The 288358-nt window shown below is 36.3% G+C and overlaps 2 protein-coding genes across 2 annotated transcripts; both read left to right on the forward strand.

The window, feature by feature from the left end:
- The first annotated feature begins 223570 nt into the window (after positions 1-223570).
- LOC141660181 (uncharacterized) lies at positions 223571-224948 on the forward strand. The gene is made up of 2 exons (XM_074467145.1): positions 223571-223912; positions 224175-224948. Exons 1-2 carry the CDS (start codon positions 223571-223573, stop codon positions 224946-224948), a joined length of 1116 nt encoding a protein of 371 aa, XP_074323246.1.
- Positions 224949-225517: 569 nt separating this feature from the next.
- LOC141661541 (metalloendoproteinase 4-MMP-like) lies at positions 225518-226811 on the forward strand. The gene has a single exon (XM_074468557.1). The coding sequence runs from the start codon at positions 225525-225527 to the stop codon at positions 226596-226598; it is 1074 nt and encodes a 357-aa protein (XP_074324658.1). The 5' UTR covers positions 225518-225524; the 3' UTR covers positions 226599-226811.
- Positions 226812-288358: the final 61547 nt, after the last annotated feature.

The following is a 288358-nucleotide window of genomic DNA, read 5'->3' on the forward strand; positions in this document are numbered from 1 at the left end:
AAGGAACTTTTATTTGTCAATCTAAGTACACCAGAAATTTGTTGAAGAAATTTGGAATGCAAGATTATTCAAGGGCATCCACTCCTATGGCCACTGCAAAAAAGTTGGATAAGGATACTGGTAAATCAGTAGATATTACTGATTACAGAGGTATGATTGGTTCACTACTCTATCTAACTGCAAGTAGACCTGATATCATGAACGCTACCTGTCTTTGTGCAAGATTTCAAGCAGATCCAAGAGAACCTCACTTAATAGTTGTGAAAAGAATTTTCAAGTACCTTAAGGGTACTTAAGGGTACAACTGATCTGGGATTGTAGTATCCTAGAGAATCAGATTTTAAGCTAATAGGTTACTCAGATGCAGATTTTGCAGGATGCAAAATTGACAGGAAAAGCACAAGTGGAAGCTACCAATTTCTTGGAGGCAGATTGGTTTCTTAGTTTAGCAAGAAATATAAGTCAATTTCCACATCAAATGCAGAAGCAGAATACATTACTGCAGGAAGCTGTTGTGCACAGATTCTTTGGATGAAGAATCAGTTACTGGATTATGGGTTAGAATTTTCTAAAATCTACTATGATAATCAAAGTGCTATTGCTATGACAGGTAATCCAGTTCAACACTGAATGATAAAGCACATCAGCATTAGGTACCACTTCATACGGGAACATGTGGATGAAGGTAAAGTGGAATTGCATTTTGTTCCAACAGATCAACAACTAGCAGATATCTTCACAAAACCACTGTGTGAAGCTACTTTTACAAGATTGGTAAATGAACTTGAAATGGTTTCAGGTTCTTTCTCTAAATCTGCTTAGTTTATGTTCTGATACATTAGACTTTATGATCAATATTTACAGGTATTACTATCTTTGTGTATTATGTGCTTAAATTGAAAATTACTTAAGTGCTGATTATTGTCTGATGTGAATTTCTAAACTCTGATAGTGATATGAATGTTTCTGTGACTATTCAATCCAATGAGGATAACTGTGCTAGATGCTGACCTAGTAGTCTTTAATATACTAAAGATCCCATGTTTGAAGTAATTTTTACGTGGAAATCTTTTAACACAAGCAAATTTTGATATTGAGCTTAGTTAAGTTTACTTTGTATATCTTATTACTAAGTCAAAAACTAGAATAATGCTTCTTATGTAATAACCCCAATTTTTGGAAATTTTTGAAACCCTTATGAATAGTGTTTTTGCTGAATGGGAAAACTTTTCATGCCACACTATGTAGGGGTTCTGTTATGGATATTCTGAGATTTTATTAGTACGCTATATGGCATATAAGTGTATGTAAAGATCGTCAGAATCCAATTCCGAACACTTTGATTTTTCCCGGAAATCCACTAGATACGAAAAGAATTGAGTATAAGGTAACAAGATAAGAAGGATTTAAATTAAAGGATTATAAGAGAGGATCATAAAAGGAATATAATATATTGAGAAAGGTTAAGGGAACCTAAGTAATAAGATCCCGGGTATGATCCCTCAAACGAGAAACGAGAACGAAAGTTAAGCGAACCGTATAACAGATCAGCGGCCATTAGGAAAACAATTAGAAGCTAATCAAAGAAATTAGAGGGGATGAGGTCATCCAACCAATGAGAAGAGGACAAAGAGGGGAGGATGACATCACATAATAACATAAGCATGACATATGGAGGAAGGAGATGTGGTTGGTTTATAACCACACAAAGACAAGGTTATTAAGGTAATTAACCAAAAACAAAACAAATCAATAATCAACCAACCAAGCCAAACATTACATTTTCACCAAACAAAACACAAAACCCTCCATTTCTTCATGAAGCTCTCGGCTTCTTTCTTAGCAAAATGAAGATCCAAGCTCCACCACTTACTATTTAGCAAGGTATTTATCTAAGCTTCCCCATGGATAGTTACATACTTCCTATAAGTTCAAGCTTCTAATTCCAAACCAATCTTTTTCTATAAATCATGAAAGAAGATGGTGAATAGTGTTTTTCAAGAACTAAAATTTTTGTTCTTGAAGTTTTGTTTAGTTTAAGCTTGGATAAAGACTTTAAGGGTGATTCCAAGCCATTCTCTTGATTCTCCACTCTCCAAGGAAGGTATAAACTCCAAACCCTAGCTTTAGTTTTGAGTAATTAGGAATGAATATGATTGATATAGTATATGTGAAGCATGATGCTTGATTGTTTAAAGTTTGGTTGAGTTTGTAGAGATTAGTTGGTTTTGTGGTATTTTTGGGGTTGTAAATCTTGATAATTAGTTAAGGAACCTAAGTAAAGCTTTTAGTTCATGCGGGGAATAAGTATAAATTGTTAATGTGGAGTTTTTGGGGCTGTTATTATGTAGGATGGATGGATTTTTGATTGGGTTGTGAATTGGGATTGATTGGTGGTTGTTTTGGAATGGTTTAAATTTGGGAAATCGCGTAAACATAGCCGTCGTAATGTCCGATTTACCGTAGACTGTTTTTGTTCTTAACATCAGAACCCTTGAACTCACTTCTAAGTTTTGACCATTGCCATTTTTAGATAGTTCATGTTACGAGCTTCGTTTTGATATGTGGTTCGTTTCATTCCGATGAACGGTTTAGGAGAAACGGCCGTTTTAAGTAACGACGTTTCGCGAACGAACCCTTACCCCTCGCCTTACTTTGAAACATAGGTTAAAGACCTTAAAGGACTAATTGAAGTACGAAACATTTATGTAAGGTGTAATAGGCAGTTGGTAAGACAATCGCGAAGGAATCGCCTTAAAACTCGTAATGGTTAAATTATTAAAAATGGTGGAGCCGAGGGTACTCGAGTGACTTAAGTAAATCGTTAAGCGCGAAAGCGAACGTTAGGACTCTAAATGGTTAAAGTCTAGTTTCTTAAGCGACCGGGGTTTAATTCCGACTTATGTTGTTGTTCATAGGTTATCGGACCCACTCTAAGCTTAAGTCTATCCGGGAGCACTCAGGCAAGTTTTCTACCCGTTATACTGTTGTTGTGATGTATACACTTGTATATGCATTATCTTGTAATAGATGCATGATGGTTATATTAGCAAATTCTTGCGATATATTGTAGCATGTGATATAGTACATATGCATGCCTGTTTCGTATTCTTGCCATATATATCTGTTGGTTCAGTTGATAATACCTATGCTAGAGAATAGCGGTAATTTGCATATACCCTTAGTATAGGGACCCAAAGGTGAAAACATTTTCTAAAACCGGGAGTCGAGGATCCCGAGTAGATTATATATATATATATATATTTATATATATATGGTTATAGTTTTTAAAACTATTAATCGAATAAGGTTTATTTGATAACTTTATTTTATTAATGAATATTATCTTGAATATTCATTCGAGGACTTATGACTCCTTTATATTATTTATTGAATATTACTTGGATATTCATTTGAGGATGTATGACTCCTTTATTTTATTTAATGAATATTATTTATAATATTCATTCGAGGTATTATGACTCCGCTTATTATTTATTAATATTCTTTATTTTATTAAAGAATAATGTTCGATAATCAAACTTACTTTTGATATTCAAATAAAGATATTACTTTCGTATAAGTATATCTTTGGTTATTTAATATTCATTTCAAGTATAAGTTTTAAAACTTCTACTTCAATTATTTTTATAAAGATTATTCTTTATGGGAATATTATTTAAATAATAATATTCAGATATTTTCTAATATATTGAGACTGATTTATTTTGTTAAATCAGCATCACTCCAAACATTCTTAAAAATATTTTGCGAGTCTTCAAAATGATTTTTAAAAGTTAGAGCGGATCCCAAAACTCATTTTTATATTTAAGATCCTCCTTTCGAAGGGGATTTAAATACTCGCTCAAAACCTGAGGGATCCGGCTCTGTGGGGTGTTTTATATTCGCAACAAGGTTGCTGTTTTGATAAATGAATTGATTACTTACCCAACACTCGGGAAGTAAAATTCTTGGAACAAGTGAATCCATTAACAGGCATCTCCTGGGAAATATCGGTGAGTTCTCCTTTCCAACTAGATACGACTTCTTGGTGGAGTCGTATCAACAAGTTTCTACTTGGGGAAAGGGGGAACGAGCTTTACGTTTCAGAGTCATGGATTTCATCTGAACTAGGAGTGGCGTAAGTGGTCGAGTGGCGCCGGCCCAGCCTTATTATATTGGCCCAAATGGCCTGGAAGTTCCGCTAAGGCGGTCCATTCCTTAGGAGTTCAGTGTTCGGTTGATAAGTAAATCCGACAGGTTCTCCTCTACATGTAGAAAATGGTGGGGTTGTACTACTACGACTGATCATCGTAAGTGGTCTTCCTGGCGCGGCAAACTCCCGTAATGAGTTCATCATCCAATTAGATATTTCTGCAACACTAACCAGAGCACTTCGATAGAAAGGCTACGGTTGGACGATTGTTGAGTGTTGGCAGGGTCAAGTTTTCAAAATGATGTTTGCATCAAATGAAGTATCTCGTAACTTCATTTTATTTTGATGATATATTAAAGATTTAATCTATTCAAATCTGGTCTTGTAGTCTCATCTATGTGATGAACTTTTGAAACTAATTATAACTTGAACGGTGGTAGTTCAAGTAGTATTTGGAAAAGATATAAGTATATTGGAGTATCTTGTACCTTCATCTTTTAAACTTATATCTAGTAAATGATTATCTTATGCATGACAAAGATTTTCAGAAAAACGTTGAGACAAGGTTAGATATATGAGATCACTTTGCAACGATATTTTTATACAAGTTATACACTGGAACTCTGTGTGTATTATGCATGGAAGAGGACTTCCAATATTTTGAAAAGTATATATGTATATATATACTGAATATTTTGCGACTTCATCGCATTAAGATATCAACTTGGTTCATTTCTTTTGACCAAGACTTTCATGAGTACTATGAGAATGCTCATATATTGTAAATTATTATACATATTATTTTGGTGGGCTTGCTGCTCACCCTTGCTTTCTTCTTTCATCACACAACATCAGATAGACAAGATGAACAGGACCAAGCTCCTAATTCGTGAGCGGATAGGAAACGTTCCGCAGTTTCCTATAGGCGTTGATGTCGCTGTAGCTGAAGTAGGAACTACCAATAGGCTAGGCTTTCAACTTTTGATGTATCAGGTCATGTATATTTATTAATTGTAATAATGGCAAAGAAATGTAAATTTATTCAGAAAACCTTTTAAGGTGTATTGGCAGATAATTGTGGAATAAAATGACTTGTGATTATTTTGGATGTTCATCTCTGAGACTATAATGTGTGGTGTGTTTGTTTATTATGGGGTCACAGTACAGAGTAGTTGATTAATTATTAAGATTGGGTGTTATTAAGGGAAATGGAACTCGTGACAACCCGGATCCCCGACCCCGAATTTGGGGGTGTTACATCTTATCTGTTAAGTTCTGATGTTAGTAAATCTTGTGGATGTACTAAGTGCTGATAAGCCGCACTTATCAAAAGAAAAAGAAAAGAAAAGAAATAAAAAATCAGGTACTCCTTTGAGATCTAGAGTAAAAATGTGGAAGGGAAGACCCAAGTGCATTGCTGGTATTAAGTAATGTGCATTAGAAAAGCAAAATAAAATTTTCTTGGTGACATTTCACACTCTATGATTACTGGAGAAATACTCTGATAACAGAATAAATTCTGATAAGCAGTCGTGAGTCACTTACACTGAGAATCCACTATAAAATGGAATTTCAAAAGATGCAAAAAATGAGCACAAAACAGTTGAGGTGGACTCGTGCATGAACTCATTCAATAGTAGGCTTCAGAATAATGACAGATTTTGAGTAAAGTTCTTAGTTATGCCTTATTTCTAAGATGTACTGAAGTTAATCAGACTTTACTCTTTGTGTGATATTTAGCTTAATGCACACACTTACACTCCATATGAATGATGAAAATTATTGTGGTGATAAATGTTGTTTTAGATGAACAGTCTATATGTCAGATTGCATAAATTCTTAGGACAAGTTCTGATGGAAGTTCTGATGATTAAGTTCTGATGGAACCATATCGATATTTGTGTGAAGAATTACAGGAATACACATTCATTTTTTGAGTTAAGGAGCCATATTCTGATGACTTTTAAATCCTGATAATAATCAAGTTTTGATGCTGACGTGGCAGTATTTATTTACTTGGTTTATTTTTTATCATTACCTGAACGATAATATTTTTACAGAATATTGGTTAATGTGAGATAAAACAGTCATAATCATTATGGGTTAGTGGTTAGCGTGTATGTCTTGAAAAACTGCATGCGCACAGTAATTATTATTATATCACGTGCCCATTAACTCTGGCTTTAGATCTTTTACTGACTGTTATTATTACACATCAGTCTAGGGAGTCGAGGGGTTATTATTTTTTCTTGTAATTTTTAACCAGTCCTCGCGTCCCTTAGTATTCCATTGCCTATTAGCTATTTAAACCGACCATTCCTTCCAGCCAATACATCTTTCATTTTTTCACAAACTCACTCTCTTTTTATACTCCTCAACAAATATGGTTCATTTCAACTTGTTCCTGAACTATGAAATCTTTAACATCGAGTTGAGTTGTGATGAATGGCAACAGGAGTGGCATGTCACCGCCATTCCTGATGAGCTTTGGAACTCAGTTCTATAAGAAGTTCACACAGAACTCTTGTTCTTATCAATGGAGTATCACCTCTATCTTGATAGGTTGGAAGAGGAAAGGAGAGAAGCTCTCCATCAGCAAGAACGAATCATTCATCTTGTAGTGCTCTTCGTCAGCAGCAGAAGAAGTAGTCGTTAGGTCTTCTTAGACTAGGACTAAGGCTGTTGATGTTAAGAATCGTAGAATAGGACTATCTTGTAATTTTTGCATGTAATTGCTAAATTTCATCAAATGTAATCATTTGATATATAAATGAAATTTTCTTTAATTGCAAGATTTGTTCTTTGTTTCTCAAATTATGTGATTGTGCATGTTTAATTGCAATTTATTAATCTTTACTTAATCGACTTTTAATTTTATTTTGTGATGAATGTTTTGATTAAATTCTGTTGATTTGAGGAAACAACTGAGGAACAGGTTCCAATATTAGAACCTGTTGTTGTAGAAGCTGAGAAACAAGTTCCAATATTAGAACTTGTTGTTGTAGAAGCTGAGAAGGTTACTTCTCAGAGAGATACTATAACTGGGAGTTCTAGGCCCCTCAAAAGGCTTAGAAAGTTAAATTCTGATGATAAAGCTCCTACAGTGTCTCCACCTTTGAAGAAGTTAAAGAAATAGAGGGCTCACAGGGACATAGTTGAGTCAGATTCAGAGGATGTAGTGGAAGCAGCTAAGGAAGGGGATCAGGAATCTCTGATCTCAACAGAACCAATTGTTATTGAATCACTTCATTCTACACAACAAGAAACTGCTCAAAACAGAATTCCTACACCTCCTATGTCACCTATAGTTGATCCAGTACATACTGAAGAACTAGGTACAAGTGCTGAAATTGATATTCATAACTTGATTGTGCCTGTGGTTTTGTACTTGGAAGCTCCACCAATTCAACTCACTCCACCAACAACATCAATTTTGGATATTGATCAGAATCTGGCTGCAGATTAGAATTTAGAGGATGGTGTTGAAGCCTCTATAGCCTCTCATATTGCTATTTTATCAGAGGATGCTGATAGTGCAGGATCTATAAGTTCTGATGCTACCTTTGAAGATACTAGTGGTGAAGCTGATGCTAATTTAGTTGATGATGCAGCTGGTCCATCAGGACATGCACCGCAATAAACAGTTCATAAAGCTGATCTAATCAAAAAGTTTGTTAGGGAAGTACCAATACCTTGGAGTGAAACTCCTAGAGGAAAGGAGTGGACTAAGGAATGGAACACAGTTAGTTTTGTTCCTTCTGAAAAGATTCTTGCTGAGCATCTGGCAAAAGGTGATGAAATGCTGATAAATGATGATTTCAAGGCACAGCTGAGAGTTACTGCGTTGAGTACTAGGCACCTTCAAGGTCAACGCTCGACAACTCATGCCAAGGTGAATAAAATCCAAGAAACTTTGATCCAGCAAGATATGAATGTGAAACTTGAAAAGAACAGATTTTTCAAGCCAGCCTTTGACAGAATTGCCTACATGGAGAAAACTCAGGAGAAGCAACAAAATCAAATTGATGAAATTCTGTAGAATCAAGCTTCTCACCAAAATCGACTCAATGAGATCCAATCCTCAGTGGAATTGCTTGTATCTCTTCTTTTACCTGCTGATGCCAAAAAGGGGGAGAAAGTGATTAAGTCCAAATGCAAATCTATTCAGACACTGAAGGGAAAGGATTATGGAAATGATGACCATGGAAACTCTAACAAGGGGAGAGGTGAAGGTCAAGGCAAAGGATTTTCATCAAGTAAAGCTAGAATTACAAGTTAATGAACAAGTTCTGATACTGGGAGAAGAATAAGTTCTGATACTGGTAAAAGGATAAGTTCTGGTTAACATCTGGAACTTGATGAAGAAATTTCAAAGGAGTTATTTCTTAAAGAAAATCCAGGAATCGACTTTGAGAGTCTAAAGGAAGAAGAATCTAGACTCAAAGCAGAAGGTGTCAAGACAAACTCTAAAGCTTCTGTTGTTGAAAAGAAATTTCCAGAGCCTAAGGGTATTGTGATAAAGGAAAGAACAAATTCTGAGGCAATCAAAGCCAAATCACAAGTGGAAATTGATCCAAGGTCCAAGGGCAAAGAAAAAGTTGATGAACCTGTAAAGGTTTATATGCCAGTCATGGATGAAGAAATAACTGATGATGAAGAAGAAGCTAATCTTACTCTGATGCATAAGAAGATTTTTCAAACAACCTCTGACATGGCTCATGTTGTTCAGAGTCAAGATGTAGTAAGTTCTGATATGACAGTGAAACAAGCAACCTCTGACATAGCTCAAGTTGGCTTGATATCAAAAGATAAGGAAGAGGAAACCTCTGACATTGCTCATGTTAAACCTTCAAAGATACTCCTACTAGGATTCACCAAAGCTAAACAGGCTGAACCTTTGAAGACTGCAACAAGTGGTTTTGAAGCAAGAGTTGTTACAGGAAAGGAAGCAAGAGATAAATCTGGATTGGGTTGCTCTGATGAAAGAAGAGTACATTACACTACCAATGATCGAACTTCCTTAAGTGAACCAGGTGTTGGAGCAACTCCTGAAAGATTGAATCAACTTGAATCTGTACAAATGGTTTACCATACCTTTTTGAAAGAACATATCTTGTTATATTTTATGACACATGGAAGGGTATACCATATTTGGTAGAATGCTATACCACTTAAGTATTTTGAGGAACTGGAATGTTAGGTCACACAACACTGTAGAGGGGGTGAATACAGTGAATAGTACACTCAAATCGAATTTTAAGAACTTAAGTAACAGAAAACAAACTTTATTGAAATAATAAACTCTATTACAGTATGGAACTGTTACCTCTCAGTGATGAACAAATATCACGAGAGCTGCTAGGGTTACAATGAATAATCTTTTCTAATAATGATAACACTTTATAGTGTAAACCCTATGTTTGTGTTTATATACTACACAGTTACAAGATAATCGCTAATTGATATGGAATATAATTCTGCTTCCTAAAATATATCAATCAGATATCTTTTCTTCCAAGTATTCCATTCTTCACGGAATTCCTTCTTCATGCATATCTCTTCTTATGTTTATCTCAATCTTCTTTCCTTTAACCAGCTACTGTCCTTATTTGATTGTCCTTCAGCACTTAAGTTCTGATATCTATCTTCTGATGATTATCTCCTGATAATATAAGTACTGATATCCTTAAGTCCTGACTTCCAGTATAAGTACTGATCAACAGTTAAGTACTGATTTATCCTGTTCACGTAAGATCTGAAAGCTAAACATAAAACATATTAACCATGACATTATCAAATATATCTAACAATCTCCCCCAACTTGTAAATTAACAAAATATACAAGTTTAAAAGATATTTGATGATGTCAAAAACATTAAGTACAAATGCATGAGAAATAGACTAGATAACTACAACTTACAGTCCTTAAAGTTTTTACCAATTTCAACTTCTGATAACAACTTCAATCTGTATAAATATCAGAATTTAAGCAGTTGTAGATCTTCGACTTGGCTTCTTCATTTTCTGATCTCTCTGATGTCAGGAGTTGTTCTGAGATAGTTCTTCAACAAACATTTCTCAGCATATCTTAGTTCATCAATCATTCTCCTTTTAACACCTTTAAGCTCTGCAGTATTTTCACCAGTTTGAAAGATTGCAGCTCTGAGATCATTAATCTTTGCTTTTCTTATCTCCTGATCTAGTCTTACGACATAAGCTTTGTCTGACTCAAGATTGAATTCAAGTCCCTTAATACCAAGATACGTTCTGATCTGTGCAGTATTAGGCTTCATATCAACAATATCACCATTGTGATCTCTGTACTTTGGAACATATCTGCTGTCGGATTTAACAGAATAAAGCCTTTTCTGTCTCTGAATCTGTTCTTTTAAGTAGTTTGCAGCAGTCTCTGTTATTCTGTCATCCACTTGAAGTAAGAAAAGTACATGCTCCAATTCTTCAAAATACTTCAAAGGAATGGCATTTTGTCTTATATGATAAACCCTACCATCTGTCATGAAATACAACATGATGTATTCTTTCAAGTAGGTATGGTAAACCATCTGTACAGATTCCAGTTGATTCAATCTCTCAGGATTTGCTCCAATACCTGGTTCACTCAAGGAAGTTGGATCATTGGTAGTGTTGTGTACTCTTCTTTCATCAGCACTTCCCAATCCAGTTTTATCTTTAGCTTCCTTTCCAGTAACTACTCTTGCTTCAAAACCACTTGCAGTAGTCTTCAAAGATTGAGTCTGTTTTGCTTTAGTGAATCCTGGTAGGAGTGTCTTTGATCTATTTTCTGATATCAAGTTAACTTGAGTACTGTCAGAGGTTACTTGCTTCTTCTGAATATCAGAACTTACAATTTCTTGACTCTGAACAACTTGAGCCATGTCAGAGGTTGTTTTAAGAACTTTTCTTGTAGTCAGAGCAAGATCATCTTTTCCATCAGTAATTTCTTCTTCCTCAGGAGGTACATAAGGCTTGATAGGTTCACCAACCTTTTTTTTACCCTTGGATCTTGGATCTATCTGTGGTTGTGATCTAGCCAAAGTTGCTTCAGTATGTGTCCTTTCTTTGATCACAATGCCTTTAGGTTTTGGAAGTAACTTTTTACCAGAAGCTTCAGATTTAGATGTCACTTTCTCTGATTTAAGTCTGGCTTCTTCTTCCTTTAAACTTTCCAAGTCCATCCCAGGATTTTCTTGAAGAAATAACTGTCTTGACATTTCCTCATCAAGATCTAGAAGTTCATCAGAACTTATCCTTTTACCAGCAGCAGAACTTATTCTTTTCCCAGTATCAGAACTTGTTCTGTGACTAGTTTGTCTTGATGTAAACCTTCTACCTTGACTATGACCACTACCCATTCCAGAGGTTCCTTGGTCATCTTTTCCATCATCCTTTCCTTGCAGTGTCTTGTTGGTTGTGCATTTGGACTTAATTACCTTCTCCCCCTTTTTGGCATCAGCAGGTAATAAAAGAGAGATAAGTAGTTCCACTGAGGTCTGGATTTCAGTAAGTTGCGATTGCTGAGAAGCTTGATTTGTCAGAATTTGATCAATCTGAGCTTGTTGTTTCTCTTGAGTTTTCTCAATATAAGCAACCCTGTCAATGGTAGGTTGGAAGAACTTTTTCGTATCAATTTTCCAAACTTGTTCCTGTTTGATAAAGTTCTCCTGAATCTTGTGTAGCTCGGCATGAGTATTGGAATGAAGACCTTGTAGATGTTTAGTACTCAATGCAGTGACTCTAAGCTGGGTTTTAAAATCATCAGAATTTAACATTTCATCAGCTTTAGTCAGGTGCTCAGCAAGATGTAAAGCATTTGGAACACATGAAACTGAGTTCCATTCCTTAGTCCACTCCTGACCTGCAGGAGTTTCACTCCAAGGCACTGGTGCATCCCTGATAACAAACTCCTTTACCAGTTCAGACTTAGGAAGAGTCGGTGGAGGAGTAAGTCCTGAAGGACCTGCTTCATCAGCATCTACAGTTGTAGCAGCTTCACCAGTATCTCCAACATTTGCAGCATCAGAACTTAAAGAATCAGTATCTTCTGATAAGACAACAGTGTGAGTAGCAATGGAGGCTTCAACATCCTCTAATTGCTGAGCTGAGACTAAGTTCTGATCAACAGCCATATCCTGATGCTCACCTAAAATCTGATCATCAACATCTTGATGCAGAGAAGGTGTTGTTGATAACTCTGGAGCTTAACAGCATCAGTAACAGGTGTTGTGGAAGGATTATTTGCTGTTGGAGCTTCTAAGAAAAGAATTGCAGGCACAACCAAGTTCTGAATATCAATTTCAGCACTTGTGCCTGGATCAACAAGAGACACAGATGGTGAGTTAGCCTTGTCAGATACAGCTTCCTGAGATGGAGTTGATGGAGAAGAAGTGACTGGAGCAAATTCCTTGCCTTGTGAGATCAGAGATTCCTGATCCCCTTCCTTAGCTGCTTCCTCCTCATCATCTGAAACTGGCCTTTGTGCCCTCTGTTTCTTGTACTTCCTTGTTGATTTGGATTACTTGGGAGTTTCAGGAACTATCATACGTCTAAGCCTCTTGAGAAGCCTAGAACCCCCAATTTCAGAATCCTTCTGAGAAGTTGCTTTCTCAGCTTCAATCACCACAAGTTCTGAAGAAGGAATCTGTTCCTCAGAATCTGATTCATCTCTCAAAGTAAATCTCCTCTTCTTTTGAGGTGTTTGAGGAACAGTTTTTGTTCTCTTTGGCTTAGAGGATGGAGACTTCACAGTAGGTGCTGAAGAAGAAGGTTGAGCAGTCTGTGAAGTGGAGAGATAGGATTTGAGATAAGTTCTGAGGGTAGGTTGAGTAGAATGAGAGGTAGGTACTGAGGTTGATGGATTTTGGGTGGTTGGAGGTGGTTGGACATCAGAGTAAACAGATCTATAAGTATCAGGATCAGCATTTACCAGGATCTGTTTCACAGACTTAGGAATCTGTAATGGTCTAACCACTTTCTTCTTAGTATCAGCATTTACCAGGTCATTAAAGTACCTTTTTGCAACCTTAAAAGGTGGGGTTTGAGTGCTGACTAAATGAGGTTCATCAGTACAGTAAGTGTAAATAAGTTGACATAATCTAGCAAAATAAACAACATCTCTATCCTCTGTCATCCTATCCCCAATAAAACCAATTATTCCAGTTGCAAAATCAAAATGAGTTTGATGGATAATGGCATACCCTATGTGCTGACTCAGAATTGGGATGGCATCAAAATTTGAACATTTGTTCCCAAAGGCTTTGGTGATGCAATCAAAGAAGAAACTCCATTCTCTTCTGATATTAGCCCGTTTCAACTGTCCAAGTTTCGTCAGACTCTTTTCATATCCCAATTCAGCCATTAACTCCCGAAGGGCTGAGTCCTCTGGAACTGAGAAAGTACAATCCTCTGGAAGATGTAAAGCCCTGCGTACTGTACCAGGAGTGACTACAAAAGATGAATCACCCACTTGGAAGATAATACTGGGAGTTCAACGGTTACCACCATCATCAAAAATGCCAGTCCTCCAGAACCTCAGAACTTGTTGACTTGAAAATAATTCAGGCTGAGTTAAGGCGTACCCAACCTCACTATGTGCAAGAAGATCTTGCACAAAGTGCAATTCAGATGGAGCTTCAGCATGATCAAGAATTGCAGCATAGTTATTTGGAACAAACTTAGCTCCATCAATGATTAAATCCTTTGGTGCCATGTGAAAAAAATTGAGAATTAAGTATGCCTGATAGGTATTTGATATAATATCTGTATGAAAACAACAGAAATAGTAAAGTGAAGGAGAGTAAAAGTAAGAAGAGAGATAAAAGATGAAGAAATTAAAAAGATTAAAGAAATCTTCTCTCTGCTGTACTTATACAAAAAAAATATTACCGTTGGACACCTGTCAGACATGCAGTAATAACGGATAGTTACTGGGCTCGATAAAACAGTAATCATTACTTACCCATTTGCCGAGTTTCAAGGAAAAACTGTTCCATTTATCAAGGGAAACAATTCAAATTTTAACCCGTTATCACTGATTGAATTATTTGTCACTGCAACATTAATATTCTGAAAATAAATCATGTTAAAAATGACCGAGATAATTTCGATGAATAAGTGCTGACAGAGAATAAAAACAAAATTTAAATGGTCATCAGAATATCAATCAGGATTTATCAACACAAGATAAAATAACTCAGAGACAAAATCTTGAAGTAAAAACAGTTTTCATTAATATATCAAGTCAATACATTTATGAAATGGAAATTACATCAATACAAGATTTTCCCTAAGCTTCTAACCCTAACATCAACAGCGTTAGTCCTAGCTAAGAAGCCTGACAAAGCTGAGGATGAAGAAGAACAGGAAGAAGATAAGATTAAGTCATCTTCCTCTTCCTATCTTCGACGAACAAGATGGCGAGTCATATGATTCGCTCTTGCTGACGGATACGACGAAGGTGAAGGTCTCTTCGAACGGCCACCAGATCATGTTTGATAACCTCTGGAAATTGAATCCAGAGATTGTGAGGGATGTTGGTGATAGGGTAGGGAGTTGGAATTCCATTCAAAAAGACATGCACAGTCTCATCACCGTAATTGTAGAACCAGCCAAATTCAGCCATTTATGATAGTAAATGAAAAACAAGACTGAATTTGTGATAAAAGTGTGATGAGAAGACTAATGTGAAGAGGCTGTTTATATAGGCAAGAGAATGCCAAGAGACGCAAAGATATTTAATGCTGACAGGTAGAATTAATTCTACCTCGTCTCCCTAGACTTTGAAAAAGAATAACAGTCATTGGAAAGAGGAAGCATGGCTAGACCGCACAAGACATAAGAAACAGTGGACTGTTCAAGTACGAATACCATTAATCCTAATCATAGTGACTATTAATCTTCCACTTCAACATATTCTAGTTCTAACTGAGACTGTTATCAAATTTTATTCACAGAGAAGCCAAGTAAAGGATTAGACTGAGAAATCAGAACTTAGACCTATACCAAAACTTAACAGTCATCAGAACATAATTTCTTAACTCAAAAAAGGAATGCCCATCTTAGTAAATACTCATACAAGTTCTGAGTTATGGACGTCAGGACTTAATCATTAGAACGTGTAACTTAGAACTTGTCCTCAGAATTTGTGCAATAATGACACAATGACTGTTTATCTAAAATAACATATACCACCACAGAAATTTTCATCATTCAGATGGAGTGATTAGTGTGTGCATTAAGCTAAAAACAGACAAAGAGTAAAGTCTGATTCACTTCAGTACATCTTAGAATTAAGGCATAACTAAAATTTTGCTAAAGAGCTGTCATTGTCCTGAAACCTACTGAAGAATGAGTTTATGCTTGAGTCCACCTCAACTGTTTTGTGCTAATTTTATGCATCTTTTGAAATTCTATTTTACAGTGGCTTCTCAGTGTAAGTGAGTCACGACTGTTTATCAGAATTTATGCTATTTTCAGAGTATTTCTCCAGTAATCATAGAGTGTGAAAAGTCACCAAGAAAATATTTAGCTTTTCTGATGCATATTTACTTAATACCAGCAATGCACTTGGGTCGTCCCTTCCACATTTTTACTCTAGATCTCAAAGGAGTACCTGATTTTAATCTTTGATCTTTTTGCTTTTTCTTTTGATAAGAGAGGTCTATCAGCACTTAGTACATTCAGCAGTTTTACTAGTATCAGAACTTAACAGATGAGTAGCATTATTCTAAATTGTGACTTAGTAATAAGATATACAAAGTGAACTTAACTAAGCTCAGTTATCAGAATTTGCTAGTGTCATAAGATTTCCACTTAAATAATTACTTCTTCCATGGAATCATTTGTTTATTGAAGACTACTAGGTCAGTATCTAGCACAGTTATCCTCATAGGATTGAATAGGGACTAGAACAGATATATCACTTATCAGAGTTTAGAAACATATATCAGACAACAGTCAGTACTTAAAGACATTTATCAATTAAGCACAGAATACACAATGAGATTAATTCTGTAAATACTGAGCATAAAGTCTGATAACACAGAACAAGTCTAAGCAGATTTAGAGAAAGAACCTGAAACCATTCCAAGTTCATTTACCAATCTTGTAAAAGTAGCTTCACATAATGGTTTTGTGAAGATATCTGCCAACTGTTGATCTGTGGGAACAAAATGCAATTCCACTGTACCTTCATCCACATGTTCCCTGATGAAGTGGTACCAGATGCTGATATGCTTTGTCATTGAGTGTTGAACTGGATTACCTGTCATAGCAATAGCACTTTGATTATCACAGTAAATAGGGATTTTGAAATATGTTAACCCATAATCCAGTAACTGATTCTTCATCCAAAGAATCTGTGCACAACAGCTTCCTGCAGCAATATACTCTGCTTCTGCAGTTGATGTGGAAATTGACTTTTGTTTCTTGCTGTACCAAGAAACCAATCTGCCTCCAAGAAATTGGCAGCTTCCACTTGTGCTTTTCCTGTCAATTTTGCAACCTGCAAAATCTGCATCTGAGTAGCCTATTAGTTTAAAATCTGATTCTCTAGGATACCATAATCCCAAAGCAGCTGTCCCTTTAAGATACTTAAAGATTCTTTTTACAGCTGTTAAGTGAAGTTCTCTTGGATCTTCTTGAAATCTTGCACAAAGACAGGTAGCATACATGATATCAGGTCTACTAGCAGTTAGATAGAGTAGAGAGCCAATCATACCTCTGTAGTCAGTAATATCTACTGATTTACCGGTATCCTTATCTAGTTTTGTTGCAGTGGCCATTGGAGTGGATGCACTTGAACAATCTTGCATTCCAAATTTCTTTAGCAGGTTTCTGGTGTACTTGGTTTGACAAATAAAAGTGCTTTCCTCATTCTGCTTGACTTGAAGGCCCAGAAAATAGCTAAGTTCCCCCATCATACTCATCTGATATCTTGACTACATTAGTTTGGCAAACTTCTTGCAAAGTTTGTCATTTGTAGATCCAAAAATGATATCATCAACATAAATCTGGACCAGAAGTAAGTCCTTTCCATGGTTGAGGTAGAACAGTGTTTTGTCTATTGTCCCTCTGTTGAATCCACTTTCCAGAAAAAACTGAGCTAAAGTCTCATACCATGCTCTAGGAGCTTGCTTAAGTCCATAAAGTGCTTTGTCAAGTCTGTAGACATAGTCTGGATGTTTGGTATCTACAAAACCTGGAGGTTGTTCAACATATACCTCTTCCTCCAATTCTCCATTTAGAAAAGCACTTTTCACATCCATTTGAAAGACATTAAACTTTTTGTGAGCAGCATAAGCCAAAAATATCCTTATGGCTTCTAACCTAGCAACTGGTGCAAATGTTTCATCATAATCAATTCCCTCCTATTGAGAATATCCTTTTGCAACCAGCCTTGCCTTATTCCTTGTAATTATGCCATCACTGTCAGTTTTGTTTCTGAATACCCACTTTGTACCAACAACATATCTATTCTTTGGTCTTGGTACTAGGGTCCAGACTTTGTTTCTTTCAAATTCATTCAACTCTTCCTGCATTGCTTGCACCCAATCAGCATCTTGAAGAGCTTCTTCCACTTTCTTTGGCTCAGTCTGAGAGAGAAAAGAATTATAAAGACACTCATTTGAAGTACCTGTTCTAGTTCTGACACCTGCATCAGGATTTCCAATTATCAAATCAGGTGTATGTGATTTTGTCCACTTCCTTGCAGATGGAAGGTTTTCTCTAGAACTGGATGCTCCCCCATGATCCATGCTATCTTCATTTTCATTTTCTGATGCTCCCTGTAACACCCCCAGATCCGGGGTCGGGGATCCGGGTCGTCACGGTCTTTCTTTCCATAATTTCACTTCACTTAATTAATAATAAATAACCTTATGCTGTGACCCCACACTAACACACACCACAACCCGTTATAGTCTCAGAGATGAAATTTAAATAAGTACAAGTCTTTGAATCCACAATTTAAAAGTTATGTATTATCTGTTGAAAGCACTCTATGGACTAAAGCAAGCACCTAGAGCCTGGTATGAGACTTTGTCAAAATTTCTGCTAGATAATTACTTCGCAAGAGGTACTGTTGACAAAACTCTTTTCTTTAGAAATGTTAATGGCTCTACAATACTTGTTCAAATTTATGTAGATGATATTATATTTGGTTCTACAGATGATAAGCTTTGCAAAAAGTTTGCTAAGTTAATGCAAAGTAAATATGAAATGAACATGATGGGAGAGCGAACCTATTTTCTTGGTTTACAAGTTAAACAAGTTAGTGGTGGAATTTTCATTAGTCAAACTAAATATATTTATGATCTTTTAAAGAAGTTTGACTTAATGGATTGTTCATCTGCAAAAACTCCCATGGCCACTGCCACCAAGCTTGAATTAAACAAGGCTGAAAAGTCAGTGGATATTTCAAGTTATAGAGGCATGGTTGGCTCACTTTTATATTTAACTGCTAGTAGACCTGATATAATGTTTTCAACATGTCTCTGTGCTAGATTTCAAGCTGACCCTAAAGTGTCTCACTTAGTGGCTATTAAAAGAATTTTTAGATATCTCAAAGGGACTCCAAATCTAGGAATTTGGTACCCTAGAGAGTCTGGTTTTAATCTAATTGGCTACTCAGATGCAGATTATACAGGTTGCAAAATAGACAGGAAAAGCACAACTGGCACCTGTCAATTTCTAGGGAATAAGCTTCTGTCATGGTTCAGAAAGAAGAAAAATTATGTTTCTAGATCAACAGCTGAAGCTGAGTACATTGCTGCTGGTAGTTGTTGTGCACAGATATTGTGGATGAGGAATCAACTATTTGACTATGGGCTAACTGTTGACAAAATTCCTATATTCTGTGACAATACAAGTGCCATTGCCATTATTGAAAATCCAGTGCAGCACTCAAGAACCAAACACATTGACATCAAGTACCACTTCATAAGGGAACATGTGATATAAGGTATAGTGGAACTTCATTTTGTTCCAAGTGAAAAGCAGATTGCAGACATATTTACCAAGCCACTTGATGAATCAACATTCACAAGATTAGTAAGTGAGCCAGGTATGCTTAATTATTCATAATTTCATGGTCCTATTGCAATTTGTATTGTAGCCTGAAATAAATTTGTTGCAAGAACAAAGTTGGATTTACATATAGTTCATTTCATCAATGGGTATTCCCTATACGTTGAAAGCCAAAATTGTTCTATCAACGGATGTTCATTATCCATTGAAAGACAAATACATTTCTGGTAGTTTTATCCTTCAACGGATAAAACTGTATTAATCTTCAACGGATAACCATTTACCTCATCCGTTGAAGTGTCACATCAGTCATTTTAAGTGAGTCACAGCCGTTGATTCTTTTACTTAACCGTCAATACATATATATACAGTTGTATGTATTTGTATTAAAGGCAGTTTTAAGAATTTCTACCGTTTATTTTATTCTCAAACAGCTGTAATTTACTTAAAAGAATTATTTAATCATTATATTTACGTTTTAATTCAAGAAAGTATAAAAGTCCCCTTGAATTCTTATTTTCACTTTATGCTTTCTTGCAATTTTTCAAAAGCTTTCATTCTCTTTCTCTCCCAAAACTCTCAATCTTTCTCTGCAACCTCTACTCACAACAATGGCACCAGTAGTCAAGATTATGTCTCTGTCTGGATTTGTTTATGAAAAGAACAATGTCGTAGCCTTTGTGGAAAAGAATGAAGCCCACTCAGATTATTACAAGATGATGGACTTCATCAAAAACTGCAAACTAAGCTATGCAATGCTGGAAGCTCCAACTATCTACTGTGAGGTAATTGAGGAGATTTGGACAACATCAGAGTTCAACACCACAGACATGACCATTGCTTTCTCTCTCAAAGGTAAGGATTACTGTATTAACTGTGATGATATACAGTCTTGCTTTAAGCTACCTGAGAATAATGCCATGACACCACACACTGATAATGATGTATCTGCTATGTTAGATTCCATAGGCTATTCTTTTGATTCTGCTAGTTTAGGGAGCATTAGAAGAAATGGCCTTAGGAAAGAATGGAGTTTTCTTGGAGATGCCTTTATCAAGGTTTTCTCTGGGAAGATTAGCAATTTTGATGCCATAACTTCATCTCTTGTTAATATGCTCTATATGCTAGTTTCCGATAGGTACTTTAATTTTAGCAACTATGTCATGCTAGAATTAGGTTCCAGGTTAGGTAACAAAGCTAATAGACCTCATAACATCTACTATGCTAGATTCTTTATGTTATTGGCTAACCATGTTGCTGAAGGTTTGGTCATAACTAATGAGAGCAATAAACTCAAATGCTGGGCACAAGAGAAAAGGGTCCTTGCAGACCTTTTGAGAATTAACCTCAACAACCAGGTGCCATTTGTATATTTGCCAATAAGGAATGCACCTCAGGTAAGTGAGGTAAATACTTCTGCAACTCCTACTTCTTCCAACCCCATTGTCTCTTTGCCTTCTAGTGTGGCATTGTAATCTGTGTCTTTGTCCCAACAGATTCCTACCAAAGCCACCAAAACTAAAATTGTAAAACACAAGTCAAAGAAAACCATCTCTGTTGTTTCTCAAAAGGCAACAGTTGTAACAACTACCATAAACCCTAAAGGGAGTGAACAGGGTGTGAGTGGTGAGGGGAGGGGTGAACATCAAGAAACCCCCCAGGATAAGGTGGGAGAGGTGAGCGGTACCCTAGCCAGCCAAGCCACAGTTTCTTAAAAGACTGTGGTGGTTCAAAAGGATTTAAACACATCCCTAGTTGCATCTTCCCAAAAGGATGCAGCTATTGAAAATAGTCCCCAACCAGGGACACAGAACAAAAGAGGGAGGGACACTGAAGCCACACATTCACCCATCAAATCCTTTTCAAGAAGAAAGAAGGATAAAACCCTAGTTTCAACACAGGGGGCACACACTGCACATATACATCCACCTGTATCTTTGCATTCTCAAATTCAGCTTGATGTGGCTCTAGCAAATATGGAGTCACAGCCCCATTCTCTCATAATAGACACACATCAATCACCAAATTCTCCATCACCATCTCTGGATGTGGATATGATATTCACATCAATTCCTGATTCTCCCTCTTTAAAACTCAGGGAGGAGCTCCACTCAAATCCTGGTGATCATCATCTTTTAGCTGATTTGTTGGATCATCAGCCAATTCTTTCAGACCTAGTTGAAGAATCTGTGTCACCTCATTTAAAATCAATCCACACAGATTCAACAATTATGTCACTTTCAATATCTACATCTTTTCCTTCTTCAACGAATATCACTCATCCGTTGACAAGTGGTTGTTCTTCGACGGATAAGCTTAACAGCAGTTATCCATTGATATCATCAGTTTCTACTTCAACGGATACTCCCTATTCGTTGATAGTCTCTACACATATATCTGAATCAATTCCAAGTGTAGAAGACATGGTTACTGTACAATCACTTCTGGGATTGAGGGACGGGAGTGATAATTTGAGTGAGAGGCTGGGTTGCTCCCAGGCAAAAGGAGAGGTTGAGAGTCAAAATATGCATGATATTTCTTCCAGCATGGCAAAAGTGAGTGAGAGGAGTGCCACCTTAGTAGGTGAGGGTGAGGGTGTGAGGGTGTGTGTGAGCCAGGGGGAGCCCCTGATTCAAAGAATATAGAGAAAATGAGAGAAAAGCAGGTACAGAAGCTATAAGGGTGGATCCAACCATTGCTAGTGAGTCAATGATTGTGGATGATGCTGAAAAGGGAAGACAATTTCAGTAACATTACAAAGCTGCAATTGATAATATTTCCTTGGATGCTGACACTTTTACTCATCCTGTTTCATCCTATCAACTTTTGGCTGCTCAGGGCAATGTGGAGGCAGAGCAGACTTTGAACATAATGCACACTTCAGAATCTCTTCAAAGAGATAAAGCTGCTATTAATAGGATGCCTTCTCAAGCTGGTGAGCCATCTGAAGAATTTGAAGTAAATTCTAATGATGATGACTCTGTTTCTTTGGATGGAAGCATGAACTTAGGGGGAGCTGAAGGCCCAAGTTCTGTTCCAAATATACCTGAATGGGCATGGACAAAGAAATCTACACCAGGACAGTTTGGTGTATCTTTGGTCAAGCAGGTCATGGCTATTCAAAAGGCCCTTCAGGAAACTTCAGATGCTGGTACCAAGGCTATTCTTCAAGCTCACCTAGAATCTCTGCATCTCCTGAAGTTGCAGCACATCAGACAAAATTTGAGTGTGGATGAACTCAAGAAGGATATTGCTAACTTGAAATCCTACAATTCTGAGAAGTTGGATTCAGTCATGCCTTATGGTATAATGCAAGATTTGCTGCTGAGATTGAGGAGAGAATCTGATGCTGACAAGAGGATGGCCAAGTTGGAAGACAGAGTTCAAGTCATTGAAAACTCTGTGGTCACCATTCTTCAAAATCAACAATCTCAGACAAGTCTACTATTGCAGCTGGCAAAAGTATAAGGCTTGACCCCTATCCTTGATGATAACAAAAAGGGGGAGAATAAAGAGGAAGGGGAAGGAGAGGCATCAACAAAAGTTCAAATATCTAAAGTGCTAGTTCCTGCCATCACCACTTCTCCAACACCTCAAATCAAAGGAAAGCTTGATGGAATTGATCTAATCCAGATAGCAGCAGCTGAGATGAAAGTCAAAGAGCAAAGGAGGAGAATTGATGAAAGGATGCAACAAGTGTTTGGCTCTACAACCTCAAAATCATAATCTGTGAAGTATAGCACAAAGGTGGAGCCAATCATTATGGAGCTCAAGCTATTAAAGAGGAATAAGGTTGGAGAGACTTCTTCAAAAAATCTGAAACCTATGGTTCTCAAGCCCAACAACAGATCCAACAAGGACTCTACAAAGAACCCTCTAAGCCTTGCTCAGTTGAAAGGAGTGGATTTTCCTCTTCCAAAGCCTGATGAAGACAAGGTTTTGGGTGGTAATATCATAAAGCACAAGGAGACCAAGGATGTGGTTGAAAGAATGAACATGGCTATTATCTTCAGAGAGGGAAAGAGTATCTGTGTGATACAAGGACATCCCAAATTCTCAATAGCCAAGAGGGAAGAAACCAAAAGGTTGAAGGAAGAAGCTGAAAAGCTAAAGGATGACAAAAGAGCACAAGCAAAGCTTGAAAAGCAGCTAAAGTCAAGTCAAGCTGAAGAAAATAAAGAAATTGAAGACAAGAGTGAAGATGTAGATATGGGGGACATGTTTAGTGATGATGTGGAAGAAAGAAGTGAGGAAAGAAAGGAATGGCAGAAAGGGAACAAAAAGAAGGTCAATGCAAAAAGGAAGATTGTAGATGAAACTGAAGAAACCCAATCAAAATCCAAACCACTACCTCCTATTCCTGAACCCATTGTGCCTGACCCCTTCATAAACATCCGTGGTGAAACAATCACTCCTAAGGAGGAACCAATTGATTGGGACACCATCAAATTGCCCACCTTCTTAACCACTTCTCCACCATCAAAGAAACAGAAAAGAAAAATCAAATCAACACCTCCCCTAACCTCAATCAAATTCACTCAGAAACTCAAGCCTAAGCCACAAGCCTCAAAGGAGGATTATGTTCACATTTGTGACATAAAGGAATTTACAGACATTGAACTCTATCTGGATGAGCTGGAGGAAGTAAGGGGAATAGATGCCTACAGACAGCTTCCAGAAAGACTAGTGTTCAAATTTAAAGGAAGTGGGGAAAGGACTTGGCCTCTTTACAGAATTTTGGATGAAGGCTATTCTACCTTGATTAGAGTATACTCAGCTATCAAAAGGGATTCTGGCTTTACCAGAACTGCCAAAACTGAGATTCTAAACAAGATTGTCAGCATAAGGAAAACTTGGTGGGAGTCAAATGCCGTGCCTAGAACATTACTCATCCCAGAGCATGGAGTTACAGTTCATAAATTACCTTATTGGTTGATGGAGTTCAGAGACAATAAAGGAGTCAGAAGATTTTTCAGACTTGAAGATCAGCTCAAGATTGCCAGTAATAAAACTCTCAAGGATATGCAATCTAAGTTGGACATCAATGAAGAAGATGAAGCTGAATTATACAGACAACTCCAACTCCAAATAGAGGAGAATGACAGGAGGCTAGGGAAGAAAACAAGATATCAAAGGAAAAGGAATTAATCTGCTCAGGCTAAAGGAGCACCCTTGGAAACAATGTAATTCTTCAATTTTATCTCAGTATATACACCTTTGCAGCACTTTTGAATTTCTACTGTATTTCAGTTCATATGTTTGTTAAGTGTTTTGTTATCATCAAGTTAAACCCAAATTTATGCCTACAGTTCTAGTAGACATAAATAGGGGGAGATTGTTAGGAATATGTGTATTAGTTTGATGATAAGTTCAACAAAACACTTAAGTAGAAATCTGGTGTTTGTAGCCTCAACGGATAAGACCATTCTGGTTATCTGTTGAAGGAGTAGCTTTACATAGAAATAAGTTTAGTATTGTAGCACATTTCAATCTCTGTATTTAAGTTGTAATTCTTAGATGTTGTGGGAAATTATAAGTCATATTGACTACTAGTGGATATGCAAATAGGAGGGCTAATTGTAAATATTTCATTCCTTGTAATTTTGTATAAGTGAAGTAGTATCAACTGATATTAAAGGCCTTCAACGGATGAGAAACAAAGCTTCAATGGATGTCTCTAAAGCTTCAACGGATAACATCCATCAACGGATGAGTGCATCAACGGATAAAGGTTCAACTGCTAATCCATCAACGGATAAAACCATCAACGGATAAAAGCTTCAACGGATGCTAAGTTCAATAGCAGTTGATAGTGACAATTCATAAGCTGACAGAGGCACATGGGTTGATAGAGACAAACTGGAATGTGGCAGCCTCTAGGAGGAATCAAGAAAAAGCAGCATTTCCATTCTGGTGCAAATAAGGAAGTATTCAAAGATTCACAGCTAAACCTAAATTGCATTGGATAGAGAAATGAAGAAGAAATATGTGAAGAATCTTTTAATTGTATTTTACAGTTTTGTCTTCACTTGTAAACTTGGTATTATATAAACCAAGTAGCAGCTAGTAATTAGATGTTGAGTTTTCCAGAGCTGTTTAGAAAAATCCAGAGAGAAAACCATCTAGTTTGTACTAGGAAGCAGCAGTGATCAATTCTTTGATTCCCAGATTTTCTGAAATAACACATCTCTGGTGGAACAACATATCCACCATAAAAGTTTTTAAGTTCTTTATGTTCTTTACATTTGTGTTTGAATATATATATATATATATCTGTCTGTATTAGCTTAAAGCAATTCACACATATTTGTTCATCAAAACACTTAGTCTTAGAAACTGCTCAAAACTTGAAAAAGTTTTGAGATTTACATTCAACCCCCCTTCTGTAAATCTCATTGTTAGTCCACTGGGAATAATAACCATAAAGTGACATTTCTCCCAGTTGAGAACCAGATTGGTCTCAACACACCTTTTAAGAACTGCGCCAAGATTTTGTAAGCACTCGTCAAAAGAATCACCGAATACATAGAAATCGTCCATGAACACCTCCACATTCTGACCAATCATGTCAGAGAAAATGGCATTCATGCATCTCTGAAATGTGGCAGGTGCACCATATAACCCAAAAGAAACTCTTCTGAAGGCAAAAGTACCAAACGGACAAGTGAAGGTAGTCTTTTCCTGATCTTCTAGAGTGATGCAAATCTGATTATAACCCGAATAGCTATCAAGAAGACAATAGTATTCATGCCCAGCCAACCTGTCAAGCATCTGATCAATAAAAGGAAGAGGGAAGTGATCCTTCCTTGTGGCTTTGTTCAGCTTCCTGTAATCCATGCAAACTCTCCACCCCGTGACTATTCGAGTGGGAATGAGCTCATTCTTCTCATTAGCGACCACAGTGATACCTCTTTTCTTCGGCAGACACTGAACTGGACTCACCCAAGAACTATCAGAAATAAGATAGATGATCCTTGCATCTAGCCACTTGAGAATTTTCTTCTTCACAACCTCTTTTATTATCAGATTCAGGCTTCTTTGTTGCTAAACAGTAGGCTTACTTCCCCCAGAAAAATTTTATGCATACAATAAGAAGGGTTGATTCCCTTGATATCTGCTATAGTCCATCCAATTGCCGATTTGAACTCTCTAAGAATTCTCAAGAGCTTTTCCTCGTCAATACCTGAAAGGTAAGATGCAATAATAATATGTAAAATAGATGCATCACCTAAAAATGCATACCTCAAATGTCCAGGCAAGGGTTTAAGCTCAAGTGTAGGAGCTTCCTCAATAGATGGCTTGAGGCGCTTTGGAGAATTTTTCAGCTCCTCCAGTCCAAGAGATTCAAAAGGCATATCCAACCTTCGCTTCCAAGGAGAAGCATTTAAATATTGCAACTGCTCATCACCTTCATCATCTTCAATATCTGTATTCCCCAACAAAGCCTTCTCTAAGGCATCAGACCTTAACATTTGATTAAGTTCTGAAGTAACCAAAGAATCGAACAATTCCGCGTTTAAGCATTCCTCATTATCAGTAGGGAATTTCATGGCATTGAATACGTTAAAAGTCACATCCTTATCCAGTACTTGCATAGTGAGCTCACCGTTCTACACATCAATCAAGGTTCAGCCAGTAGCCAATAATGGTCTTCCCAAGATTATGGGAATCTTCTTATCCTCCTCAAAATCAAGAATTACAAAATCATCAGGAAAGATGAGTTTGTCCATTTTGACCAATACATCCTCCACAATGCCTCGTGGATATGTAATAGAACAATCGGCCAACTGCAAGGACATATAAGTAGGCTTTGGATCTGGTAAATCCAACTTCTTGAAGATAGACAAATGCATCAAATTGATGCTAGCTCCCAAGTCACATAAGCATTTTTCGAATGCAATTTTCCAATGGTGCAAGGAATAGTGAAGCTTCCCGGATCTTTAAGCTTCAGAGGCAATTTCTGTTACAGCACATCACTGCATTCCTCCGTGAGAGCAACAGCCTCTAAGTCATCGAGCTTTACCTTCCGAGAGAGAATACCTTTCATTAAATTCGTATAGCTAGGCATCTGTTCAAGAGCTTCATCGAAAGGTATGTTAATATGAAGTTTCTTGAACCCCTCCAGAAACTTAGTAAACTGCTTATCCAACTTTTGCTTCTGCAGCCTTTTAGAAAAAGGAGGTGGAGGATAGACCTATTTCTCCCCTGTATTACCCTCTGGAGGAGTGTGTTCCACAGTTTTCTTCCTTGTTTCCACTTCTGCTTCCTTCTGCACTTCTTCTTTAGCCATATCTTCAAATTATAAAACTTGAGCTTTTTCTTGGCTTGCAACCTTCCCAGACCTCAATGTAATTGCCTTAACCTACTCTTTTACTTCCTTCTTCCCTGAAACTTCTGTGTCACTAGGGAGTGTATCAGGTTGTCGATTCAGCAAGGCATTGGCAATCTGCCTAATTTGATTCTCCAAGGTCTTGATAAACATCGGTTGGCTCTTGCACATGAGCCTCAACTCCTCCAATTCAGATTTTTCATAAGATTCTGATAGCTGCTAAAGTTGGAATTGTTGTCTTGGTGCATATTGCGGTTGCTGAAAACCAGGTGGGTTATATTGCTTTGATGCATACTGCTGATAAAGCTGTTCCACCGCATTCTGAGTATTGCTCCAGCTAAAGTTAGGATGATTGCGGTTATTGGGATGATAGGTGGCTGGAACTGGTTGCAGCGACCTCTGAAAGTTGCTCACCTTTATGGAATCCAATCCTTTTCATACTCCTTTCTTGTGAGCTTCCAGCTTTAGACTTCTCTCCATAAAATGGAACCTTCCTCTTTTTGTTATTCTTTTCTCTCCTTGACTGTATCCCGTTACTCTCAATCATAGCAGCTTTCTGTACTACTCTGGCATAAGTATCAAGCTCAAACATAGCTACTCTATATCTAATCTAAGGCTCTAATCCTTGTTGGAACCTCTTTGTTTTTTCCTCCTCAGTGTTCACATACTTCATCACAAACCTTGATAGCTCCGTAAACTTCTTCTTATACTCCAATACAGACATACTTCCTTGCTTCAATTCAAGAAATTTAAGCTCCATCTGATTCTGCATGTACTTAGGGTAATACTTTTCCAGAAATAACTTCTTAAACCTTTCCCAAGAAACTGGCTGATTTGCCTCCATAGCTTTCACTGAATCCCACCAATAGATGACTTCACCTTTCAGAAAGTAAGTAGCATATGGCATCTTCTGATCTTCTCCTAGCTGAACCAATTCAAAAGCTCTTTCTATTTCCTTAATCCATGTGTTAGCTATTACTGGATCAGTGGTATCATGAAATGCAGGTGGATTCATATTATGAAAAGCTTTGAAAGTGACAACTTGTCGAGGTGGTACTGGTGGATCAGGTGGTTGGTGTGGTTCACAGTTATCTTGGTTTTTAAATTGTTGTTGAAGAGTTCTTTGTTGTTGAGCTATAGCATTTGTTTGCTGTTGTAAGGTTTCCAACAATCGAAGAATATTAGGATCTGTGGTAGTTGTTGTCGGGTTCTTCTTTTTAGGTGGCATGATCCTGAAATAAAAGTTGTATCAAAACAGGTATGAACAGTGCAGATAATTCAAGGTTAGGGTGTCACAAGTCATTATATTCACATATACGATCGGGTTTCCAATTAAACAATAAGGGTGATGCATATAAGGCGTAAGAACTATTGAAAGCAAATAGAACGATAGTGCATAATTATCGAAATTAAGGTCAAGGTACATCAAGATCAAAATAGAGTCTGAATCTAGGGATAACATGCTTAATTTAAAGGAAAATGACAGGGATTTCTACAAAATCCAACAACACAACGACATGAAAAGTGGATAATGGAAAGAACTAAAGCTCCACTCCATCAGAACGGGGTCCGGTATTCTTCTCCTCATGAAGTGTCTGCACGATACCCGGGAGCTCATCCGCAATCATCTGGATAGTATACTGGATGGTACGGTCTCGGTGTGATGGTATATCATCAAGCTTAGTGTTAACGTACTGAACCAAAGTCTGAAGTCTCGCAGTCATCTACTCCTTAGGCTTTCCTCCAAAATTGCGGTTGTCCGGATACACATTCTTGAATCGCTCTAACAGTCGATCGTACTTGCCCTGAAGCCTGTCGAACTCACGCCTCAACTCAGCATACATGGAGAAAGCAATTGTGTCAGTCGGTTCAGAGGATGATGAGGAATGCGTCCTTTGCTGCCAAATAATGCATAGATATATATATATATATATAAGAGAATTATTAACAATGGATTCACCTAATCTATACTCACACTCTCGCATAATATTCTATAACCTATGTATATATCATATAACCTATTTGGGATGTCCAGGGACTCTAAACCGTAGCTCTGATACCAAAAACCCTGTCACACCCCAACTTTAACAAAAAGAAACTATACGAATAAGTACAATAGTTAACAAAAGAAAATATATACACCGAAACCAAGATCTTACAGTTTAGGGTTTGGAACATCACAATACTATTAACTATTACAACCTGATTTCAATATCGAGTCCTCAGACAAAACGATCACTTATCTACCAGGAGCTCGAACATACGAATCGGCATCACAAGTCTTACATGCTGTCTGCTTGAATCTAACCATATCTTCTAGCTGAAATATCAAGGTGAAAGCAAGTAGTGAGCCAAATGCTCAACAAGTGCTATAATATACATAAACAAAATAAAATAACAATGGAAATGGAAATGAAAGATTCAACCATATAGTAACAAGAGATAAACTTTCAGGGTGATGGAATCATTTATTTGTAACAAAACAATTAGAAACCATTTCTTTATCAAAAACCATTTTATGACGCTACAGATTACAACCGGTGATCAGCCGCGAAGAAATCCCGAACCTCGCTGGGTTCTAGAACATTAATGGGATCCCTAGGCAACCTTTAAGCCTATAAATTTAAAGCGGAAAGGACCTGCGTCTCAGTCCAGATCCACTATCTAAAGAAAACATTTGTCCCCTATGGGACTGAAAATCCTCTTTTAACTTTTTATTTTAAAAACCGATGCCAAATGATGGTTAATTTCTTAAACAGTGAACGTCTTTATCAAGGGTTCTAGATCAACTTCGAATCACATGGAATAGGTTCAATAAATTTTAAGGACGTGATCAATTAGACTGATACCTTATCGAATGGAATTGCAAAGTTTCTATTCACAAGAGATTTTGTATTGCAGTTTAACAGGGTTATTGGATAGTATAAAGGAACTAAGTCAAACTAGGTTCAATGTAGTGGTTCCAGATAAGACATAGGTATTCAAATATAAAGAATGTGAGTATCAGTTCAAAGTATAATAGGGTCTCATGGTTTAAGGATAAGTATAGAGTTATCAAGCATATATGAATAACTTTGAGGAATAACTGACTTTTAGGTGTCGAGATATGGTTACCAAGTATAGCATATACAGGGTTCAGCATCACCATTACTTTGGTATACTAGCATGGTATAACTTTTGAATTACTTGCATAGCAATCAACAAGTAAAGTTAAACTACTTGCAATAGATTCTTGAGGGTTCATGGCATTTACATATAATATGAAAGATAGATTTGAAAACACTTGGGTCATGTATACATGTATATAAAGGTGAATTAGAATACTCCCATCATATATAAAAGCTAGGTTAACACATACTTGCAATATAAACGCAAAAAGATAGGTTGAAACACTTGCCTTGAGAAATGATTGACTTGACTGGCAGGTGGGAGCAACTGGGAGCTCTACTCGACTTTAATGGAAATTTTACCCTCGTTTTGTGAGCCTACACAAAATAATAATAACCTCATTATAATATATTCTCTCCAACTCAACCTAATTATAAACCGAAATTAAGCACATTGGCACTTAGGCCTATATACACATACATGCTTACATTTACCTTATAAGCATACTAGATCACATAGCCACATATGCTCACATAACACATTTAAATATATAATAATACATCAACACACTATATTGCATCGATAAGCTTGGATGATCTCACTCCACTTACTCAAGCCACTTAGTTGTGTTAAACTAGTCAAAACTCTCAATATTGACCTAATAACTCGAAATGCCTTTTCTAAACCATCAAGTTCCTATTAACCCTGACCTAGGCCCTACACTCTACTGACCTTATAATATCTTACAACTATGATGGTCAACCTAGGCCTCACTCATAAGTGCTCTAAAACTAAATGTTAAGTGAATGTGCTCATTATAGTGATTTCAGGTTCACATCAATGGCTTCTTGAGTGTAGTTGACACCCTTTCACCTCAACTTAACCTCCCAAACTTCTACACTAGACTCGTCTGATCATAAGGCAACTCCCTAACTTGGTGTGACTCAAAGGCCTAGCTTGGGCCTACCTAGGCCTAAGCTTAAAGTCCAAGGTTCCCCTGTTTTCTAGACACATGATTCTAACTCAAGTCCTATGAACTATGGCTAGAAAAACACCTCTAACACTCCCTCTAACTAGGGCCAACCAAGGCCTAGTGAGGGCCTACCCATGACATGGTCAAAACTCCTCATTTCTAGGTTGTAGCAAAAATGCTCCCTGCTGGACAGATTTGGTGTTTTCACTCGTGCACCTAACCAAACAACCTACAAACCTCTAACAAACACCTAAAATCTGAAGTATACCCCTAGTACTAGCTTCTGGTGACTTGTTCATCAAAGTGCATTACAATGACAAGGTCAAATCTCACCCTAAACCTCATGTTACCAAACTGCAAATCTGCAGAATTTAATGTACTCTTTCCACTATGATTTCCCACTTCACAAACCAAACCAAACATCAACCAAACCCAAACTAACCCTCAACCAAGGTAACCTACTGAACTAACACTCCAATACACAACATTGGCTTAGTAGAGATCATCCTTACCTAAGGTGCAATATAGTAAAACAAGAGTTAAAATAATATACTAATTACAAGTCATCACAATTTCGAAAATAACAACTTAAGTTCTCCATATATATATTTGAATCAAAATCACATAACAAGGAGCACAAATCATAATCAATATCTTAACTCAACTAAAAGTAGAGTTTATTAACAAAAATCAATCTAAATAATCAAGAACTTTCAAAAATCATGAGTTGAACTTATGCATGCATGCTTTTGGACTTACTAGCCAAAAACACTATGCTTTCCATATAAATTTCATCATAAAATCAACATGAAAGCCTAGCATTAACCATAACTAATATGATCACTTAGCATGCAAAGAGTTTTATCAAGTTTTTATTTCCAAATCCATGCTTTTATCAAATAAACATACAAATATCAAACAAAGCAACTAGAGCACCATCCATTCGGCTCCTAACAAGTCATTTCCGAATGGAATAGGGTGAAAACAACATTTGCATAAGTGTGAAACACTCATGTCTAGCCATTCTCAACCCCATTAGAATATATCTCATGGTGAAAGCCTTAGATTCACAAGAATCAAGGGTGTTCACTTTGAGTTTAACAAAACACTACCATGCAAGATCAAAATATAGGTTTTTCATCATAAACTCTTTGGATTATAAATGAACAATATATGGGAAGTGAGATTACTTAAATGAAGTGTGGAGGTTTGAATGAAAATGAAGGAGAATGGGGGTGGGGGCTTCGACCGAGAGAGGCCAAGATAGAGGGACGAGAGAGAAGGAGGAGGGAGGTGAGAGTGGAGTGGAGTGGAGTGAAGTGAGAGTGAGGTGAGAATTATGACAACTTGTTCTTAGTTTTATGGTTTTAATTTGATTAAAATGTGAGTGGAATTGAGAATTTACAAAAGTGACCTTCTAGCAAGCTTGTGACAATTTGCATGCAAGGACAAAGAAGTAACTTGGTTAGTGAAGTAGTAGTTAGTGGGGTTGGAATTTCTAAATTTGCCCTTATCTTGTGTTGGGAGTAAAATGCATTCATGGGCAACTAAGTAATTTGCAAATTAAAAATCAACTAATCTATATAAAACAATTTCTATAAATATAAATACACTTTCATAAATCACAAATAATATATTATAAAATAGCTTATGATTTTAAAAATTTAATGATATAAGATTTGAAAATTTGTTGTTAAAAGACTTTTAAAATCGATTTTTCATATAGAGTGGAATACTTTTGATTTTCATTTAAAAATACCAAATAATACGATTTTCCTTTCAAAATTTTTTATATAAACTAATACATTAAACATTTAATTGATAGGCACTTCAACATATAGATCACCCACATTTATAATTCCACACAATTTAAATCTCAATTATAAACACACAATTATATATAGATAAGGTTTAGAAATATCGGTCGTAACAGGAAGGTAGATTACTCATCTGATAGGTATCATTAAATTTTCGAATCACTAAAGAGGGTATTCTAGGAAGGGTTCCATGTAGATGGTCGAGCTTCATTCTATTGAGTGTTTGTTCAAAACTATATTTGTAGAAGAACCATTTTTAACCAAGATTCTTTTTAAGTTATTTTCTGCAACATCGAGAGTGACCATCAGGGCTTTGTTGTCATCCGGATCCAGCCCTTCGTATTCTGAATAGAAGAAGTGAATCGAGTCATCTTTGAATGGCTGGATCATCATGACATCGTTGTCCATGTCTGGGCTCCGGGGTGGTGAGGTTGTGCCGCCAAAGACTACATTTACTACATGCTTACCATTTTCCTGGCTCTTATCATTTTCGTTCGACTTTATTTGCACATACTGGTTCATGTTTCCTTTCTTGATCTGGTCTTCGATGAACATTTTGAAGGAGATACAATTTTCAGTCGTATGACCGTGATCTTCATGGTATCCGGAATGTTTATCTCTTGCCCTGTTCTCCGGAGGAGCTAGGAGGGGTTTCAGAGGATAATAAAAGGGTTTTTCTTTTACTTCCCTTAGGATGTCGGCCCAGGGCCTGTTGAGGGGTCTCTATTCGGGCTCCGATTTTTGCTATCTCTTAGCACTTGACTTCCTATCATACCTCTGGGGTCCTAAATAGCTATCCCGTGTGGGGTTCCCTGGGACTGTTGGATGTAGTTAGACTGCCTGTCAACCTTGAATCTTTTATCTTTTTTGTATGATGAGAACCACTCTGGGGACTCGTCATCATCGTGGATTCTTCTATTCATCTTTATTGATTTAAGGAAGTCATTCTCTTTTATGAATTTGAAGGCCAAGGCATAGGCAGATGCGAGGATCTAGGGCTTTCTATGGATCAAGTCTTTGGAATAACCTTCACAAGACACCGGATACAAATTCCTTGGAAAAATATTCATAGCCTCCTTCTCCTCTAGGTTGGAGAGTTGATTAATCGCTTCCTGGAATCTCTTGATGAATTCAGGGAGGGACTCTTTGCTCTACTGTTGGATTGTTTCCAAATGGCACATTTGCAATTCATTCATATGGTTGGCCTGGAACCTTTTTAGAAAATCTATTGAAAGTCCCTCCATGAATCCATGCTCTGGGACGGGATCTGGTTGAACCATTTCAGAGCTCCTCCCTTCAGAGTTGACGCAAAGAAGCGACACCTTATGAGATCACTGTAATCGCAGATATTTGAAATTTGTTCGAAATAGTTCAGATGCTCCTCGGGGTTGGTAAGCCCGTCGAAAGAATCAAAGTTGAAGTGTTTCAGTCAGGATTCCGTGGGAGTGGACTCCAGCTTTCTAGTAAAGGATCATAACTGTTGTGCAAGACATGCCTGCACTATAACAAGACTAAGTTAAATTGACAACCCTAAGTAAGTTATATAGTAATCTTAGTTTGTATTTTGTATTGTAACATTTAAATTCTGTAAAAATGTTCAAGGGCAAACTGGAGACATTTTCTGTAAACAGTATCAAGCCTAAGAATTCTATCTGGAAGAAGATCAAGAAGATCATACCTCAGAAGAATTATGAAGAAGCTTGGAGTTGAATAAATCTGTTTTGCGAAAAATGTTCTAAGTCAAGATCTCTACAAGTCACAGATTTAGTGTTATAGAGAAGTTATTCGAGTACTCCAGAATGACTTATAGAGAAGTCAGGAAAGCTACTAGAGAACTCAGAGATATCGACAAGCCAAATTGAAGACATGAAGATTGGAGATATCGACAAGTCATTTCTTCACTAGAGAACTCTAGAGATATCGATAAGTCAAAATATCACTAGAAATCTCTGAGATATCGACAAGGCAAAATATCACTAGAGATCTCTGAGATATCGACAAGTCAAAATATCACTAGAGATCTCTGAGATATCGATAAGTCTATTTGCCACTATAGAACTCAGAGATATCGATAAGCCAAAGTGAAGACATGAAGAAGAGAGATATCGAAAAGCTAAATTCTCTTATAGAGAACTCAGAGGCCTCTACAAGTCAAAACAACTATAGAGTAATGAGAGATCTCGATAATCCATTATACTTATCGAGATATCAAGATTCTCTATATACCAAACTGGAGATCTCAAGGTAAAACTCAAAGTAAAATGTGCATACAAGTTCAATATCCAAGATTATCAATCAATAGACAATCCAATCAGTTGGATTGACAAGTCTACAAAAAGCAACTTGAAGAGTACAAGATCAAAGCCCAAGATTAACTGGAAAACTAAAGTCACATGCGTGCAAGATTAGCAAAGATACACTAAGCCAGAAATAGAAAGATTTTAATATCCAAAAATAGGGTTTAGCACATGTTATTGCATGTTGTGTAATAACCAGTGTTTACTGTTGTATAAAGTAAACACTGGTTGCTTTGTTTTAGTTGTAACAAATAGATCTGAAATTTCTTGTAACTCTCAAGAGAGAAGCTGAGTTCTTAACATAACAAGAACTCAGAAATTTGTAGCAAAATACATACTTGATTTTAATATAAAATAAAGGAAGGTTTGAAAGATAGTGTGTTCCTGTGCATGTCTTATAATTTCATTCATACCATACTAGCTTTACAAGTTACATTTCTTAACTGTTTTGTTTACCAAGCTTAATAAAAAAAAGTCACTTAAATTGTCTAAAACACATTCACCCCCTTGTGTTTTATTCATTACCTCACAAGTGGTATGAGAGCAAAATCTGAAAGTAAACATATTAAAGATCTTGGAAGAATGAATACCCAAAAACTTAGCAGCATCAAAATCCCCACCTTTGACAGATCTAACTTTACACTAAGGAAAAAGAAAATACTACTGTTTATCGGGATGGCCAATTTACTGTATATTCTGATCCTCACAATGGCCATTTCACTCCCATGGTAAGAGTTAAAGAATCTACAGATTGAGATCTTGTGTGAAGGAACAGAGGAGGTTAGGTCAAACCAAAGGAGGATTCTGGTTTCCCAATATGAGGGATTTATGGCTAAACCTAAAGAAGAAATTACTGAAGTTTTTGAAAGGTTCAATAAATTGATAAATGACTTGCAGCTACATGATAAATATTATGAAGCTGAGGAGGTTAACCTAAAGTTATTTCTAGCTCTTCCTGACCATCTTGAACAGAAAATTTCAGCTATTAGAGAAGGAAGAGATTTGAGGAGAATAAATTTGGAAGTTCTATATGGAATCTTGAAGACTTATGAACTTGAAATGATGCAAAGGAAGTCATTGAAAGCACATCATGGACATATTTTTTATGGTTCAAGTGCTTTAATTGTAAATGACATAGAATAAAGTGAAGATGAGCAAGATGATCAAGTTTCAATTAGTCAAGCTATAGAACATAAGAACAAAGGACCTTAGAAGCAAGTTGTGTTGGAGCTGGAGAAAGATGAATATTACACCTTGGATGAATTAGATGAAATGGATCAGTCCATGGCTTACTTGGCTTGAAAATTTTCAAATATAAGAGTCAAGAAGCAAAATTATTTCGAAGCAAGGGACAATCTTCCAACAGTAACAATTGGAAACCAAAAACTCAGTTCAATTCAGTTAGAAAAGGTGGCTACAAAATAGGATCTGTGGACTGATCAAAAATAAGGTGTTTCAACTGTGATGAGTTGGGTCACTTTGTTACTGAATGCAGAAAACCTAAAAAGGTGAATAAAGATAAGGCCTATCTTGAGTTGGAAGCAAAGTACGAAGCTCTCTTGAAGAAGCAGTCTGCAAAAGCTTATATTCCAAAAGTAAAGAGTTGGGATGATACTGATATTGATGATGATGATGAAGAAGTTGGAAACTATGCACTCAGGGCTTTTGAGCATGGGGAAGCATCCACTTCAAAATCAAAGATACCAACTTTAACCATTATTAATTTAAATGTTAGTCTAGTAGAAGCTACTGAGGAAGTCAGTAGGCTAACCAAGGCTAATGAGAAGCTTGAGAGTGAAATACAAAAGATTGATCTATTGCTTATGGAGCTTGAGTCAGTCAAGCAAGAAAATGAATAACTGAAAAACAAGCTAAAGTGTGCTGCTGAAATCGAAGCTGTGTTGTGGGAAAAGCTGCAAAAGAATGACGTCAAGTTGAAATCTTTCAGAAATGCAGCTGAGTTGGTTGGACAATACCATGAGAAGAACAAGCCATATGCTAATATAGCTATTGGTCTTGTTTATGATGCCTTGAACATCAAGAAGAAAGATATAGGTGACAAAGGAAAAGCAACAAAAAATGAAAATGTTCCAGCTATGCTGAAAAAGATTGTTTCACCTATGTTCAAGGCATGTGAAATTAATTTCAGTGAAGAAGAGTTGATTATAAAGTAAGAAATTGATGATGAAGACAATGAGAAGAAAAATGCAGAAACAACTCTAATTTCCAAAGCTGAAAAGAAGTCCATGGTCAATCAAGATTCTAAGACACCTGTTAAGGAAACAAAACTTAAGATGCAAGAAAGAAGAAGAAAAATAGAAATGGGAAGATTGGGATAAACAAACGCAACAATTTTTCTCATGTTACAGATGCTCCAAGGAAGCAATGTCAAAGATGTGGTTCTGTGAATCATCTAACTCACCTTTGTAAAAGGTCATTAGCAGGTGTTGTGTATATGTTGTGTACTTGATGATTTCATTAAGAAAACACCTTGGTAGATTTTACTTAGTGAAAAATGTAGCACTCGACGGATAAGGATTATAGTCCCGACGGATAACTCAATATAGTCCCGACGGATGATGATTTATTATCCTTCGAGTGAGTAGCTTATGTAAGAATAAGTCTGTAACAATAGAGTAATGAGAGATCTCGATAATCCATTATACTTATCGAGATGTCAAGATTCTCTATATACCAAACTGGAGATCTCAAGGTAAAACTCAATGTAAAAAGTGCATACCAGTTCAATGTCCAAGATTATCAATCAACAAACAATCCAATCAATTGGATTGACAAGTCTACAAAAAGCAACTTGAAGAGTACAAGATCAAAGCCCAAGATTTACTGGAAAACTAAAGTCACAGGCGTGCAAGATTAGCAAAGATACACTAAGCCAGAAATAGAAAGATTTTAATATCCAAAAATAGGGTTTAGCACATGTTATTGTATGTGGTGTAATAACCAGTGTTTACTGTTGTATAAAGTAAACACTGGTTGCTTTGTTTTAGTTGTAACAAATAGATATGAAATTTCTTGTAACTCTCAAGAGAGAAGCTGAGTTCTTAACATAATAAGAACTCAGAAATTTGTAGCAAAATACATACTTGATTTTAATATAAAATTAAATGAAGTTTTGAATGATAGCGTGTTCCTGTGCTTGTCTTATAATTTCATTCATACCATACTAGCTTTACAAGTTACATTTCTTAACTGTTTTGTTTACCAAGCTTAATAAAAATAAAAAGTCACTTAAATTGTCTAAAACACATTCACCCCCTTGTGTTGTATTCATTGCCTCACAAGTGGTATGAGAGCAAAATCTAAAAGTAAACATATTAAAGATCATAGAAGAATGAATACCCAAAAACTTAGCTGCATCAAAATCCCCACCTTTGACAGATCTAACTTTACACTACGGAAAAAGAAAACACTGCTGTTTATCGGGATGGCCAATTTACTGTATATTCTGTCACACCCCCAACTTAAATAGCAAAATAATTATAGTTATTACATCATTTGAATGAGTACTACACAACCAAAATCCAAGATCTTACAGTTTAGGGTTTGGAACAGCCCAACACTACCAACTATTACATCTGATTACAAATACCGAGTCCTCACACAACTATTATTACTTATTCTACCTGGGCTCGAACATAAGCATCCGCATCACAGGTCTTACGGGCAGTCTGCTTGAATCTAACCATGGCTGCTAGCTGTAATATCAGGGTTAAAGCAAGAAGTGAGCCAAAAGCTCAACAAGTGCTAACAATACAACGCAAAGCATAAATCGAGATATACCTTTAGGAATGACAATGGAATGGCATAATCAATGATAATCGAGAGATAAAACTTATGTGAGTTGGCATCATTTTGCTTGCATCAAAACAAATTTTAAAACCATTCTTAATCAAAATCATTTTATGACGCTACGGATTACAGCCGGTGATCAGCCGCGAAGTAATCCCGAACCTCGCTGGGTTCTAAAACATTATTGGGAATCCCTAGGCAACTTTTAAGCCTAATATAAGTGTGGAAAGGACTCGCGTCTCAGTCCAGATCCACCATTCAAGAAAACATTTGTCCCCCTTTGGGACTGAAAAATCCACGTTTTAATCATTTTAAAAACTGATGCCGATTTATGACAAAATCTCTTTCGACTGTAATTATTTTTATCAAGGGATTATAGATCAACTTGAAACACTGGAAATATGACACTAAATCTCAGGGCCATGATCTACTAGAATTTACTATATTAGGGTAATTGAGAGGTTTCCATAAACAAGAACTTAGACAAGGAAATTAAGCCAGGCTATTGGATAAGATGAAAGAGTAATGCCAAACTAGGCTTAAAGCAACGGTTGTAGACAAGATATAGGTATTAGAACATCAAAAGATAGGCATCACTGGTTCCAATAGGATAAAGGTGTTAAAATATAAAGAAAGCGATCGTCAGCTCAGTATATAACAGGGTATCAAGCTTTAGGGTAAGGATAGGGTTATCAAACAATCATGAATGTATTTAAGAAATGATTGGCTTTTAGGTATCAAGATAAAGTTTCTATCGAGGTTATTTCAAGAGTTGAATCAAAGCATCAGGGTGCAACATCAAGATTTCTCAGAGATCAATAGCATGATAAACAAAAGGATCAATAAGATATTATAACGCATCTCTAATTTATCATGGCATTAAACTATCATGAAAGACTTTTGAACTACTTGCAATATGTACTCGAGGGTTCATGGCATCTCTATGTAACTCAAAGATAAACAAAAGATACGCTTAATTTAAATACATCAAAATGACTCAGGATAATTGCATCGATATATATATGAACTGTTTACAACAGATACGAAGGTCAAGTTGAATCACTTGCCTTAAGATAGACTGGTCTGGTCTGACTGGTAGGAGCAACAACTGGAGCTTTACTCGACTTTTAAGGCAAGTTTTCCCTCGTCTCGAGATCCTACATAAATAATAATAATCCTCATTATAATATATTCTTTCCATCTTAACCTATTTACAACCCGAAATTAAACATGGATGGCACTTAGGCCTATACATACTTAATTCATATCCAACATTTATATTTTTAAATGTACACACGTAGCCACATAATCACATATCGTATATTAATACCAAATAACATCACATACACCATAACGCCACACTAGGCTCGGATGATCTCGACTCACCACTTAAATTACTTGGTCGCTAACTAAACGAAGTCTTCGAATTTGGGCTTCCTAACTCAATGTGCCTTTCCTAAATTATCCAAAACCTATTGACCCTCACTTGTGCCTTTTGCTCTACTGACCTTATACTATCTTACAACTATGGTGGTCGACCTAATACTCACTTCTAAGTGTCCTAAAACTATGTGATAAATGAAAGTGCTTACTGGTGCAAATTTCAGAATGGTAACTAAGGTTTCTTGAGTGCATTAGACACTCTTAAACTACAAGTTTTTCTTCAAAATTTTTACACAAGACTCTCCTGACCTAAGGGCATCTCATAAGCTTGATGTGGCTCAAAGGCCTGGCTTGGGCCTTCTTGGGCCTAAGCTAAAAGTCCAAGGTTCCCCTGTTTTTCTGGGCAGAAAATGCCCTGACTTGAATTAACTTGTGACACATGGTTCTAGCTCATATCCTATGAACTATGGTTGGAAAAACTTCTCTGACACACCCTCTAACTAAGGCCCAATTGGGCCTAATGAGGGCCTACCCATGACATGGCCAAATCTCCCTATTTCTAAGTTGCAACAAAACTGTCCCCTGCTGGACAGATTTTGTTATTCTACTTGTGCACCTAACCAAATGACATGCAAACCTCCAACCAACTCCTAAAACCTATTATATACTCTCCATACTAACTTCTGGTGGCTTGGGCCTCAAAGTGCACATCAATGACATGGTCAAAACTCACTCTAAACCTCAGGGTACTAAACTGATTTTTCTGCAGAAACTATAACTCTCATTTTCCAAGGTTTTGACTTGACAAACCCAATTATCAACAACTAAATACTTAAACCAAGACCTATACTTGGTATTCTACTGAACTTAACTCCCTTTTTCTCAAAATAACCTTAGTGAGATCATCCTTGCCTAAGGTGCAACTATGGCAAAACAAAGAGACTACTCTTAACAAATCGCAAATCTTCATGCCTTTGAAACAACAAGATATATATTTTTATAAAAGATAACCACAAATTATTACCATGCAACAAGAAGCATAAATCAATATTATCACATTATTCCTACTGAAATTAAAGCTCACTAACAAAATCTTTTCCAAATGATCAAAATATTACAACAAACTAAGAGAATTCCACATGCATGCATGCCTTTGGGTTTTTCAAACCAAACAACATATTTTCTACATATATTCCATCTTAAAATTTACATGCAAGCCTAGCATAAGGTACACCTAGATGATCACTTAGCATGCAAGGAGTTTTATCACATTTTCACCACAAAATTCAAGTCATTATCACATAAACATGCAAAAATTGAACAAAACAACAAGAATGATTTCAAGGACCATTCATTCGGCTCCCATATGGTCATGGCCGAATGAAATGGATGGAAATGGCCATTAAATCATCAAGAGTTTCCTTCTCAAGACTTGGCACTTATCCATTCATTGTAGTCCTCTCAAAAACAACCTTAAATCCATAAGAATCAAGATTGTATTTTGAGTTTCACTAAAACCTTTACATGCAACCCTTAAACTTAAACTTTCTACTCAAAACTCTTTGAAATATGAATGATCATGGTATGGGAGATAACATTTACTTGTATAAAGAGTAGAAGCTTGGTGGAGAAATGAAGAAAAATGGGGAGGGGTGGTTCTCGGCTAAAGGCCGAGAGTGAGAGAGAGAGAGCCGAGAGTGAGGGAGGAGGAGGGAGAGAAGAGTGAGTGTGGTGTGGGTGATGAGTAAAAATGATCATGACTTTGCTTGTCTTATGGTTTTTGTATTGGCAAAAGTGAGTGGAATTAGGAATTGACATGATTAGCCTTCCACTTGAACTTGGTTGAATTTGCATGCAAGGGTAAAGAAGGTATTTGGCTAGGAAATAAGAGTTAGTGGGGTGGTTATTGACTCTTTAGCCCTTTTGGAATGTATGGAAGGAATTTGCATGCAAGGATAACTATGTAATTTGCTAATTATATTTATAAAGATTTATTTTTATAAAATAAAACACAAGTTCAAAAATTATAAAATTTACACCATAAAATAACTTGGATTTTTAGAGATTTTATAAAATCACTTTCAAAATTTGTGAACAAAATATCTTTTAAAAGAAAATTTCTCCAAGGCTTAGAATATTCCTTATAAATCAAAAAATAAAGAAATTAAATAAATTCTTGCTTTGAAAAATCATATACTACCCAAAGAAAATTTATAATGCAGAAATTTTCACTCACACAAACGTACAAGCATTGAATATATTTTTATTTAACTTAATATTATTCACAAATAATATTACATAAAATGCCGGTCGTAACATCCTCTCCCCCTTAAGGGATTCTGTCCCCAGAATCTAAGAGAACAGATGAGGATACCGGGAACGCATATCAGACTCTAACTCCCAAGTCGACTCTTCGACCTTAGGGTTCCTCCAAAGTACTTTCACTAACTTTACTGATTTATTTCTAAGACTCTTTACTTGCCAGTCGAGTACTTTAACCGGTTGCTCCACAAATGACAGGTCTGCCTGAATTTCTACAGGTTCATATTCTATCACATGGCTAGCGTCAGGATTGTACTTCTTAAGCAACGACACATGGAACACATTATGCACATGCTGATACTGAGATGGTAAGGCCAACTCGTAGGCCACCTTTCCTACTTGACTCAAAATCTCAAAAGGACCTACGTATCTAGGTGCTAACTTTCCTTTCTTGCCAAATCTTATCAACCCTTTCCTAGGTGACACTTTTAGCAACACAGCTTCGCCAATTTGGAATTGAACATCCTTGCGCGCTGGATCCGCATACTTCCTCTGTCTATCTTGAGCAGCAAGCAACCTTTTCTGAATTAACTTGACTGAGTCATGCAACTGTTGTACCAATTCTGAGCCGAGAATTCTTCCTTCTCCTACTTCATCCCAACTTGTTGGTGATCTACATTTTCGCCCGTACAAAGCTTCATATGGTGGCATGCCGATACTGGAATGATAGCTGTTGTTATATGAAAATTCAATTAATGGCAGGTGGTCGTCCCAACTTCCAGCAAAATCGATTGCACAACTGCGCAACATGTCTTCAATTGTTTGAATTGTTCTTTCACTCTGGCCATCAGTCTGCGGGTGATACGCCGTACTCATATTCAACTTCGTGCCAAGACATTCCTGGAATTGCTTCCAGAATCTTGAGTTAAATCGGGGATCTCTGTCTGAAACTATTGATACAGGTACTCCATGCCTTAATACGATTTCGTGCACATACAGATGAACCAACTTGTCCAGTGACGACTTCTCATTTATTGGAAGGAAATGCGCCGACTTCGTAAGACGATCAATTATAACCCATATTGTGTCATGTCCGGACTTTGTTCGTGGTAGTCCTACTATAAAGTCCATAGCGATGTTTTCCCATTTCCATTCTGGAATCTTCAGGGGCTGAATTAATCCGCTTGGTCGTTGATGTTCTGCCTTTACTTTCTGACAGGTATAGCACTTCGCAACCCATTCTGCTACGTCTCTTTTCATATTTGGCCACCAAAAGTTCTTCTTTAAGTCTTGATACATCTTGGTGCTTCCCGGGTGGATTGAAAATTTCGAATGGTGGGCTTCATGGAGGATCTCATTCTTTAATTCAGATGCATGGGGAATCCATATTCTGGATGAAAACCTTAGTATTCCTTGCTCATCCTTTTTAGTATTAATCTCTTCTCCAGATAACTGATTTTTCTCTTTTTCCATTACTTCCTCTTGACACTTCTTTATCTTTTCCATTAGTGTTGGCTGAAAGGTCATTGTATGACAAACTTCTTTGACTTTCCCATAAGCACAAAGTTCCAGTTCAAATTTTCCGATTTCTTCAGATAACTCTTTTGATGTTATCATTGCATTCAATCTTTCCTTCCGACTCAGCGCATCGGCCACTACGTTCGCCTTTCCAGGATGGTAATTTATCGAACAGTCATAGTCCTTAATCAATTCCAGCCATCTCCTCTGCCTCATATTGAGCTCTTTCTGAGTAAAAATGTACTTTAAGCTCTTGTGATCCGTGTAGATTTCACACTTTTCTCCATAGAGATAGTGTCTCCAAATCTTGAGTGCGAACACTATGGCGGCTAGTTCCAAGTCATGCGTCGGATACTTTAACTCGTGCGGCTTCAACTGTCTTGACGCATATGCTATTACCTTACTGTGTTGCATCAACACACAACCCAAACCCTTATGTGAAGCGTCGCTGAATATTACAAAATTCCCTTGATCATCTGGAAGTACTAACACCGGAGCTGTTACCAACTTCTGTTTTAACTCTTGAAAGCTATTTTCACATTCTGCACTCCATTCAAACTTTTGATTCTTTCTGGTTAACTTGGTCAATGGTGTGGCGATCTTCGAGAAATCCTTGACGAATCTTCTATAGTATCCGGCCAATCCTAGAAAACTTCGCACTTCCGTAGGAGTCCTTGGCCTCTCCCAACTCATAACTGCATCAATCTTCGCCGGATCCACTTCAATTCCATCATTTCCAATAACATGCCCCAAAAATTGAACTTCCTTTAACCAAAACTCACATTTGGTAAACTTGGCATACAACTTCTCTTGTCGGAGTATCTCCAATGCTATCCAGAGATGCTGCATATGTTCTTCTTCCGATTTAGAATAAATAAGGATGTCATCAATAAATACCACGACAAATTTATCCAAATACTTCTTAAATACTCGATTCATCAGATCCATGAATGCGGCCGGGGCGTTGGTCAATCCAAACGGCATTACTAGGAATTCATAATGCCCATATCTGGTCCTAAATGCGGTCTTGGGAATATCTCCTTCCTTGATCTTTAATTGATGGTATCCCGATCTCAAGTCAATCTTCGAAAAACATTTTGCTCCCTTTAACTGATCAAAAAGGTCATCTATTCTTGGTAGCGGGTAGCGGTTCTTGATCGTTACTTTATTCAACTCCCGGTAATCTATGCATAGACGCATACTCCCATCTTTCTTCTTCACAAAGAGAACAGGTGCTCCCCATGGCGACGTACTTGGTCGTATCACTCCCTTATCCAATAATTCTTGTAGCTGGCTCGCCAACTCTTTCATTTCTGCTGGTGCCATCCTATACGGAGCCTTTGAAACTGGTTCCGTGCCTGGAGCAAGGTTGATCTCGAACTCAATTTGTCGATCTGGTGGTAAGCCTGGTAGTTCGTCGGGAAACACATCGGGAAACTCATTAACTACAGGAATATCTTCCATGCTGGGGCTGCCTCTCTCTGAATCCACTACATATGCTAGGAACGACTCACAACCTTTTCTAAGTAACTTCTTAGCCTGAATAATTGTAAGAAATAGTCGCTCTTGCCTCTGTCCCTTAAATACTACCTTCTCTCCACTCTTCGTCTTTAAATTCACTCTCTTGGTCTTACAATTTATCTGCGCGCTATTCTCTCCTAACCAATCCATTCCTAAGATTATATCAAACTCTCCCAGCTTGAAGAGTATCAAGTCGGCCGAGAACTTATATCCCGAAATATCAATCTCACATTTTGGACAAAATTGATTCACAGGAATCTTCTCTTGGTTCGCAATTACCACATTTACTACCTCACTCATAACCGTTTTATCACATTGGATCTTATCAACAAAAGATTCTGATATGAAAGATCTTGTGGCTCCCGAATCAATCAATACTTTGGCTTTGACATTATTGAGTAAAAGTGTACCTGCTATCACCTCAGAATTCTGAACAGCATCTTTCATCTTTAGGTCAAATGTCCTTGCTGTTGCTTGCGGGGTTGGTGCGGGTGGTGGAGGTAATGCCAATACCTCAGCTGGCACGCTTGCACTGGTACTTGCCACGTTCATCAGAGCTCTGACTGGTCCTGTTGCCTTACACTCCCTAGCCATGTGTCCAGTCTTCCCACATTTGTAGCACGTAACTCCTGGCTTCGGCATCTTGCACTCATTTGCCAAATGTCCCTTCTGATTGCACCTATAACAGGTCATACTCAGCTTATTGCATACTCCGGGGTGCCTTCTTCCACAGTGCTTGCATTCTGGCCTCTGGAACCTGTTTTCTCCAACTTGCCCTTGGCTTGCCTGATTGTTCCCTTTTGATTCTTGCCTTTTGCCCAAATTTCCTTTCCTTTGAAAATTTCCGCCCTTCTGGAAACCAATCCTCTTTACATTCCGATCTTGCGAATTTCCAGCTTCAGACTTTTCTCCATAAAATGGAACCTTCCTCTTCTTGTTATCCCTCTCTTTCCTTGACTGCATCCCATTATTCTCAATCAGAGCAGCTTTCTGTACTACTCCCGCATAAGTCTCAAGTTCAAACATAGCCACCCTATCTCTGATCCAAGGCTCCAATCCTTGCTGAAATTTCTTTGCTTTTTCTTCCTCAGTGCTGGTATATTTTGTCACAAACCTTGACAACTCAGTGAACTTCTTCTCATATTCCAGTACAGTCATGTTCCCTTGCTTTAACTCAAGAAATTTTAGCTCCATCTGATTCTGCATGTACTTAGGGTAATACTTGTCCAGAAATAACTTCTTAAATCTCTCCCAAGAAATCTGCTGAGTGACTTCCATAGCTTTTACTGATTCCCACCAATAAATGACTTCTCCCTTCAAGAAGTAAGTGGCATACAGCGTCTTCTGATCGTCCCCTAACTGTACCAACTCAAAAGTCCTTTCTATCTCCTTGATCCATGTGTTTGCTATCACTGGATCAGTGGTATCATGAAATACAGGTGGATTCACACTCTGAAAAACCTTGAAAGTGACAATTTGTCTTGGTGGTACTGGTGGTTCAGGTGGTTGATATGGCTCACGGTTATCTTGGTTTTCAATTCGTTGTTGAAGAGTTAGTTGTTGTTGAGCTATAGCATTGGTTTGCTGTTGCAAGGTTTCCAGTAGTTGAAGAATGTTTGGGTCTGTGGTGAAGGTGGTTGTTGGGTTCTTCTTTTTGGGAGGCATGATCCTGAAATAAGAGTTGTGTTATAACAAATATGAATGATAAAACGATTCGAGGGTATCGCATGGCATTCTTGTTTACATATGGGGTCACGTTTCCAAATTAAGCAGATATGATGATAAAAACATAAAATAACAGTTGAGAGCAAATGGAACAATAGCACATAATTATTGAAATTTTAAAGGTCACAGTACATAGGATTGGGACATAGTCTGATTCGAGAAATAACAGGCTTATTTAAAGGAAAGACGGAAACAACTGGGGATTCCATAGAGTCTGATAGTACAACAACATGAAAGGTAAATGGAAAGAACTAAGGCTCCACTCCATCTGAACGGGGCTTGGTAGACTTTTCCTCTCGAAGTGTCTTCACAATGCTCTGGAGCTCATCCGCCACCATCTGAATGACATACTGGCTGGTACGGTCCCGGTGCGCTGGCATCTCCTCAAGCTTAGTGTTAACGTACCGAACCAAGGTCTCAAGTCTCGCAATCATCTGCTCCTTGGGCTTCCCTTCGTAGTTTCGGCTGTCCGGATACACGTTCTTCAGTCGGTCTATCAGTCGGTCGTACTTGCCCTGAAGCATGTCGAACTCGCGCCTCAACTCAGCATACACGGAGAAAGCAATAGTGTCGTCCGACCCAGAGGATGACGAGGAATGCGCCCTTTGCTGACAAATAAGAGGAGTATTAATAATAATTTACTTTACCTACTCTCTCGCATAGTATCTATAACCTACTCACAAGTCCTATAACCTATTTGGGCTGTTCAGGGACTCTAAACCGTAGCTCTGATACCAAAACCTGTCACACCCCCAACTTAAATAGCAAAATAATTATAGTTATTACATCATTTGAATGAGTACTACACAACCAAAATCCAAGATCTTACAGTTTAGGGTTTGGAACAGCCCAACACTACCAACTATTACATCTGATTACAAATACCGAGTCCTCACACAACTATTATTACTTATTCTACCTGGGCTCGAACATAAGCATCCGCATCACAGGTCTTACGGGCAGTCTGCTTGAATCTAACCATGGCTGCTAGCTGTAATATCAGGGTTAAAGCAAGAAGTGAGCCAAAAGCTCAACAAGTGCTAACAATACAACGCAAAGCATAAATCGAGATATACCTTTAGGAATGACAATGGAATGGCATAATCAATGATAATCGAGAGATAAAACTTATGTGAGTTGGCATCATTTTGCTTGCATCAAAACAAATTTTAAAACCATTCTTAATCAAAATCATTTTATGACGCTACGGATTACAGCCGGTGATCAGCCGCGAAGTAATCCCGAACCTCGCTGGGTTCTAAAACATTATTGGGAATCCCTAGGCAACTTTTAAGCCTAATATAAGTGTGGAAAGGACTCGCGTCTCAGTCCAGATCCACCATTCAAGAAAACATTTGTCCCCCTTTGGGACTGAAAAATCCACGTTTTAATCATTTTAAAAACTGATGCCGATTTATGACAAAATCTCTTTCGACTGTAATTATTTTTATCAAGGGATTATAGATCAACTTGAAACACTGGAAATATGACACTAAATCTCAGGGCCATGATCTACTAGAATTTACTATATTAGGGTAATTGAGAGGTTTCCATAAACAAGAACTTAGACAAGGAAATTAAGCCAGGCTATTGGATAAGATGAAAGAGTAATGCCAAACTAGGCTTAAAGCAACGGTTGTAGACAAGATATAGGTATTAGAACATCAAAAGATAGGCATCACTGGTTCCAATAGGATAAAGGTGTTAAAATATAAAGAAAGCGATCGTCAGCTCAGTATATAACAGGGTATCAAGCTTTAGGGTAAGGATAGGGTTATCAAACAATCATGAATGTATTTAAGAAATGATTGGCTTTTAGGTATCAAGATAAAGTTTCTATCGAGGTTATTTCAAGAGTTGAATCAAAGCATCAGGGTGCAACATCAAGATTTCTCAGAGATCAATAGCATGATAAACAAAAGGATCAATAAGATATTATAACGCATCTCTAATTTATCATGGCATTAAACTATCATGAAAGACTTTTGAACTACTTGCAATATGTACTCGAGGGTTCATGGCATCTCTATGTAACTCAAAGATAAACAAAAGATACGCTTAATTTAAATACATCAAAATGACTCAGGATAATTGCATCGATATATATATGAACTGTTTACAACAGATACGAAGGTCAAGTTGAATCACTTGCCTTAAGATAGACTGGTCTGGTCTGACTGGTAGGAGCAACAACTGGAGCTTTACTCGACTTTTAAGGCAAGTTTTCCCTCGTCTCGAGATCCTACATAAATAATAATAATCCTCATTATAATATATTCTTTCCATCTTAACCTATTTACAACCCGAAATTAAACATGGATGGCACTTAGGCCTATACATACTTAATTCATATCCAACATTTATATTTTTAAATGTACACATGTAGCCACATAATCACATATCGTATATTAATACCAAATAACATCACATACACCATAACGCCACACTAGGCTCGGATGATCTCGACTCACCACTTAAATTACTTGGTCGCTAACTAAACGAAGTCTTCGAATTTGGGCTTCCTAACTCAATGTGCCTTTCCTAAATTATCCAAAACCTATTGACCCTCACTTGTGCCTTTTGCTCTACTGACCTTATACTATCTTACAACTATGGTGGTCGACCTAATACTCACTTCTAAGTGTCCTAAAACTATGTGATAAATGAAAGTGCTTACTGGTGCAAATTTCAGAATGGTAACTAAGGTTTCTTGAGTGCATTAGACACTCTTAAACTACAAGTTTTTCTTCAAAATTTTTACACAAGACTCTCCTGACCTAAGGGCATCTCATAAGCTTGATGTGGCTCAAAGGCCTGGCTTGGGCCTTCTTGGGCCTAAGCTAAAAGTCCAAGGTTCCCCTGTTTTTCTGGGCAGAAAATGCCCTGACTTGAATTAACTTGTGACACATGGTTCTAGCTCATATCCTATGAACTATGGTTGGAAAAACTTCTCTGACACACCCTCTAACTAAGGCCCAATTGGGCCTAATGAGGGCCTACCCATGACATGGCCAAATCTCCCTATTTCTAAGTTGCAACAAAACTGTCCCCTGCTGGACAGATTTTGTTATTCTACTTGTGCACCTAACCAAATGACATGCAAACCTCCAACCAACTCCTAAAACCTATTATATACTCTCCATACTAACTTCTGGTGGCTTGGGCCTCAAAGTGCACATCAATGACATGGTCAAAACTCACTCTAAACCTCAGGGTACTAAACTGATTTTTCTGCAGAAACTATAACTCTCATTTTCCAAGGTTTTGACTTGACAAACCCAATTATCAACAACTAAATACTTAAACCAAGACCTATACTTGGTATTCTACTGAACTTAACTCCCTTTTTCTCAAAATAACCTTAGTGAGATCATCCTTGCCTAAGGTGCAACTATGGCAAAACAAAGAGACTACTCTTAACAAATCGCAAATCTTCATGCCTTTGAAACAACAAGATATATATTTTTATAAAAGATAACCACAAATTATTACCATGCAACAAGAAGCATAAATCAATATTATCACATTATTCCTACTGAAATTAAAGCTCACTAACAAAATCTTTTCCAAATGATCAAAATATTACAACAAACTAAGAGAATTCCACATGCATGCATGCCTTTGGGTTTTTCAAACCAAACAACATATTTTCTACATATATTCCATCTTAAAATTTACATGCAAGCCTAGCATAAGGTACACCTAGATGATCACTTAGCATGCAAGGAGTTTTATCACATTTTCACCACAAAATTCAAGTCATTATCACATAAACATGCAAAAATTGAACAAAACAACAAGAATGATTTCAAGGACCATTCATTCGGCTCCCATATGGTCATGGCCGAATGAAATGGATGGAAATGGCCATTAAATCATCAAGAGTTTCCTTCTCAAGACTTGGCACTTATCCATTCATTGTAGTCCTCTCAAAAACAACCTTAAATCCATAAGAATCAAGATTGTATTTTGAGTTTCACTAAAACCTTTACATGCAACCCTTAAACTTAAACTTTCTACTCAAAACTCTTTGAAATATGAATGATCATGGTATGGGAGATAACATTTACTTGTATAAAGAGTAGAAGCTTGGTGGAGAAATGAAGAAAAATGGGGAGGGGTGGTTCTCGGCTAAAGGCCGAGAGTGAGAGAGAGAGAGCCGAGAGTGAGGGAGGAGGAGGGAGAGAAGAGTGAGTGTGGTGTGGGTGATGAGTAAAAATGATCATGACTTTGCTTGTCTTATGGTTTTTGTATTGGCAAAAGTGAGTGGAATTAGGAATTGACATGATTAGCCTTCCACTTGAACTTGGTTGAATTTGCATGCAAGGGTAAAGAAGGTATTTGGCTAGGAAATAAGAGTTAGTGGGGTGGTTATTGACTCTTTAGCCCTTTTGGAATGTATGGAAGGAATTTGCATGCAAGGATAACTATGTAATTTGCTAATTATATTTATAAAGATTTATTTTTATAAAATAAAACACAAGTTCAAAAATTATAAAATTTACACCATAAAATAACTTGGATTTTTAGAGATTTTATAAAATCACTTTCAAAATTTGTGAACAAAATATCTTTTAAAAGAAAATTTCTCCAAGGCTTAGAATATTCCTTATAAATCAAAAAATAAAGAAATTAAATAAATTCTTGCTTTGAAAAATCATATACTACCCAAAGAAAATTTATAATGCAGAAATTTTCACTCACACAAACGTACAAGCATTGAATATATTTTTATTTAACTTAATATTATTCACAAATAATATTACATAAAATGCCGGTCGTAACATATTCTGATCCTCACAATGGCCATTTCACTTCCATGGTAAGAGTTAAAGAATCTACAAATTGAGATCTTGTGTAAAGGAACAGAGGAGGTTAGGTCAAACCAAAGGAGGATTCTGGTTTCTCAATATGAGGGGTTTATGGCTAAACCTAAAGAAGAAATTACTAAAGTTTTTGAAAGGTTCAATAAATTGATAAATGACTTGCAGCTACATGATAAATATTATGAAGCTGAGGAGGTTAACCTAAAGTTATTTCTAGCTCTTCCTGACCATCTTGAACAGAAAATTTCAGCTATTAGAGAAGGAAGAGATTTGAGCAGAATAAATTTGGAAGTTCTATATGGAATCTTGAAGACTTATGAACTTGAAATGATGCAAAGGAAGTCATTGAAAGCATATCATGGACATATTTTTTATGGTTCAAGGGCTTTAATTGTAAATGACATAGAATAAAGTGAAGATGAGCAAGATGATCAAGTTTCAATTAGTCAAGCTATGGAACATAAGAACAAAGGACCTTAGAAGCAAGTTGTGTTGGAGCTTGAGGAAGATGAATATTACACCTTGGATGAATTAGATGAAATGGATCAGTCCATGGCTTACTTGGCTAGAAAATTTTCAAATATTTGAGTCAAGAAGCCAAATTGTTTCGAATAAGGGACAATCTTCCAATAGTAACAATTGGAAACCAAAAACTCAGTTCAATTCAGTTAGGAAAGGTGGCTATAAAACAGGATCTGTGGACAGATCAAAGATAAGGTGTTTCAACTGTGATGAGTTGGGTCACTTTGTTACTGAATGCAGAAAGCCTAAAAAGGTGAAAAAAGAAAAGGCCTATCTTGAGTTGGAAGCAAAGTACGAAGCTCTCTTAAAGAAGTAGTCTGGAAAAGCTTATATTGCAGAAGTAAAGAGTTGGGATGATACTGATATTGATGATGAGGATGAAGAAGTTGAAAACTATGCACTTAGGGCTTTTGAGCATGGGGAAGTATCCACTTCAAAATCAAAGATACCAACTCTAACCATTATTAATTTAAATGCTAGTCTAGTAGAAGCTACTGAGGAAGTCAGTAGGCTAACCAAGGTGAATGAGAAGCTTGAGAGTGAAATACAAAAGATGGATCTACTGCTTATGGAGCTTGAGTCAGTCAAGCAAGAAAATGAATATCTGAAAAACAAGCTAAAGTGTGCTGCTGAAATCGAAGCTATGTTGAGGGAAAAACTGGAAAAGAATGAAGTTAAGTTGAAATCTTTCAGAAATGCATCTGAGTTGGTTGGACAATACCATGAGAAGAACAAGCCATATGCTAATATAGCTATTGGTCTTGTTTATGATGCCTTGAACATCAAGAAGAAAGATATAGGTGACAAAGGAAAAGCAACACAAAGTGAAGATGTTCCAGCTATGCTGAAAAAGATTGTTTCACCTATGTTCAAGGCATGTGAAGTTAATTTCAGTGAAGAAGAGTTGATTATAAAGTAAGAAATTGATTATGAAGACAATGAGAAGAAAAATGCAGAAACAACTCTAATTTCCAAAGCTGAAAAGAAGCCCATGGTCAACCAAGATTCCAAGACACCTGTCAAGGAAACAGAACTTAAGATGCAAGAAAGAAGAGGAAATATAGAAATGGGAAGATTGGGATAAACAAATGCAACAATTTTGCTCATGTTTCAGATGCCCCAAGGAAGCAATGTCAAAGATGTGGCTCTGTGAATCATCTAACTCACCTTTGCAAAAGGTTGTTAGCAGGTGTTGTGTATATGTTGTGTACTTGATGATTTCATTAAAAAAACACCTTGGTAGATTTTACTTAGTGAAAAATGTAGCACTCGACGGATAAGGATTATAGTCCCGACGGATAACTCAATATAGTCCCGACGGATGATGATTTATTATCCATCGAGTGAGTAGCTTATGTAACAATAAGTCTGTAGCACATTTCTGCATACACATTGTTTAAATTCTGTAAGTAGTACTCGAGGCATGTTGACTTTAACTAGATATGCAGAATAGGTTGATTAATTGTACATAGATGATGTCTTGTAATCCTGCATAAATGAAATGAAGTCAAGTGCCAGATTGCTACCTGACGGATAAACAACAATGCCATTCGACGGATGATCAACAAGACAACCCGACGGATGATCATGAACTCGACGGATGATCATGAATCCGATGGATAAAGAATTTAAACATCTGTTGACAGTGACAACACAGTTACATGCGTCGAATGTATGCAAATAGAATGTGGAAGCCTATTCAACTGGGTTTTAGAGAACAAAGAAGCATTGCCATTTCCATGCTATTATGAAGATATTCAAAGATGCTGAAATAGAGTAATGAAGTAGCATAGTATTAGACTTGATAGTTTTTGTTTTATTATCTTGTCTTATTGCTTTGTAATCTTGGTGATATATAAACCAAGAAGCAGCAAATAGAACAACTAACTAAGCAACCAAGAGAGAAACATTTGTAAGCTTTATTCTTAGCATTTCTCTACAATCTTAGTTGTTGACATTTTGTAAGCAGCTGTGAGCTAATTTCTACACAAAGTTCTCTTGATATATTATATATCTCTGGTGGATACATTCAAATCCACCAGAAAGTTTTTAAAGATTTATGTTTTTAATTACTTGTGTTTTGATTCATTTCAAGTTATTATTCCACACTCTGCAAATCAATTCACACTGATATATATATTTAAGTTAGAACAATTTTATTTGTGAAAAAGTTTCAAGAATTCCATTCAACCCCCCTTCTGTAATTCTTGTTGCATTGTTAAGGGACTAACAATTGGTATCAGAGCAAGCTCTTGATAAACAAAGAGTTTAAAGATCACAACAAAACAACAAGATGAACAAGAAGGATGTTGGAGTCAAAATTCCTTTTCTGGATAAAGATAATTACCATCACTGGAAGGTAAAGATGCATCTTCATTTACTTTCTCAAGATGAGGCCTATGTAGATTGCATAGAAAGAGGCCCTCATGTACCAATGAGAGCTGCAACTGGAAATGAGCCATATGTCCCCAAGCCAAGGCATGAATGGTCTGACCCTGATATTGAACAAGTCAGGAAAGATAAGAAGGCCATGAATATCCTGTTCAATGGAGTTGATGGTGATATGTTTGACAACATCATCAATTGCAAAACTGCCAAGGATGTTTGAGATATACTACAGATTATCTGTGATGGCACTGAGCAAGTTAGAGAAAACAAGATGCAGCTACTAATTCAGCAATATGAGCATTTTCATAGTGAAGAAAGTGAATCTCTCACTCACATCTTTAGTAGGTTTCAAAAAATACTAAATGCTCTGAAGCTGCATGGAAGGGTCTATCAGACAAAAGACTCCAATCTGAAGTTCCTTAGATCTCTTCCAAAGGAATGGAAACCTATGACAGTCTCATTGAGAAACTCTCAATATTACAAGGAGTTTACTTTGGAGAGACTGTATGGTATCCTGAAAACCTATGAGCTTGAAATAGAGCAAGATGAGAGGATGGAGAGAGAGGAAAGAAGAAAGGAGGATCCATTGTACTAATTTCTGAGTTAGAAAAAGAGAAGGAGATGAAGATGGAAGCTGTTGAATCAACTTTAAAGGTCTGTGAAAATAAGGGCAAGGGGATGGCAGCAGAAAATGAAGATTCTTTGAGCCAAGATGACATGAAAGATATTGATGAACATCTAGCATTTCTTTCCAGAAGATTTTCCAAACTCAAGTTCAAGAAGAACTTTGGAGCAGCTAAGCCAAATAGAAATATGGTGGATAAATCAAAATTCAAGGGTTTCAGATGTGGCTTGGCAGGGCACTTTGCCAGTGAGTGTAGAAAGTCATATTCCAATGAAAAGAAGTTTGAGCCTGTGGATTGTAAACAAAAATACTTTGAGCTGCTCAAACAAAAGGAAATGGCTTTTATTACACAAGAAAATGACTGGGCTACAGATGGTCTGGATGAGGATGAGGATGTCAGCTATGTTAATCTAGCCTTAATGGCCAAGTCTGATGAAACAGAGACAAGTTCTTCAAGTAATCAGGTAATCACCACTAACCTTGCACATTTATCTAAAGTTGAGTGTAATGATGCTATAAATGACATGTCTACTTAAGTCTCTCACTAAAGAAAATACTAAAATTAAAGAAAACAATTTGTTTTTAAGTGAGAGGAATAATGTGTTAGAGTCTCAGTGCATTGAATTTGAAAAATTAAGAATTAAGCGCAAAATTGCTAAGGATGAATTAACTGAGTCCTTGAGGAAAGAAGAGATCTTGGAGAAGCAGCTTGAACATGAACAGGAGGTGATTAAGGCATGGAAAACATCTAGAGATGTTCATGCTCAAATCACCAAAGTTCAAGGGATTGAGTCCTTTTGTGATGCAGCCTGGAAGAAGAACAAGGAGAAGCTGGAATCCAATTTGGTGAAAGGATTGCTAACAGATGTAGACTCGACGGATGATGAGGGTCATCCGTCTTCTAGCAAAAAGGGTTATCCGTCGTGTAATAACCCCCAAAATTTTCAACTTTTTGTAACCCTTGTGAATAGTGTTTTTGCTGAATGAGAAAACTTTTCATGCCACACTATGTAGGGGTTCTGTTATTGTTCTTCTGGGATATTATTAGTACTCTATGTGGTATATAAGTGTATGTAAAGATCGTCAGAATCCAATTTCCGAACACTTGGATTTTTCCCGGAAATCCACTAGATACGGAAAGGATTGAGTATAAGGTAACAGGATAAAAAGGATTTAAATTAAAGGATTATAATAGAGGATCATAAAAAGGAATATAATGTATTGAGAAAGGTTAAGGGAACCTAAGTAATAAGATCTCGGGTATGATCCTTCAAACGATAAACGAGAACGAAAGTTAAGCGAACCGTATAACAGATCAGCGGTCATTAGGCAAACGATTAGGAAGTTAAGCAAAGGGATTAGAGGGAGTGATGTCACCCAACCAATGAGAGGAGGACAAGGAGGGAAAGATGACATCACAACATGACATAGGCATGACATGGGAAGGAAGGAGGTGTGGTTGAATGAGAACCACACAAATTCAAGGGCAACAAGGTAATTAACTAAATCAAACACAAAAACAAGTCAACCAAGCCAAGCAAAATCATTTTTCATCAAAAATCAAAAAGAACCAAGGCTTTGTTCTTGAGAGCTCTCGGCTTTTTACTATTCAAAAGGCAAGGAAATTCAAAAATCAAAGATCCAAGCTTCCTAAATTGGTGAGTTAATTCCCTAATCATCTTCATGCTTAGTTAGGGCTATATCATGAGTTTAAGCCATCAATTCCTTCTCCATCTTCTTCATTTAATCAAAGAAGAAGACTATGAATAGTGTTTTCAAGTTTTTAACTTGAAATTTTTCTTGTTTTCCTTGAAGATCCAAGCATTCCTAAGACTTCTCAAAGCTTCTTAAGGCTTCCTAGCTCCTCCCACCACTTCAAGGAAGGTATATCATCTCCAAAACCTAGATTCCTATGTATTATAAGATGATTTTAATTAGTAGGGTGATATTGTAGCTTGATGTTATGATTTAGAGTTTGGGATTTGAAATGGTATTCAATTGGAATGGTAAATGTTGTTGTTTTGATTAAAAGAACTTAAGAATGGTTAAAGTTAAGCTTAGGCATAAGTATGAATGTTAAAATTGAATTGGTTGGGGTTGTTATGATGTGATAAGGATGGATGTTGGTTGTATGTTGGATTTGAGGTTGAATTGGGTTGGTTTTGAATGGTTTAAAATTGGGAAATCGCGTAAACATAGCCGTCGTAACGTCCGATTTTCTTTAGACTGTTTTTGTGCATAACATTAGGACCCGAGAACCCCCTGCTAGATTATGACCATTGCCATATTTAGATAGCTCATGTTACGAGCTTCGTTTTGATATGTAGTTCGTTCGATTCCGATGCACGGTTTAGGAGAAACGACCGTTTCAAGTAACGACGTTTCGCGGACGAAACTTTTTCCCCTCGCCTTACTTTGAAACATAGGTTAAAGACCAAAAAGGGTTAATTAATGTATGAAACATTTATGGTAAGTGTGTTAGGAAGTTGGTAAGACACTCGCGAAGGAATCGTCTTAAAACTCGTAAAGGTTAAATTATTAAAAATGATGGAGCCGAGGGTACTCGAGTGACTTAAGCGAATCAGTAAGCGCAAAACAAGCGTTAGAGTCTAAGTTAGTTAAAGTAAAGATTTACAAGTGACTTTGGTTTAATTCCAACTTGCTTGTTGTTTATAGGTTACCAGACTCGTCCCGAGCCTTTTATCACCCCAAGTCGCTCAGGCAAGTTTTCTACCCGTTATAACTGTTGTGGTGATGAGTATATGTATTTGCATTATCTTGCGATAGATGCATGTTGGTTAATTAGCAAATGTTGTTATATATTGAAGCATGCTGCTATGGTATATATATATGCATGCCTGTTTCGTATTCTTTCCATATATAATTGTTGATAATACCTATGCTAGAGGATAGCGGTAATTTGCATATACCCTTAGTATAGGGACCCAAAGGTGGAAATATTTTCTAAAACCGGGAGTCGAGGATCCCGAGTAGATTTTGTATATATGGATATAAATATATATATATATACTTATATATATATGGTCATAGTTTTCAAAACTATTAATCGAATAAGGTTTATTCGATAACTTTAACTTTATTTTATTATTGAATATTATTTCGAATATTATTCGAAGGCGTATGACTCCTTTATATTAAATGAATATTATTTGAATATTCAATTGAGGATGTATGACTCACTTTATTTTATTTAATGAATATTACTTGAATATTCCTCCGAGGACTTATGACTCCTTTTATTTTATTATCTGAATATTATTTGAATATTCATTCGAGGGCTTATGACTCAGTTTATATTATTTAATGAATATTTTTGAATATTCATTTGAGGATCTATGACTCCGATTATTTGCTAAGATTTTTTCTTTATTTTATTAAAGAATAAGGTGTAAATAATCAAACTTATTTTCGATTATTCAAATAAAGATAGTACTTTCATATAAGTATATCTTTGGTTATTTAATACTCGTTTCAAGTATAAGTTTTAATACTTCTACTTCAATTATTTTTATAAAGATTATTTTTTATGGGAATATTATTTAAATAATAATATTCAGTCATTTTCTAAATATTCTGGGGACTGATTTACTTCATTAAATCAGCTTTACTCCAAACACTCTATAAAGTGTTTTCGAGTCTTCAAAATGATTTTTAAAAGTTAGAGCGGATCTCAAAACTCATTTTTATATTTAAGATCTTCCTTTTTAAGGGGATTTAAATACTCGCTCAAAACCTGAGGGATCCGGCTCTGTGGTGTATTTAATATTCGCAACACGGTTGCAGTTTTGGTAAATGAATTGATTACTTACCCAACGTTCGGGAAGTAAGTCCATCTATAGAGTCGGCATAAGCAACATGGGCTCAGTGGGCGTCTATGATAGTGTAAGTGGCTCAGTGGGAGTCCATCAAATGCATAAGTGGCTGAGTGGCAGTCCAGCATAAGGTCCTATTACGACCAGGGTGATGACCAGTGGGGAATTCATCCATCTACTAGTAGAAAAGGTTACTTATGGGTATCTTTGCCTGATCAGCAAGATATCTGGTTTATGCCAAATTCTTTTCCTTTCCAAATTTATTGGATATTGCAATTCTGTTCATACTTTACATGACAGAGGTTTCCAGGAATTTGTATAAAGAAGATGTATATGTGGATATATATATATATATATATATCAGAACTTAATGAAGTATATCATGACTTCATTTCCTTTAATAAAATTTCAAAGATTTAATCTATTCAAATCTTGTCTTGTAGTCGCATCTATGTGATGAACTGTTGAAAACTCTTTATACTTTGAACAGTGGTAGTTCAAGTAGTTTTATAAATGATATAAGTGTAGTGAAGTATTTGGTAACTTCATCCCTTGTTTTTACTTATATCTAGTAAGTAATTATCTTACACTTGGTAAAAGATTTTAGTAAGTATCCATTTAGATACTTATATTATTGTTATCACTATGTATTATCTTGCGAGCTGTAAGGCTCACTCTTGCTTTATTTCTTCATCACACAACAACAGTTAGGAAAGATGGCCAGACTCCAGCAGATCCAGCGCAAGCGCGTGGGAAGCGTCCTGCGTCTTCCCGATGATGTTGTAGCTGCTATAGCTGCAGAGGTAGATCTATTGTAGATCAGACCATCTACTTTTGAGAATCAACTATGTATAATTATAACTTGTGGAAGATAATGGCAATTAACTGTAAATTTACCAAGTAATCGTTTTGGGTTGTAATAACTTTTAAATTGTGGATTCAAAGACTTGTACTTATTTCAATTTCATCTCTGAGACTATAACGGGTTGTGGTGTGTGTTAGTGTGGGGTCACAGCATAAGGTTATTTTTATTAATTAAGTGAAGTGATATTGTGGAAAGAAAGACCGTGACGACCCGGACCCCCGACCCCGGATCTGGGGGTGTTACAGAAATGGTATCAGAGCTAAGCGTTATAAACCTCAGAGATGATGCGTCGATATAATAACAAACTCACAAAGATAATAAGAACTCTTGCCAAGTTCATGGTCGGACTACTTAAAGTAGTGCTGACAGTTAAAACCCTTACGGGAACCCTTATAAGTATCATGATAGTAACTTAGCTCATTCAATGTGTAGGCGCCTGAGATAGAGGACCCTGAGATGTTCGAGCGTGAGCATGATGAGGCATTGCTAGATGTTGAGGATCAGGAGGAGCCTGAGATGGAGGAGGATGAGGAGGACCCCTCAGAGGAGTCAGAGACGGAGGTCATTGCTATTTCAGATGAGGAGGACCCCTCAGAGGAGTCAGAGACGGAGGTCATTGCTATTTCAGATGAGGAGGACCCCTCAGAGGAGTCAGAGACAGAGGTTATTGTTATTCCAGATGAGGAGGACCCGAATGAGGTCCCAGTAGCTGAGGAGCGTGTTGGACCTATGGTAGTGTATGCTGGTACCCCATTACCCACACTTCCGGTGGTCAGAGCCCCTACCCCTCCACCACTATCCTGGATTCCCGATGATGACAGCTCAGAGACCCATACTTCCGAGCCTAGGCAGACCGAGGAGGCACCCTCAGCGGCTTCGGATTCACCACCTCTTGACCCTACCCACAGGCAGTCTTCGTTAGCTCATGGATATGTTCAGGATGTTCTGAGGACCCGAGTGGCCATTGCCGAGGGCCGACTGGATGAGGCCAGGAGGGAGCTGGATGCAGAGAGGGCGGGTAGGCGTACCCGAGCTTATGAGACTAGGGCTTCTATACCCCGATCCTTGAGGAGGGAGCTTACGGGGATAGAGCTCACATCCCGAGCGAGGCTCAGATCGCTCCAGGGGGACAGGCATGGTAGGATCTCCAGGCGGCAGGCCGACTATATCTTCCGTCGTGTGATGGAAAGGGTATGGGAGCTGATCCGCTCCGGTGTGTGATTCAAGATTGATGATGGAATAGTCTAGTTGTCTAGTTAGCCGAGGCCTTAGTAAGAGCCAATTTTCCAGGATAGTTGACTTGTATATAGCATCCCTTTTTCTGACTAGACAGATAGACTCTTGTGTATCACTTTTGGGACAGATGACTATAGCACTGTTGTACTTTTGACCAGATCAAACTATGTATTTCTCGCATTATGTATATATTTGTTTCCTTTGGTTCAGTTCATTAGTGACGGGATCACTGTTTTTATCATTATTATTACTGCACTTCGTATTAGAACTATCATAAAATAATAGAATTGCGATATACGTTCTCCCCATTATAAGAGCTGTGCAGGACACAATGTTGTATATGATTGTGACCTAACGTTGAATTTTCCCAATAATTTTTTTTTATTATCAGAATCATGCCGCCAAGAAAGATTGGAACTAGGGCGAACCCTGGATCTGAGGACCAGGGAAGCCATAACCAGGATGATAGGAACCAGGAACACGGTGAAGAGGAAGATGAGGATTATGTGGAACAGAATGACTCCCTGTATGAAGAGGAAGAGGAAACATATGATGTTGAGGGATTTGAGATAGAGGCTGAAGAAGGAGAAACCGAGGTTGAGCAACCAGTACCAAACCCAGGCATGGATCCCATGGGCCAGTTCATGCAACTTCTAAGGCAGGAATTTGGAACGTCAACCCAACCCACCCCCTCAAGGAAATAACAATACTATGGCAAACTCTTTCAGGGCTTTTAAGTCCCTTAAGCCCCCTGAGTTCCACGGATCAGCCGACCCAGTTGAGGCAAGGGCATGGTTAAAGGAAATGGAGAAATTCTTTGAGATTTTGAGTACCGATGAGGCACAGAAGACTGTATTTGCTACCTACCTTCTGAAAGGAGAAGCTAACTACTGGTGGGAGGCCAAGAAAAACATGGAGACAGATGCTATTATAACCTGGGAGAGATTTAGTCAGTTGTTTCTGGGAAAGTATTTCCCGAGGTTTATGGAAAACCAGATGGAGCTCAAGTTCTTGGAGCTGAAGCAGAATAACTTGTTTGTAGCAGAGTACGAAGTGAAATTTATTGAGTTATCAAGGTTTGTGCCGGAGTTTGTGAGCACCGAGGAAAAGAAAGCTAGGAGGTTTCAGCAGGGACTGAAACCGTGGATTCAGAATATGGTGGCAATCCTTGAGCTTACGGACTATGCCACCGTGGTGCAAAAGGCAACGATTGTAGAAGTTGGAAGTGAACAGATGCAGAAGGAAAGAGAGAAGAAAGGAATAAAGAGGAAAAGTATGAGCATGGGTGGAGGTTCCGCAGGAAGAAGCTTCCCAACTAGATTTAATCGAGGAGCAGTGTCCCTACCAGGAAGGAACACTGGGTTTAAGCGGCCAATGAGTGTGAGCGTGAGCCAGGGCGGCCAGAAGTCAAGAATGTCCTATTCCAACCAGTCTCGACCCCCATTACCAGCCTGTAACATATGTGGAAGGAATCACACTGGGGAGTGTAAAGGAAAGCCAGTAACCTGTTTTAAGTGCGGTCGGGAAGGCCACTATTCAACTAAGTGCCCATCATCAACCCCTGCCGTCATTCCAACCACCACTTGTCATCAGTGTGGACGCCCGGGTCATTGGAAGAGGGAATGCCCAATGAACAAACCAGCAGCTTCGGGAGCAAGCAGGGCTGCTTCTAATAAGCCACCTACTGCAAGGACTTTCAACATGACAGTCCAGGATGCTATAAAAGATTCAGATGTGATAGCAGGTACCCTTTCTCTAAATTCAGTCAGTGCAAACGTTTTATTTGATTCAGGAGCAACTAAATCTTTTATATCAAAGGACCTTGCGCGTAAATTAAGACTTAAGGCTGAACCCTTGATAGAACCCTTACAAGTAGAAATAGCCAATCATGAAATTATTCCTGTTAACCAGATTCACCCCGCCTGTGAGATAGGCATAGGGGAGCAATCTTTTAGTGTTGATCTGATTCCTTTTAAATTAGGGGAGTTTGATGTAATTTTGGGAATGGACTGGCTATCTAGCAATGATGCTCAGATAGACTGTAAAGGGAAGAAAGTTAAGCTAAATGTCCCAGGGAAGAAAGAAGTTATATTTAGAGGAAAGAGGCAGACGCAGAAATTTTTTACCATGGCCCGGGCTAAAAGGATGCTACAAAAAGGAAATGAGGCCTACCTAGCCTATGTGGTGGACACACAGAAGGAGGTGCCCAACTTACAAGATATTCCAGTAGTCAACGAATTTGAAGATGTATTCCCACAAGACCTTTCGGGATTACCACCCGATAGAGTGATTGAATTTGCTATTGAGTTGGCCCCAGGGACGGCGCCAGTTTCAAAAGCACCTTACCGGTTAGCCCCGTTAGAAATGAAGGAATTAGCTATCCAATTGCAGGAACTCTTGGATAAGGGTATGATAAGACCCAGTGTGTCTCCATGGGGAGCACCAGTTTTATTTGTTAAGAAGAAAGATGGGAGCATGAGGATGTGCATCGACTATCGAGAGTTGAACGAGCTAACCATAAAGAACAGGTACCCATTACCTAGAATAGACGATCTGTTCGACCAGCTAAAGGATGCTGTTTATTTTTCCAAGATCGACCTGAGAACTGGATATCACCAACTAAAGATTAAACCCGAAGATATTTCCAAGACAGCGTTCCGTACTAGGTATGGGCATTATGAGTTCTTGGTAATGTCCTTTGGATTAACCAACGCCCCAGCGGCTTTCATGGATTTAATGAATAGAGTATTTAAGAAGTACTTGGACAAATGTGTGATAGTTTTTATCGATGATATTTTGATCTACTCAAGGACTGAGACAGAACATGCAGAGCATTTGAGGATAGCTCTAGGAATACTCAGAGAGGAACAGTTATATGCCAAATTCTCGAAGTGTGAATTCTGGCGGAATGAAGTACAGTTCTTAGGACATGTGATCAATAAAGAAGGAGTATTGGTCGACCCCTCCAAGATAGAGGCGGTCTCAAATTGGGAAAGGCCAACCACACCCACAGAGGTAAGGAGTTTCATAGGATTGGCCGGCTACTATCATAGATTTGTACAGGACTTTGCGAAGATCGCAGCCCCTTTGACACGACTTACTCGTAAGACAGAGAAGTTTGAATGGACGGAGAAATGCGAGAACAGTTTTCAGGAATTAAAGAAAAGGTTGATAACGGCTCCGGTATTGGCATTGCCGGACGGAAAAGGAGATTTTGTGATATATAGTGACGCGTCGCACAAAGGATTAGGATGTGTGCTTATGCAGCACGGTAAGGTGATTGTGTATGCGTCGAGACAATTGAAGGAATATGAGGTTAGATATCCTACTCATGACCTTGAGCTCGCGGCAATAGTATTTGCCTTAAAAATTTGGAGGCACTACTTGTATGGAGAGAAGTGCAAGATTTTCACAGACCATAAGAGCCTCAAGTACATATTTACGCAGAAAGAGCTCAACATGCGCCAGAGGAGATGGTTAGAACTAATCAAGGACTATGATTGTAAGATTCTCTATCATCCAGGGAAAGCCAATGTGGTGGCTGATGCCCTTAGTAGAAAGGAAAGACTCAGAATGATAACGACTTCGGAAGAATTGATAAGGGATTTTGAGAAAATGGAAATAGAAGTAAAGGTAACCGGAACCGGAACTGAAAAGCTTTTTGAGATCTCAATGCAGCCAGAGTTATTGGAAAAGATCAGATTGTACCAGGAGAAAATAATGAATGAAGGCAGAGAGTCAATGACTGGAGAGGAGATCCATACTGAGAAAGATGATAAAGGGATAATGAGGTACTCCTACCGGATTTGGGTTCCGAATGTTCAAGAGCTTAAAGATGAGATATTGGATGAAAGCCATAGTTCAAGGTATTCCATTCACCCGGGAAGTACCAAGATGTATAGGGATTTGAAGGAGTATTACTGGTGGCCCAACATGAAGAGGGACGTAGCAGAATGGGTAAACAAATGTTTGACTTGCCAAAGGGTAAAAGCAGAGCACCAGAGACCCAGTGGACTCTTACGACCCCTGGAGATTCCCGAATGGAAATGGGAACATATAGCGATGGATTTTGTTGTAGGCTTGCCAAGGACGAAAGCCAATCACGACGCCATATGGGTAATTATAGACCGACTGACAAAGTCAGCTCATTTCATTCCTATCAATGAGAGATACACAGTCGATAGACTGGTGGACATTTACCTTAAGGAAATAGTGACGCGACATGGAGTCCCAGCGTCCATTGTCTCAGACCGAGACCCCAGGTTCAACTTCAGATTTTGGAGAAGCTTTCAGGAATGTGCGGGGACCAAGTTAAATATGAGTACCGCGTATCATCCCCAGACGGATGGGCAGAGTGAAAGGACCATCCAGACACTAGAGGATATGTTGAGAGTCTGTGCAATAGACTTTAAAGGGAGTTGGGATGATCACTTGCCGTTGATCGAGTTTTCTTATAACAATAGCTTTCATGCTAGCATCGGAATGCCGCCTTATGAGGCCCTGTACGGAAGAAGGTGTCGATCTCCCTTATACTGGGATGAAGTAGGAGAGCGGAAGATGCTCGGACCCGAAATGGTCCAAAGGACCAAAGATATAGTGGATCTTATCAGAGGGCGACTTGTAGCAGCCCAAGACAGACAGAAGAAATATGCAGACCTAGCCCGAAAGGACAAGGAATATAAAGTCGGGGACTTAGTACTGCTAAAGGTATCCGCTTGGAAGGGATTAATGAGGTTCGGAAGGAAAGGAAAACTAAGCCCAAGATACATTGGACCTTTTGAGATATTAAGACGGATTGGAAAGTTAGCTTACGAGCTAGCCCTACCCCCTAATTTGCAACAAGTTCATAATGTGTTCCATGTGTCAATGCTAAGGAAGTATCATCGGGATGCCAGACACATAGTGGAGTACGAGCAGGTGGATATGCAGCCAGATCTAACTTACGTGGAGAAGCCAGTAAGGATTATAGATAAGAAGGAGCAGGTGCTTCGGAACAAAGTGATCAAGCTAGTCAGAGTACTATGGCAGAATCATAATGTGGAAGAATCAACTTGGGAAATAGAGAGCGCAATGCTAGAAAAGTACCCCCATTTGTTTTCTGTTTGATTCCGGGACGGAATCCTTTTAAGGAGGGGAGACTGTAATAACCCCCAAAATTTTCAACTTTTTGTAACCCTTGTGAATAGTGTTTTTGCTGAATGAGAAAACTTTTCATGTCACACTATGTAGGGGTTCTGTTATTGATCTTCTGGGATATTATTAGTACTCTATGTGGTATATAAGTGTATGTAAAGATCGTCAGAATCCAATTTCCGAACACTTGGATTTTTCCCGGAAATCCACTAGATACGGAAAGGATTGAGTATAAGGTAACAGGATAAAAAGGATTTAAATTAAAGGATTATAATAGAGGATCATAAAAAGGAATATAATGTATTGAGAAAGGTTAAGGGAACCTAAGTAATAAGATCCCGGGTATGATCCTTCAAATGATAAATGAGAACGAAAGTTAAGCGAACCGTATAACAGATCAGCGGTCATTAGGAAAACGATTAGGAAGTTAAGCAAAGGGATTAGAGGGAGTGATGTCACCCAACCAATGAGAGGAGGACAAGGAGGGAAAGATGACATCACAACATGACATAGGCATGACATGGGAAAGAAGGAGGTGTGGTTTAATGAGAACCACACAAATTCAAGGGCAACAAGGTAATTAACTAAATCAAACACAAAAACAAGTCAACCAAGCCAAGCAAAATCATTTTTCATCAAAAATCAAAAAGAACCAAGGCTTTGTTCTTGAGAGCTCTCGGCTTTTTACTATTCAAAAGGCAAGGAAATTCAAAAATCAAAGATCCAAGCTTCCTAAATTGGTGAGTTAATTCCCTAATCATCTTCATGCTTAGTTAGGGCTATATCATGAGTTTAAGCCATCAATTCCTTCTCCATCTTCTTCATTTAATCAAAGAAGAAGACTATGAATAGTGTTTTCAAGTTTTTAACTTGAAATTTTTCTTGTTTTCCTTGAAGATCCAAGCATTCCTAAGACTTCTCAACGCTTCTTAAGGCTTCCTAGCTCCTCCCACCACTTCAAGGAAGGTATATCATCTCCAAACCCTAGATTCCTATGTATTATAAGATGATTTTGATTAGTAGGGTGATATTGTAGCTTGATGTTGTGATTTAGAGTTTGGGATTTGAAATGGTATTGAATTGGAATGGTAAATGTTGTTGTTTTGATTAAAAGAACTTAAGAATGGTTAAAGTTAAGCTTAGGCATAAGTATGAATGTTAAAATTGAATTGGTTGGGGTTTTTATGATGTGATAAGGATGGATGTTGGTTGTATGTTGGATTTGAGGTTGAATTGGGTTGGTTTTGAATGGTTTAAAATTGGGAAATCGCGTAAACATAGTCGTCGTAACGTCCGATTTTCTTTAGATTATTTTTGTGCATAACATTAGGACCCGAGAACCCCCTGCTAGATTATGACCATTGCCATGTTTAGATAGCTCATGTTACGAGCTTCGTTTTGATATGTAGTTCATTCGATTCCGATGCACGGTTTTGGAGAAACGACCGTTTCAAGTAACGGCGTTTCGCGAACGAAACGTTTTCCCCTCGCCTTACTTTGAAACATAGGTTAAAGACCAAAAAGGGTTAATTAATGTATGAAACATTTATGGTAAGTGTGTTAGGCAGTTGGTAAGACACTCGCGAAGGAATCGTCTTAAAACTCATAAAGGTTAAATTATTAAAAATGATGGAGCCGAGGGTACTCGAGTGACTTAAGTGAATCAGTAAGCGCAAAACAAGCGTTAGAGTCTAAGTTAGTTAAAGTATAGATTTACAAGTGACTTTGGTTTAATTCCAACTTGCTTGTTGTTTATAGGTTACCAGACTCGTCCCGAGCCTTTTATCACCCCAAGTCGCTCAGGCAAGTTTTCTACCCGTTATAACTGTTGTGGTGATGAGTATATGTATTTGCATTATCTTGCGATAGATGCATGTTGGTTAATTAGCAAATGTTGTTATATATTGAAGCATGCTGCTATGGTATATATATATATGCATGCCTGTTTCGTATTCTTTCCATATATAATTGTTGATAATACCTATGTTAGAGGATAGCGGTAATTTGCATATACCCTTAGTATAGGGACCCAAAAGTGGAAATATTTTCTAAAACCGGGAGTCGAGGATCCCGAGTAGATTTTGTATATATGGATATAAATATATATATATATATATACTTATATATATATATGGTCATAGTTTTCAAAACTATTAATCGAATAAGGTTTATTCGATAACTTTAACTTTATTTTATTATTGAATATTATTTCGAATATTATTCGAAGGCGTATGACTCACTTTATTTTATTTAATGAATATTACTTGAATATTCCTTCGAGGACTTATGACTCCTTTTATTTTATTATCTGAATATTATTTGAATATTCATTCGAGGGCTTATGACTCAGTTTATATTATTTAATGAATATTTTTGAATATTCATTTGAGGATCTATGACTCCGATTATTTGCTGAGATTTGTTCTTTATTTTATTAAAGAATAAGGTATAAATAATCAAACTTATTTTCGATTATTCAAATAAAGATAGTACTTATATCTTTGGTTATTTAATACTCGTTTCAAGTATAAGTTTTAATACTTCTACTTCAATTATTTTTATATAGATTATTCTTTATGGGAATATTATTTAAATAATAATATTCAGTCATTTTCTAAATATTCTGGGGACTGATTTACTTCATTAAATCAGCTTTACTCCAAACACTCTATAAAGTGTTTTCGAGTCTTCAAAATGATTTTTAAAAGTTAGAGCGGATCCCAAAACTCATTTTTATATTTAAGATCTTCCTTTTTAAGGGGATTTAAATACTCGCTCAAAACCTGAGGGATCCGGCTCTGTGGTGTATTTTATATTCGCAACACGGTTGCAGTTTTGGTAAATGAATTGATTACTTACCCAACGTTCGGGAAGTAAGTCCATCTATTGAGTCAGCATAAGCAACATGGGCTCAGTGGGCGTCCATGATAGTGTAAGTGGCTCAGTGGGAGTCCATCAAATGCATAAGTGGCTGAGTGGCAGTCCAACATAAGGTCCTATTACGACCAGGGTGATGACCAGTGGGGAATTCATCCATCTACTAGTAGAAAAGGTTACTTATGGGTATCTTTGCCTGATCAGCAAGATATCTGGTTTATGCCAAATTCTTTTCCTTTCCAAATTTATTGGATATTGCAATTCTGTTCATACTTTACATGACAGAGGTTTTCAGGAATTTGTATAAAGAAGATGTATATGTGGATATATATATATATATATATCAGAACTTAATGAAGTATATCATGACTTCATTTCCTTTAATAAAATTTCAAAGATTTAATCTATTCAAATCTTGTCTTGTAGTCGCATCTATGTGATGAACTGTTGAAAACTCTTTATACTTTGAATAGTGGTAGTTCAAGTAGTTTTATAAATGATATAAGTGTAGTGAAGTATTTGGTAACTTCATCCCTTGTTTTTACTTATATCTAGTAAGTAATTATCTTACACTTGGTAAAAGATTTTAGTAAGTATCCATTTAGATACTTATATTATTGTTATCACTATGTATTATCTTGCGAGCTGTAAGGCTCACTCTTGCTTTATTTCTTCATCACACAACAACAGTTAGGAAAGATGGCCAGACTCCAGCAGACCCAACGCAAGCGCGTGGGAAGCGTCCCGCATCTTCCCGATGATGTTGTAGCTGCTATAGCTGTAGAGGTAGATCTATTGTAGATCAGACCATCTACTTTTGAGAATCAATTATGTATAATTATAACTTGTGGCAGATAATGGCAATTAACTGTAAATTTATCAAGTAATCGTTTTGGGTTGTAATAACTTTTAAATTGTGGATTCAAAGACTTGTACTTATTTCAATTTCATCTCTGAGACTATAACGGGTTGTGGTGTGTGTTAGTGTGGGGTCACAGCATAAGGTTATTTTTATTAATTAAGTGAAGTGATATTGTGGAAAGAAAGACCGTGACGACCCGGACCCCCGACCCCGGATCTGGGGGTGTTACACGTCGAGTAACATAAATCCTCATCCGTCGACTGTGAGCAAGCCTGTAATTAAATCCAAGCTTGTCAAGTTAAATGAGAGATATGGGCCAGTTTCCAAGAATTTTGTTCCAGGAGAATCTAGTCAAGTGAAGAAGGAGAAGAAGGCTAATGTTGGTCATATGACTGTCAAGTAATTGAGTGACAGACTTGAAAAGATTAAGGTTAAAATGGAGGCTAAAAGGAAAAATAATTGAAATGGTAAAGTAGGGATTAACAAACACAATAACTACATACCTGATAAATATGCTCCTAGAAAAATCTGTGTCAAGTGTGGTAGTGTAAATCATTTGTCTGTTAATTGCAAATCTGCCATGCCTACTTCCATATTTGTGCTACCTCACTTTCCCAACATGAATGACATGCCTCTTATGCCTATGAATGCTATGTCTACACAGAATATGAATGCATAATTTGCTAATATGCCATTTGCACCTAATCCTTATTATGCTACATTTAGTATGCCACAAATACCATTTAACATGCCTTACTGGAATAACATGCTCATTAATAGCATGTCATTCCCTGTTAATCATAATATGCATGATAATTCTGTTGTAATGAATGGTTTCAAAGGTTCAACTCAAATGACTAAGGATGAATCTGATATCCCCAAGTCAAATGAGATCAAACCTAAGAAACAGAAAAAGAAAGCTAACAAGGCAGGACCCAAGGAAACTTGGGTACAAAAATCAACTTGATTTGATTTTGATGTGTGCAGGGAAACAAAAAGAATCTATGGTACTTGGATAGTGGTTGTTCAAGACACATGACTGGTGATTCTACCCTGCTCACAGAGTTCAAGGAGAGAGCTGGCCCTAGTATTACTTTTGGAGATGACAGCAAGGGTTATACTGTGGGATATGGCTTGATTTCAAAAGACAATCTCATCATTGAGGAAGTTGCCTTAGTGGATGGTCTCAAGCATAATTTGCTGAATATCAGCCAGCTTTGTGATAAAGGCAATTCAGTAACCTTCAACTCAGAAGCCTGTGTTGTGACTAACAAGAGGAGCAACAAAGTGGTTCTCACTGGTGTGAGAAAAGGAAATGTGTACCTAGCTGACTTCAACTCATCAAATACAAAATCTGTTTCTTGTCTTCTCAGCAAAGCAAGTATGGATGAAAGTTGGTTATGGCACAAGAAGCTATCCCATTTAAACTTCAAGACCATGAATGAACTAGTAAAGAAAGAACTGGTTAGAGGCATTCCTCAAGTGGAGTTTTCTAAGGATGGATTGTGTGATGCCTGTCAAAAAGGAAAGCAGATCAAAGCATCATGTAGGAAGAAGCTTGATTCAATAATTGAAGAATCTTTGCAACTGCTACACATGGATTTGTTTGGACCAGTCAATGTGTTGTCCATTTCAAGGAAAAGATTTTGCCTAGTAATTGTAGATGATTTCTCAAAGTTCTCTTGGACATATTTCCTAAAGTCTAAAGATGAGGCTAGTGAAATCATAATCAATCACATAAGGAAAGTCAATAATCATCCTGATTTCAAAGTGAGAAGAATCAGGAGTGACAATGGAACTGAGTTCAAGAATTCTGTCATGAGAGCATTTTGTGAAGAAAATGGAATTTTACATGAATTTTCAGCATCAAGAACTCCACAACAGAATGTAGTAGTGGAAAGGAAGAACATATCACTTATTAAAGCTGCCAGGACAATGCTTGAAGAATCTAAATTACCAACATATTTCTGGGTTGAAGCTGTAAATACTGCATGCTACACTCAGAATATTTCTCTGATTAATCAAGCAAAATACATGACTCCCTATCAATTGTTCAAGAACAAGAAGCCAACTCCAAATTTTCTTCATGTCTTTGGCTGCAAATGTTATATCTTGAGAAATCAAACTGATCAGAATAGGAAGTTTGATGCTAAAGCAGATGAAGGAATTTTTGTTGGATATGCCATTGGTAAAGCATATAGAGTCTACAATCTAAGAACCAACATTGTGGTGCAATCAATACATGTTGTATTTGATGATAAAAAGATTGAAGGACTGCAAGATGGAGACTACCATGAGAGCCTCAAATTTGACAATATGGAGATGGTTAGTGATGATAGTGATTATGAAAGTGATCAAGAAACAGTATCAAAGGATAACGCAGAAAAATCTACTACCAATGAAGCACAAAATTCTACATCTGTCGAGTTGTATAATGCTTCATCCGTTGGGAGACAATCTGCCTTATCCGTAGGAAGGCAACCTGCTTCATCCGTTGGTACTCAAAATTCACCATCCTTCGGGTTATCAAAAGCAGCTGGGAGTCAGGATAGATCACTTACAGAAAGCTCCCCTTTCTCAAATCAAAGATCCATTAACTCAGGAGGATTTTCTAACAATCTAAACTCAATCACACATCAAGAAAACAATGAGGCCTCTTCATCTAGAGCCAATCTACCTCAACAAAGAAAATGGACAAAAGATCACCCTTTTGAGCTCGTCATTGGTGATGTATCTTCTAGAGTCAAACAAGGAGAGCAACTCAAGAAGAATGTCTGTACAACAGCTTTCTTTCAAAGAAAGAACCAAAGAAGGTTGAAGAAGCTTTGATGGATCCTGATTGGATTTTAGCTATGCAGGAGGAGCTAAACCAATTTGAGAGGAATAAGGTATGGAAGCTGGTGCCCAAGCCTAGAGGAAAGAATTCAATTAACACCAAATGGGTATTCAGAAACAAGATGGATAAAAATGGCATAGTAGTCAGGAATAAAGCTAGATTGGTTACTAAGGGCTATTGTCAACAAGAAGGAATAGATTTTGATGAAACATTTGCTCCTGTTGCAAGACTTAAAGCCATCAGAATCTTCTTAGCCTATGCAGCCCATGCCAATTTCAAGGTCAATTAAATGGATGTCAAAAGTGCCTTTCTGAATGGAGACTTGGAGGAGGAAGTCTATGTTAGTCAGCCTCCTGGTTTTGAAGATCCAAATTTTCCAGAATATGTCTACTATCTTTTGAAAGAACTTTATGGACTGAAGCAAGCACCTAGAGCCTGGTATGACACTTTATCAAAGTTCCTTTTAGAAAATCACTTCACAAGAGGTACTATAGATAAAACTTTATTATTTAGAAATGTTAATGGCTCTAGTATACTTGTTCAAATTTATGTGGATGACATTATCTTTGGCTCTACAGATGAAATACTTTGCAAAAAGTTTGCCAAATTAATGCAGAATAAGTATTAAATGAGTATGATGGGAGAACTAACTTACTTTCTTGGTTTGAAAGTTAAGCAAGTTAGTGATGGAATATTCATTAGTCAAACTAAATACATTTATGATCTTTTAAAAAAGTTTGATCTAATGGATTGCACATCTGCAAAGACTCCCATGGCCACTGCAACTAAGCTTGAATTAAACACTATTGAAAAGTCTGTGGATATTTCAAGTTATAGGGGCATGGTTGGCTCAATTCTGTACTTGACAGCTAGTAGGCTAGACATAATATTTGCTACATGTTTGTGTGCTAGATTTCAGGCTGATCCTGGAGAATCTCACTTAGCAGTTATTAAGAGAATTTTCAGATATCTCAAGGGAATACCAAAACTTGGCATTTGGTATCCTAGAGATTCTGGTTTTGATCTAACTGGTTATTCAGATCCAGATTATGCAGGTTGTAGAATTGATAGAAAAAGTACAATAGGAACCTGTCAATTTCTAGGAAATAAACTCGTGTCCTGGTTCAGTAAAAAGCAAAATTCAGTTTCTACCTCTACAGCTGAAGCTGAATATATTTCTGCTGGCAGTTGCTGTGCACAGATTTTGTGGATGAAAAATGATTTGCTAGACTATGGTCTGCAAGTTGAAAGGATTCCTATTTTCTGTGACAACGCAAGTGCAATTGCCATCACTGAAAATCCAGTACAATATTCAAGGACAAAACACATAGACATCAAGTACCACTTCATAAGGGAACATGTAATGAATGGTACTGGATATTTTTACCAAGCCACCGGATGAATCCACCTTCTCAAGGTTGGTAAGTGAGTTAGGTATGCTTAATTATTCTTAAATCTTTTCAGATAATTTGCAGGTTGTTATGCAGCCAGAAATTTAATTGATTTTTTCAGTCTAAGATGGAATTTTGGCTAAGTCAAAATTTACATCTCGACGGATGATCTTTATCCATCGAGTTTGATCATCCGTCGGAATATTGCTTGTAAATAAAAATCTATTATTTTTCTGGAATATTTTATAACTCGACGGATAACAGTTTATCCTCATCCGTCGAATTGTCTTAATCTTAGTCATTAATTTCCTGAACATTATCCATCGAGTATACTTACAGTTTATAAGCATAACACGGCGGATAATTGATGGAATTTTTACAGTTTATTTTTAAACGGCTATTTTAGGCAATTTTCATTGGTTACTTTATTTTACTTTATTATTTTTGACAGTTATTTTTGAGATAGTATAAATGCTTATTTCATTTCCATTGCTTTTCTTTTATCATTCTCAAATTATCTGCTCTAAATTCTCTCTTTCTCAAAAGCAATTAGCATCTCTATCTCTGCAATTTCCACTCTCTAATAATGGCACCAGTAGTCAAGATCATGTCACAATTTGGATACATCTATGAGAAGAACAACTTCACAGCTCTAGTAAACAAGGGGATTCAACATTCAAGTGACTACCACAAAATGATGGATTTTGTGAAGAACTGCAAACTCAGCTATGCAATGCTAGAATCACCCACCATCTTCTATGAGGCTGTTGAAGAGATGTGGACTACTGCTTCATACAACTCAATAGATAAGTCCATCACACTCACCATTAAAGGTAAGGAATTCTGTATTAATAGTGATGTTATCAAAGCATGTTTCAAGATTCCTGATAATACTGTGACCTCACCACACACAGACACTGATATAGTTAATATGATTAATTCTATGAACTATGCTCTCCCTACTTCTAAGTTAAGTGACATTAGGAGATTGGGTCTTAGAAAGGAATGGAGTTTCATGTGTGATGTAGTGACCAAGGTCTTTTCTGGTAAAATCAGTAACTTTGATTCTATCAATATTTCCATGCTTAACATGCTTTATATGCTAGTTACAAATAAGTTCTTTAATTTCAGTGATCTTGTTTTGTTTGAGTTAGGATTTAAATAAGGAGAGTTAAATAAGAGGGGCAAAAATGTTCATTATGTTAGATTTTTCATGATGTTAGCTAACCACCTCTCCGAGGAAATTGTACTTGAGAACCCAAACAACAAATTAGATTGTTGGGTTCAAGAGAGAAGGATTATTGCAGATTTGAACAGGGCAAATCATCATAGAGAAGTGCCACTCTTCTATTTCCCTGTAATGGAAGCACCTCAGGTAATTGAGGTAAGTTCATATGTCCCTACTATTCTAACCTCAAAAATTTCTTTGAATTCTAGTGTAGCAATGGCAACTGTGTCAATGACCCAACAGTTGCCTACCCAAGCTACTAAATCATCAAAAATTTCAAAATCCAAATTAAAGAAAGCCCCCTCTGGTATCTCTCAAAAGATGCCAGTTGCAAAATCTACCAAAACCAAATAGGGGAGTGTGAAGGTGGGTAAGGTAGCTGAGGGACAGGGTGAACATAAAACCCCTAAAAATAAGGATGCAGAGTTGAGTGGTTCCCAGCCTAGCCACACTGCAGTTTCCCAACAAACTGCAGTGATTAATAAGGATAAAAGCTTATTTTTAGTTGCATCCTCCCAAAAGGATATGGCTATTAAACAAAGCTCTCATCCAAGAGCACAGGCCAAGAGGGTAAGGGACACAAGCTCACCCCAAACTTATGCCAGAAAGAAGAAATCCAAAACCCTTGGGGATGCACAGGGTTCACACACTGTGCAAACTGGTGCTAAAGACACAGTCACTGCACCTTCACAAATTCAGCTTGATGTGGCTCCAATAAATGTGGAGTCACAGCCAAAATCATTAGTTATAGAAGCACCTCAAACACCAAATTCTCCCATAAACTCTCTGGATGTGGACATGATCAACACATCAATTCCCGATTCCCCTTCTTTAACTTTTTTGGGGAAGCCAAAATCTATTACAAGTGAGCATCATCTTTTGGATGATTTGTTGGCTCATTTGCCAATTCTTTCAGGAACTGTTGAAACATCTGTGCCTAAAATCTCATCAATCAGCACAGAGTCCACAATAGTTTCAATTCCAAGTTCATTCATTTCTACTGTCTCGATGGATATTGCTCATCCGTCAAGTAGTGATTGTATCCCGATGGATAAGCTTAACTGCATTTATCCGTCAGATAGTCAAACTGCTAACCCGGTGGATATTCCTCATCCGTCGGGTGTCTCTGCACAACTTCAAATTTTATCTATTATCTCTAGTGCAGAAGACTTAGTGGTTGTACAGTCACTCTTAGGATTGAGGGAAGATAGTGTTATGAGTGAGAGTCTGGGTTGCTCCCAGGAAAAAAGAGAGGAAAAGAGTGAAACTATGCAATCCATTTCTTCAGGATTGGCAAAAGAGAGTGAGAGGAGTCCCACCTTAGATGGTGAAGGTGAGGGTGTGAGGGTGGGAAGCCAGGGTGAGACCCTGATGCAACAAAAGAGAGAACAAGAGAGAAATGCAGGTATAGGAGCTATAAGGATGGATGTCATTGCTAGTGAGTTAATGAATGTCTAAGATGCAGACAGGGAGGGACTATCTCAGCAATCTCAAGCTGTTATAGATTCCACCTCCCTTGATGTTGAAGCATTTACTCACCCTGTCCCAGCTTATCAACTTCTAGCTGAACAAGGAAATGACAATGCAGAAAGGATGCTCAATTTGGTGCATACCACTCAGTCAATGCTAAGAGCTAAGGATGCCATCACAGCTTTGCCCTCTACAGGTGGTGATGTTGATTATGAGACTGGTGGTTCAGCAGATTTCTTTGGAGATGAAGGTGGAGATAGTGAAGAAGAGACATTGGACATAGGGGGAGAAGTAGGTTCCAGTTCAAGATCAGGCATGCCATCATGAGCATTTTCAAAACATTGTGATGAATACTACTTCAAGACAACCCTGATCCAACTCATAAATCAGACAAATTCTGCTCTTCAAACCACTAAAAATGCCAACACCAAGAAGCTCCTTCAAGCACATCTTGTTTCTCTACAATTACAACAGATTCAAGGCTTCCAACATGCTAGAGATGTCAACACCATCAAGGGTGATATTGATGAGATGAAAAAGGCTATTTCTGACAAGATGGACTCTAAGCTTCCAGAAGCTAAAATGCTTGACATCAAGAGACAACTCAGGAAAAATTCTGATCTTGCCATAAAGATAGATGCCTTAGACACAAGAATGTCAGCTATGGAAGCATCTCTAACAGCCATTCATCTTCATCAAGCTCAATAAACAGACTTGCTTCAGAAACTGGTGGCTGCACAAACCTCCTCCTCTACTCAACTTGATGATAACAAAAAGGGGGAGAAAGGACCAAGTGAGGGGGAGAAGCTTCAAATTCAAATCAGTAAAGTAATTGTATCTACAATTACTTTCTCCAAGCCACCAGTAACAGACAGTATTGATCTGATCAATGAAGCAGCAACCAATTTAAGAGAAGCTGAAAAGGAGCAGTTGAAGCCAATCAACTGGTAGAAAATTGATGATGACATACAAAAGAAGTTTGGGCTAGTAAAGAAGCCAGTAAAGTCAGACATTCATCACTCTCAAGTCAAGCAGATCTCTGTGAATGAAATGAGCATGAACTATCTAGAAAGAGGACGCTATCCTGCATCAAATCTCCAAAGGCTGAAATAATTCTGAAGCCAAGGGTGAACTATCCAAAATCATCATTAAATAACCCTTTGGATATAGTATATGAGACACCTAAGCCTGATGAGAAGAAGCTTCTGTCAAGATCAATTGCCTTCTACAAGGATCCAGCTGATTCAGCCTTAAAAAGGAGAATTGCTAAAGTTTTCAGGAATGGGAAAGAAATTTGTGTGGTGGCTGGACATCCTCAATTTGCTTAAGCAAAGAGAGAATAAAAGGAAAGATTGAAGCAGGAAAAGAAGCAAGCTATTCTAAATGCCAAAAAGGCTAAGCAAAAGAAAGTGCAAGCTGCTATCTTGGCCAAGCTAGAAGCTGTGAAACCAACACAACAGATTCCTACAACAGAATCTCAAGATCCAAAGAAGCAAGTTAGACCATAACAGGATAAATCTCAGAGATACAAGGAATTGGCCAAAAGAACCAAAAGGAAATTGAACTTTGTTGGTAAGGAATTGGAGGATCAGTTTCCCAAGGAATCCACTCCAACTACAACTCAAGCATCAAAACCCTCTATGGTATTTGAAGACATGAAGGTGGTGGATTCTTACAGGAACATTCATGGTGAACCTATTGTACCTAAGGATGAACCAATAGACTAGGAGAGCCTATTAATTCCTGACTTTAATTTGTCAATCCTTAACAAAGCCAAAGAGAACAAAGTCAAGAGCAGTCAAGAAAGTGAAGTTGTCACCTCTCAAATCCAAATCTCTAGTTAAAGCTCAATCTAAAGTCAACAAGGGAGATTACATGTACTTGTGTAACATCAAGGAATTCTCTGATCTAAATCTCAATCTAGATGAACTAGAAAAAGTGAGAGGGATTGATGCATACATAAATCTACCTGAAAGGTTAGTTTTCAAGTACAAGGGAGGAAAGGAGATTCAATGGCCACTTCACAGAATCCTTCAAGAAAGCCAAGCTGTACTGATAAAGGTTTATTCATCTTTCGAGAAGAACTTTGGGTTCAATATAACTGCAAAAAGATTGGTTCTAAAGAAGATTGAAGAACTGAGGAGTATTAGAGCTAAAGATGCACTCCCAAAGACTCTAGTTATTCCTTACACAGGGAGAAGAGTGCATCTAAGGCCCTACTGGATGATGGAGTTCATGGATGGCAAAGGAGTTAGAAGATTTTTTAGATTAGAAGACCAATTGAGCATCTCTAGCAATAAGACTCTCTTGGAGATTCAAGAAAAGCTAAATCTCTCAGAATCTGATGAACTGGAATTCCACAGACAGCTCCAAAATTAGATAGAAGAAATTAACAGGTAGCTTGGAAAGAGATCCAGACCTTCAAGGAACTAGATAAATCTGCTCAGGATAGGGGAGCACCTTGAAAATGATTATGAGCTAAACTTTATACATTTTGTTAAATGATGCACTTTACAGTTTTATCTACTTACTTTCAAAGTTGTATTTTTATGGTGTTTTATTATCATCAAGTTTCTCTTAATTTATGGCTACAATTCCAGTAGACATAAACTTGGGGAGATTGTTGTGTATATGTTGTGTACTTGATGATTTTATTAACAAAACACCTTGGTAGATTTTACTTAGTGAAAAATGTAGCACTCGACAGGAAAGGATTATAGTCCCGACGGATAACTCAATATAGTCCCGACGGATGATGATTTATTATCCATCGAGTGAGTAGCTTATGTAACAATAAGTCTGTAGCACATTTCTGCATACACATTGTTTAGATTCTGTAAGTAGTACTCAAGTCATGTTGACTTTAACTAGATATGCAGAATAGGTTGATTAATTGTACATAGATGATATCTCGTAATCCTGCATAAATGAAATGAAGTCAAGTGCCATATTGTTACCCGACGGATAAACAACAATGCCATTCGACGGATGATTAACAAGACAACCCGACGGATGATCATGAACTCGACGGATGATCATGAACCCGACGGATAAAGAATTCAAACATCTGTTGACAGTGACAACACAATCACATGCGTCGAATGTATGCAAATAGAATGTTGAAGCCAATTCAATTGGGTTTTAGAGAACAAAGAAGTATTGCCATTTCCATGCTATTATGAAGATATTCAAAGATGCTGGAATAAAGTAATGAAGTAGCATAGTATTAGACTTGATAGTTTTTGTTTTATTATCTTGTCTTATTGCTTTGTAATCGTGGTGATATATAAACCAAGAAGCAGCAAATAGAACAACTAACTAAGCAACCAAGAGAGAAACATTTGTAAGCTGTATTCTTAGCATTTCTCTACAATCTTAGTTGTTGACATTTTGTAAGCAGCTGTGAGCTAATTGCTACACATAGTTCTCTTGATATATTATATATCTCTGGTGGATACATTCAAATCCAGCAGAAAGTTTTTAAAGACTTGTGTTTTGAATTACTTGTGTTTTGATTTATTTCAAGTTATTATTCCGCACTTTGCAAATCAATTCACACTGATATATATATTTAAGTTAGAACAATTTTATTTGTGAAAAAGTTTCAAGAATTCCATTCAACCCCCTTCTGTAATTCTTGTTGCATTGTTAAGGGACTAACAGAAGGCCAGTCAAAAGAGCATGCAAATACAATGAAGTAGATGCAAATGATCCCTACTCATTTTGTAACAAGTTGGATTGCATCCCTTGCAACTTGAAAGTGATGAAAAGTTGCCACAAGCTGAGAGTAGACTTCAAAGAAACAAAAATCAGGTCTACAACAAAAAAGGAAAATGCACAACAGTCAATGACTTCTATTTTATTTGAAATAACTCATTTTGATTCTGCTCACTATGTTAACAAGAAAAAAGTGCCCAACACTGCTTGGGTTGCTAAACACACTTAAACTCATTGTGTGCAGGGCAAAAAGAAGAAAGTCATATGGATCATAGACAGTGGATGCTGAAGACATATGACAGGTGATATGACCCTGCTATCACAGTTTGATGAGAAGGATGTCTCACTTGAATTTCAAGGCAATTAACACTATAACACCAAGTTGTGGCATTAAAAGCCGTCTCACTTGAATTTTAAGGCAATTAACACTTTAGTCAAAAAGAAGTTAGTAAGAGACATGCCTAATATGGAGTTTGCTCAAGATGAAGTCTGTGATGCTTGTCAAAAAGGAAAAATGGAAAGATCAAGTCACAAGAGTAAAACTGTGAATTCTATAAGTGCACCTTTACAGCTTATTCACATGGACTTGTTTGGACCAATTAATGTCCAGTCAATTTCAAGAAAAAGGTATGCACTTGTGATGGTGGATGACTACTCAAGATATACATGGGTAGAACTTATACAGTTTAATATGAGACTCCACACATCATAATTGAGCATATAAAGAAGATTGAGAAGCAGGATGAAGATCAGAACTGTGTGAAAAGGTTGAGGAGAGACAATGGAACAGAATTCAGGAATACAACCTTAACTGAACTCTATAAAGACAATGGCATTGTTCAAGAGTTCTCATCTTCTATAACACCTCATCAAAATGGGGTAGTTGAGAGGAAGAATAGAACACTAATAGAGGCTGCTAGAACAATGCTGCAAGATGCAAAATTGCCAGCTAGTTTTTGGGAAGAAGCCGTGAACACTGCATGCTATAGTCAGAATAGATATCTCATTAACAAGAATCTTGGAAAGAAAGCCTACTATGAAACATCTTTATGTGTTTGGAAGCAAGTGCTATGTGCTAAAGGACAACTCTGAATATAAGAAAAAATTTGACTCCAAAGTTTTTGAGGTAATTTTTCTGGGATATTCATTGGAGAGAAATGCATACAAAGTCTATGTGATTGAACATAAGAAAATCATGGAAAGCACGGATGTTAATTTTGATGATGACAAGTGCCCAGGCTTGAAATTCCTTGATGAAGATGAAGCTGAAGCCCTTAAGTTTGAAAATCTCAACATTGATAGTGACTCTGATGATGAAGCTGAAATCAATACAAATCACATAATTGTAGAAGAGTCAGATAATCAAGTGAATCATGAGAATGGAAGCTCATCTCAAACACCTGAATTTGACAACACAAACTCAGGGGGAGAAAGAGGAAAAAATATCTGGAAGTCATATCAGTGATGAAGAAGAAGCAGAAAGCACAACTCAACAAATTCACACAAGGAAGTGGGATAGAAGTCACACTAGAGAAGCAATTAATGGTGATCCAACTGTTGGAGTGAGTACTAGAAGTGTAACTGTAAATGACTGTCTTCATGCATGTTTTCTGTCACAAGTTGACCCAAAAAAAATGAAGAAGTCTTTCTTGTTACTGATTGGATATCTGCAAAATAAGAAGAGCTAAATCAGTTTGAAAGAAATAAATTTTGGAAATTGGTTCCTGCACCAAAGAACATAAGTATTATTGGAACAAAATACGTGTTCAGGAAGAAGATGGATGAAATTGGAATTATTACCAGAAACAAAGCAAGGTTGGTTGCAAAAGGCTACTCACAGGAGGAATGAATTGATTATGATGAAACTTTTGCTCCAGTTGCAAGAATTGAAGCAATAAGGATTTTTCTAGCATTTTCTGCATATTCAAATTTCAAGGTATATCAAATGGATGTGAAGAGTGCATTCCTTAATGGTGAGTTGGAAGAAGAGGTTTATGTGCAACAGCCTCCTGGTTTTAAAGATCTAGAATTTCCAAATTTTGTATACAAGCTACTTAAGGATCCCTATGGACTTAAACAAGCACCTAGAGCTTGGTATGATACACTATCAGAATTTTTGATTAAACATGGATTCACTAGAGGTATCATAAACAAGACTCTCTTCTACAAGATGCATGGTGATGATATGATCCTAGTTCAGATTTATGTGGATGATATTATCTTTGATTCTACTAATGAAAAGTTTTGCCAAAGATTCTCCAGGCTTATGTAAAGTGAATATGAAATGAGTATGATGGGGAAAATAAGTTACTTTCTTGGACTTCAAGTCAGTCAAATAAGTGATGGAATCTTCATCATCCAAACTAAGTATGTCAAAGATTTATTGAAAAAGTTTGGAGTGGTTAATTGTTCACCTGCATCTACACCTATGTCTATAGCAACAAAGTTGGATAAAGATGAAAAGGGCAAAAGTTTAGATATTTCAAGCAATAGAGGGATGATTGGATCATTTGCTTTACTTAGCTGCAAGTAGACTAGACATCATGTTTGCTACATGTCCGTGTGCAAGATTTCAAGCCAATCCAAAAGAATCACATTTAATGGTTGTGAAAAGGATTTTCAGATACTTGAAGGGGACACCAAACTTTGGATTATGGTATCTTAAGGGAAGTGGTTTTGAAGCTGTTTGCTACACAGATGCAGATTTTGCTGGATGCAGGGTTGACATGTGACGGCCTCAACCCCGGGGTCAGGAGTTGACGTCATCAACAAACAGTAATAACAATTATAAATCAATCTAAAACATAACTACGACCCCTTTACCAAGACCTTTTCCAGGTTTAAGTATGACTCAAGTTACTCAACTAACATAACTCAAACTTACAACAATCATCTCGACACAGCTAACTTAACACAACAACTCAACAGACCACCCTTGGTCTAGCACAACCATCTCAGAGGAGTCCGACATGAAAAGATCTGGAACTCTACCCGACTTTCACCGAAGAATCTCCTAGGCATCTGCAATATACATATAAAACATTTTGCAAGGGTGAGCAATCAATTGCTCAGCAGTACCACTATATGAATAGTAATCAGAAACAGTTTATGATAAACAATTATAGGAACAAAAATTATAACTTGCTAGAAAACAAGTAAAACATGTGTGAACTGGATATCAAAACTAGCATACTCTGTAAAACCAAAATCAACAGTCGTGTGTTGTGTATAAATATCAGAGTTAAATTTTAGCATGCTATTTTCATTTTCAAACCTTCTGTTCCATTATAGGAACCATAAAACCACTTGTCCCGTTACGGGGACCCAAAACTATTTGTTCCGTTACGGGAACCACTAAATCAAAATCAGATATATATTGGATGTTATCTAGGGATGGCTGATCAGGCCTCCGCACGAATTATCTAGGATAGTTGGTCGGGCTATCACACAAAATGTCTAGGAAAGCTGATCGGGCTTTCACACAAAATCACCGGATCCGCAGAGACTAGATAGGTCTCTGATTAACTATGCTGAACTAATCGGCTATGTAATGCGCGCAACCGAATTAGCCACTTACGCAAAGTTATCCAATATCTGATTCGTTTTATCCAGTTTCAAAATCACTTTTACCTATCCCTTGTTAAAATCAATTATGTCACAACACACTACTCAAAACCTCTTTTCCATTTTTAATCACACTTTAGAGATAGGTATTTTCAGAAGTTACTTTTCCCCAAAGAAACATATTTAACAACATTTTCAAACAAAGGGGATACGTAAATTAAAACGTTTCTGTTCCATTACGAGAATAAAACAACATCTATTCATATATACTGAACCATAAAAGAATGGTCAGGGGTACTTGCCTTGCAGAGCTTTACAAATATTATTGATTGACCTTGAGCCGACACGGACGCTCAGACTTTAACGTCTAACCACTAGATTACCCTGGATTCGACTCCAACACTTAGGTCCTTCGATTGGAACCTTACTGAACTTATCGATTGTCCACTAGGCTATCCAACGCCAACTCTTGGGCTTTCCGTCTAGCACCTATAAAGTCGAAACACCCTAACTTAGACCTTCGATTATGCTTGTCATATCCTCGCTAACCATATACCCAACATTAACAAAATCCGACTCGTAATACTTCACATAATAATACACGTATCAATTAGGGTTCACGTCATCGAAAGTCGGTTCGTTTTCAGAAAATAGATATATTTATCCTGTTATGAAAATAGGGTTATCGATTTTTGTAAAGTATTATATCACAATACATAATCAGATTTCGTATAAGGTACGTACATATAACCGATCGACGTCCCGATAGTCATTGGGTACGACCCTGTATTTTCGTAATTAAATTTTCTCGAAAATCGGGCAGCACCTCCTTTGATTATCGGCTAACACGTCGAACATCCCGACGTCCAAACAAACACAACTACAATCAATCACAATCCAAACCAAACCACCGATTTCAGCCATCAATATCAGTCCAAAATTCTCAATTACCAATTAAATACAATTATTAATTATTAGTCCCGTTTTATAATTTTAATCACATTTTATAGTTTTATTTGCAATTCGCATTTTAAATCGTATTTTGTATTTTAAATTATAGGACTCAGAACAACGTCATCACCGTCCACCATCGACTCGTTTTATAAACTCATCGTCAACGGCGGAAAAATTTATCGGTACCCTAATAATACGGGTTTCCAAATAAATTCTACCGATTAATAATTTCCGCAACTAAAAGCTTTTATTTCACGAATAATACTCAAATAATTTTCCTGCATGCATAGTAAATAAAATGCATAACATAAAATGTAAAGTCGAAGCCACAGATCACATAACCAACTGCACAACCAATTGCACAGTAATACACAACCAACCTCAGCCAAACAACCCCAAAACACACACACACATTCACACACACTAAAAACACACATATACACTCACGACTGTGCAAAGTTAAGCACAAAACACACGAACAGGGCAAGGGAAAGGGAAGAAATGAAACAGGGAGAAAAAGAATGGAAAACAGAGGGAAAACCAAGAGGTAAGTGGAGGATTTACTGGTGGTGGTAGGAATCGGCGACGGTGGGACGGCGGTGAAAAACAGAGGAAGGAAAGGGGTGAGGAGAGGGAGAAGGAAGCGCAGAGAGATGGGAGGAAAAAGAGACGGGGAGAGAGAGAAAAACATGAGAGATTTGAGAGCAAGAGAGGAAGAGAGCGGAGGGAGAGATTAAATGAGAGAGATGAACAGGGAGGATAATGATAAATTAGGGATTGAACTAATACCGGGAGAAGAAAATGGGTTGAACCCATTAAATCTGCCCCCCTCCATTCGCTTATTATTTAACAAATCACTGCATAAACCCGAGACTAATGTACGTCTAACCTGCATTTTAGTTTTAATGAGCAAGTCACGGGTAATTAAAACCCGAACATTGACAAAATATTTTATAAAATATCACAAAAATTAAAAGTTAATAAAAATTGAATTTTCAAAATTTTAAAATAAATTTTTGAAACACGATTGATACCCGATTTTTACGTATAACCGAAATAACACGCAGATGATATTTATCCCGAAAATTACCAAAATAATTTTAAAATTCTCGGAATATTCAAAACTTAAATAAATACGAGTTTCATAATTTTTGAGGAACTTTGGAATTAAATACAGATTTAGCCATAATTGCAAATCAGAAAATCATATATGGCTAAATAATCTATAAAATATTGATTTCTCAATTTTATAAACTCCTAAAAATAATAAATAAAATGGTAAAGTGATCAAGATAATTTTAAAGACAATCCAAATATTTATGAAAATAAATTTTGAGTAACATCACCTTAAACTATAAAACAATCAACACAGCGTCATAACTAAATAAACAAATGATTCTCGAACACCAATAATCGCACATAATTAATTAAAATATTAACAAAAATAATATCCAGCTGGCTGAACCCATACACATACTTTATTTATGTAATTATTTAATAATTACACATTTAAACAGTATAAAAATATACGAGTCGTTATAATCTCCCCCCTTAAAAAGATTATGTCCTCAGAATCTGAATTTTAACCAAACAAGTGAGGATATTTGTGAAGCATATCTAACTCTAACTCCCAAGTAGACTCTCCTACTCGAGGATTCATTCAAAGCACATTCCCTAAGGATATATACTCATTCCTAAGGACTCACTCATAACGATCTAGGTTATAGGTCGATCATTCCATACAGAACAATTTGGACAATAGCCCATTGGCTCCTACTCAACGATTCGGTTCGAATCAAGAACATATCGCTTAAACAATAACATGCAGAACATATTATAAATGTCTGCAACTGTAATGACAATGCTAACTCATGAGCACTTCATCTATCTTACTCGATACCTCCAACAGGTACATATATTTAGGGCTCAACTTGCCCCTTCTAACTAAACCTCACCAATTTCATTCAAAGTGAACTGTTGTCAATACCCACGATCCTGTTTTTACATCCATACTCTTTCGATGCAAACCCGTCTTTCTAATCTTCATAGGAAAGTCCTTAAGCGCTCTATACCGACTTTCTCATTCTTTAGATAGTTGAGGATGTTATCAATAAATACAATTTGCTTGTCCAACCACTCCTCATAGACTATGTTCTTTAAATTCTTGGAGACGACTCATACAGAGGTTACTTCACATGATATCATCAAATTTGCAACGCTCATAACTCGTTTACACCGCATTATTTGACATGTTCTCAGGCTGGATCTCGAGTAAATTCCCGAGAAATTACACATTCCTTAAACTAAGTTACATAAGTAATCAATTCCTGACATAAGTTATTTATTCTTATTCATCGCTTTGAGAAACTTCCGATAATCGGTACACAATCTTGTAATTCCGTCCCTTTTCTTTTTCCAATACTATCCCTAACTTATTTCTTCTTTTCTCGCATGATTGAAAGAACTTCTTATATTGCTTCTATACACTTACAATTCGCTTCCTCTAAAAACCACTCATTACCTTACCATAGGACAACCAGTCCAATCCTAAAATCACATCAAACTTTACTAGCTCGAAGGGTGTTAAATCAGGTGCAACTACATCCGAATTCTAAATGCTCGATCTTTTAGTCCTTTTAAAATTTCTGCCTCTAGCTATGCTGGATGTTGGCCCTTGAAATATAGTATCTTGAGTAACCGTTCTACAACTCCTTGCAATATGCCCCACTTTTCCACAATTATAACACGTAACTCCTGGATTTTCTGGATTACATTCCGATGCATAATGACCCTTATGTCCACACTTGAAACATTGCACATTCTTTTTGCATGAACCACTATGTCTCCTATCGCGGGACTTACAATCCACTACTGACTTGACTGATGGAGCTGAAGTGGAAGCAATTGAAGTAGCATTTGACCTAGCCTGAAATAAACTCTGTCTCCGGAATCCCTTATTCTTGTTTTGGCCAAACCGATTCTCAAACTCCTGACTGGATCCTCCTTGGTCTGCCTTATTCATAACACCTTCCGACTTCCTTTTCTTATCACTTTCTTCCTTAACAACCAGCTTCGGATCACTTTCCACTACCAGGGCGGCCTGAACCATAGAGGAGTATGTCTTAAGTAGCAATGCCACGACTCCTCTGCGAATATCAGGCTTCAACCCTTGCTGAAACCTCCTTGCTTTCTGAATCTCCGTACTTACATACTCAGGTACTAATCAGGCCAATTCTGTAAACTTGGCCTCGTACTCCAACACACTTCTTTCACCTTGTTTCAGTTCCAGAAACTCAACTTACAACTGATTCCTTAAACCATCGGGAAAATACTTCTTCAAGAATAATTCTGTAAATCTTGTCCAAGAAACAGGGCCTTCTCCTTCCAACGCTCGAGTTGACTCCCACCAATAATTTGCTTCATTCTTGAGAAAGTAACTCGCATAATCAGTCTTAAGATCATCATTTACTTGCAAGAGGGTAAATGCCTTTTCCATTTCCTTTAGCCAATTCCTGGCAACAACAAGATTTACTTCACCCTTGAATTCTGGGGGTTTAACAGACTGAAAGGATTTGAAACGGGTAATTTGGTTTAGCTCTCCTTGTTGATGTTGTTGCTGCTGAACCTGTTGAATTAACTGCAACTGTTGTTGCTGTTGCTGGCGCAACAAATCTAGAATTTCATTTATAACTGGACCCTCCGCCAAACAACTACTATCTTCTTTAGACTGGGTAGCTTTCTTGGGTGACATTTTCCTGAAATATAACAGGGAATTTATTCAAAATCATAACAAGATTGTATATCAAAATGTCACCGTTCAAACGGTGCACTTATGTCAGGAAAATGCTTCCCAATCAAAGCACCCATGTTTTTATTCTTAGGATCCATTTGTAAAAGATATCTAGATTAACAACACTAGCAACATTAGCAATGATAACAGTAGCAAAATCAACAACAGCGCAGAAAACTGGAATATAAAGGTACTAAACATTATGATATGCCCTCTCAATACAACCACCAAGCACCCTTCTAGCACTATTAAGTTACAACACTAACAGGTTTCCTATACCGCAAGGCTAGACGGGTTATACTAGGCATAACCCCATAAAAGGGTAAACTGATAACTCAAGTTAATCTTAAGAATCACAGGCTTGGCTACCGCACTAGTTTGAACTTCAATCAATCATCCTTCCCAAGGCGATTTCTTATCTCTTACAATTGATCCATCTTCCATGGAATCAGCTTTTCTAAAGCTGCAACCTTTAATAACGAAGCACGAATCCTCTCTTTTAATTGATTAATTAGAGTATCAACAGAAACATCAGTAACACATCATAGTATACGTTGTATCTTTAAAAGTAGGTTACTTTCCAAAAATTTGGACGGCATTTCCGCTACATTATTGACTACCAGTCGGACTCAAGCCGACAACAACAATCAACCAACAACCCTATCAACCCATCCATACCAACCACACCACTAACAAATACACCAACCATCTAATAAAACGAGGTTGGCTATTTCAGCTACAATTACCAACATGCAACCTCGAAAACTAGGTCAACTTAAGAACCTTTGCGAGGCCTACTAGTCCAAGTTTCAGCCAACCACTCTTCTAAAGGTAGTTCCCTATCATTTTCCATGGGCTCGACAATCACTGAATTAACTTTTCTAATACAACAATCCTTTCCAATGGATCATAAATCCTTATTGTTGCCATCATTCCAAAATAGCAACTGGATACAGACTCTTTGTTTACTTCCCACGACTAGGACGATCTAATCACAGTGGTTACCAAAGGAAATTCATTATCATAAAATACCAAATAAAATTTCGAGATCAGGATAATTCATTCTAAAAGAAACCTGAAGGAAATGCGGATATGACTGGGAGCAACCATACAAGTACGTAAGATAGCCAATCTTAGTACCATATAGTTTACAACACATAATTCAGTGGCGTCCCACCAGACCCTTTGTCATAGAGACAAATAGTCACATCATATGTATTGTATGCCCCAATCAACCGATAGAACCTCCGAGGAAAGAAATATAAGGGCTCAAGGTATAAACCTCAGTACTAATCCATATTCACTATAAGACTCGACTGTCATGGCAGCCGTTGACTATTACCCTTCCACAAGAACTTTCACGATCAGATTCACTCACTCAAGAAAAGAAACTAGAAACCTCAACTAGACATTGCCAATGATACCTATATATAAGGGAGACTTACTAAAATCTAGGGCAGTTGCAGCCAATCCTCAACAGACATCAGGATTACGCCTTCGAATCCTTGACTAAACTTACAGACTCACTCCTCTGGTTGAGTTGCTGACTCATATCTATAAAGAATAAACCTTCTTACACTCTTTTGACTCTATTTCTAACCTAAATCAGGGACTCAAACCTGTAGCTCTGATACCAACTGTGACGGCCTCAACCCCAGGGTCAGGAGTTGACGTCATCAACAAACAGTAATAACAATTATAAATCAATCTAAAACATAACTACGACCCCTTTACCAAGACCTTTTCCAGGTTTAAGTATGACTCAGGTTACTCGACTAACACAACTCAAACTTACAACAATCATCTAGACGCAGCTAACTTAACACAGCAACTCAACAGACCACCCTTGGTCTAGCACAACTATCTCAGAGGAGTTCGACACAAAAGGATCTGGAACTCTGCCCGACTATCACCGAAGAATCTCCTAGGCATCTGCAATATATATATATAAAACATTTTGCAAGGGTGAGCAATCAATTGCTCAGCAGTACCACTATATGAATAGTAATCAGAAACAGTTTATGATAAACAATTATAGGAACAAAAATTATAACTTGCTAGAAAACAAGTAAAACATGTGTGAACTGGATATCAAAACTAGCATGCTCTATAAAACCAAAATCAACAGTCGTGTGTTGCGTATAAATACCAGAGTTAAATTTTAGTATGCTATTTTCATTTTCAAACCTTCTGTTCCATTATAGGAACCATAAAACCACTTGTCCCGTTACGGGGACCCAAAACCATTTGTTCCGTTACGGGAACCACTAAATCAAAATCAGATATATATTGGATGTTATCTAGGGATGGCTGATCAGGCCTCCGCACGAATTATCTAGGATAGTTGGTCGGGCTATCACACAAAATGTCTAGGAAAACTGATCGGGCTTTCACACAAAATCACCGGATCCGCAGAGACTAGCTAGGTCTCTGATTAACTATACTGGACTAATCGGTTATGTAATGCGCGCAATCGAATTAGCCACGTACACAACGTTATCCAATATCTGATTCGTTTTATCCAGTTTCAAAATCACTTTTACCTATCCCTTGTTAAAATCAATTCTGTCACAGCACACTACTCAAAACCTCTTTTCCATTTTTAATCACACTTTAGAGATAGGTATTTTCAGAAGTTACTTTTCCCCAAAGACACATATTTAACAACTTTTTCAAACAAAGGGGATACGTAACTTAAAACGTTTATGTTCCATTACGAGAATAAAACAACAACTATTCATATATACTGAACCATAAAAGAATGGTTAGGGGTACTTGCCTTGCAGAGCTTTACAAATATTATTGATTGACCTTGAGTCGACACGGATGCTCAGACTTTAACGTCTAACCACTAGATTACCCTGGATTCGACTCCAACACTTAGGTCCTTCGATTGGAACCTTACGGAACTTGTCGATTGTCCACTAGGCTATCCAACGCCAACTCTTAGGCTTTTCGTCTAGCACCTACAAAGTCGAAAGACCCTAACTTAGACCTTCGATTATGCTTGACATATCCTTGCTAACCATATACCCAACACTAACAAAATCCGACTCGTAATACTTCACATAATAATACACGTATCAATTAGGGTTCACGTAATTAAATTTTCTTGGAAATCGGGCAGCACCTCCTTTGATTATCGGATAACCCATCGAACATCCCGACGTCCAAACAAACACAACTACAATCAATCACAATTCAAACTAAAGCACCGATTTCAGCCATCAATATCAGTCCAAAATTCTCAATTACCAATTAAATACAATTATTAATTATTAGTCCTGTTTTATAATTTTAATCACATTTTATAGTTTTATTTGCAATTCGCATTTTAAATCGTATTTTATATTTTAAATTATAGGACTCAGAACAACGTCATCACCGTCCACCGTCGACTTGTTTTATAAACTAATCGTCGACGGCGGCAAAATTTATCGGTACCCTTATAATACAGGTTTCCAAATAAATTCTACCGATTAATAATTTACGCAACTAAAAGCTTTTATTTCACGAATAATACTCATATAATTTTCCTGCATACATAGTAAATAAAATGCATAACAGAAAATGTAAAGTCGAAGCCACAGATCACATAACCAACTGTACAACCAACTGCACAGTAATACACAACCAACCTCAGCCAAACAACCCCAAAACATACACACACATTCATTCACGCTAAAAACACATATATACACACACGGCTGCACAAAGTTAAGCACAAAACACATGAACAGGGCAAGGGAAATGGAAGAAACGAAACAGGGAGAACAAGAATGGAAAACAGAGGCGAAAACCAAGAGGTAGGTAGAGGATTTACTGGTGGCGGTAGGAATCGGCGACGGTGGGACGGCGGCGAAAAACAGAGGAAGGAAAGGGGTGAGGAGAGGGAGAAGGAAGCACGGAGAGATGGGAGGAAAAAGAGACGGGGAGAGAGAAAAACAGGAGAGATTTGAGAGCAAGAGAGGAAGAGAGCGGAGGGAGAGATTAAACGAGAGAGATGAACATGGAGGAGAATGATAAATTAGGGATTGAACTAATACCGGGAGAAGAAAACGGGTTGAACCCATTAAATCTGCCCCCCCTTCGCTTATTATTTAACTAATCACTGCGTAAACCCGAGACTAATGTACGTCTAACCCGCATTTTAGTTTTAATGAGCAAGTCACGGGTAATTAAAACCCGAACATTGACAAAATATTTTATAAAATATCACAAAAAATTAAAAGTTAATAAAAATTGAATTTTCAAAATTTTAAAATAAATTTTTGAAACACGATTGATACCCGTTTTTGACGAATAACCAAAATAACACGCAGATGATATTTATTCCGAAAATTACCAAAATAATTTTAAAATTCTCGGAATATTCCAAACTTAAATAAATACAAGTTTCATAATTTTTGAGGAACTTTGGAACTAAATACGGATTTAACCATAATTGCAAATCAGAAAATCATATATGGCTAAATAATCAATAAAATATTAAGTTCTCAATTTTATAAACTCCTAAAAATAATAAATTAAATGGTAAAGCGATCAAGATAATTTTAAAGACAATCCAAATATTTGTGAAAATAAATTTTGAGTAACATCACCTTTAACTATAAAACAATCAACACAGCGTCATAACTAAATAAACAAATGATTCTCGAACACCAATAATCGCACATAATTAATTAAAATATTAACAAAAATAATATCCAGCTGACTGAACCCATACACATACTTTATTTATGTAATTATTTAATAATTACACTTTTAAACAGTATAAAAATATACGAGTCGTTATATGACAGAAAGAGTACTAGTGGAAGCTGTCAATTTCTTGGACAAAGACTTTTATCCTGGTATAGCAAGAAACAACAATTTATGTCAACTTCTACAGCAGAGGCTGAATACATAGTTGTGAGAAGTTGTTGTGCTCAAGTGCATTGGATTAGAAATCAACTAATGGATTATGGCATAGTGTTACACAAAATTCCAATTATGTGTGACAATACTAGTGCTATATCTATAGTGGCTAATCCAGTTAATCATTTTAGAACAAAGCACATTGATGTAAGGTACCATTTTATTAGAGAACATCCTACAATGGTACCATTGAGCTCATTTTATTCGAACAGAAGAATAATTTGCTGACATTTTTACTAAACCTTTGGATGAAGCAACTTTTACTAGACTTGTAGGTGAAATTGGAATGCTTAATTTTTCATCTTAAGGCAAGAACTTTGCTAATGTGTTGCAGCAGACTAATTTTGAGTAAATAAAAATTAATTTGATTTAATTGGAATTTAACTGAAATATGAATTATAAATATCTCAGAAATCTCTCCATATTTATTTTTCAAAAATGAAAATTCAGCTTGGAATTTTTCAAATTCTAAGAAAATTGTCCTGCTGTTAATTTATATCTTTAATATGTAAAATTAACACAAGGCAGAATCAAAGTGATCAAAAGTATATAGGAACTGAGTTCTCGATAAGTTAGTTAGACAACGACAAGTCATTTTTAAACTTCTCGAGTGACTTCTCGATAAGTCAATTTACTGACTTCTCGAGTGAATTCTCGATAAACTTTATTATGACTTATTGATTGTATAGTTCTCTACAATTGATAACTTACAGAGGTCTGTACAAGTATAATTTCTAGACTTATAAATAACTCATAACTAAAGTAATTTAATCCAATAAATTATTTTGAATAAATACTTTTGGCAAAATTATTCTGATTTTACTTTGATTTATTCAAATAAAAATTGGAATCAAATTCAGTCCATTTTCGAAAAACTGGGTATTTATTTGACATCTCGATAAACTTACTTTTAGTTTTTTAAAAGAATAAATAAAATGACTTATCGATATGTTTTGCATGTATCGCGCCAAGAGAATGTTAGTGTATACTGAAAATATTTATTTGAAGTATGTACATTTATTTCTGGCCAGTTTATTTGAGAATCATTTGAATGTGTATATGTTGTCTAATATTATATATTGTGAACAATCTAGTATCAAATGGGATACAGAATATTAGATTGTTAAATACGGTTATATAATATAATAAGGTTCACAGCACATGTGGTGTTGGACAATCCACTAGTATGGCTGTAGTATTATTTAGATTAGTTTATATTGACTAATAAATAATACTAGTATACTTTGTGTATATTGAACAGGATCAAATTTAGAATTGTTCCCTTAATACTGATTAAGAAGGAGAGCTAAGATTCTATGTTATTATTAATGCTTAGGTTCTTAATCCGGAAATAGTAATTGACACGTGTATATTATTTACATGCTTTGATTTATATATGAAATAATTCTTTTGAATTATATCATTATATTTTGGGTGATGGAATTATATACATGGTGGATATTATTTATTGAAGGAATCCATGTCCTGATAATATTCGGGTTAATGATGTCCCCTTGAAAGCTCAAAAAGATTTAATTATGTGAAACCCTGCAGGTGGAATTTATTCTGGCATAATTAAATAAAGGTTGAGTGGATGATCAAGGATAAAAGATATTAATTAAATAAATTATCAGTAATTTATTTAATTAATGGACATATGATATTTTAAACTTGGGGAATTTAATAGGCAAATAATATTGGAACCGAATTAATTAAATTACGGTATTAGGAAAGGTAGTGCAAATATTAATTCTTTAGTGGATTGAATTAATATTTAGTAACATTGGGCTAGGCTCAATATGTAATTAGAAGGCCCAACCTAATTATCCATGGTCCCTATTGTAGCCTATATATATTCTTATTCTCTTCTTGCTTGGAATTATGTGAAAACATATTGTAGCCAGCAAGGAGCAAGAAGAGAGGAAACTTGAGAAGACGGAGGCCACACTTCGCTCAAGGGAATTTGGGAATACAATAGAAGAGCGTGGAATCAACCATTAACATGGTAATCCTCTTTTCGTAATCTTTATCGTAAAACGTAGTAACACCCTAAGTCCGTGGTTCCCAACAATTGGTATCAAGAGCCTGGTAATGGGTTCTACGTTTTATGATATAATGTCCATGTCGTAATTATATATGCGTGTATATAGTGTTTTGCTTGTATTGGTTTTGATGCAGGTTGTTAATCCACTATTATGGCCATGTATATTTTAATTATGTGTTTGGATCCCACGTGGTTTAATAGTGGTTAATTTTTGTTTTGGTTTCCACGTGGTTTAATCGTGGTTGTAATTTACACGAGGGTTGATCGTGTTAGAATAGATTTTACAAAATTAGTTTTGTATTAGATCTATTTTTTTTTATAATTGTTCCGGGTATTTTGTAATAGATATGTACGATCGAAAATCAATGTCGGTAGTTTTTTGTTCCGCTGTGCGATTACAAGGGGCTGTTGTTGATGTTTGTATCGAACAAAATCAAAATACAACTCACAGAAAAGCAACAGGCGCGCGCGCGCTGCGGTCGCTGCGGCAGCTGGGACTGCTGGGGCTGCTGCGGCAGCGGGGACTGCTGGGGCTGCTGCGGCTGCTGGGGCCGCTGCGGCTGCTGGGGCTGCTGCGGCAGCTGGCACTGCTGGGGCTGCTGGGGTTGCTAGGGCCGCTGCGGCAGCTGGGACTGCTGGGGCTTCTGCGGCAGCTGGGACTGCTGGGGCTGCTGGGGGCGTCGGGGCGCGCTTGGGGCATATTTTTTTTTGAGAGCTGGATTTTTTTTTCAAGGGCCATAATAGTGGAAAATTTATTTTAATTTTTTCCATTAAATTTTAATTATTGCTTTAATTTATTGATTATGCGTGTCGTTAATTATGTGTGTAATTCTTTTAAAATTGCATGTTTAACTTAATTAGGACGACATGGACATAAATTTTATTTATTGCTTTAATTAAATGTTATATGTTGCTAAAATTATGTGTGTATTTTGAATGCATGATTAGACATAATTATAACAACATAGGGCCCCATTTAATTTTAAAATTCCTCAATTTTAATAAAAAAAATTCTAAGTGGGAGAGGGAATTAATATGAAATTAAATCCCATGGTCTCCATTATTGGTTGTAGGTAATTTAACATAAAGACGAATATAAATTATATATACGTCACCCATCGTGGCATGTAATTTATGGTGTCTAGAATGTTATAGAAATTACTAGAACAAACTTCTTAAATTAATAAATTTTGAAAGGAATAAATACGGATTTTCTTTATTTCTGATTTGGGGCGATTTTGTCAAAAACGGGTTCATCGAACTTGTAAGGCTGTGGGTTTTAAGCGAGACCGATGTGACTCCTCCACTACTTGGAAATCAAACCATTGATGAATATTGAATTGAAGTATTCTATTCAAGGCAAAATTACGAATAATTGGAAGGTATACACGCCACCCATCGTGGCGTACCAAGTTCCATAGATTTCAAATAATTTAAGATTTGATGATGGTATACACATAGCTATGAAAAATAATATAGTCCACCCCAATGTGGCATATTGTTTAGTAATAGGACCGAAGTAACATTTAAACAAAATTAGGTGGTATACATGTCACACATCGTGGCGTACCAGAAGCTTATGGTGTTTATATGTTAGTGCATTAAATTTTAATAATTGTTAGAGGAATCAATAGATCTTAATAATTAATGCACCCTTATTTATGTGATGTTTTTATGTATGATTATCAGGATAAAATGGGTTTTAATCCACTATTCACCATACTTAAGGATAACAAACTTACCGGACCTAACTATATTGAATGGAAACGAAATTTGGACATTGTGTTGACTGCTGAGGAGTACAATTTTTGCACTTATGAACCCAAGCCTGAACCTGCTGCTGATGCTCCTGAAGATGAGAAAGAGTATTATAAACGGTGGATTAAGGCTGATGAGATGTCGCGATGTTACATTCTGGAAGCAATGTCGGGTGTTTTGCAGCATCAGCATCAGTCTATGGCCACTGCTTCGGATATGCTCTTTAATCTCAAGGAACTTTTTGGAGATCAGAATAGGGCTGCTAGGCAAGTAGCCATGAAGGCTTTAATGAATACTCAGATGGCTGAAGGCACACCTGTAAGGGATCATGTTCTCAAGATGATGTCGCATCTGAATAAGATAGAGATTCTTGGTGCTAAACTTGACGGGGAAACCCAGATTGACATTATCCTTATGAGCTTGTCCAAGAGTTTTGAGCAGTTCCGCTTGAATCATGAACAAGAGGCAGTATAGTCTCGCGGAACTGCTGACAGAACTTCAGGCAGCTGAAGGATTATTTCGGCAGAGTGTTCAAGTGAATGTGGCTGAGAAAGGTTCTTCCTCTAAGCTGAAAGGTATTAAGAAGAAGAAAAAGGCTCAGACACAGAATGCTGTGAAGGCAGTGGGAGTTCAGGGTGGTGTGAAAAAGCCTAAGGGAAAGTGCTTCAGATGCAAACAGTCAGGTCACTGGAAATAGGATTGTCCTCTTCCTAAGAAGACAAACAATACTGGTATGTCTCTTTCTCTAGTTACAGAAACATTTATAGCGGCTATATCTACGAGCACTTGGTGTGTAGATACAGGAGCCACTGATCATGTTTGTATTTCTATGCAGGGGTTCTAACTATCCAGAATGCTTAGAGATGGTGAGATATACGTGTTCATGGGAGATGCTACAAAAGTAGCAGTAGTTATAGTAGGAGTTATTCATTTATCTTTTGGTTCTGATAGGATTTTGGTTTTGAACAATTGTCTTTATATACCTTCTTTTAGAAGGAATTTAATTTCGGTTTCTAAACTTGCTTTGGATGGTTATAATGTTTGTTTGGATTGTAATGTTTCTATTATGATGAATAAATGAATTATATGTTCTGGTACATTGCAATACAATTTGTATATAATTAATCCTAGTCAACCTGCACTGCAACTGCAATTTAGGGAATTGAACAACACATCTTCTAACTCTACTAAAAGAAAGGAACCTTCTAGTTTTAACCAAACATATCTTTGGCACTTGAGATTAGGTCATATTAACTTGAGGAGGATTCAAAGACTGGTAGTAGACGGGCCTTTAAGCTCATTGGAAGTGGAGCCATTTCCAGTTTCTCAATCCTGCTTGGAAGGTTAAATGACTAATAGGCCTTTAAAGGCAAAAGGGAATAGAGCCAAACAACTGTTAGAATTGGTTCACTCTGATTTATGTGGACCCATGAATATCCAAGCAAGAGGTGGTTATGAATATTTCGTCACTTTCATTGATGATTATTCTAGATATGGGTACATTTATTTGTTGCACCGTAAGTCTGAGTGCTTTGATAAGTTCAAAGAGTACAAAGCTAAAACGGAGAAGAGACTTAATAAAAGTATCAAGTCACTACGATCAGATCGTGGTGGCAAATACTTGCTTGGAGAATTTAGGGAATATTTATCAGAAAATGGGATAGAATCCCAGTTAACTGCACCAAGCACACCCCAGCAGAACGGTGTAGCAGAGAGAAGGAACCGGACTCTTTTAGAGAGTGTTAGATCGATGATGAGTTATTCGGATTTACCCAAGTCATTTTGGGGACATGCCTTAGAGATAGCAGCTTATCTTCTGAACTTAGTACCTTCTAAGTCGGTTCCTAAAACCCCCTTAGAATTATGGACCGGGGATAAACTGAGTCTAAGACATATTCGAATATGGGGTTGTCCAGCACATGTGCTGAACAAGAACGCGACTAAGTTAGAATCTCGTACAGAAGTAAGGTTGTTTGTAGGCTACCCCATGGGAACGAAATGATATTTATTTTATAGTCCGAAGAATCGGGATGTCATTGTTAGCACCAATGCAAGATTCTTAGAGGAGGAATATATAATGAATCACAAACCCATGAGTAGTGTTGTTTTAGAGGAACTAGTGGGAGGGACAAATAAGACCCATAAAGCTGTAGTACAAGTAGAACAACCACAACATAATGTACAACCTGTCACTAATACCGCACCAGTGCCTCGTCGTAGTGGGAGGGTTGTTCAACAGCCTGATAGATTCATGTTTTTGGGTGAGTCTTCAGACTTGGTCTCTGGTGAACATGATGATGATCCCCGTACATACGAAGAGGCAGCAGAAGACAAAGATGTAGATCTTTGGCAAAAGGCGATGGAATCTGAGATAGAATCAATGTATTCTAATCAGGTCTGGAAGCTCGTGGAACCACCCAAAGGTATAAAACCTATTGGATATAAGTGGATCTACAAGAAAAAGAGGGGATTAGATAAAAAGGTGAAAGCCTGGAAAGCAAGACTTGTTGCGAAAGGGTATACTCAGAAAGAAGGTATCGATTATGAGGAAAACTTTTCACCGGTAGTCATGCTTAAGTCAATCGGTATTCTTTTATCTATAGCAGCTCATCTCGATTACGAGATTTGGCAAATGGATGTCAAGACAGCTTTTCTTAATGGAAGTCTTGAAGAAACCATCTATATGCAGCAACCAAAAGGATTCATTAAGAAAGGCCAAGAGCATCTGGTATGTAAGCTTAAGAGGTCTATTTATGGACTTAAACAAGCTTCTAGAGACAGGAATATTCGTTTTGATCAGGCAGTCCAGTCATATGGATTTGATCAAAGTCCAAGCGAATCGTGCGTGTATAAGAGAAGTGAAGGTAATGCAGTGGTTTTTCTAGTACTATATGTAGATGATATTTTACTCATTGGAAACAATGTTGAGATGTTGTCATCAGTAATGGCATGGTTGTTCAAACAATTTGACATGAAGGACTTAGGTGAAGCGGCATACATCCTTGGGATCAAAGTTATAAGGGATCGCAAGAAAAGGATGTTGGCTTTATCTCAAGAGCCCTACATTGATGAAGTATTAGCTCGTTTTAACATGCAGAACTCCAAGAAAGGTTTTCTACCTTTTAAGCATGGAGTTGCTCTATCAAAGAAGCAGTGTCCTTCGACACATAAGGATATAGAGAACATGAAAGCAGTTCCTTATACTTCAGCATGTGGAAGCTTAATGTATGCTATGTTATGTACGAGGCCTGACATCTGCTTTGTTGTAGGCATGGTTAGTAGATATCAGTCGAACCCGGGTCAGGAACATTAGAGTGCAGTAAAAACTATACTCAAGTACCTGAGAAGGACTAAGGAGTATATGTTAATTTACAAGGCCTCAGATCTATTTCCTTTGGGATGGGATATACTGATTCAGATTTCCAATCAGATAGGGATAAGAGGAAATCATCCTCGGGATATGTTTTTACTTTGGGAGGTGGAGCCGTTATATGGAGGAGTGTAAAGCAGAAATGCATTGCAGACTCCACCATGGAGGCCGAGTACGTGGCGGCCTCTGAGGCTGCCAAGGAGGCTGTATGGTTCAGGAACTTCCTTTTGGACTTAGATGTGGTACCTAATTTGCCTAGGAGCTTGACGGTGTATTGTGATAACACTGGTGCTGTGGAAAATTCAAAGGAACCGCGAGACCACAAAGCAGCTAAACATATTGAACGTAAGTATCATCTCATACGAGGAATCGTAAAGCGAGGGGATATAGTTGTGGCTCACATATCATCAGAAGACAACCGAGCAGATCCTTTCACAAAGAATTTACCAACCAAGGTTTTTGACAAGCATGTGGAAGCGATGGGAGTCAGATGGATGGACACATAGATTTTTATGTAATAGTGGATTAAATAAACACTGATGTACACATAGAATATTTTGAGTGTAAGTGGGAGATTGTTAGTGTATATTGAAAATATTTATTTGAAGTATGTACATTTATTTCTGGCCAGTTTATTTGAGAATCATTTGAATGTTTACATGTTGTCTAATATTATATATTGTGAACAATCTAGTATCAAATGGGATACAGAATATTAGATTGTTAAATACGGTTATATAATATAATAAGGTTCACAGCACAGGTGGTGTTGGACAATCCACTGGTATGGTTGTAGTATTATTTAGATTAGTTTATATTGACTAATAAATAATACTAGTATACTTTATGTATATTGAACAGGATCAAATTTAGAATTGTTCCCTTAATACTGATTAAGAAGGAGAACTAAGATTCTATGTTATTATTAATGTTTAGGTTCTTAATCCGGAAATAGTAATTGACACGTGTATATTATTTACATGCTTTGATTTATATATGAAATAATTCTTTTGAATTATATCATAATATTTTGGGTGATGGAATTATATACATGGTGGATATTATTTATTGAAGGAATCCATGTCCTGATAATATTCGGGTTAATGATGTCCCCTTGAAAGCTCAAAAAGATTTAATTATGTGAAACCCTGCAGGTAGAATTTATTCTGGCATAATTAAATAAAGGTTGAGTGGATGATTAAGGATAAAAGATATTAATTAAATAAATTATCAGTAATTTATTTAATTAATGGACATATGATATTTTAAACATGGGGAATTTAATAAGCAAATAATATTGGAACCAAATTAATTAAATTACGGTATTAGGAAAGGTAGTGCAAATATTAATTCTTTAGTGGATTGAATTAATATTTAATTACATTGGGCTAGGCTCAAGATGTAATTAGAAGGCCCAACCTAATTATCCATGGTCCCTATTTAGCCTATATATATTCTTATTCTCTTCTTGCTTGGAATTGTGTGAAAACATATTGTAGCCACCAAGGAGCAAGAAGAGAGGATAACTTGAGAAAACGGAGGCCACACTTCGCTCAAGGGAATTTGGGAATACAATAGAAGAGCGTGGAATCAACCATTAACAAGGTAATCCTCTTTTCGTAATCTTTATCGTAAAACGTAGTAACACCCTAAGTCCGTGGTTCCCAACAGAGAAATGACAGAGATAAGATCATTGCTTATTTCAAAGTGACTTCTCGATAGACTAATTCCAAACGTATATTTCTGAGTTCTCGATAAATCATCTATTTTTACTATAAATACCCAGACATCTCGATACATATATATACTTACTCCTTCGAGAACTCTAAGTGACCTAGGTTTTTCAATCCAAAACTGATTTCTCTTTCGTTTCAAGCTTTCTCTCACTAATTTTTTTACCCACTAAACTTCATACACATAATAATGGCAACAAACAATATTGTACCCTTCATCCCAAAGGAGATTAACTTCCTTGCATTCTTAGATGCAAACCAAGCTCCTAAAACTTTCAAAAGTTTTGTCAAGTTCTTGTATGAGGCTTACTTTGTAGGGGCCCTTACTGCTAATCATGTGCTTTACTTGGATATGTTAGGGGATTTCTGGAACACAGCAGTAACAAGGACAATTATGCATGAGAACGAGGCTGTATCAATTGTAATAAATTGCACAATCAAGGGGCAACATGTGGAAATCTTTGAAGATGATGTCAATATGGAACTAGGAATACCTACTAAAAAGATGGTGGAGGCTCCAAATCAGGATAAACTTTATGAATTCATGGACTTCATCAACTATTCTGAGAAGATCAATATGTCAAGTATGAACAAGAAGAACTTGATGAGAGAATGGTCCTTTCTTTTTGATTCAGTGATAAGGGCTTTCATTTGCAGGAAGTCAGGATTTGACAACATCTCTAGTGTTTTCCAAATGTTGGTCTACTCAATGGCTCACAACAAACAGATTAATGTAGGACACTACATACTGGAGGAGCTGAACACCAGACTAATAATGCCATTGAAGGCAAGAGGTAAGGAATTTTTTTTCCTAGATTGATTATGTCTGATTTGAACTATAAAGTGAATGACATACATTTGATAAATGGTGTAGATAGATCACAAATAGGCAATTGTAAGCAAGTATCCAAAATTCTATTTAGATCACTTGTTACAAAGAACAAGGTACCTGTAAGTCTCAAAATCACTCCATGCATGATGGAGAGGTTTAGGACTTACCCTTACCCCATGCCTGGCATGAGGACTAATGCTCAATCTAGTACAACAATGGTCCCTGAACCTTTGGATGTACAAACACAGGAACACCAACAGGGACCTTCCAATGCTGAGACCCTTTCTTCTATACCTATAGCAGCTAGGAAACCAACCACCTCATCCTCCAAAAAGGGTGAGGTTAGTAAAAATAAGAGAAAGCAGGCACCTTTACCAATCATAACTGAGAGTGGTGAGGAACAAACACTAACTGAGTCACCCTTGGTTGTAAAAACAAAGAAGGCTAAGAAACCTAAGTTGACCACTCAAACCACCTCTGTATCCTCCCAAAAGGATGCAGTTGTACAAATGGGGCTAAAACAAATTCTAGAAATATCCTCTCAACAAGGTGTTTCTATTAAAAAGAGCATTCTCTCTAATGCATCTTGTAAAGAGTCTGCACAGCCAACACTTGAACAAGTCCAAGTGTATGGTAGGATAAATAAGGATGGCACACACAAGAAGAGCACATCCCTTGAAGCTCCCTCATTCATTCAGGGGGAGCTACCAACACTTAATCATGAGCTTCAAAATTTTATATCTAATGTTTCTTTTTCCTACACTGAAACACTTGAATCAAACCCTCAACTGTTGCCCCAATCAAGTGACTTGGTTCAAGAAACCTTGCTCACCACCCATAAACCACAATTAGTTGGTGAGAGGCTACATGCTGGGGTAGACCTTGATGACACCAACACAAATATGGGGGATTCATCAGTTTTTACTGAAGACCCTATGGAGATCATAAATGCACCTTCATGTGCAAATCAGTCTTCACAGCATCTACTTACTTCAAATATGAGCAATCAGGACTATCAAGCCATTATGATAACATACAATGAAGAAGTTGAAAAACAGAAGGAGAAAATTGTAAATGATGCAGAACAAGATGGGAATGTAGATGCATGGCTATCCAAGGATTTTTTTTGGAGATGGATAAAGTCTTGGCTAGGTTTAGGGATGAATATGTCACTATTCTTGGAAGCAATGCCAAGGCCTTGACTCCACAGGATGTTTATGATGCAGTCACAGAAGTTTACAAAGCTCAGCTTAAGGCTTTTCACCTCTTTGGTAAAACTCTAGAAATAAAGATGACTGGTCATGAAGAAAAGAAAAGGAAGCTGGTGAAGGAGAAAATGGATGAGATCATACCATCTCAAGTCAAGATCACCTCTAAATTTAAACAATTTGCTGATTAAATGGCAAGGCTTGATCTGACTTCTGTGGAAAAAGATGTCAAGAATCTGAGATAATCCTTCATTGCTCTTCATGAAGTGGTCCCACAACAAATCACCAATTTAAATGACAAAGATCAAGCTGGACCAGCTTCACCAGACCAGATATGAGCCTTCTGCAATGCTTATGGATGGCATCAAATAGGCTGTAGAAGCAACTTTTGGCTCCTCAACATCCACAAGCTCTCATCCACCTGCCTCTACATCTACAAATATTCAAATCCAATCTCTTTAACAACAAGTCTCAAACTTGCAGTCCTCCAATGACTCTCTTAATGCTAAAGTTCAGGCTTTGACTTCTCTATTCAAGAGTCAACAATCAGATATCCAGACCCTGGTGGACTCTCACAAGCATCTCCTAATACAGAATTTTGTTGCTTTGGGGGCCATCATGGGGAAGCTCAACATACCTTGGCCCTCTCTACCTGAAGAAATAAGGCCAGATTTACCAACTCCCCTACTCATGCATGTCACCGAGACTAAGAGGGAGATTGAGGCTAGAAAAATCCATGGATGCTAAAGCTAAGTTTAAAGAGCTTATTCAGATTGGTCAAAGCTCTTCAAGTGCTCAAGTTGATGTTGGAAAAGAAAGACTTCTAAAGGCTGTAGAAAGACCCAATCAAGACCAGGAATTCAGTGAACTTCTTGCAGTACTAAGAATGTCTCTTCAAAACAATTACATGATCTACAAGAAAGCTTTGGCCAAGAACATTAACTTCATTAGGGCAGTGATTGTAAGAATTGATAATTTCTTGGAAAAGAGAATTGTTGTAAATATCAATGATGGTGGTGTGGACAGATGTCTTCAGGTGTCTCTTCCAAATCTTAAAACCTTAAGAGCATCTGAACTGGATGTAATGATTGACAAAGTAAATCCAGTTATTCAAGAATACACCCAACTTCTTCATGAGCTCAAAATGCACAGATAACAGCTTTTCCTGAAGCCTATCTATATCCACATAAAGGGGTGATCTACATTTGTCCAACAACCAAACAATTCAAACATCTCCTTATTCCTAAACACTGTGTCAGATCAAATATGAGGCTGATCATGACTTTGCAGTCTGATCTAAAATATAAAAGGAGCAAGAAGCATGGGGAAGAGGAAATGATACAGATCTTAGACAGATATCTTGTAAATGTTGACACCATGTTGCCAAACACTCAATACAACTTAAGAAATGACAAGGATGATGATGAGCAGAAGGATGATAAACAAAAACCTTGTGGCTCAAATCCAAGTCAATCATCAAAAGCAACTGACAACAAGGATAAGATGCAAGAAGAAAAGAAGGATGATGAAAAGAAGAAAGGGGAAGAGAGAAGAAGGAAGAAAAAGCAAGATGGCTTAGGACCACATCAACAAACCCTAAAAATCCAAATAACTCAAGCTCAACCTTCAAAACCAAACAACTCATATACTGAACAGCATCCTACCTCAAAGCCTAAATTCCTATACAAACAAACTGCCAACACCTTTCTAAAAATACCAATCACCTCAAGCCAAACATATCTCAAGAAAATTACAAATCTACCATCTTTCATATTTCTTCACTGCAGCTTAATGGACTCCTTCTCTCCCACAGAAATCAAGAGAGTGATAAATTTACCAAAGGATAAGGATACTGCTATAAGAGCATGGAGATATGTTTTGGCTGAATGGTTGATTTTAAGGGAGGAAAGAAGAGTAAGGAATGAAGCTGAATATGAGGAGAGGAAGAGGAAGTATTATGAGGAGATTGAATTGTATATTAAAAGATCAAAAGAACTCAAGACAAAAGGAATGAGCAGAATTTCTAAGGATGGAAAATTTCTAAATATCAAAACTGGCAAATTCACAAGATTTAAGATTGATTTGCTAGATGGTTATCCAAAACCAGACATACTCAAACTTTTGGAAGCTCTAACAAGGACACCAATCATAGAGGAACTTGAAATTCTTGTTTACTTAAAGGACCTCATTAGAGAAGAAATAGAAGAAAAAATAGTCTTTGTCTAATGCATGTAAATATTTAAACTCTGTAAATCACCCAATGTATAAATGTTGCAATTGTGTCAATTTTTATCTTTTAGTCTAATTTTCCATTGTAGCTTTGGGTTAGTCTTGTTAACATTCATGAATTTATGATAAGAAAACTTGTCACAAATTGGGGGAGATTGTTGTGCAAGACATGCCTGCAGTATAACAAGACTAAGTCAAATTGACAACCCTAAGTAAGTTGTATTGTAATATTAGTTTGCATTTTGTATTGTAACATTTAAAGTCTGTAAAAATGTTCAAGGGCAAACTGGAGTATTTTTCTGTAAACAGTATCAAGCCTAAGAATTCTATCTGGAAAAAGATCAAGAAACTTATGCCTCAGAAGAATTATGAAGAAGCTTGGAGCTGAATAAATCTGTTTTGAGAAAAATGTTCTAAGTCAAGATCTCTACAATTCACGCATTTAGTGTTATAGAGAAGTCATTCGAGAACTCCATAATGACTTATAGAGAAGTCAGGATAGCTACTAGAGAACTCAGAGATATTGACATTCCAAATTAAAGACATGAATATTGGAGATATCGATAAGTCATTTCTTCACTAGAGAACTCTAGAGATATCGATAAGTCAAAATATCGCTAAAGATCTCTGAGATATCGACAAGTCAAAATATCACTAGAGATATCTGAGATATCTAAAAGTCAAAATATCAGTAGAGATTTCTGAGATATCAACAAGTCAAAATATCACTAGATATTTCTAAGATATCGACAAGTCAAAAAATCACTAGAGATTTCTGAGATATCAATAAGTCTATTTGCCACTATAGAACTCAGAGATATTGATAAGCCAAAGTGAAGACATGAAGATGAGAGATATAGACAAGCTAAATTCTCTTATACAGAACTCAGAGACCTCTAAAAGTCGAAACAACTATAGAGTAATGAGAGATCTGGATAAGCCATTATACTTATCGAGATGTCAAGATTATCTATATACCAAACTGGAGATCTCGAGGTAAAACTCAAAGTACAAAGTGCATACCAGTTCAATATCCAAGATTATCCAAGATTATCAAAGCCAAGAATCTGAAGTCAATTCTATTCCAAATTTATAGAGGATCTTGAGAGCTTCACATGGACTATTGGATCATCAAAATCGGACGAACGGAACTCAGTCTGCAGTCAAAACAAGAAAAGGAGCCAAAATCCAGTGGCACGACGCACCCGCGCCGGAATGGGGGGCGGCCGCGCCAGACTTCCAGAAACAACGCGTGCCCGTTTTGGGGATTTTGAAGCCCAGTTCGATCCTGAAGCTTATATAAACAAATAAAAAGATATTTTTAACATCAAGGAGCGAAGGGAGAGCAATAAGAAGACCTAGAGAGAACAAGACGGCTACGGAGAAGAAGACTTTTATATTATTTAATATAGTCAATACTTTGTATGCTTATTTTCGATTTGTCTTAAACCCTAGTACTCTTATATTGTTTTATATCATGTTTTCATTGGAACTCATGGTGACGATGAGTTTGATTATGAACTAATCATTATCGTGGGGTTTTAACGGATTTAGTTATGGATTTCTATAGTTAATTTGTTCAATATCTTGGTGTGTGGTGATTGATTGATATCCTAGTATTGGTTGTGCTTATTCGTCTTATGTGCGTAGCTAACATATAAGATAGCGTGTTAATCTCTATTGAAGCAAAAGTGAATATAGAGATTTAGAACTTGCCATGCTAACATAGGTTCATGTATTTATTATGCATGATTCATAGGTAATTTGAATCATCTTACTTGCCCTATGTAATCACGATAGATAACTTGTTCATTAAACCTTTATATTGTAAAATTCTATAGACATATAGGGTCTCAATATAATTGGTGTCTATTCAGCTTCTATCTCTTTTGTGGATGTCTGGTATTAGGGTATTCGTACCACGAAAGTTGGCGTTTACTAGTTTCGTGTTATCTGATTAGTTGTCATCTCCATTACATGCTAAGGTTAAGAACAATGACTTTGAATGAAGTAGTAATGAAGTCAGAATCCCATGTTTGTCTCATATAGTTAATTCAATCACTTTTATTCTTAATTAATTTTCATGTTAGTTTAATCTTAGTTATAAACATCTCAACTTGTTATTGTCTTAGCATTGAGTGATAGCCATACCATTGTTGCATAGGTGCATAATCTTAAGTTAACTAAAAATAGTCTATGTGGGACGAATCTGATTTAAATCTTATACTACTTGTGAACGCGTATACTTGCGTATAATTTTAGTGCGTATTTTCGCCCTAACAGTACATGCTATTTTATGTTGTGTAATAACCAGTGTTTACTGTTCTATAAAGTAAACACTGGTTGCTTTATTTTAGTTGTAACAAATAGATCTGAAATTTCTTGTAACTCTCAAGAGAGAAGCTGAGTTCTTAATATAACAAGAACTCAGAAATTTGTAGCAAAATACATACTTGATTTTAATATAAAATTAAGTGAAGTTTTGAAAGATAGTGTGTTCTTGTACATGTCTTATTATTTCATTCAAACCATACTATCTTTACAAGTTACATTTTTATCTGCTTTGTTCACCAAGCCTAAGAAAAATAAAAAGTCACTAAAATTGTCTGAAACACATTCACCCCCCCTTTGTGTTATATTCATTACCTAACACTAACCTTCCTTTTAAGATCCCGAAGGGCCCGGACCATCTGTTCTTATTTCGATTCCTTTTCAGGTTCGGAGTCCGAAAAGACATAAATTATGCGGGCTTTTTTCTATAATTTTGCTTCTTCTTCCTGGATTCTCTTTTCAATGATTGCTTTGGCTTTAGTCTCTTCCTCCTTCTAGATCCGGTCTCGGAGGTAGGCTCTTCTAATTTCATCCCGGGCATCATCGGTCGGCCTCTTCATATTCTTGGCGATCCGATCCAAGAAAGAATATGGGTCTCTCCGGAGTGTTCTTCTTCCTGGTCCCTAGGACAGGTTTCAGGCTATAGATGATTCTTTTCTTTCCACAAGTTCATCGCAACTTGGATCTGTTCTGGGTCATGCTTCCCCAAGGATTCGCCGAAGTTTCCGCATACTTATGAGCTACCTTTTCTATGGTTAGCCTCTAGTCTCCTGGTTGGAGAAGTTGAGATGGGGTTCAGGTTATGGGGGGCCTTCTTTCATAAATGGCAGCCTTGCTCTTCCTCGTAATCATAACTCTCCAATAATACGTAAGAATCACAGCAAAATACAGTGTGTGCTCGTGCAACAATACGTAAGTTTAGATTTTAAGTGTGTAGTAATCACAGCTATAACCCAATATGTGCCTAGTTATTATGAAAAATATGGCTAAATAAGATCAATTAATGATACCTTAAAAGTGTAAGTGTCGTACAATGTAGATCTGAAAAAATCAACAGTAATCTTACAAGGGAGAATGATCCTAGTCTCTTGGGCGGTGTAGAGAGATTGAAAACAACTACACAACCGTGCAGAGGTTCGACCCCTCCTTCTAGCACCAATGATAATTCCAATCCTAACCCCAAGCTCATTTCCCTTTCTATCCGGACTGAGCCTCCATTTTGAACAGGGAGGAAGTAACGAGTGGTTATGTTGTAGGTAGGCTTCCTGAAAAACAGAACAGGAGGGGGGTGGCGTCCCGCGGCACTTTCGGCGTGAGAATCCGATAGGGTTTTGGAGAAGAAGAGTATGTTTGGAATTATACAGATAAGAGTAGTATGTGTATAGGTGTGTAGCTGAATAGAATCAGTAACCCTCAAAACACCTTTTGCTCAGCCTTTTATAGGCTTCTTATTAGGGTTCAGGGGTTTGTACCTTGAATATGGATCATTGGCGCGTTCTGGGTTGGGGAACGTGTGGATGTCTGTGATGTGCCAACGTGTTTCCGGATCCGGATCATTGGAATATTACGGATCCATGCCACCTGAATGGTGGGGATGTTGTCACGTGTCCGAGCGTCCTTTTTTTATTTGTCATTTGGATCCTGAGCTCGTTGTGTTGGGTCTAATATGTACTATCAAAATATAACACAGTCATCAGTATCTAACTTGAGCTTATACAAATTAAATTTATGTCACTCATGATTTAATCTAGAGATAAAATAAAAATGGGAGAGGAATCAAATTTACCTTGAATGTGGATGTGGCATTAAATTGAGTGTGAGGCATATCAGCATATGTGCATGCTTCAATTTTGATGTGTTGGACCATTTACATGTATATTTATGGAAAATATTAGAGAGTACAGATATTCTTTTTCAAAATCTTTCCCAAATACTGTTGTGTGGGGGTGTAATTATTAAAATTTCCTAATGACAGGGACCAGACGTGTATATATCTGCGTTCCCAAATTAAAATATATTGCATATATATGTGTTCCCAAATCAAAACGTTACATCACATTATTTGTTAAAAAAATTGGATTATTGTATGTACATTTACTGAAATATTTGCATTACATTACAATGCTTCAAATGAATGTGATGGTGACAGTGACTGTGACAGAGCAAATTTTTTTATTTTTTACTCGAAAAAATATCCAGATAATTTTTTCTCCCCTGGATATATAATATGGAAAGGGAGTAACATTTTGTGACAGTAGATAAAAAAATATAAAATTAACAGGGAGATGCTCTTTATAAAATAAAATATTTTAAGAACCGGTAAAACCATCTTCAAATTTGTTAAACAGTTTGATGTTGCAATTGAGTGAGAAATTTGTTAAAGAGTTCGATGCTCCCTTAATGAGATATACATATTTATTTTTAAATATAAATAAACGACGACTAAATTTGTAATTTCCCCAACTTGACTAAAAAGTTACAATTTTATAATTAAAATACACGGTGTACTTCTATAATTTATGAGAATATTTTATTCTTTATTAAAGAGTTTAATATACTAGTCACCTAACTTGAGATTCGTCCAAGTGACTTAGGTGAGATCCAAAAAATTTTAAATTTTAATTAGGTGATCTAATGTGTATCATACCCCTTCAAAAAATGAAATACACTGGAGATTTCAAATATTTTCTTAAGTATTTCTCAGAGTATAAATGTGTTAAATGTGAAATAGTAACTTTCCGCAAATCAAAAGATGCGCCATATGAAATGTCACATTTTTTGATAAAATATGTAATGTCAATTATTTGATAAAAAAATTGAAAAATTTGTTGAGGATAAATGTTAGTTATCCTAAATTAGTTGTCAAATTTGTTCACAAATGTTTATGTGTAACACATATACTTGGTAAATTTTTTAATAATTTATGATCCTTTGTACATACATATGAGCACATAAATTAAAATATGTTAAGTATTGTAGTATATTATATGAAAAAATTAAAATATTTCCAATATCGTGGCACATTATACTATAACGACAATAGGCTATTGTGACTGAATTAATATTTAACTCGTGACTTAATTAGGCCGTCGTTGATATATTTACAACTGAAGCGTATATTTTTGTCGATAATTGATTTCATGACAGAAAGTTTGACTTTCTGTCCAGTTAAGCCTTATCTCTTGCACTGTTATTTGGAATTAGTTTGGGGACCCTACTCTTTGTACGTTTCGAAACTTTTATAAAGATACTTTTATAAAGCATTGTTTTATAATATATTTTATAATTTATTTTTAAGTAAAAATTTAAACATAAATTTTTTATTCAGAAAAAAAAATTAAAAAAAATAATATGAAGTTATACTTTAAAGAAGTATTGAAAAACGTGTCAAAAAATAATATATAGCATTCAATGAGACATAGGGTGTACACGTTATAAATCGCTTACAAAATTTAAAAGTGAATTTTTTAATAGGATATTACTAAATATTTATTAAGTGAGTAGTGTTATATGTATAAAATTTATAACAAAAAAAATTATAAAATAATGTGAGAAATGAGGTTAAATATTTTAATTGATATTATTTATGTGAATATATAACATTCCAATTAAAATTTACCGTATATAATTTTGTGAAAAAATTTATATGTATTATTGTGGATCTGGTTATTTTTTGTTAAATTTTTCAGTTGCTCATTTTAAAGTTTCTTGTTTTCTTGTGGGGGTAGAGTTATAAACATGAACATTTAGAAGAAAGTAAACATAACCAAATCCAAGATCTTACAGTTTAGGGTTTGAAACAACCCAACACTACCTTCTATTACAACTGATTTTAATATCGAATCCTCACACAAAACTATCTCTTATTCTACCTGAGCTTGAACATACGCATCAGCGTCACAGGTCTTACGTGATCTCTGCTTGAATCTAACCATAGCTGCTAGCTGTAATATTAGGGTAAAGCAAGGAGTGAGCCGAATGCTCAACAAGTGCTAAACAATACGGTACAAAGCATAAATCGAGATATATATTAGAGAATGGCAATGTGAAGACATAACCAATAATGTCAAGAGATAAAACTTTGGGTGATGGCATCATTTGCTTGTATCAAAACATTTTCAAAATCATTTCTTAATCAAAATCATTTTATGGCGCTACGGATTACAGACGGTGATCAGCCGCGAAGTAATCCCGAACCTCGCTGGGTTCTAAAACATTAATGGGATCCCTAGGCAACTTTTAAGCCTACAATATAAGTGTGGGAAGGACTCGCATCTCAGTCCAGATCCACTATTCAAAGAAAACATTTATCCCCCTTTGGGATTGAAAAAAAAATCCACATTTTAATTATTTCAAAAACTGATGCCGATTGGTAATAAAATCTCTTAAACAGTAAACATTTTTATCAAGGGATTATAGATCAACTTTGAAATATTAGAAATATGTTCACAAAATCTCAAGGCCATGATACACTAGACTTTACTCTATTAGGGTAACTGAAAGGTTTCCATATACAAGAACTTGGACAAGGAAATTTAGCAAGGTTATTGAATATTATGAAAGAGTAATGCCAAACTAGGCTTAAAGCAAGGATTCTAGACAAGGTATAGGTATTATAACATCAAGAAGATGAGCATCAAAGGTTACAAGAAGACTAGAGGTGTTAAGGTATAAAGTAAGTGATCATTAGCTTAAGGTATGTCAGGATGTCAAACTTTGGGATAAGAAAGAGGGATATCAATCAATCAAGAACAACTTTGATGGATATCTGGCTTTTAGGTATCAAGGTAATGTATCTATAGGAGTTCAAGAATCAGGGTGAGATATCAATACTTTAGGAATCATTAGCATGATAATCAAGAGGATCAATCAAGTATTATAACGATTCTTTATTTTATCATGGCATACCAATTACTTTAATATACTATCATGATAAGACTTTTGATCTACTTGCAATACGTACTTGAGGGTTCATGGCATTTCTATATAATTCAAAGATAAACTTAAGAAATGCTTAGTTCAAGTATATCAAAATGACTCAGGATAATCGCATCAATATATATGAACTATTTGTAGTGAATACGAAAGATAGGTTGAATCACTTGCCTTGAGAAAGGCTGGTATGGTCAAGGCTGGTAGGAGCAACTGGAAGCTTCACTCGACCATTATGGCAAGTTTACCCTCGTCTCGAGATCCTACATAAATAATAATAATCCTCATTATAATATATTCTCACCAACTTAACCTATTTACAACCTGAAATTAAACACAAATGGCAGTTAGGCCTATATGCACACAATTTATATTCACCTTATAAATATAATTGTACACAAAGCCACATATACTCACATATCATATTTTAATACCAAATAATATCACATACACCATAATGCAATACTAGGCTTGGATGATCTCGACTCACAACTTAAGTCACTTGGTCGCTATACTAGACATAGTCTCTAAATTTTGGCTTCCTTACCCAATGTGCCTTTACTAAACTCTCCAAAACCTATTGACCCTCACTTGGGTCTTTTACTCTACTGGCTTTATACTATCTTGTAACCATAGTGGTCAACCTAGGTCTTACTCCTAAGTGTTCTAAAACTATGTGATAAGTGAAAGTGCTCACTGGAGTAAATTTCAGAATGGCATCTATAGTTTCTTGAGTGCATTAGTCACCCTTAAACTACAATTTTACGTCCAAAACTTTTACACTAGACTCTTCTGACCATAAGGCATCTCCCAAACTTGATGTGGCTCAAGGGCCTAGCTAGGGCCTCCTTGGGCCTAAGCTTAAAGTCCATGGTTCCCCTGTTAATCTGGGCAGAAAACGCCCTGACTTGAACTAACTTGTGGCACATGGTTCTTACTCAATTCCTATGAAATATGGTTGGAAAAACTTCTCTGATACTTCCTCTAACTAAGGCCCAACAGGGCCTAATGAGGGCCTATCCATGACATGGTCAAAACTTCCTATTTCTAAATTGCAACAAAACTGTCCCCTGCTGGACAGATTTTGTGATTCCACTAGTGCACCTAACCAAACGACTTGCAAACCTCCAACCAACACCTAAAACCTTTTATATACTCCTAATTCTAGCTTCTGGTGGCTTGGGCCTCAAAATGCACAACAATGACATGGTCAAAACTCACTCTAAACCTCAGGGTACTAAACCTTTCTCCAAGGTTTTTACTTGACAAACTCAACCACCAACAACTCAAATACCCAAACCAGGACTTAACTATGGTGATCTACTGAACTAACTCCCTTACACTCAAAACAATCTTGTGGAGATCATCCTTACCTAAGGTGCAACATGGCAAAACAAAGGAAATCACATTACACAATTTTCCAAGTCATCAAGTTTTTGAAAATAATAAGTTATATATTCTTATAAAATATATATATGAATTATTACCACATATCAAGGAGCACTAATCAAGATTAATACCTTATCCCTACTGAAATTAATGCTTACTAACAAAATATTTCCAAATGATAAAAATCTTCCAACATTCCAAGAGAAATCTACATGCATGCATGACTTCGAGTCTTACAAACCAAAACAACATATTTTCTAAATGTATTTTAGCATGAAATCGACATGCAAGCCTGGCATAAGCTATATCTAGATGATCACTTAGCATGCAAAGGGTTTTATCAAGTTTTTGATCCAAAATTTATGTTTTCACCACCAAAACACATAAAAATGAAACAAGGCAACAAAATATTCTCAAGAACCATTCATTCGGCTCCCTCAAGGTCATGGCCGAATGAAGTGGAAGGGAAATGGCCATTCAACATCAAGAGTCTCTTCCTCAAGACTTGGCATTTAACCATTCCTTGTAGTCCTCTAAAAAACAACCTTAAATCCATAAGAATCAAGATTGTACTTTGAGTTCCAACTAAAACTTTGACATGCAAACTTAAAACTTAAACTTTTCACTCAAAACTCTTTGAATTATATATGATCATGATATAGGAAGTAATATTTACTTGTATGGAAGGTGGGAGCTTGGATGAGGAATGAAGAAAAGGGGAGGGGGTAGGGTTTCGGCTGAAAAACCGAGAGGAGAGGGGGAGGGCCGAGAGGAGAGGGGGAGGGAGGAGGAGTGTGGAAATGGTGGAGTGAAAATGGAGTGCTTGCCATGTTTACTTGATTTTTATTTGCCCACAAGTGAGTGGATGAGAGAAATTACAAGAATAACCTTCCATCATAGTTAGGTAGATTTGCATGCATGGACAAAATGGTAATGTGACTAGTAGAATGAAAGTGAGTGGGGTTGGAAATGCCTTCCTTGCCCCTTGGTTGAATAGAAGAGAATTTGCATGCAAGGGTAACCATGTAATTTGATAATTATTAAGCAACTAATTTTCAAAGATTTATTTTTATATAATAAAATAAAAGTTCAAAAATTATAAATTTTATACCATAAAATAACTTGGATTTTTAGTGATTTCATAAAATTACTTTCAAAATTTGTGAACAAAATATCTTTTATAAGAAAATTTCTCCAAGGCTTAGAATATTCCTTATAAATCAAAAATAAAGGAAATAAATAAAATTTTGCTTTAAAAAATCATCTACTACACAAAAAAAAATTTATAATGCAGAAATTCTCACTAACACAAACGTACAATCATAGAACATATTTAATTTCGACTTCAATATTATACCAAATCCACAAATAATATTACACGAAAATGCCGGTCATAATATCCTCTCCCCCTTAAAGGATTCTGTCCCCAGAATCTAAGAGAACAGATGAGGATATCGGGAACGCATATCAGACTCTAACTCCCAAGTCGATTCTTCGACCTTGGGGTTCCTCCAAAGTACTTTTACTAACTTTACTGACTTGTTTCTAAGACTCTTCTCTTGCCAGTCGAGTATTTTGACAAGTTGCTCCACAAATGACAGGTCTGCCTGAATTTCTACAGGTTCATATTCTATCACATGGTTGGCGTCAGGATTGTACTTCTTAAACAACGACACATGGAACACATTATGCACCTGCTGATACTGAGGTGGTAAGGCTAACTCGTAGGCTACCTTCCCCACTTGACTCAAAAATTCAAAAGGACCTATATATCTAGGTGTTAACTTCCCTTTCTTTCCAAATCTAGATAACCCTTTTCTTGGTGACACCTTCAACAAAACGGCTTCGCCTACTTGGAATCGAACATCCTTACGCGCTGGATCCGCATACTTCCTCTGTCTATCTTGAGCAGCAAGTAACCTTCTATGAATTAACTTGACTGTGTTATGCAACTGTTGTACCAATTCCGAGCCGAGAATCCTTCCTTCTCCTACTTCATCCCAACTTATCGGTGATCTACATTTTCGTCCGTACAAAGCTTCGTATGGTGGCATGCCAATACTGGAGTGATAGCTATTGTTGTAAGAGAATTCAATCAATGGCAAGTGGTCGTCCCAACTTCCTGCAAAATTGATTGCACAACTGCGCAACATGTCTTCGATTGTTTGAATTATCCTTTCGCTCTGACCATCGGTCTGTGGGTGGTACGTCGTACTCATGTTCAACTTCGTGGCAAGACTTTCTTTAAATTACTTCCAGAATCTCGAGTTAAATCGGGGATCTCTGTTTGAAACTATTGATACGGGTACTCCATGCCTTAGTACAATTTCACGCACGTACAGATGAACTAATTTGTCCAATGACGACTTCTCATTAATTGGAAGGAAATGCGCTAACTTCGTAAGGCGATCAACTACATCCCATATAGCGTCATGTCCGGATTTCATTCGCGGTAGTCCCACTATAAAGTCCATAGAAATATTTACCTATTTCCATTCTGGAATCTTTCGGGGCTGAATTAATCCGCTTGGTCGTTGATGTTCTACCTTCACCTTCTGACAAGTATAACAATTAGCAACCCATTCTGCCACGTCTCGCTTCATATTTGGCCACCAAAAGTTCTGCTTTAAGTCCCGATACATTTTGGTGCTTCCCGGGTGGATTGAAAATCTTGAATTGTGGGCTTCTTGTAGGATCTCATTCTTCAATTCAGGTACATGAGGAATCCAAATTCTTGAGGAAAACCTTAGTATACCTTGCTCATCCCTTTGAGTGCCAATCTCTTCTCCAGTTAGCTGATTCTTCTCTTTCTCTATTACTTCTTCCTGACATTTCCTTATCCTTTTTACTAGTGTTGGCTGAAAAGTCATTGCACGACAAACTTCTTCAACTACCCCATAATTACACAGTTCTAATCCAAATTTCTTAATCTCTTCAGTCAATTCCTTTGGTGTTGCCATCATATTTAATCTCTCCTTCCTTCTTAAAGCATCGGCCACAATATTCGCCTTTCCAGGATGGTAATTTATCGAGCAGTCGTAGTCCTTGATCAATTCCAACCATCTCTTTTGCCTCATATTGAGCTCCTTCTGAGTGAAAATGTACTTTAAACTCTTGTGATCTGTGTAGATTTCATACTTTTCTCCATAGAGGTAATGTCTCCAGATCTTAAGTGCGAACACTATGGCGGCTAGTTCCAAGTCATGCGTCGGGTACTTCAACTCATGCGGTTTTAACTGTCTTGACGCATACGCGATCACCTTATTATGTTGCATTAGTACACAGCCCAATCCCTTATGTGAAGCGTCACTGAATATCACAAAGTTTCCTTGGTCATCTAGTAGTACTAACACCGGAGCTGTTACCAATCTCTGTTTCAACTCTTGAAAGCTATCCTCACATTCTGTACTCCATTCGAACTTCCGATTCTTCCTGGTTAACTTGGTCAATGGCGTGGCGATTTTCAAAAAATCCTTGACAAACCTTCTATAGTACCCTGCCAATCCTAGAAAACTTCGCACTTCCGTAGGTGTCTTTGGCCTCTCCCAACTCATAATCACCTCAATCTTTGCCGGATCTACTTTAACTCCTTCATTTCCAATGACATGTCCCAAAAATTGAACTTCCTTTAACCAAAACTCACATTTGGAAAACTTGGCATACAACTTCTCTTGCCGAAGTATCTCCAATGCTATCCAGAGGTGTTGCTTATGTTCTTCTTCCGACTTAGAATAAATAAGGATGTCATCAATGAATACTACTACGAACTTGTCCAAATACTTTTTAAATACCCGATTCATCAGATCCATAAATGCGGCCGGGGCATTAGTCAATCCAAACGGCATTACTAGGAATTCATAATGTCCATATCTGGTTCTGAATGCTGTCTTGGGAATATATTCTTCCTTGATCTTTAATTGGTGGTATCCTGATCTCAAGTCAATCTTTGAAAAGCACTTTGCTCCCTTCAGCTGATCAAATAGGTCATCTATTCTTGGTAGCGGGTAGCGGTTCTTGATCGTTACCTTATTCAACTCCCGATAATCTATACATAGCCGCATACTTCCATCTTTCTTCTTTACAAACAAAACAGGTGCTCCCCATGGTGACGTACTTGGCCGTATCACTCCCTTATCCAACAATTCTAGCAGCTGGCTCGCCAACTCTTTCATTTCTACTGGTGCCATTCTATATGGGGCCTTTGAAACTGGTTCCGTGCCTGGAGCAAGGTTGATCTCGAACTCGATTTATCGATCTGGGGGTAAGCCCGGTAGTTCTTCTGGAAACACATCTGGGAACTCGTTAACTACGGGGATATCTTCTATGCTGGGACTGCCTATTTCTGAATCCACTACATAAGCTAGGAACGACTCACAACCTTTTCTAAGTAGCTTCTTCGCCTAAACGATTGTAAGAAACAATTGCTCTTGCCTCTGCCCCTTAAATACTACCTTATCTCTACTCTTCGTCTTGAAATACACTTTCTTGGTCTTACAATTAATCTGGGCGTTGTTCTTCCCTAACCAATCCATACCTAAAATTATATCAAACTCTCCCAACTTGAAGAGTATCAAGTCGGCTGAAAACTTATACCCCAAAATATCAATCTCACACTTCGGACAGAATTGATTCACAAGAATCTTCTCTTGGTTCGCAATTACCACATTTACTACCGCGCTCATAATCATTTTATCACATTTTAGTTTATCAACAAAAGTTTCTGATATGAAAGATCTTGTTGCTCCCGAGTCAATCAATACTTTAGCTTTGACATTATTGAGTAAAAGTGTACCTGCTATTACCTCTGAGTTCTGAACAGCGTCCTTCATTTTCAGATCGAATGTCCTTGCTGTTGCTTGCGGAGTTGTTGTAGGTGGTGGAGGTAATGCCAATACCTCGGCTGGCACGCTTGCACTGGTACTTGCCACATTCATTAGAGCTTTGACTGGTCCGGTTGTCTTGCACTCCCTAGCTATGTATCCAGTCTTTCCACATTTGTAACATGTAACTCCTGGCTTCGGCATCTTGCACTCATTTGCCAAATGTCCCTTCTGGTTACACCTATAGCTTGTCATGCTCAATTTATTACAAACTTCGGGGTGCCTTCTTCCATAGTTCTTGCATTCCGGTCTCTGGAACCTGTTTTCTCCAACTTGTCCTTGGCTTTCTTGGTTGTTCCCCTTCGATTCTTTCTTTTTGCCCAAATTCCCTTTCTTTTGAAAATTTCCGCCCTTATGGAATCCAATCCTCTTTACATTCCGATCTTGTGAATTTACGGCTTCAGACTTTTCTCCATAAAATGAAACCTTTCTCTTCTTGTTATCCCTTTCCTTCCTTGACTACATCCCATTATTCTCAATCAGAGCAGCTTTCTGTACTACTCCCGCATAAGTATCAAGCTCAAACATAGCCACTCTATCTCTGATCCAAGGCTCCAATCCTTGCTGAAATTTCTTCTCTTTTTCTTCCTCAGTGCTGGTATACTTTGTCACAAACCTTGAAAACTCAGTGAACTTCTTCTCATACTCCAGTATAGTCATGTTCCCTTGCTTCAACTCAAGAAATTTAAGCTCCATCTGATTCTGCATGTACTTAGGGTAATACTTTTCCAGAAATAACTTCTTAAATCTCTCCCAAGAAACCTGCTGAGTTGCTTCAACAGCTTTTACTGATTCCCACCAATAGATGACTTCGCCCTTCAAGAAGTAAGTAGCATATGGCATCTTCTGATCGTCTCCTAACTGTACCAACTCAAAAGCTCTTTCCATTTCCTTAATCCATGTGTTAGCTATTACTGGATCAGTGGTATCATGAAATGCAGGTGGATTCACATTCTGAAAAGCCTTGAAAGTGACAATTTGTCGAGGTGGTACAGGTGGCTCGGGTGGTTGGTGTGGTTCACGGTTATCTTGGTTTTCAATTCGTTGTTGAAGAGTTAGTTGTTGTTGAGCTATGGCATTGGTTTGCTGTTGCAAAGTTTCCAGTAATCGAAGAATATTTGGATCTGTGGTAGTTGTCGTTGTTGGGTTCTTCTTTTTGGGGGGCATGATCCTGAAATAAGAGTTATGTCAAAACAGATATGAATGATGAAATAATTCGAGGGTATCACATGACATTCTTATTTACATATGAGGTCAAGTTTCAAATTAAGCAGATATGGTGATGTATATGAAGGCGTAAAATAACAGTTGAGAGCAAATGGAACGACAGTGCATAATATTTGAAATTTAAAGGTCATAATACATAGGATTAGGACAAATTCTGATTCTAGGAACAACATGCTTATTTAAAGGAAACAACTGGGAATTCTATGAAATCTGATAGTACAATAACATGGAGGATAGATAATGGAAAGAACTAAGGCTCCACTCCATCAGAACGGGGCTTGGTAGTCTTCTCCTCTCGAAGCGTCTTCACAATGCTCTGGAGCTCATCTGCCACCATCTGGATGACATACTGGCTGGTGCGGTCCCGGTGCGCTGGCATCTCCTCAAGCTTAGTGTTGACGTACTGAATCAAGGTCTCAAGTCTCGCAGTCATCTGCTCCTTGGGCTTCCCTTCATAGTTTCGGTTGTCCGGGTACACGTTCTTCAGTCGGTCTATCATTCGGTCGTACTTGCCCTGAAGCATGTCAAACTCGTGCCTCAACTCAGCATACACGGAGAAAGCAATAGTGTCGTCCGACCCAGAAGGTGCCGAGGAATGCGCCCTTTGCTGACAAACCAATAAGAGGAGTATTAATAATAAATTTACTTAACCTACTCTCTCGCATATTATCTATAGCCTATACATAAATCCTATAACCAATTTGGGCTGTCCAGGGACTCTAAATCGTAGCTCTGATACCAAAACCTGTCACACCCCCAACTTAACAAATAAAATAAATATAACTATTACAATATTTAGAAGATAGTAAACATAACCAAATTCAAGATCTTACAGTTTAGGGTTTGGAATAGCCCAACACTACCTTCTATTATAACTGATTTTAATATCGAATCCTCACACAAAACTATCTCTTATTCTACCTGAGCTCGAACATACGCATCAGCGTCACAGGTCTTACGTGCTGTCTGCTTGAATCTAACCATAACTGCTAGCTGTAATATCAGGGTAAAGCAAGGAGTGAGCCAAATGCTCAACAAGTGCTAAACAATACGGTACAAAGCATAAATCGAGATATATATTAGAGAATGGCAATGTGAAGACATAACCAATAATGTCAAGAGATAAAACTTTGGGTGATGGCATCATTTGCTTGTATCAAAACATTTTCAAAATCATATCTTAATCAAAATCATTTTATGACGCTATGGATTACAGACGGTGATCAGCCGCGAAGTAATCCCGAACCTCGCTGGGTTCTAAAACATTAATGAGATACCTAGGCAACTTTTAAGCCTACAATATAAGTGTGGAAAGGACTCGCGTCTCAGTCCAGATCCACTATTCAAAGAAAACATTTATCCCCCTTTGGGATTAAAAAAAAAATCCATATTTTAATCATTTCAAAAACTGATGCCGATTGGTAATAAAATCTCTTAAACAGTAAACATTTTTATCAAGGGATTATAGATCAACTTTGAAATATTAGAAATATGTTCACAAAATCTCAAGGCCATGATACACTAGACTTTACTCTATTAGGGTAACTGAAAGGTTTCCATATACAAGAACTTGGACAAGGAAATTTAGCAAGGCTATTAAATATTATGAAAGAGTAATGCCAAACTAGGCTTAAAGCAAGGATTCTAGACAAGGTATAGGTATTATAACATCAAGAAGATGAGCATCAAAGGTTACAAGAAGACTACAGGTGTTAAGGTATAAAGTAAGTGATCATTAGCTTAAGGTATGTCAGGATGTCAAACTTTGGGGTAAGAAAGAGGGGTATCAATCAATCAAGAACAACTTTGATGGATATCTCGCTTTTAGGTATCAAGGTAATGTATCTATAGGAGTTCAAGCATCAGGGTGATATATCAATACTTTAGGAATCATTAGCATGATAATTAAGAGGATCAATCAAGTATTATAACGACTCTTTATTTTATCATGGCATACCAATTAATTTAATATACTATCATGATAAGACTTTTGATCTACTTGCAATACGCTTGAGGGTTCATGGCATTTCTATATAATTCAAAGATAAATTTAAGAAACGCTTGGTTCAAGTATATCAAAATGACTCAGGATAATCGCATCAATATATATGAACTATTTGTAGTGAATACGAAAGACAGGTTGAATCACTTGCCTTGAGAAAGGCTGGTCTGGTCTGGCTGGTAGGAGCAACTGGAAGCTTCACTCGACCTTTATGGCAAGTTTACCCTCGTCTCGAGATCCTACATAAATAATAATAATCCTCATTATAATATATTCTCACCAACTTAACCTATTTACAACCTGAAATTAAACACAAATGGCAGTTAGGCCTATATGCACACAATTTATATTCACCTTATAAATATAATTATACACATAGCCACATATACTCACATATCATATTTTAATACCAAATAATATCACATACACCATAATGCAACACTAGGCTTGGATGATCTCGACTCACAACTTAAGTCACTTGGTCGCTATACTAGACATAGTCTCTAAATTTTTGCTTCCTTACTCAATGTGCCTTTACTAAACTATCCAAAACCTATTGACCCTCACTTGCTTCTTTTACTCTACTGGCTTTATACTATCTTGTAACCATAGTGGTCAACCTAGGTCTTACTCCTAAGTGTTCTAAAACTATGTGATAAGTGAAAGTGCTCACTGGAGTAAATTTCAGAATAGCATCTATGGTTTCTTGAGTGCATTAGACACCCTTAAACTACAATTTTACCTCCAAAACTTTTACACTAGACTCTTCTGACCATAAGGCATCTCCCAAACTTGATGTGGCTCAAGGGCCTAGCTTGGGCCTCCTTGGGCCTAAGCTTAAAGTCCATGGTTTCCCTATTTATCTAGGCAGAAAATGCCCTGACTTGAACTAACTTGTGGCACATGGTTCTTACTCAATTCCTATGAACTATGGTTGTAAAAACTTCTCTGACACTTCCTCTAACTAAGGCCCAACAGGGCCTAATGAGGGCCTACCCACGACATGGTCAAAACTTCCTATTTCTAAGTTGCAACAAAACTGTCCCCTGCTGGACAGATTTTGTGATTCCACTTGTGCACCTAACCAAACGACTTGCAAAACTCCAACCAACCCCTAAAACCTTTTATATACTCCTAATTCTAGTTTCTGGTGGCTTGGGCATCAAAGTGTACAACAATGACATGGTCAAAACTCACTCTAAACCTCAGGGTACTAAACTGATTTTCTGCAGAAACTAAGACTCTCCTTTCTCCAAGGTTTTTACTTGACAAACTCAACCACCAACAACTCAAATACCCAAACCATGACTTAACTATGGTGATCTACTGAACTAACTTCCTTACACTCAAAATAATCTTGTGGAGATCATCCTTACCTAAGGTGCAACATGACAAAACAAAGGAAATCACATTACACAATTTTACAAGTCATCAAGTTTTTGAAAATAACAAGTTATATATTCTTATAAAATATATATACGAATTACTACCACATATCAAGGAGCACTAATCAAGATTAATACCTTATCCCTACTGAAATTAAAGCTTACTAACAAAATATTTCCAAATAATCAAAATCTTCCAACATTCCAAGAGAAATCTACATGCATGCATGACTTCGAGTCTTACAAACCAAAACAACATATTTTCTAAATGTATTTTACCATGAAATCGACATGCAAGCCTAGAATAAGCTATATCTAGATGATCACTTAGCATGCAAAGGGTTTTATCAAGTTTTTGATCCAAAATTTATATTTTCACCACCAAAACACATAAAAATGAAACAAGGCAACAAAATATTCTCAAGAACCATTCATTCGGCTCCCTCAAGGTCATGGCCGAATGAAGTGGAAGGGAAATGGCCATTCAACATCAAGAGTCTCTTCCTCAAGACTTGGCATTTCACCATTCCTTGTAGTCCTCTAAAAAACAACCTTAAATCCATAAGAATCAAGATTGTACTTTGAGTTCCAACTAAAACTTTGACATGCAAACTTAAAACTTAAACTTTTCACTCAAAACTCTTTGAATTATATATGATCATGATATAGGAAGTAATATTTACTTGTATGGAAGGTGGGAGCTTGGATGAGGAATGAAGAAAAGGGGAGGGGGTAGGGTTTCGGCTGAAAAACCGAGAGGAGAGGGGGAGGGCCGAGAGGAGAGGGGGGGAGGAGGAGTGTGGAAATGGTGGAGTGTTTGTCATGTTTACTTGGTTTTTATTTGCCCACAAGTGAGTGGATGAGAGAAATTAAAATAATAACCTTCCATCATAGTTAGGTAGATTTGCATGAAAGGACAAAATGGTAATGTGACTAGTAGAATGAAAGTGAGTGGGGTTGGAAATGCCTTCCTTGCCCCTTGGTTGAATAGAAGAGAATTTGCATGCAAGGGTAACCATGTAATTTGATAATTATTAAGCAACTAATTTTCAAAGATTTATTTTTATATAATAAAATAAAAGTTCAAAAATTATAAATTTTATACCATAAAATAACTTGGATTTTTAGTGATTTTATAAAATCACTTTCAAAATTTGTGAACAAAATATCTTTTAAAAGTTAATTTCTCCAAGGCTTAGAATATTCCTTATAAATCAAAAATAAAGGAAATAAATAAACTTTTGCTTTGAAAAATCATCTACTACACATAAAAAAATTTATAATGCAGAAATTCTCACTAACACAAACGTACAATCATAGAACATATTTACTTTCGGCTTTAATATTATACCAAATCCACAAATAATATTACACGAAAATGCCGGTCGTAACATATCGTCTCGACGGATGAACTTTATAGTCCCGACGGATGACAAATTGACATCCATCTAGTGAGTAGCTTATGTAACAAATAAGAACTGTAGCACATATCTACAAACAACATGTATTAGTCAAGTAGATTGCTTAGGGTTTTATAAGTCATGTTGACTACTTGATTGATATGCAGAATATGTTGATTAATTATAAATATAAGATGACTTGTAATTCTGTATAAGTGAAATAGAGTCAAGTGATAAATAGACTCTCGACGGATGATCTACAAGACTCCCCACAGATGATCAACAAAGCTCCCGACGGATGACAAGCATAGTCCCGACGGATGATCAACAAAGCTCCTAACGGATGACAAGCATAGACCCGACGGATGATCAAATTCAAATAGCTGTTGACAGTGACAACACAGTCACATGCGTTGGGTGTTTGAGAAAGGAATGTGGCAGCATGTTAAGTAGGAATTTGAGAAGAAAGAAGCATTACCATTTCCATGTAATTGTGAAAATATTCAAAGATGCTTGTTAGGTCACACACACTGTAGAGGGGGTGAATACAGTATATAGCACAATCAAATCGAATTCTAATAACACAAGTAATAGAAAACAGACTTTATTCAAAGCAATAAATTCTGTTACAGTATGGAACTGTCCTCTCTCAGTGATGAACAAATATTACGAGAGCTGCTAGGGTTACAATGAATAATATTCTAGATAATGATAACACTTATAGTGTAAACCCTATGTCTGTGTTTATATACTATACAGTTACAAGATAATCGCTAATTTATATGCAATATAATTCTGCTTCCTAAAATATATCAATCAGATATATTTTCTTCCAAGTATTCTATTCTTTATAGAATTCCTTTTTCATGAATATCTCTTCTTACGTTTGTCTTGATCTTCTTTTCCTTTCAATCAGCCGCATTCCTTATCTGAACATTTCCTTTAAGTCCTGATATTATCTTATGATAAATATCTCCTGAAACTTAAGTACTGATAAATCAGTTCTGACTTCAGTATAAGTGCTGATTTCAGTTAAATACTGATTTGTCCTGTTTAAGTAAGATCTGAAAACTAAACATAAATCATATTAGTCATGACATTATCAAATATATCTAACAATCTCTCCCAACTTGTAAATTAGCATAATATACAAGTTTAACAAATATTTGATGATGTCAAAAATATTAAGTACAAATACATGAGAATTTGACTAGATAACTACAACTAACAGTCCTTAAAGCTTTACCAACTTTAACTACTGATAACAACTTCAGTCTGTATTCATATCAGAATTTGAGCAGTTGTAGATCTTGACTTGGCTTCACTTTCTGATCTCTCTGATGTCAGGAGTTGTTCTGAGATAGTTCTTTAACAAACATCTCTCAGCATATCTGAGTTCATCACTCATCCTCCTTTTAGCATCTTTAAGTTCTGCAGAATCTTCACCAGTTTGAAAGATAGCAGCCCTGAGATCATTAATACTAGCTTTCCTTATGTCATGATCCAGTCTGTTCAAATACGCCTTGTCAGACTCAAGATTGAATTCTACGACCTTATAACCCAGAAAGGTAGTTATAATCTTAGCAGAGTTAGGCTTCATCTCAACAATATCACCCTTGTGATCTCTGTACCTTGGAAGATATGTGCTGTCAGACTTTACAGAATAAAGCCTTTTCCGTCTCTGAATTTGATTCTTCAAATAGTTTGCAGCACTTTCTGTTATTCTGTCATTCACTTGAAGTAAGAATAATACATGTTCCAATTCTTCAAAATACTTCAGTGGAAAAGGTTTGCAAAACTAATGCAGTTGATGGGAGAACTTAGCTATTTTCCGGAGTCAAGCAAACTGAAGAAGGTACTTTTATCTGTCAATCCAAGTACACCAGAAATTTACTGAAGAAATTTGGAATGCAAGATTGTTCAACTGCATCCACTCCCATGGCCACTGCAACCAAGTTAGATAAAGATACTGGTTCATCAGTAGATATTACTAACTACAGAGGTATGATTGGCTCTTTACTCTATTTAACTACAAGTAGACCTGATATCATGTATGCTACCTGTCTTTGTGCAAGATTTCAGGCTGATCCAAGATAACCTCACTTAATAGTTGTGAAAAGAATTCTCAAGTACCTCAAGGGTACAACTGATCTAGGATTGTGGTATCCTAGAGAATCATATTTTAAGCTAATAGGTTACTCAGATGCAGATTTTGCAGGATGCAAAATAGACAGGAAAAGCACTAGTGGAAGCTGCCAATTTTTTGGAGGCAGATTGGTTTCTTGGTTTAGCAAGAAACAGAGGTCAATTTTGTGGCGCCCTCCAAACCCGGGTCAGAAGTTTGGGGTCCACACACACACCTTATTTATAACCTGCTTATAACAATGATAAAGATAATAATATGCAGTGACCCTACTTACCAACTACCACAGACCACAACAGGTTAAACTATGCACACAAGCCAAACACACTTACTTATATTACAAATCGTTCAAATCCCAACTATCCAAACTCTGAACTGAGTATTAAATATTATTACAAACTTTTACAAACTTAAATTACTCCCAAAAGAAGCCTACTAGCTCAACTCGATCGACCTGAACCCCTAGCTCTCACGCTGGACTGGGGATCCTCGGTACCAACCGGTTCTTTCTTAACTGGAAAAGAACATAAATAACATCGCACAAATGAGCTAACTAGCTCAGCAAGTCACAATGACAAAACTAAGAATAATGATCATCAGGTAAATATGGTTACGATAACAAGTGAATAATGGATTATGATTTAGAATTGGATATTATATTTTCATTTTAAAAACCAAGGTTAGGCTGCTGATCAGTCACGCACTAACCCCGAGCAAAGCACACAACACTGCTCTAACTACTGGATCCAAGGCACACATTGGCCTAACTTGACCATTATATGTTCTGACCACGAATCTGGTCCACAATTTATAAAAACAATCCAATTCTACCATAATAACAGAATAAGCAGTAATAAACAATAACAGGATCATTAATAACATTTGACGTTCAATAATGAAAATGGTTTCAATCTACATAAAGATCAATATGGCATTACCAAAGCTTGGCTGTTAAGTAGTGAAAGAATCGGATAACAAAAGAATCAGTGTTTCATGGTTTCAAGGATTTGGTCTTTCAAAGCATAAGATACAATGGTTTGAGTGTGTAAGCAATCTGGTTCAGTGTTTGATAATTAGTTTCTATGTATTTGTGGAGTAGTATCGTACATTTGAGGTTCGTATTTGGGTATACAACAATCAATGGGTACGAAAGAATCAAGTTTACAGCTCAAGATCAATAACTGGAATCAGGGTTTAGGCTTCAGTGCTTCAAAGCACTTGCAATATAAAACAGGACTATCAATCACTATAATATCTCGAGAAAGTTCAGAACACTTGCCTGGTACTGGCTTATTATACTACACTCGCTTTCAGTCACGGCTGTCTTACTCCTCGACTACCTGTTTCCCTTTCCTACGCCTGCCTCTTCTGCTCACATGTCATAAGCATCTATCAATATTCAACTCATATGATTCTATTCAACACATACTTCTATCTACCCTTCGTTTCACCCAAATCCGATTAACGGATTGAAAGTTACGCAATAAATAAGTAAACATCCAACTGACAGTTAACCAACAAGTCACATATAACACATAACACGTCACATAATCAATGATATATCATTTATAAAGAAGTCTCGGGTCAAAAATAGGCTTTCCGATATTTCAAATGATTTTTAAAACATTTTTCGGAATTAAAACGGGTCGTTGGATCAATTTCGGAGTAATAAATAGGGTTCAGTTGGGCCATTTTAGTTTTAAAACAATTTTATAATAATTATCGATCCTTGAAAATAATTTAAAATAATATTTTAAAGCTCGAAACTATTTTTCGGAATTTTTAAATCATTTTTAAATAATTAAATCTAATTAAATAATTAATTAAAATTAATTAATAATTAATTAAATCAATTAATCAATTAATTTTCGAATTAATTGACCAATTAATCAATTAAAAATTAACTGAAATTAATTAACTAATTAATTCAGATTTATTTTTAAATTAAAAATAATTTTTGGAATTAAAATAATAATTTTTGGAATTTTCAGAAATTAAAAACGAATTTTTATAATTAAAATAAATAGGAAATATGATTTTTAAATAATTTATAAACAGGAATCCAAAATATACAAACTCTGGAAACCTGGGGGACTAAACTGTTTCTTCCCCAAAAGTCCAGGGGCCTGTTTGCAATTTTGCAAACCCCCGCCGTCGACTCGCCGGAGTGTGGCCGGAGAACACGATTCCGGTCACCTCAGGCTACCAAACTGTCCAAAATTAATCTACACATTACCAGGAACTTATTTATGCAATCAAAACACATCAATCATCCCTGTCCTGGCCGGAAATTGGCCAAGAACATCGCCGGTTTCCGGCGAACTTCGCAAATTTTCAAAACACAACTCCCTTCGATTCAGAAATCCTCTGTTAACGAGCTATATACCAATCGATTGCAAATTTCATAAGGAACATAACCCACTATAAATCAACAGCTAATAACCCCTAAATCAAAAAGCCCCAAATTTCAATTGAAAACATTCATACGGGTTATAAACCCTAATTTTAAAATTCGAGAATTAAACCCACTTTTGAGCATGTTATTGAACTCCAAATCAGACGTATGACATATGAAAATCATCAGGAAAACAAGCTTTACAACATGCAATCATCAAATCATACAAACAATCATCCGAACAGAAATTCATATTTTTAATAAAAATAATTCGAAAATAAATAAAAATATAGAAAAATAAACTTAGTTTTTGCAGTAAAACGGTACGTTTATTTCTAAAAACTGATCCAAACGGTATCGGTTTTCGGGACAATTATCCAAATCTGTACAATTTGTACTGCGGACTTGGTCTCAGCGCCTGGTTACATGTACTATGAGATGATAATTGGGATAGTTTAATAAAAAGCTCCCGTTTATCGAAAATACGAGTTTTATTGATTTACTGAAACGAATATTGTATCGAAAATGTTGCGCCGGGACCCGCGCAGGACAAACCGTACGCCGGATCGAAAAAGTCGAAACATGGAATATGCTCGAAATATTACAATTAGGTTAGGAAGGAGTTCTCGGAAGAGTTTCGAGTTCCAAAAACGTAACAACGGATGACGTCGGTTGGTTCCCGTTTTTATAAAATAGATTTTAAATACCCGGAAAAAGATTTTATAAATTTCATATGATTCTTTTAAATTCATAAATCAACATAAAAATAATTTGGAAGATATGACAATTATCTATATTTTATTTTGGACAAATAAAAATTAAAATACTCAATTAATAATATTTTTTTAACATCCAAACACATTTAACACTTAACAAATAATTCACAGAATAGATACTGAACACATATATTAATTATGTATAAGCAAAAATAATTACACGATATATCCCGGATATTAGATCCTTCCCCCCTTAAAAGGATTCTGTCCTCAGAATCTCCTAAGAAAACAAATGAGGGTACTTTTCTCTTATATCACTTTCTAACTCCCAGGTTGACTCTTCAACCTTTGGGTTTCTCCATAACACTCTTACTAGCTTTACCACTTTATTCTTCAATACCTTCTCTCTTTCCTCTAGAATCTCTATCGGACTATCTACATATGACAAATTTGCCTGAAACTCTATTGGCTCATATTCTATTACATGTCTGGAGTCTGGATTATACTTCGTAAGCATCGATACGTGAAAACATTGTGAATGTGCTCCATGTGCGGAGGTAACGCCAATTCGTAAGCTACTTTGCCAACGCGCTTTAGAATCTCAAAAGGTCCGACATATCTTGGGCTCAGCTTTCCTTTCTTTCCAAACCTCGTTAGTCCCTTCCACGGTGATACTTTCAGTAATACCAAGCTTCCTTCTTTGAATTCCATGTCTTTCCTTGACTGGTCTGCATATTTCCTTTGACGGTCCTGTGCGGCTATCAATCTCTTTTGGATAATTTCAACCACTTGTTTTGTCTGCTGTACTAGTTCAGGTCCAAGTATTTTGCGTTCTCCTACTTCGTCCCAATGCACTGGAGATCTGCATTTGCGTCTATAAAGGGCTTCATCGGATGGCATCCCAATACTGGCATGATAACTATTGTTATAAGGAAATTCTATCAGAGGTAAATGCTCGACCCAACTTCCTTTAAAATCAATAGCACAAACACGTAACATGTCCTCGATTGTCTGGATCGTTCTTTCACTTTGGTCGTTCGTCTGTGGGTGGTAAGCCGTACTCATATTCAGTCTTGTTCCCAAACATTCTTGAAAACTTTTCCAAAATCTTGAAGTAAATCTTGGATCTCGATCAGATACGATAGACACCGGGACTCCGTGACGAACTACAATTTCCTTCAGGTACATATGGACCAACTTGTCGAGTGAAAATCTTTCATTTATAGGCAGAAAATGAGCTGACTTGGTAAGTCTATCCACTATAGCCCAAACGGCATCATGATTAGCCCTTGTCATTGGTAATCCAACTATAAAATCCATGGCAATATATTCCCACTTCCACTCTGGAATCTCCAATGGCTGTAGCAATCCACTTGGTCTTTGATGTTCGGTTTTAACTCTCTGACATGTATAACATCTACTAACCCATTCCGCAGTTTCCCTCTTCATATCTGGCCACCAATAATTTTCCTTTAAATCTCTGTACATTTTGGTACTCCCTGGATGGATTGAATATCTTGAATTATATGCTTCCTGTAAAATTTCATTCTTCAGCTCCGTCACCGGTGGAATCCAAATTCTTGAAAAAAACCTAAGAATACCTTGGTCATCCTTCTGCGTGCACAATTCCTCACCTACAAAACAATTTATATCATGATCCATTACATCTTCCTGACACTTCTTTATTTTCCCTAGCAACTCCGGCTGAAAAGTCATACTGTACACTTTTGCATCATTAGGCCTGCAAACTTTAATCTCCAATTCCAGTTTCTGAAATTCCTTATATATCTCTTTAGGTACTGATAACACATTTAACTTTTCCTTCCGACTCAACGCATCTGCTACAACGTTCGCTTTACCGGGATGATAATCGAGCAGTCGTAATCCTTGATTAATTTTAACCATCTCCTTTGCCTCATATTAAGCTCCTTTTCTGTGAATATATACTTTAAGCTTTTGTGATCCATGTAAATCTCACACTTTTCTCCATACAGATAATGTCTCCAAATTTTCAAAGCAAAAACTATGGCTGCTATCTCCAAATCACGAGTAGGATATTTCTGTTCGTGTGGTTTCAATTGCCTTGACGCATACGCAATCACCTTCTCGTGCTGCATTAGAACGCATCCTAGTCCTTTATGAGAAGCATCGCTATAAATTACAAAATTCCCTTGATCGTCTGGAAGTGACAAAACAAGTACCGTGATTAATCGTTGCTTCAATTTCTAAAAACTTTCTTCGCACTTATCGTTCCATATAAACTTTTCATTCTTCCATGTAAGCTTTGTCAATGGTATTGCAATCCTTGAAATTTTTTGAAAGAATCGACGATAATATCCCGCTAATCCCAAGAAAATTCTTATCTCGGTGGGTGTTCTCGGTCTTTCCCAATTTGTAATTGCCTCAATCTTTGCTGGGTCTACTTTGATCCCTTCATTACTGACTATGTGTCCTAAGAAATGAACTTCCTGTAGCCAAAACTCATACTTCGAGAATTTAGCATATAACTTCTTTTTCCTTTAAATCTCCAAAGCTGTTCTCAGATGTTCCTCATGATCCCCTTCCACCTTTGAATAAATCAAAATATCGTTTATAAACACAATAACGAACTTATCCAAGTATTCCTTGAAAATTATGTTCATCAGGTCCATAAACGTTGCCGGAGCATTGGTCAATCCAAAAGACATCACTAAAAATTTGTAATGTCCATACCTTGTTCTGAAAGCTGTCTTTGGTATATCTTCTGGATTAATCTTCAGTTGATGATATCCCAATCTTAAATCAATCTTGGAGAAGTACTTGGCTCCCTTCAGTTGATCAAATAGATCGTCAAATCTGGGTAATGGATACTTGTTCTTGATTGTAAGCTTGTTGAGCTCCCTATAGTCAATGCACAGTCTCATGCTTCCATCTTTCTTCTTGACAAATAATACCGGTGCACCCCACGGGGACATACTGGGTCTGATTACTCCTTTCTCTAACAGCTCTTTTAATTGCTTCGCTAGTTCTTTCATCTCAACGGGCACCATTCTATACGGGGCCTTGGATACCGGTTCTGTTCCAAGTGCTAAGTCGATTGCAAACTCAATTTCTCTATCTGGAGGAAGTCCTGGTAACTCGTCGGGAAACACGTCTGGAAATTCATTCACTACTGGAATATCTTCAAGTTTTACTGGCTCCTGACTCCTATCAATCACATATGCCACGAAATACTCGCATCCTTGTCTAGTAACTTCTTGGCTTGAATCATCATTAAGAACTTCTTTACTTGTTTCTGGCCCTTGAACGTTACTATTCTTTCGTCTGGCGTCTTCACCATTACCTTCTTATTTCGACAATCTATCTGGGCATCGTGCTTAGATAACCAATCCATTCCTAAGATAACGTCAAATTCTCCTAACTTAAATGGTATCAAATCTACACAAAACTTACTACCAGAAATCTCAATCTCACAATTCCCACAAACTTGATTAACAGATACTCGTTCTTGATTTGCTAATTCCACAGTCATTATTTCATTTAAATATTCAAGTGGGCAATTTAGCTTACTAACAAAATCTTGTGAAACAAACGATCGAGTTGCTCCCGAATCTATTAACACTTTGGCACATAAAGAATTCACATTAAGCGTACCCGCCACGACATCAGTATCCTGGATAGCATCCTTTACAGACATATCAAAAACTCTAGCCCTTGAAGTCTCATTCACTGCTGGGGTAGATCCCATAATCCTCAATGCATTACTAACTGGGGTTGGTGTCTTGCTATCCCTGGCCATATGTCCTGGCTTTCCATATTTAAAGCACGTAAATCCAAGGCTGGAACCTTCACAGCTAGATTCCGAATAGGCTGATCTTTATTTGCTGGCTCTCTTGCTGGCTGATTTCGGCACTCCCTTGAATAGTGCCCTTTCTGATCGCACTTGAAACAAACTACATTCAACTTATTACAAACTCCTCCATGCTTCTTCCCACATACCTGACAATCTGGAAAAGTTAATCTCAACTGATTTGGTTGATTCGCATTAACTGGACAGTTGTCCTAGCCTCCATCGCTTGCATTTTGTCTCTTGAAATTAAAATTCCTCCCTCGCTGAAACTTGCCCTTCTTAAAATTTGGAAACTTCCCTGGTTGTGACTGACCTCCATTTCCTTCAAATTTCCTTTTCTTGCTTTCTTTCTCTTTCTGTGATATCTCACTCTCTGTCTCTACGATCATAGCCTTCTGTACAACCCCTGTATAGGTATCCAATTCAAAAATGGCTACCTTCCCTCTGATCCATGGTTTCAAACCTTGCTGGAATCTTTTAGCCTTCTTCCTGTCAGTATCCATATACGACGGCACATACCTTGACAATTCCTCAAACTTGCTCTCATAATCTGTCACTGACATGTTTCCTTGCTTTAGTTCTAAAAACTTCAACTCCATCTGATCCTGGACAAACTGAGGAAAATACTTTTCTAAAAACAATTTCTTAAACCTCTCCCAAGTAATAACATCTGTACCTTCCAATGTCTTCACCATCTCCCACCAATAGGTGGCCTCATCTTCAAATAGTAACTTGCAAACTCAACCTTCTGTTCGTCCTTTACTTTTACTAAGGAAAATGACTTCTCTATCTCCTTTAACCAAACATTTGCTTCAATCGGTTCTAAGGAACCCTTGAATTCTGGTGGGTTTACTGCCTAAAAAGTTTTGAAAGTTACTTGGTAATTGGTCTTTTTTTGTTGTTGTTGTGCCAGGTGAACTGTTTCTTGGGCCAAGATTTGAAGAATCTGGGCTATTACTGGGTCTATAGGTCCTGCGTTCACATTCTGGTTTGTATCATCTTGGTTGTTATTGTTGTTGTTGGTTTCTTCATTCTGGGTGTTGGTGCGGGTATTTCTTCTGGGAGGCATTTTCTGTAAAGAATCAAACAACTTATTTAGCTTTTAAACCACATTCTTTGCAAAAAAGAAATTTTTTGTAAAACAGAAATATCTCTTTTTGAAAACAGTTGTAACTAAGTAAATTGCATGCTTCTTTACAGAATATAAACAGTTATGGAAAACAGGGTACATGGTATCACAGGGGTATAACTGGTGCAATAAATAAGGTAAAGTAAAACAGGTGCAGTAAAATAAATGACAATACTGGAAAGGAAAAAGGTACTGATATATATAGATCAAAAGTTTTGGGTAGTACAAGCGTAAAGACGCTTCGAAAGTAAAAGCAAAAGGGTACAACAACCTATTCACTAGTAAGCATAGCTAGTCTGTAAATACAACCCAAAAGTCTACTGATACACACTACACACTACTGTACATGTTATACAAACATAACAACACTGCTCAGCATCTCTATCTCTGGATCTCTGACTCAACTCCAAGGAAACTCTGGTCCTGCCAGCCTCTCAAAGTCCTCCATCACCTCAGTAGCCCAGCCCATTAGTGTATCAGGGCCTCTGCCAGGTAGTGTAGCTCCATGTATCCTAGCCTCAAGAACCCTCCGTGTCACATGAATCTCCTCTCGAAGCTCCCTCACACCACGATCAACATCAGTAGTCCTAATGATATGCTGTAGCTCTCTAATCTGGGCCAACAAGGAATCACGCTCCAATAGAAGAGCCTCATACCGGTAGTAAGGAACTGGGGGCAATGTAGACTGGAATGGGGAACTCGCAACTGAATGCCCAGTGGAATCTGAAACAGCTGGTTGGGGTCCTCTGATAGGTGGCCTCATGCCTGGGGGTGGAATAGCCTGTAATGGTACGGGCTGCAACACAGGTGGAGGTAGTATAGCCAACACTGGTGGAACAACAGAACGTGGATCCGAAGACGGTACTCCAACTGAAGGCTCTGAGTGATCAGCTGATACGGGGATAAAAGAGTCGACCATCGCTGCTATCTGAAGTCTTATCGCAATATAAGAATCTCGAACCATGACGCAAATTACACTAATACATGTTATACCATAGCACTCAACCTCTCGATGTTCTATCTTTCTATTCCTTACTTCTAATCCTAACCCTCTACCCATTCCCGTCAATCTAGGCATGTGTCAGTTACTTATAACCTGTAGCTCTGATACCAAACCTGTGGCGCACTCCAAACCTGGGTCAGAAGTTTGGGGTCCACCCACACACACCTTATTTATAACCTGCTTATAACAATGATAAAGATAATAATATGCAGTGACCCTACTTACCAACTACCACGGACCGCAACAGGTTAAAGTATGCACACAAGCCAAACACACTTACTTATATTACAAACCGTTCAAATCCCAACTATCCAAACTAAGAACTGAGTATTAAACATTATTACAAACTTTTACAAACTTAAATTACTCCCAAAAGAAGCCTACTAGCTCAACTCGATCAACCTGAGCCCCTAGCTCTCGCACTGGACTGGGGATCCTCGGTACCAACCGGTTCCTTCTTAACTGGAAAAGAACATAAACAACATCGCACAAATAAGCTAACTAGCTCTGCAAGTCACAATGACAAAACTGAGAATAATGATTATCAGGTAAATATGGTTACAATAACAAGTGAACAATGGATTATAATTTAGAATTGGATATTATATTTTCATTTTAAAAACCAAGGTTAAGCTGCTGATCAGTCACGCACTAACCCCGAGCAAAGCACACAACACTGCTCTAACTATTGGATCCAAGGCACACATTGGCCTAACTTGACCATTATATGGTCTGACCATGAATCTGGTCCACAATTTATAAAAACAATCCAATTCTACCATAATAACAGAATGAGCAGTAATAAACAATAAACAGGATCATTAATGACATTTGACGTTCAATAATGAAAATGGTTTCAATCTGCATAAAGATCAATATGGCATTTCCAAAGCTTGGCTGTTAGGTAGTGAAAGAATCGGATAACAAATGAATCAGTGTTTCAGGGTTTCAAGGATTTGGTCTTTCAAAGCATAAGATACAATGGTTTGAGTGTGTAAGCAATCTGGTTCAGTGTTTGATAATTAGTTTGTATGTATTTGTGGAGTAGTATCGTACATTTGAGGTTCGTATTTGGGTATACAACAATCAATGGTTTAGAAAGAATCAGGTTTACAGCTCAAGATCAATAACTGGAATCAGGGTTTAGGGTTCAGTGCTTCAAAGCACTTGCAATATAAAACAGGACTATAAATCATTAAAATATCTCGAGAAAGTTCAGAACACTTGCCTGGTACTGGCTTATTATACTACACTCGCTTTCAGTCACGACTGTCTTACTCCTCGACTACCTATTTCCCTTTCCTACGCCTTTCCTCTTCTACTCACATATCATAAGTATCTATCAATATTCAACTCATACGATTCTATTCAACATATACTTCTATCTACCCTTCGTTTCACCCAAATCCGATTAACGGATTGAAATTTACGCAATAAACAAGTAAACATCCAATATACAGACCGAAAGTTAACCAACAAGTCACATATAACACATAACACGTCACATAATCAATGATATATCATTTATAAAGAAGTCTCGGGTCATAAATAGGCTTTCGGATATTTAAAATGATTTTTAAAACATTTTTCGGAATTAAAACGGGTCGTTGGATCAATTTCGGAGTAATAAATAGGGTTTAGTTGGCCCATTTTGGTTTTAAAACAATTTTATAATAATTATCGAGCATTGAAAATAATTTAAAATAATATTTTAAAGCTCGAAACTATTTTTCGGAATTTGTAAATCATTTTTAAATAATTAAATCTAATTAAATAATTAACTAAAATTAATTAATAATTAATTAAATCAATTAATCAATTAATTTTCGAATTAATTGACCAATTAATCAATTAAAAATTAACTAAAATTAATTAACTAATTAATTCAGATTTATTTTTGAATTAAAAATATTTTTTGGAATTAAAATAATAATTTTTGGAATTTTCAAAAATTAAAAATGAATTTTTATAATTAAAATAAATAGGAAATATGATTTTTAAATAATTTATAAACAGGAATCCAAAATATGCAAACTCTGGAAACCTGGGGGACTAAACTGTTTCTTCCCCAAAAATCCAGGGGCCTGTTTGCAATTTTGCAAACCCCCGTCGTCGACTCGCCGGAGTGTGGCCGGACGACACAATTCCGGACACCTCAGACCACCAAACTGTCCAGAATTAATCTACACATTACCAGGAACTTATTTATGCAATCAAAACACATCAATCATCCCTGTCCTGGCCGGAAATTGGCCAAGAACATCGCCGGTTTCCGGCGAACTTCGCAAATTTTCAAAACACAACTCCCTTCGATTCAGAAATCCTCTGTTAACTAGCTATATACCAATCGATTGCAAATTTCATAAGGAACATAACCCACTATAAATCAACAGCTAATAACCCCTAAATCAAAAAGCCCCAAATTTCAATTGAAAACATTCATACGAGTTATAAACCCTAATTTTAAAATTCGAGAATTAATCCCACTTTTGAGCATGTTATTGAACTCCAAATCAGACGTATGACATATGAAAATCATCAGGAGAACAAGCTCTACAACATGCAATCATCAAATCATACAAACAATCATCCGAACAGAAATTCATATTTTTAATAAAAATTATTCAAAAATAAATAAAAATATAGAAAAATAACCTTAGTTTCTGCAGTAAAACGAAGCTCAGAATCTGATAGTACTCCTCAAATCCTTCATTTTGGTTACTCAAGGTTTGAAAATAGAGATCAATAACACCTTCGTTTTGCTGTTTGATTCTCAAAAAGGTTTATGAATTTAGGGGTTTTCTCTGAAAAATTATATATTAGCTGACTCCAAATGATTTTGATACGAAATAAAATACGGTAAAAGGCTATTTATAATTACGGAAAATTAGTATCCCGTTGGATCATTCCGGATATAAAACGGTACGTTTATTTATAAAAACTGATCCAAACGGTATCGGTTTTCGGGACAATTATCCAAATCAGTACAATTTGTACCCGGTCTTGGTCTCAGCGCCTGGTTACATGTACTACGAGGTGATAATTGGGATAGTTTAATAAAAAGCTCCCGTTTATCGAAAATACGAGTTTTATTGATTTACCGAAATGAATATTCTATCGAAAATGTTGTGCCGGGACCCGCGCAGGACAAACCGTACGCCGGATCGAAAAAGTCGAAACATGGAATATGCTCGGAATATTATAATTAGGTTAGGAAGGAGTTCTCAGAAGAGTTTCAGGTTCAAAAAACATAACAACGGATGACGTCGGTTGGTTCACGTTTTTATAAAATAGATTTTAAATACCCGAAAAAAGATTTTATAAATTTCATATGATTCTTATAAATTCATAAATCAACATAAAAATAATTAGGAAGATATGATAATTATCTATATTTTATTTTGGACATATAAAAATTAAAATACTCAATTAATAATATTTTTAAACATCCAAACACATTTAACACTTAACAAATAATTTACAGAATAGATACTGAACACATATATTAATTATTTATTAGCAAAAATAATTACACGATATATCCCGGATATTACAAATTTCCACATCAACTGCAGAAGCAGAATATATTGCTACAGGAAGCTGTTGTGCACAGATTCTTTGGATGAAGAATTAGTTACTGGATTATGGGTTAGAATTTTCTAAAATACCTATTTACTGTGATAATCAAAATGCTATTGCTATGACAGGTAATCCAGTTCAACACTCAATGACAAAGTACATCAACATTAAGTACCATTTCATACGGGAACATGTGATGGAAGGTACAGTGGAATTGTATTTTGTTCCAACAGATCAACAAGTAGCAAATATCTCCACAAAACCACTATGTGAAGCTACTTTTACAAGACTGGTAAATGAACTTGGAATGGTTTCAGGTTCTTTCTCTAAATCTGCTTAGTTTTTGTTCTCATACATCAGACTTTATGATCAGTATTTACAGATTGTCCTATCTTCATGTAATATGTGCTTAAATTGAAATTCATTAAATGCTGATTGTTATCTGATATGGATCTATATACTCTGATAAGTGTCTTGAATGTTCTGTGACAATTCAATCCAATGAGGATAACTGTGCCAGATGCTGACCTAGTAGTCTTTAACATACTAGAAATCCCATGTTTGAATTAGTTGTTTATGTGGAAACTCATTAACACAAGCAAATTCTGATATTGAGCTTAGTCAAGTTTACTTTGTGTATCTTATTACTAAGTCACAAACTAGATTCTTGCTTTTTATCTGTCAAATTCTGATGTCAGTAAATCTTAAGGATGAACTAAATGCTGATAAGCCTCACTTATCAAAAAAAAGAAAAGAAAAGAAAAGAAAAGAAAAGTCAGGTACTCCTTTGAGATCTAGAGTAAATATGTGAAAGGGAAGACCCAAGTGCATTGCTGGTATTAAGTAATATGCATTAGAAAAGCAAATAATTTTTTCTTGGTGACTTTTCAGATTCTCTGATTACTAGAGAAATACTCTGATAATAACATAAATTTTGATAAGCAGTTGTGACTCACTTATACTGAGAAGCCACTGTAAAAAGGAATTTCAAAAGATGCATAAAATGAGCACAAATAGTTGAGGTGGACTCCTGCATAAATTTGTTCTATAGTAGAGTTCATGATTGATGACAGATTTTAAGCACTTTTCTTAGTATGCCTTATTTCTAAGATGTACTGAAGTATATCAGACTTTAATCTTTATCTGATATTCTGCTGAATGCACACAATTTCACTCCATATGAATGATGAAAATTACTGTGGTGATTAAGTTGTTTCTGACAAACAGTTAAGTGTCATATGCATAAATTCTGAGGACAAGTTATGATGGAAGTTCTGATGATTAAACTCTGAAGAAAACAAGTCAGTATTTGTATGAAGAATTACAGAAACAAACATTCACTTTTTGATTACAGAAGCCATATTCTGATGACCATTAAGTTCTGATAATAGTCAAGTTCTGATGTAAATCCTGATGGAAACTCTGATGCTTACGTGGCATTATTTATTTACTTGACTTATTTGTGGTAAATACTGAACGGTCATATTTAATCAAAATATAATTAGGTGAGATAAAAACAGTCATAATCATTAAGGGTTAGTGGTAAACGTGTGTATCCTAAAAAACTGCATGTGTACGGTAATTATTGCTTATTTCTCGTGCCCATTAACTCCTGCTTTAACTTTTTACTGATTGTTCACACGTTGCCAGGTGTAAATTGTCTGCCATGCTTCAAAAACTATTGAGTGGAGAGAGTATATATATATATGGGAGTTACAAGATTTTATAATCTTTTACTTATTTTTCTATTCTTAATCTCTCTTATTCTCTCTCTCTCTCTAATATTCTCTGAAGCGTTTTCTTACAGGACTATTATCAAACACCTTGCCCACACTCTCTTTCTCACTTAATTTCTTACAGAGATGGCACCAAAAGACTTGATTTTCAATGCAGTTAAGTTTGTTCCTAACAACTACTCGTCTATTCTTAGCAAGGATGAAGCTCCATCAGAACTTCACTTTATTCAGGATTTCCTTGCTAATTCTGATATTGGGTATGCTTTGACCCAACCTGAAGCAATCTTTGGAACCCAAGTGCTGGAGTTTTGGAGAAGTGGAATCTATGATGATGGTGGTGCTCAAGGGTCCCCAAGTATCATCTTTACAACAAGGGAGGATGAGCATATTGTGACTTTGGCTACAGTTCACCAAGCATTGCAACTACCTGAGAATTGCATTTATTCAACTATTGTGAAGCCAGTTCTTCAATAGATGATGGCCAGTCCGGGGTATGAAAAGACATTGGCAAAGCTGGGTCAATTGAAGGGACCTTACATAAGGAGGGAATGGAGTTTCTTCTTTGACTGCATTACAAAGGCCTTCGCCAACAAATGTTCTCATTTCGATGCAATCCTTATACTCAGTTAACAAATCGGGTATGCTCTCATTAATCAAACTGATTTTGATTATGCAAGTGTTGTTTTAGGCATTATTGGGGATACGATGATAGAAGATAGGAATACTGTCTATTTTTCTAGATTCTGTCAGCTTATTTATAGTTTTTGTTGTGCTGATAAACCCCAATTAGCTAGTGAATTAATTCCACCATTTAGACTAGCTAAAAGAGCTTTTAATGACTTATTATCTACTGATAATAAGAAGGTTGTGTTGAGACCCCTCCAAATTCCTATATCCGTCAAACAAGCCTTAATAAACTATGATCCAGTTACATACACTGCCCTATATCCTGATATTCAACCTTTTGAATCTCAAACTTCGACTCCCACCACCACTACAAAAACACCTCAAACTTCTCAACAACAACAACAACCAACCATCAGGACATATTTCAAACCAACACAATCATCTCAACCATCAGCACATACCATCAGGCCTTCATCTTCCAAACCTTCTAAGAGGGCAAAGCCTGTTCCTCAACCTCCACAAAAGCGAAGGAAGATGATTCCCAGAGATGAATCTGATAGTGAAGAGAAAATTGAAACACATGTTCATGCTTCAGAACCTATGATACTTGAAGCTGAGAATGTCAATTTTCAGAAAGAAACAGAAGCTAAAGGGTCAATCCCTCAGGTAAATGCTGAAGCTCAAAGTTCTGATACTTTGAAGAGGAAAAGAACTGTAAACTCTGCTGAAAAGGCAACTCCTTCATTGGCAAGGAGACTAAAGAAAATGAGAGCAAAGCGGTATAATGCTAAATCTCAATCTGAAGATTCTGCAGAAGCTGAGGAAGGGGATTAGGAATCTCTAATCTCAAAAGAGCCAATTATCATTGAAACCCTTCGAGCTAAAGCTCAAGACACTGTTCCTAATACAGTGATCACTCCTATTGTTTCTCCGGTAAGAGAGACAAAAGTTAAAGATTCAGGATTAAGTCCTGAAATTGATATCACTAGGCTGCACATTCCAACTGTTCTTTATTTGGAAGCTCCTACAACAGCTCATCCATCTACATTCAACTATCCAATCTTAGATGCTGAGATACCATCTACACCAGTTCTGGAGATAAATTCTGATGCTTAGAATTTAGATGATGTTATTCCTGAATCTCCAGTTGCTTCACACACTGTAGTGCTGTCTAAACATAATGAGTCTTCCTCAAGTTCCCAAGACAGTGTCTTTGTTGAGACTCCAGCTCCCATTCTGGGCAAGGAAACATTAGTAAAGAAATTTGTTGAACAGGATGCACCCATTCCTTGGGAGGATACTCACAGAGGTGTGGAGTGGACCAATAAGTAGAATGAATCAGATTTTATTCCAAGCACCAAAATTCTGACAGATATTGTGTCAAAAACTGATGAGTTATTATCAAATTCTGATTTCTAGACTCAACTCAAGGTTACAGCTATGAGTACAAGAAGACTTCATGGTCTACATTCTATTACTCATGCTAAGGTTGATACACTAAAGGAAAATGCTGATAAGCTAGATCTACAGATCAATCTTGATAAGAATAGATATATCAGACCTACTCTTGAGAAAGTTGAAGCCATTGAAAAGATTCAAGAGAAGCAACAGGTCCAAATTACTGAGGTCCTACAAAATCAAGCTTCTTAGAAAGCTCAATTGGATGAGATCCAATCTTCAGTTGAACTTCTTCTCTCTCTCTCTCTTACTTCCTGATGATGCCAAAAAGGGGGAGAAGGTAGTTAAGTCCAAATGCTCACCTACTCAAATACTGAAGAAGAAGGATGACAAAGGTGATGACCAGGGAAACTCTGATAAGAACAGAGGTCAAGGAAAAGTTCAAGGAAAATCTTCACAGAAAGTAATTTCTGATATTAGCAAATCTTCTACATAGAACAAGTCAAGTTCTGATGCTGTGAATGTTAAAAGTCTGAAGTCAAGTTCTGATAAGCAAAGTCTAATGTCAAGTTCTGATATCCTGATTCAGTCAGGATCTAAAGACTCTCAGAAGTTTTTACAAACTCTGAAGCTAAAGGGGAAGCAGACTACTTTTTATTACAAAGATCCTAAAATCCAGACACTTGATGAGGAGATATCTAGAAGATTATTTCTAAAACAAAATCCAGGAATGGATTTGGAAACTCTCAAGGACGAAGAAGCTAGATTTGCAGCTGAGAAGACAAATCTAAAGTCTAAAGCTTCTGATGCAAAGAAACCTCCAAGGCCTAAGGAAAAATGCATTATGATCAAGGAAAAGTCAAATTCTGAGGCTTCAAAGTCCAAGACTAGATCACAAACTGAGATTGATCCTAAGTCAAAAGGAAAAGAAAAGGTTGGTGAACCTTTAAAGATTCAGAAAAAGATAAGTTCTTCTGTTCCTATCTATCAAGCTACAATGCATGATGATGATTTGATAGAAGATGAAACTGTTCAAATTCTGAAAAGAAGAAAGTTAATTAAAGAATCTAAAATAACCTCTGACACTGCTCAAGTTGTTCAGAATGAAGAACTGCAAGCTACAGAAGAAACAACAAATTATAATCAAGCTATCAAGACATCAACCACTGACAATGATCAAGTTAATTTGAAAAAGATGACAATTGCTGATAAGAAGAAGCTGTTATGGAAGAAAGCTACTCCAGTTGAACCAAAATCCAATTTTATGATTAATCAACTCGCAACATTTGGGTTGAGAGCCAAGCAACCTAGAGATAGAGCTGGATTAGGTTCTGATGAAGAAAAGATACAAACCGGAGTAGAAGTTACTCTAATAGATCCTTTCATATTGATAGATAAACGATATGAACAAATCAAACAAAAGCACCTTGACAAAGTGTTGTCTGCTCAAATTGTGATAGATGCTCATGATAAAGATAATCTAAAAGAGAAATTGATCTTATTTCTCAATGATGGAAGAACTTACAGAGTAGCTGATACTGATGTGCTAAAGAAGTCTGTCAGAGAGCTTCAACATATTCACTATCTTCTGGAGGTAAAATCTGATATTACAAGAAGATGGTCAGAATACATTTTGAAGGCTATAAGATATCTTCTCAGAATCTATGGTAGAAAGGCTTCTCAGTACATTCTAATGATTACTGAAGATGATGGAAGAGAAATTCCTATGCTAAAGAACTCTGCTAAGGTGGAAGTTATTATGAAAGGAAGATTCTTATGTTATAATGAAGATTCTTCACATCGTAGAGTTATCAGACTTGGTAATGGACTTGAAAGAACATCAATTCAAGCTCTCAGAATAGCCATTTATCAAATTATTGACAGTAAAGATGAAGAACTGATGCAGGTCAAAGCACGGTTAGTTGAAGTTCTGAGAAAAGCTGAAGATAAGCTGGTAAAAGATTTTGATAAGAATCATTATAGATTCAGATTGATCCAGTGATGATGGTAAAGCTGCATGTTCTGTAAGTTGTAGTTAATAGTCTTATTAAACTCTCATTGCATTTAAACTTAAATGTTTTTGAAATCATCAAATCTATTAACTTGTATATTTTTGCATAATATACAAGTTGGGGGAGATTGTTAGATATATTTGAGATGTCATGTCTAATATGTTTCATGTTTAGTTTTCAGATCTTAACAAACAGGAAATATCAGTACTTACTGGAATCAGTAATTACTGGAAGTCAGAACTTAAGTGTGGGAGGACTTATAGTTATGGAAGGAAGCTGATTTACAGGATAGAAGATCGAGACTAAAACAAAAGAAGATATGCATGGAAAGAGTTAGAAGATATGAAGACTTGTATAAGATATCTGATTGATATATTTTAGGAGACAGAATTATATTCCATATCAATTAGAAGTTATCTTGTAACTGTGTACTATATAAACACAGACATAGGTTTACACTAGATGTGTTATCATTATCGAGAAGATCATACTTTGTAACCTAGCAGATCTTAGTGATATTTGTTCATCACTGAGAGAGAACAGTTCCATTGTAACAGAGTTTATTATATTAAATATATTTGTTTACTGTTACTTGTGTTCGAAATTGATTTGATTGTATTAAACACTGTATTCAACCCCTTTCTACAGTGTTGTGTGACCTAACAGTATAAGAGATAATTATTCGGACATGGGTGTATCTTTTCATACCCCGTTCCCAATGCACATAAGGTTTTCTTTGCTTTATTGAAGGAAGAAGGGATGTTGTTGCCTTCCAGAAGTAAAGAGCCAAGTAATAATAGAATATCACTGAAGCATGAATCAGACATACCATGCTTCACTTTCAAGTTGTATAACTGGACCAGAGCTTTCATCTTAGTGTACCTCTCACATCCAGGATAAAGAGGTTGATGTTCACCTTTAACATGGTTGATAAAATCAGAAGTGTCGGTTTCATCAGAACTTTCATCAGAAGACATATCATCATCGTCATCCTCTTCACGTTCACCCATTCCTGAGGTGCCTTGATTGATAGATTCCGAAGTGTTGGTTTCATCAGAACTTTCTACGGAATTATTCTCCACAAGCCATATCCAACGTGTATAAGTTTGATCAATACCATTTTGAAAAAGATGGTTTTTAACTATCTGCGCTCTCCATGATTTACTATGTGCGCAGTTTACACATAGACAACTGATTCTTTCTACATCATACCCATTCTCAAATGCAAATATTAACAAATCTTCCACTCCTTTTTTGAACTCTTTTATTCTTCTATCCGCTTTTAACCATGATCTATCCATCTTTTAAAAGTCTGAATAAAACCTCAAATTCAGACTAAATTGTGAAATCTTTATATTTCCCCCAAATCTTTATAACTGAACCCTAATTGATGTAAAATTATCATCAAAATGAATTCAAAACAGAGGACTTATATAACCCAAGTTTATAAATTACTGTACTTACATGTCCTTATAGCTTCTTAAAAATAAATTGTGAAGTCTTTATATTTCCCCAAATCAATATGAACCCTAGTTCAGAATCTCAAAAAAATAAATTCATCAAAATGAATTCAAAAGAGAGTACATATATAACCCGAATTCATAAAAGACTGTGTTTACCTGTCCAAGTGTGAAAAGAAATTTAAAACCCGAGTTCTTGATGTCTTGAATTTTTGATGTGACATCAATTTGATGTCTAGATTTGAGGACCTGTGGGTATAAGCACGAATTTGAGCATAGATTTGAGAGTATTAGCACGAATTTGAGCATAGATTTGAGAGTATTATGGATTTGAGAGCACAGAGACATGGATGAAGGCCTAACTACCAAGTCAATAAATGTGTTCTTGTTCCGACATAATCGTCTTAACAAATATATGTCCGAAATAACAAGTAATTAATAATATGTTTAAGTTCCAACTAAACTATTATAAAGAATTACGTGGCTCATAAATTAAAATATTTTGAATTATATTAATTCATTTATTTTCTAGGAAAACAATAATTTAGATTTTATGTATTTGAGTAAATCAATATAGAGGAATAAATTATATAATTTATTAAAAAATAAATAATCATAAATTATTTTAACAAAATGGTATATCGGTAATAAGAATATCAAAGTTATATTACACGAAAAATTGTGATGTTTTTCTTTCATAGATATTGGTTTAATTTGAATCGCTTAGAATGTCTTTATTATCGTTTTCAACTTCAATATTTTTAAATTATGTGTATTAAACGATCAATAAACAAATCATCTAATTATTTTTAGTCTGTTATTTGTTTTACAACTTGATCGTATCGGCAATTGGGAGTTCCCAACTATATATTGTTTTACACAATGGTGTTTTTGAAAAACTATTGTCGAACACTAGATTCGATAGTTGTTTTGTAAACTGTTATATATAACTGACTAGCGATAAGTTCGACTTTTTGGAGTTGATATCCCCTGTTTATGGATAATTTTTAAATTTGTAAATATTTCCGACGATCCAATTGTATGGATGTTTAAATCACCCTTTCAATGATCCAAACATATGGATGTGCTTCGAATACGAATATGATTATCATATACAATATCGATACCTTTTCTAGAAAAAGATGTTCTGATGTGCTTTTATATTAATCGAATTTTTCTTATTAAGCATCATCAATTATCCCTAAACATTAAACTTTAAACCCTAACTTAAACCCGAATAATTTAGAAAATTACTCTTTCAACTACTTTGTTAAACTAATTTGTTAACCCCTAATAATCCTTAAATCGTAACCGTAACCCCTAAACCCTATAACTACTTAGATATTTTGTAAACCTAAATATCATGTGTTTATGTCGGTGTACGTCTTGATATTATCTATTGTACATGTACTTGTAAAATATATCAAATTGTTGCATATGAATGATAGAATTTAAAATTTTCATAATTATGACTTTTTTATTTCCGACTTATAAGTCACCTTATTAGTCGACCCTACTTATAAGTTGAATTTACGACTTATAAGCTGAATTTATGACTTATAAGCTGATAAGTTGAATGTTAGTAATGACATACTTTGTTCTGACCATATTTGATTTTTCCTCTTTCATCAACTTTATTTTATAAAAATATGTTTCAAGATGTCAATCTAATCTAAAAATAATGAATTTTAATTAGATGTTGAATTATTGAATTATGATTTTAGTGAAAAAAATGTATAGCTATTCAATTAAATAGCTTTACATTTATTTTCACTAAAATCATAATTCAACAATTCAACATCTAATTAAAATTCATTAATTATAGATTAGATTAACATTTTGAAACATATTTTAATAAAATAAAGTTGATGAAACAGGAAAATTCAAAATATGTTCAGAACAAACTACGTCGTTACTAACATTCAACTTATCAGCTTATAAGTCATAAATTCAACTTATAAGTGTTAAATTTTAAAAATTTAGGGCATGCGGTTTTAGTTTCGGTTTTGACCAAAAAATATCCCGAACCGAACCGCGCTCCACCCTAGTTATAACTGCATCTTTGATTATTTTAAAATTTTCCAAAGGGAAACTTAATATCCTTAATTATTATTTGTTTAATAAATGTTTGTCCACAAACGTCTCTGTTGGCGTCATCTACATAGTTATTTATTGATTATATTGATATGATCGAAGTGATCGAATCAGATTATCGAACTTTTAAGGTACCAAAAATTTAACTTTTATGGATAACGTCGAATGTTTTATCAACATGTGTGCACTCGCAAACATCGAACATTTAAAAATTAAAAGTTTGACTATATAGTATTCTTATTTTTGTTTTAGATTCTAGACAACGGTTTAGGACAAAAAACTGTTGTGGGAAAACATATGAGACAATGGTTTATGTAAGAAATCGTTACCCAACTACTATTTAAATAATATAGCATACAGTAACGGTTTCCTGTAAGAACCGTTGTGTGATAGTATATCTTACAACGGTTCTTACAATAAACGGTTGTCAGTTTATTTAGTAGTATACTTAAAATATCTACAAATATATGGATAATTTATATTTTTTTAAAATTTTAATTTTTAGGTTTTAAAAAAATTAAATAATAATGGATATTGTTGATCGTTTGATTAAAGCAAATCTGTATCTAGGCCGTTGATTTGAACTGAATTTGTTTTTAATTTCCCTTTCTTTTGAATTTCATCTCCCTTTTATTTTTTTGGTATCCCCCCAAAATATCGCCCAAAAGACTTAACTCCCCAACACAACTCCCCGACAGTCTTCTCCCCCATCAGTTACTCCTCGACATAACTCCCCAACACACTTCCCCCCCATCAGTTACTCTTCTTCCATTCACGGCGATTTTCTTCACACAATCTCTTCTTCCTTTTCTTCCATTTAATTGTACTGGTATGTTCCTAATTCGAGCCACTAAAACCCTCATCTATATTAGAAACCGTAAAGCCCTCATCTATATTTGGGGGTTTTTGTTTTTTACATGTTTTTAATAAGTTTCTAAAATGTTATTCAATTTATTTGGGATTTTTTGATTTATTTTGGAACTCTAAAACCCTCTTCAATTTATTTGGGGTTTTTTGATTTTTTGATTTTTAATTTTGATTTAAGCTTAGTGATGATGTTTGTGGAGTGTAGATCTGATGATATATTTAGGGTTTTTGATTTTTAACTCAATGTTTTATGAGATTTAAATGTTTCATGCAATGTTTTATAGTATTGTGGAGTGTCTTTGCTTTGTGGAGTGTTGTTGGTGAGTTTTACATGATTCTCTTCCCTTTTGGTACATTATGTGAACAAAAACCACAAGTCAGTGTCTCCATTATTATGTAAATTTTGCATGCAATTGTGGAGTGTTGAGTTTTATGTTAAAAACTTGTGTATCTTGTAAGTGATTCTGCTTCAATACTCTCTTGCTTATAAACTGTAATTATCTCATGATAAAACCCATGGTTCTTGTTATTCTCTTATTTTTTGTTCCATATGAATATTATGACCAATAAACAGGGTGCTAATTTCTGTTTGATATGTCTGAGTTTCGTGATTCTATTGATTTTTGAGATTAAATTACTAGTTTGTTTGTTATATCTTGTACACTGGTTATGACTCTACAATGGATTTATGTTTAATTTGAATCTAGATTAGTTAGTTGAATGTGCCCTGTGCTACTGTCCTATAATGAATGGATAATTATCTTTGTTCACATGCCGTAAGTTGTACGATTATAAGCTAGATTTTATTGTTGATTGAATGTTTGTTTGTATATATCTCTGGTTAGTTTAGGGTGTCAAAGTGTGAAACATCATAATTTTAAGTAAAATTTATAATACCTTTCAAGTTGGAAAGTTAAGATGTCTCAAATGGTTATTCTTTTGTTTTTTTAGGTTCTTTTAGTTGTACTGTCTTTGTGTTTTGAAGTTAAGTAGAATGGCAATGGAACAAAATATGCGAGTATTATGCTTTACTATTTCTGCTTGTTTGCATCATTCCCCTACCTTAAACTGTACCGCTATTATGGAGTGTTGAGTGTCTCCATTATTATGAAAATTTTGAAATGTGAGGGATATCATGATTAGTGAATCTTTGTCAATGGAGTTGATTGTTTCTTTATCGTCATGTTTTTTATCATGTTAATGTTAATCATGCGTTTGCATTGAGTTTTATTGAGTTTACTGTCATGTTAATGTTGTACTTATTCTTTGTTTGTGTGCTTTATAGTATGGCTACTCCTAAGAAGAAGACCAAGACAGACAAGGGAAATTCAAAAAAGGAAGCGTCTCACGGGAATGGGTTCAAAAAGACGCGATATTCACCCCATCCAAGGACAAAGAGTGTGCTAAGGGCTTTAAGAAAGACAAGGTCCTCGAAGAGCGAGACCTCCACTCCATTGAGTTCTCCCCCAAAAACTGTGAAGAAGGACATTTCTAAAAACTTACAAAAGAAAATGTGAAAAAGCTGTTACCACACCGGACAATACTCAAGGACTAAAACTATTGAAGCGAGGCTATGTAACGATGCACCGAATTGTGAAATGCAAGATTCGAGGGATCAAACTTATCGTGTCTTTTAATGAAAAAGGAGAGCCATATGGTGAAGAAGGTAAAGAGATGCAATCATATATTGGAGTTTTGGCAAGAACCAAAACCCCGATCTGGCATGATTCTTTGAAATGTGTTCCTAAAGAGACAAAGAAAAAAATTTGGGACTGTGTGCAGGTAAAATGAATATAAATAACTTCCATCTTTTTAAATTTTATTTTTATTATTTGTTCTTCATTAAATAGCACCTTTTAACTTTAAATTTGTCGGTATATGTACGTAAATGGCTTATGTTGTACCTGAGTCTGCAAGAAAGTTGGTATTCAGATCGGCTGGGGCAAAATGGAGGGAATTTAAATGTCGGCTAACCAGGTACTACATTCTTCCTTATCTGGATCAACCTCAATTTTTTGCACATCCTCCTGCAGATTTTACTTTTATAGAAAAATCACACTAGGAAATATTTGTTGCAGATCGCACGTCGCCTAAGTTTCTGGTATATTTCTACTTAGCTTTATTCATTTTAATGTTTACTTACTTATGATCTTCTAACCTTATTGCTACTTTTCATGAAGAATATTCATAAAGAACAACAAGAAAGAAGGAAGTTGAGTAAATATCCACATCGAATTTCTTGAAAAGGTTATGCTAATCTCGAGAATGAATGGGTTAGTGATAATGAAACAACATGAACATTTTTGGCTTCATACTAATTTTATAAGCATGTTTATATTATTACTAAGGTGATCCTCTACATGTAAATGCAGACTGAATCTCATCCAGATGCAGAGGAAGTAGATCGGTCGGACACTTGAATCCTAGCAAGGATGGACGAAGATGGTAATTTTTTGAATGATGAAGTTGCAGAAAAAGCTAAGGAAATTGTAAGTTATTAATATAATTGTCCATTCTATGTGATGCACATGTTTATGTATTTTTTTAATAAAGAATTGAAGTTTCAAAAGTTAAATTTTAATAAATTATATACACATGAAGCCTATGAATCTATAGTTTATTTTATTTTATTATAATGTATAATTCGAATTAGTGGTTTCTAGTTTCACTTAGAATTTGTTTGTATGCTTTTACTGCTAGTAGCATGTTGATTGTATCATATTTAATATTTGTAATTAATTATATATTTTAATAATCCCATGTTCACTAAGGGAGTGAAATACTCATGTTTATATTGAAACTTGGTTCATAATATTAAATGTCCCGATTTTGTATTCTGTGTTGGTTAATATTTTATTTTAATATTTTTTTAATCCTTGGATTAGTTTTTAATGAATGTACTTATTAGGTCCCTTGTATCACCAAGTAAACTAAGTTGTCTCTTGTGCTTGCAATTGAATCTATTAAATTAAATATATTAAAGGATGAATGTGCTTATAACTAGTAAAAAAATTGGTGTTAGTTGTGTAATATTTTAATACTACTAAAGTCAAGTTGCAAGCATTTTATTTTTTTTCTTATTAAAACTATAAGAGTATGTTATATACATAAAAAAATGGAATTTTATTTGGGAACATCCAAGATTCGAACATATGGTAAAAAAATATTACTGAAAATTTTGCAGAAAAAGATGAAGGAGGAGGTTAAGGAAGGAAAACTTAAAGTTGAAGGCACTAATGATGTGTTAACAATGGCGCTCGGTAAGCCTGAGCACGGAGGCAGAGTACGTGGTCAGGGAACTCATGTGAAGCAGTTGGTTTATTTTGATCTTCCAAGGGAAAAGAAAGCAAGGACAGTGGAAGAAAGGGTACATGAGGCAATTCAAAAGTATATGGCAGAGGAGACTCCAAAAATTATTAAAGAGAGAGATGCTTTTTGGGCTGCTGAATTTGAAAAATACAATGCACATTCAACGAAAAATGGTGTACAACATGATGGCATTCTAAAACCAAATTTCCAGCAGGCAATCTGTCACTCTAAGGGTGGGGCTGATGTGGATGTGGATGTGGATGTAGGTGTTCATAAAAATGTGAAATTGATTGATAATTTGTTTGTGGATTTAGCGGTGGAGCATGAGGATATTAAAAAGGTGGCGGGTGGGGATGATAATGGAAGGACTGTTAAGGAAATGAAAGTGGATTCTTCGGGTAGTTCTGTATGCCGATTGGTTGTTGGATCGTTGAGCAACATTGTTGCTTGTGCAACAATTAATGAACTACGCGTTCCCGAAGAACATGAGAAGACTATCCATGGAGTAAGTCATGGAGAAAAGAACGCAAGGGTGTCTATCACTAAAGTCATGTAAGGATATGTTAAGATTCCTTTCCCTATCGGGGATGAAAATTTGACTGTTCAATAAGCCATGGGTACTTTTATTGCATGGCCGAGAAATATGATAGTTATAAGAAATAATAGCAGTACTTCTCATATTTTGGCCGCGATGGTTAGAATGTTTTTTTAGTATGGTTATTATATCTAGTATGTGTTTTTTTGGTCTGTTCTTTTTAATATTTTGAATTGCAATTTTTTCAGAAAACCAAGAAAGCCCCTACTAAGAAAATGAAGAAGACGTATAAAGTAATTGAAGATGTTGAACCACAGCTTTTTATTGAGATTGGTCCGAAATATCCTTATATAATGAAATGTTTGTGGACATGGCAAAGGAAGCCTTGAGTGGTGGACGAACAATTTCTTTTGAGCTAAGCAAAGAAGCATTTGTCTTTACAAAGAAGTAAATCATGTTCTTATCTAATATACATGTTGTGTGCTCTGGAGGTAAAATGGCAAGCTCTGTCATTTGCCTTTTTAGTCAGTAAGCTTTTCATTCAAAGATTTTTTTTTAGTTTTTCGGAGTATATAGCCTAGGAATAAATATGACAATCTTTACTCAAGACTGCTTAATTTAATTTGTAGCTTCTTGAATGAATATGTGAAGAAGCATAAGATGGTCAACATGATTAGCTTTGTAGATCCGGACATAATCGGTGCCATTGGATGTGGCAGTGCAGTGTAGAGGTCGCGTGGATTGTGTACACGATTTAAAGAATCTAGGAAAGGGCAACATTTTCTCCTGCCGTATAATGATGTGTGAGTATTTATACTATCCCAAGCTATTAATCTGTTAAGCCTTTCCAGTTTTTCATTAATTTTTTTCAAGAATTTAGCTTTTAGTTTTAAGAAATGGGTTCAATTGTATAGTTAAACTCGATAATATTTGATGTTGAAATTTATATTAATTGCATTGGTTCAATATAAACGTAATCAAATGCCTTGACAGTTTTGAAGTTAATATAAACGTAATCAAATGCCTTGACAATATTTAATTGATTTTGTTAATAGATGTTAGGTTTGTTTCTAAGATAGGGGCAATTGTAGAGTTCAACCTCGTAATATTCGAAGTTTAAATTTGATGATAATTGTATAGGTTCAATTTTAAAATTGATTTATTTAACGGAATTTAAATTTTTATCTGTATGGGCCTTCAATTTTTGATGTTATACCTGATCAGGTTTATTGCAGTAAATTACACTCTACTACTATCACATTTTGGATTATTTTTTTAACAATTAGCGAGTTTAAATAATTTTTAGGTTGATTTTAATTCAATAGAAATGTAATTTTTTGATGATATTTGAGTTGGTAGGGTGACAAAAAAACTAAAAATTTAGGCTTTAATTTTAAACAAGAAACTCTATTTATGTTTTTGTAGGAACCACTGGACCTTGACAGTTGTCAATCCAGACGCAGAGGTAGTGTAACGACCGTAAAATTTTAATATAATGATTATTTGTTTATGTGCTATTTATGGGAAAGTAGAGAATAAATATATATAATAATTTATTTATTCCACTCTGATGTATTTTAGAGGAATTGTGATAAAGTGAATTGTGGATTTATTGATGCTATAATAGCATAATTAAATTTAAAGACGGAAATTTAAATGCGAAAGTGAAATGTGAAAGTGGAAATTGAAAAGTGGAAAAGTGGGAATCATGGAAATATGAGAAGTTAGTTAGAAAAATAAAATATGTGATATTTATATGCTAAAGTGCGGTTTAAGTGATTATTAATATGTTTAAAATTTATTTATGTGATTATTAGAGTGCTTGGAAATTTATTTATGAAATTTTAAGTGAATATTGAAAAATAAAGTGTGAATAAATGTTTATTTAAATTTCTGAAAAATAGTTGAAAAACAATAAAACTTTTATTATTGTTCTACAATCATTATTTTGGTATTAAAAACTTTACACTAATGTGAAAGTGAGTATTTTGGGCTATTTCATATTTTTAATTCGAATTAAGAACTGTTTTTGCACTTTTCATAGTCAAGCTTGTAAAATTCATACAAAAATAACCGTGCATCAGAAAAATATTTTAAAAATATGCACGCGAAGCTAATTTCGTGCTCTACATTTTAAAAATATAAAATTTATAACTTTCAGAACTTTCAGAACAGTTGTATTTTATTAAAGAAACATTTTTGCATTCATTTATCAAAAGAAAACTATTAAAACAAAAACTTTTATACGTGAAATTACCAAAATACCCTTGCTTTATTAAACAAAACATCAGCCTCCCTCTTTCTTTCCTCATTTTACCCGAGACATCATCCTCCCCCATCTCTTCCTCTCGGTTTTCTTTTCCCCGGCCAAAAACCACACACACAAGCACACAACTTTTTCTTCTTCCTTTGTTGCTAGGTAATGATCTAATCTTTTCTCTTCTTTTACATTAAACTTGTTGATAGGGTACAAGATACCCGGATAGGCATCGACCTGGACTAAAGGGAGACATGCTCAACCGATCTGCTAAGACCCCCCTCTCCCAGGCCAATCAAGCATAGGAGCCCAGGCCCGGGTCTATCCTACCTCCCGGATCCGGATCCGCCTGCCTACCTGGATCCGGATCGGGGCCAAAACCACAGTTAGAGAGGTCTCAGCAGACGCATCACATTCCACAACCCGCCAAGGAGGGGTACGTGGGCACGTGACTATGACAACTATCAATAACCAACACACCAGACAAGCACGACGCGTGTCAGAGGCCGTTAGGACACTCTGGAGGTGGTCCTCCCCTGGACACGTGTAAGCAATCTGCCCAAGCCAGGCGTCCTCCGCTCCCAAGATCCAACGGCCCAAATTTAGAGGTAACTACCCCTAAACCCTACCTTGGGGCTATATATACCCCCAAGACTGAAGGGTTTAGGGGTTGGAAAATAATTTCTCTTGCACTCACACACTCACATACACTCAAAAACATACAGCAACCATCACATATAAACACACATACACAGCAGTCTCTAAATTATATAAACATATATACCCTCATCTTCTCCAAAGCCTATTCTTATTCTCACACCGGAGGCGCCGTGGGAGCCAAACCCCCCTTCCGGTGTTGTTTTACAGGCGCCCAACCAGCAGCTACACCTCAACCCCGCACAGAAGATCCAGGAACACCGTCGGACGGAGCCGCCCGCTCACCGGAGTTATCATTTGGCGCTAGAAGGAGGGGGCTCCATCCTTGGGTCTCGGTGCCCCTGGATTCATCTTCATCAGCAAACTCTTGAGAGAGTCCACTTTCAAACCTGTAAGAACAAAAACAACCAAACCCTTTCTTGAATATGAGTTTTCATTTTAGCCACGTTTGTATGAGCTTGTTGCTTTAGGCCAAGTTTCTGTGAGCCCGCTCTTGTTTGTTAAGTTTTAGTTGTTTAGGGTTTGATGATCTTGGTAATCTTGAAGCCTGGGGTTTGATAGTCTTGGTGATTTTAAAACCCAGAACTATTTTAGCTTGCATATTTTCTTTGTGTTCAAGAGCCTGCTGTTCTTGCTTAGTATTGTTGTTAGCAAAACCCAGAAAATTTGTTTGCTGTTATTCTGGAATTTTTTTGTAATCTTCAAAAAAGCAACCTCAGATCCACATTTGTAGCCTCAAATCTTGGTCAGTTGTTTGTACATTTGTGGTAATGGCAAGAGCAGGAAAAAGTACAGCTGGTAGGCCCTCCGCCAGTACCCACATTCAGGATCAAGACCCCTCTCAAGTTCAAGAACCTGGGGGAGACAGGGAGACCTTCCAGGAGCAACCACTGACACAGCATACTCCAATCAGGGATGCTAGAAATGTCATAGAGCTAAATCAGTACAAGTACACCAATGTTCCCGTTGCAGAGGAGCATATGGCTAACTTAATAAGCCATGAACTCGCTGAAGCAATCAGGCTCTACAGAGATGAACAAGCCCGGGCTCAGATGGAATTTGAGCAAGATGATGAGCAAGAAGAGTCCGGGGACTCTCAGCAATCCAGGAGATCTGTCTTCGACCGAATTGGGGATAAGGCAAAAAAGAATCAAAAGGAGCCTAGCAAGAAGGAGACAGAAGCAACCAGAAAGAAAAAGCTAGAAGAAATCAGAGAAAAGATAAGAAAAGAGGAGGAGGAAAAGCTGGAGCAAAAAATTCAGAAAAGAATGCAGATGGAGGAGGAAAGACTCCTAACTAAAACAAAAGGAAAAAGAACCCGGAGGGACCCTACCCCCGAACTCATTTCCGATGACGAAGAGGAGGGTCAGAAAGACCTCAAGGAAATGATCTACGAGCTCCAGAGAAAAATGGAGAAAGAATCTGGGGTGGAAGTTGGGGAAACCCTCACGCCCTTCAGCCACTCCCTAGAAGCCATCCCCCGACAGAAAAATCTCAAACACTACAACTTCGATTCTTTCGATGGCCTGGGGGATCCGGAAGAGCACCTCAACTATTTCGAACAGATTGCTCAGATATACTATTACAATGACTTGACGAAATCCAGATTCTTCGCCTCGACCCTCAAAGGGGGGGCTCAAAGATGGTTCAGCAGAATCCCATCAAGAAGCATCCACTCCTGGAAAGAATTCAGAGAAGCCTTCCTTAGAAGATTCAGAGCTAATAAAACACATGAAATGCACATGTGCCACCTGGAGACAATCCGCCAGTATGATAACGAAGCACTCTCAGCCTATATGCGGAGGTTCCAGGAAGCCATCAATAAAGTCTCGAATCTCGATGAAAGGGAGGCTCTAAGCATATTTCGAAGAAACCTGGATCCAGAACACAATGAGAGATATATTGTGGAATTGATAAAAAAGGAACCCCAAAGCCTAGCCGCTGCTTATTCTATGGCAGCCCGGTTCATAAAAGAAACGGATGTTCTTCAGGCAATGAGAATGACTCGGAATGGAGGAAACAGGAACAAATCTTCTGATGACCGACCGAAAGGGGGTTACCATCAGGAGAAAAAGTTCAAACAAAGCAACCAAACCCAGCAAACAAATGTAGTACAAAATACCCCAATATTCCAAAGATTGGGCCCTAAAACAGAGTCAAAAAGTGATCCCGGTCCCCCTAGGCAGCAAAGGGAGCCTAGGCAAGAGCCAGAGTGGACACAACTAAACAGGACCCGGGAAGAGATACTGAAGGAAATCAAGGGAAAGCCATTCTACTATCCTCCAAAGCCAATGCAGACTCCCCCAGAGAGCAGGCCTTACAACAGACAATGCGACTATCATGAAACACATGGGCACAAGACTGAGAATTATCTCTCTTTAAAATACTTCATTGAAGATCAAGTCAAGAAAGGCAACCTGAATCAATACATCTCAAGGGAGAAAAATCAGAGAGAGGAAAGGCAGAGAAAAGGTAAGAATGTGGTAAATGTGGTCCTGGGAGGCTCACACTCTCCCCATAGGAGCCCGGGCTCAGGAGATGAGGTATTCTCAATTCAATCCTACCCGGATATGATGATCTCATTCAGCAGCAAGGATTATGAAGGGGTGAACCCAAATCACAACGAAGCCTTGGTGGTAACACTTGATATCTTTGACAACGAAGTGAGACGGATGCTGATTGATAATGGATCTTCAGTAAATATACTTTTCAAGCATACTGTGGACCGGATGAAGCTAGGGAGCGTGCGCTCAAATGAATGCCGAGAGGACCCTCTGTATGGGTTCGGAAACAACTTGGTCCCGATCCAAGGAACTTTGTACTTGCCAGTGATATTTGGATCGGTCCCAAACCAAGTAACCCATGTGATTAAGTTCTACGTGATCAATACTCCCTCATCTTACAACGGAATAATCGGACGCTCAGCTTTGACCAGGATCCAAGCAATCACCTCCATACCACATTTGAAAATCAAGTTCCCAACCCCAACCGGGGTAGGAGAAATCAAGGGAGACTATGAGGTAGCTGAAAGATGTTATAGCCAGGCTCTGGTAATGGCTGAGACCCATCAAGACAACAAGAGAAAGGTTGTCGTGCTCCGGAAATAGCAAAGTATTAAGAAACATCGCCAACAATCAAGGGATGATGGAAGAAAAGAAGTTCAGGTCATAGAGACCCTCTCAGATCCAAAAGCAACCAAAAAAGGCTCAGAAGAGCAAAAAAGCAACCAAGTCACATGAGGGATTGAATTGGGCCTAGGCATTGACCAAACCAACCCTACTGTGCAAGCAACCAACCCAGAAATGACTGAAGAAAGGAACAATAAAGAGATGACAGCCCAGGCTCAGATTTACATGAAAAAGAACACAGAGGCTCGGATCCAAAAGATGGTATCAGATACAGATCAATCCAAGATAGAGGCCGCTGTTGAAACAAAAACAATTCTGATCAGCAAAAGCGATCCTTCAAAAAAGATAAAGATAGGATCCGGGCTCGAGGCTAATTTCAAAAAAGACCTGGTTTCACTACTCAAGGGGTACTCTGATATATTCGCTTGGACCCCAAAAGAAATGCCCGGGTTGGATGCATCCATAGCAATGCATAGCTTGGACGTCAACCCAGAGAGGAAGCCAGTCAAGCAAAAGAGAACAAATTTCGCCCGGAGAGGCAGAAAGCAATCGATGAAGAAATTGAGAAACTACTAAAAGCTGGAATAATATGCGAAGTCAAGTACCCAGAATGGCTGGCAAATGTAGTGATGGTTAAAAAACCAAACGGAAAGTGGAGAATGTGTATCGATTACACAGACTTGAACAGTGCATGCCCCAAAGACACCTACCCCTTGCCAAATATTGATCAATTGATCGATGTAACCTCTGGGCATGTGATGCTAAGTTTCATGGACGCCTATTCGGGTTACAACCAGATCAAGATGAATCCCAGAGACATTCTAAAGACAACATTCATCACCCACAGGGCGGTCTATGCCTATGTAATGCTGCCGTTCGGATTGACTGATGCGGGAACAACATATCAAAGGGCAATGAATAAAATCTTCAAGGACCAGATTGGAAGGAACTTGGAATCCTATGTGGACGATATGATTGCAAAATCCACAAGTGTCCCCGGGCATATAGGAGACCTGAGAGAATGCTTCGACAACTTGAGAAAATACTCACTCAGGCTCAATCCAGAAAAATACACATTTGGAGTAGGGGCAGGAAAATTCCTTGGATTCATGATAAGCAACCGAGGAATTGAAGCCAACCCAGAAAAGATAAAGGCAATTCAAGAGATGAAGGCCCCCAGAACACAAAAATATGTGCAGAAGCTAGCAGGATCACTAGCAGCACTCAAAAGATTCATCTCCAAGCTAGCTGAAAGATGCCTACCCTTTTTTGACCTGTTAAAAGGAGCAACCAACAAGAGAGAAGTTAATTGGAGCCCGGAATGCCAAAGCGCATTTGAAGAAATCAAAAGGTACCTTTCTCAACCCCCTGTGTTAACAAAAGCTCAACCCGGGGAACCCCTATCCCTTTACCTGTCAGCAGGGGCCCTGATAGTTGGAGCAGCCTTGATCAGGGAAGAGAACGGCAAATAGCAACCAGTTTATTATGTGAGCCAAGTGCTAAAAGATGCAGAGACCCGGTACCCGAGGCTAGAAAAGTTTGCTTATGCCTTAGTCACAGCATCCAGGAAACTCAGACACTACTTCCAGGGAAGGGAGATACGAGCTGTAACAAATCAACCATTAAGGAAGATAATACACAAGCCAGATGTCTCAGGGAGGTTGGTAAATTGGTCAGTTGAGCTAAGTCAGTTCAATCTAAGTTTCATTCCTAGAACAGTAATCAAAGCACAGGCTCTAGCTGATTTCATCATAGAATGCAATTTCCCAGAAGAAGAGCCCGTTCCCATGAGCATTGACCCTGAGAGAAACACAGATCAAGAAACAGAAGCCTGGGCTCTCAAAGTCGATGGTTCTTCAACAAATGAGAGATCGGGAGCAGGGCTCATCCTAAAGAGCACAGAAGGGTTCACAATCCAAACAGCAATCTCATTCGCATTCTCAGCAACAAACAACCAGGTAGAGTACGAGGCCTTGATTGCAGGATTGAAGCTAGCAAGAACACTCAGGATTCAGAATCTCAAAATCTACAGCGACTCCCAGATCGTCGTAAAGCAAACAAATGGCGAGTACATAGCCAAGGATCCAGTTCTAGCCAAGTACCAGGCTCTGGTCAAAAGCTACCTAACCTCCATACCAAAAATCCAAGTCATCCAAATCAGCAGAGAGGAGAATTCAGAAGCTGATGCTTTGTCTAAACTTGTTCAAAATTCGTCAGACCTGGATTGCTCCGTCTACTTCGAAGAATTGCAGAAACCAAGCACAGAATCTGAGGAAGTCATGGAGATAGAAAACAGTCCGAATTGGATGACTCCATTTATTAACTACTTGGAGAAGGGAGAGCTCCCGGAGGATAAAGGCAAGGCTCAAAGGTTAAAGGCAAAATCTTCGAAATTCTTCATGAAAGAGGGAATACTCTATCGCCGGACCTTTTCCTCCCCAATCCTCAAGTGCATAGGCCCAGGAGAGGCACAATACTGCCTCATGGAAGTTCACGAAGGAATCTGCGGGGACCACATATCCGCAAAAGCACTAGCTCACAAAATCATAAGGCAGGGGTACTACTGGCCTACTATCCACCAGGATTCAATAGACTTTGTGAAAAAATGCAAGAAATGCCAACTCTTCAGCAATGTGACACGGATGAGCCCAGTACTACCCTCCTCAGTCTTGTCACCAATCCCATTTGCCGTATGGGGGATTGATATCATGGGACCGTTTCCCAGAGCCAGAGGAGACCTCAGGTACTTACTAGTCTCAATTGACTATATGACAAAATGGGTTGAGGCAAAGGCAATGAGAACAATAAACCAACAAGACTGCATTAAGTTCATGGACAACATATTGATGAGGTTTGGAATCCCGAGAGTACTTGTCTCAGATAATGGTCCGCAGTTCATCGGTTCAGAATTTGAATCCTACCTTCAAGAAAGGGGCATCCGACACAAGAAGTCATCTGTAGCCTACCCTCAAGGAAATGGCCAAATTGAGGTAACTAATCGAATACTTCTCAGGGGGATAGAGTAGAGACTCAGGGAAAGCAAAACAAAATGGCCAGAAGAATTGCCTAATGTACTCTGGGCATACAGAACAAGCCCCAGAACAAGCACAGGAGAAACCCCCTTCAAGCTGGCTTATGGAACTGAAGCCATGCTACCATCGAGCAATCAACTTTGATGAAATAGCAAACGAGGAGGGGCTCAGAACAAATATTGAGCTAATTGATGAAGTTCGAGACCAGGCAGTGGCAAAAATGGAAAAGTATAAATAGAAAACAAGAGAGCACTTTAGCAAGAAGTCCCGGGTCAAAAACTTTCAAGTTGGAGACCTGGTCCTTCGAGACACGGAAGCTTCAGACCCCACCAACACTGAAAAGCTAATGCCAAAGTGGGAAGGCCCATATAAAGTCAAGGAAGTTCTAAGGCCAGGAACATACAAGCTCATGAACATGGATGAGTCTGAAGTACCAAATACATGGCATGGACTCAGGCTCAGAAAGTTTTACCAGTAAAAAAAAAGCAACCAAAAGCAACCAGAACTTGTAGCCTATGTCAAGCAACCAATCTATGACAATGCATTTTGTATGAAAAAATTTGCAAATCAATGAAAAGAATTTTCCTTTCTTAGAAAGTTGTTACTTTTAAATTACCAGTTATGGAAGCAAAAAACAACCCGGGTATGTTTTCATACCCGGGTTGAAAGCAAAAAACAAAGGCAACCACTATTTGCTTAGAAAATTTCTAAGTAAATGGAGCAATCACCAATCCGGATTAAACATACCCGTATTGAAATCAAAGTTAAAAGCAAAAAACAACCCGGATAAGCATTCAAATCCGGGTTGCAAACAACCATTATGTACTTAGGTAACCCTCCAAGTACATAAAGCAAAAAAGCAAACACCAACCCGGATAACAATCCGAATCCGGGTTGAAAACAACAATTATGTAAAGCAAAAGAGCAAACAACAACCCGGATAAGCATTCAGATCCGGGTTGCAAGCAACCATTATACACATATTTCTTAAGTACATAAAGCAAAAAAGCAAACATCAACCCGAGTGGTTCATATACCCGGATTAAAAGCAAATTTAAAAGCAAAAAACAGCCCGGATTAACACTCAAATCCAGGTTGCAAACAACCATTATGCACTTGTATTTCCCCAAGTACATAAAGCAAAAAATAATACTTCAACCCAGGTGGGTATCATACCCGGATCGAAAACAATTTCAACAGCAAATCCGGATACAACTTCATACCCGGAACAATCCGGATATAAAGCCCATCCGGATCGGGGGGCATTGCCACAACCTGAATCAGGATCATTTGCGCAATAGAGCCAGGATCCAGATTGCTCATAAAAATAAAAACAACAGATGAAAGAAAAACAAATATTTTCTACGACGGAAGAAAGGTTCAAAGCAGGATCCGGATCGCCATCGATCCGGAACAAATCCAAATATTACATATAGTTCAAATCAAAGTACGAAATCAAGAAATCCTAGAAATGAAATTACATGGGCGGGGCCCAAGAAGCTTTGCAAAGCTGGTCCGGATCTAGAGGAAGCTGGGGCTCGGACCATCATAGGGTTCCGGTTCTCCTTGACCCTGCTGAACCGCAGCCTTTGCAACAAGGAACTCTTGAATAAAGCTTTCTCAGGAAGCTAAGGGGTCAGTCTTTATATGGCGCTCGGCAACAGTCCAGGACCTGCGCACCTCGGGAACCCCGACCTGAGCAACCTCGAAGTCATAAACATCGCTAGCCTTAAACTCAGCAATGATGGCCTCCTTATTCAGATTCTCTTTAGCAGCAAGCTCGGCCTTGAGCCTCTCAACTTCCTGGGCCAGCCCCTCAGCCCGGGTTTCGGAGTTCTTCAACTTCTCATTCAACCCGGCCTCCACCACCCGGAACCCCTCCCGGGCCTCCTCCAGCTCACCCCTCAGGGAATCAGAAAGCATCTTCTCAGCCTTAGTCCAATTGTTAGCCTCCTTGAGCTCAGTGAAGGCAACATCGGAGCAGATGGATATCGCACTCCCAAGCTGAGAAACAAAAAAAAAGAAGAAGAAGAATATTATTACAAGGGAAAAGTGGATTGGGGGGCATAATCCGGAACTACGGGCTTAAAAATTCAGAAGTTACCTGCCCCCATTGGCCTGTGACCCTCTTCAAGGCAGCGGCCATGTTGTAGCCCTCAACCTCCTCCCAATCTTCCTCGGAGGGGATACTGGACATGAACCCAGCCAGATCGATAAGGCTCTTTGTCCCTATCCGGATAGGGGCCCCATCCGGTCCCTTCCCTTCCGAATCACATATGACCCGGTCAGCAACAACAGCCTTTCCGCGAGGAGGCTTTCCCGGGATGGACTTCCTCCTCTTGGAAGGAGGCTCCTCGTCAGATATGTCCTGGATGTCCGGGTCCTTGCCCAAGGGCGCATTGCCCGGATCTTGAACATTCTGGGGTGCCGAAGACTCGGCTCCACCCTCTGCGTCAGCAGACCCGGATCCAGTCCTAGGAGCCCCTTTTGTTGTCTTATATGCCAGTCCTAATGAGTTAAAAGCTGCTGCATAAGTTGAAGAAGACATTATGGCCCGGGATGCAGGGTTGTAATACGGCAGACCTGAAAAATGGAAAAGGAAAACTATAAGCACAGGATTGATAAAAATGCAAGTACTCCCAAATCCGGGAGTAAAATACTGCAGCATGCCCGGATCATGGGAAGATGATTTATGCAAACAGGCGAAAAGTAAAAAAGCAAAATATACGAGGATCCGGATCATAAGGGAAATCAGAGAGACCCGGATCAAATAACAAATAGTTCCCTAAAACAAGCAAAAGGAAAGAGGAACGTAATCTGGATTCCCGAGTATGGATGAGAACCCGGATCACAGACAGAACAGATTAAAGAAAAACTTATAGCCAAGTTGGAACAGGAGTTTATGGTTCATAAACGTATCCCGGGTTGGCTGGAACCCGAGACTACCACAAAATTTTCTAATTTGGTCTACAGCCTCCCCCTCTAAGATCTCTGGGTTGAACTTCGTCTTAACCTCCCCAGCTGTGAAATAAGGAAGATACTCCAAATCGTACCCCTTCAACATTAATATCTCCCCATTCCAATGTTTCAAAGAAGTCTGGTGCATAACCGGTTTGGACCTACCCGGACCAAATCCACACTCTGCTGCCCGGAATCTCAGCTCGTAAAAAGGTTTCTGGCTTGAACTAGAAAGATAAAATATCTGGTGGAACAACTTGAAGGTAGGCATGAGCCCGACCTTGTTGCAGCAAGCTATGAACCAAGTCATAGACTTTATTCCATTTGGAGTTATCTACATGGGGGATATCCTATAGACATACTTACACAGGTGCTTGAGAAAAATATGGCAGCGTGGACTCCACCCGGACCTTAAATGCTCCAGCCAGACCGGGACATAACCATCTGCAGGACGATGAAAGATCCTCTCATACGGCTCGGGCCACCTCCAAGCGATATCAGGAGTCAACTGAAAAGCAGCCCGAATTGCCTTGTCCATATCACCCGGTTCAGCTTCAGCATAAAAATCCTTCAGCTGGTAATGATCCCGGCTGATCCCAAATGAGGCAAAAGCTGCCTCCAGGGCGCCCTGATCATAAAGGCCCGGGTGGCCATCCTTGTGCCTCTCGTATCTGACTCGAGTATAGTATATGCTATCTTCAAACCCGGGTGGCTTTCTAACAAAGTGATATTTAATATCGGACCAGCGGCCATCCGGGGTGAAAATAACAGAGTTTTCTGGAAGCCTCTTGAACCGAAAGCTCGTAATTGTTCCCACGGACCCGGACCCCTTTCTAACCATCTCGCCCCGGATCTGTTCTCTACCAGACGAATCCGGATCACTCTCCTCGTCAGAAAAGTTGGGATAGTAGTTGTATACTTTCCTAGCTCGCTCTTTGATCCGGACCATATACCTATTAAAATGAAGGTCAGTTAGTCTGGGCCCTACAGATTTTATTTGTCTTCTAAGTGGTCCGGATCAGGTACGTTATTTTATCACAACCTAATGATCCGGACCATCAATGCAAGTCCAACCTGGAAAAACATCAACGATCCGGATCATGTTAACTACAATCCACAAAAGCAAACCACCATGGACCCGGATCTTGATGGCAAATACCCAGATCCGGATCCATAACAACAAAAAACTTATTTTTTTTAAAGAGAAAAGATTTGGAAGCAAAGCCCGTATACCCGGATCCCAACGACAAACAACCACGCCCGGATCAAAAGCAACCAAGAACAGATCAAAAAACCTAAGTTATGCAATCCTACCATAAACCTCCCCCAAATCCGGACCCTACACCCCAACCTGGATCAAAATCAAAACCCTAACCCACAAACAGTCAACAAAAGAATCAAACAGCAAAATCTACCCTTTTTACCTATACACACATATATTTCACCCAAGAACACGAAGAACAGCGGTGGAAAAAACCTAGAAAAATCAAATGAAAAACCCATACAAATCAACAAAGATCGAGCCTAAAACACAGAGACATATACAGATCTACAAATAAACAAAAGGCCAAGCAACAAAAACAACCAAAAACCTCAATCTTCATTTCGAAGAAATATAACCGAATCTCAAGCATGCAAGATCCAAATTCGAAAACCAAAATCGGAGAACAAATGGAAAAAAACAAGAAAGAAGAGATCTTACAAGTCGATTGAAAATGGACGGAGAAACCAACGACACGCGGCGGCAAGAATCAACCAAGAGCACGACACTTCGTAGAAAAATGAGAAAAATGAAGAGAGAACTAAATGACTGTTGATATTCCTCCTGATGGTGAATAAAAAAGAAAAGAGGAAGAAAGGGGGTCGGCCTTTTATAGGCATAAATGAGGATAACTACCCCTGCCATGTGGCAGGATCCTACTGGTTCCAGAAGCAGTTACAATTTTTTTTATGCATATATACGTGTAATTACACACATATAAATGCAAATTAAACCCATAATCATTATGGACCGAGTTTTTAGGAAATAACTGCCCAAAAATTCAAATTCGTGGGAGGGAATAAACTGAAAGACTTTACAAATCCCAAACCTTTCGAATTCCACAGCCCAGTACCCGGATCAATAGCAAAAATCCGGATCATTGCCAACCAGGATTATTCTACTATTCTACCTTAATCCGGATTGACATCCATTACACCAGATCCGGATTGGGGGGCAACCAGGAGCACCAATTTTTCTGAAGCAACTATTCTACCTCAATCTGGATTGGCATCTACTACACCAGATCCGGATTGGGGGCCAACCAGGAGCGGAAATTTTTCTGAAGCAACTTTTCTACCTAAATCCGGATTGGTATCCACTACACCAGATCCGGATTGGGTGGCAACCAGGAGCGGAAATTTTTCTTTACTAAGCCAAACATGCAACCCAACTCAACTCCCTCATCCAGAAATTCTGCATAAGGGAGTGGGGGGCAAATGATAGGGTACAAGATACCCGGATAGGCGTCGACCTGGACTAAAGGGAGACATGCTCAACCGATCTGCTAAGACCCCCCTCTTCCAGGCCAATCAAGCATAGGAGCCCAGGCCCGGGTCTATCCTACCTCCCGGATCCGGATCCGCCTGCCTACCTGGATCCGGATCGGGGCCAAAACCACAGTTAGAGAGGTCTCAGCAGACGCATCACATTGCACAACCCGCTAAGGAGGGGTACGTGGGCACGTGACTATGACAGCTATCAACAACCAACACACCAGACAAGCACGGCGCGTGTTAGAGGCCGTTAGGACACTCTGGAGGTGGTCCTCCCCTGGACACGTGTAAGCAATCTGCCCAAGCCAGGCGTCCTCCGCTCCCAAGATCCAACGGCCCAGATTCAGAGGTAACTACCCCTAAACCCTACCTTGGGGCTATATATACCCCCAAGACTGAAGGGTTTAGGGGTTGGAAAATAATTTCTCTTGCACTCACACACTCACATACACTCAAAAACATACAGCAGCCATCACATATAAACACACATACACAGCAGCCTCTAAATTACATAAACATATATACCCTCATCTTCTCCAAAGCCTGTTCTTATTCTCATATCGGAGGCGCCATGGGAGCCAAACCCCCCTTCGGGTGTTGTTTTGCAGGCGCCCAACCAGCAGCTACACCTCACCCCCGCACAGAAGATTCAGGAACGCCGTCGGACGGAGCCGCCCGCTCACCGGAGTTATCATTTGTACTTTGCATGCTGGTATCCGTGTGTATGTATAGGTGTGTGTATATTTGAGTTTGGTGTTGTTGAGGGAGAAATTAGAGTTTCATGTGATTTTACTTGAGTTTATTGAGTAATAGAGTGTTAGTGTTAGTTAATTCGAATTGCATGTCATGGATTATAGTTGCATGTTGGGAATTGGTGTCTTATGTGTGTTGTATACATGCTGGTGTATGTATATGTGAAGAATGTGTATGTATGTGGTATTTCTTGGTGAAAATAGTTGTTAATTTAGTGGTTTCAAGTACTAAAGTTTTGTATCATGGAAGTATATATATATGCGGCTTGTGTATATGTATATATGAGAGAATGGATTTCTTGACTTATGTGATGTAGTTGATGGTGATAAGAGTGTTTAAGTGAATCTAATTGTTTAAAAAGTGTTGTATGTAATTAATCTCCTTTACATGTAGTGTTCTTTTATGAATTTAAGTTCTAAACATAATTATGGAAATAAATTAGTAATGCATGCTAAGATATCTTGATGTATATTAGTTTTTATATATGCATGTCATTGTTTTGTTGTTGCTGAGAGAAACATGTGTTTAAATGGCTAGTCTGTGTGAAATTGATTGTTAATATAGTTATAAAGATATAAGGTTTGATTTCAAAGTATTAGATCCTGTTTTCTTTCTAAATTCGTATAAAATTCATTACAGGTCAGAATGTTATGATTTCAGAGTCTCTAGAAAGATAATTCAATTCTCTACAACTTTGATTGTTTAAGTTTTTCAAAATTCTGCATAAAAGGAGGTGATTTCTGCAGTTTTTGTAACCTGCCAGAAAATTTTCAAATCTGAGAGGCAGACTTTGAAAATTTATAGTAAATTAAATATTTATCAGAAAATTTTGAAGAATACCATTCTAAAAAGATCTTTTCAAACTCTACATTTTATGTTCACAACTCAGAGTCATATTCTGGGATTTAGGAGTCTTAAATGTCAAATTACTTCTGCGAGCAGGGCCTGACTCTGTTCAGGCAGCCCACATTTATCCAATTTCCGAATTCGTTATTTATCCATTTTTAATGAGCCTTACCCTCTTGGAAAGATCTCAGAAGTATCTACAACTTTCATGTTTTATGATTTTTCATTTGACTTTAATATAACAGAGTAAATTGGCATTCTTTCGAGATGACCGAGTTATACTTTAAACTCTTAAGAGTCTATGTATAAGACATTTTGATGAGTAATCTTGTATCTAGCTTTAATATGGTAAATACGATAGAATATGTGTGTCTGTGTGATGGCGTGTGCTAGTATGTGCCTTATTGAAATTGGTTTATGTCCTTGGTTGTTAAATGTGTTTGGCTATTTGCTCAGTTTTGATTGTAAACTAGTATCCATAATAATGTACTAGTTGTGTAAAGTATTTATAAGTCAATGTACTTAGTTTTTATAGAATGGTTTATTATTTACTTGTTTATTCTTGAAATAGTATAAAGAGCAAGTAATTTGAATGGTATGTTTGTGATGAAGTTTGTATAGTAGTATTATACTACCATAATATAGTATTGTGATTGTATATGAGGTTGATTGCTTGTGTTTGGGTGTCGACAATGGTCGACTGGTATGTTGGAAATACAGAGGATATGCTGCCGAAATTTCGTTAAAATCTTTTAAAGATCTAACGTAGTTTGGCTAGCTATCCAATGTAGTTTCACTTGTCGAGTAACTAGACTATCTTCGAAAAGCGATTACGTTTTCAAGATGCTTAAATACTATTATAGTTTCACTAGGTTAGTTGCTAGTCGAATTAAGTTATCAAATGACGATCAGTTATTCGAATCAACTTAGTTTGACTTACAATTAATTCGTCAAACTATAATATGGATTTCAAATTCTTTTAAACTTAAAGTTTGTTTTCTAAACATGATCAAATAATTTGTAAGAGAGTTTTAAATTTAAAATTTTGTTTCAAATAAGGAATTATTTCCTAAGTTTGAAATTGAAGATCAGATAGTGACCATATGTGCAATATGTGTTATGTGCTATGTGACCTGTTTATGATATGTGTGCTATATATATATGAAATAATAGTACATATATAAGTATAATGTAGGTATCGCGAAAGGGGTAGTTAAGGTAGACGTTTAAAGTGAACGTCGAACTGTATTTAGAATGATTCTGAAATAGAGTTCTTACTCGTGTAGAGTTATAGAGTGAGTACGCAAGCATAGGAAAGGAAAAAGTTAAAGCTAAGATCCAGTGAAGATTGTGGTTAGGCAGGACTGTGATAGTGTGATACTTTTGAGAGGCAAGTAACGAAACCTCAACTGCTCTCTCTCTCTTTTACTTATATTCCTGCCTGTTGATTTAAATTTTGAATACCATATCTCAGCTATTGATAAATAAGCCTGTTTCCTTTATATTTTCAAATGCTCACAATTTCATTCATTATGAGAACCTTTTGGTTCATTGTTGATAATACCTATGTTTGAACCCATTACGTTCTTTTTGATACCTGATACTTGACATGATATCCCTGAGTTTCAAAAATGAACTTAAATATGATTTCAGACTTTCCAATAAGGTCTTATTTCATCAAAAGGTTGGTAAAGCTTAAAATTGAAAGATATTTTCATAAATGATATAGGAATTCCGTCAAAAATGTTTTCTACGGATTCCTATAGATTGGAGGCGTAAGTGGTCGAGTGACGCCGGTCCAGCATTTTTGGTTGTGTTGCGCTAGCAATGGTAATAAGTCTAGCTGACTAGTTTTGGAACTAGTCTTAGGGGACCCTATATACATGGGGAGGCATTACGTGGCTGATCACCCGTATTGTTTATGACGTTGTGGGAAAACTCCAATCAAAAGATATGTTTTGAAATAAAGATTTACTTAGAAAATGTTTGCTTGAAAAGGTTTTTGAAAAGATGTTAGAAAGAATCTTATGAAGAGTTTTGAAAGAAAACTTGAATTTTGAACTGACGATAAGGAATTTTTTTCTATAATTCCTTTCCTTATTCCTTATATTGGATTTCCATTTAAATATCATAGTTGGCGTTGATACCTATTGATCCACGATAGCTTAACTGTTTTAATGTTATTGTTACTTGCTGAGCTTTTGTAGCTCACGTTGCTTTGTTATCTAAATTTTACAGTTAAGCTCGAGTATGGTTGGATTTAGAAGGTCAGCTAGGAAGAATGCTAACTTTAGACCTTCGCGCACAGTTAGATTCGCTATGACATCGCAGGTAGCTAGAAAGGGGGTAGATCAGTGGCAGCTACTATATGAAGTTATCTTTTGTATTTAGAAAAGATTGTAATAGCATCATGTTGTGTAGTTAGATGTAACTTGTTTCATACCTTAACCTGTATTAGATCCTGTAGCAGTGCAAGGGGTCATGGCATTATGTTTATGATTCTATTTTATATTATTGTAATTTGTAGCATGGTGACTCCACAATCTAGGCCCCTGATTGTGAGGGTGTCACAGGTAGTCTACTATATGGACTCTCTTAAACGCCGAATTACAAATGGAGAATGGGTGGATATTGTCGACAAGTAAGAGTTCACCTTGTAAAATTTGTATATAAAGTCTTGACTTGTAAACCTTGTCCGACCATATTTTACAGTGGTTATTTTATGTTTTGATAAATATTATTTTGGTTGCAGTACCATTATAATGTACAAGAAGGATTTGAAAAAGGTTCCGAAGAAGAAAGTATTGTGGGAGAACATGGCGGTATTCATTTTTCTGATCATATATTAATTATATTATTAAAGGAGACTGGAGACTATATTTAAATTTTTGTTTGATATTTTAGTGAGTTCCATTGCAGACCGGGAACAAGGATTGTGGCATGTTCGTGATGCGATACATGATGGAAATCATTCATGATAGGGAGCTGGACTTTTCTAATAAGGTGACAATTGACTATCTTTGGGCCTTTTCATCCACTTTGTATTTACTCTTATAAGGGCAGAACATGTTACTTATATAAAATTTTGGATGATTTTTAGTGGATGCGTAGGTCAAGCCTGGTTTACACTAAGGATGACATCAACGATGTTAGGTCATACATACTGTAGAAGGGGGTTGAATATAGTGTCTAGCACAATCAAATCGAATTAAGAACATAAGTATGAAACACAGAATAATCTTATTAATAAAACAGTATTACAATGGAACCATTCTCTCTCAGTGATGAACAAATATCACGAGAGCTGCTAGGGCTCGATTAAGATAACACATATAGTGTAAACCCTATGTTGTGTTTATATAGACACACAGTTACAAGATAATCTTCTAATTGATATCGAATATGATTCTACATCCTAATATATATATCAACTAGTTATCTTTTCTTCCAAGTATTCTATTCTTCATAGAATTCTTCTTCATGCATATCTCTTCTTGTTTTAGTTTCGATCTTTTTTCCTTTCAATCAGCCGCCTTCCTTATCTGAAAGTCTCCTTAAGTCCTGATATTATAACCTGATAAATATCTTCTGATAACTTAAGTTCTGACAACTTAAGTTTTGATATCTTAAGTTCTGACTTCAGTATAAGTACTGATTTCCAGTTAAGTCTTGATTTGTCCTGTTAGTTAAGATCTAAAAACTAAACACAAATCATCATTAGACATGACATCACGAATATATCTAACAATCTTCCCCAACTTATAAATTAGCATAATATACAAGTTTAACAGATATTTGATGATGTCAAAAACATTAAGTACAAATGCATGAGAATTTGACTAGATAACTACAACTTACAGTCCTTGTAGCTTTACCATCCTTAAAGTTTGATATCAGCTTCAGTCTGTATACACTTCAGAATTTAAGCAGTTGTAGATCTTTGACTTGGCTTCAATTTCTGATCTCTTTGATGTCAGGAGTTGTTCTGAGATAGTTCTTCAAAAGTGTTCTCTTAGTATATTCAAGTTCATTGACCATCCTCCTTTTAGCATTTTTCAGTTCAATTGTATCTTCACCAGTTTGAAAGATAGCAGCCCTGAGATCATTTATTTTTGCTTTCCTTATATCCTGATCTAGTCTGATGATATAGGATTTATCAGACTCTAGATTGAATTCAAGTCCCTAATACCAGAAAAGGTAGTGATGATTTTTGCAGTATTAGGCTTCATTTCAACAATATCACCATTGTGATCTCTGTACTTAGGAAAGTATGGCATGTCAAACTTTACTGAGTAAAGCTCCTTCTGTCTTTGAATATTTGATTTTAAATAACCTGCAGCACCATCTGTTGATCTGTTTTTCACTTGAAGTATAAATAGAACATTTTCCAGTTCTTCAAAATACTTCAATGGAATAGCATTCTCCCTAATCTGGAATACCCTCCCATCTGTCATAAAATATAACATGATATCTTCTTTCAAAACATAGTGGTAAACCATTTGTACAGACTCCAATTGATTCAATCTTTCAGGAGTTGTTCCTACTCCTAGTTCACTTAAGGAAGTTGGATCATTGGTAGTATTTTTTACTCTCTTCTCTTTAGAACTACCCAATCCTGATTTGTCTCTAGCTTCCTTTCCTTGAATAACTCTTGCATCAAAACCACTTGATGTAGTCTTCAAAAGTTGAGTAGACTGTTGAGCTTTGGTAAAACCAGGTAGTAGCATCCTTGAAGGTTGCTTGTTATGTCAGAGGTTGCTTGCTTCACTGTAATATCAGATTTTACTAAGTCCTGATCTTGAACAACATGAGCTCTGTCAGAGGTTGCTTGTGTCACACCCCCAACTTAACCAACAAATTGAATATAACTATTACAATATTTAAAAATAAGTAAACACAACATAATCCAAGATCTTACAGTTTAGGGTTTGGAACAACCCAACACTACCATCTATTACAACTGATTTTAATATCGATTCCTCACACATAACTATCTCTTATTCTACCTGAGCTCGAACATACACATCAGCGTCACAGGTCTTACGGGCGGTCTGCTTGAACCTAACCATAGCTGCTAGCTGAAATATCAGGGTAAAGCAAGAAGTGAGCCAAATGCTCAACAAGTGCTAAACAATATGATACAAAACATAAATCGAGATATATATTAAAGAATGTCAATGTGAAGACATAACCAATGATAACATGAGATAGAACTTTGGGTGATGGCATCATTTGCTTATATCAAAAAAAAATTTCAAAATCATATCTTAATCAAAATCATTTTATGACGCTACGGATTACAGCCGGTGATCAGCCGCGAAGTAATCCCGAACCTTGCTGGGTTCTAAAACATTAATGGGATCCCTAGGCAACTTTTAAGCCTACATTATAAGTGTGGAAAGGACTCGCGTCTCAGTCCAGATCCTCTATTCAAAGAAAACATTTATCCCCCTTTGGGATTGAAATCCACATTTTATTCATTTCAAAAACTGATGCCGATTTATGACAAAATAAACATTTTTATCAAGGGATTATAGATCAACTTGAAACACTGGAAATATGATACTAAATCTCAGGGCCATGATCCACTAGACTTTACTCTATTAGGGTAACTGAAAGGTTTTCATATATGAAAACTTGGACAAGGAAATTTAGTGAGGCTATTGGATATTATGAAGGGGTAATGCCAAACTAGGCTTAAAGCAATGGTTTCTTGACAAGGTGCAAGTGCTAGATCATCAAGAAGATACGCTTCATGAATACTAAGGGTGTTAAGGTATGAAGAAATGATCTTTAACTCAGGATATATCAGAATTGTCAAGCTTTAGGATACGAAAGAGGGGTATCAATCAATTAGGGACAACTTTGATAAATATCTGGCTTTCAGGTATCAAGGTAAGGTTTTATAGGGGTTCAAGTATCAGGATGAGATATCAATACTTAGGAATCATTAGAATGTTAATCAAGAGGATCAACCAAGTGTTATAACAACTCTTTATTTTATCATGGCATTCAAATTACTTTAATATACTTATCATGAAAATACTTTTGAACTACTTGCAATACGTACTCGAGGGTTCATGGTATTTCTATATGATTCAAAGATAAACATAAGATATGCTTGATTCAAATATATCAAAATGACTCAGGATAGTTGCATCAATATATATGAACTATTTGTAGTGAATACGAAAGACAAGTTGAATCACTTGCCTTGAGAAAGTCTGGTCTGGTCTGACTGGTAGGAGCAACTGCAAGCTTCACTCGACCTTTATGGAAAGTTTACCCTTGTCTCGAGATCCTACATAAATAATAATAATCCTCATTATAATATATTCTCACCAACTTAACCTATTTACAACCCGAAATTAAACACGAATGACACTTATGCCTATATGCACTTAATTTATATTCACCTTCAAAATATAATTGCACACAAAGCCACATATACTCACATATCATATTTTAATACCAAATAATACCACATACACCATAATGCAACACTAGGCTTGGATGATCACGATACCCAACTTAAGTCACTTAGTCGCTATACTAGACAAATTCTCCAAATTTTGGCTTCCTAACTCGATCTGCCTTTACTAAACTATCCAAGCCTATTGACCCTCACTTGGGCCTTTTGCTCTACTGACTTTATACTATCTTACAACCATGGTGGTCAACCTAGATCTCACTCCTAAGTATTCTAAAACTATGTGATAAGTGAAAGTGCTCACTGGTGTAAATTTCAGAATGACATCTATGGTTTCTTGAGTACATTAGACACCCTTAAACTACTATTTTTCCTCCAAAACTCTTACACAAGACTCTCCTGACCTTAGGGCATCTCTCAAACTTGATTTGGCTCAAGGGCCTGGCTTGGGCCTCCTTGGACCTAAGCTTAAAGTCCATGGTTCCCCTGTTTTTCTGGGCAGAAAACACCCTGACTTGAATTAACTTGTGACACATGGTTATAACTCATATCCTATGAACTATGGTTGGAAACAGTTCTCTGACACTCCCTCTAACTAAGGCCCAACAGGGCCTAATGAGGGCCTACCCATGACATGGTCAAAACTTCTTAATTCTAAGTTGCAACAAAATTGTCCCCTGCTGGACAGATTTTGTGATTCCACTTGTGCACCTAACCAAACGACTTGGAAACCTCCAACCAACACCTAAAACCTTTTATATACTCCTAATTCTAGCTTCTGGTGGCTTGGGCCTTAAAGTAAACATCAATGACATGGTCAAAACTCACTCTAAACCTCAGGGTACTAAATTGATTTTCTGCAGAAACTAAAACTCTCCTTTCTCCAAGGTTTTTACTTGACAAACTCAACCACCAACAACCCAAATACCCAAACCAAGACTTAAACATGGTGGTCTACTGAAATAACTCCCTTATACTCAAAATAATCTAGATGGAGATCATCCTTACCTAAGGTGCAATCATGGTAAAACAAAGGAAATCACATTTCACAACTTACAAGTCATCAAGTTTTTGAAAATAACAAGTTATGTATTTTTATAAAATATATACACAAATTATTACCATACATCAAGGAGAACTAATCAAGATTAACACCTTATCCCTACTGAATTTAAAGCTTACTAACAAAATCTCTCCAAATGATCAAAATCTTCCAACATTCCAAGAGAATTCCACATGCATGCATAACTTCGAGTTTTACAAACCAAAACAACATATTTTCTAAATATATTCTATCATGGAATTGACATGAAAGCCTAGAGTAAGCTATATCTAGATGATCACTTATCATGAAAAGAGTTTCATCAAGTTTTCACTACAAGATTCATGCCATTACCACATAAACATACAGGAATTGAACAAAGCAACAAGAATGATCTCAAGGACCATTCATTCGGCTCCCTTAAGGTCATGGCCTAATGAAATGGAAGGGAAATGGCCATTCAATATCAAGAGTTTCCTTCTCAAGACTTGGCACTTCACCATTCCTTGTAGTCCTCTCAAAAACAACTTAAATCCATAAGAATCAAGGTTGTACTTTGAGTTCCAACTAAAACCTTGACATGCAAACTTAAAACTTAAACTTTTTACTCAAAACTCTTTAAAGTATACATGATCATGATATGGGAAGTAGTATTTACTTGTATAGAAGGTGAGAGCTTAAATGAGGAATGAAGAAAAGGGGAGGGGGGGTTGGTTCTCGGCTAAAACCCGAGAGGAGAGGGGGAGGGCCGAGAGTGAGAGGGAGGAGGGAGGGAGGAGAGAGTGTGGTGTTGGTGGAGTGTGAAATGATCATGACACTTTGCTTGTTTTATGGTTTTTGATTTGACAAAATATGAGTGGAAATGAGAATTGACAAGAATAACCTTCCAATTATACTTAGATCATTTTGCATGCAAGGACAAAGAAGAAATTTGGCTAGTAAAATGAGAGTTAGTGGGGTTGGAATTGTCTCTTTAGCCCTTTAAATTGAATAGAAAAGGATTTGTATGCAAGGGCAACCATGTAATTTGATAATTAATAAGCAACTTATTTTCAAAGATTTATTTTTATATAATATAATAAAAGTTCAAAAATTATAAAATTTATACCATAAAATAATTTGGATTTTTAGAGATTTTATAAAACCACTTTCAAGATTTATGAACAAAATATCTTTTAAAAGAAAATTTCTCCAGGGCTTAGAATATTCTTTATAAATTAAAAATAAAGGAAATAAATAAACTTTTACTTTGAAAAATCATGTACTACACATAAAAATTTTATAATGCAGAAATTCTCACTAACACATCGTGAAATCATTGATCATATTTACTTTCAACTTTAATATTATACCAAAACCACAAATAATATTACACGAAAATGCTGGTCGTAACATCCTCTCCCCCTTAAAGGATTCTGTCCCCTGAATCTAAGAGAACAGATGAGGATACCGGGAATGCATAACAGACTCTAACTCCCAAGTCGATTCTTCGACCTTAGGGTTCCTCCAAAGTACTTTTACTAACTTTACTAACTTGTTTCTAAGACTCTTCTCTTGCCAGTCGAGTATTTTGACAGGTTGCTCCACAAATGACAGGTCTGCCTGAATTTCTACAGGTTCATACTCTATCACATGGCTAGCGTCAGGATTGTACTTCTTAAGCAACGACACATGGAACACATTATGCACATGCTGATACTGAGGTGGTAAGGTTAACTCATAGGCTACCTTCCCCACTTGACTCAAAATTTCAAAAGGACATATATATCTAGGTGCTAACTTCCCTTTCTTGCCAAATCTAGACAACCCTTTTCTAGGCGACACCTTCAGCAAAACAGCTTCGCCAACTTGGAATCGAACATCCTTATGCGCTGGATCCTCATACTTCCTTTGTCTATCTTGAGCAGCAAGTAGCCTTCTCTGAATTAACTTGATTGTGTCATGCAACTGTTGTACCAATTTCGAGCCGAGAATCCTTCCTTCTCCTACTTCATCCCAACTTGTCGGTGATCTACATTTTTGCCTGTACAAAGCTTCGTGTTTGGTGTTGTACCTCAGGTAGATCGAATAAGCTGGATTGGTGTTCAGTTGTTTTTAGTTCGGCTTATTTACAAGTATGACTTATGTAAGATAATAAATAAGAGACGGATATTTGGCCATGGACTAACCTTACTTCAAGGTTATTTCCGCAGTAAAACTTAATAACTTTTTGGTTGTAATGATTAATCACTTTGTAGATTGATTTACTCTAGTAATGAATGGTTCGTTTCCAAGACAATAACCTATAAGTGTGTGTATGATAAGTGTGGGGTCGTAAAGGTGTGAGTATTTATATATTATGGTACGAGATAAGTGTTATACATGATTCAAGACGGGGTGGCCTTCTAGATCCCTGACTCCGGATTTTGGGGCGCCATAACGAATAATTTGTTTGAAAAGTTAGAAGAAGAATTTCCATCTGATTTTTACCTTGACTATTGTTAGGGCGAAAACACGCGCTAAAATTATACGCAAGTATACACGTTCGCAAGTAGTATAAGATATAAATCAGATTCGTTCCCATAGAGACTCTTTTTAGTTAACTTAAGATTATGCACTTATGCAACAATGGTATGGCTATCGCTCAATGCTAAGATAATAACAAGTTGAGATGTTTATAACTAAGATTAAACTAGCATGCAATTAACTAAGAATAAAAGTGATTCAATTAACTATATGAGATAAACATGGGATTCTAACTTCATTACTAATTCATTCAAAGTCATTGTTCTTAACCTTAGCATGCAATGGCGATGACAACTAATCAGATAACACGGAACTAGTAAATGCCAACTTTTGTTGTACGAATACCCTATTACCAGACATCCACAAAAGAGATGAAAGCTGAATAGACACTAATTATGTTGAGACCCTATATGTCTATAGAATTTGACAACATAAAGGTTTAATGAATAAGTTATCTATCGTGATTAAAAAGGGAAAGTAAGATGGTTAAAATTACCTACGAATCATGCATAATAAATACATGAACCTATGCTAGCATGGCAAGTTGTAAACCCCTATATTCACTATCGGTTCAACAGAGATTAACACGCTATCTTATATGTTAGCTACGCACATAAGACGAATATGCACAACCAATACTAGGATATCAATCAATCACCAAACACCAATCTATCAAAACAATTAACTATAAAAATCCATAAATAAATCTGTTAGAACCCCACGATAACGATTAGTTCATAATCGAACTCATCGTCACCATGGGTTCCAATGAAAACATGATATAAAACAATATAAGAGTACTAGGGTTCAAAGACAAATCAAAAACAAGCATCCAAGTATCAACTACACTAAAGAAAATAAAATTCTTCTTCTTCGTAGTCATCTCGTGTTCTCTAGGTCTTCTTATTGCTCTCCCTAGTCTCCTCGTTGTTAAAAACATCTTTTTACTGATATATATAGGCTCCAGGATGACCAGGACTTTCAAAATCTTCAATTTCGACTAATATCAGGATTCTAGTGCAGAAACAGGGCACGGGCGCGCTACTCTCGGGCGCGGCCATGCTGGTTCTAGCGGGGCCGCGCTGGCCTTCTGGAAATTTTCTGACAATTCTTTTTTGGCGGTATCTTGAGTTCTGCTCGTCAGAATTAAGCGATTCAACTGACCATGCGAAGCTAACAAGATTCTATACAACTTGACAATGGCCTAGGATTCCAAATCTGACCTTTGTTCAACATATTTACTTCAAAAGCTCCTTTCTTCATTTAACTGATGCCTGAAATGCAATAACATAAAAATATATCACAAATACCAACAACTTGAGTCTGAAACACTAACTTAAGCTTGTAATAAAGTGTTCCAAGTAGATATAAAATCCACTTATCACATGGAAAGGACCTACTTTTGGTATAAATATATGTTGATGATATCATATTTGGTTCTACAAATGCCAAACTTGTTACATAAGCTACTCACTCAATGGATAATAATTCATCATCCATCGGGAAAATAATGAGTTATCCGTCGGGACTATAATTCTTATCCGTCGAGTGCTACATTATTTCACTAAGTAAAATCCACTTAGATATTTTGTTTATGAAATCATCAAGTACACAACAAATGCACAACAATCTCCCCCAATTTATGTCTACTGGAATTGTAGCCATAAATTAAGAGATACTTGATGATAACAAAACATCCTAAACATACAGCTTTAAAGATAAGTAGATAATACTGAAAGTGCTTCAATTAATCAAAATGTACAAAGTTTGGCTCACAATCATTTCAAGATGCTCCTCTAGCCTGAGCAGATTTTTCTAGTTTCTTGAAGGTCTGGATCTTCTTCCAAGCTTTCTGTTATTTTCATCAATCTGATTTTGGAGCTACCTGTGGAATTCCAGTTCATAAGATTCTGAGAGATCTAGCTTTTCTTGCATTTCCAAGAGAATCTCATTGCTAGGGATACTTAATTGGTCTTCTAATCTGAAGAATCTTCTCACACCCTTGCCATCCATGAACTCCATCAGCCAGTAGGGCCTTAGATGCACTCTTCTCCCTGTGTGTGGGATGATTAGAGTCTTTGGGAGTGCATCTTTAGCTCTAACACTCCTTAGTTCTTCAATCTTCTTTAATACTAGTCTTCTTGCAAGGACATTGAACCCAAAGTTCTTCTTGAAGGATGAATAAATTTTAATCAGCACAACTTGGCTCTCTTGAAGAATCCTGTGAAGTGGCCACACAATCTCCTTTCCTTCTTTGTACTTGAACACTAACCTTTCAGGTAGGTTCCTGTATGCATCAATTCCCCTTACTTTATCCAGTTCATCCAGATAAAGATTTAGATCTGAAAATTCTTTGATGTCACATAAGTACAAGTAGTCTCCCCTGTTGGCTTTGGGTTGAGCTTTAACTATTGATTTGGATTTGAGAGGTGACAACTTCACTTTCTTGACTGCCCTTGACTTTGTCCTTTTTGGCTTGCTAAGGATTGGTAAGCTGGAGTCAGGAATTGGTATGTTATCCCACTCTATTGGCTCATCCTTTGGCATAATAGGTTCACCATGGCCAGACATGAAGAGGGAAATTGCGGAATGGGTTAGCAAATGTTATACCTGTCAGAAAGTTAAAGCAGAGCATCAGAGACCAAGCGGATTGCTACAGTCATTGGAGATTCCAGAGTGGAAGTGGGAACATATTGCCATGGATTTTATAGTTGGATTACCAAGGACAAAGGCTAAACATGATGCCATTTGGGTTATAGTGGATAGACTTTCCAAGTCAGCTCATTTTCTGCCTATAAATGAAAGATTTTCGCCGACAAGTTGGTCCATATGTACCTAAAGGAAATCGTAGTTCGTCATGGAGTTCCTGTATCTATCATATCTGATCGAGATCCAAGATTTAATTCAAGATTTTGGAAGAGTTTTCAAGAATGTTTGGGAACAAGACTGAATATGAGTACGGCCTATCACCCCCAGACGGACGGCCAAAGTGAAAGAATGATCCAGACAATCGAGGACATGTTACGCGTTTGTGCTATTGATTTCAAAGGAAATTGGGACGAGCATTTACCTCTGGTAGAGTTTGCTTATAACAACAATTATCACGCCAGCATTTGGATGCCACCCTATGAAGCCCTTTATGGACGCAAATGCAGATCTCTAGTATATTGGGACGAAGTAGGAGAACGCAAGATACTTGGACCTGAACTGGTACAGCAGACAAAGGAAGTTGTTAAAATTATCTAGAAGAGATTGATAGCCGCAAAAGATCGTCAGAGGAAATACGCAGACCAGTCAAGGAAAGACATGGAATTTGAAGAAGGAAGCTTGGCATTACTGAAAGTATCACCGTGGAAAGGACTAACAAGATTTGGGAAGAAAGGGAAGTTAAGTCCAAGATATGTTGGACCTTTTGAGATCCTAAAGCGCGTTGGCAAAGTAGCTTACGAGTTGGCATTACCACCGCACATGGAGCACATTCGCAATGTTTTTTCACGTATCGATGCTTAAGAAGTACAATCCAGACTCCAGGCATGTAATAGAATATGAACCAATAGAGCTTTAGGCGGATTTGTCATATGTAGAAAGTCCGATAGAGATTCTAGAGGAGAGAGAGAAAGTATTGAGAAATAAAGTGATAAAGTTAGTAAGAGTATTGTGGAAAAACCCAAAGGTTGAAGAGTCAACCTGGGAGTTAGAAAGTGATATGAGAGAAAAGTACCCTCATTTATTTTCTTAAGAGATTCTGGGGAAAGAATCCTTTTAAGGGGGGAAGGATGTAATATCCGGGATATATCGTGTAATTATTTTGCTATTAAATAATTATTATATGTGTCCAGTATCTATTCTGTGAATTAATTGTTAAGTGTTATATGTATTTGGATATTCAAAAATAATATTAATTGAGTATTTTAATTTTTATATGTCCAAAATAAAATATAGATAATTGTCATATCTACCTAATTATTTTTATGTTGATTTATGAATTTATAAGAATCATATGAAATTTATAAAATCTTTTTCCGGGTATTTAAAATCTATTTTATAAAAACGGGAACCAACCGACGTCACCCGTTGTTACGTTTTTAGAACCCGAAACTCTTCCGAGAACTCCTTCCTAACCTAATTGTAATATTCCGACCATTTTCCATGTTTCGACTTTTTCGATCCGGCGTACGGTTTGTCCTGCGCGGGTCCTGGAGCAACATTTTCGATACAATATTCGTTTCGGTAAATCAATAAAACTCGTATTTTCGATAAACGGGAGCTTTTTATTAAACAATCACAATTATCACTTCGTAGTACTTGTAACCAGGCGCTGAGACCAAGACCGCAGTACAAATTGTAGTGATTTGGATAATTATCTCGAAAACCGATACCGTTTGGATCAGTTTTTATAAATAAACGTACTGTTTTATATCCGGAATGATCCAACGGGATACTAATTCTCCGTAAATATAAATAGCCTTTACCCGTATAATATTAAATATCAAAATCATTTGCAGACAGATAATTATATAATTTTACAGAGAAAAATCATATATTCATAAACTGTTCCAAGGTGTTATTGATCTTTGTTTGAAAAGCTCGAGTACCAAATTTGAAGGTCTTGAAGAGCTCTATCAGATTCCATAACCTATTTTACTGCAGAATCAAAGGTTGATTTTATATATTTTTATTTATTTTCGAATTATTTTGATTAAAAATATGAATTTTTGTTCGGATGGTTGTTTGTATGATTTGATGATTGCATGTTGTAGAGCTTGTTTTCCTGATGATTTTGATATATTATACGTCTGATTTGGAGTTCAATAACATGTTCGAATTTGAGTTTGATTTTCGAGTTTCAAAATTAGGGTTTATAACCCGTATGAATGTTTTCAATTGAAATTTGGGGGTTTTTTATTCAGGGGTTATTAGCTGTTGATTTATAGTGGGTTGTGTTCCTTATGAAATTTGCAATCGATTGGTATATAGCTCGTTAACAGAGGATTAGTGAATTGAAGGGAGTTGTGTTTTTAAGTTTTACGATGTTCGCCGAAAACTGGCGATGTTCTTGGCCATTTTCCGGCCAGGACAGGGATGATTATTGAATTTTGATTGCATGTATAAGTTGCTGGTAACCTGTAGATTAATTCTGGACAGTTTGGTGGCCTGAGGTGGCCGGAATCGTGTTCTCCGGTCACACTCCGGCGAGTCGATGGTGGGAGTTTGCAAACTTGCAAACATGCCCCTGTACTTTTGGAGATGATGAAGTTAGGTCCCTGAAGTTTACAGACTTTGCAAAAATTGGATTCCTGTTTTAAAAATGTTTAAAAATCATATTTCCTATTTATTTTTATTAGAAAAATTTGTTTTTAATTTCTGAAAATTCTAAAAATTTGTATTTTAATTCCGAAAATTATTTTTAATTCAAAAATATATCTGAATTAATTAGTTAATTAAATTCAGTTAATTTTTAATTGATTAATTGGTCAATTAATTCGGAAATTAATTGATTAATTGATTTAATTAATTATTAATTGATTTTAATTAATTATTTAATTAGATTTAATTATTTAAAAATGATGTAAAAATTCCGAAAAATAGTTTCGAGCTTTAAAATATTATTCTAAATTATTTTCAAGCCTCGATAATTATTATAAAATTGTTTCGAAGCCAGATTTGGCTAATCGAACCCTGTTTATTTACCCGAAATTGATCCAACGACCCGTTTTAATTCCGAAAAATGTTTTTAAAATCATTTTAAATAACCAAAAGCTTATTTATCTGATGTATTATGTGATATATCATTGATTACGTGATGTATTATGTGTTATACGTGACTTACTGATTGACTATCGGTCTATATATTCGGTGTTTACTTGATTATTGCATAACCTTTAATCCGTTAATCGGATTTGGGTGAAACGAAGGGTAGATAGAAGTATGTGTTGAATAGAATCGTATGAGTTGATTATTGATAGATGCTTATGATATGTGAGCGGAAGAGGCAAGACGCAGGAAAGGGAAATAGGTAGTTGAGAAGTAAGACGGTTGAGATTGGAAGCGAGTGCAGGATAGTAAGCTAATACCAGGCAAGTGTTCTGAACTTTCTCGAGATATTGTAGAACTTGATAGTTTTGTTGATATTGCAAGTGCTTTGAAGCACAGAAACCTAAACTTTGATTTCGGTTTTGATCTTGAGCCATGAACCTTATTCTTTCTAAGCCATTGATTGTTGCATACCCAAATATGAACCTCAAGTATACGATACTACTCCACAAAAACATACAAACTAAATATCGAACACTGAATCGAATTACCCACACACTCAAACCATTGCATCCTATGCTTTGAAAGGCAAAATCCTTGAAACCTTGAAACACTGATTCCTTTGTTATTCAATTCTTTCATTACCCAACAGTTAAGCCTTGAAGCTACCATATTGATTCTCATGAATCCTGAAACCATTTCATTATGGAGCATCCAATGTTGTTAATGATTCTGTTTATTGCTATTATTGCTTATTCTGTTATTATGTTAGAATTGGATTGTTTCTATAAAATTGTGGACCAGATTCGTGGTCAGACCATATAATGGTCAAGTTAGGCCAATGTCTGCATTGGTTCCAGTAGTTAGAGCAATGCTGTGTGCTTTGCTCGGGGTTCGTGCGTGACTGATCAGCAGCCTAACCTTGGTTTTTAAAATAAAAGTATAATATCCAATTCTAAACCATAATCCATTGTTCACTTGATATCATAACCATATTTACCTGATGATCACTATTCTCAGTTTTGTCATTGTGACTTGTTGAGCTAGTTAGCTCATTTGTGCGATGTTGTTTATATTCTTTCCAGTTAAAAAGGAACCAGTTGGTAGCGAGGATCCCCAGTCAAGCGCGAGAGCTAGGGGTTCTAGTTGATCGAGTTAAGCTAGCGGGCTTCTTTTGAATAATTTGAGTTTGTAAAAGTTTGTAATAATGTATAATACTCAGTTTTGAGTTTGAATAGATGGGATTTGATCAGTTTGTAATATATTAGTGTGTTTGGCTTGTGTGCATACTTTAACCTGTTGTGATCCATGGTAGTTGTTAAGTAGGGACACTGCATATTATTATTATCTTTATTATTGTTATAAGCAGGTTATAATTAAGGTGTGTGTGTGGACCCCAAACTTCTGACCTGGGTTTGGAGGGCGCCACAGGTTTGGTATCAGAGCTACAGGTTATAAGTCACTGACACAAGCCTAGGTTGACGGGAATGGGTAGAGGGTTAGGATTAGAAGTAAGGAATAGAATGATAGAACGTTGAGAGGTTGAGTGTTACGGTATAACCGGTATTAGTATAATTCACGTCATGGTTCGAGATTCTTATACTGCGATATAATTTCAGATAGCAGCGATGGCCGACTCTTTTATTCCCGTATCAACTGATCACTCAGAGCCTTCAGTTCGAGTGCCATCATCGGATCCACGTCCTGTTATTCCACCAGCATTGGCTATTCTACCTCCACCTGTATTGCAGCCCGTACCACTGCAGTCTATTCCACCCCCAGGCATGAGGCCACCTATCAGAGGACCCCCACCTGCTGATTCAGACTTTACTGATCATTCAGTCACAGGAGTACCTTTCCAGTTCTCTTCCTATCATGTCCCATATCATCAGTTTGAGGCCTGCCTTATGGAACAGCGGTTCCTTCAGGGTCAGATTCAGGATTTACTACATATTATGCGTACCAGAGAGGTTGGGAGTGGTGAGAGGCGACTCAGAGAGAGGCTACAGGCGTTTCGTAGGACAGCTAGAGTGAGGATTGTTGAGGCTACGCATGAGGACATCACCCCTGATTTCTTAGTGGAGTGGGCTAAGTGGGTTCTAGAAGAGCTTGAGGAGATTGGAGGTCCAGACCTGCCATATGTCAGAGATTCAGAGATGGAGATACTCAGTAGAGTTGTATGGTTGTATAGTATGTACAGTAGTGTGTAGTGTGTATCAGTAGGCTTTTGAGTTGTATTTACAGACTAGCTATGTTGACTAGTGAGTAGCTTGTTGTACCCTTTTGCTTTTACTTTCGAAGCGTCTTTACGCTTGTACTAACCAAAACTTTTGATCTATATATATCAGTACCTTTTTCTTTCCATTACTGTCATTTCCTTTATTGCACATGTTTTACTTTACCTTATTTATTGCACCAGTTATACCCTGTGGTACCATGTACCCTGTTTTCCATAACTGTTTATATTCTGTAAAGAAGCATGCAATTTATTTAGTTACAACTATTTTCAAAAAGAGATATTTCTGTTTTACAAAATTTTTCTTTTATGCAAAAGATTTAATTTAAAAGCTAAATAAGTTGTTGATTCTTTACATAAAATTCCTCCCAGAAGAAATACCCGCACCAATACCCAGAATGAAGAAACCAATAACAACAACAATAACAACCAAGACGATACAAACCCGAATGTGAACCCAGGACCTATAGACCCAGCAATAGCCCAGATTCTTCAAATCTTGGCCCAACAAACAGTTCACCTGGCATAACAACAACAAAGACAGACCAATCCCCAGGTAACTTTTAAAACTTTTCAAGCAATAAATCCACCAGAATTCAAGGGTTCCTTAGAGCCGAGTGAAGCAAATGTATGGTTAAAGGAAATAGAGAAGGCATTTGCCTTGGTAAAAGTGAAAGATGAGCAGAAGGTTGAGTTTGCAAGTTACTATTTGAAGAATGGGGCCACCTATTGGTGGGAGATGGTGAAGACATTGGAAGGTACAAATGCTATTACTTGGGAGAGGTTTAAGGAATTGTTTCTAGAAAAGTATTTTCCTCAGTTTGTCCAAGATCAGATGGAGCTGAAGTTTTTAGAATTGAAGCAAAGGAATATGTCAGTGGCAGATTATGAAAGTAAGTTTGAAGAATTGTCAAGGTATGTGCCGTCGTATGTGGATACTGACAGGAAGAAAGCTAAGAGATTTCAGCAAGGCTTGAAGCCATGGATCAGAGGGAAGGTAGCTATTTTTGAATTGGAGACCTATGCAGGAGTGGTACAGAAGGCCATGATCGCGGAGACAGAGAGTGAGATGTCACAGAAGGAGAAGGAAAGTAAGAAAAGGAAAGTTGAGGGAAGTGAGGGTCAGTTACAACCAGGGAAGTTTCCAAATTTTAAGAAGGGCAAGTTTCAGCCAGGGAGAAATTTTAATTTCAGGAGACAGAATGCAGGCGACGGAGGCCAAGGCAACCGTCCAGTTAATGTGAATCAGCCAAATCAGTTGAGACTAACTTTTCCAGATTGTCAAGTTTGTGGAAAGAAGCATGGAGGAGTTTGTAATAAGTTGAATGTGGTATGTTTCAAATGCAACCTGAAAGGGCACTATTCGAGGGAGTGCCGAAATAAGCCAGCAAATAAGGATCAGCCTATCCGGAATCCAGTAGCGAAGGTTCCATCCATTGGATTTACGTGATTTAAATGTGGAAAGCCAGGACATATGGCCAGGGATTGCAAGACACCAGCCCCAGTCAGCAATGCATTGAGGATTATGGGATCTACCCCAACAGTGAATGAAACTCCAAGGACTAGAGTTATTGACATGTCTGTGAAGGATGCTATCCAGGATACGGATGTTGTAGCAGGTACGCTTAATGTGAATTCTTTATGTGCCAAAGTGTTAATAGATTCGGGAGCAACTCGATCGTTTATTTCACAAGATTTTGTTAGTAAGTTAAATTGTCCAGTTGAGTATCTAAATGAAATAATGACTGTGGAATTAGCAAATCAAGAACGTATATCTGTTAATCAAGTTTGTGGGGATTGTGAGATTGAGATCTCTGGTAGTAATTTTTGTGTAGATTTGATACATTTAAGTTAGGAGAATTTGACGTTATATTAGGGATGGATTGGTTATCTAAGCATGATGCCCAGATAGATTGTCGAAATAAGAAGGTAATGGTGAAGACGCCAGATGAAAGTATAGTAACGTTCAAGGGACAGAAGCAATTAAAGAAGTTCTTAACAATGATTCAAGCTAAGAAGTTATTATGGCAAGGATGCGAGCATTTCGTAGCATATGTGATCGACAGAAGTCAGGAACCAGCAAAACTTGAAGATATTCCAGTAGTGAATGAATTTCCAGACGTGTTTCCCGATGAATTGCCAGGACTTCCTCCATATAGAGAAATTGAATTTATGATCGACTTAGCACCTAGAACGAAACCAGTGTCCAAGGCACCGTATAGAATGGCGCCCGTTGAGATGAAAGAGTTAGCGAAGCAATTGCAAGAGCTGTTGGAGAAAGGAGTAATTAGACCCAGTATGTCCCCGTGGGGAGCACCGGTATTATTTGTCAAGAAGAAAGATAGAATCATGAGACTGTGCATTGACTATAGGGAGCTCAATAAGCTTACAATCAAGAACAAGTATCCGTTACCTAGAATCGACGATTTGTTTGACCAATTGAAGGGAGCCAAGTATTTCTTCAAAATTGATTTAAGATCGAGATATCATCAGTTGAAGATTAAGCCAGAAGATATACCAAAGATAGCTTTCCGAACAAGGTACGGACATTATGAATTTTTGATGTCTTTTGGATTGACCAATGCCCCGGCAGCATTTATGGACCTGATGAACAGAATTTTCAAGGAATATTTGGACAAGTTCGTTATTATATTTATAGACGATATTTTGATCTATTCAAAGACGGAAGAGGATCATGCGTAACATTTGAGGACAACTTTGGAGATTTTAAGGAAAAAGAAGTTATATGCTAAATTCTCGAAGTGTGAGTTTTGGCTACAGGAAATTCAGTTCTTAGGACACATAGTTAGTAATGAAGGGATCAAAGTGGATCCGGAAAAGATCGAGGCAATTACGAATTGGGAGAGACCGAGAACACCCACTGAGGTAAGAAGTTTCTTGGGATTGGCAGGATATTATCGACGATTCGTCCAGAATTTCTCAAGAATTGCAACACCATTGACAAAGCTTACACGGAAGAATGAAAAGTTTATATGGAACGACAAGTGCGAAGAAAGTTTTCAGGAGTTGAAGTGACGATTAATCACGGCACCTGTTTTGTCACTTCCAGACGATCAAGGGAATTTCGTAATTTATAGCGATGCTTCTCACAAAGGATTAGGATGTGTTCTAATGCAGCACGACAAGGTGATTGCGTATGCATCAAGGGAATTGAAACCACACGAACAGAAGTATCCTACTCATGATTTGGAGCTAGTAGCCATAGTGTTTGCTTTGAAGATCTGGAGACATTACCTTTATGGAGAAAAGTTTGAGATTTATACGGATCACAAAAGTTTGAAGTATATATACACCCAGAAGGAACTTAATATAAGGCAAAGGAGATGGTTAGAATTGATCAAAGATTATGATTGCTCGATTAATTATCATCCCGGTAAAGCGAACTTTGTAGCCGACGCATTAAGTCGGAAGGAAAGATTAAATGAGTTACCAGTACCTGAAGAGATATATAAGGAATTTCATAAATTGGAATTGGAGATTAGAATTTGCAAGCTTGAGGAAGCGAAAGTGTATAGTATGACTTTCCAGCCGGAGTTATTGGGGAAAATAAAGACATGTCAGGAAGATGTAATGGACCAAGATATAAATCGTTTGGTAGGTGAAGAATTATGCACACAAAAGGATGATCAAGGTATTTTGAGGTTTTCTTCTAGAATTTGGATTCCACCAGTAACGGAGCTGAAGAATGAAATTTTGCAAGAAGCGCATAGTTCAAGATATTCCATCCATCTGGGAAGTACCAAGATGTATAGAGATTTAAAGGAAAATTATTGGTGGCCAGACATGAAGAGGGAAATTGCGGAATGGGTTAGCAAATATTATACCTGTCAGAAAGTTAAAGTAGAGCATCAGAGACCAAGCGGATTGCTACAGCCATTGGAGATTCCAGAGTGGAAGTGGGAACATATTTCCATGGATTTTATAGTTGGATTACCAAGGACAAGGGCTAATCATGATGCCATTTGGGTTATAGTGGATAGACTTACCAAGTCAGCTCATTTTCTGCCTATAAATGAAAGATTTTTGCTCGACAAGTTGGTCCATATGTACCTAAAGGAAATCGTAGTTCGTCAGGGAGTTCTTGTGTCTATCATATCTGATCGAGATCCAAGATTTAATTCAAGATTTTGGAAGAGTTTTCAAGAATGTTTGGGAACAAGACTGAATATGAGTACGGCCTATCACCCCCAGACGGACGGCCAAAGTGAAAGAACGATCCAGACAATCGAGGACATGTTACGCGTTTGTGCTATTGATTTCAAAGGAAATTGGGACGAGCATTTACCTCTTGTAGAGTTTGCTCATAACAACAGTTATCACGCCAGCATTGGGATGCCACCCTATGAAGCCTTTTATGGACGCAAATGCAGATCTCCAGTATATTGGGACGAAGTAGGAGAACGCAAGATACTTGGACCTGAACTGGTACAGCAGACAAAGGAAGTTGTTAAAATTATCCAGAAGAGATTGATAGCCGCACAAGATCATCAGAGGAAATACGCAGACCAGTCAAGGAAAGACATGGAATTTGAAGAAGGAAGCTTGGTATTACTGAAAGTATCACCGTGGAAAGGACTAACAAGATTTGAGAAGAAAGGGAAGTTAAGTCCAAGATATGTTGGACCTTTTGAGATCCTAAAGCGCGTTGGCAAAGTAGCTTACGAGTTGGTGTTACCACCGCACATGGAGCACATTCACAATGTTTTTCACGTATCGATGCTTAAGAAGTACAATCTAGACTCCAGGCATGTAATAGAATATGAACCAATAGAGCTTCAGGCGGATTTGTCATATGTAGAAAGTCCGATAGAGATTCTAGAGGAGAGAGAGAAAGTATTGAGAAATAAAGTGATAAAGTTAGTAAGAGTATTGTGGAAAAACCCAAAGATTGAAGAGTCAACCTGGGAGTTAGAAAGTGATATGAGAGAAAAGTACCTTCATTTATTTTTTTAAGAGATTCTGAGGACAGAATCTTTTTAAGGGGGGAAGGATGTAATATCCGGGATATATCGTGTAATTATTTTGCTATTAAATAATTATTATATGTGTCCAGTATCTATTCTGTGAATTAATTGTTAAGTCTTATCTGTATTTGGATATTCAAAAATAATATTAATTAAGTATTTTAATTTTTATATGTCCAAAATAAAATATAGATAATTGTCATATCTTCCTAATTATTTTTATGTTGATTTATGAATTTATAAGATTCATATGAAATTTATAAAATCTTTTTCCGGGTATTTAAAATCTATTTTATAAAAACGAGAACCAACCGACGTCGCCCGTTGTTACGTTTTTGGAACCCGAAACTCTTCCGAGAACTCCGGTTTGTCCTGCACGGGTCCCGGCGCAACATTTTCGATACAATATTCGTTTCGGTAAATCAATAAAACTCGTATTTTTGATAAACGGGAGCTTTTTATTAAACTATCACAATTATCACTTCGTAGTACGTGTAACCAGGCGCTGAGACCAAGACCGCAGTACAAATTGTACTGATTTGGATAATTATCCCGAAAACCGATACCATTTGGATCAGTTTTTATAAATAAACGTACCGTTTTATATCCGGAATGATCCAACGGGATACTAATTCTCCGTAAATATAAATAGCCTTTACCCGTATTTTATTTCGTATCAAAATCATTTGCAGACAGATAATTATATAATTTTACAGAGAAAAATCATATATTCATAAACTGTTCCAAGAATCAAGCCAACTTTTGAAGGTGTTATTGATCTTTGTTTGAAAAGCTCGAGTACCAGATTTGAAGGTATTGAAGAGCTCTATCATATTCCATAACCTATTTTACTACAGAATCAAAGGTTGATTTTATATATTTTTATTTATTTTCGAATTATTTTGATTAAAAATATGAATTTTTGTTCGGATGGTTGTTTGTATGATTTGATGATTGTATGTTGTAGAGCTTGTTTTCCTAATGATTTTGATATATTATACGTCTGATTTGGAGTTCAATAACATGTTCAAATTTGAGTTTGATTTTCGAATTTCAAAATTAGGGTTTATAACCCGTATGAATGTTTTCAATTGAAATTTGGGGGTTTTTGATTCAGGGGTTATTTGCTGTTGATTTATAGTGGGTTGTGTTCCTTATGAAATTTGCAATCGATTGGTATATAGCTCGTTAATAGAGGATTAGTGAATTGAAGGGAGTTGTGTTTTTAAGTTTTACGATGTTCGTCGAAAACCGGCGATGTTCTTGGCCATTTTCTGGCCAGGACAGGGATGATTATTGAATTTTGATTGCAAGTATAAGTTGCTGGTAACCTGTAGATTAATTCTGGACAGTTTGGTGGCCTGAGGTGGCCGGAATCGTGTTCTCCGGCCACACTCCGGCGAGTCGACGGTGGGAGTTTGCAAAATTACAAACAGGCCCCTGTACTTTTGGAGATGATGAAGTTAGGTCCCTGAAGTTTCCAGACTTTGCAAAAATTGGATTCCTGTTTTAAAAATGTTTAAAAATCAAATTTTCTATTTATTTTTATTTTAAAAATTCGTTTTTAATTTCTGAAAATTCTAAAAATTTGTATTTTAATTCCGAAAATTATTTTTAATTCAAAAATAAATATGAATTAATTAGTTAATTAATTTCAGTTAATTTTTAATTGATTAATTGGTCAATTAATTCAGAAATTAATTGATTAATTGATTTAATTAATTATTAATTGACTTTAATTAATTATTTAATTAGATTTAATTATTTAAAAATGATGTAAAAATTCTGAAAAATAATTTCGAGCTTTAAAATATTATTCTAAATTATTTTCAAGGCTCGATAATTATTATAAAATTGTTTCGAGGCCAGATTTGGCTAATCGAACCCTGTTTATTTACCCGAAATTGATCCAACGACCCGTTTTAATTCCGAAAAATGTTTTAAAAATCATTTTAAATAACCAAAAGCTTATTTATGACCCGAGACTTCTTTGTAAATGATATATCATTGATTACGTGATGTATTATTTGTTATACGTGACTTACTGATTGACTATCGGTCTATATATTCGATGTTTACTTGATTATTGCATAACCTTCAATCCCTTAATCGGATTTGGGTGAAACGAAGGGTAGATAGAAGTATGTGTTGAATAGAATCGTATGAGTTGATTATTGATAGATGCTTATGATATGTGAGCAGAAGAGGCAAGACGTAGGAAAGGGAAACAGGTAGTTGAGAAGTAAGACGGTTGAGATCGGAAGCGAGTGCAGGATAGTAAGCTAATACAATGCAAGTGTTCTGAACTTTTTGGAGATATTGTAGTACTTGATAGTTTTGTTGATATTGCAAGTGCTTTGAAGCATAGAAACCTAAACCCTCATTCCAGTTTTGATCTTGAGCCATGAACCTTATTCTTTCTAAGCCATTGATTGTTGCATACCCAAATATGAACCTCAAGTATACGATACTACTCCACAAATACATACAAACTAAATACCGAACACTTAATCGAATTACCCACACACTCAAATCATTGCATCCTATGCTTTGAAAGGCAAAATCCTTGAAACCTTGAAACACTGATTCCTTTATTATTCAATTCTTTCATTACCCAACAGCTAAGCCTTGAAGCTGCCATATTGATTCTCATGAATCCTGAAACCATTTCATTATGGAGCATCCAATGTTGTTAATGATTCTGTTTATTGCTATTATTGCTTATTCTGTTATTATGTTAGAATTGGATTGTTTTTATAAAATTGTGGATCAGATTCGTGGTTAGACCATATAATGGTCAAGTTAGGCCAATGTGTGCCTTAGATCCAGTAGTTAGAGCAATGTTGTGTGCTTTGCTCGGGGTTAGTTTGTGACTGATCAGCAGCCTAACCTTGGTTTTTAAAATAAAACTATAATATCCAATTCTAAACCATAATCTATTGTTCACTTGATATCATAACCATATTCACCTGATGATCATTATTCTCAGTTTTGTCATTATGACTTGCTGAGCTAGTTAGCTCATTTGTGCGATGTTGTTTATATTCTTTCCAGTTAAAAATGAACCAGTTGGTATCGAGGATCCCCAGTCCAGCGCGAGAGCTAGGGGTTCTGGTTGATCGAGTTAAGCTAGCAGGGTTCTTTTGAATAATTTGAGTTTGTAAAAGTTTGTAATAATGTTTAATACTCAGTTTCGAGTTTGAATAGATGGGATTTGATCGATATGTAATATATTAGTGTGTTTGGCTTGTGTGCATACTTTAACCTGTTGCAATCCATGGTAGTTGTTAAGTAGGGTCACTGCATATTATTATTATCTTTATTATTGTTATAAGAAGGTTATAATTAAGGTGTGTGTGTGGACCCCAAACTTCTGACCCGGGTTTGGAGGGCGCCACACATAACAATTTTATAATGCAGAAATTCTCGCTTACACAATCGTACAATCATTGAACATATTTTTATTCGGCTTTAATATTATACCAAATCTATAAATAATATTACACGAAAATGCCGGTTGTAACAGTTATACTCCCTGAGACTTCAGAATTTGACTTGGATCCTTCAGGATTTGAAGTATCAGAGTCTCCAGAATTATCAGAATTTGGCTCATCAGAACTAGATGAATCTGAACTTGAAGAGCCAGTGACAGGTTCTGTGTGGCGCCCCAAAACTCGGGGCCAGGAGTCTCAGAAGCCACACCATTTAAACTCACACAACTCACACTACAATATGTAAATACTCACGCATCACGACCCCACACTTATCACACACACACACTTACAAGTTATTGTCTTGGAAATGAACCATCATCACTAGAGTAATTTTATTACAACCCAAATATATTAAGTCTTACCGGGGAGTGAACTTTAGGTAAGGTTAATCCGCCGGCCGAATATACGTTTCTTGTTTCTTATCTTACATAATTCATACTTATAAATAACACGAACTATAAACAACTGAAAACTAATCCAGCTTATTCTGACTACCTGAGGTACAGCACCAAATAATATATGTAACAGCTGGCCATTTCCTACCTGTTTCCTGGCTGTGGTTCTTATGTCAGGCATCTTGATTCACTGTTGCGTTGTGTCAATTGAAAAAAACAAGTATGAGCTATAATGCTCAGCATAATAATGTACAGTATGGAAATGACTGTATGAAATCATCATATATTATATATATGTTTTATTCAAAAATAGTTTTCCTTGGTGTTACACACCTTCTTACGAAAACAATTCTTTAAGGGGGTTTTTATAACCTGTGAATACCTTAATAGTAATCCCAGCACCTAGGCTTGGGTTACGGCATTACATCTCAATTCTAATTGGAAGAATTTGGATATTCACTAGAGCCACCGCATACGATGATCAGTCGTACTACGGAAAAGTAACCTTTTCTACTAGTAGAAGGACAAAACCGTCATCTCTCGGGTATCACCCTGGCCGCATACGGGCTATGTGTCCTCATTTCGGGTATACACACACTTCGCAGGTCCATAGGTACTTATTGTACCGTCTCCTACGGTACTAGTAGCCTATCCAATACACGAAGTACTTGGATTCTACCCCTCCCTTGTCCTTTAGGAAATCCTATCATGTCTTGAGAACTCGAACCACATCGAAGTTCCTTCAAGCGTTTTGCTTGTTGATAGGCATAGCTTTACAGTATATATATATATATATATATTTATTTATATATATATATAGGTACTTCCGAAAGTTTCGGAGGAAGTACTAAGGATGTGAGTTGACCATTATCAACAGATAATCAATAAGGGGGGAAAGTTTCTCCTTGAAACTATATTCAAAATATTAATAAGTCAGGATAATATTCACCGACGATCTGAAATTATTCGAATGATACTTCTAAATCAGAAAGTATGTTTTTTATCAAGATCTATGATTTTTAAATAAATAATAAACCCTTTAATAAATAATAATTAATTAAATAATAGTCGATAAATAAATAAATGATAATTGATAATCATCATACCTCGAATGAGTTTACTCTCTAAAAGATTTATTTAAATAATATTCCTCAACTAGTTTGTGTCTACATAATTAATAATCTATAACGATTAATCGGGTTTGAAATAAATCAACGTTGGAGTATACTACTCCTATAATAAAAGAATACGTATATAATATTTATTATCTGAACAATAAAATATAGTTGAGGGAATATGATCGTTGGAAAATCGTTTTAATAAAAGTTCGAGGTGTTTTAATATTTCGTAAATGGACGATGAGTCCCTTTGAAACATATGATTATGGACTTATACCCGTCCTATAAAATCTCCGGAATGATTTTCGGGTTTTATCTTAAATCCCGACCGATCCTCGGTCTTATATAATACGTCACGCTTAAAGTGAAATAACATTTCATGATATATACTTATCGTACAACATCGCTACATTATACGAAAATTTAACAACTACGTATCATGGGAAACATGGTATTTAAGCGATGATAGTAAAACAATCCTTTCACAACACAACAGTAAAAATGGAGTTGGGTTTGTAAACTTGCCTGGGTAACTCGAGAAGGAGGATGCTCTAGGTTCCGCTCAGAAATCTATAACCATAAACACATTTCATTTCATTAGGTTCCGTTCTAATTTACGGTAACTCGCACTCATGCGCTACTCATTATGCACCCTCTCAACTCATACTACTCTTAACATTTCTTTAAAGTCATATTCACATTATGGTCACTTCATTTTCCTAAGTACCTTGGGTTCATTCTCATTATCGTCGTCGGCTCCACAAAAGGATTCTTACGGTTTCTACTCGCGCGGTCTCGGCTCCAAAATTTTTATAAACTTGAGAAATCATTATTTTCACTTGAAATTTTTATGACGGTTAGCAAACCCAACATTTTACTCTCTGTAAAAATTTCATGATTTATGAACACTTTTAAGTCTATCCTTTATATTTTCAAAGTTTGTAATTTGTAGCAGTCTTTGTCGCGTAAATCACTTTTACTAAAATGACCATAACTTTTGATCCGTAAATCGAAATCAAGCGATTCAAGTGCCTAAACGAGCCTTATAACATTTTCTATCCTAAAAAAGGTTATTTTTCAAGAATCCACAGTTTAAAAATTCGGGACTTTCTGCAGAAACACAAAGTTACGGTTTGTTGGTTTTAACGAAGTTACGTTTATGATCGGGGTTTTATTTACGCCCTAACTATCAACAGAACCACCAACAATCATCATATCATCATCAACACACAAACTCCTCTCAAGAACATCATGTTCTGGAGGCAACAAAAACCAACCTTAAATTTACTTAACTTAATCATCAAGATTTCATCAATAACACTTAGTAAGTTAGGTTTACTACCACATACTAAATGGATCTTAAAAATGAACCTTAAATAAAGTTGGGCCAAATATTTTTACCTTTATTGAAATCTTGAGATGTGTTCTTGAGGATGGTGGAGGCTTGGAAGTGCTTGGTATGATTTTTAGAACCTAAAACCACCATTGAAATCAAGAAATCAAAGAGAGGTTACTATTCACACTATTCACTAGTGAGTTTCTTGAATTTATTCCACCCATCAAACCTTGATAAAAAGAGATGAAAGATTTTTCTCACCTTAGTTTAGTTGCTAGAAGGCTTGGGAATTAATTGGGTGATTTTACAAGAGCTTGAACTTGGAGTTTTGAATTCCAATTCTCCCTTTTTCTTCAATATAGCCGAATGGAACAAAAATGGGGAGGGGGTATTTATACTACTTGGTTGCTTCTCTTGGATGCTTGGATAGGTTGCTTCTTGGAAGGTGACTTGATATCTTTGCAACTTGATTTTATTCTTCCTAAGATAGCATTCTAGGTTTATTCCTTGTTGCCAAATCCATGGACATATCTTTGTAGCTTGCTAGCTTACAAGCTAACTACAAGGTTAGCTTCTTAACACACTATTTGCTAGCTAGCTTGGTCATCCTATGGTTAGCTCACTATTTGATGAAGTAACCATGGTTACTTCCTTACCATGGTTTAGTTAGTGTGTTACGTTTATTTAATCATTTATGCGTTCGCTCGGTTACTTAAAGTTCTCCGTAATACTTACTCGTAAGTGGTTCGCAATGTAATTCCTTTCGTATTTATTCCTTATATTTTTATTTATCCTACTTGAATATAAATCCATAGGATTTTAATCTCATAATTACATTGTGATTCTCGTAATCCTCGATAAGTCGTAAATACGGTCATTTTTCGAAGTTCGTTTTCTTTGAAAACTAATAGCGTTTACATACACTTATTTGGTACGTATAGTCGTAATATCTATTCCGAAACTCATTTTCTCATGTACTACATAGCGTGGGCTCAAAAGTTTTTCCCGTCTGTCAGGGTTACTATTCGTTAAACGTTTTACAAGGTCTCAAAAATTTGAGTTATTATAGTCTTCCCCTCTAACAAGGATTCCGTCCCGGAATCAATTAGAAAATAAGTGGGGATATCCATTCCTCATTGCGTCTTCAAGTTCCCAAGTTGATTCCTCAACATTTTGATTTCTCCACAAGATCCTAATTAGCTTCACCGTTTTGTTCCTCAGCACTTGTTCTTTCTGGCCCATTACCCTTACTGGCTGTTCGATGTAGGTCAGGTCTGGTTGTAAATCTAGCTGCTCGTACTCTATTATATGTCGTGCATCGGCATGGTACTTTCTCAGCATGGACACGTGGAACACGTTGTGTACTTGTTGCAAATTAGGAGGCAAGGCGAGCTCGTAAGCTAGAGGTCCTATTCTCCTCAAAATTTCAAAGGGTCCTATGAATCTGAGACTCCGCTTCCCTTTCCTTCCAAATCTCATCACTTCTTTCCACGGAGATACCTTCATTAGCAGCGAATCTCCCACTTCATATTCCCTATCCTTCCTGGTCTGGTCGGCGTACTTCTTTTGTCTGTCCTGGGCTGCTACCAGTCTTTTCCTGATGAGTCCTACCATTTCTCTGGTCTGCTGGACTAACTCTAGTCCTAATATCTTGTGTTCTCCAACTTCATCCCAACGCAGGGGAGAGCGACATCTTCTTCCGTAAAGAGCTTCATACGGGGGCATTCCTATGCTAGTGTGATAGCTATTGTTATAAGTAAATTCGATCAGGGGTAAGTGGTCATCCAAATTTCCTTTGAAATCAATGGCACACACTCGTAGCATATCTTCTAGGGTCTGAATAGTCCTTTCGCTTTGTCCATCGGTCTAGGGTGGTAAGCGGTACTCATGTTTAGTCTGGTGCTTACACATTCCTGGAAGCTTCTACAAAATCAACAATTAAACCTCGGGTGTCTATCTGACACTATGGCTATAGGAACGCCATGTCTCACTACAATTTCCTTCAAGTAAATATCTACCAACTTGTCTACGGTGTATCTTTCGTTGACTGGTAGGAAGTGTGCGGACTTAGTCAGTCTATCAATGATAACCCATATGGCATCGTGATTGGTCTTTGTCCTTGGTAAGCCTGTCACAAAATCCATGGCTATCTGCTCCCATTTCCATTCCGGAATTTCTAGGGGTCGTAATAGTCCACTAGGTCGCTGATGTTCCGCCTTCACTCTCTGGCATGTCAAGCACTTGCTGACCCACTCTGCTACTTCTCTCTTCATGTTAAGCCACCAATAATATTCCTTAAGGTCACGGTACATTTTCGTACTTCCTGGGTGGATTGAATATCTAGAGTTGTGGCCTTCGTGCAGCAGCTCATCCTTTAATTCTTGCACATTCGGAATCCAAATCCGGGACGCATTCCTCATAATCCCTTTCTCATCCTTCTCGCGTCTCATTTCTTCACCGGTCAATGTCCCTTTTTCCTCACTCATCTTCTTTTCCTAACATACTCGTATCTTTTCAGTCAGTTCTGGTACTAGCTTAATCTCAAATAATCCTTCTGTTCCCTTACCGGTCACTCTCACATCAATTTCCATCTTCTCAAATTCCTTAATCAACTCCTCCGATGTCATCATCATCTTGAGTCTTTCCTTCTTACTAAGGGCGTCAGCCACCACATTGGCTTTACCCGGGTGATACAAAATTTCACAGTCGTAGTCTTTTATCAACTCTAACCATCTCCTCTGTCTCATGTTCAGTTCTTTTTGAGTAAAAATATATTTGAGGCTTTTATGGTCAGTGTAGATCTCGCATTTCTCACCGTATAGGTAGTGTCTCCAAATTTTTAGGGCAAACACTATGGCTGCTAATTCTAGATCATGCGTAGGGTATCTGCTCTCATATTCCTTTACTTGTCGAGAGGCATATGCTATAACTTTGTCGTGCTGCATTAGTACACATCCTAATCCTTTAAGCGATGTGTCGCTGTATATCACAAACTCTCCCTTTCCATCGGGAAGAGCGAGCACTGGTGTTGACACCAGCCTCCTTTTCAGTTCTTGAAAACTCTCCTCACATTTCTCTGTCCATACAAACTTTTCTGTATTCCGGGTAAGTCTAGTCAGTGGACCAGCTATCTTAGCAAAGTCTTGCACGAATCTTCGATAATATCCTGCTAAACCCACAAAACTCCTAACCTCTGTTGGGGTAGTTGGTCTTTCCCAATTGGATACCGCCTCTATCTTGGCAGGGTCAACTAAAACTCCTTTGCTACTCACCACATGTCCTAAAAACTGAACTTCTCTCAACCAAAATTCGCACTTCGAAAACTTGGCATACAATTTCTCATTCCTCAAGATTTCTAAGACTATTCTCAAATGTTCTGCGTGTTCTTGCTCTGTCTTTGAGTAAATCAGAATATCATCTATAAAAACTATCACACATATATCCAGGTACTTTTTGAACACTCGGTTCATCAAATCCATAAAAGCTGTAGGTGCATTGGTTAACCCAAATGACATAACTAAGAACTCATAGTGTCCATACCTAGTGTGAAAAGCAGTCTTCGGTATATCTTCCAGTTTGATTTTCAACTGGTGATATCCTGTTCTTAAATCTATTTTGGAAAAATGTACAGCTCCTTTGAGTTGGTCGAATAGGTCATCAATTCTGGGAAGAGGGTACATATTCTTAATAGTCAGCTTGTTCAGCTCTCGATAGTCTATACATAATCTGATAATGCCGTCCTTTTTCTTTACGAACAGTACTGGCGCTCCCCATGGCGACACACTGGGCCTTATCATTCCATTATCTAATAACTCTTGCAGTTGAGAAGCTAGTTCCTTCATCTCAACTGGGGCTATCCTATATGGGGCCTTGGATACTGGTGTCGTTCCTGGTGCTAACTCTATAGCGAACTTTATTTCTCGGTCAGGTGGTAATCCTGGTAAGTTTTCTGGGAACACATCCTCGAATTCGTTTACTACGGGTATGTCCTGTATATTGGGGACTTCCTTCTTGGTATCTATCACATAAGCCAAATATGCCTCGTTACATTTTCTTAACAATCTTTTTTCTTGAAGCATGGTTAGAAATTTCTGGTTCTGTTGTTGACCTTTAAACACTACTTCTTTTTCATTCTGTACTCTTATCTTAACTTTCTTCCGTTCACAATCTATTTGCGCTCCGTTACTGGATAACCAATCCATTCCTAAGATTATATTAAATTCTCCTAACGCGAATGGGATTAGGTCGACCTCGAAGATCTTCCCTTCTAATTTCAGCTTGCACTTAGGGTATACTTGATTTACAGGGATTATTTCTTTGTTTGCTATTTCCACTCGTAATACCTCACATAAGGGTATGGCATTAAGTTTTAACTTTTTAGCAAAATCTTGAGATATAAAAGACTTGGTTGCTCCAGAATCAAATAGGACATTTTCATGTTCGGAATTTAACAAAAGGGTACCTGCTATCACGTCAGTGTTTCGGATAGCATCCTGAACAGTCATGTTGAAGGTCCTAGCAGCTGGAGGTCGGTTGAGTGCAGCTTTGCTCATCCCTGAGGCTGGGGGCTTCAACATTGGGCAATCCTTCTTCATGTGTCCTATCTTTCCACATTGGAAACACGTTACAATAGACCGGGTGCAGTTGTTGGCAAGGTGTCCGATTTGGTCACACCGGTAACATCTCAGAGGGGCTCTTGTCTGGGTACACACTCCAAGGTGCCTCTTCTTACAGGTTCGACACTCTGGTATTGGGGCACGTGGTTGGCTATGAAATATTGCCCTAGATTGTCCGCCGCCTTGGCCAACGCTCTCACTCGGGGCCTCGTGCAGGTTGGGACACCGCTCCCCTGATGAACCTGCTTGGAAGGCTCCTGTTCCCGATTCCTATCCCTTGACTTCCTATCTTCATTTTCCTATTTTCCTTTTCTTTCACAATCTGCTCACTGCCAGCTTCAACAATCGAGGCTTTCTATACTAAGGTGGCATAGTCTGTCAGCTCTAACAGTGCTACTCGGTTCTGTATCCACTGTTTCATACCAAGCTGAAACCTTCGCACTTTCTTTTCTTCGGTATTCACAAACTCAAGCACAAATCTAGACAACTCAGTAAATTTGGCCTCATATTCTGCCACAGTCATCTTATCCTGTTTCAACTCCAGAAACCTAATTCCCATCTGGGTTTCCATAAACCTAGGGAAGTACTGGTCTAAGAACAGTCGGGTAAATCTATCCCATGGAATCACAGCATCAGTTTCTAGGTTTTGTTTGGACTCCCACCAGTAGTTAGCTTCTCCTTTCAGCATGTAAGAAGCGCAAATGGTCTTATGTCGTTCCTCAACACCTAGTATCTCGAATGATTTTTCTATTTCTTTGAGCCAGGCCCGTGCTTTAACGGGGTCGACAGATCCTAGAAACTCTGGGGGTTTAAGGGATTTGAAGGCTCTAAAGGCAGTAGCTGCAGTCTGTTCGGCAGCATGGGGTTGTGGTGGAATAGGCTGTTGGTTCCGATTTGCTCTTAGCATTTCCATAAATTCATTCATGGGGTTCCCTCCATGATGGGTATCCTCAGCCTCTTCTTCTACATATTCTTCCTCATCATATTCATTATAGTCTAGGTCTTCTTCACTTTCCTCATTTACTACTGGGTCACCTCGTTGTTGGTTAACAGATTCTGTGGATTGTGCCCTGGTTCCTCTTCTACGGGGTGGCATTGTTCTGATAAAGAAAATTGGTCACATAATTATAACAGTTGGGTTCTTTTATTCATATATAAGCATGTCATTTATTATCTAACAGGTTTTATAAAGTGCAATAATATAGACATCATTTCTTAATATTTCCTTAGATATATATTAATAAGATCTCCCATTTATATCTTGGGGAATGAAACAGCTAGCCAAGTTCATACATGCCTGATTACAATCTATCACTACTAGTTCTGAATACTGAAATGAAAATACATAAGTCGTGTACCCTGAAAGGCTGGGAACACTATCTACTACTAGCAATCCTATCAAAATTTGTGACAAGTCACCCAGCCTTCTTCAAGGTCTACATCTAGTCACTAGTCTCTCAGTCACTATCACTGCGAGTGAGGTCACGCACCCTCCTTATTGCTCCTGCAATCAACATCTCTGTATCAACTACTGGGATGTATCCTCCCACTGATGCCATCCTCATCTGAACCCTGGTACGGAGCTCGATCCCATCGATCTCTCTGCGGGCTATGGCTAGGGAAGCAGCTCTGAAATCTCCTGGGTATCCTAGTCGGGTGGCTCTCTCAGCTTTCAGTGCCTGGCGTAACTCCGCAATGCGAGCAGATGCCGCAGTGATCTCAGCATTAAGGTGACCCACTATCCAGTCGTGTACGGCTACATGCATAGTCGCCGGTGGTGGCAGAGGTGAATCTGGGTCGCTAGAGGATATGTCATGGACCTCGTGGAACTGTGCGCGTATCGCCTCCTCCTCATCATCATCAGTATAGGACATAGGGCTCTGGATCCCTGGGGGTGGTGTAGGAGAGCGAATAGCCTGGTGTGAGTACATCTCTACATCTCTCCATACTACGCCATTAGCTACGGGGACAGGAAGCTCAGTCTCCTCCTCTAGGACATCCTCCGTAGGGTCATCGTCTGAATCATCAATGGTTGGGCTCTCTGGCTCGGGAATAGGGTCACGCTCAGGAATCATGACATCATCAACAAGATCAACCTCCCTCCTAGGCTCCACTGGTACCTGACACAATAGGCAAGGTGTTACTAACTTAGAGTTGGAATTCCCTTGAGGGTAAAATAGTCAAGACTACCCGTGTAGCCCGACGACGAACTCGACTTGAGCTCTAATTGATCATTTTATTACTCTTATGTCTACGTATTTTATATCCTATCGTTTCCAAGATTTGATAACCTAAGGCTCTGATACCATTTATGTGGCGCCCCAAAACCCGGGGTTAGGACTCTCGGAAGCCACACCATCTAAACTCACATAAATCACACTACAATATGTAAATACTCACGCTTCACGACCCCACACTTATCACACACACACTTACAGGTTATTGTCTTGGAAACGAACCATCATCACTAGAATAATTTTATTACAACCCAAATATATTTAGTCTTACCGGGGAGTGACCTTTAGGTAAGGTTAGTCCACCGGTCGAATATACGTTTCTTGTTTCTTATCTTACATAAATCATACTTAAAAATAAGCTGAACTATAAACAACTGAAAACTAATCCAGCTTATTCTGACTACCTGAGGTACAGCACCAAACAATCTACGGAACAGCTGGCCATTCCCTACCCATTTCCTGGCTGTGGTTCTCATGGCAGGCATCTTGATTCACTATTGTGTTGTGTCAATTTAAGAAAACAAGTGTGAGCTATAATGCTCAGCATAATAATGTACAGTATGGAAATGACTGTATGAAATCATCATATATTATATATATGTTTTATTCAAAAATAGTTTTCCTTGGTGTTACACACCTTCTTACGAAAACAATTCTTTAAGGGGGTTTTTATAACCTGTGAATACCTTAATAGTAATCCCGACACCTAGGCTTGGATTACGGTATTGCATCTCAATTCCAATTGGAAAAATTTGGACATTCACTGGAGCCACCGCATACGATGATCAGTCGTACTACGGAAAAGTAACCTTTTCTACTAGTAGAAGGATGAAACTGTCATCTCTCGGGTATCACCCTGGCCGCATACGGGCTATGTGTCCTCATTTCAGGTATACACACACATCGCAGGTCCATAGGTACATATTGTACCGTCTCCTACGGTACCAGTAGCCTATCCAATACATGAAGTACTTGGATTCTACCCCTCCCTTATCCTTTAGGAAATCCTATCATGTCTTGAGAACTCAAACCACATTGAAGTTCCTCCAAGCGTTTTGCTTGTTGATAGGCATAGCTTTACTGTATATATATATAGGTACTTCCGAAAGTTTCGGAGGAAGTACTAAGGATGTGAGTTGACCGTTGTCAACAGATAATCAATAAGGGGAAAAAGTTTCTCCTTGAAACTATATTCAAAATATTAATAAGTAGGGATAATATTCACCGACGATCGGAAATTATTCGAATGATATTTCTAAATCAGAAAGTATGTTTTATATCAGGATCTATGATTTTTAAATCAATAATAAACCCTTTAATAAATAATAATTAATTAAATAATAATCGATAAATAATTAAATGATAATTGATAATCATCATACCTCGAATGAGTTTACTCTCTAAAAGATTTATTTAAATAATATTCCTCAACTAGTTTGTGTCTACATAATTAATAATCTATAACAATTAATCGGGTTTGAAATAAATCAACGTTGGAGTATACTACTCCTATAATAAAAGAATACATATATAATATTTATTATCTGAACAATAAAATATAGTGGAGGGAATATGATCGTTGGAAAATCGTTTTAATAGAAGTTCGAGGTGTTTTAATATTTCGTAAATGGACGATGAGTCCCTTTAAAATGTACTATTATGGACTTATACCCATCCTATAATATCTCCGGAATGATTTCCGGGTTTTATCTTAAATCCCGACCGATCCTCGGTCTTATATAATACGTCACGCTTAAAGCGAAATAACACTTCACGATATATACTTATCGTACAACATCGCTACATTATGTGAAAATTCAACAACTACGTATCATGGAAAACATGGTATTTAAGCGATGATAGTAAAACAATCCTTTCACAACACAACAGTAAAAATGGAGTTGGGTTTGTAAACTTGCCTGGGTATCTCGAGGTGGAGGATGCTCTAGGTTCCGCTCAGAAATCTATAACTATAAACACATTTCATTTCGTTAGGTTCCGTTCTAATTTACGGTAACTCGCACTCATGCGCTACTCATTATGCACCCTCTCAACTCATACTGCCATTAACATTTCTTTTAAGTCATATTCACATTATGGTCACTTCATTTTCCTAAGTACCTTGAGTTCATTCTAATTATCATCGTCGGCTCCGCTTAAGGATTCTTACGGTTTCAACTCGCACGGTCTCGGCTCCGACACTTTTATAAAATTGAGAAATCATTATTTTCACTTGAAATTTTTATGACAGCTAGAAAACTTAATATGTTACTCTCTGTAAACATTTTATGATTTATGAACACTTTTAAGTCTATCCTTTATATTTTCAAAGTTCATAATTCGTAGAAGTTTTTGTCGCTTAAATCACTTTTACTAAAACGACCATAACTTTTGATCCGTAAATTGGAATCAAGCGATTCAAGCGCCTAAACGATCCTTATAACATTTTCTATCGTAAATAAAGGTTATTTTTCAAGAATCCATAGTTTAAAACTTCGGGACTTTCTGCAGAAACTTAAAGTTACGGTTTGTTGGTTTTAACGAAGTTACGTTTATGATCGGGGTTTCGTTTACGCCCTAACTATCAACACAACCACCAAAAATCATCATATCATCATCAACACACAAACTCCTCTCAAGAACATCATGTTCTTGAGGCAACAACAACCAACCTTAGATCTACTTAACTTAATCATCAAGATTTCATCAATAACACTTAGTAAGCTAAGTTTACTACCACATGCTAAATGGATCTTAAAAATGAACCTTAAATAAAGTTGGGCCAAAGATTTTTACCTTTCTTGAAAGCTTGAGATGTGTTCTTGAGGATGGTGGAGGCTTGGAAGTGCTTGGTATGATTTTTAGAACCTAAAACCACCATTGAAATCAAGAAACCAAAGAGAGGTTACTATTCACACGATTCACTAGTGAGTTTCTTGAATTTATTCCACCCATCAAACCTTGATAAAAAGAGATGAAAGATTTTTCTCACCTTAGTTTAGTTGCTAGGAGGCTTGGGAATTAATTTGGTGATTTTACAAGAGCTTGAACTTGGAGTTTTGAATTCCAATTCTCCTTTTTTCTTCAATATAGCCGAATGGAACAAAAATGGGGATGGGGTATTTATACTACTCGGTTGCTTCTCTTGGATGCTTGGATAGGTTGCTTCTTGGAAGGTGACTTGATATCTTTGCAACTTGATTTTATTCTTCCTAGGATATCATTCTAGGTTTATTCCTTGTTGCCAAATCCATGGACATGTCTTTGTAGCTTGCTAGCTTACAAGCTAACTACAAGGTTAGCTTCTTAGCACACTATTTGCTAGCTAGCTTGGTCATCCTATAGTTAGCTCACTATTTGATGAAATAAGCATGGTTACTTCCTTACCATGGTTTAGTTAGTGCGTTACGTTTATTTAATCGTTTACGCGTTCGCTCGGTTACTTAACGTTCTCCGTAATACTTACTCGTAAGTGGTTCGCAATGTAATTCCTTTCGTATTTATTCCTTATATTTTTATTTATCCTACTTGAATATAAATCCGTAGGATTTTAATCTCGTAATTATATTGTAATTCTCGTAATCCTCGATAAGTCGTAAATGCGATCGTTTTTCAAAGTTCGTTTTCTTCGAAAACTAATAGCGTTTACATACACTTATTTGATACGTATAGTCGTAATATCTATTCCGAAACTCATTTTCTCATGTACTACATAGCGTGGGCTCAAAAGTTTTTCCCGTATGTCAGGGTTACTATTCATTAAACATTTTACAAGGTCTCAAAATTTTGAGTTATTACATTCTGATGCTTCTTGAGAGTCTTGAGATGTGGTAGGATTTCAGCTTGCTCCCCCTGGACAGGTGTATTTTCCTTTGGAGTTGTTACCACAGTTTCAATGACATCAGAACTTAACCCGTCATATCTTACAAGATTAGATTTTAAGTCATCAGAATTTGCGGAATCAGACTTTAAGTCTTCATTTTCAAATCTCAGCTGATCATGATCATTGAAATCTTCAAGTCCAGTAATCTTCTTATCATCAAACGATACATTGATAGATTCCATGACAACCCTTGTTCTTAAATTGTAGACTCTGAAGGCTTTTGTGGAAAGTGGATAGCCAACAAAAATTCCTTCATCAGCTTTTAGATCAAATTTTGACAGTTGTTCAGGATGAGTCTTAAGAACAAAACACTTGCAACCAAATACATGAAAGTATTTTAGATTTGGCTTCTTTTTCTTCACATCTCATATGGTGTTTTTCCATGCTTATTTATGAGTGTAGCATTCTGTGTAAAACAAGTAGTATGCTCAGCTTCAGCCCAAAAGTAGGTTGGAAACTTTGCTTCATCAAGCATAGTTCGTGCAACTTCAATGAGAGTCATGTTCTTTCTTTCTACAACTCCATTTTGCTGTGGAGTTCCAGGTGCAGAAAATTCCTGTTTGATTCCATGCTCTTTATAGAACTCTTCCATGATTAAATTCTTGAACTCAGTGCCATTATCACTTCTTATAATTTTAACATAATCTTTGACCAACCTATCCAGCTGTCTAACATGATCAGTTAGAGTAGATGCAGTTTCATTCTTCTTGTGCAAGAAGTACACCCAAGTGTACCTTGTGAACTCATCCACTATAACCATAGCATATTTCTTATTTGCAATAGACATGACATTGACTGGACCAAATAGATCAACATGCAGTAGGTGATAAGGCTCAAGAATTGATGACTCAGTTTTGCTCTGAAAAAAGATTTTCTTTGTTTTGCCTTTTGACATGAATCACAAAGGCCATCAGGAGCAAATACTGATTTTGGCAGTCCTCTCACAAGATCTTTCTTTATAAGCTCATTTATATTGTTGAAATTTAAATGAGAGAGTCTTGTGTGCCAATTTCAGCTTTCTTCAATTGATGCTCTACTCAACAGACAGATTGCAGAACCATCAGTACTTGTTGAAAGTCTGGCTTCATAAATGTTACCATGCCTGTAACCTTTCAGAACCACTTTTCCTGTAGAATTGCTTACGACTTCACACTGTTCTTTAAAGAAATCCACATGATAACCTCCATCACATATTTGACTCACACTTAGCAGATTGTGTTTAAGTCCTGAGACAAGAGCTACTCTTTCAATGATGACATTCCCAAGATTAATATTGCCATATCCCAGAGTTTTTCCAATGTTGCCATCTCCATAAGAAATTCCTGGGCCAGCTTTCTCCACAAAGTCTGAGAGCAGGGCTTTATTTCTAGTCATATGTCCTGAACATCCACTATCCAGTACTAGGATGTTTTTCCTGTTGCCCTGCAATCACAAAGACCACTAATTGTTAGTTTTAAGGACCCAGACTTGCTTGGATCCTTTGGCCTTTTTAAGTTTGTTAGCATTTGCAGCGGATTTAATATCAGAGTTTATGCTAATATGCTGTTTATCAGAACTTATATCAGACTTTGCATCAGACTTTACACTAGAAGGAATTAAAGTAACTTTCTTCAAAGAAGGTTTTATTTGATAATAATCATAGTACAAACTATGATATTCCTTACAAGTATAAATGGAATTCCATAAACTACCACAATGAAAACAAGGATTTTGTGGCTTAAACCTAACATACTGACTCTTAACTCCTGACTTAGGAGGTAAAGAGTTTATATTCTTATTCTTCCCGTAAAAAGAAGCAAGATGGTTAGAGTTTCCACAGTTATAACATTTCTTTCTAGGAGCATTAGGAACAGGCATATAATTATTGCTTTTCTTCACACCTTCCTTTCCATTCCTATTTTTCCTAGCTGCCTTTACCTTGTTGACATTCCTTATTTCTTTCAGCTTATGCTTAAGCCGCTTCTTAGTCATTAAGCCTATGTTAACTTCAGCTGGTTTATCCTGTTCTAATTGATGGCATCAGTTCCCAGACATCTTGTCTCCAAAGCATCCCATATCTCCTTTACAGTCTTGCAATGAATTACCCAATTTGACATGATATTATCAATGGCACTATGCAGCAAATGCCTTACCTTTGCATCCTTGGTAATGGATGAGATATCTTCAGCTGTATACTCACTTTCTCCTTTGGTATGGTCTTTGCTGGCTGATCTGCAACTACAACAGAGAGCTTGGTTGGCTTATGTGGTCCTTCATTAATTCTGTCAAGGTATTCTGGATCTGTAGCTTCCAAAAACATAGCCATCTTCACTTTCCATATGGGATACTCAGAAGGTCTCAGTATGCGAACCTTAATACTCTCATATCGACTGTGGGTTTGAGTCTTTTGAGTTTCTTCAGTTTTAGTGGGCTTGGTTGGAGTTTGTTCTTCTTCAGACATGATTGTTTGGATCTTTACTGTATGTGTGTTTACAGATAAGCTCTGATACCAATTGTTAGGTCACACAACACTGTAGAAGGGGGTTGAATACAGTGTTTAATACAATCAAATCAATTTCGAACACAAGTAACGGTAAACAGATATATTCAATATAATAAACTCTGTTACAATGGAACTGTTCTCTCTTAGACATGAATAAATATCACTAAAAGCTGCAAGGTTACAAAGTATGATCTTCTCGATAATGATAACACATCTAGTGAAAACCTGTGTCTGTGTTTATATAGTACAGAGTTACAAGATAACTTCTAATTGATATGGAATATAATTCTGTCTCCTAAAATATATCAATCAAATATCTTATACAAGTCTTCTTTTCTTCTAACTCTTTCCATGCATATCTTCTTTTGTTTTAGTCTCGATCTTCTATCCTGTAAATCAGCTTCCTTCCTTAACTGTACGTCCTCCCGCATTTATGTTCTGACATAACCTTAAGTTCTGATATGTCCTTAAGTTCTGACTTCCAGTAAGTACTGATTCCAGTAAGTACTAATATTTCCTATTTGTTACGATATGAAAACTAAACATGAAATATATTAGACATGACATCTCAAATATATCTAACATATACCGTGGCGATTTAGATAAAGTTGAGACTACTTGTCGCGTATGTAAGGCCTTTAGATGGAAATTGAACAAGAAAGGAGATGAACATGAAGAGGTCCCTGCTAAGATTCTATGGTATTTCCCGCTGATACCAAGATTACGAAATTTATTTAATACACCTCACATTGCAAAGGACATGACGTGGCATGACACCAAGCGATAAAAGGATGGTAAAATGAGCCATCCAGCTGATTCAAAAACATGGAAGGATGTCGACCAAAAATGGCCTGATTTTGCATCAGATCTAGGAACCTTCGATTAGCTTTATCTTTCGACGGTTTCAATCCTTTTCATGGAAACAGTACTGCTTACTCAAGGTGGCCTGTTTTGCTATTAATTTATAACCTTCCTCTATGGCTTTGTATGAAAAGAAGGTATATTATGCTCTGCTTGTTAATTTCTGGACCGATAGAGCCTGGAAATGAAATCGACGTGTTCCTTCAACCACTAATAGAAGATCTGCAAGAGTTGTGGCGGGGAAAACAAATGTACGAAGCTTATAAGAAAGAGTCTTTCATGCTTAGGGGCATTTTATTATGGTCAATACGTGATTATCCTGCCTTAGGGAACTTGTCAGGAAATGTTATTAAAGGGTATAATACGTGTACTATTCGTATTGATGAAACAAAAGCTACTAGGATGGTAAATTACCGTAAGACAATGATTATGAGGCATCGAAGATGGTTGCCCCATAATCATCCTTATAGAAGGCAGAAATCAACTTTTGATAACACTGTGGAGAAGGGGGTCGCCCCTGTTCCGTAAACTGGAGAAGAAGTTTTTCAAAATATACAACATTTAAGGGCCCATGTATTTGGAAAGAAACAACGAGAACCACGATGGAAGAAAGGTCAACCTCGACCTATTTGTAAAAAGGTTTCAATATTCTTCCAACTTGAGTATTGGGAATTTTTGTCGGTTAGGCATGTTCTCGATGTGATGCACATCGAGAAAAATATATGTGAAGCCCTGCTTGGAACTTTTCTAAATATTTCGGGGAAGACAAAAGATAGGGAGTCTGTCCATCTTAATATGGCTGAAATAAGAATAAGAATGAAGCTGAGACCAAAGACTCCTGAAAAGAAAGAAAAGGTACCGTAGGCGTCATGGAACTTAACACATGCAGAAAAAAAACAGTTTCCTCATCATTTCTTAAAATGAAGTTGGAAGATGGATTTTGTTCAAATATCAAGAATCTTTTGAACATGGAAAATCTTCGGCTTGTTGGAATGAAATCTCATGATTGTCACGCGATATTGCATCATTTGCATCCAATCTCAATTCGATCATTACTACAAAAACAAGTCAGGAGCACAATTATTACGTTTTGCCTTTTCTTCAAGGCAATTTGCAGTAAAGTGATCGATGTAGACAAGTTGGAAAAAGTGCAGAGTGAGTTAGTGGAAACACTGTTCCAGCTCGGAAAGCACTTTCCCCCTTCGTTCTTTGATGTGATGATGCATCTCTCAGTTCATCTCGTGAGAGAGGTTAGATTTTGTGGGCCAATATTCCTTCGTTGGATGTATCCCTTCGAGAGATATCTGAAAACGTTTAAAGGATATGTATGGAACCCGGCTCATCCCAAAGGGCGTATTGGTGAGGCATATGTTGCCGAAGAGGCGTTAGAGTGTTTAGTGAATTTTGAAAAATCTACCGTAGGAGTGTCACAAAATGCAAAGCATGAGCAAAATGCAAGACCTCTATCTGGTGCGACATTGATAAAGCCGAGCGACCAGGACTTGCATCTAGCACATTTGTGTTTTCTCCAAAATACAACTGACATTAGACCATATTTTGAGTAAGTTACTGACATTTAGATGTGTGTTATTTCATTAATTTCTGTACTTTGATTAATATAATAAAGAAATTGATTTTTCTCACAGCGAGCATATGGCATCTTTGATGACAAGATAGCAACAACATGAAAATGATGAAGTCTGGCTTAAAAACAAGCACAATGCAGAATTTCACAAATGGTTCAGGAAAAAGGTATGATTGTTATTTGAATAAAAATATCATAAATAGGCCTACTTTATATTTTCCTGGTAAAAGTATTTGTTATTTGTTTATTCAAGCAAACATGATTTTTTTATAGAAAATAGTAATTTTTTTTTAAAATTTGATTATGATGGTTAAAAAATGAAACAGAGGAATTTGAAAATATCCAGGAACACATTTAGTGTTAGAATTAATTTTAATATGAAAATATAATTAATTTTAATCAATTTGTTTTAAATAGATTGAATCAGAATTGTTGGATGACTATAATAACGTACCTGAGGAGATAAGGTGGATTGCTGAAGGGCCCAACAAGAATGTCCCTACATTTAGTAGATATAGCTACAATGGAGTTACGTATAGCACCAAGGAGCGTGATGACAATAGACAAGTTCAGTGTAGTGGTGTCTGTGTCATTGCAGATATAATGCTTGTGCAGGGTAAGAAGAAGAATATTGAACATACTTCACATACCTACTATAGAGTTATAACAAGTATATGGGAGTTGGACTATAACAAATTTAGAGTCCCAATATTTCGTTATAATTCGGTAGATATGAACCAGTGGGTTAAGGCAGATGACTTGGGATACACAATTGTTAATTTGAATAAAATAGGTTTCGTAAATGATCTGTTTGTGCTAGGGAAACATGTTAAGCAGGTTTGTTACATTGATGATCCTCTTGAAAAACATTGGTATGTCGTGTTGAAATTACCAGAAAAGAACTGTTATGAACAATGTGACGATGAAAATGACGGATCAGTAAAAATAGAACTTGAGAATGAGCTGCACTTGCCAATGTCTCCCAATGTTGACGAACTTGATCAGGAAAAAACTAGTTATATGCGGGACGAAGATGAATGGATTCAACTCCCATGATGATAAAAATTACCTTCTTTTAAGTTAAATTATCTAGAAAATTACCCCAGCATGAGTATACCTCTCTTCCTTTTATCATTTATTTATTCATAAATCTTTTTTTATTTCTCGAATTATTGTTTGTCAAAATTTGACATTTTAATCTGTTCATGTCAATTACGATTACTATTTTAATATGTATGAAATTAGCAGTTTTTTTTTAAATTTTATAAATGATTTATCACACTGGAATTTGTCATTTTCTAATTTATCTCTCCGTTTTTTCTTGATTGTTTGGACTGTCTGACATTTATATGCTGGATTCAGTGTCATTTAATTATAGGACAGTAGTATTAATGGGCCATAAACCCTGTTAATCTTAAATATCTGTAACCATGTTCAGTTTTTTTTTTTATTTTTCTTTCAGTGACAAATGTGATTATTGAGCCGGATTTCATTGTTCCCCATTTTTGCTCATTTTCGTGGAAAAGCAGGTTTGATTGCATTATTGGTTGTATGGACATGCTTAATTAAAACAGTTGGTCGCTTGTCAAGATTTTGGTGGGAATTATGGATCGAATAAGGTGTTCGATATATGATACCCTGCTTCTTCTCTGCCAACAAATTGTTACATTTGGTCGCTTACTTCTGGAAGCTTTATATGGCTTCATGAGAGCTCAATTAGATTTTATATTTTTCGATTAATTATCTTGTCAAATTGTAATAGAATTTGGTTTGTGAATTATCCAATTGAAATTAGTTGTTGACTTAGGAAATATTCTGATTTGCCAACTTGATTGAGGGTTTTTTGCTAGTCTATATTGGTTGGATGATATTTTGTTAGCTAGTCATTGGTTGATTGCTTTTGGATTAATTTTATGGGGATTTGACATATACAACTCTTTTTTTCATTTTAACATTACTCAGAGACAACAGTTAATCTCATAATCTATTAAACCATCTTCTACCTTGAGTTTAGACAACAGGCATGAAGAACCAAACCATTGTATGTTTGAGTTTCCAACAAGTTTTTTACATCTCAAAACGTTGTCTAGTAGTTGAGAGATGAAAAACTAAACTGATGAGTTGTTAACATTTTGCGGGAGATTAAATTAAAATAGGAGGGAGAATGAAAAAAATCATTTCAAAACAACCTCTAAAAGTATCTTTTGGAGTGTGGTGTTTAGACAACGCGTTATAAATCCGTTGTGTGAATCTTATAAATATAATGGTTTAAAACACCATTGTTTGTGGCCTTTCCTTTTAACAATGGTATATACGCACAGTTGTTTGATGTTTAATCAGACATCACACAAGAGTAATAATAAACACTTGTCCAAATTACACAACATAAGCAGCAAAACCATTGTCTTAAACTAATATATGGTTAAACAGTTTAGTTGCGGACTGTTGTCTGATTCCATGGGAGTACACAACAAAGACACCAGGTTTTGAACTAATACATAACTATTGTTTGTTTTTAAACTCACACAACTGTTTTTTTTACAAAATCAATTCACCGTTGTTTTATTTTTTAGGACAACTGTATTTTTTTAACCGTTGTTTGTCAACCGTTGTGTTAGTATTACCTAAATCATTTTTATATAACAATTTGACTATTTTTAGTGCAACTTTTGAATTAGATATATGAATGCTAAATTCTAAATTTTAAATCTAGAGAATTCCAAAAAAATAAATAATTTAGAACAAATTTTATCTACCGGCAAATAAAATCCTCTGAAATTTATAGAAAATAGTCAATTATGGCTTTAACTTGTCAGGATTTGGGCATGAAATGCTGAAAGCCCACTAGGTGCAGAAGTAAATAATAGAGCTGTTCGCGAACCGAGCCGTTCGCGAACAAGCTCGAGCTCGGCTCGTTAAGGGCTCGGTTCGACTCGGTTCGTTAAGGGCTCGAGCTCGAGCTCGAACACAAAAATGTGTTCGTTAAGAAAACGAGCTCGAGCCGAGCTTTTGGCATGTTCGGCTCGAGCTCGGCTCGAGCTCGGCTCGAAAAAAAAATTAAAAAAAAAATTATTTTTTATATATTTAATTATTATGAATTTTATTCAGATTTTTTATAAATATTTTTAAATTATTGAACTATACGAATGTCAAAATATATATTTTAGTAATTTGAAAAAATTCAGATATTAAAAATTAATTTTTTAATGTGATATTTTAATAATTAACAAGTGATTTGACTATTACTTGTAACTAGTATTTATTTCCTGATCGGTGTTTCGATTTTTTTAAATTATTTATAAATGATCCAACCGTACGGATGTCAAGATCTATATATTTAAGTGATATAATAAAAAATTTAGAAAAAATAAATATATTTGGTTTGCTATTTTAACGATAAACTAGTAGTTTGACTAGTACTTCTCCCATATTAATGTTTCGATTTTTTAAAAAATATTTATGAATGATCCAGCCGTACGGATGTTAATATCTATATTATTTAGTAATATGACAAAATTTTTAGAAAAAATAAATGTATTTAATTTGTTATTTTCACAGTCAACAGGTGTTTTGACCTTTACTTGTAACTATTGTTTAGTCTCATATTAATGTTTCAATTTTTAAAAAAATATTTATGAATGATCCAACCGTACGGATGTTAATATCTATATATTTTAGTGACATGATAAAAAATTTAGAAAAAAATAAATTTATTTTGTTTATTATTTTGACAATCGACCAATTGTTTGAATAGTTGTTAGAACTAGTGTTTAGTCTCATATTAATGTTTCAATTTTTTTAAAAATATTTATGAATGATCCAACCGTACGGATGTTAAGATCTATATATTTTAGTGACATGACAAAAGTTTTAGAAAAAAATAAATGCATTTGGTTTGTTATTTTAACAGTCAACCGGTGTTTTGACCTTTACTTGTAACTAGTGTTTAGTCTCGTATTAATGTTTTGATTTTTTTAAAAATATTTATAGATGATCCAACCATACAGATGTTAATATCTATATATTTTAGTGACATGATAAAAATTTTAGAAAAAAATAAATTTATTTTGTTTGTTATTTTGACAATCAACCACTTGTTTGAACAATACTTGTAACTAGTGTTTAGTCTCGTATTCATATTTTGATTTTTTTAAAAATATTTATAGATGATCCAACCGTACGGATGTTAAGATCTATATATTTTAGTGACATGACAAAAGTTTTAGAAAAAAATAAATGTATTTGATTTGTTATTTTAACAGTCAACCGGTGTTTTGACTTGTACTTGTAATTAGTGTTTAGTATCGTATTAATGTTTCGATTTTTTAAAAAATATTTATGAATGATCCAACCATACGGATGTTAAGATCAATATTTTTTAGTGATATGACAAAATTTTTAGAAAAAAATAAAAGTATTTGGTTTGTTATTTTAACAGTCAACCGGTGTTTTGACCAGAATTTTTTAATTAAGCTCGGCTCGGCTCGGCTCGGCTCGGCTCGACTCGGCTCGTTTTGATGGAGAAAGCTCGTGTTCGGCTCGTGTTCGGCTCGGTTCGACTCGACTCGATTTTGTTCGATAAAAGCTCGTGTTCGGCTCGTTCGTTAACGAGCTCGAGCTCAAACACAGGTTTTTGTTTGTTAAGAAAGCTCGGCTCGGCTCGGCTCGTCAGAAAAAAAATTAAAGCTCGGCTCGGTTCGATCAAAACTCGACTCGGCTCGGTTCGTGAACAGCTCTAGTAAATAATGCCCAAAAAGCTGCTTTGTCCGATAGAAATATTTATGCAAATTCTATGTGAGGGTGACAGATAGACCTGACAAAGATAACCTGATCCCGTTTGGATCAGAATTTGGATCCGATCTATTTTTAAAATTTGATATATTTAAAATTATTTAGACGGGACTAGATGTAATTTGATTCAAATTAAATTAAGATTTAAATTACATGAAAATGAATTATGGTAGGACAAATCTCGGTTCGGATTAAATTCGGATCTTAACATATTTATTATTTCAATTTCCAGGACTTCAAAAAAAATTATTTTATTAAATGTTTTATTTTTAATAAAATAATTAAATGTTTTATTTTTAATAAAATATTAATTACTATTAAAAAAAATATGACAAAAAAAATATGTTGACATAAACATATAAAAAAATTAAGTAGGAATTTAGCTTAAAATTAAACAAATTTCTTAACAAGTATTATTTAAAGAAAAGAAATTATAACCCGTTAAATTGTAATAACAAAATAAACTCAATTCCACCATTTTTTTTCTAATTCGATTATATCGGATAGCTTAATTTAGGTCATATTTGGGTCAGAAAATATATTATTCAGTTTTAATCGGTTTCAAGTTATAATCGAATCTATTATTCCATAGCATTTTCGATTAAATATTCAGTTCAAGTTATTTTCAGATCAATTTAAATTAGTTTTCGTATCATTATCAAATAATAACGATTTGAATTATGAATTTTGGTTTAGTTATTTGAATACTGAACCATTTTACAAGGGGTAGTGATATATAAGTAAGTTGTCACAAAAATGTACAAATTTAGCATCAAAATAAAATAAAGTATTTAAAGAGAAGAATTATAGAAAATATGATATAAAAAATATGTTACTAATTTAATTGTCAAGGTTTGTTTTTTTTGTTGAGAAGCAAATTGTCGAAGGTTTGTTAAAATTAGAATTGTAGCATGTAAAATATAGATGTAGGTTTAAAAATAAACATATGTAAATCGGAACAAGTCTTTCCTTAACTATTTTGTCGAACTGTTAGTTGGTCAGAGAAAAAAAATTTCGTTATGTTTTCAGGACTAACATTTTGGAGATTTATCTCTAATCCTAACAGTCTAGTCACGAGATTATATAAGGCCAGATATTTTGCAGATAAGGATTTTTTGAACTCAGAGATGGGACATAGCCCCAGTTTCATATGGCGTAGTATTTGTGAAGCTAAAAACCTGATTGTGGATGGAGTCAGATGGAGAATTGGGACGGGTAAAAAGATTAACATCATTGGTCAACCCTGGTTGTTGAATAATGCGGATCCATATGTCTCGACTACTTCCCAGGCTTTGGAAGGAAAGACAGTGGATTATTTATTTGAGGGTGAAAGCAAAAGGTGGAATGTGGATATCATTAAATCTGAATTTAATGATAGGGACCAGAAGTGTATCCTGGACACACGAGTTCCGATTATAAACAGTGATGACATGTTGTTCTGGAACCAGGAAGATACAGGTAATTATTCGGTTCGTAGTGCGTACAAATGGTTACAAACAGAAGAAGGGAGCATGGAGGGCTGAAGACTCGATAAGTATCTGGGCAAAGCTTTGGAAAATCAGAGCACCACCAAAGACTATCAATGTAGTCTGGAGAGCAATTTCTAACTGTCTCCCTACTCTGATACAATTACAATAAAAAAGGGTCCAAGTCCAAACGGAGTGCCCAGTTTGTCATGAGGATAATGAAACAATTCTGCATAGCCTAGTAACATGTTCTTTTGCAAAACAGTGTTGGTTGGCAATCAAAGTGGATACTCAGGGGAGGGTTTTTGCAGACTTTGGTACATGGCTGGAAGACATCTTACAAGCTGTGAATGCAAGAGAGAGTGCAGCAATTATCTCACTTTGCTGGGCAATATGGCGTAACCGTAATGATATTGTTTGGAACCAAAGATTCTCTTCTGTCAACAAAACAGTAGCTGCAGCGAAGCAATACCTTACACAATGGTCACTAGCCCAAAGTAGGTCATCGGTAGTTCTTCTTCAACCTGTTCATGAAGGAGACGGGGATGTTGTTTGGGCCAATCCTCAGCAGAACTCAGTTAAGGTATCAGTTGACGCGGCTGTTTTTGAAGATAAAGAGGGGTCAGGTTTTGGTTTAATTACCAGAGACTCTAAAGGAATGCTTCTTCAAGCCAAAACAGGAATATTTGCAGGCGTTGTCACCCCAGTATTAGCAGAAGCAATGGCAGTGAAGGAAGCACTCAGCTGGATCGACAGAATGAAGTGGATGGATGTTACACTGGTCTCGGATTGTCTGGTAGTTGTACAAGCAATCAGGAGTATAACACCTATGAGGTCACAGTTTGGAAACGTTATTGAAGAATGTCGGGAGTATCTTCGAAGGTTGAACAAAATTGGTTTGTATCATGTGAAACGATCTCCAAATAGGGCTGCCCATCAGCTTGCTAGGGAGTCGTATAATTATTCAGGTCGTAGCTTTAATAGGGATTCTATCCCACTTTCTGTTAAACGATGTATTGAATTGGATTTGAGCAATTAATAAAACTCCAGCTTTGCGTCAAAAAAAAAACATTTTGGAGGAGGCTGACCAAACATTTAAGTCTTGTTTTATAAATGAAACATTTGAGTCTTGATCACGTCTGTAACCAACTCTGTCAGATCGATATTGATAATCATGAAATATCCATATACTACTCCAATTAACAAAGACGTAGCAACAACAACAATGATACTTTTAACTAACTTGTTTGCTTCAACCTGTTGTACACTCTTCATTTGAACAGAAAACCATACCGAACTCACATGCAGCGGCCAGTCACCTGAAAATTGAAATGCCAATCTTTAGATACAATATAATCAAAAGTTCAGTGATTGTGTAGAGGAATCTGCTGATAAGAGATTTATTTACAGTCCTATTTTAAAGTAGTACTTCATTAATATAGATTAAGGAACCACACACATTAGGTAGAATATGCATGCAGCAATTGTCATACCTTATTAATGAATTTGACTCATCTACCCCAAAAATCACAAAATGTAATAAATTCCTCATGATTGTCATATATATATACACGAATGCGAGATTATACCTAAAGTTGAGCTAAACATTATTACCATGTTTCTGTTTATCATTTTCTTCTCTCTTTTCTTCGTTTTCCTCCATCCACCGGTACCATTCGTAACAGCTAAACCAGATCCAAACTTCCAAGTGTACACTATAAACACACCAAGGCCAGCTAAAGATCATAGTCACAAATGGCACAATTTCCAGAGTCTACAAAATGTGGAGAAAGGCAGTCACTACAGTAATATCATAGATTTAAAGAAGTACTTGCATCGTTTCGGTTACCTTGCACCGCAAGATACAAATTTCACTGATGCATTTGATGATAATTTTGAGCAGGCAATAACTGTTTATCAATCAAAACTTGGACTCTCTGTTACAGGTAATCTCAACTATGACACCATTTCTCACATTATCTCTCCGAGATGTGGAGTACCGGATACGTTAAGTAGATTGCATAGGAAAAATAATTATGCATATTTTAGAGGCCAGCCACGTTGGTGGCGTAAAATTCCGATGCAATTGACTTACGCATTCTCGGCGGTATATATTATCAAATCATTGAGCCTGACAACTATACAGGAGGTATTTAAACGTAGTTTCGGTCATTGGTCATCAGTTATTCCTGTTACATTTGTAGAAATAAATGAATACGACAATGCAGATATTACAATAGGGTTTTACACTGGTGATCATGGGGATGGAGAGGCTTTTGACGGAGTGCTCGGAATTCTAGCTCATGCATTTTCACCAGAAAATGGGAAATTTCATCTGGATGCTGCAGAAACATGGGCTGTTGATTTTGGAACAGAGGAATCAGGGGACGCCATTGATTTAGAATCAGTTGTGACACATGAGATTGGGCATGTACTAGGTTTAGCTCATAGTTCTGTAAAAGAATCTATAATGTACCCTAGTTTGAAACCTAGGCATAAGAAGGTGGATTTGAAGATTGATGACATAAAGGGAGTACAAGCACTATATGGTTCAAACCCGAATTTCAGATTTGGTGAATCGTCTGAGTCTGTAATTTCTTCGGGTAATGGCAACGATTTTAGGACTGCATCATGGACTCTGAGAACTTACATGTTCATTTTAATGATCGCTCATAAATTGTGCATGTAATCTGACATTACCGTAATGCTACTCTTACTAAATGTGTTCAGAGAATGATGCATCATTTATACAATTTAGGTCATAGGTGTGATTAGAACATAACTTGCACAACTTTTTGAGTCTATTTAGCTAATATTCAATTTTATTATGACTTGGGAGAGTGAGAGTCATCTGCAGACTGACCAAGTGTGTGCGCATATATATAGAGATGGAAAATGTACTGGCGGAGTATGGATGTATCTCGTATTCTAGAGATGAAATATTAAGATTTATTTTCTTAAATAATTCAATCTCTTCTATATTTCATTCTGATTGCAGAATTGTGATTATTGAATTTCTACTGAAAAAATATCAATATCAATATGAAACCAGTAATGACTTCAAAGCAGTACACATTTGGACAGTTGTTGCTAATTGATGCAAATTAAATCTTGAAGCTGCGTTAATGGCATTTTGAAGTAGATTTTACTTTGCAGATTTGCAAGATCCCCGCTTCTACGTCTAATTAATGATTGACCTATGACAATAATACTCAAATGTTGGAAAATTTCAAAGCGTGAGAGGTTTAAGAACATTGAATCGACAGATAGGTATTTAGAACCAGACTTGCGAAAATTTAATTTACAGGAAAAACATGAGATAGTTGCTACATGTGGTATAGGATGCGGACATTCAAATATGAATAACTAAACTCATTTCATGTATAGAGTGTGGTTGAAAGGGACACAATACTGATAATTTTTGGAGTGTGGTTTGCTAGCCTATGTGACCTTAAACAAAAAATACTGTGGAATATAGAGTAGCTAATGCCAATAAATGGAAACAGAGCAAAGGAATTATAGTGGTGGATGTTGCATAAAGAAATTGTGAAACTGATAAACAAAATGTGTTAGTTAAAGCAAATAAATTAATTCAACATTTATGTACTAAAGATGTTCCCATCTAAGATGAAGAATGAAGACCCTGGTTCAAAGGATATTTGAAGTCCTTTCTCATACACGGTAATTTACAATGCAGTCTAATCTAAAGAATGAATTGAAGTTATTAGGAGTGCATGAGTATTTTAATTTCATAACCTGCTATCCCTACACAAACCAGCACAAAACATTGTAGGTTAATTTCTTCTATAAAAATTACGGATAAAAAATGTGATCAGCATTATGTTGCAAAGTTAATGTCTCATCCAACATCTTGTTCCTGTAAATCACATCTTAACGCAAATGTGGGGAAGAGGCTTTAAAGCAAGTTGCAGTTCGGTTTAGATGCTGAACATCAAAGTACATCGATAGATGACAAAATTCTTTTGCAAGATGGATACAAACAGTCTTATTTAAAATACAAGTACATGCCGGTCAGAACATCCGCTTATTACACATAATCTCCTAGATATAGAGTTACATCTGAAGGCCAGATACTAATATTCAGAACCTATTTACTGGGGTTCCAAAAGCTAATTGGGTACTTGCCCTTTTTATATAGTTCAAATATACCCCAGCGCTTGTCTATTTCACGGCTCAGATTCTCATCGAAAAGGTTATATACATGAGTTTCTACAGGCTTTATTGGTCTTTTAGGATTGGAGTTCGGTTACTCTTTATATGTTTCATCAAATCTATTATATATATAATACCGTAGGGATTGATGATCAATTAAATTAATATAACAATTATACCACTACATTACATTAATATATGTATAATATTTATTGGATTTTTCTAATTTGTGTCCTTGGACAAATGTTAAGAAAGTGTGATAGATGAGTTGTAAAAATTTGATTGGTGGAGAACTCATTAATAATGATGGACCCCGGCATGCACAAAAATCCCCACCAATCAAATTTTTACAATCAGTTTATCACACTTTTTTAGCATGTGCCCATGAGCACACACTAGACAAACCGTTATTTATTTCACTTTAACATTCATTTATTAAAAATTATTAATTGTTATATAATTAATAAGTGCATACATACATTAATACTACATACATGTATACATATATATAATAAATTATACATATATAAAAATTAATACATGCATACATATATACATACATACATACATACATGCATCCATACATGCATGCATGTATATACACATATATACATATACACGTATACACATACACACATACGTACATAGATACATACTCATATATATTCTTATTTGTCATCAATTTGATATCGTCCTCATACATACATACTTATTTACATACATACATATATAGATTAATACATATACACATAAATACATATACATACACACATACATGCATAAATGCATACTAATATCGCACCCCAATACAATTAAATGGCCAAATATTATGTTAAATTATATGAAATAAAAAAATAAAATAAACTATTTATACACATGTACAATTTTATACTTCACTATTAATAATTATGTGAAATATAACATATACTCCGACCGTCTCATAGGTTGTTAACATCGTTAGGGGGGTTTGTTGAGCAAATTAATTCATATGCTAATTATACCCCTACATTAATATCTATATAATATTTAATTCATCTCGTCATTAATTTATTAAAAATTATCAATTGGTGTATAATTATTATGTGTATACATACATACATACATATATACATATATAGAACAACTATACACATATATAGAAATTAATACAGGGACATACACACACATATACATATACATACTCGTATACTCTTATTTCTCATTAATCTAATCTCGTCCTCCAAGGCTCCAACATAATGAAATAGCGAAAATATTATACTATATTAAATTCAATGAATAATAAATAAATAAAAAACCATTTATACCTATATGTACGATTTATATTTTATTATTAATCATTTTATAACATATATCATATACTCCCATTATCCCGCAGGTTGTTAACATCGTTGTTAGACACGGAGATTAAAAGAATAAATTATGTTGAAGAAAAATTAAGAAAGCGGGGGTAAATTTTGGAGCCATGACAAAGATAATATGTTATTTAGGGAGATGTTAACAATCTGCCGGAACATTAAAAAATAGAAAGTTATCGGGACACAGGGTATCATATGTCATTCGGTGAGTAAACTTACAGTATTGACGTCAATTACATATATAGTATGACTCATCAATCACATTTCTAACACATAAACACATTAGATGATAAAAAATAAATTATTAATTATTTTATATTTAAAGTGATTGATATACATCAGGCACACATAATTACTTGTATTTATTTTACTTTCTAAGCATTATTAACTTATTACAAATACCATTTAATTTTGCAGTGGCAAAAAATGTATAATAACATAATTTATTACTTTTCCGAATGCACCATTACAAATATACCTCATTCACTCTTACTCATATACATAAACAAATAAATTATCCATCCATTAGGTAACAACATAAATATATCGTCAACAATTACATTGAAAACAATTTCAATTAGCACAATTCACAGTATGCTCGGGCATTACACGAGCTATACATCTAGTTATTATTAAGTTCGAACATTTTCTTCAGTAGCTTCAGGACCTCCAGCAGTAGGTCATCCTGACTCCGACACCACAACGCCCAACTCAGAGGCACCATCCCTCTCGAGTGCGTTATATACAACATCAACCATTGCATCAAATGCATTTTGGTATCCTATTTATCCATCTTGTATCAAATTTGAGGGAGATCCAAAGTTTGCTGACTCGAGACGAATGTCACGAGAGGTTTTCCTCAATCTTTTCTTCAAGTCCTGAGGAATCTCAGGCTTGTTAAATGCATAACTGATATAAGGTTCAAGGTTTACTAGAAATGGTGCATTATTTTCTTTAAGAATTGGAGAATACGGTAAGTAAAATATCGCTTGCTCTTGGGATCGAATTGGTTATTGATGGTGGGTGAATTTCTGTGAGAACAACAGAACGATTGAGGGCTCTTATAACCTTTATTTTATGTTGTAGACTTGCAGTCTGAAATTGCGGTTTGGATGTTTTCTATAGCCCCGACAAGATCTGAAGAAAAATGGCGCCATTGTACTATTTTAGTGGAGAAACTCTGCTCCAGCAACAATGCACCGGAAGTTTATACTTGGGAAGTTTTGAAGTTGATTCTTTGACGTCGAATTCGGACCCATTCCGTCTCTGTTGTATTTGACTTATTTTATCAAATATAATTAAATAAATGAATACATGAATAATATATTATAAAATTAGATATTGCGAGGATGATAAATATGAGAGATACATGTCAAATATATTCAGTGTATGGAAGTTACAAAATATATGTATTAAGTATAATAAATTGAGAGTTACGTAACAAGTATTTATTAATTGGGCTATAATATTATTGGTATGGAAGATGTGAATGTAGAGCCTATATATAGTGGTTATACCATCAAGAAAAAATAGTAGAAAAAGAGATAGAAAAGCTTTGTTTAGTTCACTATCGGCTATCCGGAATCCCAAAAAAATTAATCTCTCTTATATTCATATTTTATTCATTCAAATCTTACATTAGTATCATAGCCAGGTTATTATTCATTGTAATTTTAAAACTCAAGTCATGGTGTTGATTTGATTATGGTAAATTGTACACGTTTATTTGTTGGCAATTTTCGGTACAATTTTGTTGGAAATTTTGTGTGGGAAGAAAAATAAAAGTAGTTTCTGAATAGGTATGATGGAAAATTTTGAGTTCGATATGGGTGGTTTCCCTCGGTGTGAACGCGGTTGGTAAATCTGTTGGTCCTTTGCGGAGTTGCAAGATATAGACAAATTAATCGTGACCATTGAGAAATCTGTCAGCTCCTTGCGGTGGTGTAAGATGTAGACAGATTAAACGCGACAAGACCACATAACTTTTTATCCTTGATTTGAGGGGAGGATTGTTGGGTGGTGTTTACCCAAGTACCACATCGATGGAAATATAGATAATTCTTTTGTATATAGAGAAGCTAATTATCTCCATTAGGATGAGAACTTTTAGGATATTCCCAATAAATATTCATGCAGACTCGGTCTAAAGTGGACAATACCATACTATTATGGAATTATGACTCGCTCGCGGCCCAACATGTGGTATTTAAGAGCCATGTTTATTATTCATGGTGGTTTTAAAACTCAAGTCATGGCGCTGATTTGAAAATGGTTGGTTATACATGCTTATTTGTTGGCAATTTCGGGTGATTAATGTGTTTGGAAATTGTGGGTAGGAAAAAATGATATAAATAGTTTTCGGACGGTTTGTATCGACATGTTTTCTCCCATCATGCAATAATGTCCATGTATTTGGTTGTTTATATCCATGTATATATATCATTTAATTCTTACATTTTTCTACTAATTTTATTTATTTTCTAATTCTACACTTTTTTTGTTGGTGAGTATGTACTTGAAATTTATTCATAATTTGAAGGTTATACAAAATATTGGCTATCAAGTTGATTGGTTCAAATTGATATGGACTAAAAGAATAGTTGATCTCTATAATATGCGTGAAGGCTAAAAGAATAGTTGATACTTAGGGGTATAATCGAGCCGAACTGAGTTGAATACTGTCAGGCTCGGCTCGAATTCGATTCAAATAGTTCAGGGTCGAGCTCGAGTTCGACCGAGCCTTTAATTTCAAGATCGAAGCTTGGCTCATAAAAAGTTGGGTAGGCTCGAGTTCGGCTCTAAAACTCGAATTAATTTCAATAAATATAAATAAATATTCGAAATATGATTTGTTCATCTCGAGTTTGATTTGATAATAAATAAATAATATATAAAAAATACTTATATTTATAATAAAAATATATTTAATCTAAAAGCTCGAGCTCGAGCTCTACTCGATTATTTTCGATCCTAATTTGATTTTTTACGAGCTGAGCTCGAGTAGCTCACGAACAGTTTTCTCGTTTACACCCCTAGTTGATACTCACTGTACATGTGATATTAGAAAATTTAAAAGAAAGTGCTTTAAGATAATTGAAAAATTATAACTTAAAAGATCGAGATTAACTTGTGAAAAGATGATATTTTGTGTGATACTCGTAACAGAGAGTATGAGAATAATTATATAATAAATGAAAAATTATGTAATTATCGCATTTTTGAGGTTGAATTAATTTGACAAAATGAGTTGGGTTTACACTTTTCAAAGTGTTAAGCGGAAGAAAATTAATATTGCATTTTATGAGTGAATTGAATTGAAAGATGTTATCATTGTACATTGGTTGAAAATGCTTATTTTACATATTGAGGCATATGTTGAACTAGATCAGATCGAGAATAATGAAATGAGCCTCAACATTGATAATGAACTATTTTATATGGTTGTAGTGAGAGATCGTGAATTTCACCAAAGTGGGTATTTAATTTTTATGTATACGATAGTAAAGAGTTTTATATGTAGACATAAACATGTCACGATGTGATGATATCGCAAGAATCGTTGTTATGTATGATATTCATAAAATTTGAAATTGATCTTATTGAATAGAAATAAACATGGGAGTTGCGTGATCTATTGAGAAAAGAAAATTAATGTATATTAGATGATTTTTGGGAGAGAAAAATGAGGTTATTGGTATTTTTTTAAATTTAAGGTATGCCTAGATGCAAAAAAATTATGCAAAAATTGAGAATATCTATATTTTAAAAAGTGGAAACTTGTTTGGAAATAGAGATGAAATATTGGGTGGAATCTTATACATTCGTAAAATCCGGATTAAGAGATTGAATAGGTTTGATATTGAGTTTTTTCCGCATTCGAAAGTCAAGTTCGAATTAAAAATTATATTCTTTTTGTAAAATGATTAATCATTATCGGATGTAAAATTATAGTTCGACGCCAATCCAATTAGAAATGATGGAAAAATGATTAATACGGAAAAAATGAATTACTAAATATATGATATGTGCAAGTGGTCAGAATTTCGATAATATCATTAATCAGTTGATTTGAATGGACATATTTAATAAGTCTTGTTAGTAAAGTATGAGAATATTTTTTTAAGTCCGTAATTAGGATCATGATCAAGTACTTAAAAAGTACGTAGTATAAACGAGTTATTAGGTAGACATGCCTGAATTTTTTGGTTATTACGATGTAAACATCGAAAGTGATATTGATAATAACAATTTTATTTTGGGACACCAATTTTATTTTGGTGAAGTTGAAGTTGGAAAAGTAAGAAAGTTAAATTTGCTAAAGTTAAAAGTAAAAATGTGATGTACATTCTCACTAGTCATAAAAAATTTCTGAAATTTAAAAGTAAAATTGTATGTTGGTATTGTAGATTAAAAAAAGATGAAATATAAAATTCAAGTAAGAAAACAAATAATCAATTAATTAATAATAACATGTTGAAATTAAATCTAAAGTGGCAATGATCATGAATGAAAGCAAAGTATGAGCAGAGTAGTAGCATCGCTAGTGAAATGCATATTGTTGGAGGAACGCAAAGTAATCTTAAGTGTATTTATCCCTGCATTTTAATGATGAAATGGTAGTTACATTTATAGAGAAATCGTGGATCGGGACCCAGGTCTGGAGATTGTTCATTAATTTGGAAGTATTAGGCATTATATTTGGGCACGGTGCAAGCATGTATAAACATCTTTTGGAGTTTATCTACTACGTACGTGGATGGCTTAGGGTTCATCATAGTATCACTTTGACACTACATAAAATTTACCTTATCTGCATCTAGAGCTAGCAATTCGTTCATTTGGTGTACTTTCATGTCGTGTATTTTCATGTTTCGTGTCATGAATGCTATTAGGAATGAAGTACAACATATAGGGGGTGAATGAGTTTTCTTGCTTTTCTTGATTATTTGAAAGTGTTTGTGGCTTTTGGAACTTAACAGATAGAATTGAATTTGTAGTGATAAAAAGACTGAATGTAAAGACACAAGTAATTTATCAAAAACTCACTTAATTTATATTAAATCTAATTTTTTTGTGCTACAAATATGTGTTCTTGAAAATAAGAACTCAGCTACTTCTCTTGATAGAATACAAGATTTTCTAGATTTGTTTTGTTACTTCTAAATAAAGGACCCATGACATGTTTTATAGATCAATATGCATAGTTTACAGAACTTGCACTAAATATACTAACAAATTTTTTTAAGCTCATTTGTCTGTTTCTATTTCTAGTGCAACATATATGTGTAGAATCTACTAAGTCTGTGACCCTCCTTTTCCAGTTCATCTTGGCCCTTGATCTTGTATTCTTGTAGTTGTATTTGTAGCCTTTCCAATTCAGTGATAGAATTGTTTGTTGACTGATAATCTTGGATCTTCAAGTTGTCTGTATTCTGAATTATAAAGTTGTTGTCGAGATCTCTTTTACTGTATCGAGAAATCACATATCAATAAGTAAAATGACTTATCGATATCTCTACTTCTCGATAAGTATTATGACTTGTCGAGATCTCCAGTTCTCTACAAGTATATTGGCTTATCCATATTTCCAGTTCTTTACATACTTTTTGACTTATCGATATCTCTAGTTCTCTACATGGACTTTTTCACTTGTCGATATCTCTAGTTCTCTACAAGAAGATTGACATGTCGATATCTCTTTGGACTTCTCTACAGGTCATTTTTGACTTCTTGACATACATCTCTATACTCCTTGATCTGTGACTTATCGATATCTGACTTCAAACATTTTTTCAGGAACAACATTATTCAACTCCAAACTTCTACACTTCTCTCTGATATATGATCAGGATTGATCTTCTTCCAGAGTTTATTACTTAGCTTAATGGTTGGTTATAGAAAATTTTCTAGTCTAATATTTTTAGCATTTTTACAAAATCAAGAAATACAAATACAAAATAAAATAAGATTATCATACAACTGATTCTTAGAGTTGTCATAGTGACGTAGTCTTGTTATGTACATGCATGTCTTGAAGAACAATCTCCCTGAATTTGTGAGAATATCACCTGTCATAAATTCATGTCTGATAAAAGACTAACCCAAAGCTAAAATTAAATAAAAGACTGATATATTGACAAAGTACAAACTTTATAAATTCTTGTAGTTACATTTAGAGTTGAATTTACATCATTATCTGAATTTCTCATAACCTGGTTGTTCTTTAATCATATCTGTTGTGCAAGACATGCCTGTATAATAATAAGACTAAGTCACATTGACAACCATGAGATATAGTTGTTTGATAATCAATTTTATATTCTGTATTGTATTTCTTGAGTCTGTAAAAAGGATAGAAGATTAGACTAGAGGATTTTTCTGTGAACATATTTAAGCTAAGGAATAAACTCTAGAAGAAGATCAAGCCTTGATCATGCCCCAGAGAAAAGTGTAGAAGCTTGGAGTTGAATAAAACAGTTCTATGAAAAATATTCTAAGTCAAGATATCGACAAGTCACAAATCAAATTATATCGAGAAGTCATTTGAGAAGTCCAGAATGGCTTATCGAGAAGTCTAAAATGGCTTGTAGAGAAGTCTTAGAGATATTGACAAGTCAAATGAAGATATAGAGAACTGGAGATATCGACAAGCCATTTTTGTATTTAGGGACCTTAGAGATATCGACAAGTCAATTTCTCATATAGAGATCTCAGACATATCAAAAAGTCAAAAAATATATAGAGATCTCAGAGATATTGACAAGTCATTTCTACATGTAGAGATCTCAGACATATCGACAAGTCATCTCACATGCAAGGATCTAAAGACCTCGACAAGTTAATTATACTTATAGAGAACTCAGAGATCTCGATAAGTCATTGTACTTATCGAGATGTCACTTCTCTATAGAACAAACTGGAGATCTCGACATGCCTCTCAAGTATAGAATGCAGACAAGTTAAATATTCAAGATTATCAGTCAATAAACGATCTATCAACTAGATTAAAATGTCTAAAAAGTAGATGGTAGAACACAAGATCAAAGGCCAAGATTAACTGGACAAATGATGGTCACAAATCTGCAAGATTCTGCACAGATTTGCTAAGCAAAAAATGGAAATAGAAAAAGGTTTCTTTAGAAAGTAGTTTAGTACATTTTAGTGCAAGTCTTGTAAACTCGTGCTGCTAGTCTATAAATCATGTACTGGTCCTTAGTTTAGTTGTAACAAAAATAGATAAAATTTTCTTGTATTCTCTCAAGATAGAAGTTTTTATATTCTTAAGAATACAAAATTTGTAGCAAGACAAAGTTAATTAATATAAATTAAGTGAGTTTTGAAATATTGTGCTTGTTGATTTATTTTTTTAAACACATTATCTCTGCAAATATAAACTGCTTTATTCACCTAATATCAAAATAAGTTTTAAAAAGGCTAAAAATCCCAAAAAATATTCACCCCCTCTGTGTTGCATTCAATATCTAACAAGTGGTATCAGAGAAAAAATTGAAAGTAAACAGATAAAGATCTTAGAAGAATGAGTGCACAAAAGATAAGCAATATCAAGATACCAGCCTTTGATAAAATCAACTATACACTTTGAAAGAAAAAGATGATGTTGTTCATAAGGATGGCCAACCCAATATACATCCAGATTCTCAAGAATGTACCTTTTATTCCCATGGAAAGGGTTGATGAATCTATTGATGAAGAAATTATCATTCCATCTCATTATGCCCCTAAAGACCCCTCAAAATACACTGAACCTGAAAAAGAAAAAGTCTCTCTGGATAATGGCCTGCAATTAATTCTGATATAGTCAGTTGACAATGTTATGTACAACAATATTGTCAACTGTGACACAGCCAAACAAATTTCGGAGAAGATTGAAATTTTGTGTGACGGTACAAAGGAAGTAATATCAAATCAAGAGAGAATAGTGGTGTCTCAGTATGAGGGTTTCACGACCAAGATTAAAGAAGAAATTACTGAGGTTTTTGAAAAGTTTAACAAACTGATAAATTACTTGTAACTTCATGATAAATATTATGAAGCTGAGGAGGTTAACCTAAAGTTTATGCTAGCTCTTCCTGCCACCTTGAACAGAAAATATCAGCTATTAGATAAGGAATAGACTTAAGCAGAATAACATTCGAAGTTTTGTATGGATCTTGAATATATATGAGCTTGAAATGTTACAAAGAAAGTCATTAAAGGCAAACCAAGGACATATGGTTGATGGATCCAGTGCCTTAATGGTCAATGACAGTGAAGCAAGTGAAGATGAACAAGATGCTCAAGTTCCAGTCATTCATGCTGTGGGGTAAAAGAACAAAGGACCTCAGAAACAAGTTGTTTTGGAGCTAGAGGAAGATGAATACTACACCCTTGATGAGCTAGATGAGATGGATCAATCTATGAATTATCTGGCTAGAAAATTTTCTAACATTAGGGTCAAAAAGCCAAGGTTTTTCAAGAACAATGGATTGTCCTCAAATAGCAATAACTGGAAACCAAAAAATCAGTATAACTCAGCTAGCAAAGGTGGCTACAAGATTGGATCTATTGACAGATGAAAGATAAGGTGATTTAATTGTGATGAGTTGTGTCACTTTTCTACTGAGTGCAGGAAGCCAAAGAAAGTGAAGAAGGATAAAGCATGTCCGGAATTGAAAGTGAAGTATGAAGCTCTCTTGAACGAACAACAAAGAAAGGCTTACATAGATGGAGGAAAGAGTTGTGATGACACTGATGAAGAATATGAGAATGAAGAGTTTGGAAATTATACACTTATGGCTCTTGAGCAAGGAGAATCATCCTCATCAAAATTAGAGGTACCAACTCTAACTACCACTGATTTAAATACCAGCCAATATTAAGAAACTGTTGAAAATATGAGTGTAGAGATGTTTCATTTCCACAAAAGTATGGTGGCAGCTATTGAGGAAGTTAGTAGACTATCAAAGAAAAATGAGAAGTTTGAGATTGAGAAACAAGAATTAGAACTGCAGCTTGTTGACCTTGAAAATGTCAAGCAAGAAAATGAATATTTAAAAAACAAGCTCAAGTGTGAAAGTGAAATAGAATCTATGTTAAGGGAAAAATTGGAGAAGAATGAGGTGAAGCTGAAGTCTTTCAGAAATGCATCTCAGTTCGTTGGATAGTGCCATGAGAAAAATAACACATGTGATAATATTGATATTGGTCTGGACTATGATGCCTTGAACAATTATAAGAAAAATGAAGGTGACAAATGAAAAGAAATTGCAAATCAAGATGTCCTAGTTATGTTGAGAAAAGTTGATGCACCTTTGTTTAGAGCATGTGAAATCAATTTCAGTGAAGTTGAGTTGGTCATCAAGCAAGAACTTGCAGATGAAGACAATGAAAATATGAATGAAGAAACCACTCCTACTGCTGAAATTAAAAAGAAGCTCATGGTTAGTCAAGTTTGAAAGACACCAATCAAGAATGAGAATGCAGGAAAGAAAAAGAAGAACATGAATGTGAATATTGGAGTGAACAAGAACAATAAATTTCCATTTGTTGCAGATGCTCCTAGGAAACAATGTCAAAATTGTGGCTCTACAAATCACCTAAGTCGCCTTTTTAAAAATGCTGATAGTGAGATAAAAGTGGGAGCATGCAAATACAATGAAGCAAAGGCTGAAGATCCCTACTCCTTCTATGACAAATTTGATTGAATTCCTTGTAATATGAAAGTAATGATAAGTTGTCATAAACTGGGAGTAGATCTCAAAGAAGTTAAACTTGGTTATACAGGGAAAAAGGAAAATGCAAATCAATCTGTGAACACTGTTCTTTTGGAGTCATCAAATTCTAATTCTGGAACTATTATTAAAATGAAGAAAGTAACCAACACTGTTTGGCTAGCTAAACACACTTAATCATCATTGTGTGGAGGGAAAAGTGAAGAAAGTCATATGGATCATTGACAGTGGATGCTCCAGGCATATGACAGGTGATAAGGCCCTGTTATTATAGGTGGCTTTTAGAGACAACAACAAAGGATTAGCAATGGGATATGGCAAGTTAATTTCTGGAAATATTGTCATTGAAGATGTAGCACTGGTAGATGGTCTTGAGGTGAATCTCCTGAGTGTCAGTCAATTTACAGATAGAGGATTCAAAGCTTCATTTGACAAAGGAGACTGCTTAATTATCAGCAAAAAGGCTGGTGAAATTGGTTTGAAAGGAGCAAGGAAAGTAAGCTTGTTTGTTAAAGATCTGTACTAAGAAAATAAGGATGGTATATGTTGTTTCTATACCAAGGAATCTATTGAGCAAAGAAAACTGTGGCATAAGAAAATCTCTCATATGAATTACAAAGCAATAAATACCTTGGTGAACAAGGAATTAGTGAGAGACATGCCAAACTTGGAATTTGCTCAAGAAGAAGTTTGTGAGGCTTGTCAAAAAGGCAAAGTGAAAAGTTCCGGTCACAAAAGCAAAACTGTGAATTCTATAAGTGCACTTCTGCAACTTATTCACATGGACCTGTTTGGATCAATGAATGTCTTATCTATTTCTAGAAAGAAATATGCAGTTGTGATGGTGGATGACTACTCAAGATACACATGGGTAGAGTTTATGCATTCAAAGGATGAAACTCCACACATCATTATTGAACACATCAAAAAAATTGAGAAGCAGGCTGAAGATCAAAATTGTGTGAAAAGATTGAGGAGTGACAATGACACAGAATTCAGAAAGGCAATTTTAAATGAATACCTCAAAGACAAGGGTATTGTTCAGGAGTTCTCAGCTGCAAGATCACCTCATCAAAATGGGGTGGTTGAAAGGAAGAATAGAACCCTAGTTAAGGCTTCTAGAATAGTGTTGCAAGATGCCAAGTCGCCAACAAGTTTTTGGGAATAAGATGTCAACACTGCATGCTATACTCAAAACAGATATCTCATCAACAAAAACCTTGGCAAGTCACCTTACTCAATTTTATCAAAAAGGAAGCCTACTGTGAAACATCTGCATGTGTTTGGAAGCAAGTGTTTTGTTCTAAAAGACAACTCCGAATATATGGGAAAATTTGACTCTAAAGTTTTTGAAACAATTTTTCTAGGATATTCATCAGAAAGAACTGCCTACAGAGTTTATGTGCTTGAACACAAGAAGATTATGGAAAGCACATATGTGACTTTTGATGATGACAAGCGTCTTGGCTTGGAATGCCTTGATGAGAAAGAAGCTGAAGCCCTTAAGTTTGAAAATCTAAACATTGATAGTGATTTTAAAGATAAAGCTAAGATCAATAAAAGAAATAGAATGAAAGAAGAGTCAACTGAGCAAGTGAATCATGAGAATAAAAATTCATCTCATACACCTGAATTTGATAGCACAAAATCAGGGGGAGAAAGAGAAGAAAGTTCTGTAAGTCATGCCAATGGTGAAGAAAATTTAGAAAATTCAAGTCAACAAAATCACACCAGGAAATGGGATAGGGGTCAAATAAGAGATGCAATTATTGGTGATCCAAATGCTGGAGTGAGGACTAGAATTACAACTGCAAATGAATGTCTATATGCATGCTTTCTTTCACAAATTGAGCTTAAGAAAACTGAGGAAACTCCACTTGATCCTGACTGGATATCTGCCATACAAGAAGAGCTAAATAAATTTGAGAGAAACAAAGTTTAGAAGTTGGTTTCTGCATAAGAGAACAGAGGCATAATTGGAGAAAAGTGGGTGTACAGGAACAAAATGGATCAAAATGGGATTGTAACAAGGAACAAAGCAAGGTTGGTTGCAAAAGGCTACTCACAGGAAGAAGGAATTGATTATGATGAAAATTTTGCTCCAGTTGGAAGTCTGGAAGTAATACGGATCTTTTTTGCATTTGCTACACACTCAAATTTTAAAGAGTATCAAATGGATGTAAAAAGTGCATTCCATAATGGTGATTTAAAAGAAGAGGTTTATGTGCAACAACTACCTGGCTTTGAAGATCCATAATTTCTAGATTTTGTTTATCAACTACTAAATGCTCTCTATGGATTGAAGCAAGAACCTAGAGCTTGGTATGATACATTGCTAGAATTTTTGCTTAAACATGGATTCACTAGAGGAATAATTGAAAAGAATCTATTCTACAAGTAGCATGATGGTGATATAATCCTAGTTCAAATCTATGTGGATAATATTATTTTTGGTTCTACAAATGAAAAATTATTTCAAAGTTTCTCAAGACTCATGCAGAGTGTATATGAGATGAGCATGATGGGAGAGTTACGTTACTTTCTTGGACTTTAAGTCAGTCAAAGAAGTGATGGAATCTTCATCAGCCAAACCAAGTATGTTAAAGATTTATTGAAGAAATTTGGAATGGTTGATTGTTCTCCTGCATCAACACCTATGTCTACAACTAAAAATTTCGATGAAGATAAGAAAGGAAAAAATGTAGAAATTTCTGGTTATAGAGGAATGATTGGATCTTTGTTGTATTTGACTGCTAGTATACCAGACATTATGTTTGTAACATGTCTGTGTGCAAGATTTCAAGTCAATCCAAAGGAATCAAATTTGATGGATATGAAGAGAATTTTCAGATACTTAAAGGGAACACCAAACTTGGGATGGTGGTATCCTAAGGGAACTGGATTTGAAGCTGTTGGATATACAGATGTAGATTTTGCTGGATGCATGGTTTACATAAAGAGTACTAGTGGAAGCTGTCAATTTCTTGGACAAAGACTTGTATCTTGGTACAATAAAAAATAACAATCGGTGTCAACTTCCACAGCTGAGGCTGAATACATAGCTGCTGGAAGTTGTTGTGCTAAAGTGCTTTGGTTAAGAAATCAGTTTAATGGACTATGGCCTAGTGTTACACAAAATTCCAATTATGTGTGATAATACTAGTGCTATATCTATTATTTCTAATCCGGTTAATTATTCTAGAACCAAGCACATTGATGTAAGTACCATTTCATTAGAGAACATGCTGCAAATGGTACAATTGAGCTTATTTTTATTCCAACAGAAAAACAATTAGCTGACATTTTCACTAAACCTTTGGATGTAAGCAACTTTCACTAGACTTGTTGGTGAAATTGGAATATTAAATTTTTTATCCTAAAGGAAAGAACTCAGCTAATATATTGCAGCAGATTAATTTCTAATATATCAATATTAATTTGATTTAATTGGAAATTAACTGGAATACGATTTATAAATATTTTAGAATTCTCTGTATATTTATTTTTCGAAATCCAACTTGGAATTTTTCAAATTCTAAGAAAAACTGTGTAGATGTTAATTTACATTTTCAATATGCGAAATTAATATAAGACAAAACTAAAAAGAACAAAAGTATACATAGAACTGAGTTCTCGATAAGTCTAACTGACTTCTCGACAAGTCATTTTGAGACTTCTCGATAGCGTTCTCGATAAGTCTTTTTCTTGACTTCTCGAAGGACTTCTCGACAAACCTCATTATGACTTCTCAATAAGTCTTGTAGAGATCTTGACATATGTTTATCCATAGAGTTCCCTACAAGTATATATTTTAGATTTCTCAATAACTTAGAACTGAAATAATTTAATTTAATAAATTATTTTAGTAAAATACTTTTGATATAAAATCATTCTAATTTTATTTTGAGTTATTCAAAAAAATTAGAAATTTTCAGTCCATTCAGGATAAGCTGGGTATTTATTTGACATTTAAATAAGTCACCATCTAGTTCTCCATAAGAGTCGGGAAAGTGACACATCGATATGTATCTATTCTCTCACGTGACTTCTCGATAAGCAAATTCCAGACATTTATTCCTACTTCTCGACAAGTCATTTACCTTTTTCTATAAATACCCAGACATTTCAAAATAACCCCTCTTTACGCTTTCGAGATCTTAATTGACCTAGTTTTTGCAAACCTTAACCGTTCTCTCTCATTTCAAGCTCTTTCCCTTTCAAATCTCTTACCTACTCAAATTTAAACACTTTCAATGACATCAGACACTGTTAGAGCTATTATCCCTAGGGATGGTACCAACTACCTAGCTTTCACAGATGCTAACCTAGCTTCTGACAGTTTCAAGAGCTTTTTGAAGTTTTTGTGTGAGACATACTTTGCATGTGCTTTGACTGCTAATCCTGTTCTGTACATTGATGTTCTTAATGAATTCTGGAATTTAGTTGTGGTTAGTACAATTGTGCCTGAGTCTCAGGCTGTATCTATGGTGGTGAACTTCTCAATCCAAGGCTAACAGGTGGAATTTGATTAGAATGATGTCAACAAGGCCATGGGAATCCCTACTAATAGCATGGTGGAGGTACCAACTCAACAGGAGCTAGGTGAATTTATGTACTTCATAAATTACAGTGAAAGAATTAACCTTGCCAGCCTGAACAAGAAGCATCTAAGGAGGGAATGGTCATTCATGTTTGATTCAATAGTGAGATCCTTCACCTGCAGGAAGACTGGGTATGACAACATATCCAGTGTGGTTCAAAAGTTGGCGTTCTCTATGGCTCGAAACAGGCACATTAATGTGGGGCTAATGATCATGGAAGAGCTCAGCACAAGGTTCACAATCCCTTTGGTCACAAGATGTAATGAAATTTTCTTTCCTAAGTTTATTATGTCTACTATAAATTCTAAAGTTCCAGACATACATTTACTTAATGGTATTGATAGAACCAAAATTAGCAATTGTAAACAAGTGTCCAAAATTTTATTTGGTTCACTAATTACAAAGAATAAGGTACCTGTAAGTCTGAGAATCACTAACTTTATGTTAGAAAGATTCAGGACTTACCCTTACCCTTTCCCTGACATGAGGTCTAATGTCACATCTAGTACATTTATGACTCTTGTGCCTATGGAATTACAAACACAGGAACACCAACAGGGTCCTTCCACAACTGAGACCCTTCATTCATTACTTCTAGAGGCTAGAATACCAACCACTTCATCCTCTCAACAGGTTGAGTGAGTAAAAAGAAGAGAAAGAATGCACCCTTAACAATAATTACTGAGAGTGGTGAGGAACTAAAAAACTGAGTCTACCCTTGTCAGAAAACCAAAGAAGACTAAGAAAGCTGAGTTGACCATTCAATTAGCCACCTTTGCATCTTCCCAACAAGATGCAGTTACAATAGAGAGATTTAAACAGACTCTAGGGGCACCTTCTCAACCATGTGTCTCTATTGAATAAAGCACTCTCCCTAGTGTATCTTGTAAAGAGAATGCACCATAACTTGAGCACTCTCAAGTTGATGAAAGAAGAAGTATGGTTGGCACACATATTGAGGGCACATCATTTCAAACTCCCTCTTTCACTCATGGGGAGTTTCCAACACTCAATCAAAATATCACAAATCTTATATCTTAAATTTTTTCTTCTTACAATAAAACACTTAAATCCACTTCTCATGTATTGCCAAAATCAAGTGACACAGTTCATGAAACCGTGCTCACCAACCAGGAACATATTTAGTTGGTGAGAGGCTACATGTTGGGGTAGACCTTGATGACACCAACAAAAACACAGGGGTTTCATCAGTTTTCATTGAAGACCCTATGATAGTACCAAATGCACCTTCATATACAAATCAATCTTCACATATTGAAAGTTTTGAGGGTAGTAATCCTGAGGGGGTGCTATCTAAATCCTCTCCAATTCAATTGAAGGTTCCTCAAGTAGGGACAACTCCCCTCAAAACCCTGGCTGAAATTGCATTATCAGTAAAAGCTGGGAGTCAAATTGCCAATGATCCAACTATTGGGGAGGCAAGTCTAGCACATTCAAGAGCCATTTCTTTTCAAGTAGAACAAGGGTTTGAGGCCATGGAACATGAAATTAACCTGGTCAAATCCCCTCCAATTCAAATGGAAGTTCCCATAATTGGTGAACAATACACTACCAAAACCACAGTTCAAACTGTGAGTTCAACCGTGACTCTGGTCACAGGTTTACCTACTACCATCATACCCTTTACCTCAAACTAAACAGACATCCCTTCCACCTCAAACACTACACTAAAACCCTTCTCACCTTCTAGCTCAATGGCTGCAGGATGCTCAAGCCCAGCCTACCATAGTTGATGATCTTTTGGTTGAGCAACTTGCAGGCCTAGCCAATATTTCCCAACAACTCCTTACCACAGATATGTCCAACCAAAACTATCAAGCTATACTGCTTTTATATAAGGAGAATGTTGAGGATCAACATGAGAAAATTGTAGATGAAGAAGATGGTAATATGGATGCATGGCTCTCTAAGGATTTCACAACAACAATGGATGAGGCCTTAGCAAAATTCAGGGAGGAAAATGTCATAATTTTGAGTAGTAATCCTAAGGCTCTCACTCCTCAAGAGGTGTATGATGTTGTGACAGAGGTGTAAAAATCTCAATTGAAGGCCTTTCATCATATTGGAAGATCCATGCAAAGCACTCTAGTTAAGCATCAAAATGAAGTAAAGAAATTGATCAATGACAGGATTGATGAGCTGATGCTAACATTTCAAGACATCAAGACCAAGTTCAACGGTTTCTCAGACATACTTCAAGATCTCTCGCTCTCAATCTTATAAAAGAAAATATGTCCAAGCCTAACAAATCTTTTATAGCTCTATATGAAGTTATTTAAAAGCAAATCACTTAACATAATGACTCAAAGATCAAGTTGGATAAACTTTACCAAGCTAGGTTTGAACCTTCAACTTTGGTCATTGAGGAAGTGAAAAATGTTGTGTAGATTGGTTCTTTGGCAACATCAAGCCCACAACAGTCCTTGTCTATATCAACACCCCTATAAATCCAAAATTTTCAAGATCAAATCTCATCCATCCAGTATTCCAATGCTTCTTTGACAGCTCAAGTTTTCCAATTGACAACTTTGGTGCAAAGTCAACAGAATGATATCAAGTCACTTGTAGACTCCCACAAAAATCTTCAAATTTAAAATTTTGTATCTCTAGGAGCTATTATGGGGGCTTTGAATATTCCTCTCCATGCCCTGCCAGAAGTAGTTCAGCCAGAAATTCCTAGTCCTCTAATCTTTCCTGCTACCATGACTAAGGGGGAGATAGAAGTTAGACTGCAAGAATCAATAGCTAAACTCCTAAAATCAACAGATGTCAGTAAAGACAGACTCCAAAAAGCTGCAGAAGGACCTTGTCAAGACAAAGAGTTCAATGATCTACTCACTGTACATAGAGTGTCTCTTCATAATAACTACATCACCTATAAAAGAGCTTTGGGAAACAACATTAACTTTCTTAGAGTGGTGCTGGTGAAAAAGGGGAACTTTATGGAGAAAAGAATAGTTGTCAATGTCAATAATTGTGGTTTAGATAGGTGTCTACAACTGCCTCTCTCAAATCTTCAATCCATGAGAGCATCCGAGCTGGATGTCATTATTGATAGGGTCAATCCAGTTATTCCAGAAGACAATCAATTGCTAAATGAACTCAAAAAGGCTCAGATAGCTGCTTTTCCTGAAGCCTGTCTTTATCCAAGCAAGGAGGTGGCCTACATCTGTTCTCAAACCAGGAAATACAAACACTTCACAATGCTCTAACACTGTGTTAAGGGTAATCTCAGACTAATTATGACATTGGAAATATATTTAAAGACCAAGAAAAGAAGACAACTGAAGATGAGGAAGTAATCAGGATATTGGGAGATATTTATAGAATGTTGAAACCAAGTTGCCAAATACACAATTCAATACCAATGATGATTTGAATGATGATGATCAGAAGAAGGATGAACATAAATCTTCTAGCTTAAATCTAAGTCAATATTCTAAGGCAACATGCAACAAAGTGTATGAGAAGAAGAAGGGGAAAGAAGGTGGAAAGAAAGATAGGAGAGGTGGTGAAGGGGAGTCAAAGAAACAGAATGTCTATGAAGTAAAAGTTTCACAAGTCAAACCTACTCAAACCACCAAGCTAAGCCAAACACAATCTCAACCAATCCTACCTCAAAAGCTAAAATTCATAGTTAAACAAACTGCAAACACCTTACTCAAAATACCAATAAGATCCAACCAAGTCACACTAAAGAAAATAAAAAACCTACATTCATGCAAGCCTCCAATCAAAACTCATTTCAACACTGTTGGGAGAAAACCTAAGAAAATTGAAGCTGATGCCGGTACATTTGGAATTGCTTCAATTAAGATGATTTTCTACCTCTAAACATGAGAATAACAGATGATGACTACTTTCAACAACTATCTGAAGAAATAGTCAAAGTTTGGGTTGTTTCTTTGTCTGAAGTAAGAATCTACTATTTAGATGACTCCTTTATTTTGCTTAGCAGAGAAGTAATGGAAACATTCTCAACCACAGAATTGAAGAGGGTAATTAGCTTGATAAAGGACAAGGATACAAGTACAAGGATGTGGAAGGCTGTGATGTCTGAGAAGTTGAGAGAAAGAAATTAAAGACATGTTAGGATAAAGGCTGAGAAGGAGGAAAGGAAAAGGCAGTATGCCGGGGAGATTGAGAGATTTGAACATAGATCAAATGAGCTTAAGGCAAGGAGGATGAGTAGAATCTCTAAAGATGGACATTCTCTAAACATTCAAGTTGGCAGATTTTCAAGATTCAGAGTTGGGTACCTCAACAATTACACATTGGATGAATGGCTCAAGCTGGTAGAAGCCTTCAGAGGGACAAAAATAATAGAGGAATTTGAAGTTCTAGTAAATCTCAAGGACCTCATTAGGAAATAACCAGGCTATGAAAAATACACTTGATGGTTGTAATTCTTGAACTTATGTAATCATCAAATGTATAAAAATTTGTATTTGCCAATTTGTCAGTTTTATATAATTTATTTAGCTTGGGATTAGTCTTGTTATCAGGCATTAATTTGTGATAAGCAATATTCTCATAAATTGGAGGAGATAGTTGTGCAAGACATGCATGCATAATAACAAGACTAAGTCACATTGACAACCTTGAGATTTATTTGTTTGATAATCAATTTTGTATTTTGTATTGTATTTCTTGAGTTTGTAAAAAGGATAGAAAATTAGACTGGAGGATTTTTTTGTGAACAGATTCAAGCTAAGGAATAAACTCTGGAAGAAGATCAAGCCTTGATCATGTCTTAGAGAAAAGTGTAGAAGCTTGGAGTTGAATAAAACTGTTCTATAAAAAATGTTCTAAGTCAAGATATCGACAAGACATAGATTAAATTATATCGAGACGTCATTCGTGAAGTCTAGAATGGGTTATAGAGAAGTCTCAGAGATATCGACAAGTCAAATGAAATGTAAAGAACTGGAGATATCGATAAGTCATTTCTACATGTACAGAACTCATAGGTATCGACAAGTCAAGTTTTCATATAGAGATCTCAGAGATATCGACACGTAAAAATGTATATAGAGTTCTCAGAGATACCGACAAGTCATTTCTATATGTAGAGATATCAGACATATCGACAAGTCATTTCACATGTAAGGATCTAAAGACCTTGACAAGTCAAGTATACTTATAGAGAACTCAAAGATCTCGGTAAATCATTTTACTTATCGAGATGTCACTTCTCTATAGAACAAACTGGAGATCTCGATATGCCTCTCAAGTACAGAATGCTGTCAAGTTAAATATTCAAGATTATCAGTCAACAAATGATCTACCAACTAGATTGAAAAGTCTATAAAGTAGCTGGGAGAATACAAGATCAAGGGCCAAGATTAACTAGACAAAGGATGGTCACATAGCTGCAAGATTCTACACAGATTTTCTAAGCTAGAAATGGAAATAGAAAAAGGTTGCTTTAGATAGTTGTTTAGCACATTTTAGTACAAGTTTTGTAAACCCGTACTGCTAGTCTATAAAGCATGCACTGGTCCTTAGATTAGTTTTAACAAAAACAGATAAAATTTTCTTGTATTCTCTCCAAATAGAAGCTAAGTTCTTATATTCTTAAGACCATAGAATTTGTAGCAAGACAAACTTAATTAATACAAATTAAGTAAGTTTTGAAATACCGTGCTTGTTAAAGTATTTCTGTAAACATATTATCTCTGTAAATATAAACTATTTTGTTCACCTAATATCAAAACAAGTTTTAAAAAAGTCTAAAAATCCAAGAAACACATTCACCCCCTGTTGTATTCAATATCTAACAATATCATTGAGTTTGACCAGACAATCAAGTTCTTCAATTACATCAGTTGTTCTTAGAGCTTCCACTATCTTGAGCCACTGATTTAGGGAGTAATTTTCAAGCTATTTTATTATGTACCTTGACAATTTATGAGTTCTAACATTTGGAAACGCACCATCAGGATAAACTCTACTCAACCCTTTAGCCTTCAGCTCATTGGACCTTTTCTCAAACATTTCAATCTCCTTAGCATACTTCATCTTATTTCCTTCCCTCTCAGCCTTTTATCTAGCATTCCTGTCATATCTCTCTTTCAACCTTTCAGCTAATTCAGCCTTCCTCATCCTGGTAAAAGCATCCTTACCGTTCATCAGATTGATCACCCTTTCAAGTTCTACAGTGGAGAGTTTTCAATCACTTCTCTATTGACCAAGTTGAATGTGCCATCTTTAAAATAAATCTTCACTTTTCCCAAAGTTTCTACACACACTTTGACTATTTATTCAGCTAGATGTTTGTTGTAGTCATCATCTGTTATATTTTTTGAGATAGGTAGAAAATCATCATGATTAAAACAGTTCAAAAGAGCACCATCTTCAACTTCTCTTTTCTTTGCTTTTCTCCAATAGGCTTGGAATGAGTTTTAGTTGGAGGTTTAAATAAATAAGGTTTAATTAGTTTCTTTAAGGAGGATGGTTGGTTGTGATAGGTATTTTGTGTAGAGAGTTGGTTGTAGGTTTGTACATGTATTTAGGCTTTGAGGTTTGGATGTTTTGAGTTTGTGTTTGGCTAGAGATTTAGGTTGAGGTTGGTAGAGTCTTTGATTTTTGGGTTATTGGCATTTTCTTGGAATCTTTACCATTTCCTCAACCCTTCTTTCTGTCACCATCCTTCCTTTTCTTCTGCTCATCCTTGCTACATTTTGCTTCCTTATGGCTCCCATTATACTTACTTGATTTACTTTAATTTGAGCCAAAAGATTTATGTTCATATTTCTTTTTCTCATCATCAACTAAGTCATCATCTTTTTCATTGATCTTGGTTTGTGGTAGCATGGTGTTTACATTTTTCAAGTACTTGGAAAATATTTTGATCATCTCAACATCTTCATATGTCTTGTTCTTCTTTGTCATCAGATATGTCTCAATGGTCATCATTAGCTTCTTGTTATTCATGATACAATATTTTGGTAACTGAAAGTGTCGACATTTCTCGGTGTTCGGGCATTTGTAGGCTACTTCCTTTCTAGGTTGCAGATAGGCTTCAGAGAAAGCTTCTGATTTTAGTTCATGTAGCAAAAGAGTGTCCTCTGGACTCATCATCTTGAATATATTGATGAATATGTCCATTTCTGAGGCTCTTCTTGATCTTAGAAATGACAGAGGGACCTGCATGCACCTATCAAAACCAGTTTACATTCACCATAATTCTCTTTTATTTGAAGTTTTGTCTTATGACCAGTACCAATCTCAGGAAATTGACATTCATGTTCACATCCTTCTTTTAAGAGAAATGATTCAAGTTGAGTGAGCCTTACAGGCCTTTAAGGAAATCACCAAACTCGTGGTCAAGACAAGGGCCTTCAGCTACCATTTTAAGTCTTTCAATCCCAAAATTATCCTTACTTTGGTTTGATTTTATCTTGGGCTCCATCATCTCCCCCTAGACTTGGTAGCAGGCAAGGTGGCATGTTGAGGAATTTGGGCCCTTACTATTTGAGGAGTTTCCTGATGAGGGACTTTTAAAGCACCCATTATGGCTCCCAAAGACACACTTGTCTACATTTAAAGATATTTTGGGAGTCTATCAGGGACTTAATGTCTTGCTATTGACTTTGACCAGAGTGGTGACTTGAGAGACTAAAGATATCAGCTATGCATTGGATGTTTGAAGTTTATTGATTTGGCTTTATAGAGCTTGAACTTGATGAGATGAAGTTATGGAAGGAATAGTTGTTGATGTTGTATAGAGAGTTGTACCAAATGTATCCAACACCACCTTTCTGATTTCCTACAGTATCAAAGCTGAGGGTTCATATCTTGCCTTGTGTAGTTTATCCAACTTGACATTGGTGTCATTGTTGCCTGAGATTTGGTTTTGAAAAACTTCATGCAAGGCCATAAATGATCCTTTGAGGTTCTTGGTGCTTGTCTCAATACCAGTTAGACTAAGGTGGCCATCTTCTCAGAAAATTTGTTAAATTTATTCTTGAATTTTATCGGAGATGGCACAAGTTCATCTATTCTGTCACATACCATCTTCTTGATTTTCTCTTGATGACCATCTGGAGTCTTTTCAACGGGCTTTCCAATAAATTGGAAGGCTTTTAGTTATGCTTTATAGACCTTTGTGATGGCATCATAGACCTCTAGTGGAGTGAGTATTTTTGTATTGCTACTCAAGATTATAATATATTCCTTCTTGAATCTAGCCAAAGCCTCTTCCGTTTCAATGCTGAAGTCCTTTGACAACCAAGCATCTATATTACCATCATGTTCAGCTTCATCTGCAATCTTTTTCTGTTGGTCTTCAATATCTTCCATCTATGATAAAAGAATTACTTGAGAGTCTTGTTAGACATATTAGTGGTAAGTAGTTGTTGAGTAATGTTGGAAAGGCCTGCAAGTTGATTTACAAGAAGGTCATCCATGGTGATAGGTTGAGCTTGAGCATTCTGCAGCCATTTCAAGATGGGGTGAGAGGGTTGTATAGATGTGGAGGATAGGTTTGTGTCTTGTTGACTTGTGGTTGAGGTGGATGAGATGGTTTGGAGTGTGGTACTTGTGACTGGATTCATAGTTAAACTCACAGTTAAAACTGTTATTTTTACAGTGTGTTGTTCACTTCGTAAGTAAGCCTCCATTTGAACTAGAGGGGAGTTGACGATGTTACTTTCATGTACCATGGCCTCAAACCCTTGTTCTTCTTGCAAAGAACTGGCATTTAAATGTGCTACTGTACTTGCCTCCCCAATAGCTGGATAATTGGCAATTGGACTCCTGGTTTCAATTTCAGCTAGGATTTTGAGGGGAGTTATTTCTTTATGAGAAAAACTTCAATGGAATTGGAGAGGATTTAGGTAGCTCCCCCTCAAGAGTACTACCCTCAAACCTTACTATATGTGAAGACAGTTGTGTACATGAATGTGCATTAGAAACATGAACCATATGGTCTTCAGTAAAAACTGATGAAACCAATGTATTTGTGATGGTGTCATCAAGGTCTACCTCAGCATGTAGCCTCTCACCATCTAAAGTTTGGTTCTAAGTGGTGAGCACAGTTTCAAGAACTGTGTTACTTAATTTTGGCAGAGCTTGAGAAGTCGATTCGAGCTCTTCATTGTATGAAGAAGAAATTTGAGAGATAAGATTTGTGATACTGGTGTTGAGTGTTGGAAACTCCCCTGAGTAAAAGAGGGAGTTTTAAATGATGTGCTCTCACTCAAGTGAGTGCCAGCAAAATACTTGAGAGTGCTTAAGAGCGACTGCAGACTTAGTACAAAATTTACTTGAGAGGGTGTTTGATTTATTAGTGACATCTTGTTGAGAAGATGTCACCAGAGTTTGTTTAAATCCCATATTTACAACTGCATCATTTTGAGAAGATGCAGAGGTGGTCATGTCAGTGGTCAGCTCTATCTTCTTTTACTTCCTTGGTTTCTTGACCAGGTGATTCACTTCCTCACTTGGATATTTTTCACTCTCCACACTCTGAGAAATGACATTCAGGGTTACTTGTTTTTTTCTTTTAACTGGCTCCACCTTTTTGAGAGAATGAAGCAGTTATTGTGCTACTTACTAAAGTTTGACAAGAAAGGATATCAGTTGTGATAGGCCCGTGTGGGTTGTCCTGTTTAGGTTCTTCTATAAGATCAGAGGCCATAGCTGTACTAGTTATAGCACTGCTTATTATGTTAAGCATTGGGTAAGGGTAAGTTCTAAATTTCTCCAACATAAAGTCGGTGAAGATTAGACTTACCTTTACCTAGTTCTTTGCATTTAGTGATCCAAATAAAATTTTGGACATTTATTTATAAATTTCTATTTGATTAACATCTATACCTTCAAGAAAGTGTATGTCATTTACTATATGATTTAAAGTAGACATAATGAATATAAGGAAGAAAATATTTTTACCTCTGCTTACCAAAGGCATAGTTAGCCTTATACTTAGCTCCTCCAATCAGACTTCCAATATCAAGATGCTTGTTGTATTCTATGAATACAATTTTCTGGTCTACATTTGAGATATTGTCAAAGCCATTATTTCTGCATGTGAATGCCCTGACAGTGGAGTCATAGACAAAAGACCACTCCCTTCTCAGGTACTTCTTGTTCAGCCTAGTCAAGTTAATCTTCTCGCTGTAATTGATGAAGTCCATGAATTCAGCCAATTCTTGATGAGTAGGTGCTTCAACCATATTATCAGTAAAAATGCCCATAGCTTTGATGATGTCAATTGCATTAAACTCAATAGCCACACCCTTTATTGTGTAATTGACCGCCACGGAAATTGTTAGATTGTCATTGATGTGGTTGTGAATGACTGTGGTGTTCTAGAACTCATTAAGAACATCCAAGTAAAGCACTGGGTTGGCTGTTAGTGTTCCTGATAGATATGAGTCAGCTATAAACTTCACAAAACATTTGAAGTTTTCTAGTGCCTGAGATGGGTCAACAAATGCAAGGTAGTTGGTTCCATCCTTGGGGATAACAGCTTTTACGTTATTTGCAGCCATTTGAGAGATTGAATTTTAGTGAGTGAGAGTTTTTGAAGGAGAGAAAGCTTGAAAAGTTTGAGAGTGGTGAAAAATTGCAGTGTTTAGGCTAATTGAGATCTCGAAAGCAAAAAGAGGGGTTATGTCGGGATGTCCGGGTATTTATAGGGTAGAGATGTGAATTATTGACAAGAGAAGAATGATCAGATGAAAATCCTTGTAGAGAAGTCATATGGCTTATAGAGATCTCATGTCGAGATGTCACTTTCTTGACTCTTATCAAGAACTAGATAGTGACTTATCGAGATGTTGTATAAATACCCAGTTTGTCCTTTTTGGGACTGATTTATTATAATTTATATTGAGAATCTAACTTAAAATTAGAATTGATTTTATATCAAAAGTATTTTACTGAAATGATTTTATTGAATAAATTATTCCAGTTTTGAGTTATCGAGAAGTCTAAAATTTGAACTTTAGAGAACTCTAATCGATAAGTATATCGAGATCTCTACATTGCTTGTCGAGAAGTCACGAAAAGACATATCGGAAAGTTTATCGAGAAGTCATGAAAAAGAATTATCGAGAACTCTATCAAGAAGTCATTTAAACTTATCGACAAGTCATGAATTTGTTTTCTGGATTTTTCGCCCTTTTAAGTTTGTTTGGATAATTATGAACAAAGCAGTTTATAATTTGTAGAGATATTATGTTTAACTGAAATAGAACAACAAACATAATATTTCAAAACTCACTTAATTTGTATTAATTAAGTTTGTTTTGCTACAAATTATATGTTCTTAAAAATATAAGAACTCAGCTTCTTCCTTGGGAGAATACAAGAAAATGTGAATATGTTTGTTACTACTAAACTAAGGACCAGTGCATGCTTTATACACTAGCAGCACGGGTTTACAAAACTTGTACTAAACTCTTTTCTAAAGTAACCTTTTTTTATTTCCATTTATATCTTAGCAAATTTGTGCAGAATTTTGTAGGTCTGTGACCATCCTTTGTCTAGTTAATCTAGGCCCTTGATCTTGTATTCTCTCTAGCTACTTTGTAGACTTTTAAATCTAGTTGATAGATCATTTATTGACTAATAATCTTGAATCTTGAATTAGTTTGCATTCTGTATTTTAGAGTCATATCAAGATCTCTAGTTTGTTCTATAGAGAAGTGACATCTTGATAAGTATAATGACTTTTTGAGATCTCTGAGTTCTCTATAGGTATATTTGACTTGTCGAGGTCTCTTGATCTTTGCATATTGAATGCCTTGTCGATATGTTTGAGATCTTTACATATAGAATTGACTTGTCAGTATCTCAGAGATCTCTATATACATTTTGACTTGTCGATATCTATGAGATCTCTAATGAGAAATTGACTTGTCGATAACTCTGAGATCTCTAATGAAAAATTGACTTGTCGATATCTCCAGTCTTCACATTTTCATTTTGACTTGTCGATATCTCTGAGTTCTCTATATGCAGAAATGACTTGTCGATATCTCCAATCTTCACATCTTCATTTAACTTGTCGATATCTCTGAGAATTCTCTATAAGTCATTTTAGACTTCTCGATAAGTTATTCTGGAGTTCTCGAATGACTTCTCTATATTGCTTGATCTGTGACTTGTCGATATCTTGACTTAGAACATTTTTCATAAAACAGCTTTATTCAACTCCAAGCTTCTTCACTTTTCTTTAAGTCATGATCATGGTTTAATCTTCTTCCAGAGTTTATTCCTTAGCTTGAATCTCTTTACAGAAATACTCAAGTCTAATATTTTAACCTTTTTACAGACTCAAGTAATATAATACAAAATACAAAATTGATTATCAAACAACTAAGCCCCAGAGTTGTTGTAATATCCCGTAATTTTTAGAATTAGATTGATAATAGAATAATAAAATAAAAAGGATTAAAATTAGACAAGGACTAGGATTTAAAATTTGTTTCGATTAATGGGCCTAAAATTTGAATCCGATTCTAATATGGATAACTTGTAGGTTATGAAATAGGGTTTTGTATCATTCTAATACATCATATTCGTCTTCCTCATTTTTAATATTAAAATTCGTAGAGGCTTTTCTTCATAAAATCAGCAGTCTTGTAAAATTTGTAGTTAATTCATCGTAAGTTAGAATTAATTTATTTTGGACTTTTTAGAAAGGTCTTTTCATTCTTTACAACTTTCGTGTTTCGTGTTTTTGAAGAAAATACCGTTTAGAGGGTCAAAAGGGCTAAATTCAGATCTGGGCGGAATTTGAGGTAAGTTTTCGATTGATCTTGCTAGTGTTTTCAAAATTTTGTATTATGTGTATATATTTGATTATCAAAACATGGCCTAAGTGATGATATATTTGAAACTATTATGTATTATAGTATATGTATTGTTGTATGTGTGGTGTCGAGACGATAATTTTGGATCTCTGATTTGTGCCATGTTTTGTAAAAATATCGAATAAGAACTTAGGACCGTAGTCACCGGATTGTAGTGACAGTTTTCAGAAAATTTAGGATCGTTATCACCGGGTTGTAGTGGTCGTGGCATGAATTATGTATTTTGAATTATTATTTATGTGGTATGTGTATTGTGTGTATCGAATAAAAATAAAAATATATATCAAAAGTTTTTGTTTCGTATATCATATCGTATAAATTATTGTATTTTGTTACATGTGTATGTGTTACTTAGCCTGCTAGTCGGATCGATTATTTTCTTTCTGTGCTGTATAACTCATTACTTACAATTTCAGGTTTGTCTAAGATTCGAGTTGGATAACAATGGTGTTCGAGGATCTTATAATTGGAGTAGATTGACTTTTGGACTTCCGGTTTTAGCTGCGTTTTTGTAATTATAGTCACCTTTATAATAGAATTTTTGATTCATAAGTTGGATTTTGTAATAGTTTTGATTTAGATTTAATAGTACGGAAGTGCGGGCTGTTATAGTTGTAATGCCCTCCAAACCCGGGGTCTAGGTCTGGGTGTTAATAGCCAATTACCAAACCTGTATAAATATGTCTAATAATAAAGCAAATACATATCTAACCGCTGTAATACTAACCAGGATCTTTTCTAGGTTAAAGTATGAAAACAAGAACAACACTCTACTTTTATTACAATCCAAATTTAAAATCTCACAAAACTCACTTTATTACAAACCATTCTCTAACAAGTTATAAAGTACATTTATCTTTATTCAAACACCCACATTATCTATCTACACTACACCTGCTCAGGTAACTCAAAGCTTTCTTCCTGAATCGAGATCAACACTTTTGGTATTAGAGGGTCCCGCTGCTTGACTCGTTTCTTTACCACGCGAGTCCTGATAGGTTTCATTTTCCTTCTTAACTAAAAATAATAAGATGAATAAAAAGAAAAAGGGGGTGAGCCATAAGTTGCTCAACAAGTTAACATATAAACAGTGTTATAGTAAAGTTGAATGAACCGATAATTTGGTTACATTGGCAAAGATATAACCTCGCAAGAAAAGAACAAAGGCCATTATCGGCGAGTATTAATAAACTAAACTGGACACAAGTTCGCACCTATATCCTACTGATCAGCCAGGACACAGTGCAGATCCATACCGCAACGTATAGATCCATTCGGGTACCCAGGCTCTACGGCCCAACACAAGGATCTGGTTAATTCCCGGCCCTTAGGATCAAGTGTTTACCTGATCCTAATCGTCACCCTCCAGTCCATAGAGGAGCAACCGGAATAATCGGTATGCTTTAATGTATCCCAACATCGGAGTATATCAGGATATATGTATATATAAACTATTAGAATATGAACAGAGGATCCAACGAATTGGGAGAAATTAGGAATCAAAATGAAATATGAACAAAGGAATAATAATTGTATATCAGTGTTTGTGAATAGGAATTATCAGTGTGTAACTGCGATAAGAATCTAAAAGCAATTCACTATTTTGAATTTAGAATAGGGGAAAAACTTTCCTTTCACGCGATCTACCACAAGTATAGCACCTTCCTCTATCGCCGGCTCGATCCGCTTTGTTGGCTTCTTCTCTAACAAAGAAATAGGCTTATTTAGTCAGCTCGCATTTCAATCGTATTTCAAACTGAATTCACGTAGCCCATATCGTCTATACGTACGGTTATAACTGACTCGTATAATAATTATTAACAAATAAGACTCGATTAACCATATAATTCACATAACACATAAGTCACATAGTTATTCTAGGTTCAAAATAATTTTTAAAATCGAAATCGACTCGCTATTCGCATTTGTGAACAATATCTAGCTCGTTTTCTATTTTTTTTGGAATTTATTGAACTCGTCTCTATAATTAATAAGGCTTATAAGTATATAAATATCATAAGTCGACTCGCTTCTAAAAGAAATTAGGATTTCAAACTTTTTTCAATAAAAACAAATCATTTTTCTGACTCGAAGGGCTTTGGTTTCGCTTAAATCAGATAAACGGTTCGATTATTATTCAATAAATAAGAATAAATTAATTTATTATTCAATATAATTAAATATTAAAAATAATTGAACCTCAAAAATATTTTTAAATAATTATTTAGGAAAAATAAGAATTAAAAATGATTTTTTTCATAGTTTTTGGAATTAAAAATAAATTTATTATGAATTATTAAAAATAATTTGATTAATTATCAAAATAATTAATCATTTTTGAATAATTAATAAATAATTAATAAATAAATAAATAAATAAATATTTTTAATTTTTAGAAAATATTTCAGAATTATTTATAATATAAATCAATTAATTATATAATTAATTAATCAATTTATAAAATAAATAAAACATATTTTTATAAATAATAAAAATAAAATTAAAATTAAAAATCCAGAAACAGTTGTCAGAAAATGGTTTTCTGACAAAACGGATCAAAACCGGCTTTTATTCCGGGTTTTGAATTGGGTAAATGGGTTAGAATACGGGCCGGGTCTCCAAGAACACGCCAGAATCTTTCTAGATTCCGGTGACGTTCCCGGAGTCTGGCGACCCTTAAAACTGGCCAAACAAACACCGTTTGACTTCATTTTTACACGGTTTTCATTCCAAATCAGTTCAACAACATCAAGTCACCGTCTACAGGCCGGAATCATCTCTGAAACTACTTCTCCAATCAAAACTCAAAGTTTTTCGGCCAAACATGGATTTGGCTATTGTGTACATAAAATTTCAAGATTAATAGCTCCAAATAAAGCTGAAACATCTATAATCAAACCCCTAACCTCTTACTAACCTCAGCTTCTTCAAAAATAAAAAACGATTAATTGAAAAATTAGCATAAACCCTAGATATCGAATTAACAGTTTAAGCAATCATTTGTTAAATTAATTAGCATGAATCGATTGTATACATCACATGGAAGCTATATCAATCAACAAAATAATCTTATAACCCCAGAATCGAAAAGACCCAAATCAGACATAATCCATAAAATTTAAAATTGAAAATTAGTGAATCCAAACATGAAATTAATACCAGAAATCGAAAGAACAAACCGAGATTGTAACACCCCCAAATCCAGGGTCGGGGATCCGGGTTGTCACGAGTTCCATTTCCCTTAATAACACCCAATCTTAATAATTAATCAACTACTCTGTACTGTGACCCCACAATAAACACACACACCACAAGTTATAGTCTCAGAGATGAACATCCAAAAATAATCACAAGTCGTTTTATTCCACAATTATATGCCAATACACCTTAAACAGGTTTCTGAATAAATTTATATTTCTCTGCCATTATTACAACTCATAATATACATAAGTCTGGTACATCATTAGTTGAAAACATAGCCTATTGGTAATTTCTACCTCAGCTACAGCGGCCTCAACGCTTCCAGAAAGCTGCGGAACATTTCCTATCCGCTTGCGAATTGGGAGCTTGGTCATGTTCATCTTATCTATCTGATGTTGTGTGATGAAAGAAGAAAGCAAGGGTGAGAAACAAGCCCACCGAAATAATATGTATAATAATTTACAATATATGAGCACTCTCATAGTACTCAAGAAAGTCTTGGTTAAGAAGAAATGAACCAAGTTGATATCTTAATGCGATGAAGTCGCAAAATATTCAGTATATATATACATATATACTTTTCAAAATATTGGAAGTCCTCTTCCATGCATAATACACACAGAGTTCCAGTGTATAAATGTATAAAAATACCGTTGCAAGGTGATCTCATATATCTAACCTTGTCTCAACATTTTTCTGAAAATCTTTGTCATGCATAAGATAATCATTTACTAGATATAAGTTTAAAAGATGAAGTTACAAGATACTCCAATATACTTATATCATTTCCAAATACTACTTGAACTACCACCGTTCAAGTTATAATTAGTTCAAAAGTTCATCACATAGATGAGACTACAAGATAATACTTGAATAGATTCAACCTTTAAAATATCATCAAAATAAAATGAAGTTATGAGATAATTCATTTGATGCAAACATCATTTTGAAAACTTGACCCTGCCAACACTCAACAATCGCCCAACCGTAGCCTTTCTATCGAAGTGCTCTGGGTAGTGTTGCAGAAATATCCAATTGGATGATGAACTCATTACGGGAGTTTGCCGCGCCAGGAAGACCACTTACGATGATCAGTCGTAGTAGTGCAACCCCACCATTTTCTACATGTAGAGGAGAACCTGTCGGATTTACTTGTCAACCGAACACTGAACTCCTAAGGAATGGACCGCCTTAGCGGAACTTCCAGGCCATTTGGGCCAATATAATAAGGCTGGGCCGGCGCCACTCGACCACTTACGCCACTCCTAGTTCAGATGAAATCCATGACTCTGAAACGTAAAGCTCGTTCCCCCTTTCCCCAAGTAGAAACTTGTTGATACGGCTCCACCAAGAAGTCGTATCTAGTTGGAAAGGAAAACTCACCGATATTTCCCAGGCGATGCCTGTTAATGGATTAACTTGTTCCAAGAATTTTACTTCCCGAGTGTTGGGTAAGTAATCAATTCATTTATCAAAACAGCAACCTAGTTGCAAATATAAAACACACCACAGAGCCGGATCCCTCAGGTTTTGAGAGAGTATTTAAATCCCCTTCGAAAGGAGGATCTTAAATATAAAAATGAGTTTTGGGATCCGCTCTAACTTTTAAAAATCATTTTGAAGGCTCGCGAAACATTTTTAAGAATGTTCGGAGTGATGTTGATTTAGTAAAATAAACCAGTCCCAATATATTAGAAAATATCTGAATATTATTATTTAAATAATATTCCCATAGAGAATAATCTTTATAAAAATAATTGAAGTAGAAGTTTTAAAACTCTTACTTGAATGAAAATTAAATAATCAAAGATATACTTATACAAAAGTACTATCTTTATTTGAATAATCGAAAATAAGTTTGATTATCGAAACATTATTCTTTAATAAAATAAAGAATATATCTCAGCAAATAATCGGAGTCATAGATCCTCAAATGAATATTCAAATAATATTCAATAAATAAATTAAGCTGAGTCATAAGCCCTCGAATGAATATTCGTAATAATATTCAATAATAAAATAACGTTATCGAATAAACCTTATTCGATTAATAGTTTTGAAAACTATAACCATATATATATATATATAAATATATATATATATATAAAATCTACTCGGGATCCTCGACTCCCGGTTTTAGAAAATGTTTTCACCTTTGGGTCCCTATACTAAGGGTATATGCAATTTACCGCTATTCTCTAGCATAGGTATTATCAACTGAACCAACAGATATATATGGCAAGAATACGAAACAGGCATGCATATGTACCATATCACATGCTACAATATATCGCAAGAATTTGCTAATATAACTGTCATGCATCTATTACAAGATAATGCATATACAAGTGTATACATCACAACAACAGTATAACGGATAGAAAACTTGCCTGAGCGACTGGGGGTTACGAATGGCTCGGGATGAGTCTGGTAACCTATAAACATTAAGTAAGTTGGAATTAAACCAAAGTCACTTGTAAATCTGTACATTAACCAACTTAGACTCTAACGCTCGCTTTGCGCTTACTGATTCTCTTAAGTCACTCGAGTACCCTCGGCTCCACCATTTTTAATAGTTTAACCATTACGAGTTTTAATGTGATTCCTTCACGGGTGTCTTAGCAACTGCCTATTACACCTTACATAAATGTTTCATACTTCAATTAGTCCTTTAAGGTCTTTAACCTATGTTTCAAAGTAAGGCGAGGGGTAAGGGTTCATTCGCGAAACGTCGTTACTTAAAACGACCGTTTCTCCTAAACCGTTCATCGGAATCAAACGAACCACATATCAAAACGAAGCTCGTAACATGAACTATCTAAACATGGCAATGGTCAAAACCTAGCAGTGAGTTCAAGGGTGCTGATGTCAAGAACAAAAACAGTCTACGGTAAATTGGGCATTACGACGACTATGTTTACGCGATTTCCCAAATTTAAACCATTCCAAAACAACCACCAACCAATCCCAATTCACAACCCAATCAAAACTCCATCCATCCTACATCATAACAGCCCCAACAACTCCACATTAACAATTTATACTTATTCCCCACATGAACTAAAAGCTTTACTTAGGTTCCTTAACTAATTATCAAGATTTACAACCCCAAAAATACCACAAAACCAACTAATCTCTACAAACTCAACCAAACTTTAAACAATCAAGCATCATGCTTCACATATACTATATCAATCATATTCATTCCTAATTACTCAAAACTAAAGCTAGGGTTTGGAGTTTATACCTTCCTTGGAGAGTGGAGAATCAAGAGAATGGCTTGGAATCACCCTTAAAGTCCTTATCCGAGCTTAAACTAAACAAAACTTCAAGAACAAAAATTTTAGTTCTTGAAAAACACTATTCACCATCTTATTCAATGATTTTTAGGAAGAGATTGTGGATGAATTAGAAGCTCAAACTTATAGGATAGCTATAACTAATCATGAGGGACCTTGGATAATTACCTTGTGATTTAACAATGGTTGGATCTTGATTTTGAAATTTTCTTTCTTGCTTTTTCCTTGAAAGCTGAGAGCAAGATGAAGAAATGAAATATCTTTGTGTTTTGTGAGTTGTTTGCTTGGTTACTAGCTTTTGATTTTGGTAAATTACCTTTTTAACCATGAAATTTGTGTGGTTATTAATCAACCACACCTCCTTCCCTTATATCATGCTTAGGTCATCCTGTGATGTCATCCTCCCACACTTGTCCTCTTCTTATTGGTGAGGTGACATCACTCCCCTCTAACCCTTTGCTTAACTCTTAATCACTTGGCTAATGACCGCTGATTTGTTATACGGTTCGCTTAACTTTCGTTCTCGTTTATCGTTTGAGGGATCACACCCGGAATCTCATTACTTAGGTTTCCTTAACATTTCTCAATACATTATATTCCTTTTATGATCCTCTCGTATAATCCTTGAATTTAAATCCTTTTTATTCTGTTACCTTATACTCAATTCTTTTTGTATCTGGTAGATTTCCGGGAAAAATCAAAGTGTTCGGAATTGGATTCTGACGATCTTTACATACACTTATATACCATATAGAGTACTAATAAAATCTCAGAATATCAATAACAGAACCCCTACATAGCGTGGCATGAAAAGTTTTCTTATTCAGCATAATCTGCAAAATCACTATTTATAAGGGTTTCAAAAATTTCCAAAAATTGGGGTTATTACAGTCTCCCCTCCTTAAAAGGATTCCGTCCCGGAATCAGATAGAAAATGAATAGGGATACTCTCTTAGCATTGCACTTTCTAACTCTCGAGTAACTTTTCCCACATTGTGGTCCTACCACCAAACTCTGCCTAGTTTGATAACCCTTCTCCTAAGCACTTGTTCCTTTTCGATCTATAGCCCCTTTCTGGTTGCTCCATATAGGTTACGTCGGTTTGCGTGTCTATGTGCTCATATGCCCCTATTTGTCTGGCATCCGAATTACACTTCCTTAACATTGATACGTGAAACACGTTATGACTTGCTACATGTTCTGGGGTAGGGCTAGCTCATATGCTAACTTCCCAAAACGTCTTAATATATCCAAGGGTCCAACAATTTGTGGACTTAGCTTTCCTTTCTTTCCGATCCTCATCCATCCTTTCCAAGGGAATACCTATAACAGCACTAGGTCCCCTACTTCCTATTCCTTGTCCTTTCGTGTCAAATCAACATACCTCTTATGTCCATCTTAGTTTACTACCAGCCGTCCTCTGATTAGATCTATTATATCCTTGGTCCTTTGGACCACTGCTGGTCCGAGTATCTTGCGCTCTACAACTTCATCCTAATATAAGGGGGATCGATATTGTCTTCCCTCAAGGATCTCATAAGGCGATATCTCGATAATGACATATGATCTATTGTCGTAAGATAACTCAATCCGCGTTAAGTGATCATTCCAAATTCTTTCAAGTCTATTGCATGGAATTTTATCACAGCTTCTAGCACTATAGCTTTGGCGTCTCAATACGCATTCTTTTCCAGTTCGTAATCGCTACTACCTTCCGTTCCTAATATTATACTGGTTATACTTTTGCTCGTTAGCGTTCTATAACCTTTTACTAACCACGTCAACCTTAGTATCACGAATGTGTTTCCATTCCGAATACTACCACAACTTTATTACTCCTTTTTCAGCTATTTCTATTTCCTAAAGTTTGATCAATCATATAAAAGTAAATGAATTTGTTGAGAGATCACTATGATCATGAACACTTGTTATATCGCATAGTTAGTACAAAAGGTGGCCAGCCTTTAGTACTTGACAAGCAATTAAACAATAGATGGTATCCTACTAGGCTTCTATCACACAGATAGATAGTCATTCGGCAATACCTCCCCTTCTGGAAGGGTTGTTCTTCTCAGCTTACATGAAATGAAAAGAAGAGAAAAGAACGAATTGAAGAGAATTGTATATTTGAAAAAAAATATACTGCCACAAAATATCTGGCTTGGAACCTACCTCTGAACTATAGAGGTTTGTCATAGGAGAACAAAACATATATGTATACATATCAACATCAAGTATTATAGCATCGTATTTCACATGCCTAAATATTTTTGCTATTCCATCCATCATTCTATGGACCCATGCTCTTCCTTGAGCTTATACACAATTACCTTTGAAACTCCCTCGACATTGAAAATCGAATCTGGGATCTCATTCTAGACATCATCGTTACTAGAATTCTATGCTTGCATCGCAACCTTCCTCGTATAATAATACGACTCTCTATTGATAAGAAGGAATAAATATTCAATAGGTAGATACTCTACTTAATTAGTCTATCAATGATAATTTATACACCACCACGACCCGATTAGTGGTACTTAATCTCAACATCCATTCCAATACAACTCTCATGGTTGTAATCAGCTCATTACTCGCAGAATCATTGTTGCCTTACTATGGTCCACCACTGACCTACTGTCATCATTCACTTTCCATGAAATCTCAATATCTAACCATACGGAGTCCATATATTTCGTATAAAATTCTTCTAAGGAGGTAACATAATCACCATTCATGATTCATGAAGAACACTCCTGATCCTGACATACATACATGACATGAAGCAGATAAAATTGCAGAAGAGTTTCAATCAAAGCAACGATAGCAGGTTAATACCATTCTTACTCGTATGCCTTAAATAGAAGACTTAACTCAAGGGTTCGTCTAGTCCTTTTTGAAACATGGTCCTGGCTTATCTCAAGATAGTATCTCCTGAGATAGATAGCCCGCTCATGGCGATTACACGAATTAAACCTTTACCAAATACTATTACGGTTGGGTATTGCACAGTCATCAGAAGGAATGTCAATCTTCCAAACCATAATACAACCTTCATAGCTTTAACCACCGTCACTGTATTCCTTTGGCACAAGCGCCTATAATTATCCTCTTACCTTTAAAGTGTCAGCCACCTCTTTGGCCTTTCCTGATAGTAAAATTTCTTTACAATCAATGTCATTTTAACCACCTCCAAATAAATTTTCTACCTCATTTCAATCACTGCTTATGTGAAGATGTTTTCCTTAAAATCTGATGAGTAAAAAAAATATCACCATTTTTCCATAAGTTATTGCCTCAGTCTTTAGAGGTTAATCACTGTCACGACTGACTCTCAATCATACTTAGAACATCTTTTATCTTAGGTCCTAATTGCCCTGAACAATTTCGACCTTTACTGGTTCGATCCATACTTTCTGGTGGTTTAACACGTGCCCCACTTGGCATCATTATAATTACGTCATATTTCCTTTATCAACATTTCTATTTTTGAGAATTTTGAATATTACCTTTCTCCTTGTAAAACCTCTAAGGTTATCCTTGAATCGTTCCTCCTGTATTCCCTAGATACAGGGCATATCAAGATACCATTTATTAATACCAGAATCATTGTCTATATACTTCTGAAAAAAATTTCTCCACTGATTCTTAAAGGTTGTTATTACCTTAATCCTTTCCAATTCATACTGTCAAAACTCATACTATCCCTATTAAGGGTGAAATGCCAGCCTTTATGCATTCCCCTAGGATTCGTTTTAAGTTACTGATGTTCTATCCTTAATTCCACCTTTAAAAAGGTACTTGCATCCTTCCATGGATAAATCAAGTCATATATCCTTGATAGATTATCTTATTCAATCATTCCCACCTCGATAGTCTATACCAATTTCACAATAGCATCCTTATTCAAACTGAGGTCAATCAATATGGCCTCCAAAAGATAACAACGGTTATCCGCTTTTCTTGCCTAATTTGGTAACGATAACAAGGATGTTCTGGAAGATATTGGTCGTGTTCAACGTGAACTTCTTCTTAATAATTCCTTATTTACTTTTGTTGTTTATCTCAACAGTCACCTCAATGTTGGGATATCTTTCATACATGGCGTCTCCCTTTCTGGGTATCAAGCCACCGGTCTTACACTTCACATTCTTGAAGGTCACTTCCTTCATCCAATTTTTCCTAATTTCTTACTTTCTTGTCTCCTCAGTCTATCCTCGTCTCATTATTTATCCTTCGAACTATCTCAAGGTTTCCTCGAATCCTCCCAACTTACAGGGGATAAAATATATGTATCTCTTATACCTTCACCCATCAATTTAACTCATGGTGAATCACCATCATCCTGACGATTACATACTTTTCTATTTCTATTACTACGAGTCTTTAGGGTTTCCTCATACCCAACTCCCTTATCATTCCTCAAACTCTATTGCCTTTATATTCCTTTCCACTCTAGTTTCTTTTTCTTTTTCTTTTTTATTTTCCTTTCTCTTATCATTATTTCATGAACCAACACAACATAAGTATTGATTTCAAACATCCCGTCATTCTGGATTCGTGTCCTCAGAACGAATCTTGACAACTTTTACAACTTAGATTCATAATTCATCATACTTATCCGCTTTTGTTCTAGCTCCAAAGCTTTTACACTATCTCCTTATCTTTGGGAATTACTTTCCCGAAAACAATTGACTGAACTTAAATCAGTTTATCATGACCTCTTGTTCCGCCTTTCTTGGTCTTTCACCAGTGGATGGTCTCTCTCTTAGGAGGGTAAGTGACAAAAATAGTCTTTTGTGATTCGCAATCATTTAGAATCTCAAATGATTCCTATATTTCCTTTAGCCAGGCTCTTGCCTCGACTGGGTCAACTTGTTCCTTGGAACACTGAGAGCTTAGCGATTTAAAGGTCCTGAAAGAATTTTCCACTACATTGTTTCCTCAAGGTGGTGGTTAGGGGAAAAGTATAAGTTCTGTTTAGACAGGTCCATGAATTTCCGTATAGGAGTACCGTCTCGGGTCTCCTTATCTCGCTCGACTTTTGTTTTCTTAGTCCAAATATTTCTTCCTACTCCCCATAATTGGGGTCATCTTTTAATTTAAATCCTCATTTTCCACTTTATTATATTCCGGGTTCTTTATATCTTAATTGCGACCTCCCTGATTATCACATTCAAGGTTTGCCCCTAATCTTATTCCTTGTGGGGGCATATTACTTGGAAAATTTTGAGAATCTCCGGATATTTGTCTTACTTACTTTGCTTAAGTCTTCCCCTCGTTCAGTCCTTGCATGATTGCAAATTATGAATTCTTAAGTTCGATAAACTTCATGACACTCTCTTGCGTGTTAATAGAGCAATTAACAATGTGATCTTATCACAAACAAACTGATCTGAACTGAAATTAACGAATATATACATAACCATTTGTTCGAGGGTCAACAACTGAACACATTAAAGAGAATTACATCATTTGATCTGATCGCTTCTATCCCGAAAGTACTACCATAGATAATCATCTAGTCATTAAAACTAATCATCCATAACATAGGCTAATCCTCCAAAAGCGGTGCTGCATGAAATTCTTGTCAGATTGTTCAGACTCTGCACACCATTATGGATCAAGAAATGCGGGCACGCACGACATCCCTAACCTGCTCCATTAAAGCGGTGATGAGGTCTAGGATAGTTACAAGTAGAGCTGGATCAATCTGACCCTCAAGATGGCCTCTAGCTATAACACGGGTGGTAGCCTCAATCCTTTCCATGCTATGAGCTAATCCTGCCGGAAGTACCCCACCCTCAATCCTCGGTACAGTAAGTCGATCCAACAGATCACTCCTAACATTACGCGCCTCAGACAGGCCACCCAAAGTCATATGATAATTGGCGATAAGAGAAGCCTGAGTGGTAGCATCTAGCAGTCCATGGGGTGGAGGTGGCGCAGACCCAGGAGATCCAAACGGATAACCAAGCACGGTATCAAATGACAATGGTGCAGGAGATAAAGGTGGCATTTCCTCAGTAGGTGCTGGGCTCTGTACCGGGGATGGAACAGGAATTGGTGGAACCTCATGGATGTCTACAGGAACCTCTGCAAGAGGGTCTGATACTGGTATAATTGGTGTCGTGGAAGGCCCCACTCCTTCTGCCCTCATTAACTTTTGTGCCCTTGGTAACTCTTCATCCTCTAGTGCCACCCTCGCGGCCATTCTTGCTCTGGTAGTCGCCCTGACTACGGTCATCAATTCCTCAGTGGTCCTCTCTTCATTCTCATCAGGATCCTCCATGAGATCCTCCTCAGCCACAATTCTTTCCGGAATAACATCCTCAACCGCAACATTCTCAATATAAATCTCATCCGGTCCCTCATTAGGGTACTCCATCGGATTCACAATTTGATCTCCAGCTTGTAATAAAACATCCTCATGCTGATGCTCCTGAACCTCAGGGTTTGGTGCCCCGCTGCCCTATACGAGAACGAACTATGTTACTATCTGAATATTTATAAGGGTTCCCGTAAGGGTTTTAACTATCAGTACTATGTTAGGTAGCCCGACTATGAACTTGGCAAGAGTTCTTATTATCTTAGTGAACTTATTATCTTAACGTCACATCATCTATGAGGTTTATAACGCTTAGCTCTGATACCACTTCTGTAACACCCCCAAATCCGGGGTCGGGGATCCGGGTTGTCACGAGTTCCATTTCCCTTAATAACACCCAATCTTAATAATTAATCAACTACTCTGTACTGTGACCCCACAATAAACACACACACCACAAGTTATAGTCTCAGAGATGGACATCCAAAAATAATCACAAGTCATTTTATTCCACAATTATATGCCAATACACCTTAAACAGGTTTCTGAATAAATTTACATTTCTCTGCCATTATTACAACTCATAATATACATAAGTCTGGTACATCATTAGTTGAAAACTTAGCCTATTGGTAATTTCTACCTCAGCTACAGCGGCCTCAACGCTTCCAGAAAGCTGCGGAACGTTTCCTATCCGCTTGCGAATTGGGAGCTTGGTCATGTTCATCTTATCTATCTGATGTTGTGTGATGAAAGAAGAAAGCAAGGGTGAGCAACAAGCCCACCGAAATAATATGTATAATAATTTACAATATATGAGCATTCTCATAGTACTCAAGAAAGTCTTGGTTAAGAAGAAATGAACCAAGTTGATATCTTAATGCGATGAAGTCGCAAAATATTCAGTATATATATACATATATACTTTTCAAAATATTGGAAGTCCTCTTCCATGCATAATACACACAGAGTTCCAGTGTATAACTGTATAAAAATACTGTTGCAAGGTGATCTCATATATCTAACCTTCTCTCAACGGTTTTCTGAAAATCTTTTTCATGCATAAGATAATCATTTACTAGATATAAGTTTAAAAGATGAAGTTACAAGATACTCCAATATACTTATATCCTTTCCAAATACTACTTGAACTACCACCGTTCAAGTTATAATTAGTTCAAAAGTTCATCACATAGATGAGACTACAAGATAATACTTGAATAGATTCAACCTTTAAAATATCATCAAAATAAAATGAAGTTATGAGATACTTCATTTGATGCAAACATCATTTTGAAAACTTGACCCTGCCAACACTCAACAATCGCCCAACCGTAGCCTTTCTATCGAAGTGCTCTGGGTAGTGTTGTAGAAATATCCAATTGGATGACGAACTCATTACGGGAGTTTGCCGCGCCAGGAAGACCACTTACGATGATTAGTCGTAGTAGTGCAACCCCACCATTTTCTACATGTAGAGGAGAACCTGTCGGATTTACTTGTCAACCGAACACTGAACTCCTAAGGAATGGACCTCCTTAGCGGAACTTCCAGGCCATTTGGGCCAATATAATAAGGCTGGGCCAGCGCCACTCGACCACTTATGCCACTCCTAGTTCAGATGAAATCCATGACTCTGAAACGTAAAGCTCGTTCCCCCTTTCCCCAAGTAGAAACTTGTTGATACGGCTCCACCAAGAAGTCGTATCTAGTTGGAAAGGAAAACTCACCGATATTTCCCAGGCGATGCCTGTTAATGGATTAACTTGTTCCAAGAATTTTACTTCCCGAGTGTTGGGTAAGTAATCAATTCATTTATCAAAACAGCAACCTTGTTGCGAATATAAAACACACCACAGAGCCGGATCCCTCAGGTTTTGAGCGAGTATTTAAATCCCCTTCGAAAGGAGGATCTTAAATATAAAAATGAGTTTTGGGATCCGCTTTAACTTTTAAAAATCATTTTGAAGGCTCGCGAAACATTTTTAAGAATGTTCGGAGTGATGTTGATTTAGTAAAATAAATCAGTCCCAATATATTAGAAAATATCTGAATATTATTATTTAAATAATATTCCCATAAAGAATAATCTTTATAAAAATAATTGAAGTAGAAGTTTTAAAACTCTTACTTGAATGAAAATTAAATAATCAAAGATATACTTATACAAAAGTACTATCTTTATTTGAATAATCGAAAATAAGTTTGATTATCGAAACATTATTCTTTAATAAAATAAAGAATATATCTCAGCAAATAATCGGAGTCATAGATTCTCAAATGAATATTCAAATAATATTCAATAAATAAATTAAGCTGAGTCATAAGCCCTCAAATGAATATTCATAATAATATTCAATAATAAAATAACGTTATCGAATAAACCTTATTCGATTAATAGTTTTGAAAACTATAACCATATATATACATATAAATATATATATATATATATATATATATATATATAATCTACTCGGGATCCTCGACTCCCGGTTTTAGAAAATGTTTTCACCTTTGGGTCCCTATACTAAGGGTATATGCAATTTACCGCTATTCTCTAGCATAGGTATTATCAACTGAACCAACAGATATATATGACAAGAATACGAAACAGGCATGCATATGTACCATATCACATGCTACAATATATCGCAAAAATTTGTTAATATAACCGTCATGCATCTATTACAAGATAATGCATATACAAGTGTATACATCACAACAACAGTATAACAGATAGAAAACTTGCCTGAGCGACTGGGGGTTACGAATGGCTCGGGACGAGTCTGGTAACCTATAAACAACAAGTAAGTTGGAATTAAACCAAAGTCACTTGTAAATCTATACATTAACCAACTTAGACTCTAACGCTCGCTTTGCGCTTACTGATTCTCTTAAGTCACTCGAGTACCCTCGGCTCCACCATTTTTAATAGTTTAACCATTACGAGTTTTAAGGTGATTCCTTCGCAGGTGTCTTACCAACTGCGTATTACACCTTACATAAATGTTTCATACTTCAATTAGTCCTTTAAGGTCTTTAACCTATGTTTCAAAGTAAGGCGAGGGGTAAGGGTTCGTTCGCGAAACGTCATTACTTAAAACGGTTGTTTCTCCTAAACCGTTCATCGGAATCAAACGAACCACATATCAAAACGAAGCTCATAACATGAACTATCTAAACATGGAAATGGTCAAAACCTAGCAGTGAGTTCAAGGGTTCTGATGTTAAGAACAAAAACTGTCTACGGTAAATCGGGCATTACGACGGCTATGTTTACGCGATTTCCCAAATTTAAACCATTCCAAAACAACCACCAACCAATCCCAATTCACAACCCAATCAAAACTCCATCCATCCTACATCATAACAGCCCCAACAACTCCACATTAACAATTTATACTTATTCCCCACATGAACTAAAAGCTTTACTTAGGTTCCTTAACTAATTATCAAGATTTACAACCCCAAAAATACCACAAAACCAACTAATCTCTACAAACTCAACCAAACTTTAAACAATCAAGCATCATGCTTCACATATACTATATCAATCATATTCATTCCTAATTACTCAAAACTAAAGCTAGGGTTTGGAGTTTATACCTTCCTTGGAGAGTGGAGAATCAAGAGAATGGCTTGGAATCACCCTTAAAGTCCTTATCCAAGCTTAAACTAAACAAAACTTCAAGAACAAAAATTTTAGTTCTTGAAAAACACTATTCACCATCTTCTTCCATGATTTTTAGGAAGAGATTGTGGATGAATTAGAAGCTCAAACTTATAGGATAGCTATAACTAATCATGAGGGACCTTGGATAATTACCTTGTGATTTAACAATTGTTGGATCTTGATTTTGAAATTTTCTTTCTTGCTTTTTCCTTGAAAGCCGAGAGCAAGATGAAGAAATGAAATATCTTTGTGTTTTGTGAGTTGTTTTCTTGGTTACTAGCTTTTGATTTTGGTAAATTACCTTTTTAACCATGAAATTTGTGTGGTTATTAATCAACCACACCTCCTTCCCTTATGTCATGCTTAGGTCATCCTGTGATGTCATCCTCCCACACTTGTCCTCTTCTTGTTGGTGAGGTGACATTACTCCCCTCTAACCCTTTGCTTAACTCTTAATCACTTGGCTAATGACCGCTGATCTGTTATACGGTTCGCTTAACTTTCGTTCTCGTTTATCGTTTGAGGGATCATACCCGGAATCTCATTACTTAGGTTTCCTTAACTTTTCTCAATACATTATATTCCTTTTATGATCTTCTCGTATAATCCTTGAATTTAAATCCTTTTTATTCTGTTACCTTATACTCAATTCTTTTTGTATCTGGTAGATTTCCGGGAAAAATCAAAGTGTTCGGAATTGGATTATGACGATCTTTACATACACTTATATACCATATAGAGTACTAATAAAATCTCAGAATATCAATAACAGAACCCCTACATAGCGTGGCATGAAAAGTTTTCTTATTCAGCATAATCTGCAAAATCACTATTCATAAGGGTTTCAAAAATTTCCAAAAATTGGGGTTATTATAGAGAGGATCAATTTGAGTACTCACATCGATCTATTTGGTGCTTAAAATTGCTCAAAATCGTGAATTGATTCCTGACCCGAAATCCGACCCCACCCTGTTCTTCAGAGAATTTTTGTATTTTTGCAGCATTTTTATAATTAATTATAAATAATTAAATAAAATAATCGTATTTATAATAGTAAAATTAATACTCCTAATTAAAATTAAGGCCCTAATTATACATCTATTAAAAATAATTGGCCCATAATTTTATAATTTTTGAGTATTAAATTTTAATTTTTAAATATTCAATATATACAATATGTATGCCAAAAATTCCCAAAAATTGTGAATAATTCAAACATACAAAGAAATGGTATATTTGAAAGTCCTAAAATTTTATAAAAATAAAAATGTGATTTTTGAGGGGTTTTTAACACCCGAAGGGGCACAGAATAGTCATTTTTCGCGAAATAAGAAAATTTAAAAATATCTAGATGTTCAGAATAACGCTATGGTACAAGCCGTTCTAAGAAAAATAAGGCCAATTATTTTATTTGAAATATCAACTATTAAAACATAGTTTGGGTTGTATGACTTTTGATACGAAAGCTTTTAATACGAAATAAAATATCTGATCATTACCTGAAAAATATCCTGATGATACAGAACACACGTATCACAGAGCAGTTAGGGTTTTATAACTAAATACACATAAATGACTTACTAACACATATAATTTATCTTTATTACGATATAATACAAGCATAATTTCCCAGTCGTTACATCCCCCCCTAATAGGATTCTGTCCTCAGAATCTTGCTAAGCAAATAACTGGGGATACTTTTCTGACATTTCACTCTCAAGTTCCCAGGTTGACTCTTCAACCATAGGATTTCTCCACCAAACTCGTACTAAAGGTACAGACTTATTTCTTAACACTCTCTCCTGCCGATCTAGAATTCTTATTGGTTGCTCTATATAAGACAAATTAGGTTGAATCTCTATCGGCTCATATTTTATTACATGTCTAGAATCAGGATTATATCTCTTAAGCATCGACACGTGGAACACGTTATGGATATGCTACATGTGAGGCGGTAAGGCTAACTCGTAAGCAACTTTCCCGACTTTCTTCAAGATTTCAAATGGACCAACGTATCACGGCTTCAGTTTACCCTTGTTGCCAAATCTGGTCAATCCTTTCCATGGTGATATTTTTAGTAACACATGCTCTCCTTCTTGGTAGCCCATATCCTTCCTAGCTTGATCTGCATATTTGCGTTGTCGATTTTGTGCTACTTCAAGTCACTTTCGAATAAGCTCTACTTTTTCCTTAGTCTACTGAATTAATTCTAGACCTAGAATCTTGCATTCACCTACTTCATCCCAATACACAGGTGATCTGCATTTCCTTCCGTATAAAGCTTCATAAGGTGGCATTCCAATGCTTGCATGATAGCTATTGTTATACGAAAATTCCACTAGTGGTAAATGCTCGTCCCAACTGCCTTCAAAATCATTTGCGCATACCCGTAAAATATCTTCAATTATTTGGATTATTCTATCACTATGTCCGTCTGTTTGCGGATGATAAGCGGTACTCATATTTAGTTTGGTACCAAGGAATTCTTGAAATTATCTCCAAAATCTTGAATTGAAATGTGGATCTCGATCAGATACAATGGATACAGGAACTCCATGTCGCATCAATTTCTTTGAGGTATAAATGCACTAACTTGTCAAGCAAAAATCATTTGTTGATTAGAAGAAAATGTGCTGACTTAGTTAGTTAGTCAATTATCACCCAAATTGCATCATGATTTGCCCTGGTTTTGGGAAGTCCTACCACAAAATCCATAGCTAAATGTTCTCATTTCCATTCTGGAATATCCAGTGGTTGTAATAATCCGCTTGGACGTTGATGTTCTGCTTTTACTCGTTGGCACGTATAACACTTACTTACCCACTCTGCTATTTTTTTCTTCATGTTTGGCCACCAAAAAATTTCTTTTAGATCTTGATACATTTTTGTACTTCCTTGATGTATGAAATATCTTGAGTTGTGAGCGTCTCGTAATATTACTTCTTTTAATTCGTGTACATTTGGTATCCAGATTCTCGATGAAAATTGTAGAATTCCTTTATCATCTTTTTGACTTGTGATTTCTCCTTTTAGGTAGTCGTGTTCTTGACTCATCACTTCTTCCTGACATCTTCTACTCTTTTTCTAACAGTTCTGGCTGAAATGTCATTGCATAGTTTATTTCAGTAGATTTCCCTGGAATATGAACCTCAATTTTTAATTTCTCAATTTCTCTGACCAATTCTTCTGAGGAAGTTAATATATTCAATCTCTCTTTCCTGCTTAGCGCTTCTACCATGACGTTCGCTTCTCCTGGATGGTAGCTAATTGTAACATCATAGTCCTTGATCAATTCTAACCATCTTCTCCGTCTCATGTTAAGTTCCTTCTACGTAAAGATATACTTTAGACTTTTATGATCCGTGTAAATTTCACACTTCTCGCCGTAAAGATAATGTCTCCAAAGTTTCTGTGTGAACACAATAGCTGCTAGTTCCATATCATGCATAGAATATTTATGTTCATGAGGTTATAGTTGTCTAGAAGTATACAATTACGTTACTATGCTGCATCAATACGCATCCTAGTCCTTGATATGAAGCATCACTATAAATGACAAAATCTCCCTGCTCATCTGGTACCACAAGTACAGGTGCAGTCACCAATCGATTCTTTAGTTCTTGAAAACTTTCTTCACACTTGTCATTCCATATGAACTTTTCATTCTTTCGAGTCAACTTAGTTAGTGGAGTAGCTATCTTCACAAAATCCTTGACGAATCTTCTATAGTACCCTACCAATCCCAAGTAACTTCTGACTTCTGTCAGGGTCTTTGGTCTTTCCCAGTTTAATACAGCTTCAATCTTTGCTGGATCAACTTTGATTCCTTCAATGCTAATAATATGGCCCAGAAATTGTACTTCTTTTAACCAGAATTCGCATTTCGAGAACTTCGTGTAAAGCTGTTCCTTTATTAAAATTTCCAAAGCAATCCTCAAATGCTCAGCATGTTCTTCTTCAGTCTTCGAGTAAATGAAGATGTCATCAATAAATACAATTACAAATTTATCCAAGTACTTCTTGAATACCCGGTTTAATAAATCCATGAATGTTATTGGTGCATTAGTCAGACCGAATGCCATTACGAGAAATTCATAATGTCAATATCTTCAGCCTTAATCTTAGAGAACCATGTGACTCCTTTTAACTGATCAAACAAATCATCGATCCGTGGTAAAGGATACTTGTTCTTGATAGTCAACTTATTCAATTCATGATAATCGATACATAGTCGCATGTTGCCGTCTTTCTTCTTCACAAACAATACCGGTGTACCTCATAGGTATACACTGGGTCTTATAATTCTTCTGTCCAGAAGATCTTATAATTGTGTTGACAATTCTTTAATTTCAACCGATGCCAAAAAATATGGAGCTTTCGAAACTGGTTCCGTACCTGGTGCTAAAATGATAGTAAACTCAATTTCTCGATCCGGCGGTAATCCTGGAAGTTCATTTGGAAAAATGTCAGGAAATTTACACACAACTCGAATGTCTTCTATCCTTGGACTTTCCTTTTCAGTATCCAACACATAAGCTAGATAAACTTTACATCCTTGTCGTAGCAATCGTTTAGTCTGCATCATGGTCAGGAATTTCTTCCGCTATTTCCGACCCTTAAATATTACCGTAACATTTTTCGCAGTTTGCAACTTCACTTTCTTATTCGCACAATCGATCTGAGCATTAATACAAGCTAACCAATCCATTCCTAAAATAACATCAAACTCTACTAATTTGAAGGGTATCAAGTCCACAGAGAAATGATGTCCGGCTATATCGATATCGCATTCGGGACATACTCGATCTACAGGAACTTGGTCGTTATTCGCTAATTTTATAATTAACATCTCGCCAAACTGTTGAATTTCAAAACTTATCTTATCAACGAAATCTACAAAAATAAAAGATTGTGTGGCTCCAGAATTAATCAATACTTTTACTTCTACTAAATGCACAAAAAGTGTACTTGCAATCACACTAGGACTCTGCACAACTTCTTTTATTATCATATTAAAAGTTCTCGCTCTAGGCTGATTTTGATGTGGGGGTGGAGGTAATGCCAACACTTTCGAAACACTAGCTGCCATAGATGGTCCTCTACAATCCCTGGCTACATGCCCTTTCCTCCCACACTGGAAATAAGTAAATTCTGTTCTTCTTGCTAGATATTCATTGGAGTAGTGCCCTTTCTGCTTGCACTTGAAGCATGCCACATTTTCCTTGTTACAGACGCCCGTATGTTTCTGACCACATGTCTTACAGTATGGCAATGGGGGTCTGATAATTCCCTGCTGGTTAGGAGCTTGGAAATGATTACCTGTTCTCTGATTGACTTGTCCTATCCTTTTAAAATTCATATTTTTCCGGGCTTGAAATCCCGAATTCCTGTTGAAACGGTTCTGAAAATTTCCTTGTCCTTTTTCCCTTTGGGACATCTCACTTTCCCTTTCAATGATCATGGCTTTCTGAACCACGGCGGTATAAGTCGTCAACTCAAATTCTGCCACTCCGCTACGAATCCACGGCTTCAATCCTTTTTGGAATCTCTTAGCCCGTTTTTTCTCAGTATCGACCTGCTCCGGAACAAACCTAGCCAATTCAGTAAACTTGGTTTCATATTCAGTCACTGACATATTCCCTTGCTTCAGTTCCAAGAACTTGATTTCCATCTGGTTCCTCATGTAACGAGGAAAATACTTCTCCAGAAACAACTCCGTAAACCTATCCCAAGTCACGATGCTTTCACCTTTTAAAGCTTTCTTGGATTCCCACCAATAATTTGCTTCTCCTTTCAAGAAATAGCTAGCAAAATCAGTGTTTTGGTCCTCTTCAACTTTCACAAGCGCAAATGCTTTCTCCATTTCTTTCAACCAAGCAGTAGCTTTAGTAGGATCCGGTGTGCCCTCAAACTCTGGAGGCTTAACTGACTGAAACTGCTTAAAGGTAACAACAGGAACAACTTGTGGTATCTAAGGTTCGTGACGAGGTGGCTGTTGTAACATCTGTTGTTGAATCTGCTATTGTTGTTGCTGCATCTGCTGTTGTATCATTACCATCTGTTGTTGCATCAAATGGAACATTTGGTTCATGGTATCATTATTCTATCCCTCAGAATTGTTGATGGAGGTTTCAGTTCCGGTCTTTCTTTTTGGTGCCATTTTTCTGATAATAAAACAAACAGTTCTTTTTAACAATTTATTAAACAGTAGATAGTAGAAAGAAAAATAATTTAACTAATATTAAAACAAGAAATTTAAATAATTCAAAATTTAAACAAATCATCTGAAATAATTTTAAAATTTTGAATAATAATTGTACAACACTGTTTTAAATAAAACAGAATTTGAGATATGGAAAAATTGTAAAGTAGTATAGTAAATATAAATGCTGTAAAGACTGAAATTTAAATAAGTAAAAGGAAAAGTTGGAAAAGTTTATTTTATATATATCTGACACGAGCCTCAGTTGTTAATACTTGATACAAAAGGTCTAACATCAAGTCTTCCATAACTAGTGTTCATACAAGTCAAAACTGAGTACTACACACATACATATCTGATCTCACTATACTATGCTGCTTCTATCTACATATGTCACATATAATACAACAACTAGCTCCAACTGTCCTGCCTCAAAACCCTGGCGGAATGCGTCTCAAATCCTCACGAAGCATCTCAATGACTGACTGTGCCAGACGGGTGGCTCTATGAAACTCTGCATAAGAATGCGACCCATCATGTATCAAGGCATCTAACTTAAGAGTAGCACTATAAACCGTCTGCTGAAGTTTCTCCCTCATCATGTAATCTGGATGAAGTGTGGCAAACGATCCTCTATCTCTCTGGTCAAACAATCCCATAATATCTCTGCACTGAGATCTCCAATACTGTACATCCTCTCTCATAATATTGTACTCATGATACGGTACCATATGTGGCTCTGCAACCTGTCTAACAGACTCCTGGGATGGAACCCTAGGTATCCGTGCAACACCCTGCTGCGGCAAACCTAATTGTAATCCCACATCATTCTCATCTGTTAGGTCACACAACACTGCAGAAGGGGGTTGAATACAGTGTAGAATATAATCAAATCGATTTAAAGCATAAGTAACAGAAAACAAATGTATGCGTTATAATAAACTCTGTTAAAATGGAACTGTTCTCTCTCAGTGATGAACAAATATCACGAGAGCTGCTAGGTTACAATATATGATCTTCTCGATGATCGTAACTCTTATAGAGTAAACCTATGTCTGTGTTTATATAGACACACAGTTACAAGATAACTTCTAGTTGATATGGAATATAATTATGTCTCCTAAAATATATCAACCAGATATCTTATAATTCTTCTAGTCCTCGAACTCTTTCCTTGCATATCTTCTTCTTGTGTTAGTCTCTATCATCTTTCCTGTAAATCAGCTTCCTTCCTTAATTGTAAGTCCTCCAGTACTTAAGTTCTGATATCCATCTTCTGATATTATCTTCTGATAATCTAAATTCTGATATCCTTAAGTTCTGACTTCCAGTATGTCCTGATTCTAGTAAGTATTGATATTTCCTGTTAGTTAAGATCTGAGAACTAAACATGAAACATATTAGACATGACATCTCAAATATATTCAACAATCTCCCCCAACTTGTAAATTATGCAAGAATGTACAAGTTAATAGATTTGATGATGTCAAAAACATTTAAGTTCAAATGCAATAAGAGTTTGACTAAACAAATAATTACAACTTACAAAACATCCAGCTTTACCAGCATCATTGAATCAATCTGAATCCATAATGATTCTTAACAAAATCTCTTATCAGATTATCTTCAACTTTCTTTAGAACTTCAGCTAACTGTGCTTTGACCTGCATCAGTTCTTCTTTTTTACTATCACCAATTTGATAAATGGCTGTTCTGAGAGCTTGAATGGATGTTCTTTCAAGTCCATCACCAAGTCTGATAACCTTAGGATGTGAAGAGTTTTCATTATAACATAAGCATCTTCCTTTCAGAATAACTTCCACCTTAGCAGAATTCTTCAGCATAGGAATTTCTCTTCCATCATCTTCAGTAATCATTGGACTGTAATGAGAAGTCTTTGTACCAGAGATTCTGAATAGATCTCATATAGCCTTCAAAAAATATTCTGACCATCTTCTTGTAACATCAGATTTTACTTCCAGAAGATAATGAATATGTTGAAGCTCTCTGATAGACTTCTTTAATACATCAGAATCAGCTAATCAATAAGTCATTCCATCATTGAGAAATAAGATCAATTTCTCTTTTAGATTCTCCTAATCATGAGCATCTATCACAACTTGAGCAGACAACACCTTGTCAAGGTGTCTTTGTTTTATTTGTTCATATAGCTTGTCTGTCAATATGAAAGGATCTTTTAGAGTAACCTCTACTCCTGTTTGAATCTTCTCTTCATCAGAACCTAATCCAGCTTTATCTCTAGGTTGCTTGGATCTCAACCCAAATGTAGCAAGTTGACTCATCATGAGATTGGATTTTGGTTCAACTGGAGTAACTTTCTTCCATAACAACTTCTTCTTATCAGCAGTTGTCATTTTGTCCAAATCAACTTGATCAGAATTTGATGTTTCTTCTATAGCTTGTTGTCCTTTATTATGAACAACAACTTGAGCGGTGTCAGTGGTTGTTTTAGAATCTTCACTTATCTTTCTTCTTTTCAGAATTTGAACAGTTTCATCTTCTATCAAATCATCATCATACAATGTAGTTTGATAGACTGGAATGGAATAATTTTTCTTTTTCTTTAAAGGTTCACCAACCTTTTCTTTTCCTTTTGATTTAGAATCAATCTCAATTTGTGATCTTGTTTTGGCTTTAGATGCCTCAGTGATTGATTTCTCCTTGATCACAATGCCTTTCTCCTTAGGCCTTGGAGGTTTCTTTGCATCAGAAGCTTTAGACTTCGGATTTGTCTTTTCAGCAGCAAATCTAGCTTCTTCCTCCTTGAGAGTTTCTAAATCCATTCCTGGATTATGTTTCAGAAATAATCTTCTTGCTATCTCCTCATCAAGTGTCTGGATTTTAGAATCTTTGTAATAAACAGAAGTCTGCTTCTCCTTTAACTTCAGAGCTTGCAAAAACCTCTGAGAGTCTTCAGATCCTGACTGAATCAGAAAATCAAAACTTGACATCAGACTTTGCTTATCACCACTTGACTTCAGTCTTTGAGCATTCACAACATCAGAACTTGACTTTTTCTGAATAGAAGATTTTCCTTGAACTTTTCTTTGACCTCTGCTCTTTTAAGAGTTTCCCCGGTCATCACTTTCATCATCCTTTTTCTTCAGTTCTTGAGTAGGTGAGCATTTGGACTTAACTACCTTCTCCCCTTTGTGGCATCATCAGGAAGTAAGAGAGAAAGAAGAAGTTCAACTAAAGATTGGATTTCGTCCAATTGAGCTTTCTGAGAAGCTTGATTAACCAGAACCTCAACAATTTGGGCTTGTTGCTTCTCTTGAGTTTTCTCAATTGCTGCAACTTTTCAGAAATAGGTCTGATATACCTGTGTTTGTCAAGCTTGAGTACTTGATCTAGCTTATCAGCTTGTTCTCTGAGTGTATCACCCTTTTCATGAGTAACAGTATGTAGACCTGGAAGATGTTTTATAGACAGAGCTGTGATCTTGAGTTGTGTCTTGAAATCAGCATTTGTAAGCAACTCATCAACTTTTGCAATATGCTCTGTCAGAATTTTAGAACATGTAATAAAATTTAATTGATTCCACTTCTTGGTCCACTCAACACCTCTGTGAGTATCCTCCCAAGGAATAGGTGCTTCCTTTTCAACAAATTTCTTCACCAATTCTTCCTTGCCCAGAATAGGTGCTAGAGTCTCAGCATAAACACCATCATCAGAACTTGAGGAAGACTCATTATCTTCTGATAGCTCAACAGTGTGTGAAGCAACTGGAGATTCAGGAATAACATTATCTAAATTCTAATCAGCAGAATTTATCTCCAGAGCTGGTGTCTTTGATGTAGATGGAGCTTCCAGATAAAGAACTTCAGGTATATTCAAATTATGAATATCTATTTCAGAATTATCAGTTTGTTCTTTAGCATCATCTATAGCTTTAATTGGAGAGACATGAGGAGTAACAACTGTATTGGAAGCAGTTTCTTTGGCTTGAGCTGGAAGGGCTTCAATGATAATCAGTTCCTGTGAGATCAGAGATTCCTGATCCCCTTCCTCAGCTTCTTCAGTATCTTCCGAGATAGCTTTAGCCAAATACCTCCTTGCCTTCATTTTCTTCAATCTCCTTGCCAATGAAGGAGTTGATTCAGCAGCATCATAATCTACAGATTTCCTTTTCAAAGTATCAGAACTTTGAGCTGCTTTTACTTTCGGAGAAGTAACATTCTCAGCTACATTTATCATGAGTCGGAATTCCATTTCGAAAAATAGTCACAGTTTCTGTACCATAGCAGTAAAACCAACTATAATGTGCCATTGTTTGAGAGAAATGAAAAGATGTGATTTTACTGATGAATGACCAGTCATTTAAATAGGCAATGGAACACCAAGGGACGCAAGGACTTGTTAATAATTACAAGTGAAAATAATGATCCCTCGACTCCCTAGACTGATGTGTAATAATAACAGTCAGTAAAAGATCTAAAGTAAGAGTTAATTGGCACGTGAAATAATTAACAATTACTGTGCACATGCAGTTTTTCAAGACATACACGTTAACCACTAACCCATAATGATTATGACTGTTTTATTTCACCCAAATTATTCTGATTTAAATATGACTGTTTCAGATTTTACCACAAATAAGTCAAGTAAAGAAAAATGCCACGTAAGCATCAAAGAGTCCATCAGGATTTAATATCAGAACTTAACTTATATCAGATTTTAACAGTCATCAGAACATGGCTTCTGTACTCAATAAGTGAATATCTTTTTCTGTGATTCTTCATACAAATACTGACTTGATTCTTCAGAGTGTAATCATCAGAACTTCCATCAGAACTTGTCCTCAGAGTTTATGCAACTGACACTTAACTGTTTGTTAAAAACAACTTAATCACCACATTAATTTTCATCATTCATATGGAGTGAAAGTGTGTGCATTCAGCAAATTATCAGATAAAGATTAAAGTCTGATAAACTTCAGTACATCTTATAAATAAGGCATAACTAAGAAAAATGCTTAAAATTTGTCATTAGTCATGATGTCTACTATAGAACAAATTTATGCATGAGTCCACCTCAACTGTTTGTGCTCATTTTATGCATCATTTGAAATTCCTTTTTACAGTGGCTTCTCAGTGTAAGTGAGTCACGACTGCTTATCAGAATTTATGCTGTTATCAGAGTATTTCTCCAGTAATCATAGAGTGTGAAAAGTCACCAAGAAATCTTTTGCTTTTCTAATGCATATTACTTAATACCAGCAATGCACTTGGGTCTTCCCTTCCACATTTTGTACTCTAGATCTCAAAGGAGTACCTGACTTTTATTCTTTTCTTTTCTTTTCTTTTCTTTTGATAAGTGAGGTTTATCAGCACTTAGTTCATTCTTAAGATTTACTGACAACAGAATTTGACTGATAAGAAACAAGAATCTAGTTTATGACTTAGTAATAAGATACACAAAGTAAACTTGACTAAGCTCAATATCAGAATCTGCTTGTGTTAATGAGTTTCCACATAAACAACTAATTCAAACATGAAATTTCTAGTATGTTAAAGACTACTAGGTCAGCATCTAGCACAGTTATCCTCATTGAATTGAATAGTCGCAGAACATTCAAAACACTTATCAGAGTATATAAATCCACATCAGATAACAATCAGCATTTAATAAATTTTCAAATTAAGAACATATTACATATAGATAATACAATCAGTAAACACTGATCATAAAGTCTGATGCATGAGAACAAAAACTAAGCAGATTTAGAGAAAGAACATGAAACCATTCCAAGTTTATTTACCAATCTTATAAAAGTAGCTTCACATTGTGGTTTTGTGAAGATATCTTCTAGCTGTTGATCTGTTGGAACAAAATGCAATTCCACTGTACCTTCATCCACATGTTCCCTTATGAAATGGTACCTAATGCTGATGTGCTTTGTCATTGAGTGTTGAACTGGATTACCTGTCATAGCAATAGAACTGTGATTATCACAGTAAATAGAGATTTTAGAAAATTCTAACCTATAATCCAGTAACTGATTCTTCATCCAAAGAATCTGTGCACAACATCTCCCTGCAACAATATATTCTGCTTCTGCAGTTGATGTGGAAATTGACTTTTGTTTCTTGCTAAACCAAGAAACTAATCTGCCTCCAAGAAATTGGTAGCTTCCACCAGTGCTTTTCCTGTCAATTTTGCATCCTGCAAAATCTGCATCTGAGTAATCAATTAGCTTAAAGTCTGATTCTCTAGGATACCACAATCCTATATCAGCTGTACCCTTAAGGTACTTGAAAATTCTTTTCACAGCTAATAAGTGAGGTTCTCTTGGATCAGCCTGAAATCTTGCACAAAGACAGGTAGCATACATGATATCATGTTTACTTGCAGTTAGATAAAGTAATGAGCCAATCATACCTCTGTAGTTAGTAATATCTACTGATTTACCAGTATCCTTATCTAACTTGGTTGCAGTGGCCATGGGAATGGATGCAGTTGAACAATCTTGCATTCCAAATTTCTTCAATAAATTTCTGGTATACTTAGATTGACAGATAAAGGTGACTTCTTCAATTTGCTTGACTTGAAGGCCCAGAAAATAGCTGAGTTCTCCCATCATACTCATTTGATATCTTGACTGCATCAGTCTTGCAAACTTCTCACACAGTTTGGAATTAGTAGAACCAAATATGATATCATCAACATATATCTGTACCAAAAGTAAGTCCTTTCCATGGTTGAGGTAGAATAAAGTCTTGTCAATTATGCCTCTGTGAAATCCACTTTCCAGAAGAAATTGAGCTAAAGTCTCATACCATGCCCTTGGAGCTTGCTTAAGGCCATAAAGTGTTTTGTCAAGCCTGTAGACATGATTGAGAAATTTAGGATCTACAAAGCCTGGAGGTTGTTCAACATATACCTCTTCTTCCAATTCTGCATTGTGAAAAGCACTTTTAACATCCATTTGAAAGACTTTAAATTTCTTGTGAGCAGCATAAGCCAAAAAGATCCTTATGGCTTCTAATCTAGCAACTGGCGCAAATGTTTCATCATAATCAATACCCTCCTGTTGAGAGTAGCCCTTAGCAACCAGTCTTGCTTTATTCCTTGTAATTATGCCATCACTGTCAGTTTTGTTTCTGAACACCCATTTTGGACCTACAACTGATCAGTTCTTTGGTCTTGGAACTAGGGTCCAGACTTTATTTCTTTCAAATTCATTTGACTCTTCCTGCATTACTTGCACCCAATCAGCATCTTGAAGAGCTTCTTCCACTTTCTTTGGTTCAGTCTGAGATAAAAAAGAATGATAGAGACACTCATTTGAAGTTACAGTTCTAGTTCTGACACCTGCTTTAGGATCTCCAATGATTAAATCAGGTGTATGTGCTTTAGTCTACTTCCTTGCAGATGGAAGTTGATCTCTAGAACTGGATCCTACCCCATGATCCATGCTGTCTCCATCAGCATCTTCTGATGCTCCCCCTGTAGTTATGCTCTCTGATACTTCAGAATTTGAATTTGATTTTTCAGGAGTTGAAGAATCAAAGCTTCCAGAATTATCAGAGTTTGGCTCATCAGAACTAGAGGAATCAAAACTTGAAGAGCCAGTGACAGGTTCTGATGCTTCTCGAGAGTCTTGAGATGTGGTAGGATCTTCAGCTTTCTCCCCCTGGACATGTGCATTTTCCTTTGGAGTTGTTACCACAGTTTCAATGACATTAGAACTTAATCCATCAGAATTTACAGGATCAGAATTTTCAGGATCAGAATTTAAATCTTCATTATCAAATCTTAGATGATCATGATTATCAAAATCTTCAAGTCCAGTAATCTTCTTATCATCAAAAGAGACATTGATAGATTCCATGACAACTCTTGTTCTTAAATTGTAGACTCTAAAGGCTTTTGTGGAAAGTGGATATCCAACAAAAATTCCTTCATCAACTTTTAGATCAAATTTTGACAGCTGTTCAGGATGAGTCTTAAGAACAAAACACTTGCAACCAAATATATGAAAGTATTTCATATTTGGCTTCTTATTCTTCACCATCTCATATGGTGTTTTTCCATGCTTGTTTATAAGTGTAGCATTTTATGTAAAACAAGTAGTCTGCACAGCTTCAGCCCAAAAATAGGCTGGTAGCTTTGCTTCATCAAGCATTGTTCGTGCAGCTTCAATGAGAGTTCTGTTCTTTCTTTCTACAACTCCATTTTGCTCTGGAGTTCTAGGTACAGAAAATTCCTGTTTGATTTCGTGATCTTTGCAGAATTCTTCCATGATTGAATTCTTGAACTCAGTGTCATTATCACTCCTTATGATTTTAATAGAATCTTTGATCAATTTATCCAGCTGTCTGACATGATCAGTTAGGGTAGATGTAGTTTCAGTCTTCTTGTGCAAGAAGTACACCCATGTGTACCTTGTGAACTCATCCACTATAACCATAGCATATTTCTTCTTTACAATAGACATGACATTGATTCGACCAAATAGATCGACATGTAGTAGGTGATAAGGCTCAAGAATTGATGACTCAGTTTTGCTCTTGAAAGAAGATTTTCTTTGTTTTGCCTTCTGACATGAATCACAAAGGCCATCAGGAGCAAATACTGTTTTTGGCAGTCCTCTCACAAGATCTTTCTTTACAAGCTCATTTATATTGTTGAAATTTAAATGAGAGAGTTTCTTGTGCTAATTCCAGCTTTCTTCAATTGATGCTCTACTCAACAAACAGATTGCAGAACCATCAGTACTTGTTGAAAGTCTGACTTCATAAATGTTACCATGCCTGTATCCTTTCAGAACCACTTTGCCTGTAGAAATACTTATAACTTCACAGTGTTCTTCAAAGAAATCCACATGATAACCTCTGTCACTGATTTAACGTATACTCAACAAATTGTGTTTAAGTCCTGAGACTAGAGCTATTGCTTCCATGATGACATTCCCAAGGTTGATCTTGCCATATCCCAGAGTTTTCCCAATGTTGCCATCTCCATAAGAAACTCCTGGGCCAGCTTTCTCTACAAAGTCTGATAGCAGGGATTTA

Source organism: Apium graveolens, chromosome 5 (assembly GCF_009905375.1).
Source record: "Apium graveolens cultivar Ventura chromosome 5, ASM990537v1, whole genome shotgun sequence".
NCBI classification, from domain to species: Eukaryota; Viridiplantae; Streptophyta; class Magnoliopsida; order Apiales; family Apiaceae; genus Apium; species Apium graveolens.

Excerpts from the sequence above, each read along its gene's own strand:
- LOC141660181 (XM_074467145.1), top strand. The coding sequence starts at position 223,571 with ATGGGACATAGCCCCAGTTTCATATGGCGTAGTATTTGTGAAGCTAAA. Across the intron at positions 223,913-224,174 it reads AAGATACAGGTAATTATTCG|TGTTGGTTGGCAATCAAAGT; the intron begins GTTCGTAGTGCG and ends TTTGCAAAACAG.
- LOC141661541 (XM_074468557.1), top strand. The coding sequence starts at position 225,525 with ATGTTTCTGTTTATCATTTTCTTCTCTCTTTTCTTCGTTTTCCTCCAT.